The sequence below is a fragment of the Hemitrygon akajei genome, chromosome 5, assembly GCF_048418815.1.
Source record: "Hemitrygon akajei chromosome 5, sHemAka1.3, whole genome shotgun sequence".
NCBI lineage: Eukaryota > Metazoa > Chordata > Chondrichthyes > Myliobatiformes > Dasyatidae > Hemitrygon > Hemitrygon akajei.
The window spans coordinates 46,011,592-46,299,949 of NC_133128.1; the positions used below are offsets into that span (position 1 = coordinate 46,011,592).

General features: G+C 41.5%; 4 protein-coding genes and 1 gene segment (V, D, J or C); 1 reads left to right on the forward strand and 4 right to left on the reverse strand.

The window, feature by feature from the left end:
* Window positions 1-53,520: 53,520 nt before the first annotated feature.
* On the reverse strand, window positions 53,521-159,330 carry LOC140727205 (Ig heavy chain C region-like). The segment is given in 10 exon segments: window positions 53,521-54,681; window positions 69,201-69,271; window positions 70,164-70,265; window positions 80,927-81,220; window positions 81,944-82,237; window positions 82,961-83,254; window positions 156,594-156,887; window positions 157,611-157,904; window positions 158,756-159,088; window positions 159,182-159,330. Coding segments are annotated over 10 exon segments (2,292 nt in total).
* LOC140727726 (butyrophilin subfamily 1 member A1-like) lies at window positions 93,481-110,718 on the reverse strand. The gene is made up of 6 exons (XM_073045428.1): window positions 110,700-110,718; window positions 110,379-110,447; window positions 104,169-104,218; window positions 101,406-101,747; window positions 98,166-98,435; window positions 93,481-94,263 (listed from the first exon to the last, which is right to left on the reverse strand). The coding sequence occupies exons 3-6, from the start codon at window positions 104,215-104,217 to the stop codon at window positions 94,211-94,213; spliced, it is 714 nt and encodes a 237-aa protein (XP_072901529.1). The 5' UTR covers window position 104,218; window positions 110,379-110,447; window positions 110,700-110,718; the 3' UTR covers window positions 93,481-94,210.
* A 9,358-nt stretch (window positions 159,331-168,688) lies between the features above and the next one.
* LOC140727729 (butyrophilin subfamily 1 member A1-like) lies at window positions 168,689-187,309 on the reverse strand. Its single transcript, XM_073045433.1, has 6 exons — window positions 187,120-187,309; window positions 186,799-186,867; window positions 180,558-180,607; window positions 177,794-178,135; window positions 174,551-174,820; window positions 168,689-170,645 (listed from the first exon to the last, which is right to left on the reverse strand). The coding sequence occupies exons 3-6, from the start codon at window positions 180,604-180,606 to the stop codon at window positions 170,593-170,595; spliced, it is 714 nt and encodes a 237-aa protein (XP_072901534.1). The 5' UTR covers window position 180,607; window positions 186,799-186,867; window positions 187,120-187,309; the 3' UTR covers window positions 168,689-170,592.
* Window positions 187,310-209,223: 21,914 nt separating this feature from the next.
* On the reverse strand, window positions 209,224-234,534 carry trim45 (tripartite motif containing 45). 4 transcript variants are annotated; one of them, XM_073045430.1, is made up of 7 exons: window positions 234,329-234,534; window positions 233,422-233,882; window positions 231,660-232,393; window positions 221,263-221,392; window positions 220,175-220,286; window positions 214,072-214,198; window positions 209,224-211,339 (listed from the first exon to the last, which is right to left on the reverse strand). In XM_073045430.1, the coding sequence occupies exons 2-7, from the start codon at window positions 233,859-233,861 to the stop codon at window positions 211,191-211,193; spliced, it is 1,692 nt and encodes a 563-aa protein (XP_072901531.1). In that variant the 5' UTR covers window positions 233,862-233,882; window positions 234,329-234,534; the 3' UTR covers window positions 209,224-211,190. The 4 variants fall into 4 exon arrangements, with proteins under 4 accessions (XP_072901531.1, XP_072901532.1, XP_072901530.1 ...); XM_073045431.1 differs by having other exon boundaries at window positions 234,417-234,488; XM_073045429.1 differs by having other exon boundaries at window positions 233,422-234,534.
* Window positions 234,535-255,220: 20,686 nt separating this feature from the next.
* On the forward strand, window positions 255,221-281,225 carry LOC140727732 (signal-regulatory protein beta-1-like). Its single transcript, XM_073045436.1, has 6 exons — window positions 255,221-255,321; window positions 255,415-255,747; window positions 256,338-256,631; window positions 259,734-260,027; window positions 271,226-271,318; window positions 279,621-281,225. Exons 1-6 carry the CDS (start codon window positions 255,273-255,275, stop codon window positions 279,662-279,664), a joined length of 1,107 nt encoding a protein of 368 aa, XP_072901537.1. The 5' UTR covers window positions 255,221-255,272; the 3' UTR covers window positions 279,665-281,225.
* The last annotated feature ends 7,133 nt before the right edge of the window (window positions 281,226-288,358 follow it).

A 288,358-nucleotide genomic window follows, 5' to 3' on the forward strand; every position in this document is an offset into this window, starting at 1 on the left:
AAGTATCTACACGCTCAAGCTTTTCAGTCCACTGCAAGTCATCACTACAATCACCAAGATCCTTTTCCATAGTGAATACTGAAGTAAAGTATTCATTAAGTTTCTCTGCTATTTCCTCTGCTTCCATACACACTTTCCCACCATCACACTTGACAGGTCCTATTCTCTCACATCTTATCCTCTTGCTTTTCACATGCTTGTAGAATGCCTTGGGGTTTTCCTTAATCCTGCCCACCCAGGCCTTCTCATGGCCCCTTCTGACTCTCCTAATTTCCTTATTAAGCTCCTTCCTGTTAGCTTTATAATCTTCTAGATCTCTAGCATTACCTAACTCTCCGAACCTTTCATAAGCTTTCCTTTTCTTCTTGTCTGGACCTACTATAGCCTTTGTGCACCATAATTCATAATTCCTGTACCATACCATAACTTCCCTGTCTTATTGGAACGTACCTATGCAGAACTCCACACAAATACCCCCTGAACATTTGCCACATTTGTCCCTAAACATTTGTTTGCTACTTTGATAATCCATTACTTAACCATCATTTAGGAACTCATGCCTGACCTTGCCTCACCTTGTGATGAGCTGGTGTTCTCAACAGCCATTGTTCCACCTGGTTTCTGAGGCTCAGGGGTTACCATAGTTAAATGGTTAAGTTACTAGACTGGGACGTTAATAGAACAATAAGAACTTTGATTCCAAAATTAGCATTGAAATCTGACCACCGCAGTGGGAAATTTAATTATGCAAATCTGGGGAAAAAACAATTACTTCTAACAACCAGAATGACAATAAGATGCACTGCAGTTACATGTTAACTGCATCTCCTGTGATCTGTACTATTCAAAGGGACAAGGATATTAGGCGAGTGAGGACTCCAGAACTTGCAGGCTCCCTCATGTCACATACCAACTAGAACTAGAAATCTGCAGCCTGTCTTTGGCTAAATTCTCGAACACCCTACCCAAACAAGTACTATGTGAACTCCTTTACCAGAAGGTCTGAAGCTCATAACAGCTTCTCAAGGTTATTTAACGATGGGCAATAAACGCAGGTCCTGCTATCAATACCCAGGTCCTGAAAATGAGTAAGGCAAAAACCACCTGTCCACTGTGACTCAATAAGATACTTCTGCGGTAGAACAATAGCATAGTGGCTTGTGCAATGTTTTACAGTGCCTTTGATTAGGGTTCAATGGCATCACTGTCTGTAAAGAGCTTGCATGTTCTTCTTGTGACTGCATGGGTTATTCCTCGCACATTCCAAAGACATGTGAGTTAGTAAGTTGTGAGCATGCTTTGTTGATGCCAGAAGCCTCAGTGCATTGTCAGGCTGTGAGTTAACACAAATGATGCATTTCACTGTATGTTTCAATGTACACGTAACAGATAAAGCTAATTTAATCTAACGTAATCGTCTCCCAGTCAGGCCAGCATGAGAATGCAAAACCACAGCAAATGGTTGACTGAGCTGCCGAGAAAACATTCAGTTCCGGTGACATCCATGTCCCATAAACGAAGGTAAAGGTCTTGGTAGGCAAGAATATCCTACACAAGACAGATTATACCTGAATGGATTCTATGTGTGGAGACTCACTTTCCTCACCTCAGCCTCACACCTCAGAAACTAGACTGCAAGCTTCCCAAATCTTTGGAATGACTTTCACCAGCAGTTGCAGACTATGAACACCTTTTAAGGGACGCAAGCATGGCCTCAAAGGTTGCTTACTGCTCACAGATGCAATATGCAATTATAAATAGGGTTTGCACTGGCAGGGTGACGCAGTCATGATGTTGAGGAAGGACCACAACTGTTTGTGACCTTCACAAGGTCCAATGGGCAAAGGTTATGCTTGCTTGAGAATTTCCATGCTCTTCCAATTTCAGCCCCTAACGAGCTCCATATTCTCATTCCCATACCCTCCATAGACAGCAATGATAAAGAAAATGAGCCATTGCTCTGGAGATGGTGTATGAAAGCCGGAGTTTTTATTTCTTCTGTATTCAATTGTTGAAGGTTTTGGTCCCATGCTCCCTTTGATCTAGATTTTAACTGCAGTGACGGATCGCATCAGGAACTTGCTGGGAATCCACTTGATTGAAAGATATAAAAATATGGCATGATAGGGCATTTGTAGGCATACTGGGAGAATAATCTTCCTGTGCACACAGCATATGTTGCCAAGTTTATAATGCAATAATTATCTTGCACACACTGAATAAATAATAAGATCTATTTTTTATTGGCTATTTATTATCAGGGAACAGCTGTTTCTGATGATAAACTCTTTATGGAAGATGCATTGTCGTCTGACTTTCACTGACAAAGGTGACTTTTGTAATCATCTGCAAAATTTTAAATGAAAAAGATTCTTCGCAAGATAAACACCCCCAGTCATTAGCACTAAACTCACTATACAGTAATGGCTTTGCATTTGACTCTGCTTCTGAATTTCAGTTCCATTGATTTTGGAAGCAAAGTAATCCCAGGGTCCTGAAAATCCCTCATCAGGAGAAACAAACACAGCCAAAGATTACATAACTAAAGTACCGAATTTCTTTATTAGTATCAGAAAAGAAGAGCAGCAGACAATGACGATGGTAATGGGAGGTTCAGAAAACATTAGTCTCTAATTTAGTCTCTTTTCTTTAGTCTCTAATTTAAACATGAAAAGGCTTTAGGAAAGGAAGGCAAGAGATTGTTTCTTGTTGTATAACTCTACAGTGTTATAGACTTGTAAAGAATTCAACAGATCCTTCAGCCCAACTTGTTCATGCCTATTAGGGCATATTCTGGAGTTAAGGTATATAGCAAATATTAACCTTCATCAACCAACCTTCAGGTCTGAATATGGATTGTAGATTAAATTTAAAATGCAGCTCTGGCAGGAAATGTAGCTTTTAACTGGAAACCCCCAACAGATATCTGCATAGGCATGAATGCAAACAACACCCCATTGCATGAATACAATTCAGAACTCACAGTAATTAGCATTTATTTTGGGTGTATTGGTGGGAAGATCCAGGCATTTGAAAAGGTACGTGTAACTCAAAAGAAGCATAATGAGGGCATTCAATAGTAAACTGCCCCCTTGGGTCCAGGTATAAGATTATGTCTGTATTCTTCAATCAACATCTAGAAATTCAATTATATTCACGTGCATTTTAGGAGTTATGGAAAATCTGTCACAGACACGATCATCTTCCATGCACATCCTGTGCTATGCATAAAGAACCTGGTCATACAATACTTGGGGTGGCAGCTGCCACACAAGATGAAGAACGGTGAGCTGCAATGCAGAAAGCAGTCTTTAAAAGAAGGAAGTAGCATTGTACATTATCTTTACTTCCATCTTTGTTTGGAAGTCTGTCTCATAAGGTAGTGATGGGTTCAACTTAGCCATAGTGAAGTATCAGATTCCCCAAGAAGCTTATTCTGCTTCTTACGGAAATGGGGTCCTTAAGTACTGGAATTCTCGATAGGGGCTCACCTCTGCACTGCAATCTCCTTTGAGGCCTCGAAGAAGCAGAAGTCTGTTTTCCATTGACTGTCACTTTTCTTTTCTTCAAATTTTCACTCCAAACCGTCCCACTGTTTCTGCTGGGACTGTGATCTTGAGGGCTGTAGAGAATACAAGACACAGCACAGTTCGATTCAGGTTTTACATGTGACTCTCACACACAATACCATGCAGGCTGTACACACTCATTTGCAGCAGCAATGAAACACACTGGCACAAGTGGCCTGAGCAGAACTCCAGTACACATGCTTCAATCTCTGGGCTATTTTCCAGGCAGTAACCCATTGCTCTTTGTGGGACCTTTTCTGGTACTATGACAAAACTTACACTTCATAAGTAGGGACACTCTGAGTGATGTGTAAGCCTCCTTTTCCCCTGGTTACAGTATTAGACTCCACCAGGTACAACCAGTTGCCAAGTCAATTTGAGGCTCCAACATCTTCCATGTTTGTACAATGTGCCATAAGACCACAAGACACTGGAGCATTCCGCCTCCACCCTTCCATCGTGGCTGATCCCAGATCCCACTCATCACCACACACCTGCCTTCTCACCATATCTTTTGACGCCCTGACCAATCAGGGCACGATCCACTTCTGCCTCAAATAAACCCACAGACTTGGCCTCCACCCCAGTCTGTGGCAGAGCATTCCACAGATTTACTACTCTCTGGCTAAAATAATTCCTCCTTACCTCCATTCTAAAGGATCACCCCTCAATTTCAGGATACCTCCACCATAGGAAACATCCTCTCCACATCCACCTCATCTAGTCCTTTCAACATTCAGTAGGTTTCAGTGAGACCCCCGGCATTCTTCTAAATTCCAGTGAGCACAGGCCCAAAGCTGCCAAACGCTCCCCTGCATTCCTGGAGTCATCCTCATGAACCTCCTCTAGATTCTGTCAAATGACAACACATTCTTTTTGAGATATTGGGTCCAAAACTGTTGACAATACTCAAGTATGGCCTGATTAGTGTCTTATAAAGGCTCAACATCATCCCCTTTCTTTTATATTCTATTCCTGTTAAAATAGTTGCCAACATTTACCACACACTTAACCTGTAAATTAATCTTCTGGGAGTCTTGCACGAGGACTCCTAAGTCCCTCTGCACCTCTGATGTTTGAACCTTCTCCCTATAGATCTCACCATTGTTCCTTTTACCAAAATGCATTTCATCTGCCACTTTTTTGCCTATTCTTCCAATCTGTCTAAGTACTGCTACAATCGCATTGCTTCCTCAGTGCTACCTACCACTCTACCTCTCTTCGTAACATCCACAAACTTTGCCTCAAAGCCATCAATTCTATTACCCAGATCAATGACAAACAATGTGAAAAGTAGCAGTCACAATACTGACCCCTGAGGAGCACCACGAGTCACTGGCAGCCAACCAGAAAAGACCCCTTTTACTCTCACTCACTGCCCCCTGCCTGTCAGCCATTTCTCTACCCATGCCAGAATCTCTCCTGTAATGCCATAGGATTTTATCTTGTTTAGCAGCCTTATCAAATGCCTTTTAAAAATCCAAGTAAATGACATCCACTGCCACTCCTTTGTCCACCCTGCTTGTTACTTCCTCGAAGAACTCTATCAGATTTGTCAGGCAAGATTTCCCTTTAGAAAACACATGTTGACTTGGACTCATTTTATCATTAGTCTCCAAGTACCTCAAAACCTCATCCTTAATAATACACTCCAACACTTTCCCAACCACTGAGGTTAGGCTAACTGGCCTATAATTTCCTTTCTTTTGCCTTCCTCCCTTCTTGAAGAGTGGAGTGACATTTGCAATCTTCCAGTCCTCCAGGACCATGCCAGAATTAAATGATTCTTGAATGATCATGGCCAATGTATCTATTATCTCTTCAGCAACCTCTTTCAGGACTCTTGGATGTAGTCCATCTGGTCCAGGTGGCTTATCCACCTGAAGACCTTTGAGCACTTTTTCCTTTGTAATAGCAATGGCACTCACTCCTGCTCCCTAACACTCACAGACCTCTGGCATACAGCTAATGTCTTCCATAGTGAAGACAGATGCAAAGTACTCATTAAGTTCATCCACCATTTCTTTGTCCCCCATTACTACCACACCAGCACCATTTTCCAGTGGTCCAATGTCACCTCCCTTTTACTCTTTATATAATTGAAAAAAACTTTTGGTATCCTGCTTTATATTAATGGCTAGTTTTCCCTCATCTTTTCCCTTTTTATAGATTTTTTAGTTGCCCTTTGATGGATTTTAAAATTTTCCCAATCATCCAACTTCCCACTCACTTTTGTTAACTTATATGCCCTTTCCTTGGCTTTTATGTAGTCCTTAACTTCCCTTCTCAGCCACGGTTGCCTACTCTTGCCATTTGAGAACAACTTCTTCTGTGGGGCATATCTATCCTGTACTTGTGAGCTATTCCCAGAAACTTCAGCCACCTCTGCTCTGCTGTCATTCCCACCAGCATCCTCCTCCAATCCACCTGGGCAAGCTCCTCTCTCATGCCTCTGTATTTCCCTTTATTCCATTGCCCCCTAAGACTATTATCCATCCCCTCTAAAGCCAAAGGATATCTCTATCTGATCCTCCTGAAGTCATCTCAGTACTCCCACTCCTGTAGCTTTTGACTTCCTTCTGAACAAAACACACTACAACATGTTACCTATTTCACATGAGGAGTACCCTGGATGAAGCGAAGTTTGCTGTAAGGAGCCCTCGAGCTCTCTGGTGTTTGAATTATCCCTCTGCCTCCCTACCTATGAATTTTATATTCTTGCTTCTTTACTGAGAAGAACATAATAACAATAAACTTTGGATTTCTAACTAATTCCTTTGGACATTATTTGGAGTCCACATGATTATATCTTCAGGTGCACAACTACCGAAGTTCTTTAATCTTGCATGCCTTTAGCAACTGTGCTCAAATCCACGGAGATTATGCCAGTGGAAACACTGGACTCAAGTTATACTGTATGACCCGCCTTCTTGTCGTCCACACTCACAGAGCAAGAGATCAAGGTACCTGGTAACAGTGTCATTGCAGAGAACCCAAGTGATGAACAGCAGCCGGTTGCACCAGACCTGACCACGGCTGATGGAAGCAGACCCACAGCAAACGCAAAGGCAGAGGACACTGAGAGGGCACAACAGTAAGCCGTGAGTAGCACGTTAAAGTGTAACGGTAACCGCACTCTGTAATGAAGGCTGGCTGCTGAAGGCAGATGATTAGTTGTATAGCTCAGTATAGAGAAGCATTTGGGAAAATAGATGGGAAGGATCCAAGTTACAGCAGAGACATCAAGTTCCACAACTTCGATGGTGGTCAAATTTCTGGAACAACCTCTGACTTAGAGACTTTTAGGTAGCCATTAGGGATGATAGCATAGATGTAGATGCACATAAACACATAGAGTAATTGGGGGAGGGGTTCCGAAGCTGGGGGCAATTTACTGCCCTATTTGATTAGATTCTCCTGAAGGTTTGGACTTTCCTGATCCAGGAGTGCCGAGGGGAGGGACTGTTAGGGCATATTCTGGAATTAGGATATATAGCAAACATTCACTTTAGCAACTAACTTCAAGTCAAGTCAAGTCACTTTTATTGTCATTTCAACCATAACTGCTGGTACAGTTACCAGTAAAAATGAAACAATGTTCCTCCAGGACCATGGTGCTACATGAAGCAACACAAAACTACACTAGACTATGTGAAACAACACAAAACTACATTAGACTTCAGACCTACATGGGACAACATAAAGTGCACTAAACAGTGCAAGACAGTACAATAATTAATAAAGACAATAGGCACAGTAAATGACAAAATACAATATAATAAGAAATTATATAAATGTAAACAATGTAAACAATGTTTTGGCAGGAATTGAGAAAGAAATCAGCAACCAATCTACAGATCTGAATGTAGATAATAGACTAAGTTTAAAATGCAGACCTGTTTCCTGGAGCTGTGGACAGCAGTTAATTGAAAACCAGGCAATGCTGATTAACATTCATTTTTGGTACCTGAAATGTGGGTGCGAAGGAGAAGGTGACAAAGTTTTATATAATTAAAAGGAAGCATTGTAGATGCATTGTAAATATAGAATTGTCCTTTGATATTTAGTGTTTAAAATGTCATGTAATATTGGGTTGAACAAACCTCTTCCTCCAAAAGGGTCTCAATATGATGCTCGCTGCTCGTTTTTGTCGAATAAAACACTTCTGCATCCACTAGCTTCAATGTCTCTCTGGCGACTTTGTTCACATTTGGGGCTTCGTCCAGGATACTTTCTTGTGATCCAGCATGCAGCCAGTGACCTCAGCAGTCTAAGTGGATTAGCACTCCTACTTGGGCCAGTGGCTATGGGATCAAAAGGTATCACGAACACTGTGGAGAGCAGCACCAGTAGATATCAAAGTAGTGTGGTGTGTGTGTGTGCGTGCATGTGTGTTTATGTAAGAGACTATACATTGTGTTAATTTGGTAAGATAGGGCTATCAGGTACAAAGGGTGGTTACCATCGTTTCTGGACACCAGAGTGGGCTGTGTATACTCATACTGGAAACTGTATTTTGGCAGAAGTGTTTGCTAATGTGTGCCTGTTTTAACAATACGTCTGTAATCTTGGTGTAACAGTTAGATGCTAAGGAATACATAGACATAATGTGTTCAGACACACATAACTGGCAGATTGTAGACTACATACTCTGCAGTTTTAAGTGTGTACTGTTTAATTTTTATCCATCATTGATATTTTGCATAGTATGGGAATTAATGCAGAGATATTTGAAGGAGAGGTTATACCCATATATATCTGCTGGGATGGCATCCATTGAGGTCAAGCAACATCAGGTCAAGAACCCTGATGACCCGAGCCAGCCGTTGACCTTGATTATGACCATCCATAAGCCCCTCACCCCTGGGGAGAAGCAGAACACAGCATTTTGTCAAAGCTGCCCTCACTTAAGGATGCCTGCGGGAATGCAGAATTCTGGCACAAGCTCAAGGAAATGATTGAAATTTGCCAGATGCACCCCAAAGATATCCATGTGTTGGTGAAAATGAAGTGCTATTATGGCACTTCTTAAGGCATTACTCAATTGATTCTGGCCCGACACCTCTTCCCCCCCCCCCCAACCCCCATCAGTATCCTGATGCCTGGTGAATCTCCACCTTCTGTTTCACATATCTGTTCTGTACAAATCTCATTTATTAATGGCTTAAAACAAATACCAACCTTCTCCTGCTCAAACTAAATATTAAAGTACTGTGTAAAATTTTAACATCGATAAACACACTATATGGCATCGATGCATGAACATACTGTATATGAAGGAAGATGAGATAATAGGCCAAGAGACTGGGGTGACCATAGGTGGTAACTCCTTCCTTGTAGGTACAATAATTGCTTTAGTACTCACAGCATGCAGTGCTGACTTATCTCTGTGCTTTAGTGGTGCTAATTTAATAAAATAAATTTTTTTTTAAAAAAAATTTGACTAGACATCATTGCCAAAGCCTTTGCGAGCCTGTCAGACTGCAAAACATGTAGGAGCATTGCTGAGCATCCTGCAGGTTAAAGATGTTCCACTAGCTGCCAGTTTCAATTCTGTCCAGATCACTCCTGCAGCAGTCTGCAGGTTTGTTGCTCTTAACTCCAAAGGAACTAATTTTTGTTCCCATCTGCTGCCTAACGAGCTGCTCATTGTCCACAACATTCAGTGTCTTCCTCTACTTCACAATTTCTGTTGTTATCTTTTCTGCTGGTCACACTGACGCTTCTTTAGCTGTCTTTGAATGACAGTTTTCTCTATTTCCTCTGTGCTGACAGTTTTCTGGTCTAGTTAAAGTACTTCACTCCTACAGTGAGAGAGGTTGTGCCCCACCAAATCAAATGCTGACTGGGCTTCTGACACTTAACTGCTGTGCATGACAGACACCTTCAATTCTACATCACTACAGTTGTTTTTTATTAAAGATGAAATTCTTCCTTTAAGAAGTTGAGGTATTCCTTTTTGTCTGTAATTAACAACCAGTTCATGAAAATATATTCTTCAAATTTCACAAAGAAAAAGTAGTTGGCTTGAATTCACATTTTATCTTTTGTAGCCTCCTTAGAAACATCAGCCTGTCATCTTTGTCCTTTCTAAGTACCTCTCAATCTCTAGACTCGCTGCTCAACATTAGTCCATGATCACTTTGCATCTGTAGCCTCCATCCTGCAACTCTGTCTGAGTGTCTCTAGCCAGGCTTTTATGCTGTTCAAGTTATGAATTGCATTAATCACATACAAATGTTGCACCTTCTATGCCTGTAATTATGGTAAGCACACTAACCGTTCAATCCTCTTCCTGTGCATCTCCTTCATTGTGTATCTACCGTTGCTTGTGCATGCACTTTATCCAGTCTCAGTCAGTGAATCTCTCCTGTGGTTTCTTTTGTCTTTCCTATATGCATGGTTACCTCTGCATTTCTTCTAAGTACTAACTGAAGTGCCCTTCTAATTGCCATCCACATCTAAACACTTCTCCCCCGTGACATCATTTAACATGTGTTGGCAGATCTCCATTCTACCTCTCAAAGCTTCTATGATATCATACTACCTGTCTGTCACTCAGTGCCAGATCAACCTCCAATTAACCATCAGCAAGGCCAAAGTCATTGGCCCAGAAATTCAAAAGGGTAATTTGTTTTGTTTGTCAATTAAAAATCAGAGTGAAATGTAATAATGCCTATTTCTGGGATGTGTCATATCAATCTGGACAAATGACACAGCAGTTTGGATCACAAGTCATCTTGAATTATGACTCAGCTTGTATATAAGAGATGTATTGGGTCCCCATGTGCTGTTTCTTTGGCGACAACAGGGAGTTGTGACTACATAGCTTGAAAGTAGCAGTCGTTGCCTCAAAAGAAATTGGATGTGGGCTGAATTAAAGGTGGTGATGAATCAGCATATAGGAAGGAGATTGAAAATCTGGCCGAGTGGTGTCACAACAACAACCTCTCACTCAATGTCAGCAAAGCCAAGGAGCTGGTTATTGACTACAGGAGGAGGAAACCAGAGGTCAATGAGCAATCCGAGGTGGAGAAAGTCAACAACTTTAAATTCCTCAGTCTTATCATTTCAGATTATCTGGCCTGGCTCCCACATGAAACTATTACAAGGGAGGCGAGGCTTTCTGAGAAGTTTGCCCAAATTTTGCGTGTCATCTAAAAGTTTGACAAACTTATGTAGAGGTGCGGTGGAGGGTATACTGACTGGCTGCATCACAGCCTGGTATGGAAACACCAATGCCCTTGAGTGAAAAAAAACTACAAAAATAATAGATACACCCCAGCTCATCACAGAAAAAGCCCTACCCACCATTGAGAACATTTACAAGGAGTGCTGTCGCAGGAAAGCAGCAAACGTCATCAAGGAACCCCACCATCCAGGCCATGCTCTCTTCTTATTGCTACCATCATGAAAGAGGTACAAGAGCCCAAAGCTCTAAACTCAAATGAAGACATTCCACCTTGTTGGATATAAATAGCCACATGTACTCTCACTAAAAGGAGCTTATAATGTAGCTACTCAATTACAAAGACTAATTTATTTCCCTGTTTATTCTCCATGGTGAGTTTATCTACCAATACCCACTATGTGAGAGGTGGGACCCCTCCCTACCAAGGAGAACATACTTCCAGCTAACAAAGTAGTTTAAAACACAGTACATTTATTTAATGATACGTTTAATCTATATATCACTCTTAAAATACGTTTAAAGCTCACAGAGAATATCTTGTCTTGAACCATTGAATCTTAAAACATTATAAAATTACAAAACATTTCTGAAACATAAAACATAAAGCACAAAGTATTTAGAATTTCTTAAACTCCAAGGATTTTCCAAGCACAAGGGAATTCCTAGACACAGGTACAATTCCTATAAGCTAAAAAGACATACCAACAGCTTGTCCATCACAGAAACCAAAGTGGGAGGAATGAATTCTTGTTCACCCCTTGTTTCTTTCATGGCTTCTTAATATTCTTTACCTATTCCTAATAAGCCTTAACTGCTCCCTACATTTATACACTTTTCAACTACTTGGTTGACTTCACACACATATGATATTTCCTCAGATATCCTTTTAACACAGAGGGACTAAAAGCATTTTCAGACATAGACCTCAGCTTAATATTCACAGTTCATAATTCATTATGTAAAGCTAACCTCTGAGTACATAAAACTCTTCCAATTATACACCCATCAGTTATTGAAATGCTAAATAATATTATCCATCTGTTCTGCAAGCTTCCTTGAACTAAGTAACTTAATGGTCAGTGTGTCTGTTTGAAACAACCCAATTTAAACAATCCATTGTCTTATACTCTATTCTCAAGTAATAATAAAGCAGGTGCAATGACTAGCATCTGCTCCTACAGAGTCGTCAAACTACTGCGCTTGTTTGCAAAGCTATGTTTTAACTTCAAGCTGATTATTGCTTTCCATTTACATTTTAAGAACTGAAGATTGACTTCCATTTATGACCAGGTTAAAAAACTGTTAGTTAGAAGTTTATTTACATCTTTTTTTGATCTTAGAAACAGCAGCTGCTATTTAGAAAGCAAGGTTAACAAATTGATAAAACAGGAACGAGGCCTACTGGCCTAGAAGAGAATGCTCATCACAATGGTGGCATAGATATACTTTAATAATAAATTTACTTTGAACTTTGAAATGGTAAGACTTCAGGTTGATATATAATAAAAGCATCATGTCAGTCTTTAATATTACATCCAACATACAGCTGATGGAGTGGCCTCCCTATTCATAAATAGCATTCTATTACCATAAGGAACCTACATAGACACATAGACATCATCCATGAAATTGATGTGATCAGACTTGGCTAGAAAGGAATGAAAATCCATTCCAAATGATACATTACTGTCCTGCAGGCATCAAAATCTCACTTCCATGACCTCTTTGCTGTAGTTAAATATAAGATATTATTTTCAATCTCTAAGCTGCTTTAGTATTGAGATTTCAAGTGCTCCAATCAAACCAGTAATTGTGAATAGTTCAATGCTTCATGTACCCAAGTAAAAGAAGGCGATTGCTCAGACGGAAGCAGAACTCTGGGATTTTATGCACCAAAGATGGAATTCTGCAAAACTTAACTTTCTTTTAATGCATTATCTGAATATTTACATGAATTTTTTTTCTGGCATAACATTTAATGGTAGTAAAATAAGAACTGGAAGCTAATTTTTATATTACAATAAATTTAACAATTAGATATTCTCATGACAGAAAGACAGCATCCAAATAAAGAGCTCTTGGTTCATTATCAAGCATCTCACATCTGAGAATGGAAGTACACCAAGGCTACATCCCTTGTGCAAAATCCCACAAAGGCCTCAGATAAAGAAAGCATTTTGAAAAAAATTAAATAAAATGCATTGTTTCTGAAATTCTCGACTTGAGCTTGCATTTGGGCTCAGCAGCCAAATGCCCTCTTTGGAATGGCACAATGTCAGTGGTTTAATTGTGTTCTCAAGGTGAGCCAGTTACTCTGCAGCAGACTGCAGAGATACCTCAGGGATCTCAACAGACCAAAGAGAGGATTAGACGAACTTTCAGTCATGGTCATTGCCCAGCAGCAAGCTAGAAAATACATGTGTCAATGACACTTGCCTTCCACAGAAAATAATCCACCAGCATTCACCAGAAGATCAGAAAATCAAAAATGACAATCCCAGTAAAGTCAAACGTGAAACAGCATCCTACAGTGAGGGAGATAAATTTGATTTCAAAACAAAAGTCCTTAACTGAGATTGAACTCTAATGAAAATTCAAAATTCACAGGTAAATATAAATGCAACTAATCATTGTTGATTCCAATGTATGTAGAAGACAACATGATTATCAGTATGTACAAAAGAACCAGAGAAAGAATTGTTAATTAAAAACAAGGTGTTTTGGAACTGAAAATGTTACCTGCTTGAAAATAAAGGGTCATGTTTAATATTTCTAAACAATGATAATCACTCAGGTAAATTTCCTGGCTGAACCTCAACTTCACTCCTAATGATTGTGTCCACTTACCCAAGAACAAGGCTTCTACCCAGGAATGCTTTCTGGTTGTGGCACTCAAAACCTTCGCACTAACCCTAAGGGTGAGAGGAGATGGTACAAATGCTGGCTGAAGTTCTAGTGCTCAAGAAAATATGGTCAAAGATCCAACCATCAAGCTGCCAGATCTCAGCCTGCAACACAGCAACTGGATCAATTAATAAAACATTGGTGTGTCTATTTATGAAACACATTGGGATAATGGATTTACTGAACTCTGTGTGCAGTAAAATGCAGTCAATGAACCACATTTATAAGCTACTGGTTCAACTGACATTTGTGAATGAACTGTGGCAGCCTACTTAGACAGTCCGAATGTCTTCCATTGTAGTCAAACATGCAACCCCTACCATTGCTACATTTGGACACATGAAAGAAGAAAAGCCACACTACATCTGCTCATGACCGGAAGACTTTATTGTTCATTGGTGATTTTCTATTCTGCCTGAATTTCTGGTACCATTGGGGTCAAACATGAGGTATTATCATCACCCTCCATCACTTCCTTTGCTGGCCTCCAGATGCTACATTGTACTGTTCTCCTGTAAAACACTCTCTAGTCCCTCACAGGTTCCTACACAACAACGTCTGGGAAATGTTGAACTGAATGTTGAACCATGCTGCTCATCTTTTCTGCTTTTGTTCCTTGTTTTTTGTCAGCAGACATACCCATATTTTTCTAAATTTCATTGTCTTGGTCTAAACTTTAACTCTTAAATTGTCCCAACCTTTTCCATGCAAAGCTGAAATCATGCATCAGAAGCTTACCTAACAGAAGCAAGCATACAGAAGCTTGCTACAATTACTTCACTATTACAATTCTAATCAATCTCTGAACCACATGTGAATACCATTACCATTTCTTTCTTCATATGAGTCAATACATTTGTTTGCATGCAAAATCTACCACAGTGAAAGCACTCCTACTATGAGTCATGCAGGTTGTGGACCACTTCAGAAATTATTGATCATTGAAGTATTTATTTGCTTTTCTTCATGATTCTAGAAGATTACTTTCCAAGATTATTTTCCTCTAATTTCTCACTTGCAAAGCTTACTGACACACTTGAGCCAACGGGGAACATCTTGATTTGACACACACCATTAATTATTTGATAGTATCAATGTGGTGTCACTCCTCAATGATAATAATGATAGCTGACTATTGATTACATAAATTTAAATCTAATGGATATCAAACTGTTGATAAATGAACATAATAAAAACAAACAAATGTATCACAAGTACACATACTCAAAACACAGAGGACTTGGAATGCAAATTTAGACCTAATTAATAAATGTCTTCTTGGCTTTAGTGGATGCAGTGTTCTACTCCATGTGAAACTAGACATTTTGAAGCAATTCGCATCCATTTTCTCTCACCTTCTTTCTATCTGTAAGCAAGTTAAAGTGTTGATAATCATTTTGTAATCAGAAAGTGTGATCGTATTCACCAGAATATTCAGCCAAGCCTTTGGTTTATGAACAGTGACTTACAGGCCCTCCCAGGTTATGGATGTCTGAATTAGGTACACCACATACATAATCTAGACAATCAATAGAAGCGACTAGGAAGACTAATAGAATGTTGCACTATATAATGTGCTCTGTTGAGTTCAAGTCTAGAGATGTTCTCCTTAAGCTTTATACCTTGAATATTGTGTACAGTTTCGGTCTCCATATTGTGTGAGGGATATGAAAACACTGGAGAAAGTTCAAAGAAGGGCAACCAGACTTATTCCTGATCTGCAGGTTATGAGCCAAGACAGATTGTAATAATTCAATCTTTTTAGCCTAAGTAGACGTAGAATGACAGGAAACATAATGGTGTGTTCAAAATCATTAAGCGTATAAGTAAGGTGAATGCCAGCTGTTACTTTAAAATTAATCCAACATCAAGGACACGGGGCCATAGGTGGAGACTATTTAAAGGGTGATTTCAGACTAAAATCAGGAAGCATTTCCTTACACAGCAAGATATGGACAAATGGAACAAACTACCTAGCTGAGTAGTTGAGAGTAGTACCTTAGAGACATTCAAATCTAAACTTGATAGTTATTTCAACACACTATGTGAATAGGAATTTGGCAACCTTCATTGGGATGCATGTCCTGTTCTTGCTAAAAACTTTTTAATGCTCAAGTGAACAAGCACTTGGGAGATCAGCGAGATAGTTGGGGATGGATTTACCAGCTACTGTAGGGCTGCTGGCATGTACAGCCAGGTGGGAATGGAAAAGGGCATTTCCACGTGCAACAACTGGAGGCTGGGTCAAGCCAAACAGAGCTTGGAACTCTGAATAGTCTCACGTTCACTCAGCTGCTTCCCTGTCTCTATGATCCTCTCCGACACAGTGTTGTTCATTTCCAACTCATGCACAGTTTAGAACATGAAGAGTTCTAAGGAATGGAACTCTGCTTAACCTGGGGGCTGCCGATTCAAGAAATTCTACTCTCTTCCTAAGAATAAGAGTATAGCAGATCAAATCTCAATGATATTTCAGAATCACAGTCAAGTTTAATATCACCAACATGGCATGAAATTTGTTACCTGTGTGGCAGCAATACATTGCAAAACATGATAATAGAGACAAAAACAAAGCTGTGATTAGCATGTGACCAAGTGGTTAAAGCGTTGGTCTAGTGATCTGAAGGTCGCTAGTTCGAGCCTCAGCTAAGGCAGCGTGTTGTGTCCTTGAGCAAGGCACTTAACCACACATTGCTCTGCGACGACACCAGTATCAGCCCTTGCCCTTCCCTTGGACAACATTGGTGGTGTGGAGAGGGGAGACTTGCAGCATGGGCAACTGATGGTCTTCTATGCCAGGCCTGCACCCTGGAAACTTTTCAAGGCGCAAATCCATGGTCTCTCAAGACTAATGGATGCCTAATAAATATTTTATATATATATATACACACACACATACATACACACACACAAACACATACATACATATTTACTCAATATTTAAATTAGTCATGCAAAAAATAGAAATGAAAACATATTGAGTTCAATGTTCATCGAATGGCAGAGGGGATGAAGCTGTTCCTGAATCATTGAGTGTATGCTTTTAAATTTCTTTACCTCCTTCCTGATGGCAGAAATGAGAACAAGGCATGACCTGGGTGATTGTCTTTTTGATGCCTTAATGCCTTTTGAGGCATCACACTTTGAAGATGTCCTGGATATAATTGAAGCTAGTGCTCCCGATGGAGCTAAATTTACTAAATTTACTCTGCAGCTTACTTCAATCCTGTGCAGTAGCCCCACCCCCTCCATACCAGATGGATGCAGCCAGTTAGAAAGCTCTCCATGGTACATCCGTAGAAATTTGCAAATGTCTTCTCAAATCTCCTCAAACTCCTAATGAAATATAGCTGCTGTCTTGCCTTCTTTATAGCTGCACCAATAATTGTACAAAATTTACTAATAAGTCTAATATGTAAAGATCTCCGTCATTAAGTTTGAATTAATTGGAATTATTTTTGACTTTACAGTTCTCTTTCTATTATAGCAACTGCCTCGGTTGTGTTTTGTGTTTTGAGCCATAGCCTGGTGAAGTGTAAACCAAAAATGACTTGCAGATATCTTTGCATATTAATATCTGAATACTAAACAAAGTTATACAAAAAACTTATTTGGTTTAATAGAGTATATTTATTAAAGTAAGAACATGCTGTCTCTGTTTTAGTAAATTTAGTAAATAAATAATGGTGCCATGTTTAGTATGACATTACTTACATTTTCTGTCCCCTATCTTCCATTTGATTCATTAAGACTGAGTACAATCTGCAAAATAAAAGCAAGAATGTCTGGCAGATCAAGTGAACAATGTCTTCTTTTGCAATATCTGCCATTGTAATTTACTGAATAAGGAATGAACACTGGCAAATCAAAGATCCTAAACTGGAAAAGGCAATACTGAAATAGTAGGAAGAGGACATCAAAATGAAGGAGACCTGATAATACTGGATAAATGCACAAAATGGAAGGTTTGATCTCTTTTGCTGCCCAATCAGCAAAACCTATGGTGAAATTCTCGCAGTGTGATACATCAACTTAACCAGAACACAATACTATTCTAAAGTAATTAGAATTTGAAACCTGTTTAGAAACAAATGAATCTTATTCTACCCAGCAATAATACAAATCATTAGGACTAGCAGAAATCACTCAATCAGCCTCCAGCTACATGGATTTTACCCTATCCCCTCTAAGGAAACGATCTTATTCTCCTTGATTCATTAAGACTTTTTGTTGTGGGATGAACATTATATATGACACTTTATCAGTAACATTGTTAGAGATCTCAGATGTTCTGAAAATTTGCTGGTTGATACAGTGGATTAAAAGCATTCAAAATTTAAACTATTGTAATCATTTCTTTACAAGTAAAACATCACTGGAAACAATTATCCTCGTAAAATTACAGTACGAAAGAACGTAACGCCATGCAATTTAAAAACTATTTTCCAGTCACAAAGTAGTTTTAATCAAAATAATTGCAAATAAAAGATTCTTGGCTGCTAATCTGGCCCAATTTTAGCAATACACAAATCAATGAGTCTAAGATTCAAATGATGAATCATTCTGAATGTGTTTTGTTTTTCTTCTTGCCCCAGATGATTTGTTTTTTAGTTTAGTCATTATTATCATTTTAGAACATAGAACACGAACATAGAACAGCACTACAGACCTACTCCAAGATCAATCTACAACACACACAAAATGCTGGTGGAACACAGCAGGCCAGGCAGCATCCATAGGGAGAAGCGCTGTCGGCGTTTCGGGCCGAGACCCTTCCTCAGGACTAACCGAAAGGAGAGATAGTAAGAGATTTGAAAGTAGTGGGGGAGGGGGAAATGCGAAATGATAGGAGAAGACCAGAGGGGGTGGGACTATGGATGCTGCCTGGCCTGCTGTGTTCCACCAGCATTTTGTGTGTGTTGTTTGAATTTCCAGCATCTGTAGATTTCCTCGTGTTTGCTCCAAGATCAATCTAACCTTTTACTCCCACAGAGGCTTCCGTCTTTCTTTCATCCATCTGCCAATATTCTAATTAATATATTTATAACTATTTTTTTTTAAACCTGGAAAACATATACCAAACACATTTTTTTAAAATAGTAACAGTTCCTTCCTAAGACATTGGGTAATTCAGGTTTAAAGGACCTAGGATATCTAAATTCACCTGTTAATTAATGCAAGATGTGAAAAAAACAAGCCAATACTGTTTAGTAAATCAAAATGACTGATGACATTATGATTCTCCTTTCAAGGAAAATCAAAGCACAAGAGGAAGAATAACAATAGAACATGTGAATGTTATGAAGGAGAGCAAAATGATTTTAATAAGTAATTAAATTTTTGTAAAGGTAAAACTGATGTTATCAAATGGTGAAAAGACAGAATTGGTTAGAATGTTATTCATACTTTAACCACCTGAGAAACCACTTTTTGTTGTGGTTGGTTGAAGAACATAATGAGGTGAAATGAATTAACTGCAGAGTGTTTTAACCCAATTTCTCATCAGATCCAGCAGAAGAATTTAATTTCAGATTTTGAATATAATAACAGTGGATTCCATTTAGCTGGCATACAACAGAACCAATACATTTTGGCCCAATTAAATGGCTGCCTCAATTAGCTGAAGTTTCATGGAAATAGTTACAAAGGTATTAAAAAGACAAACTATCATTTGACTGAGTTACAAATTACATAGTTAAATGAAATACAGAATAAATTAGAACACTACCAAAACTACTACAGTATGATAAAACTGTGTATTAGGTCCATATAGTTAGCTGGAATTCATTGACATATTCTTTTGATTGACTGTAAATGAACAAAATCGGTGGAGATATCTATTGCTGATAGAGGACGACCTTCAAACAGTACTTTCGATGATTACATTCTCCAAATCTTCATTATTATTGTAACATTCAAGATGATTGTTGATACCATCAAATTATTCATAGTAGCTAACTTGTTGAAGAAGAGAAATCATTTCATTTTCACTCCTGGCCGTTTCTTGCATATCCAAGCCCAAATGTTTGAAACTGCGGTGAGTAAAACAGTTCTGTATTGTCTTACTGTTTATTACTCACCAACTATCAGTAACAAAAACCAAGGCATTTGATAAGGTTCCCCAAGCAAGGCTCCTTCAGAAAGTAAGGAGGCATGGGATCCAAGGAGACCTTGCTTTATGGATCCAGAATTGACTTGCACACAGAAGACAAAGGGTGGTTGTAGATGGTTCGTATTCTGCATGGAGGACGTTGACCAGTGGTGTCTGCAGGGATCTGTTCTGGGACCCCTTCTCTTTGTGATCTTTATAAATAACCTGGATGAAGAAGTAGAAGAGTGGGTTAGTAAGTTTGCTGATGACACAAAGGTTAGGGGTGTTATGGACAGTCTGGAGGGTTGTCAGAGGTTATAGTGGGACATTGATAGGATGCAGAACTGGGTTGAGAACTGGTAGATGGAGTTCAACCCAGATAAGTGTGAAGTTGTTCATTCTCGTCAGCCAAATTTGAAGACAGAATATAATATTAATGGTAAGATCCTTGGCAGGGTGGAGGATCAGAGAGATCCTGGAGTCCGTATCCATCAGACACTCAAAGCTGCTGTGCATGTTGACAGTGTTATTGATGATGTGTAGGCATTCATCAACCATGAGATTGAGTTCAAGAGCTGTGAGGTTATGTTACAGCTATGTAAGACCTTTGTCAAACCCCACTTGGAGTACTGTATTCAGTTCCGGTCCCTTTACTACAGGAAGGACGTGGATACTATAGAGAGAGTGCAGAGGAGATTTACAAGGATGTTGCCTGGATTGGGGAGCATGCCTTATGAGAACAGGTTGAGTGAACTTGGCCTTTCTTCCTTGGAGCGACAGAGGTGACCTGATAGAGGTGCATAAAATGATGAGGGGCATTGATCGTGTGGATAATCAGAGGCTTTCTCCCAGGACTGAAATGGTTAACATGAGGGGGCATACTTTTAAGGTGCTTGGAAGTAGGTACAGAGGAGATATCAGAGGTAAGTTTTTCACACAGAGTGGTGGGTGTGTGGAATGGAATGCCGGTGGCAGTGGTGGAGGCGGATACGATAGGGTCTTTTAACATTGTGCGCTGAAGGGTATGTAATGTGCTGTAAATTTCTATGTTCTATGTTTAACATAAACATACAAGTGGTGATATTTAAAAACTATTTGCTCTAAGCACGATTGTGTCTAACAGCCATGCAAGTACACACGACTGACGCTACTTAGGAAATGTTTGACAACTGTCTCCTGCCCCGATTAAGTGGGATAGCGTCCCAAATAAACAAAGGGAATGTACTCCAGTTTCCTCCTACAGTCCAAAGCTAAATTGACCATTGTGAATGTCCTGTGATTAGGCAGGCAAGGGTTAAAATCAGGGGATTGCTGGACGGGTGGCTAGAAGGGCCAGTAGGGTTTATTCCACACTGATGATGGGGCCTCCATCGGTCAGGGTCGCCCATGGATGTTGTGTCCTAGCTGTCTAGATGTGCAGGCTACTGCAGTACAACATGGAGGGCAAGCTGACCCTCTCCACACATCCGATAAACCTAAAGGAACGGCAGAGACCGATACAGTTTGGTGCCAGCAGTGTCGCAGGAGTTGCCTGTCAGTGTTAAACTCAGCATAGGACTGCCTTAGGGACTCCAGCTCTGGATCTTTTCCTCAGGGTTTACTCCTGAAGCCTTCCTTATGAGTGAATATAGCCACAAGGCAGTGGAGATTTGAGTTCAGAGTTTTCCTTCTTCTAGACGAGCTGCCAACCAAGCCCATCAGCCTGAAGTGACTGGTTTTAAGCTGCCGGTAACCCACCTTTGCCCCTCATCCTGGCAGAAGAAATGGTTCTGCTGCACTTAGTAGCTAAACCACACCTGAAGACCAGGAGCTGGACTTGGTTATCAGTGGCTATTTGAGGCACAAGCCATTGGGAGTATTTAATAGATAGTGGGAGCTTATCCCCCATTACCACCCCCAACTATAACAACTGTAAAGAACCTTATTCCACCCTGTATCTCAATGAATAAATGAATAAATAGCCTGGACATTTTCTTGATTTTTTTTGTTCTGTAAGAGTTGTCCCAAATGAGTGGCTGGCCCAATTAACCAGAATCTGCTGTAGTGTCAACTGTTTGGGTTTGAACACAGCTACTTCAGTAAACTCTTACACACATCCAGAAGTTCCTGCAGTGCAAAAGACTGAGGCAAAATATCAGAAAAAAGAACTCGAGAAAATTATCTAGAACAAGATTCAGCACTAAAGTTAAAGACTGTTAGGTCAGTATCCGGCAGAACAGATTATTACCCGCACAGAACAAAATGTAGCCATATAAAATACAGCAGACATGTACAAAATGATACAGACTCACAGACAGCAGTATAGTCATTCAGAACAGATATGTTCATATAATTCAAGTGTAATCTCCAAACCCATTTCATTTTCGAAAATTTCTACTAAAATACATGTGCAATTACTGAGCCAAGACCATACATACAGGATGTGATCATATATTATGCAACCAGGTACAAGTATTGCTACAAGTATATGATGTAGGGAAGCTCTTGAAGATATTGGTAATCGAAGGCAAGTTACAGTGCAGTCATGCACAATGAAGTGTCATGGGAATATAAATCATATTGATAGAGCATACTTAGTGGATACTTGGAGATTATCTAGAGGGAAATGATGCTAATAGCTTCCACTATCTTAGCAATTTCCTTCAATCTTTCTGCCCTATCACTTACAATCAAGGAAACATTAATGTTTGCAGTCCAGGAAGGGGTCATTTGATCTATTATGTGCATTCCAGCAAAGAAGAGCAACACAGCTTAACTTCACTTTTCAGTACTTCAAAGTTCAAAGTAAATTTATTATCAAAAGTACATCTACAGATACGTCGTAATACACAACTGTGGGATTCATTTTCTTGCCGATGTTCACAGTAGAACAAAGAAATACAATGGAGTCAATGAAAAATAAACAAAAGCAAAGACTGTAGGCAAGCAAGGTGCAAACGAAAACAAACCATGCAAACACAAATCAATCAAACAATAAATAGATAAATAACTCAATAAAAGGATAGATAAACAAATAACAAATACTAAGTACTTGAGTAGGAGAATCCTTGAAAGTGAGTCCATAGGTTGTGTTCAGTAACCAATTCAATGCTGAGTTGAGTGAAATTATCCACACTGGTCCAGGAGCTTGATGGTTTTTGGGTAATTCCTGTTTCTTGGGCTGGCAAGTGTATATCTAAGTGTGCATCACATTTGGAGAGGTTTTTCCTACCCTTTCAGCTTTGGGGGACAAAATCTCATCTTCTTACTAATCTTTCTTCCACGTATGTTAAACCTGTGCATTTGATTAGTGATAGGGAAATGCTTATCTCCTGCCCACCGTACCCAAGTCCCATATCAATTAAATCTCTCCTGGGCCTCCCAGGAAAACAATCTCAGTCCATTCAACCTTTCTTCCTAGCTAAAATCCTGACAACATCCTTCAAGTTTCCTGTGAGGCTATCATATTGTTCCCGTAACTTGCTGACCACTTCTTCTCTGGCTTGACTCAGGTTTTACATCATTCCTTCATAATTCCTGATTTTATATTCTATTACCTTGACTAATGAAGAAAATAATTCCACATTCGTTAATCGCCTTATTAACCTATGTCCTACTCCCTTGTGGGATCCAAGATCTTTTTGTTCCTCCTCATTTTATACTTTTCTACCATTCAATATGCATTTGCACTGCCTTGTTAGTAACTCTGCACTCCTGCCCTCTCCATTCCAAAATGCACTACCCTTGTTGCCTTTGACTGAATTTTGTTTACTACCTTGTCCGTTACTTAACCTAACAGCGGATATTCTGCTGCAGTCTCCAGCTTTCTTTCTCAATAAAACAGAAATGTTTGTGCCATCTTTAAATTATAATCATTGTACGAGCCATGTACTTATTTTCTGTCTGTCTGTATTATATTTTGTGTTGCACGTTTATTATGAGTAATCTGTCACATGGGTTGGGGCGTGGTAGAAGCAAATGAGTATAGGAGTATTGACTATAAATGACTTAGTTAATTTAGTCTAATTGTTAGTTAGAGGCAACCAGGGAATGATATTCTTTTGATGACCACTTAGTTATGTTTATTTATAATCTTTGCTTAATTACACTAATTACTGATTTTGCTGTATCTCTAGTTTTGTTAGTTTTTATCACTAAAAGACCATAAGATCTAGGAGCAGAAGTAGGCCATTCGGCCCATGGAGTCTCTCCACCATTCAATCATGGGCTGATCCCCTTCATCCAGTCATCCCCACTCCCCTGCTTTCACCCCATACCTTTTGATGCCCTGGCTTCAAAGATATATAAGGTAGTTTGATTTTGCTGGTTTTGTAATAAAGGATCAAAAGGTTTTTTTTTTACTTGAAACTCAGTAATTTGGAAGTGCATCATATCGTGTCAAATCCCGTACTCGGTCTCTCAGCAGTTTTAGTTTGTTTTCAAGTAACTGCTATATTTTTGTCAACAAAAAATTATAGTTATACCAAATTAACACCAGTCTATGCCAGAGGACTGCCATGAAACTGGAGTAGCTTGTGGTTGAATTATCTGTGACCTTTTGTTGATTCATGTTGTGTATTCCTGTCCTTTAGGGACCATTACAAGAATTACATGGTGCTTGCCTAAGGGTTTGTTGCTTTATTTACTGAAATGCTGAAATATTCTTCCAGTTGCCAACATTAGAATTGAATACTGTCTGTTTGGTATGGTTTATGTGCTGTGGATGCTCAGACAGTCTGTTTGTTGCTGATATTTATTGAATGGAATATTGCCGGTGAGTTTTGTGAATGTGTGCAGGCGAACAAAGAGTTAATTGTGAGTTGCGCAATAAGGAGAAAGTAACATGAGTGAATCAAAGCATTGAATTGATGTCCCTGAATTTGGGGCTGGCAAAAGAGAAATTAAAGCTTTAACTGGTAGAATCGAAAGTCTTCAAAAGAAATATAAAACAAATGTTAACAAAATTAAAGGTTAACAATGGTTGATCCAAACATATTAGATTGAAGGTCATGCTGCTGCCACAAGTAAATATGTGATCTACTTCCTATCAGACATTGTTTCTCAAATTCCAAGTCATGTTTTGACTACGCACAAAGCATTTGACCCACAGGATAACATAATCCTGAATGGCAGTATAACAAATATCAGCACTCAAAGTTCTGCAGCAGAAAGAAAATCTTCTTTATCTACTATGTTCTGTGTACACATTAAACAGAGGCAGATTTAGCTGCAATAATGGCATGTTGAAGATTATTGAAGGACAAAATGTGCCGGAGGAGCAAGAAGAACAATTAGTTGCTATGGAGAAGAAGCAGCTTAAGTTGGAGGAAGAAATTGCTGCACATATAGCTAAAGTTAATGTGTTAAGAGTTACAAGTGTGGCAAGTACTAAAAATGCTCCAGCAGGATAGTCTTATGGTGTGAGCTCCTCTATTGAAAAGGCACAAAGAAAAAGAAAAACAAAAACACTCAATGTCACTGTTGATTCATTTGTTCCTGAAGTGTCTCTGAAACATGAAAAAGACTGCCCAAGAGGTAGTTCAGGGTGTTTACTCTCAGCCTGTGCTAATGAGGCATTCTGAACACATTTCATATCCAACAGCTCAAAGGGCTCATGGGGACATTCATTTATAGCATGAAAGCATTCTTGTTTCAGAGGATAGAGGTCCAATCAGTATTACTGATATTATGAGGAAGCAAAATGAAATAACAACCTTATTGGCACAACAAGAACACATTTTATTTTTGCCTAAAAGAGAGATTCAAACCTTCAATGGCAACCCATTGCAGTATCACGTATTCATGAAGGTTTTTTGAAAACAGTGTTGAAGACAAGACTGACAGCCATAGTGACTGCCTCTATTTCCTAGAACAGTACACTAGGGGTTGCCCTAGAGAACTTGTCAGAAAGGATATGCAAGGCTAAGGCTTTACTCCAGGAACATTTTGGTTATGAACAGAAAATTGCAACCACTTATATGCAAAAGGCTTTTTCTTGGTACCTATCAAATCTGAAGACATGAAACCTTTCAAGACTACAGTCTTTTGCTTAGAGGCTGTTGCAGTGCTATGGAAGAAGTGCAGTACATGCGTGAGCTGGACATGCCTGCTAATATGGTGATTGTTATAATGAAATTGCTTAGGGAGAAATGGAGAATGGTGGCCAGTGAACTGCAAAAATGGCACAACCACTAGACTATTTTTGCTGATATTGTTGATTTTATTGAAGGGCAAGTAAAGATTTCTACAGTCAAAGTGTTTGGGAATACACAGGATGCTCCATCACCTGCAGTAAGCAAAAGTATAAACAAAACTAAGTTACAACTTCATTCTAAGGCTAAAGGAAGCAGCTTTGCCATGACTGTGGCCATCATGAGAAATAAAGCTAGAAATGAACCAGGAACTAATAGAGGGACAATGATCCTGATAAAGAGTCTTGTCCCAAAACGTCAACTGCCTGACCTGATGAGTTCCTCCAGCATTTTGTGTGAGTTTGCATGGATTTCCATTGTTAAAGAAAATGGTGTCTGCTTTGTGTACAGGGCACACCAGCAAGGATTGTTGGAAGCGACCTTCGTGCAAGGTATGTGGTGGCCAGCATTCCAGCTACTTCATATATATTCTAACAAAAAGGGTGCAGAGTAAAAAAAAAATCATGAAAGAATCAGGCACAGCACTGAGTAGTGCCCTGGTATCTAATGGCCTGATCATGGTTGTGAACTTCCTAAAGTTCCTGTACAAGTCTAAGAAGGGTAACCAGACAGTGGTTACTCATGCTTTCCTAGATCAAGGGAGAGCAGCAGTAATCTGCACAGTGGGCCTCATGAACAAGCTCAACCGGATAGGAAAAAGGACACACATACTCTTATGCACCATGGGTCAAGAGAAGGTTGTGAGTAGCTACATTATTTCAGGATTGGAAGTGGCTGGCTTTGATGGTGAAAACTAGTGTGAACTGTCTAACATCTAAACACAGGAAAGTATGCTTGTCTACGGAGGGAACACTGCACATCAGAGGGATCTCCAGGGATGAACCTCACCTGAAAAATGTCCATTTGCTAGAGAATGATCCGGAAATTGAACTGCTGATAGAGACAAATATACTTAAAGCCATTGCAAGTGATTTGCAGTGTTAATGATGGCTCCTATGCAATTAGAACAATGTTGGGTTGGACAGTGAATGGACCAGAGAAAGGAGACAATGATGGTAAAAGAGATTGTGTAGAGCCTGAGCTGACAAGTAACAGAATCTCCATTATGAACTTGGATAAGCTTTAGCAGTGGCAGTTCAGGCAAACTTCGCTGAATGCAGTCAAGATGACCAACCTGGTTTGTCAGAAGAAGACCACAAGTTCATGGAGCTGGTTATGAATTCTGCAAAACTGACCAAAGGCCACAACCAGATTAGTTTACTTTTGAGAAAGAAGGAAGTTAACATGCCATATAACAGGAAGATTGCAGGTCAGCATGCTGTAAATCTAAGGAAGAGTTTTAAGAATGATTTGTAATTTCACACTGACTACACAGCTTTTATGAAGGATGTCATCTGCAAAGGTTATGCCAAAATAGTGCCGGCAGAATATCTGGAACAGTGATGGGAAGGTCTGGCATATTCCACATCATTGTGCATACCACCCCAGAAAAGAGAAACTGTGTTGTGCTTGATGGTGGAGCAACATTTCAGGGATTATCACTTAATGCTTAGTTTTTACAAGGACTAGTTTTCACTAGCTCACTGATCGGAGTCATAATCAGATTCAGAAAAGAACCGGTGGTGATCATGGTAGATATTGAATCAGTGTTTCATCAGGTTAAATTACCAACGGAAGTTGTTGATCTGCTGAGGTTTCTCTGGTGGCCTAATGGTGACCTCAGTCAAGATATGGTGGACTTTAGAATGACAGTACATCTCTGGAGCAACTTCCTCACCCACCTGTGCCAACTTTTCTCTTAGGAAGTGCACAGAAGACAATGAAGAACGGTTCAGTTGTAAGATGGTAGATGAGGCTTTGCATTGTTTCTATGTTGATGACTGCCTTGTGCTAGTGCCCTCTGAGAAAGAAGTATCACTCTTTCATGATCTTGTATCCATTTGTGCAGAAGGGACTTTCAACTCACAAAGTGGATCAGCAATAAACATAGCGTTCTGGTTGTGATACCAGAAGAGCAAAGAGCAGAAGATAAAAAGAATTTGGATATAAATATACCTTTGGTAGAGAGAGTATTAAGTGTGCAAAGGTGCATTCAGTCTGATACTTTCAAATTTAAGATCACAATCCAAAGTAGACCACTCATCAAAAGGGCGACCTTCTCCATAGTTAGTTCCATCCATCCATGATCCTTCAGGAATCTTGAGTCCAGTGGTGTTATCTGCTAAGATACTACAAGATCTATGTAAGGAAGAGCTTGGCTGTGATGAAACTATAGCAACATCAGTTGCTAAAGAGTGGACAAGTTGGCTGGAAGAAATCTGCCTTTTGGAAGACTCCAAGTTGCTAGATGTTTGAACCTCTTGGATTTTGGAGAAGATACTGCTGCACAATTACACCACTCTACAGACACAAGCAAAGATGGCTATGAAGAAGTGACCTATTTATTATTGCTCAACGTATGCTCTTGGGTGCACAATGCTTTCATCATGGGAAAATCTAGAGTAGCTCCATTGAAGTCAGTTTTCATTCCTCATATGGAGCTCATTGCTGCTACAATAGCAAGCCCTATGGACATGTTGTGGAGAAAGGAGGTGCATATGCAGCTTCATAGAACATAGAAATCTACAGCACATTACAGGCCCTTCCGCCCACAATGTTGTGCTGACCACATAATCTACTCTAGAAACAGCCTAGAATTACCCTACCACATAACCCTTTATTTTTCTAAGTTCCACGTACCTGTCCAAGAGTCTCTTAAAAGACCCTATTGTTTCGCCTCCACTACCGTCACCGGTAGTACATTCCACACACCCACCAGTGTGAAAAACTTACCCCTGACATCCCCTCTGTACCAACTTACAAGCATCTTAAAACGTTGCCCCCTTGTGTTAGCCATTTCAGCTCTGGAAAAAAAGCCTCTGGCTCTCCATATGATCAATGCTCCCATCATCTTATACACCTCGATCAGGTCACCTCTCATCCTCCTTCGCTCCAAGAAGAAAAGGCCAAGTTCACTCAACCTATTCTCATAAGGTATGCTCCCCAATCCAGGCAGCATTCTTGTAAATCTCCTCTGCACTCTCACTATAGTATCCACATCCTTCCTGCAGTGAGGTGACCAGAACTGAACACAGTACTCCAAGTGGGGTCTGACCAAGGATTTATATAGCTGTAACATTACCTCTCGGCTCTTAAACTTAATCCCACAGTTGATGTATGCCAGCACTCCATACACTTCTTAAAAACACCGTCAACCTGCACAGTGGACACAGACCCCAGATTCTCTCTGATCCTCCACACTGTGAAGAATCTTGCCGTTAATATTAAATTCTGTCTTCAAATTTGCCAGACCAAAATGAACCACCTCACACTTATCTGGGTTGAACTCCATCTGCCACTTCTCAGCCCAGTTCTGCATCCAATCAATGTCCTGCTGTAACCTCTGACAACCCTCCACACTATCCACAACACCCCCAAACTTTGTGTCATCAGCAAACTTACTAACCCATCCCTCCACTTCCTCATCCCTGACTCAAGTTTTTTTTTTAAACTGATAATACTTCTGTGCTGAAATATATCAAGAATGAAACTTCCAGCCTCTGAAACTTTGTTACCAAGAGTTTCAGAAATGCTTAAGAGCTTACAAGCATCTCAATGGAGGTATGTAACCACTTCGGGCAACCAGGCAGAGATGGCCTCTAGAGGGACGAAAATGAAAGTGTTCCTGAAGAATTGGTATCAGGGCGTGTGAATCACAATTGTTCTGGAGAACTCCTGGTAGATGATCCATAAGTAAAGAGGAGTGTTACAATGAATACCATGCAGATAAATAGGAGGCGGATGCAGTAATACTTATAATCCATCACTTCTTTTCTTGGACCTGTTTGAGGAAGGAAGTGGCCTGAATTCTTAGATTTAAGAACTTGCTCGTTTCTTTTTTGGAAGGGGAAGCAATTGAGTATCGCTCTTGCATAGTCTGATTTGGATGAAGAGCAACAAGAGTAGTATTTAGAGAAAGAGACTGAGAATGCCAAAGGTCAGATCTGCTGAGGTTGTCTCACAGTGGGAGAGCTCAGACAGGCTGACATGGAGATCACTGAGTTTTGCCAAAGAAGGAGGTTTCCAGATGAATCTCTGTTTACATGTGTAGGAGTGGTCCACTTTGGACCTTTTGAGGTGAGGAGCAGGAGTACAGGGAAGAGGCATGGTGTCTTGTTTTCCTGCCTAGCTATGCAAGCTGGTCAGATTTAAGTGGTATCTTCTTCAGATACAGATTCCGTTGTCAATATACTTCAACACTTTACAGAAAGATGAGGACAGGTTCATGAACTGTGCTTGGATAATGCAACAATTGTTGTTGGAACTAAGTATGTGTTGAGAGCCATAGAGAAGTGACATCATTCATGGATCAGTGACATCCTTCTTCAGAAAGGAACTAAGTGGATTTTAACACCCCCCCCCCCACCAAAAGTCTGGTTCACCCCATGGAGGAATGTGGGAGAGGTTGATCCAGTCTGTCCAAAAGGTCCTCAATTCCACCATGAAGGTACAGAATCTTGATGAAGAGGGCTCCCACACAGTCTTTTGTGAAGAAGCTCTTATCAATGGCTGTCCAATTACTAAGGTATCCTCCAATCCCAATGATTTGGAAGCACTAACACCAACCATCTGTTGCTTCTGAAGACCTCACCCGAGTTCCAAAAGGAACTCACAGATGGAAGCAGGTCCAATATGTATGAAAATCTTGTTTTGGAAATGGTGGGTCAAGGAGTACTTAACCACAGTTACAGGAATGTCAAATGGTCAGGTATAAAGGCAATTTCCTCCCAGGAGACATTGTGCTTATAATTGATGACACAGTGTCTTGAAACTCATGATCGCAGGAAGAGTCACTCAAGTCGTTCCAGACAGTAAAGGATTTATGTGGCAGGTGTGCATCAAGACCAGCTGGCTGGACGGGCCTATATCTAAGATCTGTCTTCTACAGGAGGCAGAGGTTTGAGGAGCTACAGCTCTAGCAGCTTCATAACTTTGACTTGACTTACTGACTTGATGGAGAGTGGTGGTAAAGATCACTTGCAGCTCCTAGTCTGGATGGCTGTTACATGATGACTCAAAGAAAGAGGATATTGTATAAACATTAAGATGCTTATCCTTGAAGATCTCATGTGTCCCATTTTAGTAGTATGATGTTTTAATGATTATATTATAACAATTAGGTGCTGTGATGCAGGCGCCATGTATCTATTTTCTGTCTGTTTGTGGTTGTATTTTGTGTTATGCATTTATTATGGGTAATCTGTCAGATGGATTGGAGCGTGGTAAAAGCAAAAGAGTAGTTACATATTCATGCTTTGTCTTAGTTAATTAGTCTAGTTATTAGTTAGAGGCAACTGGAGAATGATATTTTTTGTTGATGGATTAATGATGCTAATTTGTATGCTAATTACTCTTGCTTCACTATCAATAATTTAGTTTCTTTAGTATTTATTATGTAAAATTGTTCATTTTTGCTGGTTTCAGGATAAAGGGATGAACATACATGTTTTTTTTGACTTGGAACTCTTATTTGGAAGCACAGACTCAACTCCCATACTCAGTCTCCGTGGTTTAGGTTTGTTTTCAAGTAACTGCTACAATCATGCCCCCTCTATTAAGTCTCAATCACTGATGACAGTAAAATATAAAGGACAAAAGTATGAGCCCTGAAACAGCCTTCCAGCCACAGAACAGCACCACATAAATATGTTGAAACATCTCCTGAGCCTGTTCCCAGGATCATGCCTGCTCTGTGACATTATTTTTTTCTTTGAAGCTTTGAATATCAAAACTCCAATCATCTCAGATATAAAATTAAATTTAGCATCAGTATATGTTGCAAAAGAGAATTCCAAAATTCTACCCTCTGCAGGCAGAAATGTTCTGACTTCACTCAAAACCCTTTCCTCTAATACTTATGCCACACTTGTCCAAGGCTGTCCAACTGGGAGAAATACTTGTCTATCCTCTCCGTAATATCTTTAAAACTCTGTTCAAATCTCCTTAATCTTCTATAATCCTACTATTTAGAACCCCAGCCTGTTCATATCTCATATCACAGCCAAGGAATAATTCTGGTCAATCTGCACAAGGACAGTATATCCAAACAAAAGTGGTGTCCTGGGCCACTTATGGTATTCAGATCACATTGTGGTGTAATGATGGTATTGTACACTTGTAGCATAACATTTAGAACCCAAGGGGCTGGAAGTGAAGTGCAGAGTTCCACTAGCCTTTAAGACCTGGTGTTAGAAGTTGAGATTTACCTGTATCGTAACACCAGTCACTTGATCCAAGCTTGATTAGAAACAACTCAATGTCTTCATTCACTGTGAGCACTTGGCGAGTTGGGTCTTCAATATTGTTTTCCAATAGCCCACTAGAGGGTGCTACTGCAAATGCAATAGCTTATTCGGTATCGGTGAACACCAAATACAGATTATCACATCTCTCACTGCCGGTTAATTTATTAACACTCAAAACAAAGTCAAAAAGCACATTAACAACTAAACAGCAACTATAGATCCTGGTGAGTTATTCATCATTAACAGATTAGTTTTCCCTCCATAATAAAAGCAAACTACGCATTTAACTTATCTGGTAGCCTTCATGCACAGAAACCTTACCCACGAAGTGCTGGAACATTACCAGGGGATAATGGCTTCAAATGGGTGTACTAGATGGTAAGAAAGTGGTTTCAGCACAAACGGATCCTGTTGAGCTGGCAGTGAAGAGCAAGGAATCAGGTAATCCCGCATCAGTATGCATCTGGCATCGGAACAGACCAGGAAAGACACTGTACATCATTGACACTGTATAGTATTCTGACAGGTTGCATCACTCTCTGGTATGGGGTGGGGTGGGGTGGGAAGGCTACTGCACTGGACCGAAAGATGCTACAGAAAGTTGTAAAATTAGTCAGCTCCATCTTGGGTGCTAGCCTCTGTGGTATCCACAACATCTTCAAGGAGTGAGGCATCAGAAAGATGGGGTCCATTATTAAGGACCCCCATCACCCATGACATACCCTCTGCTCATTGTTACTATCAGGAAGGAGGTACAGAAGCCTAAATACACACACTGTGCAATTCAGGAACAGCTTAGTCCCCTCTGCAATACTATTCCTAAATGGACATTGAACCCATGAACATTACCTCACCTTTTTGATACTGTACTGTATTTCTGTTACACAAGCATGGCAGTGGACAAACCCAAGTGCAGAACACAGGCAGAGTCAGGAGGCATTGTTGACATAGCAAGTGTGGAATCTGTATCCAGGAACAATGCTAGACTTAGAACTGGCCATCCCATGAAACAGGGTTACTCACACCAGAGTCAGCCAACAAACTGGCAGCTTCCTGTTGCGATCACAGGGTCTTTATCCTGCACTTTCTGATGGAGATCAGGTGTTTCCAGTTAGTGGAACCTGGGAATGATTGGAAACTAAACGAGGGGATTGAGGCCCAATTCCTGAGGTAAATAGCCAGCTGGGGGATTGCCGGAAGGGACCATGACAATTTCAGCTTTGCACTATTTTTAATCTAGCTTTTAATATAGATACATATACTTACTGTAATTGATTTACTTATTTTTTCTTCTATATTATGTATTGCATAGAACTGCTGCTGCTAAGTTAACAAATTTCACGGTATATGCTGGTGATAATAAACCTGATTCTGATTCTGACAACATTCCATGTATGACACTGTAGAAATATAGAATCATCTACAATCACAAGATCCAGTGTCAAATTCTTCCTTCTGCTTCACCTGTTTTAAATACACTGTGAAACTAAGCTCTGGCTTCACCAAACCACATACCCATCTGCCATCAGCAGAGAGTGAGGTCAGGAAGTGTGAAACTTTTGGACTTGGTTTCATCTTCAGTGGTATTTTGCAGGCCACCTTCATAGGTCCTCAGTGACTTGACCTTCCATTGGAATTTCAAATGAAAACTCTTTTTCACCTCCAGCCGGAAGGAAGCTGGATGTTGAGGTGGACATGGATGGAAAAGAACACTGGAGCAGTGGTGAGCAGAGTCATCTTCTGTTGCAACATGGAAGCAGGATCTTCACCCCACTGGCAATACTGACCAAAGCAATCTCCCTGGTAGTCCCTTCTGCATGCAATTCCCCCAAACTCTCCAGACCCCTCACCTCTATGTACCTATTCCAACACAATTCCCCCAAACTCTCCAGACCCCTCACCTCTATGTACCTATTCCAACGCAATTCCCCCAAACTCTCCAGACCCCTCACCTCTATGTACCTATTCCAACGCAATTCCCCCAAACTCTCCAGACCCCTCACCTCTATGTACCTATTCCAATGCAATTCTCCCAAACTCTCCAGACCCCTCACCTCTATGTACCTATTCCAACGCAATTCCCCCAAACACTCCAGACCCCTCACCTCTATGTACCTATTCCAACGCAATTCCCCCAAACTCTCCAGACCCCCACCTCTATGTACCTATTCCAACGCAATTCCCCCAAACTCTCCAGACCCCTCACCTCTATGTACCTATTCCAACGCAATTCCCCCAAACTCTCCAGACCCCTCACCTCTATGTACCTATTCCAACGCAATTCCCCCAAACTCTCCAGACCCCTCACCTCTATGTACCTATTCCAATGCTTCTCAGAAACTTTGTACTTGCTTCAACCACTTACTCTGGCACTTCATTCCAAGTACTGACTACTTTTTGTGCAAAGAAGTTGCCTTTCATGTCTCTTTAGTATTTCCCCTCTTATCTTGTATCTGTGCTCTCTAGTTTTGTGCTCCTCTATCCAGGGGAAAAGACTATAGCCATCCATGTTATCCATACCCCTTATGATTCCATAAAGCTCGATAAACCATGGAGAAGTTAAAATATGGAAGAAAACATTGAACTCAAATGGGTCAAGGACAGTGGAAGCAAAAAAAAACAATGGTTCTTGCCATGTACTTGAAGGAATGGAGGCTGTCATTTGGTGAAGCTGCTCTGTAATCTCCATTTTTGAACTTTTTTCAGAACAGGACTCATGTTCTGAGATAATCTAATCAAAGCAATTGAACAAGTACACAAGGAGGTTTTGCTTTTAATCTGTTAAACCTGAGATTATTCTCAGATAAGCTGGATACTATAGAGAGAGCGCAGAGGAGATTTACAAGGATGTTTCCTGGATTGGTGGGCATACCTTTTGAGAATAGATTAAGTGAACCTGGCTTTTTCTCCTTGGAGCAATGGAAGATGAGAGGTGACCTGATAGAGGTGTATAAGATGATGAGGGGCATTGATTGTGTGGATAGCCAAAGGCTTTTTTCCAGTGCTGAAATGAGTAACAAGAAGGGGCATACTTTTAATGTGCTTGGAATTAGGTACCGAGGGGATGTCAGGAGTAAGTTTTTCACACGGAGAGTGGTCGGTGTGTGGAATGCACTGCCAGCAGTGGTGGTGGAGGCAGATACAATAGGGTCTTTTAAAAGCCTCTTAGATAGGCACATGCACTGGAGAAATTCTAGGCAGTCTGTAGAGTAGGTTACATGGTCAGCACAACATTGTGGGCCGAAGGGCCTGTAATGTGCTGTAAATTTCTATGTTCTATAAGCTGTGGATCCTGTACAATGGCAAGTTTGCAGAAGTAATCTCATTATCTTGGCTCAGTGTCCAAGTAATCTGGTTTGACTGATTTAAACCAGAATCAAAGGGAACAAAAGAAGTCAGCTTAGAGCATGAAGTTGCATAGCCCTTTGCATACAACCATTGGGAAGGTGCTTATAGTTAGTCAGGTGACCCATAGCCAATAACACTGAAATGCAATATTTGAACTGGTAAGGTATGAATATAAAGCCATAGGCTTCTGTTACAAGGGGGCGTTGGGGGCGGACCCAAGTGCAGGACACAGGCATGGAGACAGACTTGGACTTGACTTGGAACTCGGACTTGAAGCCTTGACTTGGATGCGGGACTCGGAACAACCAAACAATGACAGTCCACTCAAGTAGCGGCAAATGGCCTGCCTACTCAGCTGGATACGAGACGACGAAATAACAACCGAATCCATAAAGCACCCCGGGCACCGAAGCTGCTTAGAGTCCACAGGGGACCTGAATCAGGCACAACCGCACTTGCTCAGGTGACGGTCCAGCACCAAGTAGCTGTAAACTGGAGCCTTTATGCGGCCTAACTTTCCAGATCAGCCTGACACACAGGACCTCATCAAAAAGCCTTACTAAAGTCCATATACGCAACACGTACTGCCCTACCTTTATCTATCCCGTTAATTGTGCCTGTGAAAATATTCCAGGAGATTCATTAGACAAATGAAGGATCTGTGAGGAACTGGTTTATGCAGCAGTCATCAGAAGCTGTACAGGTAGTACCAAGCCTTCCACACTGCCCGAGCTACTTTAATCCAGTTTGCCAGCATTTGGTCTGTAGCCTTCAATGCCTTGACAGTTCAGGTGCTTGTTTTTATATACAGTAGCTGGCCCTTCAGTTCCAACGAGCCCATGCCACCCAAGTGAACCTATGTGGCCAGTTAAACCACCTACCCGTATGATTTTGGAATGTGGGAGGAAACCCGCGGGATCATGGGCAGAAAACTCCTCATAGATAGCAGCGGAATTGAACCCTGGTCACTGATGCTGTAATAATGTTACGCTGCTGTGTCGCCCCCTACTTCTTCAATGTTGTTAGCGTACTGACTCCCACCAGCCTGGCAGGTACTCAATCACCCACTGGGTAAAAAGGTTCTTTCTCAGATCCCTTCTAAACCTTTTACCCCTTATCCTAAACCTATAGGTCGCCCTGCGATGGAAAAATATGTCCCACCATCAAACGTATCTGTGCCTCTAATTTGTACCCCTCTATCAGATTCCCTCTTCAGCCTTCTCCACCCCACAGAAAACAAACTCAGCTCATCATAACTGACAAATTCCATCTCAGACAACATCCTGCTGAAGCTCGTATGTCCCCTCCCCAGTACGATGACAACTACCTATAGTGTGCACTCTACACAGTACACCAGCTGTGATCTGACGAGATTTTATAAAGTTGCACCTTAACTTATATTCAGCCCCAGCTAATGAAGGCAAGGTCCCTGTGTGCCTCATTTCCTACCTATTGACTTGTGCTGCCAGCCCAGGAAGTTGCGTACCTGCGCATAGGGCAGCGAGGAGACGGCTCTCTGAGTGAGGCAGTAAGGAGATTGTGAGGGACTTAGAAAAACTATAGAAATTCTGGCTTTAAACCTAACTAAAAATATCAGTTTGCAGTTTTGCAGTATATAGATATCTTAAGATGTTCATGGTTAGCAGACGCTGGAAAAGTTTAGATTGTGGATCTGACCCCAGCCACAGAAATGGGCTGCACTACCACAGGATGATAATGTGGTAAACTGGATCAGTAAATTTGAAGATAACACCAAGACTGGGGGTGTAGCGGACAGCGAGGAAGACGATCAAAGCTCGCAATGAGATATGGACCAGCTGGAAAAAGATTGGGCTGAAAAATGACAAGTGGAATTTAATGCAAACAGTTGTGAGGTGTTACAGGTTGGGTGGACAAACCAGGACAGGACTAATGTGGTGAGTAGTACAACACTGAGGATTGCAGTGGGACAGAGGGATCTGGGAAAACAAATCCATAGTTCCTTGAAAGAGGTGTCACAGGTAGATGAGTTGTAAGGAGAACTTTGGGCATATTGGCCTTCATAAATCAAAGTACTGAGCACAGGAGTTGGAATGCTGTGTTGAAATTGTACAAAACATTGGTGAGGCCTAATTTGGAGTACTGTGTCCAGTTTTGGTCACCTACATGCAGGACAGATATCAATTAGATTGAAAGAGTGCAGAGAAAATTTACAAGAATGTTGTTGGGTCATGAGGATCTGAGCTATGGGAAAAGGCTGAATAGGTTAATTGGCCCAGGTGCAAGATTGGTTCGCTCTGGGCGCCAAGCTATCGTGAACAGCATGAGGGCGGCTTCCATCTCGGTGATGGTATCTGAGCTCGGAGCGAGTTGCTGGGCGGTGTGGTCTAGGCCCAGAATTTTTCACTACAGCTGGGTCCTACTGCAAGGTAAAGTATGCTACTTATACAATTTCACACTCTCTGCAACCTTCACTCCTCTCTCCAGGGAGTGTAGCCGTTCCGTGTTCCATTGTTGGGCCAGCCTAGACTGAAAAGACAGGTTGTCAGTCAGGATGTGTGCAGATTTCACTCGTTCTCCACAATGGTCATCTCCATGGCACTGAGGCTACGATGACTGCCATGGCTACTGGGCTCTGTGCCCACTAATATGATGAAATGGTAAGTGAGGCTTTGGGCCTACTCCAGGTTACTCCTGGTTTCGGACCTAAAGACTCAGTTTGGTTCAGAATGTTGTTCCTTTCAAATAGTTTGTAGGATTTTTTTTCTTTCTCTTGTTCACTGAGTGTTGGTCTTTTACTTTTGTTTTATTCATTTTTTCTTTAATTGTGTTATCTTGGGTTTCTTGCTTTGTGGCTACCGGTGAGCAAACAAATCTCATGTTTGTATAATTTATACATTCTGTGATAATAAATGTACTTGAACCTTGAATTTATTCCCTGGAGCATAGGGGAATCGGAAGAGATTTGAGAGAGGTATAGAAAATTATGAGAGGTATAGATAGGCTTTTTTTCCACTAAGGCTGGAACTATAACAAGAGATCTATGACCTTATGACTCTAGATCATGTGTTAATGTTAAAAGGGAACATGGGGGGAACTTGTTCACTCTGAGGGTGGTGAAGGTGGAATGAGTTGCCAGCAGAATTGGTGGGTATGGGTTTGATTTCAACATTTAAGAGAAATTTGGACAGGTATATGGATGGGGGTGGCATGGAGGGCTATGTCTGGGTGCAGATTGTTGGACTAGGCAGAATAATAATTGGCACTGACTAGATGGGATGAAAGGCCTTCTCTGTGCTATAGTTTTCTATGACTGTAACCAAGCCAGTAAGGGAATGTAATGCCAAAGATACTTTGATGATAAAATTATTGTTGACTGCAACATGAACAGAAGAAGTGTCTGCAGGTGGGAACCAAAGTGTGGAGATTGAAGTAGAAAGTTATTTCTACCATGAAATCACCAATGAATATTATCACATCTGATCTTATGATCATGTCCTTCAGATTCAATCAGCTTTGCTAAATATTACTTTCCCCTTTCCAGATCACCAAGGAAATGAAAATTTGCATGGTGTTCAATCACCCTGAATGCAGCCTTGCAAGTGGATAGGGTGGTGGAGAAGTTGTTTAGAAATCTGGCCCTCATCAGTCAAGGCATCGAGTTTAGGAGTAGAGAGTAGCAGTTCGGTAAGTAATTGGTGAGACCACATTTGGAGTATTGTGCACTGTTAAATTACTGGGCTTGGGGTGGCAGTGCTGGGAGAGGCCTAGTGGCTCACAGATCATGTTGCTCCTGGGGTGCTCTGTTGTGACAGCCTTTGGGTTTGCTGTTCACACAGCTCTGCACTCAAATAAAGACCTTAAACCCTATCGGATACAGATGGCCTCACTAAAGGGAGGTAATAGCCACCTACTCTTCAAAGGGCAGATCACTTCCTGTTTATCCTCCACGGCCAATACCCACCTTGTGGGTAGTGGATTCCACCCCCCCCCCCCCACCAAGGAGGAGATACTTCCAACTAGCAAAGTAGTTTAAACACACTTCATTTATTTTTAATAATACACTTTTTTTAGGTAGCATTCTTAAAACACATTTAAGACACACAGAGCATTTATGTTTTATAATAGTTTTCCAAATTGCAAACAATTTTTAAAACGTGAAAGTTTTCCAAAATACTGGTACAATTCCTATAAGCTAAAAAGACGTATCCACGAGATGCAGATGAATGACATGTCTATTGCAGAAACTGAAGGCAAGGGAATGGATTCTAGTCACCTTTCTGTCATTCTTCTTATCATTCCCTGACCATTCCTAAAAAGCCTGACTTCTCTCTAACATTTATACTGTTGTTTTTACTTGGTGAATTCACATGCATGTAATATTTTTCAGATACCTTTGCTGGGAAATTCACACAAATGGTCTAAAAACTTCTGGGAACAGAGTTCCCTGACACCCAACATTAATTACATGGGGAGCTGACTCTCTGAGTACACAATATCTCCCAATTATTGATAGATCAGTTATTTAATGTGTTAAGTGATGGTATCAGTCTTGTCTGCAATTTTTCTTGAACTAAATAACTTAGCCAGTGTAACGTTCTTGCCCGGGTGTAACGAACCCGAATTAAACGTCGAGTTAAACTGGAGTCAATGAAAACAAGGTCGCAGTAAGATTAACCATTTACTGTTCACTCTTCACATTAACGTACGGTGAAAACTGTTGATAAAACAATACAAGATTGGTACAGTGTTTGTTTCCTTCTAAATATCACATTTACATCGTGAATACTTGCAAAGATAAAACTACAATAACTACATTACATTAAAGTGCAGCATACAATCAGAATCTACCTGCTCCATCAACTGCTTTAAATACACTTCAACACAAACTATCCCGACTCTTTAACTAACGAAAACATAAACCTTATCGACGGTCGTTACTTTTAACAGAATCGGCGTTAACATTTTAACTCAACATATCGATTATCTAATGACTTACAGCGTTGCCTTCACTGTGTTTTTGGTGCGTAGAGAACAACTGCTTGCGCTGAACTGCCACATGTGAGCGACCCCCACCCTTGCGTTTATCCCAAGCCGGTATTTTCCCACAAGACGCGGCAAACCCGGATGTGACGTCATCGCAGCCGCGATACATTACAGACAAATGAATTTACTTAAACAATCCTAACTTTAACTAAAAAATGCTAACAAATTACTAAGCAAAAATATTATAAACTAAATAACTGCCATAAAGGCAGCACAGCCAGTGTTGTTTGATTTCATACAGGCCCAATTAACATAAACCCATTATCTTACATCTCTTAAGCATCGCTTAAGCAGTCAGCCCTGTGCTGTGGACCAGCAGTCTGTGCTTTATAGACAATGTTGTTTGTTTGTAAAACTGTTCTTTTAACTTCAGACTGATTATTGCTTGCAAGTTACATTAAAAACTGAAAACTGGTTTTCGTTTACAACAAGAAGCTGAAACAAGTTAATCCTGACGAAAGGTCTCGGCCCGAAACATCAACTGTACTTCTTCCTATTGATGCTGCCGGCCTGCTGTGTTCCACCAGCATTTTGTGTGTGTCACTGAAACAAGAAATATTGGTTGGGAAGTTAACTTACCCAAACACAACTCTTTGATTCCTGAAAGAATCAGCTGCTGTATTAGAAAGTGAGTTTGACAAAAATGCACCTCAGGCCATGGGCAGTGAATTTCCATCAAACTCCTTGTTATGATATTAGTTTCCCTGGTGTTCCATTTTCCATCCATGTAACCTAGACTTACAGGTGGATTAATTGGCTACTAGAAATTACCTTGGATGGCAGGAGTATGATGGTATTAGTTTTCCTGTCCGCTGAGCTCTAAACTCAAAAGAAGATTTTGTCCTGTCCAATATACGGAAGATACCTACACTTGCTCTCACTATAGGGAGGTTATGTCGCATCTAGCAACTCTGCAAGGACTAGTTTACTTCCTGTCTAGTCTCTGCAGCAAGGTCTAACTACCAATACCCACTGATTGAGTGGTAGGTCTCCCCTTTCTACAATGGAGGAGATACTTCCAGCTCATGAAATAGTTTAAACACATTTTATTTTTGTGTAATGATACATTTTTAGATTTTGTTACAAATGCAGCAGCAATGAATATGAAACTGAGACAGGGTTTAAAACAAATCTCAAGATTTATTAACCTCTGCTCAAAACTTAGAAAAGTAAACAAACAATTAACTTAACCGGAAGCTAACAGTTAGGAGGCAATATCTAACAAACAGTCGAACTTAGAAACTGTTCTTAACGAGTTCTCATCCAAGCACAGACTTAAAGTGATAAATTCAGAAGTCCATGTGATTTATACAGTCATTCAGGACAGACTTCCCCGAAACAATGATTCCTTCGAAGTAACGATGAATCTGCCAATCCCACAACCGGGAGATGCCTTGTTCGAAGAAATCACGAGGAAGTAAAAGGAACTGACCTGTTGACTGGAGGGTGGTCACTGCACAAACCTTCCCGACTTTGCAGGGGTTTAACTCTAATGTGCATGCCACAATTCCTGAACGAAGTCACAAAGGTCTATCATTCCCCAAAACGTGGAATGACATTAACTTTATCCAATCCTTTGAACTCGGATAACTCCGGTAATGCCTTCACTCTCCGATACTGGACTGAAAGGGAAAAATAAACGTGTAACAAACAAAACCAGTGGAGCCTCCACACCTCCGACCAGCAACAACAATGTTGCACAAAAATAAAAATGAGAACTGCGTCACAAACCGCGGCTTGGTTTAAATACCGTTTGGAATATGCCATCATGTGACATAACATTACCCCACGGTCATGAGACAATTACGTCATCCCACTCACAAGACCATTACATCATCCCACTGTCCCGTGATCAAACTGTGAGCATGTAACAATTTAAATAACTAGTTCTTAACACACATTTAACATACACTTTAACTTACATGGAGGATTTCTGATTTGTAAAAGATTTCTGAATTACAAAAGATTTATAAACTACAAAAAAGTTCCAAACACAGGTACAATTCATACAAAACTAGAAAAACAAGTTGTAAACAAATGAGTCATCCATCACAGAAACTGGTTGTGCAATGTATTTTAGTTCTTCTTTCTTTCAGCCTGTGTTTCAATAATTCCCCTGTCATTCCTAACTGCTCCAATGTCATATGGTTTAATAAGTCTGATATTTATACTATTTTTTACGCTGACATCCTCTGCAAGTGATGTTTTACAGAAAACTTTGTTGGGACAAAGTAACTCACGCAGATGGGCTTAAAAGTTTCTGGTGGCAGAGATTCCAGACATCCACAATCAATGCTGTGAGGGGTTGTTGTTATTCGTCCTTCAGTGACCCTCTGAGTAAACACACATCCCAACTTGTGATCATGTTTGATGCACTAACAGACAAAACCTCATTGACCTGTGTTTGGCCGATGCAGACCTGATGTTTCCTGCACAATATGCTGGAGGTACACAGTCTTGCCAAAGGGTCTTTTACACATTTACAACTTCATTTGCAGCTCATTCCACACTCCCACCACTCTCTGTGTGAAGAAACCCCCCCCCCCATGTTCCCTTTAAACTTTTCCCCTTTCACCCTTAACCCATGTCCTCTGGTTTTTTTCTCCCCTGGCCTCAGTGGAAAAAGCCTGCTCACATTCACTCTATACCCATCATAATTTTATACACCTCTTTCAAGTCTCCCCTCATTCTCCTACGCTCCAGGGAATTAAGTCCTAACCTATTCAACCTTTCTCTGTAACTCAGTTTCTCAAGTCCCGGCAACATCCTTGTAAACCTTCTCTGCACTCTTTCAACCTTATTAATATCTTCCTGTATTTCAGTCTGTCTCTCTCTGTGTCTCTCTCCCTCTCTCTCTCTCTCTGTATCACTCTTTGTCTCTGTCTCTCTCTCTGAATGAGTGTATCAAGTAAAAAGACTGTTTTTCACATCTACCAACTGCGTCTCTCCAGTGACTTTGTTTACACGACAACAATGCCAAGGATTTTGAGTTTATTGTGCAAAAGTAGTAAATTCTGGCATAAAGATATTAAGGATGTTCAGATGACACTTTATTTGATAGGTTGGACTTACTCCAGCAAAAATCTTCCTGCAAGTATCAGGATAATGTTCACAAACATCAGGTGTTACATGTTATAATGGCTTCACGAAGCAAGAAATGTCCACGCGACATCAAAATATTTTAGGCATACTGTCTGATCTTGTGGCTCTTCTGAACCAGGTGCAGCTGTCATTGCTGCCATTTACGTGCATTGTGCCAGGTCCTTTTTTTATATAACATTGGAGTTACTCATTTGTACACATTCCTTTGGGAGTGTTCCCGGTGATGCACCATCAATAACTCTCGGAGACGTGAGTTAAGGTAGGCTTTTATTGGCTGGAAGAAAGCACAAGCAGCAAGCGACCACCACACAACATCCTGGAGACTGAGGGAGGAGCAGTGCCTCCAATCGCCTTTACACCGGGGTCTGTGGGAGGAGCCACAGGAGCAGTCAGCAGGGGGAACGTGTCCAGACAGGTATATGTAGTTCACCACAGCCGGTCTATCAACTTTGTTAAGGATTCTTCTCTGACTGAACAAAATAATCCTCATGATTCACCTTCATGATAATATTTGCTGTTTGTGTTTTTTAATATGAGATTAGTAAAGTGATATGTCATCGGTAGCCATTTTGCCAGAGCTCCTCAGTTCATACAGTTTAACAGAGTTCCTAGAAGTAAACCTGAGAGAAGTGACAACATTTTTGGAGTTAATGGGTTCCCAGCATCACCCCAGATGATGTTCAATCTCCAACTGTAAACTAACATGCTAATATAAACTACAAAAGCTTCTTTTCACTTGAAGTGTATTTTATATGGTAACATGCAAACAGCTGTCAAGAGTCTTTTATACTCCAGCATTTCAGCAAGGAAGAACACTCCAATGCCACGTTGTGCTGCGGACAAGCACAGTAACAAAGCACAATTTAAGGTAGGGTTAGAAGCTGACCAACTTACAGCAGAAGAAAGGTTCAAGCTCCTGGGGATGTGCAGGGAGAATGTTTGGAGCCTTGTCATTTTATGAGTTAGTAATTGGCAAGGAAGACCTCACAAGAACATTTCCTGTACTTCTGACCCTTCAGTATAACACTTGCACAGCCTGATGGCCCTTTTCATTTTGCGGTGGGTGTTGCAGCTATCTGAAGTTGGAGGTGAAAGAGTCGAAATGTGCACGCATCAGGATTTGCCAATCAGGAGGGAACTGTTGGAAGATTCCACTCTCAGAGATTCCAACAAACTGATGATAATGAAGTTCAAAAACTTAAGGCACACCCCCTTGAAGAGCAGGAAGCTGATTTAGAGTTTAACACTGCCAGTTGGTTAAGAAATGGAATTGGTAGTTGCAGACAAAAACAACATAATTTGAATGTAATCCTGCTTCCAGGTCCTGTGGAGAAGACTCGATGAGCCAAATGGCCTAATTCTGCTCCTATATCCTATGGTCAGATATAGGCTATCCCAGCTAAATCCATTGTTGACTATTGTGTTCTTTTCTTATAGTTCAAATCCTCTTCCCTGTTATCGGACAAAAGATTCAAACATCCAATCACCCGATGACTAATGACATTGTAATATTTCCCATCTGGACGTAGCCCAACCCCAGCATTCGTCAGCTCTCTCTCTCTGTTCTCACTCATACACTGAGTGAGAACTTTATTAGGTACACATGCACGCCTGGTCATTAATGTAAAAAGGCCGGTTAAAGCTTTACAGGCAGCAAACAAATCTAACTACTCTATTGATCACACTTATTCTCGACAAGGATCACTGCAATCAATAGCCTGTCACTTCCCTTTCGGAGCAGTGCTTTTGAATCACCTGTATGGCCTGGTATATTTGCGGTGATCTGGGGATTTGGTGAGCTGGAGTCTCAGAGGTGCACTGCAGCGACGTGGTGGGCACGGGCCAAACCAAGGCAGTGGGACCCAGGCCCGAGAGCAAGGAATGAGCCAACATTTAGCCATTGCTGGGGCAGACTTGGAGTCGAATGTAAGCCTGGGCCCGAGAGCGAGGAACAAGCTCATGTCTGGCCATTTTAAATGCAGGGTCAAATACAAAAGGTTGCACATTGGGTGTCTGATGGTCTTTTTTAATTCGCTTGTTTAACCTCATACTCCTCACCCTCTCCTTCCTCATAAACAGACATCAAAAAGTGAGATATAACAGTTATATGAGCACCAACAGGCAAATATCAACTTGAGCACCACAGGGCTCGGTTATCTCACCAGTCTTGTTCACACAGATGACTGCAGAAGCTCACACCAGGCATGCAGTACATCAAGTACTCAGATGACACAGTCATCATCGACACTACCAACTCTGATGACTGCATCAATGAGGTTAACTTGCAGGTTGAGTCATTGGTGAGGAAGGCAAATGCCATGTTAGTATTCATTTCAAGAGGTCCAGAATACAAGAGCAAGAATGTGATGGTAAGGCTTTATAAGGCACTGGTGAGGCCTCACCTTGAGCATTGTGAACAGTTTTGGGCCCCTCATCTTAGAAAAGATGTCCTGGTATTGAAGAGGGTCCAGAAGAGGTTCACGAGGATGATTACAGGAATGAAAAGGTTATCAAATGAGGAATGTTTGATGGCTCTGGGTCTGTACTCGCTGGAATTCAGAAGGATGAGGGGGGATCTCATTGAAACCTTTTGAATATTGGAAGTCCTAGACAGAGTAGATATGGAAAGAATGTTTCCCATGGTGGGAGAGTCTAGGACAAGAGGGCACAGCCTCGGGATAGAGAGGTGACCTTTCAAAACAGAGATGCGGAAAAATTTATTGTTGCAATGGACGAGGCGAACCCAAGCACAGGACATAGGCACAGAGGTTGCGTTAGGATGCAGACGCAAGCGTGAGGGTTGAACAGCAAACGGGAGAGAGTGCAGGAAGGCAGGAGACAGGCAGAACTGATCTTGACATGGAGAGACTGAGTTTCACGGGTAAATCTCGGAACTGGAGGAGAACTTAGAAAACTTATCTTGACACGAAGAGACTGAGTTTCACAGGTAATTCTCAGTACTGAAGCAAAACTTAGAATGCACAGTCATAAGCAGCCAGGAAATGTTAATTACCACACAGGCAAAACCAACGATCTGGCAACTAGTGAGTGAAAAGCCAGGGTTCTTATGCTGCAGGTCTTGATGAAACCCAGGTGTGTCATCATCAAAGGGAATTAGGAGAAAATGGGGAATTAACGGTCGGGACTGTGACATTTGGTGAATTTGTGTTATTTGTTGCCACATGCAGCTGTGGAGGCCAGGTTGTTGGGTGTATTTAAGGCAGAGATTGATAGGTTCTTGATTGGACATGGAATCAAAGGTTACAGGGAGAAGGCTGGGAACTGGGGTTGAAGAGGAGAAAAATAAGGATCAGCCATGATTGAATGGCACAGCAGACTCAATGGGCCAGATGGCCTAATTTGGCTTCTTATGGTCTTATGGAAATCAATTAATTTGTTGGATGGTGCACAAACAGCTATCTGGATCTGAACTCTAGTAAAACTAAGGAAATAGTAATAGACTTTAGAACGCAACCCTGGAAACAGGTGGCCAGTTGGTAGAGCGTGTTGGAGAATACTAGTACCTCAGCATAACTATAGATAACAAGACCAATGGTAAGTTGATACTCTCCAACTGCCAACAACGGCTATTTTTCCTTAGGAAGATGAGGAAACTTCAGGTCCAGCCGTTGATTCTCCAGACATTTTATAAATGCTTTATTGAATCAATATGAACCTACAACATCACGGCATGGTTCAGAGCAATGAGCACTATCAACCTCAGCCCCACTCAGCAGAATTGTCAGAATAAGTAGTAAAATCATTGGCCAGGAGCAAGAATCACTCAGCAGCATCCATACGAGATGGACAATAAAGAAAGCTCAACAAATAGTAGAGGACATTACACATACACTTCACAGATACTACACTCCCATGCCATCTGGTGCTCTTCTTCAGCACCAGAAGAGCCTTATCCAGTTTTGTGCCTTCCTCCATTTGCCTTCTCAACACCCAGTTTTGAATATATAGTATGCATACCACCTTCGACAGTGAAAACAGTCAGTTTTAATACGTGCATATGTATTTTAAATCACATGCATCAATTCTTAGTAGTTATAACCTATTGTGAGTATTTTATATTGTGTTTAACTATATGTAGTGTGGTGTTGCATGTCTTAAACTCTGTAATGTTGTCCTTACCACGGCACAAACGAAGTTCCTCATGGAAAATAAAATGACTTGAATTTGATCAGTTCTTTGATTTTGTGGCTGTTGTAAGAAGGTTGTACATAGTATAATTTGATAAAAGTTTTTTGAACTTTGAAATATCTTATCAGCAACTCAATGCATAACAACATGCAGACAAGGTCAAGAGGTTCAGTTGTTTTTCAGACAAGCACCAGAATGCGGATGAAATGTAGTCTAAGTGAGTTTGACCGTCAAATGATCGTTGGTGCCAGACAGGGTGGTTTGACTATCTCAGAAACTGCTGATCTCCTGGGATTTTCATGCACAGCATGAAAAGTTTACAGAGTTTACAGAGAAATGTGTGAAAAACAAAAAACATCCGGTTTGTGGCAGGTCTGCAAAGGCGCTTTGTTAATCAGCGAGGTCAGAGGAGGGTAGCCAGACTGGTTCAAGCTGACAGGAGGGCGACAGTAACTCAATGTGTTACAACTGTGGTGTGAAGAGTATCTCCCAATTCACAACATGTCGAATCTTGAAGTGGATGAGCTTTAGCAGCAGAAAGATCACAGCCAAACCCTCGGTGACCAATTTATTACATACAAGACATACCTAGTAAAGAAACACATTGTATAGCTAAGACTCAAAAGGGCTCCATGAGTATGACTTTCACCACCCATGTGCCTTTCTGTCACAATGTTCAGAGCAATGGAATATTTTTCATACAATTATATTAAGTGGCACCTGAGCCACAATGGTACACTGAGTGCTGTGTCAAACCTTTTCTCGTCGAGACAGTTTATGAGGTCTTCTTTCTTCACTTACCACCTTGTAAAACATTTTACAAGTCACCCTTTATAGACCAGGTTTCAAACTCCAAGTCGAGTTTTCCAAGTACCCTAAGCTTCCTGCAGAATTGCTTAATTCTTTCAAGCAACCGTATGCTTTCAACTTCAGCCTCAGTTAGCCGTTACTCTCACCACAAGTTGAAAAGGAACACAATGAGTATTGAGCTGTTGCTGTTTGGTCCTCAAAAGTGTTTTAATGGTGGATCAAAAGTACAGCAAGTGCTTTTTCTGTGGTCAATCTTGCCAATGACTAATTTATTCCATATTACTCACCATGCTTTCACCCCTTCTGTAGTTTCTTAGTCATAACCTGAATGGAATGACTACCATCTTTGAAGTTAGTCTCAACTCTGCTAAAATGTGCCATAGCACCGAAACACAAGGAATAAGCTTGGAGGTCATACAAGTTCTTCTTCTTCTACAAATTCAATAGATTGGAAATCCTTACATTCTGGGATCAGGTCCAAGGATATGAAGAGTGAAGTCAGGAGAGGGGCCAGAGTTTGGGTTTAAGTAACAAATTTCTCCTTTCTTTTACCTCAGCTTAAGCACCGACTGCAACTCCATACATATCCCTGGTCATTTTTAATGCACCCATAACTCTGCCCTACTTTCCAATTCAACGGAGAACCGCATACAATATTGAGAAGAGGAAGGAGACCAGTGAAGAAACGTTCCTTGACAAAACTACCAGAACTAGGATAGTAATGGGCTCTGAGATCCTAAACAGTTTAGAGATAAGGCAAAATTCTGTCAAAGGGTTCTGGACTTCTCTTCTTTGAAGTGCAGTGGAAGCGGAGTCTTCAGGCAGGAGGTACAGAAAACTTACATCCCACACCACTATGTTTAGGAACAGTTATTACCTTTCAGTCATCGGGCTCCTGAACCAGTGAGGATAACTGCACTCACCTTAACACTGCACTGTTCCTAACCGGATATGGGCACTGAAACCGCATGAGAGATTGAGTCAGAGATTGCGACACACAGTGAGCCCACAGACTCAGTGACAGGCACCTATGGGACAGGATCCTTGCAATCAAACCTGCTTGTATCAAGTTTTTGAAAAGGCATCACAGCAATGCAGAAGTACAGCTATCCATTCTAAGCATGAAAACCATCTTGTCTACATACCGTGAACACTCAATTCCCTTTCAGGTCTATCTTAAAATATAGTGTTTATAATGGGAAATTTAAAAAAAGAAAGATTAGCTTTATTTGTCAAGTGTACTGAACATCAAAACATACACTGGATACTGGGTTGTTTGGTTTACATCAATGACCAACACATTCCAAGGGCCACAGTCCAACATAATCCAGTCCTGTCGAAGGGTCTCAACCCAAAACGTTGACTGTTTGTTCATTTCCATAGATGCTGCCTGACCGGCTGAGTTCCTACAGCACTTTGTGTATGTTGCCGAGGATCGTGGTAGGGCAGCAGCAAGTGTCACTAAGCTTCTGACGCCAACACAGCATGCCCACAACTTACTACACTACACACCTTTCGAATGTGAGAGCAAAGGAGGTCACCTGGAGGAAGCCCACAAGGAGAACATACACACTCCTTACAGTGACAGGAATTGAATCCTGATTGTTACTGCTGCTAACTACTATGCTACCTTGCCACTCTCACCAGCCAATGTAGTGGTCCAGTTTGTCAAATCCTGATTGGGTGATGTCACTTGCTTCCTTGACTTTACTGTCCTGTGGATCAGGGAATTGATAACCCACAAGTCCAGTGCCCTAATTTACATTCATGGTGGCATTACATCAATCCTCGCCAGTTAGGCCAGAGTGACCAAGTAGCAGTTGAGGAACTTCTGTCTGCGTCCAAGCAACAATTGTTTCCAGCAACCCCACATCAACAGCAGCCTTTCATCTGCTGCCCTGAAGCCACTGAGGAAGCACTTAGTTTGAAGAGAAGAGCTTGCAAACCAATCTCATGTGGATAAGACATAAATAAATATTGATTTCTATCTACCAGAAATTTGGGATACACATCATATGGTGAATCTTAATAAGAGCATAGTTTCAGCCATGCAAGGAGCTCAAGCTGCAGAAATTCACCGGGATTTTGGCTGATATTTGAAGACGTAAAAATGCAGAAGGCTCTGAACCGCTGGGTTGCTTTTGTTTAAAAAGGATGTTTGATAGGCAGTTTAAGGGTAAAAGCACTGATCAATCTATGATAAAAGTTCAATGCTAGAACATAATACAGGGAAAACATCTTTACCCTGATGTTCGTGAGGCTGTGAAATTCATGACCAGATTTAATTATTGAGGCAGAGTCACATTGCCATTCAATGGCTGTTAAAGGTAATTGAGGAAAGTGGAGTAAGAAATATGGATGCAACGTGGGACTTGGGATTAATACCATATAGGTGTCCCAGAGATTTTTATTTATTTATAGATACAGTGTAGAGCAAGCCGTTCTGGCACAATAAGCTGCACCGCCCAGAAATCTACCTGTTTAACACTGGCTTAATCATAGGACAATTTATAATGACCTATTAACCTACTATCTAGTACATCTTTGGACTGTGGGAGGAAACTAGAGCACCTGGAGGAAACCAAACTGCTATGGGGAACCAAACTCCTCACAGACAGCTCTGTTGCCAAAATTGAACTCTGAACTCCAGAATGCACCAAGATGTAACAGCGTGGCACTGACCGCTACACTACCGTGGGGTCATACAGATTAGTCGTTCTGAAGAGCCGGTTTTCATAATGTAAATTCAACAAGTGCTCCATTCTCAAACACTAGCAGTAACTCTTGCTGTAGTTGATGAATGTTGGGAGAGAGGTTTCAGGTACAGATAGATCTTGACTTCCTGCAAGGGGTGGTCTTTATATAGATTGGTGTCCATTAGTTCCTAACATCAGTTTGAGATAGAGAAGGAGAATAAACACATTAACATATACACGGTGAATTAATCACAATCTCTTCACTTCCAACCCGGATCTGGGCCGTACCTTCCAAATATCCAGACCTGTCTCTCAGTTTTTTTTTGCACTACCTTACTTTCTGTTTTCTATTTTTTTGTTTATGATTTATAATTTTAATTTTTATTATATTTAATATCAATTTGTACTCCAGGGAGCGCGAAGCGCAGAATCAAATATCGCTGTGATGATTGTATGCTCTAATATCAATTGTCTGGCGACAATAAAGTAGAAAGTTTTCTAAATTTCCTTATCTACCCGTATCATCTTACAATGTAATGTTCTGCACTATTTATCAGTTCTCGGGTTTGAGGAAACAGCATCAGATCCTTCAGAATTGCATTTAAAGTTGGTACACAGGAGGAGGATGTGGTGGTAGTCATAGAGATTGCGAAATATCATTTGACTTCTGCGTAAATTTACTGAAGTGGCCATTGCCTGCTTCAAAGTAATGATCTAAACATTAGAGCTAATCTGACCTCAGATCTGATCAACAATAGATATAATTGTAAACAGTACTAAGTTTTTTCTTGTTATTTTCCATGCGCTTTGGTTCGAGTTTTCTATGCAAAAATAAAGTGAAAACCTCACCCCACTGTCTGATTCCCAGCATCAAGCTGACAGGAAATCTCAATTAAGAAAAGGAAACAGCTGTCATTTTTTATTATACATAACCTATGAAAATACACAATCATCCTAACAACAGTGAATCCTTGAAATTCACTGGCCAAGAGGGTTGCAGATGCTCTGTCTCTAAGTGCATCCAAGAAGATGGTGCTGAGGTAAACAGTCATCCATGATCTTGAGCCACAAGGATCAAGGACAGATTCTGTCCTGCTGTTATAAGATCAGTGAACAGTTCCCTATGATAAGATCGTCCCTTGACCTCACTATCTACCTTGCATCTTACTCTCTACTGCACCGCAATTTCTCTGTAACACTCCATTCTTCATTCTGTTACTGTTTTATCTTGTACAGCCTCAATGCACTGTTGTAATGAACATGCAAGACAAAGTTTTCACTGCACCACACTAAATGTGGCAATAATAAACGAATTTACCTATTTTATCGAATGGTGGAGCAGGCACAAAGGAGTAATGCCACTAATATTTCCTATTCTTTGTTCCTTCTTATCAAAAATTAACTATAACAAATATGATTAAATCTAAAATGTATTGTATTTATTAATAAGATTAATTTTAAATGCATATGAAAATATAATGGATTAATTTAGCATTGTGTTGTGTCTTAAGCATTTAAAGTATTAATAATCAGTTGGACTTCCCATTGAATGAACAATGATTGACTGTTTTGAAATATTGGAGCCATGAATTGAGATACGGAATAAACAAACCACTGCCTGACTGGAAAGTTGGCATGAGTGACTGCCTCTGGAAGCAGTAGGAGGTTCCTGCTTTCAAATCTATTAATGGCTTAGGTGAAGAGCTGAGTAATGGCAACATCGATCCAAGTGGGTAGCTGAGCTTTGAAGAAGAAACAAAGGACCTGCAAATAGTTGTGGACAGGTCAAACAAGTTGGCAGGAAAGTGGCAGATGGAGTATAATCTTGAAAATATTTGGTCTGAAGGACGAAGAAACAGGTTTTCCTAAGGAATGCTCTTCCGTCTATAGTTGTCAGCATGTTGCAGGCTCCAGTGTCATCATGTGTAAATGCAGAAGTCCAAAATATCCTCGTTGCTAATTAATTCCCCGTTGCTCCCTGACAATGGACTCCTTGTGATACAGCACCAATTTCTTGCAGGTTCCTAAAAATACTATTGGAATATTTGTTCACTGCACTACCAGATTCTGCAGCTCAATTCTCTCTGTTGACAATAATGGCTCTGATGGAGAGAGGCTGTTTTCAGCTCCTTTTTCAACTTCTTGAATTAATTGGGGGTCCTTATTTTTAATTGAATTAAAAGTTTGTTGGTGGTTCAAAAGTTTGAAAACAGCTGATTAATATTACACTTGGATGGTTGTCAAAGCAGTTCTATAGTCAGAGCAAATTTAAGCCTGGCCCCATGACACCTGTACTTGCTGAAGACTATGTTCTATAGGCCTTCACCGAGCACTAGGCCAACATGATGGATGAAGTTGCTACCTGAAGGTCCATGCTGGTGTGGATGGTGATAGAAAGGGAAGGGTGGTGATGAGGACTGCCGTAATTTCATTGCTCACAAGAAATTCTCAGTCCTTTTATTAAGTAAGAATGTAAAATTATTGGTGTGTTAAGTCTTAAAGTATTAGTTCCTGAGATGTAAAAAAGAAACATGCAAGTATAGCAAGCAAATAGGATAGTATATAAGAAATGGGTGTTCATTGCAAAGAATTTGGAATTCAAATTCAAGCTAGTTTTCTGATATTATGAAACCATGTTTGGAGCACATGCCTCCTTATTAAAGAAAGCATAAATCTATCTTGGATTCAGTCAAGCATAGATTCCCTAGACCGATTCTTGAGATGAAAGAGTGGTCCTGTGAAGAGAAAGTGAGCAGATTTCTTTATGAAACATAAGATTCAAAAAGGAACTGACGGGAGACTGTTCGCTTTTACAAAAGAATCCACCACTAGCTTCAGTCATCCAAAATTGTGATGGAAAGAAAAATATTGACCAAGTTTGGAGTTCTCTGGCTCAACAGGCACACACAATGCTCATTTATTGAGATCAATAGGATTATGAGCCGCAGGGAATCGGGAACGGGTCACAGATGTGCTATTGGTCAAGAGTTCATTGAAAGAAGATATCAATTTCAGGAGCTGTGCCACCTTCATTAGTTTCTGTTTCCTATGTTCTACGTAAATTGTTGTAGAGAAAAGCTTGTGGTTGTACGGTAATTAGCAGTCTGGGCTGTATTTGACGTGGGACAAACGCTGACTGTGAAGTTACATATGGGTTCCTCATAGAAAAGATTATTTTTATCTTTGACCTTTAAAACAGCATATTCTGATTCATGGGTCTGTGCTGGACTTCTCACTTCTTGCCTTTGCTTCTTTTTGGGAGGATTGCTGAAATAAACAGATGCATATTGCAGAGTTTCATCACTTAAAGAAACGTTAACCTGCAACACAAAAATTAAAAAAAGTATCATTAGATTTTATTCCCCATTCTGTTTTTAGATGAACCTACTTTGCCATAAATGCTGTACACAGCAAAACCATGTGGAAGTGTTAGTATTAAACTTGAGCATCAAATACCAATGGGCTGTGGATTTGTGTGTTCATGATCACGAGTGTTGCACTGTTGGCCGATTTTCATTTCAGTAAAATCATGACTAATGAGACAACAACATCCTCCTTTTTAATCAGTTTCATTTCCAAGCCTGTGTTGGAGATTCTTGAACTCCTGGCCAATGTCACATTACCTTAGTTGTAGACAGATCACAAAAGGTCATTGGGAAAAGAAAGGGAGTCTTTAAGCAAGAATCTTTATCTTTAAGCAATAGCCAGCTATTGCATTCAGTCCTTTCAAGTCCAAGTCTTTTGTCATTCAATCATATACCACCAAACTAAGCAACGCTCCCCCAAACCAAGGAGCATAACACGTACACATAACTCACACACAACACATAAAGAAATATTACCACACATAATAAAATATATTCCAGAAGTTTGACATTTAGCATAAGGTGCATTTATGACACTAGTTAAAAGCTAAACAATATAACACTACTGGCATTTCATAAGTGATGAGACCTGGGTGGTGGCAGGAAGTTCAGTTGTCTCACAGCCTGGAAGAAGCTGTTTCCAGTCCAAACACTACTTGTTCTAAAGCTGTGACACCTCCTGCCTGATGCTAGGGGCTCAAAGAGATTGTGGGACAAATGGGAGGGAACTTTGACAACGCTACGGGCCTTGCAAATGCAACACGCCAGATAAGTACATCAGATGGGTGGAAGGGAGACCTTCATGCAAAACCGGCAAGCTTGTTGGAATCAGAGAGCTTAGTGCCGGCAATTCACATTTCACTGTTCGTCCAATTGTTAAACCAGTCGGATCCCTTGGAGCTCTCCCCATTCACTTTCTGCTGCTACATATTCAGCAATAGACTCCAAGTAACTAATAAGCCAGAATTTATTAATCCATGCAAATTCCAGGTTTTCTTCCTTGACCTACATCAAGCAGCAGCTGAGACAATACCATTTACTTGAGAGCTTCGATTCTACAAGTAGAAGCATGTTTGTACTTCTGAATGTTTCCCAAAGACTTGAAAAATATTGCAACACAAAGCATGAATCTATGAAACAGCCTTTGCACTGTAAACATTTCTGCTTCTTTTGGGTGTCTGTCTAACCATCAAAAATGAATGTTTCTCATCAGCAGACCTCACTGAGGATGGCAGGGCACCTCCCTAATGATCTTTAACACTGGTGCACCTCAAGGCTGCGTGCATAGCCCCCTGCTCTAGTCTTTATACACAGCTGACTGTGTGCCTAAGCACAGCTCCAATGCCATTGTCAAATTCGCCAGTGAGACTACTGTTTCTGGATGACTGCAATTACTGTTATTGGACAAATCACAGCTTACCGGAGTGAAATAGGTCACCTGGTTGAGTGGTGCTGCAAAAACAACCTTGCACTCAATATCAGTAAAGCTAAGGAGCTGATTGTTGACGTCAGGGGAAGGAGGGTGCACATACACCTGTCTACATTGGGGCATCAATGATGAAGAGACTCAGCAGCTTTAAATTCCTGGGTATTAACATATCAGATAATCTGTCCTGGGCACAGCACAAAGATCCAATCATAAGGAAAGCAAATGAGTAACAACTTCAGAACCTTCAGGCTCTGGGACAAATGAATACTCTGTCACCACCAAATATGTGTCACCAGGACAGTGAGTTGTTACTGTGCTGTGCATTATGTGAACTTTAAGTTATATTTTAATAACCTACTTGTAGTTATATTTTATGTGCTGTTTTGTGGGTGCACCGTGGTCTAGAGGAACCTTGTTTCATTTGGTTGTAAATGTGTACAGCCAGATGACAATAAACTTGAACTTTCTTAGGAGGTTGAGGAACTTCAGCTTGCCACTGAACACCAACAAACTTTTACAGATGTAGTGCTGAAAGTATCCTGAATGGTTAGACAGTGGCCATCTGAATGTGCAGGAACATAAGCAGCTAAAGAGAGTAGTGGACTCTACCCAATACATCATAACCATATCCATCCCTGTCGCAGCGAGAGAACGAGTGAACCCAAACACAGGACACACAAACACAGAGGCAGCGCTATCAGAAGAGTGTTTATTAATGGTTGCAGGGATAGGCAGAGGAATGCTGAGGAGTGAGCGAGGCTGGACCAGGGATCAAACCCAGGTCACCATGGTGAGAACGCGGCGTTTAACCACTGAGCCAGCGGAGAGTGTAGACGGACGGCGGGATGAGGTGGAGCAGGGATGCGGACAAGGGGATGAGCCTGGCTAGGGGAGAACGGCGGGCAGCATGCCATACTCCTGTTAATACGGAGAGACTGGGTTAACACAGGCAAACAGCGTGGAAACAGAATTTAGAATACACAGTTCTAAGTGGACGAGAGACTGGGTTAACACAGGCAAACAGTGTGGAAACAAAATTTAGAATACATAGTTCTAAGCGAACGAGAGACTGGGTTAACACAGGCAAACAGCGTGGAAACAGAATTTAGAATACACAGTTCTAAGCGAACGAGAGACTGGGTTAACACAGGCAAACAGCGTGGAAACAGAATTTAGAATACACAGTTCTAAGCGGACGAGAGACTGGGGTAACACAGGCAAACAGCGTGGAAACAGAATTTAGAATACACAGTTCTAAGTGGACGAGAGACTGGGTTAACACAGGCAAACAGCGTGGAAACAGAATTTAGAATACACAGTTCTAAGTGGACGAGAGACTGGGTTAACACAGGCAAACAGCGTGGAAACAGAATTTAGAATACACAGTTCTAAGTGGACGAGAGACTGGGTTAACACAGGCAAACAGCGTGGAAACAGAATTTAGAATACACAGTTCTAAGTGGACGAGAGACTGGGGTAACACAGGCAAACAGTGTGGAAACAGAATTTAGAATACACAATTCTAAGTGGACGAGAGACTGGGGTAACACAGGCAAACAGTGTGGAAACAGAATTTAGAATACACAGTTCCAAGTGGACGAGAGACTGGGGTAACACAGGCAAACAGTGTGGGTAAACGGAGGAGCAGGAGGCAGACAACACTTATCTTGACATGGAGCGTTAAATAGAACAACAAATGGCAGGCAATACGGAGAGACAGAGTTACACAGGTAAACCTCAGTACTGAAGTAAGACTTAGAATACTCCATTCTAAGCTGTCGGGAATGTGAATTACCGCACTGGCTGAAGCAACGATCTGGCAACGAGTGGATGCAAAGCTAGGGTTTTATGCTGCAAGTTTAGAAGAGAATCAGGTGCCGCAATCAAGTAGCCCAGGAGAACACGGGGAAAAGGGAGTTAGGATAATAAGAGGAATTAACAGTTGGGACCGTGACAATCCCTACTATTGGTAGGAGGCACTGGCTGGAGAAGACAACATCCATCATCAAAAATCCCCACCATCCAGGCTCTGCCACCTTTGTGCAGCTGCCAGCAGACAGGAGGTACAGAAGCCTGAACTCCCACACCATCAGGTTCAGGAACAATGACTTTCCTTAGATGCTGCCTGGCCTGCTGAGTTCCTCCAGCATTTTGTGTGTGGTGCTTGGATTTACAGCGTCTGTAGATGTTCTCTTGTTTGTGATTTGATTACTACACTGTGAAGTCTCTTCCAGAAATGCCTACCCTGAAGAAGTTTAAGCCTTCCCTTCGATGGGAGTTCAGTGAAACCCTGCTCACTGCTCCCTCTCTGTGATCCCCGCTGCTCCCCAGCTCTGCGACCATGTGCATATCCAGACCCGCCACTACAACCGTGTATCTTTTCTGGGAACATGTCTTCGCTGCTAGCTTGTACAACGTGGCTTCGAGATTCATTTAGACGCCGCTTGGCCTGCTGAGTCCCTCCAGCATTTTGCGTGTGTTGCCTGGATTTCCAGCATCTGCAGATTTTCTCCTTCAACCATTCAGTTCCTGAACCAGTCAGCAAAATCTTAATCTCTACATCTTCGAAGATTCAAGATTTGAAGTACATTTATTATCAAAGAATGTATAAATGATACACCTTGAGATTTGTTTAATTACAGGGAGGAACAAAGCAAGAAACTCGAAGAACACAATTAAAATAAAGAAAGACCATAACCTCTGCACAGAGAAAGAGGAAAAATACACACCATGCAAACAATAGAAGCAAGCGACAGCAACGCTATGACTAATTTGATGGTTTCACATTAAAATGGACTTGTTTTGTTCTAATCATGTACATTCTTGTAACAATTGTGAATAATTTATGTTTTTCTTGTTAATATTGCTCACATAATGCTATGTGCCTGTAATGCTGCTGCAAGTTAAGGTTCTCACTGCACCTGTACGTACATGTATTCGTGCATACATATGACAATAAAATGGGGGTTGACTTTATATCTGTTCAGCTGTAAAAGCGCATGATGAACAGCACTTCAGTTTCTCACCCACTGAACCTCAGCCTCACATGTGGAGTGAAAATTGCATTCTCAGTCTGATGTGCACGAGTAAATTTATATGCAAAAAACTGCAGCCAAGATGTTTCACTTGATTACTGTACAGCGCGTGGACTGGATTAACACCTGAAGAAACACCATCTGGCCACGTAATGTGAAAACCACTGAGAGGGTGAAATTTTACTCTTTTACAAGTCTTAAGGAGTAGAAGAGTAAAAGATATGTTTGGAAAGGAGAATGTTTATGTACTACAAAAAAATTCAGCAGAAGAAAAGTTTCTTTTAGTAATATTTGTGGCATACTATGCTGTTGAAACAGTTATGCCTTGATTTGACTTTCTCGAAGGTATTTACAGTGAGAAGAAAATACAAAATGTAAGTTCATCTCACTTTCCAGATTTGTAAAAACTTTTACCTTTTGGGATTTTAGCCGTGTAGTCTGAGGGGACATAGGATATCGTTGTCAGTAACTTTGGCATTTCCATTTTTTTCTACAGATATAGGCTCCACGGGCTGTTGGCAACTTCAGAAAGTATCAAGAGTAGCTACTACTATTGGAGTATAAAAGTATAAACTTTAACTATGAAGTCAGTTATTTGCTATGCATGTACTCAATTTAGTAGAATGAAATCTTAGGAATGTAGAAGACAATGGTGTGTTAATGAAAGGTAGCTAAAGAACTAAAGAAATGTAGATTAGAACATTGCTCGGTTCTGAGTTTATTATTTGCTATGCATGATGTACGTGCAGCAGCACGTGTAAAATGCAACTAGAGATTGCTATAAAGAATGCTGTGTCCGGGGATGGGGGGGGGGGGGGGAGCAATCAGCGACTAGCTCAATGACTGTCTCAGCTTTGATTTGCAAATTAAAGTTTAACCCTTCTTGAAGAATCTTCTGCGTCTCTTGGTCATTTGTAAGGCACGAAAAACCACGACATAATTGGCAACCGCGGCAGGACCGGATAGAGACCCACGGAAGGGAAACGGCAGATTGGGAATGCTTCCCGGTCCTCTAGGGACCCCCACAAGGCTAACAGAATTAGGAGTGCACCCAAACAAAAGGAAAGCGCTTTTTGCGACAATTTGGACTAAGAATTCTGTTGGCTTTGGGGAGGTCTTGGAGTCTCAGAAGTGTGGAACCACTGCCAAAGGGTCTCTCCGGTCCAAAGAATCTGGCAGAATTGGGAGTTAACAGAGGAGGCTCAGAGGATTGATCAAGAACACTGCAGTGAGGGTAAGTACAAATAAGTTAATACGTTAAGAAAAAGTCCACGTGGTGTTGGTAAATCCCTGTGGGTACCGCTTCGTATGAAACGAAGGGCTGAACGGGCAGGGAAAGTAGAATAGAATTAGAGCAGAAAGTCCTCGTGGATACCGCCTTAAGAGATAAGGGTCTGCACAGGCGAGGTGTTAGAATAGAATTAGAGTAGAAAGTCCTCGTGGATACCGCCTTAAGAGATAAGGGTCTGCACGGGCGAGGTGTTAGAATAGAATTAGAGCAGAAAGTCCTCGTGGATACCGCCTTAAGAGATAAGGGTCTGCACGGGCGAGGTGTTAGAATAGAATTAGAGTAGAAAGTCCTCGTGGATACCGCCTTAAGAGATAAGGGTCTGCACGGGCGAGGTGTTAGAATAGAATTAGAGTAGAAAGTCCTCGTGGGTACCGCCTTAAGAGATAAGGGTCTGCACGGGCGAGGTGTTAGAATAGAATTAGAGTAAGTTATAGGAAGAAAAAGTCCACGTGGTGTTAGACTAGGACTAGGTGTAGAATTAGAGTAAATAATATTATCCAGTAAACAAACTGTGAATCTCTGAAATACCTTAACAAGAGAGAATAACATGACAGGTAAAGGAACAGCAGTAGAGATTCTGAGCAAAAAGTTCCCATTAGTTCAAAATGAGATCACAAAAACTTCAGAAAAATGGGAAAAAAGAACCAAAAACCTGGTCACAAAGTGGCCAAGAGAAGGAACGTTTGATGTAAGTTTGTGCGAAGAAATGGAGGGACTAGTTAAAAATTACAAATCAAAAGATAAATCTAAGAAAAGAGAGCAAAAAAGAGAACGAGAAATGGAAGTGCTAAAACTCTTCAGAACGGAGGGAGAAAGGCTGAGGAGGACAGGTAGAATATTGATTACAAGCGAGGAAGACACTAAGGTGCTGGAGAAACAGCCTGTTAGAGAGAGAGAAGGGTACGGTGAGAAGCTGGCTTCGGCTCCGTACCTGGAAGCGAAAGAAACAGAAAAACCCCCTCCCTATAATGAGGAAGGAACCCCTAAGCAGTGCCCCCTGCTGACAGGTACAGTAAACATGCAGGGAGAAGTCCAAGTTTGGGATAATAAGGAGGAAAAAAAACAATATGAGAAGGAAAAAGCGGCGATATGGCAGGAGATACAGGCAGAAAGGATAAAGATAGAACAGGTACAGAGAGAAATGCAAGAACAGATTGAACGGATGAAATACTTGAGAGAGGAAAAAGAATATGAGGAGTACCGATTATACCATAGAAATAAACAGACTAGAGAAGGTGACTCATTGGAGGAGCAAGAGTTAAGTGGAGAGAGAGAGAGGATGTGAGAATTAGTGGGGCAGATATGGAATGGGACTGGTAACCTGCAGAAAAGAAGTAAGAGGAGCATGACACTTACCTCCTCGCCATGGTTAAAGACACATACTAATCAGTGGTATCAATGGGCAGCTTACACGGCAGGAATGATGAAGAGACAAAATTGTTATCTGTGCTCGAGGGAAAGCCTCACTCAGCATGTAGTTCCCATGCCTTATAACTCCTGCACTTGCACGCGGTGGGGAAGAGAGCACAGGGAACAATGCAAACGACAGTGTCCAGGTCCGGTTAGGGCTTGTTTCATGAGGATTTGCGTTAAAACAGATTCCTGCTATCAAAACTGTATGAACAATGCACCAATGTGCCCATATCAGGCGTCCTCGCAGTTTGATCAAAGCAAGCTTGCCTATCACTGTAATTATAGCAGACCCTGGGCTATAAACAAAAGAAGCCAGACACCTACACTGCAACAGCTTTTAATGCAGGACCATCTGAATTATGAATGTTTCGTGCGGGTGGGCACTCACCCGGTTGGCCATTTCCAAGGCAACTGCACTCAGACATGGGATGTAACCCCAGGTAAAAGACACTTGACGGGTTCCCCTCCTCCTGAGGGTGCAATGGAGTCTCAGACTATCCCATTAGCAGACACTTGGTGGCTGTGTGGACAGGAAGGAGGTCTGAGATCTACGCTCCCCCTCAGGTGGGCAGGAACATGTACGCGTGTCATGCTGCTTCAGGAAGTTATAATGTCCCCTGAAGTACAGTCCAATGCTAACTTCCCTGAGCAGCGGACTCTGCTAAGGCAGAAGAGAAAATATGACCCGGATCCGACAATCCGGATTGACAGTATAGGGCAGCCAAGAGGTATACCTAACGAATTCAAGGCACTTAATGAGATTGCTGCAGGCTGGGAAGCTATCATACCTGTGATAGGGGTGAGCAAAAATGTTGAATGGATAAACTATATATACTATAATCAGCAGAGGTTCATCAACTACACCGATGATGCACTGGAGGCCTTAGGGCAACAGCTAGATGCAACTAGCAGGATGGCGTGGCAAAACAGATAGGTACTGGATTGGCTTTTGGCAGAAAAAGGGGGTGTGTGTGTAATGTTTGGAGAACAATGCTGCACTTTCATACCGAACAATACTAGCCCAGAAGGGTCTTTCACCAGAGCAATGAATAAATTAAAGAATCTGCGGACGGAGGTCAAACAGAATGCAGGGTTCGGACATCAGTTATTTGACTGGTTAGAAAGTAGACTCGGAGGATGGGGAGCATGGCTGACTAAAATAGCAATAACTGTCAGTATTGTTGAGCTGTGCGCTTCTGCTGTGCTGTTTTCTTCCTTGTCTCAAATCTCTTGTAGTGCGTGCTGCAACCAAACAAATTCCAATGCTTGTGGCAATTACTGAAGCAAGCTTAGTGAAGAAAGAAACACCGAACATGTATCGTTACAGCCTACAACACCTGCAGGATGAACAGGAGCAAAACGACAGTGTGGGAGTAGATTGTAAGGGCTTCTGAGTCTTTTTCCCTGTCTCAGATACAAAGGGACAGGTTTTTGGCTCAACGGCCCAGGGTAACAGGGAGAGAATACTTTGAGGTCTTGGCGCAGAAAATTATAGTTTAACCCGAGATTTGGGGATAAGTGCTTGAGTTTATTGGGGCTTTTGTGCGCAGACTCTTCGTCTTCCTTCTCTGTGTGAGACCCTCTGGGTCTCAAAGGGGGGATATATTGGAGTATAAAAGTATAAACTTTAACTATGAAGTCAGTTATTTGCTATGCATGTACTCAATTTAGTAGAATGAAATCTTAGGAATGTAGAAGACAATGGTGTGTTAATGAAAGGTAGCTAAAGAACTAAAGAAATGTAGATTAGAACATTGCTCGGTTCTGAGTTTATTATTTGCTATGCATGATGTACGTGCAGCAGCACGTGTAAAATGCAACTAGAGATTGCTATAAAGAATGCTGTGTCCGGGGATGGGGGGGGGGGGGGAGCAATCAGCGACTAGCTCAATGACTGTCTCAGCTTTGATTTGCAAATTAAAGTTTAACCCCTCTTTTAACCCTTCTTGAAGAATCTTCTGCGTCTCTTGGTCATTTGTAAGGCACGAAAAACCACGACACTACCCGCTTAGCTATCAACACTTCAGGCAATATACCTTGAAGGGCAATAACTCTACAAAATTAATGTGTAACCAAAAGCCAAAAAATTGGAATTAAATAGTTGGCCAAGAAAAACAAGAAACCCTGCTCCCACCTTCAATACTTTGCCAGGTTATTGAAATATATTAGTCTAGTGAGTTTCATTGCAACATTCACAAAAATAAACAAAATAAATATTTCCAACTCTGACCTATCTCTATCAATAGGCCTTATCCTCAAATGCTTCAACTTTAAGAGGAATGATTTATCTCTCACCAATCTGTATCCACGTTTGGAAGTTAGCATACTGCTCACTATGGAGCAGACATTTTCCTTAGCCATGTAGTTACTCATTGATGTCAGTGTGGAAAGAATATAATGGAGGGAATGTTGGAATGGTGCAGAATGTTATATCTGTGGGGTAGTAAGACCTAAGGTGTCTCTAATGTTCTTTAAAGGTGTAGCTTCACATTAGGCAGAGGTTAATTCTGATATATGTAATTTGTTAAAATTGAATCAAAAATTTACTGAGAAAGAAACTAGAGCTAGCAGAAAAGGCAACTATATTACTTGACTCAGTTTTTGAGAGTTTTTCTGGAGGAAAGAGGTGTACATAGCTTTTGGTTTTCTAGATGGAGACCACAATAATTTAATGTAAAAGGTAGATGCATGGAAATAAAATCCACCTTGAAGAACAACAAGGAAAGAGCTGCACAAGGAGATGGGCATGGCATGCTGCCCAGCTATATCTGGGACATGAAACCAAGGTAACCTTCAGCCTCCTTCACAGTTCAATATTTAGGAGCTGTTAACAATGAAGATAGTAATTGTGTGGTCATGGTAAATGGAGAAGGTTAAAATGAATATTAAAGTCTTAGATTCAGGGATTCATACAACATGGAAACAGGCCATTTGGTTCTACTACAGTTAGACCAACTAGCCCCCCAAGTCTACAGGACACAGATAAATGGGTGACTGTCAAGAGAGGGAAGGAAAAACATCAGACAGTGGGGAGTACCCCTGTGGCCATCTCCCTCAACAATAAGTACGGTTGGGAAGCAACAGCAGCCGTGCCTCTGGCACTGAGTCTGGCCCTCTGGCTCAGAAGGCTAGGGAACTAAGAGGATGGCAGCAGTAATAGGGGACTCTACAGTTAGGGGGACAGATACACAATTCTGTAGCCACAAAAAAGAAACATGGTTGGTAGTTTGCCTTCCAGGTACCAGGGTCTGTGATCTTTCTAAATGCATCCACAATATCCTGAAAAGGGAGGGTGAGCAGCCAGAAGTTGTGGTACGTATTGGTACTGACGACATAGGTAGAAAAAGGAAGGAGGTCCTGAAAACAGACTACAGGGTGTTACGAGGGAAGCAGAGAATAGGACCTCAAAGACAGACAGACATACTTTACTGATCCTGAGGGAAATTGGGTAAAAAGGTAGGTATCTTGTGATTGCTGCCTGTGCCACACAACAGTGAGGATCGGAAACGAATGAGGTGGCAGATAAATGTGAGGCTGAAGAATTGGAGCAGAGGGCAAGGATTCAGATTTCTGGATCATTGGGACCCCTTCTAGGGTAGGGGTGGCCTGTACAAAAAGAAAGGGTTGCACTTGAATCTGAGGGGGGGGCAATATTCTTGCTGGCAGATATGCTAAAGCTGTTGGGAGTGGTTTAAACTAATACGGCAGGGGGGTGGGAACCACAATGATAGAGCTGAGAATGAGCCAGCAGGTTTCCAAGTACGTGATGGGTGTAATATGAATGTAAGGAAGGAGAAGTCAATGATTGGGTACAACTGCAGACAGAGCAAAGAGTTAAATTGTACCACAGAGGCAAAATTCAAAAGGGAGAAGAATGCAGGACTGAAGGTGCTGTATTTAAATATGCGTAGCATTCAGAATATGATAGACGAACTCATGGTGTATTTCGAGATTAGGTGTTATGACAATTGTAGGCATCACAGAGTCATGGTTGAAAGATGGTGATAGTTGGGAGCTTAATATCAAAGAATATACTTTGTATCAAAAGGACAGGCAGGAAGGCTTAAGCTGTGGTGTGACCCTATTGGTAAGAGATGCAATTACTTCTTTAGAAAGAGGTGACATTGGGTCGGAGAATGTCAAATCTTTATGGAGTTAGGAAACTGCAAAGGTGAAAAAAACATTATGGGAATCCTATATAGGCCTCCAAATAGTAACCAAGATGTGGGGTTGAGATTGCAAAGCGAGCTGAAAAAGGCATGTAATAACAATTGCAACAGGGGACTTCAGTATGCATAGGGATTGGGAAAATCAGGTTGGTGTCGGATCGCAAGAGAGGCAATTTGTTGAATGCCAATGAGAAGGCTTTCTAGAGCAGCTTGTGCTTGAGCCTACATGGGGAAAGGCTGTTTTAAATTGGGTGTTGTGCAATAACACAGAATCTTATTAGGGAGCTTAAGGGTTAAAACAAAACCTTTAGGAGACAGTGATTATAATATGTTTGAAATCATACTGCAATTTGAGAGGGAGAAGCATATGTCAGATGTATCAGCATTGCAATGGAATAGAGGAAGGCATGAGAGAGGAGCTTGCCCAGTTGTGCTGGAAAGGGATACGGGCATGGATGACGGCAGAGCAGAGGTGGCTGAAGTTTCTGGGAAAAGTTGTCAAGGTACAGGATAAATATGTCCCACAGAAGAAGTTCTCAAATGGCATGGATAGGCAACTGAGGCTGACAAGAGAAGTTAAAGAGTGTATAAAAGTTAAGGAAAGGGCACATCATGTAGCAAAAGTGAGTAAGAAGTTGGATGATTGGGAACTTCTTAAAATCCAACAAAAGGCAACTAAAAAGGCCCTAAAAGGGAAAAGATGAAAAAATGAGGGCAAACTAGCCAATAGTATAGGGCAGGATACTAAAAGTTTTTTCAGTTATATAAAGAGTATAAGGAAGGTGAGAGTTGATATTTGAACATAGAAACATAGAAATCTACAGCACATTACAGGCCCTTCAGCCCACAATGTTTTGCCAACCATGTAACCTACTCTCTCATTCCTAAGATTGTCATAGCCTGGGGTGGTAGTGGGGGAAAAGCTCCCACTACCTATAAAGTGCTCCAAATGAAGTGCGACTCTAACAGCCTCTGACAACCAACTCTTGGCCTTCACCTGTGGCTTAGCTACTAGGCCTGGCGGAACTGTTTCTACTAACAAGAGAAGGGGCAAAGGTGGACCCACCTTGGAGCCCATTATTAAGGATGAGGTTTCGGGGTACTTGGAGACTGATGATAAAATAAGTCAAAGTCAGCATGGTTTCTGTGAAGGGAAATCTTGCCTGGAAAATCTGTCAGAGTCCTTCGAGGAAGTAACAAGCAGTGTGGACAAAGGAGAGGCAGTGGATGTCATTTACTTGGATTTCCAGAAGGCATTTGATAAGGTGCCTCACATTGAGGCTGCTTATAGATAAAATCCAATGGCATTACAAGACAGATACTGCCATAGATTGAGGAATAGCTGACAGGCAGGAAACAGAAAGTTAATTTACAGGTTGAGTCTGTGGTAAAGAAGGCAAATGCAATGTTAGCATTTATTTCAAGGGACGTAGAATATAAAAGCCAGGAGATAACGTTGAACCTTTATAAGACACTAATCAGGCTGCACCTGGAGTATTGTCAACAGTTTTGGGCCCCTTATCTCAGAAAGGAAGTGTTGTCTTTGGAAAGAGTGCAGAGGAGGTTCACGAGGATGATACCCAGAATGAAGGGGTTATATATTAAGGGGCTAAGGCCATAGGTATATTTAAAGTGAAAATTGATAGTTTCCTGATTGGTCAGGCATCAGAGGTTATAGCGAGAAGCCAGATGCATGGTGTTGAGTGGGATCCAGGATCAGGATGGAATGGTGGAGCAGACTCGATGGGCTGAATGACCTAATTCTGTTCCTATGTCTTATGGTCTTAGATCATCCATGCCATCTGTGGGCACCCGTCTGATTTATGCCCTTTCCCAACACTTGGTCTACTGCCCTCCCTGCCTAAGCAATTCAGGTTCTCATCTATCACTGTTCCTTTTCTCATTTCGTGGCACATCAGACAGCAGTTTTTACTGTTTGCTTAGCATTTGACTGTTTTTACGGGGTCAGTTTGCTAGCTCAACACACAGATTTAGAGCATACAAGGAGCCGGTCAGATTCGAACCCGGGACCAATTGCCTCGAAGTCTGATACTGATGTCACTATACCACTGGCTAATTTAAGTGCTTACCTATACCCTCATAATACTTGCAGTTAATCAACTGCTACTAAACTCTCAGAATGAAGAAGGTCCACCTCAGATACCCCTGAAATCTCTCCCACTTAACCTATATCTATGTCATCTAATTTTACCTGCCTCTGATTTGGAAGACAGCTCCTACTGTCCATCCTATCTATACTCATTATTTCTTATACCTTATCATGTCCCCCCTTAATGTTGTCCAGTCTTCAGAGAACAGATAAGGCTTCAAGAGTCTCCTCAAGAGTGAACCGTTTCATCCCAGGCAACATCCTGGTGAGTCTCCTCTCTACCCCAGCTCTATCATATCCTTCCTGTACATTGGGGTCCAGACTGCACACTGTACTCCAGCTGAGGTATGACCTATATTTTATAAATTTGGAGCACAACCTCACTACATCAGCATTTCCTTCCCCAGTTAATTAAAGCCACAATCCAACATGCCTTCCTAACCAATTATCTTCCTGTGCTATCACCTTCAAGGATCTTTGAAAGTCCTCCCAAGTGCATGGAACCCTATCATGCATGGTCATTTGACTCCCAAACTGCACCACTTCATGTTTGTCTGGATAAAACTCCATGTGCCATGTTTTATCAGCACAGTCCCTCACTGCAGCCTAGAACAGTCTTCCACACTATCAACTTCATTCCAGCCATGAACTTACTTATCAAGCGTTCCACACCCATAAATATTTATAATGTATTGTTTATCTTACAAATATATATGAAGGTTGAAATATACATCTTACAGATATATAGTAAAAGCAGCAAGGTTCCCAGTACTATCCTTTGTGGGACACTGCTTGTCAAAGTCATTCAATTGTAAAAAACTTCAATCTGGCATTAGCTTAATACCTAGACAGTTAAAATATATTCCACTCAACAGACTTCATTTATTCCTCACTTTGCCTTCTTGGTTCCTCCCATCTAATGGCACTAGCAAATTAACTTAAATAAGCTGACAATACTTTACTGAACTTTCAGTACATCAGAGACCACATGCATACTGTTAGGGTGGGGTGCAAAGTATATACTTACTCTGTTTCCTGAATCTTTCTTCCATTTTCTCTTTGTTTGATTATCAACATTTTTGTCATGGGCTGATGAATCTATAAAAATATCATGAATATCATAAGCATCTCAGGTTAGTGGGACATATATTTTCTCATAGAAGTAACAATTGGATACTAATCAGTATCAACATTTCAATTTTTAATTCTTCAAATAATAATTGTCAAGTCAGCTTTTTAAACTACATTTCTAAACTGTGGAACTGAATACCTAAAACTATAAGGGTTGCAGACTCAGTTGACAATTTTAAACACCAGTTCAAAATCTATTTATTTAACCTTGTTTTTAACTAACATCTATTTGTCTTTTATTTTCATGTTTGAACTTTATCTAATTTTAAAGCACTTTGAACTACATTGTTTGTATGAAGTGTTTCAGAAATAAGTTATTATTGTTATTAATAATTATACTTGAAAACTATGTTGGCTTAATTGGATGTAGAACTATTTATATTTAGCTGTACTTAGTTTCTCATTTAAGCTTACCTTAGTGCATTTTTTTAGATGAACTATTTTAATTTTGTAGGCTACATTATTATCTTTGTTGTGCATTTAATATATCAGTAATATTTGAGTAGTATTGTAAATATATTGCTTGATAAATCATTTTTGTTCGTATAAATAATTCATTACATGTAAAAGTACATGAATGCCACACGTCATTACGCCACCACATCATAAATACGCGCCTCACTGAAAGTAAAAACAAAGAGTACACATTTGTCCTGGTCTCCCCATGTTTTTCTTTAGATTCGTTTTATGTTTTGGAGTTACAAAACTTAACAGTACTCTCTCCAGAAAATTTCATTTGGGTAGAATTTAAAACAGGTTTTCACTTTTGCTTTTTTTCTCCTTGAGAACTAAATGGGATGTTCACTTTTGATATACTCAGTTCAGTTACCAAGTAAAAATAAACAATGTATCTGATTACCTTTTCCATTCTCGTGTTTACAGCATCGATTATTAATAATCCAGAGGCATAATGGTACAATGAGGATAAGAGTCAACAGAGCAAAATAATTCTTGGAGAATCCTTCAAAATTACAATTGAAACATGAATCAAAACTATGTCACAATGAAAAGCAAATAGAACTCTAACTGATGCATGTTACTTTACATAAAATATTTCAAATAGACTCATACATATAAGATAAATTGTATATTAATACAGAACTATATTTAAATCTACCATTTTGCAGAGGTTGTCCTCATGAAATATGCCAATAGTTTTCCTTCTTAGGATCTTCACACAGAATATCAACAATACTCCTGCTTATGTACAATCTAATTCTATTTCTACAAAAATCTTTAAATGCACAAAATAGCCTTTCAGTGGACACAACCCACGCTGTCATGGAAGATGATATCCAGAGTAATGATCTAATTATTCATGAGAGATATTGTTAATGCCAAAGAACTGTCATACTTCATTGATTACCAATACTGTGAATCACCACAACATAGTATTTTGTAAATTACCGCAGCATAATCTGCTACGAAAGAGGAGCTGATGAAGGGAACATTAACTGGGATGACAGCAGAACAGCAAAGGCTGGAGTTTCTGTGGGCAAATCGGAAGGTGCAGCTTAGAAACATCACAAAGATGAAGAGGTATTCAAAAGGGAGGACAAGGCAACTGTGGGTAACTAGCGAAGTTAAGGGCAGATAATATAGCAAAAAATAGTAGGAAGTTGAAGGAAGTTAGAAACCTTTTAAAAACTAACAGAAGACAAATTTAACACAAGGAGTGAAAGATGAAATATGGAGATAAGGTAGACAAAAATATCAAAGAGGATAGCAAAAGTTTTTTTCAGATATAAAGAGTAAAAGAGAGTTGAGAGTGGATATTGGAATGCTGGAAATGACATTGGGGATGTAGTAACGGGGGCAAACTTCATACATATTTTGCATCAGTCTTCATTATATCAGAAATTTGAGACTGTCAGGAGACAGAAGTGAGTGCAGTTACTATTACTAAGGAGAAGGTGCTTGGGAAGCAGGAAGGTCAAAAACTAGGTAAGTCACCTGGACCAGATGAACTACATCCAAGGGTTTCAAAATAGGAAGCTGAGGAGATTGTGAAGGCATTAGTGTTGATCTTTTAAGAATCACTAGATTCTGGAATGGTTCTGAAGCATTGGAAAATTGCAAATGTCACTCTACTTTTTAAGAAAGAGGGAACAGAAGAAAGGAATTTATAAGCCAGCTAGTCTGACTTCATTGGTTGGGAAGATGTTGGAGTCCTTTATTAAGGATGAGGTTTTGGAGGCCCATGATAAAGTAGGCCAAAATCAGGTTTCCTGAAGGGGAAATATTGTCTGTTGCAATTCTTTGAGGAAATAATGGGCAGGATAGACAAAGGAGAGTCAGTGGATGTTGTTTACTTGGTTTTTCAGAAAGTCTCAGATAAGGTGCCACACATGAGGCAACTTAACAAGATAAGAGCCCATGGTTTTACAGGAAAAATACTGGAATGGATAGAAGATTGGCTAATTGGCAGGAAGCAAAGAGTCAGAATAAAGGGAACCAGCAACAAATGCTGTTCCGCAGGGGTCGGTATTGAAATAACTTTTCAGATTATAGGTCAATAATTTCAATGATGGGATTGATGACTTTGTGGCCAGATTTGCAGAGGATACAAAGATAAGTGGAAGGGCAGCAGTGTTGAGGAAACAGAGTCTGCAGAGGACTTGGACTGATCTGGATGATGAACAAAGAAGTGGCCGATGGAATATAGTGTAGGGAAGTGTATGGTTATACACTTTGATAGAAGGAATAGGTGTACACTAGTTTCTAAATGAAGAAAATTCAAAAAGCCAAGGTGCAAAGGGACTTGGGAAACCTTATGCAGGATTCGTTAAAGGTTAACTTGCAGGCTGTGTCAGTGGGAAGGAAGGCACATACAATGTTAGCGTTCATTTTGAAAGGACTAGAATATGAGCAAGGATACGATACGTAAGTTTTATGAGGCATTGGTCAGACAACACTTGGAGTGCTGTGTGCAGCTTTGTGCCCCTTTTCTGTGAAAAGATGTGCTGACATTGGAGAGGGTCCAGAGGAGGTTCACAGTAATGATTCTGGGAATAAAAGGGTTAATATAGAGCCATTGAGTCATAAAAAAAACTACAGCACAGGAAAAGGCCCTTCACCCCATCTAGTCTATATCAAAACCATTTAAACTGCCTACTCCCATTGAACTACTATCCATGTACTCTACCTATCCAGACTTGGCTTAAATGTTGAAATCGAGCTTGCATGTACTACTTGTGCTGGCAGCTCATTCCACTCTCTCATGATCCTCTGGGTGAAGAAGTTTTCCCTCATGTTCCCCATTGACCTATTGCCTTTAACCCTTAACCGATGACCTCTGGTTGTAGTCCCACCCAAACTCAGTGGGAAAAGCCTGCTTATATGTACCCTATCTATACCCCTCTTAATTTTGTATACCTCAATCAAATCTCCCCTCAATCTTCTATGTTCCAAGGAATAAATTCTTATCCTATTCTGTTTCCCTTTGTAACCCAGATCGCCCAGACCCAGCAACATCCTTGTAAATTTTATCCCTACTCTTTCAGCCTTATTTACATCTCAATGTCAGTAAGACAAAAGAGATGATTGTGGACTTCAGGAAGGGTAAGACGAAGGAACACATACCAATCTTCATAGTGAGATCAGAAGTGGAGAGAGTGAGCAGCTTCAAGTTCCTCGATGTCAAGATCTCTGATCTAACCTGGTCCCAACATATCAATGTAGTCATAAAGAAAGCAAGACAGCAGCTATAGGAGTTTGAAGAGATTTGGTATGTCAACAAATACACTCAAAAACCTCTATAGTTGTACTGTGGAGAGCATTCTGACAGGCTGCATCACTGTCTGGTACGGAGGGGCTACTGCACAGGACCAAAAGAAGCTGCAGAAGGTTGTAAAGCTAGTCAGCTCCATCTTGGGCACTAGCCTACAAAGTACCCAGGACTTCTTTAGGGCACGATGTCTCAGAAGGGCAACGTCCATTATTAATGACCTCCAGCACCCAGGGCATGCCCTTTTCTCACTGTGACCATCAGGTAGGAGGTACAGAAGCCTGAAGGCACACACTCAGTGATTCAGAAACAGCTTCTTCCCCTCTGCCATCCAATTCCTAAATGGATACTGAAGCTTTGAACATTGCCTCACTTTTTAAAAAATCTACAGTACTTCTGGTTTTCGTACTTTTTAAAAATCTATTCAATACAAGTAATTGATTTACTTGTTTATTTATTATTATGTTTTATTTTATTTATTATTATTTATTCTCTCTGCTATATTATGTATTGCATTGAACTGCTGCTGCTAAGTTAACAAATTTCACGTCACTTGCCGGTGATAATAAACCTGATTCTGATTCTGATCTTTCCTGTGGATAGGTTGCCGAAGCTGCACACAATATTCCAGATTAACAGCTTATACAACTTCAATGTAACAGCCTATCTCTTGTATTCAATACTTTGATTTATTAAGCTCAACGTGCCAAAAGCTTTCTTTATGACCGTATCTACCTGTGACGACACTTTCAACGAATTATGGACCTGTGTAAGCCTTACCCTGGCTGGTCGTCCCAAAGTGCAACTCCTCACACTTGGTTGCTCTAAATTCCATCTGTCATTTTACAGCCCATTTTTCTAGCTGATACAGATGCCTCTGCAACCCAAGATAGCCTTCCTCACTGTCCACAACACCCCAAATCTTGGTGTCATCCACAAATTTGCTGATCCAGTTAACTACATTATTATCCAGATCATTGATATAGGTGACAAAGAACAATGGGCCCAGCACCGATCGCTGTGGCATACCACTAGTCACAGGCCTCCAGTCAGAGAGGCAACCATCTACTACCACTCTCTGGTTTCTTACAGTCAATGTCTAATCCAGTTTACCACCTTATCTTGAATGCTGAGTGACTGAACTTTCTTTTCCAACTCCTATGTGGGGACCTTGTCAAATGCCTTGCTGAAGTCCACGTCGACAACATCTGCTGCCTTGCCTTTGTCCACTTTCCTGGTAATTTGCTCGAAAAGCTCTGTAAGATTGATTAGATATAACCTATCACACACGAAGCCTTGCTGACTATCCTTAATCAGTCCATGTCTATCATATATCTGGCCCCTTGGAATACCTTCCAATAACATTCCCACAACTGATGTCAGGCTCAGCAGCCTGTGATTTCCTGCTTTATGTGTGGGCGTGTTTGATGGCTCTGGGCCTGTACTCACTGGAGTTCAGAAGAATGAGTGAGGATCTTATTGAAACCTCTCAAATACTGAAAAGCCTAGACAGAGTGGATGTGGAGAGGATGTTTCGTGTAGTGGGTGAGTCTAGGACCAGAGGGCACAGCCTCCGAATCGAGGGACGTCCATTTAGAAAAGTGATGGGGAGGAATTTCTTGAGCCGGAGTGTGGTGAATCTGTGGAATTCATTGCCACTGGAGGCTGTGGAGGCCGAGACATTGAGTATATTTAAAGCAGAGGTAGATAGGTTCTTGATTAGTTAGCATGTCAAAGGTTACAGGGAGAAGGCAAGAGAATGGGGTTGAGAGGGATAATAAATCAGCCATGATGGAATGGCAGAGTAGACTGGAAGAGTCAAGTTCCTAATTCTGCTCGTATGTCTTAAAAATTACCACAGTATGTATGTTATCAATCGTCAAGCTGTTAATGAAAAATAAACAATACACAAACCATTTGGAACTGTGGATAAGGCTGATGTATGCCTGTTTCCTAATTCACAGACTGGATGTGGCAACTGAATAGCTTTTGTGTGCATCAGTCTGTTGATCCTGTATTCAATATTAGTGGAAGCCGGTGTCATGTTCAGATAATAACCTACAGAACTGTTGGTGCACACTTGAAAGCATGAAATATGTATCCTTTACTGAGCCCTCTATCCCCAAATCTGCTGCATTTCTTGAAGTAACTAGCATAACTTCAACTGCCTCTTCAAACAACATTGGTTAATTGCAGGATGTTTGTGCGTTCTTTCTCTTTCTTCCATGTGTTAACCGATATGCAGGTTTAAGGCAGAGGCTTGCCAACCAAGGGCAGAATCTGCTTCCACTATTTTTGATTTAGATCAAGGCACAAATGACAACTATTTGTTTTTCAAGCTGACAGGTAATATTTCAATCTGACAGTGTGTAGAGGTTAAAATGAAATGTTTTCTTGACTCACATTGGAGATTGTCACTATAATCAATCAAAGCATTTATAAACTGCTACTGGAACCTATCATAACCAAAGGAGTTAAAAATTGAATCTGTCTGATGTTACTTTTGTTGGTATTTCTCTTTTACAAGCATGGAATGGACAACTGAAAATGAGCTGAAGGTTTCTGAATCACATTTTCCTTCCAAAGTCATACTACAGAATAAATAATATATTAAAGTACCACTTTTACTTATTCTTATATTCTTCAAATTAATTATCTGGAGTAAATCTAACTCTTGTTTTGTATGAAATGTTCATATCTTAAAGAGTGGTTGTAGCTTTTGGAGACAATGCAGCTGTTTCCTGGAAGTACTGCATCAGGTATCCTTACTTATGGACACTGGTGCCTTCAATTATGGATTGTCTCACCATGGAAGGATTTGTAAAGATGATGCATTTCATTCAATGTTTGTAGTTGCTTTAAAATAAAGGTGTTTTATAAAATGTAATTTGTTGAAGTAAACCTTGTGCCTTTAACACTCAGTTCTATCTTTGATAATTTCTAACTCATCAGCTATTGTACATTCCAGTCATATGTCCTGATGTTTATGGCAAAAGTGGAATGGCCAGACCAGTTTTTTGGCTTCATATGTGCAGAGGCTGATAATCAGAGTTATTATTAATTTCTTCATTTTCCTGGGCAGAGTGAGCTTTTCTGAAATTGCCCAACTGTGTTTAATTTTCTAGCTTTGGAGAGATGCTAATTGAAAGATAGACACCAAATCTGAAAATTAATATTAGATTTACTATTTGTGTGACTGTTGTCAAGGGAAAATCCAGTATTCCAGAACTGCAATCTGATGTCTTGAGTTACAATGTCACTCTAGTCTGATTTGGATCCACAAACCTGCTTTGCAGCCACTAAACAGAGTTGCCTAAGGCCATGTTTTACAGTCTTACCTAAGGTTCAGGTCCCTTCACCATCATTGACTATCTTCACATTATTATTTTAATATAGCACAGGATTATAGGGCAAAGTTTCCTATAGTCTCTGTGGAGTAGCCCCAACCATGTTATATTAATACTAAGGTACAAATTGAAATCTGGGGCAGAGCCACCATTCATGCCTGCTCATTTACTTAGTAAGATCGTAGCTTTTTTGTTTGTAACCTCAACTCCACATTCTCATCTCCTTAATAACATCTAACCCCTTTACTTATCAATCCATGTAGTTCAGCCTTAAAAAAAAAAGCTTCTGTCTTCTCTACCCTTTGAGGAAGAGAGTTACAAAGACTCAAGACATTCTGAAAGAAAAAAGAATGACCATAACAGTCTAAAATGGGCAATGACATACTTTCTTTACGATGAACATTAGTTCTAGATTCTGCTGCAAAGAAGGAAAATTCTCTCCATAATTCCCCTGTAAAGGATCTTTTACACGTTAATCAAATCCCCTCTAATTTCTCTAACCTCCAGGAGGTGCTAACCTAGCCTATCCAACTTTTCCTCAAAAGGAAACATACCAGTAAACATTCTCTGGACACTTCCAAAGCACTCTTTCTGAAGAAAAGCTCCTGATCCTCTACACAGAACTCTAGATGTGATCTCATAAATCTACTTTATAGCTGAGGCATAATCTCCATCCTCTTGCATTCTCTTCTCCTCACAATGACCAGTAACATAAATAATGCTCAGCTTTCATAATGACTTGCCATTTCTGGGTTGCTGGCTGCAGCAAATTATTTACTAAGATCTCTCTGGATCACAGAGCTCTATGGTCGCTTACCTTTTATATGTATCTATATCTTATATAAAATATATACATTAGATTCCAGTAAATTGGGCCATCAGTTATTTGCAACAACTCTTAAAGAACAAAAACTCATGGAGAAAATAACCAGGATTCCCTTAGCTTACCTGGGGCAGAACAGTTTCTAACTAGCGTCAGAGGCACATGCCTGCATGGCTGGTAGACACTACACTGTGCTTGAGAGTGAACAGTTTTTAAATAATGACAGTTGAGTGTGTTTATGTTCAAACAGCAATGATTTTTGTCACTGATAGCTGATGAGAAATAAGCAGTAAGGCAATTCAGAACTGTTTTGTCACTGCGGTTTCAAGCATTCTGGCTTGGAGACTGATGAAACGGCTGGGAGTGAAACATGAAACAATTACACTACTTCTTCCAATTAGGAGCTATGAAGAATTTGAGGATATGGACAATCAGCTTGAATGTTAACTTTGCTCCCCACCAGACACTCACATCTCCCCTGTGGCTCAAAGCAGCTGTTTGCATGGGACAGGGGCCATGCCCTGATACACTGCTTCGACGGGTAGGCTAAACCAGGTGAGGGTGGCCAGGGAAGGGTTTCACACCCCAGTGACATAGGTACACGCCTGCTCATGTCAGGCAGACTGGGTGAATGAAATCTAAAGTAAGATCCAACAACCAGGAAGGCAGTTCTGCAACAGTGCGTGGGAAGCAAAGGATATGATGAGGCATAGGAGAAGGCATACTCATTCACTGCAACCAGGGAGACCCCTGTTGTGCTGTCTGCCCATATCACTGGTTCCGGACTTCCGAGAAGGTAGTGGAACTGCCCTTGGGGAGTGGCTTTTCCACTTTAAATTTCCCTGCACATCACCGGACAGCAACCACCAGTAGTTCTGGTAGCATTCCAATTCCTTCTATATTTCATTTAAATGCATACTTTGTTACTAGTTAAATGGTACGTAGTTTGTTCTTTTTATATAATATTTTAACTATTTCCATTAAAGGTTGGCTAATTTGGCCAGGCACTAAAATATACTGGTCTGGATGGGCCCAATTAACTGGAATCCATCTCTCTCTCTCTCTCTCTCTCTCTCTCTCTCTCTCTCTGTATATATATATGTGTGTGTGTGTGTGTGTGAGTGTGTGTGTGTGTGTGTGTGTGTGAGAGTGTGTGTGTGTGTGTGTGTGTGTGTGTGTGTATTATAAAAGAGGGATAAAACACAAAATACTGGAAAGACTCAGTCGCTCAGACAGCATCTGTGGAAAGAGAAGCAAGGTTAATGCTTCAAGTTAAGGACCTCGTAAGAACACAGTGCAAAACAGGCAGATAGAAATCCCGACGGAGAGAGCAACAGAAATAATTTCAGGTGGACGTTCCTGCTGGGGAAGTGGTAATGAATTCAGCAATGAATGAGAATCAGATCTTTGCAGATGCTGCAAATCTGAACAACAACAGAAAATGTTGGAATCACTCATCAGTTCAAGCAGCAGCTGTAGAAAGAACCATAGTGCCAACATTTCAGGTTAAAGATCCTACCACTTCTTTGTTATTTTTAATTTAGTACTTCCTCATTTTTCCCACCAAAGAGTACAATGTCCTATTTTCCAATATTATGCTCCATATGGTGGAACTTCCCAGCTCACTTAAATTTTCTATAATCATTTTGTAGCCTCCTTCTATCCTGTTCACAATTTGCTTTCCTTCCTGTCCCGGTGTCATCAACAAATTTAACAATCATTCAGTCAACATCTTCATACAAATCATATAATTAGTTAAGAACCCAGCATCAATCCATTTAGCATACCTTTTGTTTCACCTTGCCAACTATTTCTGTCTGCTGTTTGCTTTCTGTTCGACTAGCTGGTCTTTTATCCCTCCCAACATTAACTCCTACAGTCAGTTTTTAATTTTTGCGAAGACCTTTGATGTGCCACCTTATCCAATACCTTTGGAGATCTATGTACAGAACATCAACAGGGACCCCTTTAAAGAACTCCAATGCCTTGGTCAAACATTTCCCCTTGAGAAAACCATGCTGGCTTTGCTTTTGATATTTTTGCACACTATAATATTTTCCCCATGCTATAATATTTTAATCACAGCTTCCACTATTTTACCTTTAACAGATATTAAACTAATTGGCTTGTAGTTTTCTTGGGTTCTGTTCCCATCCCTTCTTCAACAAAGGGTTAAATGCTATTTTCCAGACAAATCGGATTTCGGGTATTCTGGAAAATGAAACGCGGTGCATTAGCTCTCCCGGGAGCAGTTTCCGTTAGCACCCTGAGGTAAAGTCCGCGAAGACTCAGGGACTGTCCACCTACAGCTCCAATAATTTGTCCAGCAGTACTACCATGGCGATTGCAATTTCCCCAGATTCCTCCCTCTCTTCCAATTCCCGATTTACAACTTATTTTCCATTAATTTCCCAAACTCGCTTTTTGTGGGAGCAGCTCCTGCTACAGTTGTACATTTACGGCAGGCTTTGTCCCACTCTGATTCTTTTTCTTTCATTGGTTGTTCAACCGGCTTGGGAAGTGAGCCTCGCTGGCGGTTAAACTGGAACCCTTGAAACATTAATTCCGTTTCTTCTCCGTTTTATTTTTCGCACAGCGCAACGCAATCGTGATTTAGGGCAGGGAAATCTGGAATGACGAGGAATTCAATTTCAGTGAGAGGCGATTGAAAGGGACACCCCGTCGCAACCTAAAACTGCAATTTAGCAAATCGTAGAGACCTGGGATTTGATCATTCAGCGCTCGCCGAAAGCACACCCGAAACTTTCACTATGGCGATTGAAATTGGTTACAATTTGGCGGGGAGCAAGTGAATTTTGCCCTGACTGCAATCACTTCCGCTGAACTTTGTTTTTTCTCTATTCGCAACCACCCATGAATTGAAAATTCTCTCGGTGGCAAATGATCACATAAATACAATTCGGACATTGTTTTTTTCTCTATTGTTGTCGTTCCCTGAGCACCGCACCTGTTCGGGGTATAAATTCTATGACCCAGCCGCAGGAGTTGCAATTGGCCGCCTAATACAGTTTATATACCGTGGAATTTCAACTATCAATCGATGAAGTCAGGATAAATTAGATTAATTTTACAATATGAACTTTGCGTTGCCAAGTAGTATCGGCCAAGGGTCCAGAACGGGGAAGGATATTAACTCAGACAGGACGATGGGCGAAGTCCGGTAAAGTCCTACTTTTTTTTCGCCATTTATATTTTATTGGATTTATTTGAGTTTTATTTGATTGGATTTATATGAATTGGACCAGTAGCCCACTGCAGATATCTGCAGCCCACTGCCATACCTCGTGAATGTGTTTTGCAGTAACGCTGTTCCGAAAAAGAATATTTCGTTGGTACAAGCACGCGAAGAAACAAAATGTTGGAGATATTAGCAGATCACACGGGTTCTGTAGAAAGTAAGCGACGGCGACAGGGACCAAAGTCTAGGTATCCTCAGCTCTTGTCTCTATCCAGTTCCTTTCATAAACCCTCACAAGTAGCATATTATTTGAAACATTCACAATAACACACAGCGCAAGTTTTCTATCGATTCAATAAATTGAAATAAATTATTTCGCAATAAAAGACTGTAGATATTGTAGGCGTTACCCGAACGAATTGCGTTCAACATATGGTTTGTATAAATTTACAAATTTTATCTCCAATTTTTACCAGTAATTGGGAGAAACAGGTTGCGAGATTTATTCCCTGTGTGAAACACCTACCTCGGTTGAAAGTGAAACTTTTCCTCACACTCCCTGTAACGTGTTGAACCAGGCAGGTGATGTCGGGAACTGACTCCCGCCGAGAGTCGGTCACCCGCAGCCGGGATCTCAGGTTGTAGGTATGGTCCTCGTTTACCCTCAGCGGATCCGCCTCTGTTTCATACAAGAGATTTCCCGTTACAGTCCAAGAAATATTCAGATCTTTCGGGAAAAATCCCGCAGCCACACAAATCAGGGTCTGAACCCCAGCGGCTTCGTTCTTGGGATCCAGAGAGAGGGAGACGTCAGGCTTCGCTGCATATAACGGGAGAATTAACACATGGTGAATGTTACTGTAACCCAGACGGATACAGAGAGCAACAGCGGACACAACTGAAGACGGTGCACGATACAAAGGTAACACTCTGAACCGAGTTGATTATTTTGTGTCTCAAAATTTACACCGGCAGGAAGAGAAACAAAATTCAGCCCGGTAACGGAATGAACTTGAAATGTTACAGCGAGTGTAAATAAAAAAGGTGCTGCAGATTTAGAATGTAAAACAGACAGAACACACGGAAAGATGCAGAGTTCTGACGAAAGGTCTTCAATACCGAACATTAATTGAAATGAATTTGAATTGAATGATCTTTATTGTACATAGGTACAATGAAACTCTGTTTGGCTTCCTCACAGGCAATCAAACAAAGCGGTAGATAAAAATAAAGCAGTAATAGAAAAACAGTATTAAATAGATAAGTAGCAGAAAACAAGCTGCAGCAGCACCAGAAACTGTTTCTCTCTCCGCATTTGCGACCTAACCTGCTGAGTGTTTCCAGCTCTTTCTAGTTTTATTTTTCAGTTCTTTTCGACCAGGCACACTTTAGTCACAGGATGCAAATTACACTGGTACGACATTCCAGCAAGGATTTTTCACGGTTCCGATACCCCATTAAAAATCCCTATTTTTACTTCCAAATTTCACCCGTAATTGGGAGAAGCAGGTTGTGGGATTTATTCCCTGTGTGAAGCACCTACCTTGGTTGAAAGTGAAACTTTTCCTCACACTCCCTGTAACGTGTTGAACCAGGCAGGTGATGTCGGGAACTGACTCCCGCCGAGAGTCGGTCACCCGCAGCCGGGAGCTCAGGTTGTAGGTATGGTCCTCGTTTACCCTCAGCGGATCCGCCTCTGTTTCATACGAGACATTTCCCGTTACGGTCCAAGAAATATTCAGATCTTTCGGGAAAAATCCCGCAGCCACACAAATCAGGGTCTGAACCCCAGCGGCTTCGTTCTTGGGATCCAGAGAGAGGGAGACGTCAGGCTTCGCTGCAGATAACGGGAGAATTAACACATGGTGAATGTTACTGTAACCCAGACGGATACAGACAGCAACAGTGGACACAACTGAAGACGGTGCACGATACAAAGGTAACACTCTGAACCGAGATGATTATTTTGTGTCTCAAAATTTACACCGGCAGGAAGAGAAACAAAATACAGCCCGGTAACGGAATGAACTTGAAATGTTACAGCGAGTGTAAATAAAAAAGCTGCTGCAGATTTAGAATGTAAAACAGACAGAACACACGGAAAGATGCAGAGTTCTGACGAAAGGTCTTCAATACCGAACATTAATTGAAATGAATTTGAATTGAATGATCTTTATTGTACATAGGTACAATGAAACTCTGTTTGGCTTCCTCACAGGCAATCAAACAAAGCGGTAGATAAAAATAAAGCAGTAATAGAAAAACAGTATTAAATAGATAAGTAGCAGAAAACAAGCTGCAGCAGCACCAGAATCTGTTTCCCCCTCCGCATTTGCGACCTAACCTGCTGAGTGTTTCCAGCTCTTTCTAGTTTTATTTTTCAGTTCTTTTCGACCAGGCACACTTTAGTCACAGGATGCAAATTACACTGGTACGACATTCCAGCAAGGATTTTTCACGGTTCCGATACCCCATTAAAAATCCCTATTTTTACTTCCAAATTTCACCCGTAATTGGGAGAAGCAGGTTGTGGGATTTATTCCCTGTGTGAAGCACCTACCTTGGTTGAAAGTGAAATTTTTCCTCACACTCCCTGTAACGTGTTGAACCAGGCAGGTGATGTCGGGAACTGACTCCCGCCGAGAGTCGGTCACCCGCAGCCGGGAGCTCAGGTTGTAGGTATGGTCCTCGTTTACCCTCAGCGGATCCGCCTCTGTTTCATACAAGAGATTTCCCGTTACGGTCCAAGAAATATTCAGATCTTTCGGGAAAAATCCCGCAGCCACACAAATCAGGGTCTGAACCCCAGCGGTTTCGTTCTTGGGATCCAGAGAGAGGGAGACGTCAGGCTTCGCTGCAGATAACGGGAGAATTAACACATGGTGAATGTTACTGTAACCCAGACGGATACAGAGAGCAACAGCGGACACAACTGAAGACGGTGCACGATACAAAGGTAACACTCTGAACCGAGTTGATTATTTTGTGTCTCTAAATTCACACGGGCAGGAAGAGAAACAAACTACAGCCCGGGAACGGAATGAATGTGAAATGTTACAGCGCGTGAAAAAAAAATTAAAAAGATGCCGGAGATCTAAAATAATTTTTTTGAAAAACAGAACCCGTTGGAAATATCCAGCGAGTCTGGTGGAAGAGTCGAAGAGCTCTGAAGAAAGGTCTTCCATACCAAACGTTAACTCTGTTTCTCTCTCCGCATTTGCGACCTGACCTGCTGAGTGTTTCCAGCACTTTCTAGTTTTATTTTTCAATTTCTTTCGACCAGGCAAACTTTAGTCACAGATGCAAATTACACTGGCAGTGTGTCCCAACCAGGAGGTTTCGCGGTTCCGATTCCCCATTACCAGTCCCTCTGGCGTTTCTTGTCGGCTCTTTTAACCGCCTCTCTACCAGTGAATTTTTGGGACGTGGCGCTGATGAATTCAGCGACAGATCTTCCCTTCCCCATGCGGGAGATTGTTTCGGTGTTGGTTAATCTGGTTACTTTGGGTCAGAAGCAAAACACAAACCAAACGCGGCGAAGACAGGATTCCTTCAGCAGGTCAGGGCGCGTTTGGAGAAAGGGACCTAAAGACTCGTTATCCAGCTCGGCCATTGGTCTGAGGCATTGGCCCCAGTTCCCTCGCTTCACACTTTGCCCGGCCTGCTGAGAATTTCCAGCGTTTACTGCTTTCATTTCATACGTACCTCGGATGGTCACTTCTGTTCCGCTTCCAAGATATGTTTTCCAGTGGCTCGAATCCATTGTCAGCGCTGAGCAATGGTAAGTGTCAGAGTCATCCACAGTCACCTCGCGAATGACCAGCCAGCCTTCCTTCCCCGATAGATAGATCCGAGTGTTATTTTTCAGGAAACTACTGGATCCGTTTACAGGTTTGTCTCGTGTCCGAGTCCAATAATACCTCGCCGAACCCAGCCGCTCGTCCCCGGATAAGAGGGAACAGTAGATCCGAGCTGTCTGTCCTCGGAGAAGGGTCAGAGCTGAAGGTGTCTGGTTCACTTTCAGAGCAACAGCGGGCCCTGAAACAGAAAATCACCGCAATTAGCAACAAGATCCAAAACTATGAGAGGACAACGAGAATAAATGTCAAACGGAGAGAGCGCGTGAATTACCCGGGAGAAACAGCCAGACCGTGTACAATAAGCCTCCGAGTAGTGACATGTTGGGTGAAGGAAGAGTCGACTCGGGACAGGAGTCACCCGGCGCTGATGGTCATTTTGTAAAGTGCAAAATCGCTGCGAATTTGTGGCGGTTTCTCCTCAGCACGTCACATGCGCGGCAGACTGGCGGAAAGTTTAATTAAACAACTTGAAGCCCAATCATTGAGGGTGTTTAAGGAGGAGATTGATAGGTATCTAATTAGTCAGGGTATCAAGTGATATGGGGAAAAAGCCGGAAATTGGAACTAGATGGGAGAATAATTTAGCTCATGGTGGAGTGGCGGAGCAGACTCGATGGGCCGAATGGCCTACTTCTGCTCCTTTGTCTTGTGATCCTGAACTCTTCAATCCTTCCAAGCATTGGCCGTCTTGCACTCACAACTGATGGATTAGGCGAACGAGAAGCTGGAATTTGTAAATAACCACTGAAAATATTTTCTGAAAAGCTTGCAGATGCACGTAAATAAAAACAGGAAATGGTGGCAACACTCAGCAGGTCAGATAGTATCCATAAAAAATGAGGAAAAAATGTTATCATTTCTGAGAGAGAGTGTGACTCAAAGAGACTCAGAGGTAAGGGTTTGTTGGAGGAACTCGGTGAATGAGCAGAATCTGGGGGAGGGAAGTTCGCATGGAGACGCTGGTCGGCACCGAGTTATCATTTCATTGGGAGATGAAACAGTAAAAATGTCGCCCTTTCAACAGTCGCTGCCGGACTCGGGTGGAGCATGTTAAGCCTTACTCAAGCCTTGTGGTTGTGAGGATTTACATCCTCATATAAATAATGAATAACAAAGATCCAACATGAGTGTCCCTGTGGCACATGTGTAATCACTGGCCACTGTTCTGAGAAACAACCTTAAACCACCACCCCCTTCTGCTTCCTACCCATCAACCAACCTACCCATAAGACCTTGGTCAGACTGTACTTTAGGTACTGTGTTCGGTTCTGGTCACCTCACTACAGGAAGCATGTGAATACCATAGACAGAGTGCAAAGGAGATTTACGAAGATGTTGCCTGGATTGGAGGGTGTACCTTATGAGAATAGGTTGAGTGAACTTGGTCTTTTCTCCTTGCAGTGATGGGAGTTGAGAGGTGACCTGATAGAGGAGTATAAGATGATGAGGGGCATTGATCATGTGGATAGTCAGAGGCATTTCCCCAGGGCTGAAATGACTAACAAGAGGGGGCATAGTCTTAGTGTGCTTGGAAGTAGGTACTGAGGGGATGTCAGAGGAAAGTTTTTCACACACAGGGTGGTGGCTGCGTGAAATGTACTGTTGGCGGTGGTGGTGGAAACGGATACAATAGGGTCTTTTAAGAGCTTCTTAGATAGGTACATGGATCTTAGAAATATAGAAGACTATGCCCTAGGGAAATTCTAAGCAGTTTCTAGAGTAGGTTACATGGTCGGCTCAACAGTTTGGGCCGAAGGGCCTCTAATGTGCTGTAGATTATTTCTGTGTTCTATGTTCTAAATAGCTCTCACTGGATTCCATGAGAATTAACCTTGCAGACCAGGCCATCATGAGGGACCTTGTTGAAGGCCTTGCTGAAGCCCAAATAGACAATATACACTGCTCTGCCTTCATCTACCCTTTTGGCTACCTCTTCAAAGAACTCTAAAAGATTCAGCAAGCATGTTCAAAGCTATCCTAACTCCTCCAAATCAGCCTCTGTCTACCCAAATGCTGTTACTCAGAATTCCCTCCATCTACTCCCCCAATGCTGATAACTGGCTGACTGGCCTGTCCTTTCTACCCTTCTTGAACAATGGAACATTAACCACCCTCCAGTCTTCTGGAACATCACCAGTGACTAACAATGAAACAAATATCTTTGCAAGGACCTGTGCAATTTCCTCTCTCACTTCTCACATAGTCCAAGGAGAATCTCAGTCAGGCCCTGGGGATTTATTCACCTTAATGTGCTGTAAGGCTGCAAGTATATCCTTCCTCGCATTACAAACCTTTTCCAAAACATCTCCATATTTTTCCCCTTCTCTTGAGCAAGTTCTGAGGAGAACTATTCACTTATCTATCCCATCTGTCTCCTGTGGCTCGAGACATTTACAGCACTGCTGGTATCTAAGAGGACCTACTCTATCTAGACACACTTTTATTCTTTATATAACTGGACATCCTCTTGGAATTGTGCTTAATCTTAAGTGCCAAATCCATCTCTTATACTCTCTTTGCCCTCCTGAATTCCATCATTACTGTATTCTTAATCTTTTTATGGCCATCAAGAGACTTACTTCTCCCCAACTTCTTAAAAACATTGTTCACTTTCTTCTTTTTCTTAACAAGTGCAATTGGTGCATTTTAAGTGCTAGATGCTTTGTTTTCATATTACTGTTAAAAAGAACTACTTTGATTTCATCTGTGGGGAAAGTTGATTTCATAGAGGGTGGAGTGAATGAGTTCAAAATAAAGCAGAGAATGTTTGAAATATTCAGTAGGTTAAGTAGCATTTGTGGGAAAGGAAACAGAGGTAACATTTCTGGTTGAAGAGTTTTAGTCAGAACTAGGAAGGAGACCAAAGACACTTGTAAAGAGGTAGGGTGGATGATGGGAGGAAAGGGGAATGCTTCTGACAGGATAAAACTGGGGTAACCATGGAGATAGGCTAACAATCAGTTACCTGGTCAATGATTACATGGGAGCAGAAAAAGGGTGAGAACATAGACAAAGAATGGGGGAGACTGGTCATGTCCACCGCTCCCAAAGAAAAGAAATAGGGAAAGAGGAAATCTGGGCTAATATTACAGATGGGCAACTGACACAGACCAAGAAATCACATTACCTGAGGCTATAACATTCAGAATGGAATCCACAAGGTTGCAACATGCCCACACTGATCAGGTTCTTCTCTTCATGTTTGATATTTTACCTGACTTTTATGTTATTGCATGGTATGCTCATTTTTCTGTGAAGGGTTTGATAGTCAGATTATTCATTGTCATATGCACCAGAGTGCAATAAAACTCCTTGCTCACGTGAAACTCACAGTACACACAGTAATAATAATAAATATAACAAGTACTGCAAACCAAAGGAATGGTGCAAAGCATAGTAGTGCAAACTGAAGTAGTCCAAGAAGAAATGCTGAATACAATAATGGAAGAGGTAGATGGACAAGAAGTTCCTAGCCAACCCAGTTACCACTTATTCCATTGTTTAAGCTTTAATATACACAATTGCAGAAAAATACATTGGGCATCCTTTGAAGATTCAGTATTAGATGCGGCATAAAGCGCAGGGTTGTTGAGAAAGTGAAGATGGCGCCAGCGAGCAACACGACCAAAGGCGACATCTTTCAGATAGTCCACAAAAAATGACTTCTTTCACTTTTTTTTTCTCTTAACTGTGATTCAGCTACTGTTGGACCCTATGATCAACATCGTAGTGGTGTGTTTTCGGGCTAAGTCCACTATCTGGTGTTATGCTGTCTCCGAGGGGGTTCCCTGAGTTTCCTGCAAACTGTGTGGCCTGAAGGCCAAAAAAAACCTGCAGATGGGGCATGAGCCCACGATTCACACCGATTCTCACCAATCTCATTGAGGAAAAGTGAAATTATTGAGGCGAGAGTGGAAGGTGATCAGGTTCTACCGGCTTCTTGCTTGCTGCCGCCAGAGGAAGGTGTCTGTGTGTGATGAGTCTCTCTCTCTCCCTCTCATCCAACACTCCCAGAGGAAGATCCCTGCATTTGAATGGTCTCCCTCTCCCTCAAAGCTGCTGAGAGATGGTGCAGGCATCCTGGGTCTTGGGCAAGGTTTAATTGATGTGTTTTGTGAATTGGACTCTGTAGTTCATGTTACGATATGTGTTCTTGGTTTCCAGTCGCACTTTTTTTGTTGATATTTTGTGCGATTTTGATTGGAGTGGACTAGTTCTGCAACCTGAAGTTAACAAGTAACACAGAGCTGGATTGAGCTGAACTGAATACGTCTGGACTGGTTAGATGATTTGTAGTTTGGTGTTTTATATTCTGTGTTTTCACTTGTTTTCTTTTTTGTTGTTTGCTTGATGTGTTCCTTTTTTTTGCACGTTGGGAATTTCTTTGTATGGATGCATGGTTTTTCTTTGTTTTGTGGTTACCTGAGGGAAGACAAATCTCAGGGTTGTATATTGCACACATTCTTTGATAATAAATTTACTTTGAATCTTGAACCTTTGACTTTATGGTTGGAAGTCTGTCAAAGAATCATACTCTGCAAAGTAGAGCTGTGCACTCACACTCCATGTGTTGTTATGGAAGATCAGCAGTGCTGCAGATAATAGAGCTGTTGCCTTCCAATTTAACTAACTAGGTATAATCCTGACTTCTGGTACTGCCCACATGGAGTTTGCATGTTCTCCCTGTGACTGTGCATGTTTACTCTGGTTTTCTCCCATATCCTAGACGTGTTGCTTGTTAGGTTAAATGATTTCTGTGTACCTGCTCCTGGTGTACAGGTGAGTTGTGGAATCTCAGGAGAGTTAACAAGGATGTGAGCACGATAAAAATTTGCATAAACACAGAAATAGCGTAAGTGGGTGTTTGATGCGCAGGGGATTCAGGCATGGCTAAGACACTATAATATAGATATACACTCAGTGGTCAATTTATTGGTACAAGAGGTGTCTAATAGAGTGGCCGTTGATTGAATGTCCATGGTCTTCTGTTGCTATAGCCCATTCACTTCAAAGTTTGGCTTGTTGTGTGTTCAGAGATGCTCTTCTGCACACCACTTTGAGTTATTTGAGTTACTGTCACCTTCCCATCAATTTGAACCAGTCTGGCCATTCTCCTCTGACCTCACTCATTAGCAAGGCATTTTTGCCCACAGAACTCCCCTCACTGTTTTTTAAAAAATGTTATGGTTTTTTTTTGCACCATTCTCTGTAAACATTGAACTTTAAAACTCTAAGAGCCTGCGTGCATGAAAATCCCAGGAGGTCAGCAGTTAGTTACTGAGATATTCGAAGTATCTCACCTGGCACAAACAATCATTCTATGAACAGAATCACTTAGATTATATCACTTCCCCATTTTGATGTTGGTCTGAGCAACAACTGAACATCTTGACCTTGTCTGCATGCTTTTGTGCACTAAGTGGCTGCCACAGTTGGCTGATATTTACATTAATGAGCAGGGGTACCGGTGTACCTAACAAACCGGCCACTGAGAGTAAGTAGCATGACAAGCAGAGACAGGAAATTTGCATCCATACACTCTGATAGAGAGGTTTCCAATCTAATTTGTTTCCATTATCATCATTTGCTCTGGTAAGTATGCAATTTCTCATGGTCTACAAAAAAAAAGTAATTTTGTATCTGCAGTTGTGAATGCCTTGGGCCACATCCAGCAAACCAATGTATAAATCAATTCTTGAAATGTTTCTGTCTTCATCTTTCCTGACAGAGTGGTAAACTTGGTCACCTTTCATCAGATGACATCTTATTAAACTGGAGGAGGCAGGAGAACACTGGTTTGCACAGCCAAGGTAGAATACTGGGTTAAATTTAAGAACAGCTGAGAGTTGAATCAATGAATGCACAGTTGAAAGAAGTTATACTTACTATAAATCTCGATGTAAAATTGCTTGATTTATCCACCACCCAGGACATGCTGTCTTCTTGCTGCTGCCATCAGGTAGAAGATACCTCAGGACTCACATCACCAGGTTCAGGAACAGCTATTACTCCTCAACCACCCCTTGAACCAAGGGAAATAACTTCACTTGCCCCATCATTGAAATGTGTCAATGACACGTTTTCATGACTTGTCATCTCACATTCCCAATATTTATTGCCTTTTTTTATTATCATGATTTATTCTTTCTTTTTACATTTGCACCCTTCATTGTCTTTTGCACATTGGTTGAATGGCCAATTTGGTGCAGGCTTATACTGTTTCTATTTTGGTTATTATTCGATGGACATTCCGGGTACAGCTGCAAGAAAATGAATCTCAGGGTTGTAAATGGTAACATGAATGTATTTCATTAACAAATTTACTTTCAACTTCGAAGACCAATATTTAGATTTTATATTATTCTACAGCCGAGTCTTGTTAAAATGTAATTTACTTGAATTGAGGAAGAAACAGAATCAGGAACCAGGTTGACTTTGGAAGTGATTAGATACAATCTAAGAGATAAAAGGTAATTAAATCCTTTTTATTTATTGGTTGGAGAAAGCAGCATTCACTGTTTGTTTTCCATGTCGCATGCCAAATAATTGCGAAGTTCCCAGCCTGGGTCATTTTTCCCCTTTGGGGTGTGAACTGGAAAATGTTAATCTGCAGTGATGGCCAGTGCCCTAAAGGATATCCCTTGTTACTAAGGAGATGGCTGGATTATTTCCTTCTTCCTGAAACAGGCTAGAATGCTGACATTCTTTAAAATCCAATGGGAGCTTTCTGTAACATGTAAAATAATACATTGCTGGTTATTCACCTGGAACATGCTATAAATCCAGAATTCCTTGTGATTTATAAAATGCACTGTGACCTAGGACTCTATTCAGCTCGAGTTTATATCAAGAGACCCAAGAGTTCACGAGTCAAATTCATCCACTTATTAACTTTGATCAGTAACAAAATCTATTATTCATAAGTATTTTCCTTCCATTTTACTCTCTCTGCATCCTGTTGGTTATGTAGAGAATCCTTTAAGTATTCTATAAAAGACAGATAGTTTGGCTGTAATCAGGCCAGATTGAGCTTATACTTGAGCAGATTCTAGGTCGGGGATTTCCCTTGCAATGGTGAAAACATTTCATGATCCTGTCATTTATTTAACTACTGGCTCCATGTAACCGTGATGTCAATTATGGACAGCAGCAGTCGTTCAGGATCATCCATGGGGTGAAATACAATGGCAATATACTCAGAATGAATTTGAGCATTGCTTAAGTCTTCAGGAGTTGAATTACAGTTATAAGAACACAGCTGCAGTCCTTTTCTTCACGGCTGTGTTATAGAAACCAATGGCTGGCTCTCTCAATGTCCTTGGATTTTTTTCTGCCTGTCTTCTACAACCTGAATGTCAATCTCAGTGATAGAAAATTTGGTTTGCAAAGTAAGTTTTCCTGCAGTGGCATTCTTTGACTTTTTATTTTAGCTCGTTATTCAGTGCCTACTTAACATTGTTCCCTGGTTCTAAGTGTTCACTAAGATGCTTCTCTTGTTAAGAACAAATGTAATTCCATTTCAAAGTGGCCTACTATAACTATCAAATAATGGAGATGATGATCAGATTCTGATGTTTTTTTTTAATCCATTTATACGATGAAGGCATTGGTGACAAAAATCAACATTTACTGCAACACTACTTTTGAGAAGGTACTCTCGCCAGGATTCTAGTTAGGGTATATGCTGGCCAAGGAGGTTGCAGGCAGGAACATCCTCCAGAAAACTGCATAATGGATTTATGGGCATTCACGTATACATGCTCATTCTACAACATTAAGAATGTACTTATGTACTGCTTCCTAAAGCAAGAAAATCTCAGTGCATGCTCTAGATATTGATCATTCCAGAACCTAGCCTTTGCAATGATATATAGGAATTAAATCATCAGGGTGGTGTGCAACTTGCCTTTTCAAAATTCTCTCTCTTAATACATGGGAGTTTTGCATTTGAACCTGGAGATTTTCATGTAATTGAAGACATTAAACAAAGTAACATCTCATCCTTGTATAATTCATTTCACAATCCTATCAATAGTAATTCAAATAATAAATCACACACACAGGGAAAGAGGAAGGGAATTAAAATGAATGTTTTTATTCAAATTGCTGAAAAAAAATTTCACAAACAGGATCTTTGCAAATAACTGCACAATTAACTTTCTTTGAAAATCAGTAATTGTAGTACAGCACAGTACAGGCCTTTTGGCTATGTTAGGTAATCCCTTAAACCCTGCCTCCCACTTATCCCCCCCACCTTAAATTCCTCCATACTTGTGTAGTAGTCTATACAAGTTTCTTAATACATATATAGCTTGAGCCTCACAGTTCTAATTTATCTACCACCTAGCAGTATTTTTACTTGCTCTTAAAAGTTAAGTCCTTACATATACACAAATCACAATACATGCTTCACACGAGTTGGTCCAACCTGAGAAATCTACCCCACTTTAGGGACCAAACGCATGGAATCCTTGAAATTTCAATGATTCATATGAGTGGTCTTTTTGAAAATCTATCACCTCTTTCTTTTTGCTTTCATCTGCCAGGAAGATACAATCACATTGCTGTAATTTTGGTTACTGTAGATTCCGGATTATAAGCCGCTACTTTTTTCCCACATTTTGAACAGCTTTAAACTCTGCGGCCTTTAATCCAGAGCGGCTAATACATGGTTTTTTTTCATGCCGCCTCGTAAACATTTTGCCTCGTAACAGTAGACCAATAAAATTGATGAGTAGTTCACAGAGGTCCAATGAAATTGTACGATAAATCAAGCGCACTTTCACAATTAAATTATTGTAAATCAGTCATTTGTACTCACCCTCATCAACATGGAAAACACTCGAAGAAAAGCAAGACCCGAGCGCGTCAGACCCGAGCGCATCAGACCCGATTAGACACGATCGCGTTACGCGAGCGCGTCAGACCCGAGCGCATCAGACCCGATTAGACCCGAGCGCATCAGACCCGATTAGACCCGATCGCGTTACGCGCGCGTGTCAGACCCGAGCGAAAACGCTGCTTTTAAGTTAAAGGCGATCAATAACTTTTCCTGGTAGGCTGCAGTATATATATTTTTACCAGTCGCTAGGAGATATTGGAATGTTGTTCGTGCTGTTCAGTAAAAAAGTATATGCAACGTAACTTGTGTTACCGATACATATGTATATTTAAAAGTAGCGGTGCGGCCTTTACAATTAAAAAATTGATTTTATTTCTAAAATTAAGAGCCAGTGGCTTTTAATCAGGTGCGCTCTGTAGTCCGGAATCTACGGTAATTACAATCGCCTACAGAACACTACAGCACAGGAACCTATCCTTCAGCCGATCTAGACCACACCAAATTATTCTGCCTAGTCCCATCAATGTGCACCGGACCACGACCCTCCATATACCTCCCATCTATATACATACCCAAAATTCACCTAGATATTCAAATCAAACCCACATCCACCACTTCCACTAGCAGAGGTAATTCTTCAATCCCTTACTTCAATGCTGCAACAACCACTATGCTACTTGCTATGCTAGCCATAAAACTCAGCAAGGAAACTATCATTAGTTTAACCACAACATATTAGAGACTAGCCATTTTGATTAACAAAGCTGCACATGGTTTTAAACCAAAACAAAACCAGAAATGTGAAAATAATAAGTCACATAATATCAGACATGATCAGCCATCCCTATCAAGGTTCCAAAACCAGAAAAAATAAGAAACTAGGCAGAGAGTGGAGAGAAGGAAGGGGCAGACAGGGTGGAGAGAAGGAAACATCAATGATAGGTTGAAGACCAAAGTTGCTCAGCTAACAACTAACTTTAAGAACTTTAACTTAAGAAGTTAGGGCCAAATTCTTGGTTTATAGATTGGCATTTACGGTAAGAAGCAATAAATTGCGGAAGCTTTGCTGGAGAGTATAATGACTGTTTAGAGAAACACATCTTTTCAATTATAAATCTGATGGCTTCTCTCCATTATCCACACTGATAAGGTGATTTCCATCTGAAAAATACAAATAGGAACAAAAGTCAACATTTATTCTGCTAATACTGTGTAAACATAAGCTGGGCTATCATAATGAAATAATCTTAAATTGATTGTAATTCTGTATCTCTTATTTAGCCTTAGATATCCATGTTTAAAATAAGCATTGATCATTCTAAAGCACATTACAACAGTTGAACTCAATTTTACTCTGTGCATTTCCTCAGTTTTCTGCATTCCTACCAACAAAATTGTTACCTTAAAATTCTCAGTGATGAAAACCATTTGGTTAGTGAAAAACAAAAAAACAGTTGTCAGTCATTCTGCATTACTAACAATTTCTAAAGTTTCTCATGACCTACAATTATGCCAAACTTAGTTAATACATCTCTTCAGTACAATATTCAAGTGGAATTATCCTACCAAAATAGGTTCATTTGTATTTACTTGAAGTTCTATATATGCTTAATTTCGTGTACTTCAAGTCCAAATGGTGCCAAGCTATGATGTCTGTCAAGTTGTGGCTCAGACATTTCTTTGAGGTTCTTAAGAATGGTTTTGGGGACACTGAAGAACTACATGTCAGGTTTGGGTTTCGGGACATAGATGCCGGGGAGATAAAGGTTAGGGCCTGTAAATGAAGAGTGAGGGCAGGAGTTGGTGGTCATAGTCCAGGCTGACGCGCTGAGGACGAAGATCAGCTATCCCCAAGGTCAAGGACTGTGGTTGGCTGGTCCCTAGGCCGTCAAGCCCCGGGTTCGGAAGTCCACTCAAGTCTGGAGGTCTATGCTCAGAGATGAAGGTCCCACATGATTGGAGAATCCTGGGAACAATATCAAAGTTCAAAGAGCAAAGTCAGCGAGTCCAAAGATTGGGGCATGAAGTTTGAAGCCCTGAAATCTGAAGCCCCTCGATCAGCGTGTTCCGAAGTCAGTGGCTCAACATCTGTGAGTCTAGGCTCGGCGCCGGAGGTTAGAGGCACAATGTCTATGCCTTCTGAGTGTTCATGGCCAAGGACTGGGGTCAGAGGCTCAGAGGTGGCCAGTCCTGGGGTTGGAGGCCTCTATGTGTGTGTAGATTGTTAGTTGAGAAAGGGACTTCTCTTGCTGTGTTTTTTTGCTTTGTTGCTGGTGGTGTTGTTGCTTGGGTTGTTCCGCTGATCACAGCGGACATACTATGTTGGTGCCGGAATGTGTGGCAACACTTGTGGGCTGCCTCAGCACACTCTTGAGTTGTGTTGGTTGTTAGCACAAATGACAAATTTCACTGTATGCTTCAAAGTACATGTGATAAATAAATTAATCTGAATGTACTTCTTGCTTCTTGATGTTCCTCCTCCAAAACAATTAGAGAGCGCAAGTTTATTTTCAGCATGTAATAAAATCTAGTTTTAAAATTATAATTAGAAATAACAAATAAACTTTCTAAATCAAAACAAAATAAAAAGAGCAAGTGCCAGAAATGTGCTGCAGATCAGAAAAGTGGAAACATGATTAATATATAATTGTGAAGACCCTTTGTTGATAATGGAAAGGAGACAACAGTTTGGTATCAAGGTATGGGAGAAGTGACAGAGGGATGAATAGAACAAAGGGAGTATTTAGGATAAGAGTCCAGGGTTGATCCAAGGATATGATTCAATGGGTGCAGTTAGGAAGAGGTAACAAAGTCTTCTGCTCAAAGTAACCCAATTCATGATTGGGGAGCGACACCTCATCTTCTATTTGGGCATGTGCAGACTAGAAATCGGGTAACTCACTTTATCCATATAAAATCAGGCCAGGTAAACCCTATGGGATATTGGCTCATTTTCTTTTGTCTGACCATAAGCCTGACCTAGGCTGTTCTACTGGATGGTATCTCCTTTGTGTTCTCACATTCTAGCCACCCCCGTATTGTAGTTTTGATCCAGTTTTCTGTTTTAGTTCCAACCAACACTGCGTATCAGAAGACCTTCAATAACAGCATTATAACAAATTTCTAAGATTATCTAATCGTGAACGTTGTAGTGACGCTCACTGAAGCTGCACTTACTGTGCTAACATACCCTGATTTAAACCTCTGAGGTTACTGGCATATTCACAAGAATGATGTCCTAGAAAATATTTTCTCTTCAGGTCACTCAAGAGCTTCATAAAGCCTGAACCATAGCTAAATTTATAAAGTGTGCTTCTGTCAATTGTGTTCACCCGCCAGAAATGGAAGACAGCGTCCAGATTGCTATGTAGGAAACTGGAAAAGAACAAAAACTGAGTGTGTAACAGAGGCATGAAGCAATCAGCAATGGTAAAAGCTGGAATATCTGAGAATGAATGAGGAAGGTCATTTTGGACAAATCAAGTTACAACACTGGAAAATGACATTGCAATATTAACCTACAAGTTCAAATTCCAACAGAAAGTCTGGCTACAAAATTCCTGATGTAACGCAATGCAATGTAACCTGGAAACAAACACTAATATACTCCACACAAAATTACAACTATGTTCAATAATACTGTGCTGTTTTTCCGAGTGGTGAATCTGTGGAATTCTCTGTCACAGGAAACAGTTGAGGCTGGGTCATTGGCTATATTTAAGAAGGAGTTAGATATGGCCCTTGTGGCTAAAGGGATCGGGGGTATGGAGAGAAAGCAGGTACAGGGTTCTGAGTTGGATGATCAGCCATGATCATACTGAATGGCGGTGCTGGCTCGAAGGGCCAAATGGCCTACTCCTGCACCTATTTTCTATGTTTCTATGTTTCTATGATTTACTTGAACTTAAGCCAGCTCTGCACTGACATTAAGTAACTATTGTAATTAAACATTAATCCCGTTATTTATGAAATTATCAAGAATTCTCCCAATACTATCACTTAAATCTTAATAAGCATTATTTAATTTGCCCTTTTCTTAACATTTCAAGTTGGGCTTTAACTTCTGATTTAAAAATCTATGGAATTAAATTTCTAGTGATTGTAGTAAAAGGTTATGCTTAAATAACACAACATTATTTAAAGATGTTTCCTGCCTCGTTAAGATATTTCCAGATTTCCTCTATTTTCAGCCTTGCTCAGTTTCTACTCTTTTTGTTCTTCCTTTCTTTCTCCTTGTACAATGGATTCCATTAATTGAGGCACATCAGGATCAGTATATTTTAGCCCAATTAACCTGCTGTCCCAATTAGCCAAGGTTTCATGGAAATCATTAAAAAGGTGTAAAAAACACAAACTGAGTAACAAAGTATGTATTTAACTGAAATACAGAACAAACTGGAAGACTACCAATGCTACTACAGTACTATAAAACTCTATATTGGTTCTTAATAGTTACCAACAGAGGAATTCATTCAGTGTATGCAATGAACAAAATCAGTGCAGAATAATGAACTGCCTTTTGATGAATGGACACTCCAAAACTTCATTTGCATTGTAACATTCAAGATGTCTGCCCATACCTACAAATTCTCAGTATTTCCTAACTTGAAGTAATGAAATAATTTCATTTTTCACTCCCGCCATTTCTTGCTTGATGGCTCAGTGACCGAAACAGTTCTGAATTGCCTGACTGCTTATTTCTCGACAGCCATTAGTGACAAAAGTCACTGACTTTTGAACACAGATGCGCGCAACTGACGCTATTTAAAAACAGTTCACACTAAGCATGATAAAGTGTCTAACAACCACACAAGTGCTATTTAGAACCTGTTCAGCAAGTATCCTGTCCTAATTAAGGGGCATGGTGTCACAAATAAACAAAGGGTATTTGGCTATTTTCTTAGTTTTTGGTCTTAATAGTAGTCCTAACTAAGCAGACACCCCAGTTAACCGAAAGCCCAAGTAACTAGAATCCACTACATAGTTTTATAAGATGTACCGACTTACTCCTCATTATGTTCATTTAACACTTTCTAAAGTAACAACTTTAGAAATAAACCTACCTGAAAATATCACTCGAGTCTGCTTAGGCTCCGCCATCCATTTATGCATCTTGGAGCAGATGTAGTGATTCATTTTGTCAATTATTTTCAAATCATTCGTCACGTTGAAATATCCATCACTTTCTCTCAATTTTATTTCATCATCCGCTGGCAATGCATTCCCATGCTTGTCCTTCCACATAACGTCTGGAGCAGGGTACCACCCTGAAGACCGGCATGACAGCACATTTGAATTGGAATCCCAGAAAACATGGATGCCATCTGTACTAGCTACCAAGAGTAAAAGTAACACAAATTACAGCTAGTCAACAAGAACACGAATCCTACTGAAATGCTTCAATACAAAATGTTAGTTTTCAGAAAAGCAATAATCCTCTGCAAAATTACATATTTAAGATACTCTCTATACTTAGCTGATAGTCAAGAGTGCACTGTATATTTTGGAGAAAATAAGTATCTATTGGAATGAGTTGAAAGTTACCCAAAATGTGCAACAAAATAAGACAATGGTCTGACTTCTTTCCATTGGCTTACTTTGTTTTCATAAACACATTGTTTCCATGAGCATCGTGGGTATATAAAGTTTATAAATAAGAAAGACTGCACTTTTTCTATATTGATTCCACACACATTCTCAGGTAGATTTTCTTGGTAGAGCCATTAAATAAACTGGGCTACAATTGAAAATAACCTGCACATCTTAGCTTCCTTCTTATAACACGTGAATCGAAGACTGAACAAGCACCTTCATTGGTGCATAATCCTCCACACTCTTCTGTGCTGAAGTGACCCAATGCATTCAGCACACACAGGAAAAAATTATCTTGCCAACTAAGAATGCAGATTCCAGTTTAGAATATACATTAAGCTACACTTCATCCCTTGTAATAGTTTGGATCAATGAAATTAACTTGGAAGTTTCACTTGTCAGGTTCTACTGAAGAAAATAGCCATGAGTTATAAGAAGAGTGTTCGATGTATTTGAGCCAGGACCACTCATGAGATATTCAAGGGACATCTGATCTAGGCTCCTCGTCAAGCAGCCATACTAAATGGTCAGTTCAAATAGAAATGGGTGTTATACAATATACAAATCAGTAATAGTCACTAGATGTAGTGCCAGGGAATAGTTGGTGCCATGCGGACTCCAGTCAAGCCAGTGAATGATTTAACCACCATTCCTTTGGGACTAGAGACTAACAATAGCTGTTCTATAAAAGGCACAGGAGTGATGGTGTTATAAATAAATATAACAGCCACTGGGCAGAATTCCATCTTTGTCTTCACTTCATATCTGATCTGCTACTGCTGTAGCATCAAACATTGCATTTTCACACCTTTAGCTAAAAGCCTTAGCTCTCTGTATATTGTTTAACATTTTTGGTTTTCCATCCATTGCCATCAAACCAAAATATAGTTCTATTTTTACTCATAAAACTATTTCTAAGTGTGTTTCCATGTAGAAATGCTACTAATGCCAAGGTATTAGAGAAGAGTCATAAGCTTCACAGAATTATGTGATTGTTCTTATTCTGTCCAGACTATAGGGAAATATTTGTCACTTTATTACCTAAAAATGATAGGGTGTAATTTCTGCAAAGGTCTCTCCATTTTGCCCTCAGCTGTGGTAGATAGCCTGGGATATGGCATAATCACCATCCTTACCCATCGACTTAATTGAATGAAGAAATGAATGAAAACAACTGAAGACTATTTTACAGATGGTAAAGACCTCAAGAGGAGGCAGAGAAGAATCATTAAGGATGGTGATATTCATGATGTAAAACTACAAAGATTTTTACTAATCCAAGAAACATAAAGTTACAAAGCACAGGAACAGACCATTCAGCCCCACTGCTATATGCTGACCAATGTGCTCCATCCAAACTAATCCTGTTTTCTTGTCTTTGGCCCATAAACTTCTAAACCTTTCCGATCTGTGCACCTGTCCAACTGTGTCTGAAGAGATGTAACTGTGTTCTATCAAATGATACGTAGTACTGTCTATAGCATAGGACTTAGCCCACATTCCTATTTTGCATTTTCATCTGATGAATGTTTCCTTTTGAGCTCTACCTAGTAATATTCTGGGACGTCCATATACATCACTCACTGAACATAGGTTGGTCCTTAGGTTAAAATACAATGTTACTGATTCTGGTGGAACACAATCGTAGCACTCCGAAAGCTGACAGTGCCTACAACTCGACAGATTTGAACGGTGGTAACACAAATACCAGACAATCTGCAGATGCTGGAAATCCAAGCATCACACACAATGCTGGAGGAACTCAGCAGGCCAGGCAGCATCTATGGAAAAAAAAGAGTACAGTTGACATTTCGGGGCCAGATCCTTCATCAGGATTAAAGGGTCTGGGCCCGAAACATCGACCATACGCTTTTCTGTAGATGCTGCCTGGCCTGCTGGGTTTCTCCAGCATTTTGTGTGTTTTGCTTGAACTGTGTTAAGGCTGCCCAATTTAATTGTTACAGAATTACGGAACATGCAACATAATGGTGTCCTCAATCTGAACACAGGGCTTTTTAACAACAGTTTATAAACTGCATCAGCAACAAAGAGACTGGTTACAACAAGGTCAGATTGGTTTAATCACTTGACCTGCAACAGATCTACTAACTACATCTTTCATAATCAGGACTTGATTAGCTGTCAGCAATGATGCCACTGCATCTGTCTCGATGATAAGACCCATAAGATATAGTAGAAATAGGACATCAAGTCAGCTCCACCATTCCATCATAGCAGATCTATTCCCCTGTATCCCTTCATGCCCTGACTAATCTATCGACCTCTACCTTGAATATACCCAATGATGGCATTGACGAACTCAGGAAAAATGTGATTTACTGCTACAAGGGATGTCTTTTTTAATTGCCAGGAGCCTAACAGCAGAGTGCTGCTATTTTTTCCCCAACACTGTGCAATTGGAAATTGATTTAACAAGGAGTAAATTGCATTTGGTACTATTTCCAGGAAAAATCACACTGACCTTCAACTGACAATTCTGGCCAAGTCGCCCTATATCAAATTCAGAGACTTTGTTACAATGAGCTTTAATGCAACACCATATTTTTAGGCTGCTGCCTTCTGTAAAAGGTAGTGTTAGTCAGTAAAACATAACCCTTTTATTTCTTGCCACTATTTTCATTACAATTTTAAAAAATGAAATTTAAGTGGATTTCACCCTCACTGAGAGCAGAACAAGATAGGTGGCATACCCCAAACAGACAGATGAACAGATACTTCTTCATATCCACCATCAGTGCTAACAAAGAACGAGTAATCTCCTTCATCCCAAAGATGAACCTTCTTCAATGTAAGAAATGCTTTGCCGTTATTAATTGAATTTTCATCAACTTGAATTCTTTTTGAGTAGTTGGCATGCTGGTTGCTGAAATCACTTTTACTTTCTTTGTACTCATACAAAATTTCAGAGCCAGCTTTCTTCTCCCATTTCACTGCTGGAGTACAATGACCATTGCAATCAAATGTACATTTGAACGTGATATCTTTTCCAATTTCTGCAGTTGGCTCGCGGTCACACGCAACTTTGAATGCATCTGAATAAAGGATAGAAATAATGTAGTTATAAACAAAATATTCATGAAAAAAATTCAAATGTTCACTTACGTTTGAGCTGATCAGCTTTTCTATTGTTAACACAAGTCTAAAAAAGGTACATTTTTCATTTACAAATTGCTTTCAGAAAATTCCTTGCCTGATAATCATCTCACTTCAAGAACTTGGGCAATGGACAAGGATGATCTGCAGAATTTCCCAGTTTCTCCAATTTGATTGATTCCATTTATCTTTTAAAAAGTTAATTGTATCCTTCCAACACCTTGTCTAAATATTAGTATGTACTTTGCTGGGTTTTACCATTACACTGTTGCACTTACATTTATAATTTACAGGATGTATTCTACACTACAGAAGAACACTGCTCCCAGCCGATTTAACTCGCACAAAATCATCTCTCTGCTTCAACAAAAGTTGGATAAGAATTACAAAACCTCATGGCATGATTGGAATCTGATCTGGAAATTCTAGGACTCTACTGACTTTGAGCCCATGTCCTTGTGCTTACAATTTAAAACTTCACCCAATCAGTTTGTCTGAAAAGGACCACAAATCCACAATTTTAATTCACTTGGCTGTCCACATCCTTTCCTTTCATTTCTATGTCACAAATAATAACAGGTTATAATAAAATTGAACTGGTCAATATTCTGTATTTTCAGTTTGTTAATAACATGGCTTTGCATTGTTGTATATTTTGCAATTTGTTTTAAATCATGACCAGATTTCTTGAGGTTTAGTAAATTCCCTATGGGTTTGAGTGTTGGATTCAGAAAGAGTTGGAAAATATGCAGTACAAGAACATAACCTGTTGTCCTATATGGTTGGAATTACAATTGACCACTGTTAAAAATAGCAATAAAACTAATAATTGTCATGTTAAACTGCTAACTTTAACAAGGATTTCTACCATAGCCTCAATATAAATTGACCCAGTTGACCCCATAAGTTGACAAATGGAAAATGAACTGCTAAAGATAATGCTGTATCATAATTACAAACAACAGTCTATTAGGTAGAAACAAAACCACACATCTCTTTAAACTCCAACTCAAATTTTCACACATTGACAGAATTTGAATCCATGCCCTGGGCCTTTCAATGCCACCTTTGGCAAAATGATGTTGCCTCTTTGGCAAAAATTAAAGGTCTTAGAAACGATCTTCAATATTACTGTATGTGACAATCTTTGCTTCCTCACTGGCCTCAGGAGTAATGCTGGAAGATTGGAGTATGACAAATGTTATTCCTTTGTTCAAGGAAAGTAATGAAGATGACCCTGGGAATTATAGAACAGTGATTTTACATCAGTGATGGGCAAACTTTTGGAGAGGATTTATAAGCACTTGGAGAAACACAGCCTGATTAGACATAATTAGCATGGTTTTGTGAGGAACATGTCATGTTTTGTGAGCTTGATTGACTTTGAGTCAGTGACAAAACTAACTGCTGAAGTCAGAGCAGCGTATATGGATCTTAGTAATGCATTCAACAAGACTTCCCATGGTAAGGTCACTCAGAAAGTCAGGAACATGGGATTCAGGGAATCTTGGCTGCATAGATTTGGAATTGGCTTGTCCACAGAAGGCAGAAGATGACAGTATATAGAGTGTATTCTGCCTGTAGATCCGTGACTAATGGTATTTCACAGGGATCTGATCTGGGACCTCTGTTCTTCATTATTTATAAAAACAACTTAGATGTGGAATCGGAACAGTACGTTAAGTTGGTGGAGTTACATATGGTGTAGGAAGCTGTCACAGATTACAATGGGAAATGGATACAATGCAAAGCTGGGCTGAGAGGTGGCGGATGAAGTTCAACTTTGGAAGATCGAACTTGAAAGCAAAGTATAAGGTTAATGGAAGGATTTTTGGCAGTGTGGAGGAACAGATGGATCTTGTGATCCATATCCTTAGATCCTTCAAAGTTGCCACACAAGTTGCGGTGAGGTGGTCTGTGATGTGTTGGCCTTCGTTAGTCAAGGGATTGAGTTCAAGAAGTGATTGGAGGAAAGTACAGGGTTATGTCTGAGGTGCTTTTTAATTAAGCACAGAGAATTTTAAGTGTATGGAACGCACAGGACAATGTGAGTGAGAAAGAACAGATTAATCTTGGCAAACATGAGGAAATCTGCAGATGCTGGAAATTCAAACAACAGCACACACAAAATGCTGGTGGAACACAGCAGGCCAGGCAGCATCTATAGTGAGAAGCGCTGTCGACATTTTGGTCTTGGAATAGGTTAAAACATCAGCATATCATCATGGGCTAATGGGCCTGTACAGTTCTTTGCCCTGTGTTCCATGCTGAAGAAATGTAGTCTTGACTAGTAATACAGCAATGTGAGGAGGCTACTGAAGCATCCAGCATCAATTACCCTCATTCAGAGAATAACTTACCAACAGGAACAAGCAACAAGGAACACACCAGTGCTGAGATGTACATCATCCTGAAAAGAAATTAACAATTGGTTAGAAGAGAGTAAACTGAGCATTTAAAGCATCTTCCAAATGGTCAGAGTAAAATAATAATGTTCAAGTGTTCAATTCTAATATTTGCTTCTATACATTCATATACAAAAACAATTTAGATACAGGACTATCAGATGTACAGAACACAGAACATAGAAAGGTAGAGCACAAGAATAGGCCCCTTGGTTCATGATGTCTATGCTGACCATAATACTCATCCAAACTAATCACATCTACCTGCACACGTTCTGCATCTCTCATTTTCTGCCTGTTCATATGCCCACCTAACTGCCTCACAGATCTTACTGTATCTGTTTCCACCACTTTGCATGTTCCAGGCATCTACCACCCTCGGTGTAAAATATTTTCCTTGTAAATCTCCTTTACGCTTTCCACCTTATACCTTAAAGCTATGCCCTCTGTTATTTCTAACTTCTACCCTGGGTCAAGGATTTTCATTACCCATTGATACACGCCTTTCATAACTTCATAGATTTCTCTTGGGTTGCCCCTCAGCCCTGATGCTGCAAAGAAGACTAACAGAATTTGTTTAACCTCTCCTGTAACCCAACCATATATAACTGCATATTTATACAACTGCAATACGACTTACCAGCTCTTATACTCAACACCCCAACAAATGAAGGCAAGTACCCCAGATAACTTCTCTTCTACCCCAATTACTTTCGGGAAGCCACGGATCTGCACCCAAGATCCCTCTCAGACCATGTATATTTTTGTCCACATTATTATATATTACAGATTCGTTTGTAAGTTTGCAGAGGTCAACAAGACATCAAAATAAAATGCATTGTAAGTATTTCTCAAAACTAAGATATGCTACAAGGAAATATTCAGAAGATGGGCAAAGGCATTAGAGTGGATTTTGGGGGCAGTTTGCTCATCCATCTACAATGTCTGCTCTATCTGCAGAGACTGCAAGAATATTGTATCCATCGTACAAGTGCAGGAACTGAGACTCTACAAACACTAACTCCTGGATCCTCACACCTGTCCCAACTCATAGGCATACTTTCTTATCCCCTTGACTGATAAAATATACAGTAATTAACCAAAGGAGTGTGCAATGTTTCCTGGAACTTTCTCATTCTCATCATAGGATCAGAATCTCTGATCCCACCTCATCATCTCCAAACCAAAGTTCATGTAACCGCAGGCAGATGTGGTCTTAATAGACGACAGCTGCAACATGTCACCTCACTTGGCTTGCTTGTCTTACATATATTCATCACCTTAAATATTTTAAGTCTATTGTCACTAGTAGCTTACTGTAGAAACCCAATGCAAATACACACAGTGCTTTTCATTAAGTTCAGAGATTCAAAGTCCATCATATCTGTACCATTATATATACCGTGCTTCACTTAACTAGCTCTAGCTGGTTACCCAGTCAGTTTGGAGACTTATTTGCCTTGCTTTATAATACTATGGCCAGCTGGTGGCGTAGTGACATCAGCGCTGGACTTTGGCGCAAGAGGTCCCGAGTTCGAACCTGGCCGGCTTCCTTGCATGCTCTCCACCCGTGCCTGGGTTGAGTGGCTAGCAACTCGACCTTGTAAAAAAAAACTGGAGAGGGATGGGCTCCACCAGGTTTCAGATGCACAAGACACACCGTACGATGAGCAATCACCAAAAAGATGGGTGCAAAGAGCTTGTAAACTTGTCATGACGGCGCCCCAACAACTCTAGGAGTTAAGGGCACGCGCACGTGCTCACACACACACACACACACACAATGTTTTGAAACTGAAAGAGAATTGAATTGTAAAATTCACAAAAAACATTTTAAAATAAAGCAAAATCATTTAACTAAAAGATGTAATAAATGAAATGTTACGTTTAGAATTATCTGCATCCTTTTGTCCATACCCCACTTCCTTCACTACAACTTAAAATGCATACTGTTATGTTTTATAACATAAAACATAAAAACTAACTGAAATTAAAACAAGGGAGTCCAAAATAACGCACCTAAAGTGAATCTTTGTGTTTACTTTAAGTGAAGCACGCACATATCATGGTGGCATGATGACGTATACTAGTTACGTACCTTCACATACAACCGGTAATGAATTATTTAAACAAAGAATGCTCTATCAACGTATTACTCAAATATTACTGAAATATTAAATACACAGCACATACCTTCTAACACCACTATTGTTGGTCAAATCAAAGATTCTGATGAATCTTAGAGAGACTGAAAATCTGGTGGAGTGATGCCACAACACTAGTCTCTCAGTCAGCATCAGCAAAACCTAAGAGCTGAACAACTGCAGGAGGATGACGCTTATTTGTGGAATGGGAGTGGAGAAGACAGTAACTTTTAAGTTTCTTGGTGTTAATATATCAGAGAATATTTGCTGGAACCAGCACCTAAGTGTTTTCACAAAGAAGGCACAACAGTGCCTTTACTTTCTTAGAAGTTTATGCATTTTTGGCATGTCACAACAAATTCCGATGATCTTCTACAGATGCACAGTATAAAGTATCCCGACTAGTTGCATCACGGCTCAGCATGGAAACAGTTGTGCCCAGGAATGGTGAAGGTTAAAGAAAGTAATGAATACAGGCCAGTCCATCACAGTCAAAGCCCTTCCCACCACTGAGTACATTTACATGGAATGCTGCTACAGGAAAATAGCATCCATCATTAAAGACCCCCACCAACCGGGCCATTGTCTTTTCTATACTATTGTTGGACAGGAGGTACAGAAGCCTTGGGTCCCACACCACCAAGTTCAGGGACAGTTATTACCCTACGACCATCAGACTCCTGTCTCAGCAAGGATAATTTCAAACACCACAACTCTGAACTGATTCTATGACTGACAGACTCACTTTCAAGCATCCTTTACAACTCATTTCTTCCACAAATTGTCATTTGCACATTAGCTGTCAGTTGTTTGTCACCCTTTGTCTACTCACAAATAATTTTTCATAAAATTCTATTGTTGAATTGAATTTAATTATTTAAATCTTACATCCGTCCCACCAACACAAGGGAGTAAAAATCTTTGCGCTATGACTCTGTCGCAATGTCCAATGGCTTGTAGAAAGAAGCTGTTCCATAGTCTGTTGGTCCTGACTTCAATGTTGTGGTACCATTTGCCAGACAGAAGCAGCTGAAACAGTTTATGGTTGGGGTGACCGGTGCTCCCGATTATCTTCCAGGCCTCCTTTACGCACCTGCTGCTATAAAAGTCCTCAATGGAGGGAAGTTCACATCCACAGATGCACTAGGCTGTCCATACCACTCTGCAATGCCCAGCGATCAAGGCAGTTCCCGTACCAGGCGGTGATAATGCCAGAGAGAATGCTCTCAATGGTGCCCTTGTAGGTCTTGAGGATTTGGGGGCTCATGCCAAACTTCTTCCGTCACCTGAAGTGAAAGAGACGCTGTTGTGCTTTTTTTGCCACAAAGCCGCTGTGTACAGTCCAGGTGAGATCATCAGTGATGTGTATACAGAGGAACTTGAAATGACTCACCCTCTCAACCACAGTCCCACTGATATCTCCATTCCTCCTGTATTCCATGTTTTTGTTTGGTATGTTTTTTTTCCCTGTAAACACCTTCAAGAAAATTAATCTGAAGGTAGTATTTGGTAACATATAGTATATATCAGTCCTGAAGAAGGGTCTTGGCCTGAAACGTCAACTGTTTACTCTCTCCCACAGATGCCGCCTGATCTGCTGAGTTCCTCCAGTATTTGGTGAATGTTGCTAGGGTAACATATAGGTACTTTGGTAACTTCACTTTGACTTTGATCTCTGGAGGGAGATGGACAGTTGATTTTCAGGTCAACACTCGTTATCTGGATCCTTCAGTCCAATGAATGGTCTTGACTCGAATCATCGACTGTCCATTTCCCTGCACAAATACTACACGATCCACTGAGATCCAACAGTTTGACCATAGACATTCAGCCAATTAAGTCTGTTCTGCCATTTCATCTTGACTAATTTATTATCCCTCTCAATCCCATTCCCATGCCTTCTCCTCGTAACATTTGACACCCTGACTAATCAGCCTATCTCCATTTTAAACATACTCAATGACCTGGCCTCCATAGCCACCTGTGACAATGAATTCCACAGATTCATTTCACTCTGGCTAAAGAAATTTCTCTGCATCTCTGTTCTAAATGGACATCCCTTTATTCTGAGGCTGGGGCCTCTGGTCCTAGGCTCACTCATGAAAGGAAACATCCTCTCCACTTCCAATCTAAGTCTTTCAATATTCAATAGGTTTCAATGAGATCATCCCCTCATTCTGCTAAACTCCATCAAGTACATGCTTCTCATATGTTAACCCTTTCATTCCCATGAACCTCCTCTGGAGGAGCACGTCTTTTCTTTGATAAGGAGTCCAAAACTGCTCACAATACTCTGTCCAGTCTGACCAATGCGTTATAAAGCCTCAGGATCACATATTTTCTCTTATATTCTAGTCCTCTTAAAATGAATGCAAATATTGTACTTGCCTTCCTTACCACCAACTCAACCTGCAAGTTAACCTTGAGGGAATCCTGCAGGACTCCCTCTGCACCTCTGATTTTTGAATTTTTCCCCATTTACCAAATAGTCTACGCTTTTATACCTTCTACCAAAGTGCATGACCATACACTATACTCCACCTGCCACTTTTTTGCCCATTGTCCCAATCTGTCTGTCCTTCTGTAGACTCCCTGCTTCCTCAACACTATCTGCCCTACCACTTATCTTTACATCATCCACAGTATTAGCCACAAAGCCATCAATTTCATCTTCTAAATCATTGCAATAACATAAAAAGCAGTCCCAATATAGACCTCTGCAGAGCACCACTAGTCACCAGCAGCCTACCCGAAAAGGCCCCCTTTATGCCAACTCTTTGCCTCCTGCCAGTCAGCCAATTGTCTATTCATGCTAGTATCTTTCTTGTAATACCATGGACTCTTATGACTCTGATAGTAAGTGTTCCTTATAAAGGGCAGAGCAAAACAATTATTGTAAACTCAGTTGAACAATCCCTCAGAAGAAACATTAAAGGTGATTCCAACACAGTTTCACTTTTAAATCTTACATCCTGTATACTAAGCGTTCAGGAGTTCTACACATGGGTACTGAGGCCAAAAAAACTATTAGAAGAAATTGCTTCTAGACAAAATGTCTTTGCTGCAATTGGCATTAGATGCTATCAAATGTGCACAACATGAGCAGATATCAACGTTCGAATCCATACATCGAATAACCCGAAGTGCATAATCATATTCTTTATCAAAGTACCAAGTGCAGACAATCTGGCTATAAAGATTAACTTAAATTGCTGCTGTTGTGTTTATAAAATGCGTGAAGCTCTCAAACTCCTTTATCAAAATAAGTTCAAAACGGAGACATTATGTTAACTTTATGTAGAAAACGTTGCTTTTACGACACGTGGGAGAACTGTTCTGGGCACCACATCAAACCATCCGAACAGTAAAGGAGATGTTCAAAAAACTGAATTACAGTATACCAGAGCAGATTTGGTTTCACACCGAAGAAAGGCCCATTACTACAAAAACTGTATACCAACTTAATGAAGGCCTCAAAAGTATTTTTAAGATAAAGAGTTACCTAAAAATAACTGACCGTAAATATGAAGCCATCAAATATTCAAGTTCGTCATGGTGCCTAATTAAGATAGTGGGTCGGGCCAAGGGCTTCCGCCATAATGTGCAGTACTTCCATATCCTTCCACCACCATAATCAACGTTCAAACCTTTTAAAATCTCTCACATAAAAGTAGATGTTGTGAACACTCAGAAGGTCATCGTGGAAAGAGAAAATGAGGGAACATTTCTGGTCGGCAACCTGAAATATTACCTCTGCTTTCTCTCCCCATGGATGCGACCTGATCTGCTGTGTTTCCAATATTTTTCCGATTTGTTACATCTCCGATATCTGCAGACATTTCAGATCTAATAACATCTCTCAACGTCTTGTTAGTACCTATTCCCAATAAAGCACGAACGATACAGCACATCATCACGATCAATAATCTTAGTAGACCTCGTAATATTAAATAGATCAATTATGGGTTCAGCTAGAATCATAACTGCAAAATATCCTCAAAAACGCATAATTCATACGTACGTTAGAAAACCTGATTTAGTCCCAGTCGTAAGATCTTCTGAAACTCCGCTCACCGTAAGCAGTCCAGTCCTGAAACACAACCACCACAAAGTAACTGAAAACAGGAAGGATCTGGGCTGAGCGCCTATAAGACGCCGCGCCGCTCCCTCCGTCACTAGTTGCTGGGTAGAAAAGTACTCGCGATGTTACAAACCCAGCGTTACGCTCATGCTTTCGCCCGTAGACGTTCGGGATGATGTGCAAAGCACCGCAATTTTTTGAATATTCAAATATTAATGTTTTGTACATTATCAAAATACTTTAGTACATTCATCAAGATACCTAGCTAATGAATCGCAAAAAGCAGAATCGGGTTGAATATCATCGGCATTTGACCTGAAATTTGTTAACTTTGCGGCAGCAGTACAATGCAAAACATGATAAATACAGAAAAACACTGTGAATTCCAGCAAGTGTTAAATAAGTTGTGAAAAAACAGAAATAGAAAAGCGGTGCGGTAGCGCTCAAGGGTTCAATGGCGGAGAGGAAGAAGCTGTTCCTGAATGGGGTGTGTGCGTGTTCCGTACCTCCCTCCTGAAGGTAACAAGGAGAAGCGGGCACGTCCTGGGTGGCGGGGGTCCTTAATGATGGACGCCACAAAATTAGTTTGAATATTCGAATTATACTTCGGAACTCATTTCAAAAATAGTTTAGAATGAGTCATCAAAGATCAGTGGCCATATCCGAGAAACAGGAACTCCGTTTAAAATGAGAAACAAAACTGAAAGTGAATGAGTGGAAATTCTGTAAACATTCCTCGCTTCGCCCCCTACAGCCCGATTAGCGACGCCCCTTGGTATGATCATCACCGTCCGCAGTTATGTTTCGTATTTGTGTTGCGCGCACGTATTGAAGAGAAGAGGATATGGAAACTTAAAGTGTGCAGATGACCGTTTCCGACAGCATGGTGACTGCTTCGCAGCCTCAGTGCCCAGGGGTGTTGTCTGCAGATTCTCCCTTGTGGGTATTCCGGTTTCGTCCCACATCCATGGTAGGTGAACAGGCTACAGTAAATAGCCCCCTATACAGGTGAGTGGCAGGAGAATCAAGACACAGGCAACAACTGTAAATAGATTATGGGGGATAGCACTGATGGAAATGCTCTCAGAACCTGAATAGTATTGATGGGCTGAATGGCATTATTCTACGTAAATGTAAATATATTAAAAATACACTCAGAGGAAAAAATGTCTGGTAGCAGCAGTAGGAAGAAACAGAATGTTTCAGGGCAATTAATTTTATCAGAACTAGAAAAAGAAGTTGAAAGATAAAGCAAGGTGCAAAGAAAGGAATATTAGAGGAAACGGGATTAATAATAATTGTTCCAAATGTATGAATATATTGTGGTTGTGGCTTCTTGTGCTTGTAGTGAAAGATTCCCCATAGTCCCACAGGAAGGCTCTCTGCTGGGGTAGTTCCAAAATACTTTCATAATGATTAGGCACAATGTCTGGAGTTCAGTTGCTGCAGCTCAGGGGCCAATATTGTGAAAATTATCTCAGCTGTTGGACAGCCTGTACTAACATTGTACAGGATAACCATATTTAAAAATAGGGCCAATGGTCCAATAAGAGGCAATTGGTAACCTATCTTTTTCATCCTCCTTCATCTTTCCTTTCTTTTAATTGTTCATTCCTCCCTTTTTATACATATTCCTCACTCATTCATGTTTATCCTCCCTTCTGCCTTTATCCTCATCCTCCTTCATCCACCCCACCCTCATTCTCCCACCCATTTCCATCCTCCATCTTACCTTCCTCTCCCAATTTCTTCCATTCCTCTCTGGATTCCTGCTTCTAGCCTCCCTTTACCCCTTCCACCTCTCAATCTCTACCTCACTCTAGTCTCTTTCCCTCTCCACCATTTCATTTCTCCTCTCCTCTATTAGCAACAGCCATAGGCAATTTCCATTTTAGTAAAATGGACAACTTATCAATACACTATTATCAGCAAGCATCTTTCTCCCCTTTTCACTGACCTATTTCACAAGACCGCCACTGACATCATTGCTGTTGGCAGAATCTCAGATGAAACTCAGGAGGTGTACAGGAACTAGATAGATGGGCCGGTTTCATGGTGAAATAACAGTCTTCCACCCTACATCAGCAAGACTAAGGAATTGTTTGTTGTCTTCAGGAAGGGGAACACACATCAGTCCTCATTCAGGGGTCAGCAGTGGAAATGAAGAGCAGCTTCAGTTTCCAGGGCATCAACATCTCAGAGCATCTACCCTCGAAGCAATCATGAAGGTACACGAGTGGCTATTCTTCATTAGGAGTTTGGGGAGATTTGTTCTGGAGTGCATTCTGACTGGTTGCATCAATGCCTGCTATGGAGGCTTTGTTCCTACTTTCCTCCTCCCAGCTTTCTCCATTGCTGTGTTATCTCTGCCCATGTCCTCTCACCTCTTCCTTCTGTTTCACCTTCTCCTGTACACCCTCCTGTTTCTCCCTTTCTGCTTTCCATCTCCACTGTCAACCTGAAATTATTAACCTGCTCAGTTGAGGAAAAACACCAGAGACACGAATTTACCTCTGAAACGGTTTTTATTCAGAGAGGAGTTCGCAGCCCCACGCACTTCGGGCGTAAGGTAGCCAACTCCCAATTTGTCGGTTTACGAAGGTCATACTTATACCTAAAAGCAGGGTACTACATTCCCAAATATGGTTACTGATTCGAATTCATCAATTGATTGGCTATTGCATAGCTAAGCACGCGAAATACTCGGAATAAGCATAGACGCAAGCATACTACTCGGAATGGGTATGGACGCAAGCAAAACACTCAAAATAGGTATATAGCTCAAAATACTTTGCCAAACACATTGTCTTGTGGTCGCAGGTTTCTTTTTCTTTGTGGTTGCCACTTGCTATCTGGAAACTTATCTTAGCTACTTCCCCAATAACGTATCCTCTCCCTGGTCCTGTCTACATATTTTGCTACACTTACCCCTCGCCCACCCCTTCTACAAGTACCCCTTACCCTCTTCACATTCACACCATCACCTTCTCCCTTCACCTCGACCACCCTCTTCCCTTTGCTCCCACTATTTTCTGCTGAATAATCTACTAAAACTCCCTCCCTCCTCCCAACCCCTCTTCTCTTTCTCCCATGTGCCTTCACATTCCTCTAATCCATCTACTGCTGTATCAACGGATGTCAAAAGTTAGGTTGGTTTAGCCAGTTGTCAAAGATGTTCTGCCCAGAATTTGCTGTCAGTGAAGTCTGGGGAACCTTTCTCTTACTTTCTTTAATCTATTTCACTCTCTTCTTCCTTCCATATCCTTCTTCAGTCCTTCCTGCAATCATCTGTCCTCTCCATTCACTACACTTAGCTCTTGTGTCAGTCAGGATTTCAAGGATGTTGACCAGGCAAATGAAAAGGAATGGACATCTAAGTCAGAATGACATGACTTGAAGAAAAAATTGCAAGAGTTGTGCTTCTTACAGTATGCCTTTGTTGCCCTTGTGTTTCGAATAGAAACTGTAAGCTTATGTGACACTGCTGAAGAAAGCTTAGCAAACTGCTGCAATGCATTCTATAGCTGCAGAGTGCAAATAGTCAGGCACACATGTCGTAGACCTTGTTCGCTATCAAATCTTGAAACAGAATGTAGTTGTTAAACATGTTTTACCAGTTGTCTTTCAATCTCCTAGGATATATTTTTAATAGATACGAGAAAAACTCAAGACTTAACACATTTTGCACAATAATGTAGTATAATCCAAAAGAAGAACTAATGAAATTTGTATGTATATTAACGTAATCAAATGTATTAATATATCTTTTGTCACACTATCATAAGTGCATTTAAAACCTGGTGTCTAACTATGGAATTCGACAATTTTGGAATAGCATTTAAATGTTTATTGAATATATAAGACTATGCATTTCCTTTAATTACTAATAATCTGAAGGCAAGAATAATTTCTTTTAAGCATGATATATGTACAACAGCTTCAAAAGCAGTCTTTCTGTCGCTGAGAATGTTCCAGAAAAGACCGTCACAGAAGATCAGCTCCATGTGGTTCCAGGTTAGTTAAATGATACGGGTACCATGGCTTCCAGCAAATTTGCCTTCTGAAACTGAAGATGTAAGGAAAATCATTATTTATAATATCAGTTAACATTTTCTCCACAAATACAACCACATTACAAGTTTTTAAATGTTTGTTTCAACTACAGTCAATCTTACAGTTCCTAAATCCTTGAAGAAAAAGCAATGGAAATTGAAAGGTTTTGTTCCAGTCTCTCAGTGATGAAAAGAAATATCATTGGTTGCCTATTCTGCTTAAAACAATTCTAAATATTCAGGATGTTTACCCACCAATCCACTTCTCTTCCTTTCCCAGTTCCTCCCTATAAGCTAATAATAGCTCTAAGGTGAGAGGGGAAATTTTAAAGGATATTTACAAGGCAAGTCCTTTATACAGTTAGGTGCCTGGAATGTGGGTAACTGGTGGAAGCAGAAACAATAGCAAGAGTTAAAAGCTGCCTTGCCAGGTACATGAACAGGGAGGTCATTTAAAGATGCAGACAATCCATATTGGCATCACAGTCAGCACATTGCTTGTTCCTATATTCTGGAGTTTTAAATGGAACACTCATGAAAGTGCTCATTATTTGACATTCCATTATGTGACCTTTGCCCATGGCTTGTATGTTTTTGTCTTAGTTAATGGTTTCTTGTATCCTTACAGTTATAGGATCTATCTGCTCCCTATGCCAATACCACCGATGCAGTGATATTCTGATGCTCTGTCATTCTTTGTCCCAAATTAAATTCACCTGTGTAGTAAATGCCATCACATGCCCTATTTCTCTACAATTAATTTTGTTTTAATAGAAGTCCCTAGGTTCATATTCCCAGCAATCTAAAGAGCAAAATACTGCAGATGCTGAAAAAGAAATCAAAATATAAAAAAAGTGTTAGAAATGATCAGAACAGGCATCGTCCTTAAAATTGGGAAAAGTTAGTTCCGTTTTTTAAAGAAGTATGCAAAAGGGGAAAGGGAGGAAAGATACTGTGATATGTTAGGTGGGAGAGGAGTACGTTATAAAACAAATGAAAAACAAGAGGAGGTGCAAGGTAACAGGTATGATATTCCAGGGGGCACAATTGTTGATGCTGGAAATGTTGAGGCCGTATCTTGTGGGTAATGATGAGTCTGAGTACAGAGAGGAGATTAAGAACCTGGTGGCATGGTGAGAAGACAATAACCTATCCCTCAACTTCAGCAAGACGAAGGAATTGGTTGTTGACTTCAGAAGGAGTAGCGGACCGCACGATTGTGATAACTGTATGCTCTAGTATCAATTGTTTGGTGACAATAAAGTAAATCTGAAAATGGAAGGTGCTAGAAACACTCAGTCCCAGAAATTAATAAGTCAGATTAAAACTGGAAGGAATACAGTATATAGCAGTTGGAGGATGAGGTACTCTTTCTTGACCTTGCTTTGAGTTTCATTAGAACTGTACAGTACGCAAAGGTGTCCAAGCAGGAATGGAATGGAGAATTAGGATGACAGACTGGGAGTTTGGGATTGTGTATGCAGGGTGAATGGTGTGTTTTTTAAAGCAGTTACAAAAATCAGAAGTTGGCCGTCCCAATATTAGAGAGGGCTGAATCATGAGCAAGTGTTGAATTTTTAAATTGAAAGTGCAAGCAAGTCGCTTTCAAACCTGGAAAAAGTACATATGGTATGGTTGAAGCTTGAGACCGGGTAGGTGTTGTAGTACCTGCAGTTGTTTTAGTAACTGCTGAAGATGAAAGAGTAAAGCAGAGCTTCTTAGATAGAAAAAAAACTCTTGATAATGACAGAGGATAAAAAGGTATAACTTTTGGTAACAACTTTGGAATTAACAAAATGTAGTAGATGATCCATGGAAGACTGATGAAATGGAAAGTGAGGACAAAGCTAACTGTATTGTAGGTCTGGAAAGGAGGAGTCTGGGTGAGATTATAAATATGGTCTGTTGACCATGATGCACAAGACTGAGAAAATAAAACACAAAATTTTTAAAAAAATAATTTTCTGGATAGGGATCTCACAGGCAAAGACAGTTTTTGGTGTCATGCCCAGTTGCTCCGGGGAGAAATATAGTAGCCTACCTTCCTGAACTTGTGCAGTGGTTTTAGTAAACGTTTTCTGAGAGTGCTATTGGATGGGGATATATACGAGGGGTGATTGATAAGTTCATGGCCTAAGGTAGAAGGAGTCAATTTTAGAAAACCTAGCACATTTATTTTTCAACATAGTCCCCTCCTACATTTATACATTTAGTCCAGTGGTCGTGGATCCCTTCTTTGTAGAAATTGGCATCTTGGTCCTCCAGAAGTGGTCCACAGCAGGGGTGATTGATAAGTTCATGGCCTAAGGTAGAGGGAGATGAGCTATACAGCTCTCATTATATGCACGTGCAGTTCAACTCTGGAGTAATTATGCAGAAAGTTTGAAGTTAATAACTCACCTCCTTCTACCTTAGACCACGAACTTATCAATCACCCCTGCTGTGGACCACTTCTTGAGCTCCAAGACGCCAGTTTCTACAAAGAAGGGATCCGTATGCTCCACGACCGCTGGACTAAGTGTGTAAATGTATGAAGAGACTATGTTGAAAAATAAATCTGCTAGGTTTTCCAAAATTGACTCCTTCTACCTTAGGCTATGAACTTATCAATCACCCCCCCACCCCCATACCTAGCATTGATAAAGTACCAGCGATATACTTTCAAAATTGGACAGTATGTCATTTTTGTATGCAGATCACGGACATGGTATACTTCCTGTCTAGTCTCTGCAGCAAGGTCTAACTACCAATACCCACTGATTGAGTGGTAGGTCTCCCCTTTCTACAATGGAGGAGATACTTCCAGCTCATGAAATAGTTTAAACACATTTTATTTTTGTGTAATGATACATTTTTAGATTTTGTTACAAATGCAGCAGCAATGAATATGAAACTGAGACAGGGTTTAAAACAAATCTCAAGATTTATTAACCTCTGCTCAAAACTTAGAAAAATAAACAAACAATTAACTTAACCGGAAGCTAACAGTTAGGAGGCAATATCTAACAAACAGTCGAACTTAGAAACTGTTCTTAACGAGTTCTCATCCAAGCACAGACTTAAAGTGATAAATTCAGAAGTCCATGTGATTTATACAGTCATTCAGGACAGACTTCCCCGAAACAATGATTCCTTCGAAGTAACGATGAATCTGCCAATCCCACAACCGGGAGATGCCTTGTTCGAAGAAATCACGAGGAAGTAAAAGGAACTGACCTGTTGACTGGAGGGTGGTCACTGCACAAACCTTCCCGACTTTGCAGGGGATTAATTCTAATGTGCATGCCACAATTCCTGAACGAAGTCACAAAGGTCTATCATTCCCCAAAACGTGGAATGACATTAACTTTATCCAATCCTTTGAACTCGGATAACTCCGGTAATGCCTTCACTCTCCGATACTGGACTGAAAGGGAAAAATAAACGTGTAACAAACAAAACCAGTGGAGCCTCCACACCTCCGACCAGCAACAACAACGTTGCACAAAAATAAAAATGAGAACTGCGTCACAAACCGCGGCTTGGTTTAAATACCGTTTGGAATATGCCATCATGTGACATAACATTACCCCACGGTCATGAGACAATTACGTCATCCCACTCACAAGACCATTACATCATCCCACTGTCCCGTGATCAAACTGTGAGCATGTAACAATTTAAATAACTAGTTCTTAACACACATTTAACATACACTTTAACTTACATGGAGGATTTCTGATTTGTAAAAGATTTCTGAATTACAAAAGATTTATAAACTACAAAAAAGTTCCAAACACAGGTACAATTCATACAAAACTAGAAAAACAAGTTGTAAACAAATGAGTCATCCATCACAGAAACTGGTTGTGCAATGTATTTTAGTTCTTCTTTCTTTCAGCCTGTGTTTCAATAATTCCCCTGTCATTCCTAACTGCTCCAATGTCGTATGGTCTAATAAGTCTGATATTTATACTATTTTTTACAAGCTGACATCCTCTGCAAGTGATGTTTTACAGAAAACTTTGTTGGGACAAAGTAACTCATGCAGATGGGCTTAAAAGTTTCTGGTGGCAGAGATTCCAGACATCCACAATCAATGCTGTGAGGGGTTGTTGTTATTCGTCCTTCAGTGACCCTCTGAGTAAACACACATCCCAACTTGTGATCATGTTTGATGCACTAACAGACAAAACCTCATTGACCTGTGTTTGGCCGATGCAGACCTGATGTTTCCTGCACAATATGCTGGAGGTACACAGTCTTGCCAAAGGGTCTTTTACACATTTACAACTTCATTTGCAGCTCATTCCACACTCCCACCACTCTCTGTGTGAAGAAACCCCCCCCCCCCATGTTCCCTTTAAACTTTTCCCCTTTCACCCTTAACCCATGTCCTCTGGTTTTTTTCTCCCCTGGCCTCAGTGGAAAAAGCCTGCTCGCATTCACTCTATACCCATCATAATTTTATACACCTCTTTCAAGTCTCCCCTCATTCTTCTATGCTCCAGGGAATAAAGTCCTAACCTATTCAACCTTTCTCTGTAACTCAGTTTCTCAAGTCCCGGCAACATCCTTGTAAACCTTCTCTGCACTCTTTCAACCTTATTAATATCTTCCTGTATTTCAGTCTGTCTCTCTCTGTGTCTCTCTCCCTCTCTCTCTGTGTCTCTCTCTGTATCACTCTTTGTCTCTGTCTCTGTCTCTCTCTCTGAATGAGTGTATCAAGTAAAAAGACTGTTTTTCACATCTACCAACTGCGTCTCTCCAGTGACTTTGTTTACACGACAACAATGCCAAGGATTTTGAGTTTATTGTGCAAAAGTAGTAAATTCTGGCATAAAGATATTAAGGATGTTCAGATGACACTTTATTTGATAGGTTGGACTTACTCCAGCAAAAATCTTCCTGCAAGTATCAGGATAATGTTCACAAACATCAGGTGTTTCATGTTATAATGGCTTCACGAAGCAAGAAATGTCCACGCGACATCAAAATATTTTAGGCATACTGTCTGATCTTGTGGCTCTTCTGAACCAGGTGCAGCTGTCATTGCTGCCATTTACGTGCATTGTGCCAGGTCCTTTTTTTATATAACATTGGAGTTACTCATTTGTACACATTCCTTTGGGAGTGTTCCCGGTGATGCACCATCAATAACTCTCGGAGACGTAAGTTAAGGTAGGCTTTTATTGGCTGGAAGAAAGCACAAGCAGCAAGCGACCACCACACAACATCCTGGAGACTGAGGGAGGAGCAGTGCCTCCAATCGCCTTTACACCAGGGTCTGTGGGAGGAGCCACAGGAGCAGTCAGCGGGGGGAGCGTGTCCAGACAGGTATATGTAGTTCACCACAGCCGGTCTATCAACTTTGTTAAGGATTCTTCTCTGACTGAACAAAATAATCCTCATGATTCACCTTCATGATAATATTTGCTGTTTGTGTTTTTTAATATGAGATTAGTAAAGTGATATGTCATCGGTAGCCATTTTGCCAGAGCTCCTCAGTTTAACAGAGTTCCTAGAAGTAAACCTGAGAGAAGTGACAACATTTTTGGAGTTAATGGGTTCCCAGCATCACCCCTGATGATGTTCAATCTCCAACTGTAAACTAACATGCTAATATAAACTACAAAAGCTTCTTTTCACTTGAAGTGTATTTTATATGGTAACATGCAAACAACTGTCAAGAGTCTTTTATACTCCAGCATTTCAGCAAGGAAGAACACTCCAATGCCACGTTGTGCTGCGGACAAGCACAGTAACAAAGCACAATTTAAGGTAGGGTTAGAAGCTGACCAACTTACAGCAGAAGAAAGGTTCAAGCTCCTGGGGATGTGCAGGGAGAATGTTTGGAGCCTTGTCATTTTATGAGTTAGTAATTGGCAAGGAAGACCTCACAAGAACATTTCCTGTACTTCTGACCCTTCAGTATAACACTTGCACAGCCTGATGGCCCTTTTCATTTTGCGGTGGGTGTTGCAGCTATCTGAAGTTGGAGGTGAAAGAGTCAAAATGTGCACGCATCAGGATTTGCCAATCAGGAGGGAACTGTTGGAAGATTCCACTCTCAGAGATTCCAACAAACTGATGATATTGAAGTTCAAAAACTTAAGGCACACCCCCTTGAAGAGCAGGAAGCTGATTTAGAGTTTAACACTGCCAGTTGGTTAAGAAATGGAATTGGTAGTTGCAGACAAAAACAACATAATTTGAATGTAATCCTGCTTCCAGGTCCTGTGGAGAAGACTCGATGAGCCAAATGGCCTAATTCTGCTCCTATATCCTATGGTCAGATATAGGCTATCCCAGCTAAATCCATTGTTGACTATTGTGTTCTTTTCTTATAGTTCAAATCCTCTTCCCTGTTATCGGACAAAAGATTCAAACATCCAATCACCCGATGACTAATGACATTGTAATATTTCCCATCTGGATGTAGCCCAACCCCAGCATTCGTCAGCTCTCTCTCTCTGTTCTCACTCATACACTGAGTGAGAACTTTATTAGGTACACATGCACGCCTGGCCATTAATGTAAAAAGGCTCGTTAAAGCTTTACAGGCAGCAAACAAATCTAACTACTCTATTGATCACACTTATTCTCGACAAGGATCACTGCAATCAATAGCCTGTCACTTCCCTTTCGGAGCAGTGCTTTTGAATCACCTGTATGGCCTGGTATATTTGCGGTGATCTGGGGTTTTGGTGAGCTGGAGTCTCAGAGGTGCACTGCAGCGACGTGGTGGGCACGGGCCAAACCAAGGCAGTGGGACCCAGGCCCGAGAGCAAGGAATGAGCCAACATTTAGCCATTGCTGGGGCAGACTTGGAGTCGAATGTAAGCCTGGGCCCGAGAGCGAGGAACAAGCTCATGTCTGGCCATTTTAAATGCAGGGTCAAATACAAAAGGTAGCACATTGGGTGTCTGATGGTCTTTTTTAATTCGCTTGTTTAACCTCATACTCCTCACCCTCTCCTTCCTCATAAACAGACATCAAAAAGTGAGATATAACAGTTATATGAGCACCAACAGGCAAATATCAACTTGAGCACCACAGGGCTCGGTTATCTCACCAGTCTTGTTGACACAGATGACTGCAGAAGCTCACACCAGGCATGCAGTACATCAAGTACTCAGATGACACAGTCATCATCGACACTACCAACTCTGATGACTGCATCAATGAGGTTAACTTGCAGGTTGAGTCATTGGTGAGGAAGGCAAATGCCATGTTAGTATTCATTTCAAGAGGTCCAGAATACAAGAGCAAGAATGTGATGGTAAGGCTTTATAAGGCACTGGTGAGGCCTCAGCTTGAGCATTGTGAACAGTTTTGGGCCCCTCATCTTAGAAAAGATGTCCTGGTATTGAAGAGGGTCCAGAAAAGGTTCACGAGGATGATTACAGGAATGAAAAGGTTATCAAATGAGGAATGTTTGATGGCTCTGGGTCTGTACTCGCTGGAATTCAGAAGGATGAGGGGGGATCTCATTGAAACCTTTTGAATATTGGAAGTCCTAGACAGAGTAGATATGGAAAGAATGTCTCCCATGGTGGGAGAGTCTAGGACAAGAGGGCACAGCCTCGGGATAGAGAGGTGACCTTTCAAAACAGAGATGCGGAAAAATTTATTGTTGCAATGGACGAGGCGAACCCAAGCACAGGACATAGGCACAGAGGTTGCGTTAGGATGCAGACGCAAGCGTGAGGGTTGAACAGCAAACAGGAGAGAGTGCAGGAAGGCAGGAGGCAGGCAGAACTGATCTTGACATGGAGAGACTGAGTTTCACGGGTAAATCTCGGAACTGGAGGAGAACTTAGAAAATTTATCTTGACACGAAGAGACTGAGTTTCACAGGTAATTCTCGGTACTGAAGCAAAACTTAGAATGCACAGTCATAAGCAGCCAGGAAATGTTAATTACCACACAGGCAAAACCAACGATCTGGCAACTAGTGAGTGAAAAGCCAGGGTTCTTATGCTGCAGGTCTTGATGAAACCCAGGTGTGTCATCATCAAAGGGAATTAGGAGAAAATGGGGAATTAACGGTCGGGACTGTGACATTTGGTGAATTTGTGTTATTTGTTGCCACATGCAGCTGTGGAGGCCAGGTTGTTGGGTGTATTTAAGGCAGAGATTGATAGGTTCTTGATTGGACATGGAATCAAAGGTTACAGGGAGAAGGCTGGGAACTGGGGTTGAAGAGGAGAAAAATAAGGATCAGCCATGATTGAATGGCACAGCAGACTCAATGGGCCAGATGGCCTAATTTGGCTTCTTATGGTCTTATGGAAATCAATTAATTTGTTGGATGGTGCACAAACAGCTATCTGGATCTGAACTCTAGTAAAACTAAGGAAATAGTAATAGACTTTAAAACGCAACCCTGGAAATAGGTGGCCAGTCGATAGAGCATGTTGGAGAATACTAGTACCTCAGCATAACTATAGATAACAAGACTATATACTCTCCAGTTGATACTCTCCAACTGCCAACAACGGCTATTTTTCCTTAGGAAGATGAGGAAACTTCAGGTCCAGCCGTTGATTCTCCAGACATTTTATAAATGCTTTATTGAATCAATATGAACCTACAACATCACGGCATGGTTCAGAGCAATGAGCACCATCAACCTCAGCCCCACTCAGCAGAATTGTCAGAATAAGTAGTAAAATCATTGGCCAGGAGCAAGAATCACTCAGCAGCATCCATACGAGATGGACAATAAAGAAAGCTCAACAAATCGTAGAGGACATTACACATACACTTCACAGATACTACACTCCCATGCCATCTGGTGCTCTTCTTCAGCACCAGAAGAGCCTTATCCAGTTTTGTGCCTTCCTCCATTTGCCTTCTCAACACCCAGTTTTGAATATATAGTATGCATACCACCTTCGACAGTGAAAACAGTCAGTTTTAATACGTGCATATGTATTTTAAATCACATGCATCAATTCTTAGTAGTTATAACCTATTGTGAGTATTTTATATTGTGTTTAACTATATGTAGTGTGGTGTTGCATGTCTTAAACTCTGTAATGTTGTCCTTACCACGGCACAAACGAAGTTCCTCATGGAAAATAAAATGACTTGAATTTGATCAGTTCTTTGATTTTGTGGCTGTTGTAAGAAGGTTGTACATAGTATAATTTGATAAAAGTTTTTTGAACTTTGAAATATCTTATCAGCAACTCAATGCATAACAACATGCAGACAGGGTCAAGAGGTTCAGTTGTTGTTCAGACAAGCACCAGAATGCGGATGAAATGTAGTCTAAGTGAGTTTGACCGTCAAATGATCGTTGGTGCCAGACAGGGTGGTTTGACTATCTCAGAAACTGCTAATCTCCTGGGATTTTCATGCACAGCAGTCTCTAGAGTTTACAGAGAAATGTGTAAAAAACAAAAAACATCCGGTTTGTGGCAGGTCTGCAAAGGCGCTTTGTTAATCAGCGAGGTCAGAGGAGGGTAGCTAGACTGGTTCAAGCTGACAGGAGGGCGACAGTAACTCAATGTGTTACAACTGTGGTGTGAAGAGTATCTCCCAATTCACAACATGTCGAATCTTGAAGTGGATAAGCTTTAGCAGCAGAAAGATCACAGCCAAACCCTCAGTGACCAATTTATTACATACAAGACATACCTAGTAAAGAAACACATTGTATAGCTAAGACTCAAAAGGGCTCCATGAGTATGACTTTCACCACCCATGTGCCTTTCTGTCACAATGTTCAGAGCAATGGAATATTTTTCATACAATTATATTAAGTGGCACCTGAGCCACAATGGTACACTGAGTGCTGTGTCAAACCTTTTCTCGTCGAGACAGTTTATGAGGTCTTCTTTCTTCACTTACCACCTTGTAAAACATTTTACAAGTCACCCTTTATAGACCAGGTTTCAAACTCCAAGTCGAGTTTTCCAAGTACCCTAAGCTTCCTGCAGAATTGCTTAATTCTTTCAAGCAACCGTATGCTTTCAGCTTCAGCCTCAGTTAGCCGTTACTCTCACCACAAGTTGAAAAGGAACACAATGAGTATTGAGCTGTTGCTGTTTGGTCCTCAAAAGTGTTTTAATGGTGGATCAAAAGTACAGCAAGTGCTTTTTCTGTGGTCAATCTTGCCAATGACTAATTTATTCCATATTACTCACCATGCTTTCACCCCTTCTGTAGTTTCTTAGTCATAACCTGAATGGAATGACTACCATCTTTGAAGTTAGTCTCAACTCTGCTAAAATGTGCCATAGCACCGAAACACAAGGAATAAGCTTGGAGGTCATACAAGTTCTTCTTCTTCTACAAATTCAATAGATTGGAAATCCTTACATTCTGGGATCAAGTCCAAGGATATGAAGAGTGAAGTCAGGAGAGGGGCCAGAGTTTGGGTTTAAGTAACAAATTTCTCCTTTCTTTTACCTCAGCTTAAGCACCGACTGCAACTCCATACATATCCCTGGTCATTTTTAATGCACCCATAACTCTGCCCTACTTTCCAATTCAACGGAGAACCGCATACAATATTGAGAAGAGGAAGGAGACCAGTGAAGAAACGTTCCTTGACAAAACTACCAGAACTAGGATAGTAATGGGCTCTGAGATCCTAAACAGTTTAGAGATAAGGCAAAATTCTGTCAAAGGGTTCTGGACTTCTCTTCTTTGAAGAGCAGTGGAAGCGGAGTCTTCAGGCAGGAGGTACAGAAAACTTACATCCCACACCACTATGTTTAGGAACAGTTATTACCTTTCAGTCATCGGGCTCCTGAACCAGTGAGGATAACTGCACTCACCTTAACACTGCACTGTTCCTAACCGGATATGGGCACTGAAACCGCATGAGAGATTGAGTCAGAGATTGCGACACACAGTGAGCCCACAGACTCAGTGACAGGCACCTATGGGACAGGATCCTTGCAATCAAACCTGCTTGTATCAAGTTTTTGAAAAGGCATCACAGCAATGCAGAAGTACAGCTATCCATTCTAAGCATGAAAACCATCTTGTCTACATACCGTGAACACTCAATTCCCTTTCAGGTCTATCTTAAAATATAGTGTTTATAATGGGAAATTTAAAAAAAGAAAGATTAGCTTTATTTGTCAAGTGTACTGAACATCAAAACATACACTGGATACTGGGTTGTTTGGTTTACATCAATGACCAACACATTCCAAGGGCCACAGTCCAACATAATCCAGTCCTGTCGAAGGGTCTCAACGCAAAACGTTGACTGTTTGTTCATTTCCATAGATGCTGCCTGACAGGCTGAGTTCCTACAGCACTTTGTGTATGTTGCCGAGGATCGTGGTAGGGCAGCAGCAAGTGTCACTAAGCTTCTGACGCCAACACAGCATGCCCACAACTTACTACACTACACACCTTTCGAATGTGAGAGCAAAGGAGGTCACCTGGAGGAAGCCCACAAGGAGAACATACACACTCCTTACAGTGACAGGAATTGAATCCTGATTGTTACTGCTGCTAACTACTATGCTACCTTGCCACTCTCACCAGCCAATGTAGTGGTCCAGTTTGTCAAAGCCTGATTGGGTGATGTCACTTGCTTCCTTGACTTTACTGTCCTGTGGATCAGGGAATTGATAACCCACAAGTCCAGTGCCCTAATTTACATTCATGGTGGCATTACATCAATCCTCGCCACGGTACAATCCTTGCCAGTTAGGCCAGAGTGACCAAGTAGCAGTTGAGGAACTTCTGTCTGTGTCCAAGCAACAATTGTTTCCAGCAACCCCACATCAACAGCAGCCTTTCATCTGCTGCCCTGAAGCCACTGAGGAAGCACTTAGTTTGAAGAGAAGAGCTTGCAAACCAATCTCATGTGGATAAGACATAAATAAATATTGATTTCTATCTACCAGAAATTTGGGATACACATCATATGGTGAATCTTAATAAGAGCATAGTTTCAGCCATGCAAGGAGCTCAAGCTGCAGAAATTCACCGGGATTTTGGCTGATATTTGAAGACATAAAAATGCAGAAGGCTCTGAACCGCTGGGATGCTTTTGTTTAAAAAGGATGTTTGATAGGCAGTTTAAGGGTAAAAGCACTGATCAATCTATGATAAAAGTTCAATGCTAGAACATAATACAGGGAAAACATCTTTACCCTGATGTTCGTGAGGCTCATGAAATTCATGACCAGATTTAATTATTGAGGCAGAGTCACATTGCCATTCAATGGCTGTTAAAGGTAATTGAGGAAAGTGAAGTAAGAAATATGGATGCAACGTGGGACTTGGGATTAATACCATATAGGTGTCCCAGAGATTTTTATTTATTTATAGATACAGTGTAGAGCAAGCCGTTCTGGCACAATAAGCTGCACTGCCCAGAAATCTACCTGTTTAACACTGGCTTAATCATAGGACAATTTATAATGACCTATTAACCTACTATCTAGTACATCTTTGGACTGTGGGAGGAAACTAGAGCACCTGGAGGAAACCAAACTGCTATGGGGAACCAAACTCCTCACAGACAGCTCTGTTGCCAAAATTGAACTCTGAACTCCAGAATGCACCAAGATGTAACAGCGTGGCACTGACCGCTACACTACCGTGGGGTCCTATAGATTAGTCGTTCTGAAGAGCCGGTTTTCATAATGTAAATTCAACAAGTGCTCCATTCTCAAACACTAGCAGTAACTCTTGCTGTAGTTGATGAATGTTGGGAGAGAGGTTTCAGGTACAGATAGATCTTGACTTCCTGCAAGGGGTGGTCTTTATATAGATTGGTGTCCATTAGTTCCTAACATCAGTTTGAGATAGAGAAGGAGAATAAACACATTAACATATACACAATCACAATCACAATCTCTTCACTTCCAACCCGGATCTGGGCCGTACCTTCCAAATATCCAGACCTGTCTCTCAGTTTTTTTTTTTGCACTACCTTACTTTCTGTTTTCTATTTTTTTGTTTATGATTTATAATTTTAATTTTTATTATATTTAATATCAATTTGTACTCCAGGGAGCGCGAAGCGCAGAATCAAATATCGCTGTGATGATTGTATGCTCTAGTATCAATTGTCTGGCGACAATAAAGTAGAAAGTTTTCTAAATTTCCTTATCTACCCGTATCATCTTACAATGTAATGTTCTGCACTATTTATCAGTTCTCGGGTTTGAGGAAACAGCATCAGATCCTTCAGAATTGCATTTAAAGTTGGTACACAGGAGGAGGATGTGGTGGTAGTCATAGAGATTGCGAAATATCATTTGACTTCTGCGTAAATTTACTGAAGTGGCCATCGCCTGCTTCAAAGTAATGATCTAAACATTAGAGCTAATCTGACCTCAGATCTGATCAACAATAGATATAATTGTAAACAGTACTAAGTTTTTTCTTGTTATTTTCCATGCGCTTTGGTTCGAGTTTTCTATGCAAAAATAAAGTGAAAACCTTACCCCACTGTCTGATTCCCAGCATCAAGCTGACAGGAAATCTCAATTAAGAAAAGGAAACAGCTGTCATTTTTTATTATACATAACCTATGAAAATACACAATCATCCTAACAACAGTGAATCCTTGAAATTCACTGGCCAAGAGGGTTGCAGATGCTCTGTCTCTAAGTGCATCCAAGAAGATGGTGCTGAGGTAAACAGTCATCCATGATCTTGAGCCACAAGGATCAAGGACAGATTCTGTCCTGCTGTTATAAGATCAGTGAACAGTTCCCTATGATAAGATCGTCCCTTGACCTCACTATCTACCTTGCATCTTACTCTCTACTGCACCGCAATTTCTCTGTAACACTCCATTCTTCATTCTGTTACTGTTTTATCTTGTACAGCCTCAATGCACTGTTGTAATGAACATGCAAGACAAAGTTTTCACTGCACCACACTAAATGTGGCAATAATAAACGAATTTACCTATTTTATCGAATGGTGGAGCAGGCACAAAGGAGTAATGCCACTAATATTTCCTATTCTTTGTTCCTTCTTATCAAAAATTAACTATAACAAATATGATTAAATCTAAAATGTATTGTATTTATTAATAAGATTAATTTTAAATGCATATGAAAATATAATGGATTAATTTAGCATTGTGTTGTGTCTTAAGCTTTTAAAGTATTAATAATCAGTTGGACTTCCCATTGAATGAACAATGATTGACTGTTTTGAAATATTGGAGCCATGAATTGAGATACGGAATAAACAAACCACTGCCTGACTGGAAAGTTGGCATGAGTGACTGCCTCTGGAAGCAGTAGGAGGTTCCTGCTTTCAAATCTATTAATGGCTTAGGTGAAGAGCTGAGTAATGGCAACATCGATCCAAGTGGGTAGCTGAGCTTTGAAGAAGAAACAAAGGACCTGCAAATAGTTGTGGACAGGTCAAACAAGTTGGCAGGAAAGTGGCAGATGGAGTATAATCTTGAAAATATTTGGTCTGAAGGACGAAGAAACAGGTTTTCCTAAGGAATGCTCTTCCGTCTATAGTTGTCAGCATGTTGCAGGCTCCAGTGTCATCATGTGTAAATGCAGAAGTCCAAAATATCCTCGTTGCTAATTAATTCCCCGTTGCTCCCTGACAATGGACTCCTTGTGATACAGCACCAATTTCTTGCAGGTTCCTAAAAATACTATTGGAATATTTGTTCACTGCACTACCAGATTCTGCAGCTCAATTCTCTCTGTTGACAATAATGGCTCTGATGGAGAGAGGCTGTTTTCAGCTCCTTTTTCAACTTCTTGAATTAATTGGGGGTCCTTATTTTTAATTGAATTAAAAGTTTGTTGGTGGTTCAAAAGTTTGAAAACAGCTGATTAATATCACACTTGGATGGTTGTCAAAGCAGTTCTATAGTCAGAGCAAATTTAAGCCTGGCCCCATGACACCTGTACTTGCTGAAGACTATGTTCTATAGGCCTTCACCGAGCACTAGGCCAACATGATGGATGAAGTTGCTACCTGAAGGTCCATGCTGGTGTGGATGGTGATAGAAAGGGAAGGGTGGTGATGAGGACTGCCGTAATTTCATTGCTCACAAGAAATTCTCAGTCCTTTTATTAAGTAAGAATGTAAAATTATTGGTGTGTTAAGTCTTAAAGTATTAGTTCCTGAGATGTAAAAAAGAAACATGCAAGTATAGCAAGCAATTAGGATAGTATATAAGAAATGGGTGTTCATTGCAAAGAATTTGGAATTCAAATTCAAGCTAGTTTTCTGATATTATGAAACCATGTTTGGAGCACATGCCTCCTTATTAAAGAAAGCATAAATCTATCTTGGATTCAGTCAAGCATAGATTCCCTAGACCGATTCTTGAGATGAAAGAGTGGTCCTGTGAAGAGAAAGTGAGCAGATTTCTTTATGAAACATAAGATTCAAAAAGGAACTGACGGGAGACTGTTCGCTTTTACAAAAGAATCCACCACTAGCTTCAGTCATCCAAAATTGTGATGGAAAGAAAAATATTGACCAAGTTTGGAGTTCTCTGGCTCAACAGGCACACACAATGCTCATTTATTGAGATCAATAGGATTATGAGCCGCAGGGAATCGGGAACGGGTCACAGATGTGCTATTGGTCAAGAGTTCATTGAAAGAAGACATCAATTTCAGGAGCTGTGCCACCTTCATTAGTTTCTGTTTCCTATGTTCTACGTAAATTGTTGTAGAGAAAAGCTTGTGGTTGTACGGTAATTAGCAGTCTGGGCTGTATTTGACGTGGGACAAACGCTGACTGTGAAGTTACATATGGGTTCCTCATAGAAAAGATTATTTTTATCTTTGACCTTTAAAACAGCATATTCTGATTCATGGGCCTGTGCTGGACTTCTCACTTCTTGCCTTTGCTTCTTTTTGGGAGGATTGCTGAAATAAACAGATGCATATTGCAGAGTTTCATCACTTAAAGAAACGTTAACCTGCAACACAAAAATTAAAAAAAGTATCATTAGATTTTATTCCCCATTCTGTTTTTAGATGAACCTACTTTGCCATAAATGCTGTACACAGCAAAACCATGTGGAAGTGTTAGTATTAAACTTGAGCATCAAATACCAATGGGCTGTGGATTTGTGTGTTCATGATCACGAGTGTTGCACTGTTGGCCGATTTTCATTTCAGTAAAATCATGACTAATGAGACAACAACATCCTCCTTTTTAATCAGTTTCATTTCCAAGCCTGTGTTGGAGATTCTTGAACTCCTGGCCAATGTCACATTACCTTAGTTGTAGACAGATCACAAAAGGTCATTGGGAAAAGAAAGGGAGTCTTTAAGCAAGAATCTTTATCTTTAAGCAATAGCCAGCTATTGCATTCAGTCCTTTCAAGTCCAAGTCTTTTGTCATTCAATCATATACCACCAAACTAAGCAACGCTCCCCCAAACCAAGGAGCATAACACGTACACATAACTCACACACAACACATAAAGAAATATTACCACACATAATAAAATATATTCCAGAAGTTTGACATTTAGCATAAGGTGCATTTATGACACTAGTTAAAAGCTAAACAATATAACACTACTGGCATTTCATAAGTGATGAGACCTGGGTGGTGGCAGGAAGTTCAGTTGTCTCACAGCCTGGAAGAAGCTGTTTCCAGTCCAAACACTACTTGTTCTAAAGCTGTGACACCTCCTGCCTGATGCTAGGGGCTCAAAGAGATTGTGGGACAAATGGGAGAGAACTTTGACAACGCTACAGGCCTTGCAAATGCAACACGCCAGGTAAGTACATCAGATGGGTGGAAGGGAGACCTTCATGCAAAACCGGCAAGCTTGTTGGAATCAGAGAGCTTAGTGCCGGCAATTCACATTTCACTGTTCGTCCAATTGTTAAACCAGTCGGATCCCTTGGAGCTCTCCCCATTCACTTTCTGCTGCTACATATTCAGCAATAGACTCCAAGTAACTAATAAGCCAGAATTTATTAATCCATGCAAATTCCAGGTTTTCTTCCTTGACCTACATCAAGCAGCAGCTGAGACAATACCATTTACTTGAGAGCTTCGATTCTACAAGTAGAAGCATGTTTGTACTTCTGAATGTTTCCCAAAGACTTGAAAAATATTGCAACACAAAGCATGAATCTATGAAACAGCCTTTGCACTGTAAACATTTCTGCTTCTTTTGGGTGTCTGTCTAACCATCAAAAATGAATGTTTCTCATCAGCAGACCTCACTGAGGATGGCAGGGCACCTCCCTAATGATCTTTAACACTGGTGCACCTCAAGGCTGCGTGCATAGCCCCCTGCTCTAGTCTTTATACACAGCTGACTGTGTGCCTAAGCACAGCTCCAATGCCATTGTCAAATTCGCCAGTGAGACTACTGTTTCTGGATGACTGCAATTACTGTTATTGGACAAATCACAGCTTACCAGAGTGAAATAGGTCACCTGGTTGAGTGGTGCTGCAAAAACAACCTTGCACTCAATATCAGTAAAGCTAAGGAGCTGATTGTTGACGTCAGGGGAAGGAGGGTGCACATACACCTGTCTACATTGGGGCATCAATGATGAAGAGACTCAGCAGCTTTAAATTCCTGGGTATTAACATATCAGATAATCTGTCCTGGGCACAGCACAAAGATCCAATCATAAGGAAAGCAAATGAGTAACAACTTCAGAACCTTCAGGCTCTGGGACAAATGAATACTCTGTCACCACCAAATATGTGTCACCAGGACAGTGAGTTGTTACTGTGCTGTGCATTATGTGAACTTTAAGTTATATTTTAATAACCTACTTGTAGTTATATTTTATGTGCTGTTTTGTGGGTGCACCGTGGTCTAGAGGAACCTTGTTTCATTTGGTTGTAAATGTGTACAGCCAGATGACAATAAACTTGAACTTTCTTAGGAGGTTGAGGAACTTCAGCTTGCCACTGAACACCAACAAACTTTTACAGATGTAGTGCTGAAAGTATCCTGAATGGTTAGACAGTGGCCATCTGAATGTGCAGGAACATAAGCAGCTAAAGAGAGTAGTGGACTCTACCCAATACATCATAACCATATCCATCCCTGTCGCAGCGAGAGAACGAGTGAACCCAAACACAGGACACACAAACACAGAGGCAGCGCTATCAGAAGAGTGTTTATTAATGGTTGCAGGGATAGGCAGAGGAATGCTGAGGAGTGAGCGAGGCTGGACCAGGGATCAAACCCAGGTCACCATGGTGAGAACGCGGCGTTTAACCACTGAGCCAGCGGAGAGTGTAGACGGACGGCGGGATGAGGTGGAGCAGGGATGCGGACAAGGGGATGAGCCTGGCTAGGGGAGAACGGCGGGCAGCATGCCATACTCCTGTTAATACGGAGAGACTGGGTTAACACAGGCAAACAGCGTGGAAACAGAATTTAGAATACACAGTTCTAAGTGGACGAGAGACTGGGTTAACACAGGCAAACAGTGTGGAAACAAAATTTAGAATACATAGTTCTAAGCGAACGAGAGACTGGGTTAACACAGGCAAACAGCGTGGAAACAGAATTTAGAATACACAGTTCTAAGCGAACGAGAGACTGGGTTAACACAGGCAAACAGCGTGGAAACAGAATTTAGAATACACAGTTCTAAGCGGACGAGAGACTGGGGTAACACAGGCAAACAGCGTGGAAACAGAATTTAGAATACACAGTTCTAAGTGGACGAGAGACTGGGTTAACACAGGCAAACAGCGTGGAAACAGAATTTAGAATACACAGTTCTAAGTGGACGAGAGACTGGGTTAACACAGGCAAACAGCGTGGAAACAGAATTTAGAATACACAGTTCTAAGTGGACGAGAGACTGGGGTAACACAGGCAAACAGTGTGGAAACAGAATTTAGAATACACAATTCTAAGTGGACGAGAGACTGGGGTAACACAGGCAAACAGTGTGGAAACAGAATTTAGAATACACAGTTCTAAGTGGACGAGAGACTGGGGTAACACAGGCAAACAGTGTGGGTAAACGGAGGAGCAGGAGGCAGACAACACTTATCTTGACATGGAGCGTTAAATAGAACAACAAATGGCAGGCAATACGGAGAGACAGAGTTACACAGGTAAACCTCAGTACTGAAGTAAGACTTAGAATACTCCATTCTAAGCTGTCGGGAATGTGAATTACCGCACTGGCTGAAGCAACGATCTGGCAACGAGTGGATGCAAAGCTAGGGTTTTATGCTGCAAGTTTAGAAGAGAATCAGGTGCCGCAATCAAGTAGCCCAGGAGAACACGGGGAAAAGGGAGTTAGGATAATAAGAGGAATTAACAGTTGGGACCGTGACAATCCCTACTATTGGTAGGAGGCACTGGCTGGAGAAGACAACATCCATCATCAAAAATCCCCACCATCCAGGCTCTGCCACCTTTGTGCAGCTGCCAGCAGACAGGAGGTACAGAAGCCTGAACTCCCACACCATCAGGTTCAGGAACAATGACTTTCCTTAGATGCTGCCTGGCCTGCTGAGTTCCTCCAGCATTTTGTGTGTGGTGCTTGGATTTACAGCGTCTGTAGATGTTCTCTTGTTTGTGATTTGATTACTACACTGTGAAGTCTCTTCCAGAAATGCCTACCCTGAAGAAGTTTAAGCCTTCCCTTCGATGGGAGTTCAGTGAAACCCTGCTCACTGCTCCCTCTCTGTGATCCCCGCTGCTCCCCAGCTCTGCGACCATGTGCATATCCAGACCCGCCACTACAACCGTGTATCTTTTCTGAAAACATGTCTTCGCTGCTAGCTTGTACAACGTGGCTTCGAGATTCATTTAGACGCCGCTTGGCCTGCTGAGTCCCTCCAGCATTTTGCGTGTGTTGCCTGGATTTCCAGCATCTGCAGATTTTCTCCTTCAACCATTCAGTTCCTGAACCAGTCAGCAAAATCTTAATCTCTACATCTTCGAAGATTCAAGATTTGAAGTACATTTATTATCAAAGAATGTATAAATGATACACCTTGAGATTTGTTTAATTACAGGGAGGAACAAAGCAAGAAACTCGAAGAACACAATTAAAATAAAGAAAGACCATAACCTCTGCACAGAGAAAGAGGAAAAATACACACCATGCAAACAATAGAAGCAAGCGACAGCAACGCTATGACTAATTTGATGGTTTCACATTAAAATGGACTTGTTTTGTTCTAATCATGTACATTCTTGTAACAATTGTGAATAATTTATGTTTTTCTTGTTAATATTGCTCACATAATGCTATGTGCCTGTAATGCTGCTGCAAGTTAAGGTTCTCACTGCACCTGTACGTACATGTATTCGTGCATACATATGACAATAAAATGGGGGTTGACTTTATATCTGTTCAGCTGTAAAAGCGCATGATGAACAGCACTTCAGTTTCTCACCCACTGAACCTCAGCCTCACATGTGGAGTGAAAATTGCATTCTCAGTCTGATGTGCACGAGTAAATTTATATGCAAAAAACTGCAGCCAAGATGTTTCACTTGATTACTGTACAGCGCGTGGACTGGATTAACACCTGAAGAAACACCATCTGGCCACGTAATGTGAAAACCACTGAGAGGGTGAAATTTTACTCTTTTACAAGTCTTAAGGAGTAGAAGAGTAAAAGATATGTTTGGAAAGGAGAATGTTTATGTACTACAAAAAAATTCAGCAGAAGAAAAGTTTCTTTTAGTAATATTTGTGGCATACTATGCTGTTGAAACAGTTATGCCTTGATTTGACTTTCTCGAAGGTATTTACAGTGAGAAGAAAATACAAAATGTAAGTTCATCTCACTTTCCAGATTTGTAAAAACTTTTACCTTTTGGGATTTTAGCCGTGTAGTCTGAGGGGACATAGGATATCGTTGTCAGTAACTTCTGCATTTCCATTTTTTTCTACAGATATAGGCTCCACGGGCTGTTGGCAACTTCAGAAAGTATCAAGAGTAGCTACTACTATTGGAGTATAAAAGTATAAACTTTAACTATGAAGTCAGTTATTTGCTATGCATGTACTCAATTTAGTAGAATGAAATCTTAGGAATGTAGAAGACAATGGTGTGTTAATGAAAGGTAGCTAAAGAACTAAAGAAATGTAGATTAGAACATTGCTCGGTTCTGAGTTTATTATTTGCTATGCATGATGTACGTGCAGCAGCACGTGTAAAATGCAACTAGAGATTGCTATAAAGAATGCTGTGTCCGGGGATGGGGGGTGGGGGGGGAGCAATCAGCGACTAGCTCAATGACTGTCTCAGCTTTGATTTGCAAATTAAAGTTTAACCCTTCTTGAAGAATCTTCTGCGTCTCTTGGTCATTTGTAAGGCACGAAAAACCACAACATAATTGGCAACCGCGGCAGGACCGGATAGAGACCCACGGAAGGGAAACGGCAGATTGGGAATGCTTCCCGGTCCTCTAGGGACCCCCACAAGGCTAACAGAATTAGGAGTGCACCCAAACAAAAGGAAAGCGCTTTTTGCGACAATTTGGACTAAGAATTCTGTTGGCTTTGGGGAGGTCTTGGAGTCTCAGAAGTGTGGAACCACTGCCAAAGGGTCTCTCCGGTCCAAAGAATCTGGCAGAATTGGGATTTAACAGAGGAGGCTCAGAGGATTGATCAAGAACACTGCAGTGAGGGTAAGTACAAATAAGTTAATACGTTAAGAAAAAGTCCACGTGGTGTTGGTAAATCCCTGTGGGTACCGCTTCGTATGAAACGAAGGGCTGAACGGGCAGGGAAAGTAGAATAGAATTAGAGCAGAAAGTCCTCGTGGATACCGCCTTAAGAGATAAGGGTCTGCACAGGCGAGGTGTTAGAATAGAATTAGAGTAGAAAGTCCTCGTGGATACCGCCTTAAGAGATAAGGGTCTGCACGGGCGAGGTGTTAGAATAGAATTAGAGCAGAAAGTCCTCGTGGATACCGCCTTAAGAGATAAGGGTCTGCACGGGCGAGGTGTTAGAATAGAATTAGAGTAGAAAGTCCTCGTGGATACCGCCTTAAGAGATAAGGGTCTGCACGGGCGAGGTGTTAGAATAGAATTAGAGTAGAAAGTCCTCGTGGGTACCGCCTTAAGAGATAAGGGTCTGCACGGGCGAGGTGTTAGAATAGAATTAGAGTAAGTTATAGGAAGAAAAAGTCCACGTGGTGTTAGACTAGGACTAGGTGTAGAATTAGAGTAAATAATATTATCCAGTAAACAAACTGTGAATCTCTGAAATACCTTAACAAGAGAGAATAACATGACAGGTAAAGGAACAGCAGTAGAGATTCTGAGCAAAAAGTTCCCATTAGTTCAAAATGAGATCACAAAAACTTCAGAAAAATGGGAAAAAAGAACCAAAAACCTGGTCACAAAGTGGCCAAGAGAAGGAACGTTTGATGTAAGTTTGTGCGAAGAAATGGAGGAACTAGTTAAAAATTACAAATCAAAAGATAAATCTAAGAAAAGAGAGCAAAAAAGAGAACGAGAAATGGAAGTGCTAAAACTCTTCAGAACGGAGGGAGAAAGGCTGAGGAGGACAGGTAGGATATTGATTACAAGCGAGGAAGACACTAAGGTGCTGGAGAAACAGCCTGTTAGAGAGAGAGAAGGGTACGGTGAGAAGCTGGCTTCGGCTCCGTACCTGGAAGCGAAAGAAACAGAAAAACCCCCTCCCTATAATGAGGAAGGAACCCCTAAGCAGTGCCCCTGCTGACTGGTACAGTAAACATGCAGGGAGAAGTCCAAGTTTGGGATAATAAGGAGGAAAAAAACAATATGAGAAGGAAAAAGCGGCGATATGGCAGGAGATACAGGCAGAAAGGATAAAGATAGAACAGGTACAGAGAGAAATGCAAGAACAGATTGAACGGATGAAATACTTGAGAGAGGAAAAAGAATATGAGGAGTATCGATTATACCATAGAAATAAACAGACTAGAGAAGGTGACTCATTGGAGGAGCAAGAGTTGTGGAGAGAGAGAGAGGATTTGAGAATTAGTGGGGCAGATATGGAATGGGACTGGTAACCTGCAGAAAAGAAGTAAGAGGAGCATGACACTTACCTCCTCGCCATGGTTAAAGACACATACTAATCAGTGGTATCAATGGGCAGCTTACACGGCAGGAATGATGAAGAGACGAAATTGTTATCTGTGCTCGAGGGAAAGCCTCACTCAGCATGTAGTTCCCATGCCTTATAACTCCTGCACTTGCACGCGGTGGGGAAGAGAGCACAGGGAACAATGCGAACGACAGTGTCCAGGTCCGGTTAGGGCTTGTTTCATGAGTATTTGCGTTAAAACAGATTCCTGCTATCAAAACTGTATGAACAATGCACCAATGTGCCCATATTGGTGTATGCTATATCAGGCGTCCTCGCAGTTTGATCAAAGCAAGCTTGCCTATCACTGTAATTATAGCAGACCCTGGGCTATAAACAAAAGAAGCCAGACACCTACACTGCAACAGCTTTTAATGCAGGACCATCTGAATTATGAATGTTTCGTGCAGGTGGGCACTCACCCGGTTGGCCATTTCCAAGGCAACTGCACTCAGACATGGGATGTAACCCCAGGTAAAAGACACTTGACGGGTTCCCCTCCTCCTGAGGGTGCAATGGAGTCTCAGACTATCCCATTAGCAGACACTTGGTGGCTGTGTGGACAGGAAGGAGGTCTGAGATCTACGCTCCCCCTCAGGTGGGCAGGAACATGTACGCGTGTCATGCTGCTTCAGGAAGTTATAATGTCCCCTGAAGTACAGTCCAATGCTAACTTCCCTGAGCAGCGGACTCTGCTAAGGCAGAAGAGAAAATATGACCCGGATCCGACAATCCGGATTGACAGTATAGGGCAGCCAAGAGGTATACCTAACGAATTCAAGGCACTTAATGAGATTGCTGCAGGCTGGGAAGCTATCATACCTGTGATAGGGGTGAGCAAAAATGTTGAATGGATAAACTATATATACTATAATCAGCAGAGATTCATCAACTACACCGATGATGCACTGGAGGCCTTAGGGCAACAGCTAGATGCAACTAGCAGGATGGCGTGGCAAAACAGACAGGTACTGGATTGGCTTTTGGTAGAGAAAGGGGGTGTGTGTGTAATGTTTGGAGAACAATGCTGCACTTTCATACCGAACATTACTAGCCCAGAAGGGTCTTTCACCAGAGCAATGAATAAATTAAAGAATCTGCGGACGGAGGTCAAACAGAATGCAGGGTTCGGACATCAGTTATTTGACTGGTTAGAAAGTAGACTCGGAGGATGGGGAGCATGGCTGACTAAAATAGCAATAACTGTCAGTATTGTTGAGCTGTGCGCTTCTGCTGTGCTGTTTTCTTCCTTGTCTCAAATCTCTTGTAGTGCGTGCTGCAACCAAACAAATTCCAATGCTCGTGGCAATTACTGAAGCAAGCTTAGTGAAGAAAGAAACACCGAACATGTATCGTTACAGCCTACAATACCTGCAGGATGAACAGGAGCAAAACGACAGTGTGGGAGTAGATTGTAAGGGCTTCTGAGTCTTTTTCCCTGTCTCAGATACAAAGGGACAGGTTTTTGGCTCAACGGCCCAGGGTAACAGGGAGAGAATACTTTGAGGTCTTGGCGCAGAAAATTATAGTTTAACCCGAGATTTGGGGATAAGTGCTTGAGTTTATTGGGGCTTTTCTGCGCAGACTCTTCATCTTCCTTCTCTGTGTGAGACCCTCTGGGTCTCAAAGGGGGGATATATTGGAGTATAAAAGTATAAACTTTAACTATGAAGTCAGTTATTTGCTATGCATGTACTCAATTTAGTAGAATGAAATCTTAGGAATGTAGAAGACAATGGTGTGTTAATGAAAGGTAGCTAAAGAACTAAAGAAATGTAGATTAGAACATTGCTCGGTTCTGAGTTTATTATTTGCTATGCATGATGTACGTGCAGCAGCACGTGTAAAATGCAACTAGAGATTGCTATAAAGAATGCTGTGTCCGGGGATGGGGGGGGGGGGGAGCAATCAGCGACTAGCTCAATGACTGTCTCAGCTTTGATTTGCAAATTAAAGTTTAACCCCTCTTTTAACCCTTCTTGAAGAATCTTCTGCGTCTCTTGGTCATTTGTAAGGCACGAAAAACCACGACACTACCCGCTTAGCTATCAACACTTCAGGCAATATACCTTGAAGGGCAATAACTCTACAAAATTAATGTGTAACCAAAAGCCAAAAAATTGGAATTAAATAGTTGGCCAAGAAAAACAAGAAACCCTGCTCCCACCTTCAATACTTTGCCAGGTTATTGAAATATATTAGTCTAGTGAGTTTCATTGCAACATTCACAAAAATAAACAAAATAAATATTTCCAACTCTGACCTATCTCTATCAATAGGCCTTATCCTCAAATGCTTCAACTTTAAGAGGAATGATTTATCTCTCACCAATCTGTATCCACGTTTGGAAGTTAGCATACTGCTCACTATGGAGCAGACATTTTCCTTAGCCATGTAGTTACTCATTGATGTCAGTGTGGAAAGAATATAATGGTGGGAATGTTGGAATAGTGCAGAATGTTATATCTGTGGGGTAGTAAGACCTAAGGTGTCTCTAATGTTCTTTAAAGGTGTAGCTTCACATTAGGCAGAGGTTAATTCTGATATATGTAATTTGTTAAAATTGAATCAAAAATTTACTGAGAAAGAAACTAGAGCTAGCAGAAAAGGCAACTATATTACTTGACTCAGTTTTTGAGAGTTTTTCTGGAGGAAAGAGGTGTACATAGCTTTTGGTTTTCTAGATGGAGACCACAATAATTTAATGTAAAAGGTAGATGCATGGAAATAAAATCCACCTTGAAGAACAACAAGGAAAGAGCTGCACAAGGAGATGGGCATGGCATGCTGCCCAGCTATATCTGGGACATGAAACCAAGGTAACCTTCAGCCTCCCTCACAGTTCAATATTTAGGAGCTGTTAACAATGAAGATAGTAATTGTGTGGTCATGGTAAATGGAGAAGGTTAAAATGAATATTAAAGTCTTAGATTCAGGGATTCATACAACATGGAAACAGGCCATTTGGTTCTACTACAGTTAGACCAACTAGCCCCCCAAGTCTACAGGACACAGATAAATGGGTGACTGTCAAGAGAGGGAAGGAAAAACATCAGACAGTGGGGAGTATCCCTGTGGCCATCTCCCTCAACAATAAGTACGGTTGGGAAGCAACAGCAGCCGTGCCTCTGGCACTGAGTCTGGCCCTGTGGCTCAGAAGGCTAGGGAACTAAAAGGATGGCAGCAGTAATAGGGGACTCTACAGTTAGGGGGACAGATACACAATTCTGTAGCCACAAAAAAGAAACATAGTTGGTAGTTTGCCTTCCAGGTACCAGGGTCTGTGATCTTTCTAAATGCATCCACAATATCCTGAAAAGGGAGGGTGAGCAGCCAGAAGTTGTGGTACGTATTGGTACTGACGACATAGGTAGAAAAAGGAAGGAGGTCCTGAAAACAGACTACAGGGCGTTACGAGGGAAGCAGAGAATAGGACCTCAAAGACAGACAGACATACTTTACTGATCCTGAGGGATCCTGTGCCACACAACAGTGAGGATCGGAAACGAATGAGGTGGCAGATAAATGTGAGGCTGAAGAATTGGAGCAGAGGGCAAGGATTCAGATTTCTGGATCATTGGGACCCCTTCTAGGGTAGGGGTGGCCTGTACAAAAAGAAAGGGTTGCACTTGAATCTGAGGGGGGGGGGGGCAATATTCTTGCTGGCAGATATGCTAAAGCTGTTGCAAGTGGTTTACACTAATAGGGCGGGGATGGGGGGTGGGAACCACAATGATCGAGCTGAGGATGAGCCAACAGGTTTACAAGAAGATGATGGGTGTAATATGAATGTAAGGAAGGAGAAGCCAATAATGTGTACAACTGCAGACAGAGCAAAGAGTTAAATTGTACCACAGAGGCAAAATTCAAAAGGGAGAAGAATGCAGGACTGAAGGTGCTGTATTTAAATATGCGTAGCATTCAGAATATGATAGACGAACTCATGGTGTATTTCGAGATTAGGTGTTATGACAATTGTAGGCATCACTGAGTCATGGTTGAAAGATGGTGATAGTTGGGAGCTTAATATCAAAGAATATACTTTGTATCAAAAGGACAGGCAGGAAGGCTTAAGCTGTGGTGTGACCCTATTGGTAAGAGATGCAATTACTTCTTTAGAAAGAGGTGACATTGGGTCGGAGAATGTCAAATCTTTATGGAGTTAGGAAATTGCAAAGGTGAAAAAAACATTATGGGAATCCTATATAGGCCTCCAAATAGTAACCAAGATGTGGGGTTGAGATTGCAAAGCGAGCTGAAAAAGGCATGTAATAACAATTGCAACAGGGGACTTCAGTATGCATAGGGATTGCGAAAATCAGGTTGGTGTCGGATCGCAAGAGAGGCAATTTGTTGAATGCCAATGAGAAGGCTTTCTAGAGCAGCTTGTGCTTGAGCCTACATGGGGAAAGGCTGTTTTAAATTGGGTGTTGTGCAATAACACAGAATCTTATTAGGGAGCTTAAGGGTTAAAACAAAACCTTTAGGAGACAGTGATTATAATATGTTTGAAATCATACTGCAATTTGAGAGGGAGAAGCATATGTCAGATGTATCAGCATTGCAATGGAATAGAGGAAGGCATGAGAGAGGAGCTTGCCCAGTTGTGCTGGAAAGGGATACGGGCATGGATGACGGCAGAGCAGAGGTGGCTGAAGTTTCTGGGAAAAGTTGTCAAGGTACAGGATAAATATGTCCCACAGAAGAAGTTCTCAAATGGCATGGATAGGCAACTGAGGCTGACAAGAGAAGTTAAGGAGTGTATAAAAGTTAAGGAAAGGGCACATCATGTAGCAAAAGTGAGTAAGAAGTTGGATGATTGGGAACTTCTTAAAATCCAACAAAAGGCAACTAAAAAGGCCCTAAAAGGGAAAAGATGAAAAAATGAGGGCAAACTAGCCAATAGTATAGGGCAGGATACTAAAAGTTTTTTCAGTTATATAAAGAGTATAAGGAAGGTGAGAGTTGATATTTGAACATAGAAACATAGAAATCTACAGCACATTACAGGCCCTTCAGCCCACAATGTTTTGCCAACCATGTAACCTACTCTCTCGTTCCTAAGATTGTCATAGCCTGGGGTGGTAGTGGGGAAAAGCTCCCACTACCTATAAAGTGCTCCAAATGAAGTGCGACTCTAACAGCCTCTGACAACCAACTCTTGGCCTTCACCTGTGACTTAGCTACTAGGCCTGGCGGAACTGTTTCTACTAACAAGAGAAGGGGCAAAGGTGGACCCACCTTGGAGCCCATTATTAAGGATGAGGTTTCGGGGTACTTGGAGACTGATGATAAAATAAGTCAAAGTCAGCATGGTTTCTGTGAAGGGAAATCTTGCCTGGAAAATCTGTCAGAGTCCTTCGAGGACGTAACAAGCAGTGTGGACAAAGGAGAGGCAGTGGATGTCATTTACTTGGATTTCCAGAAGGCATTTGATAAGGTGCCTCACATTGAGGCTGCTTATAGATAAAATCCAATGGCATTACAAGACAGATACTGCCATAGATTGAGGAATAGCTGACAGGCAGGAAACAGAAAGTTAATTTACAGGTTGAGTCTGTGGTAAAGAAGGCAAATGCAATGTTAGCATTTATTTCAAGGGACGTAGAATATAAAAGCCAGGAGATAACGTTGAACCTTTATAAGACACTAATCAGGCTGCACCTGGAGTATTGTCAACAGTTTTGGGCCCCTTATCTCAGAAAGGAAGTGTTGTCTTTGGAAAGAGTGCAGAGGAGGTTCACGAGGATGATACCCAGAATGAAGGGGTTATATATTAAGGGGCTAAGGCCATAGGTATATTTAAAGTGAAAATTGATAGTTTCCTGATTGGTCAGGCATCAGAGGTTATAGCGAGAAGCCAGATGCATGGTGTTGAGTGGGATCCAGGATCAGGATGGAATGGTGGAGCAGACTCGATGGGCTGAATGACCTAATTCTGTTCCTATGTCTTATGGTCTTAGATCATCCATGCCATCTGTGGGCACCCGTCTGATTTATGCCCTTTCCCAACACTTGGTCTACTGCCCTCCCTGCCTAAGCAATTCAGGTTCTCATCTATCACTGTTCCTTTTCTCATTTCGTGGCACATCAGACAGCAGTTTTTACTGTTTGCTTAGCATTTGACTGTTTTTACGGGGTCAGTTTGCTAGCTCAACACACAGATTTAGAGCATACAAGGAGCCGGTCAGATTCGAACCCGGGACCAATTGCCTCGAAGTCTGATACTGATGTCACTATACCACTGGCTAATTTAAGTGCTTACCTATACCCTCATAATACTTGCAGTTAATCAACTGCTACTAAACTCTCAGAATGAAGAAGGTCCACCTCAGATACCCCTGAAATCTCTCCCACTTAACCTATATCTATGTCATCTAATTTTACCTGCCTCTGATTTGGAAGACCGCTCCTACTGTCCATCCTATCTATACTCATTATTTCTTATACCTTATCATGTCCCCCCTTAATGTTGTCCAGTCTTCAGAGAACAGATAAGGCTTCAAGAGTCTCCTCAAGAGTGAACCGTTTCATCCCAGGCAACATCCTGGTGAGTCTCCTCTCTACCCCAGCTCTATCATATCCTTCCTGTACATTGGGGTCCAGACTGCACACTGTACTCCAGCTGAGGTATGACCTATATTTTATAAATTTGGAGCACAACCTCACTACATCAGCATTTCCTTCCCCAGTTAATTAAAGCCACAATCCAACATGCCTTCCTAACCAATTATCTTCCTGTGCTATCACCTTCAAGGATCTTTGAAAGTCCTCCCAAGTGCATGGAACCCTATCATGCATGGTCATTTGACTCCCAAACTGCACCACTTCATGTTTGTCTGGATAAAACTCCATGTGCCATGTTTTATCAGCACAGTCCCTCACTGCAGCCTAGAACAGTCTTCCACACTATCAACTTCATTCCAGCCATGAACTTACTTATCAAGCGTCCCACACCCATACATATTTATAATGTATTGTTTATCTTACAAATATATATGAAGGTTGAAATATACATCTTACAGATATATAATAAAAGCAGCAAGGTTCCCAGTACTATCCTTTGTGGGACACTGCTTGTCAAAGTCATTCAATTGTAAAAAACTTCAATCTGGCATTAGATTAATACCTAGGCAGTTAAAATATATTCCACTCAACAGACTTCATTTATTCCTCACTTTGCCTTCTTGGTTCCTCCCATCTAATGGCACTAGCAAATTAACTTAAATAAGCTGACAATACTTTACTGAACTTTCAGTACATCAGAGACCACATGCATACTGTTAGGGTGGGGTGCAAAGTATATACTTACCGGTACTCTGTTTCCTGAATCTTTCTTCCATTTTCTCTTTGTTTGATTATCAACATTTTTGTCATGGGCTGATGAATCTATAAAAATATCATGAATATCATAAGCATCTCAGGTTAGTGGGACATATATTTTCTCATAGAAGTAACAATTGGATACTAATCAGTATCAACATTTCAATTTTTAATTCTTCAAATAATAATTGTCAAGTCAGCTTTTTAAACTACATTTCTAAACTGTGGAACTGAATACCTAAAACTATAAGGGTTGCAGACTCAGTTGACAATTTTAAACACCAGTTCAAAATCTATTTATTTAACCTTGTTTTTAACTAACATCTATTTGTCTTTTATTTTCATGTTTGAACTTTATCTAATTTTAAAGCACTTTGAACTACATTGTTTGTATGAAGTGTTTCAGAAATAAGTTATTATTGTTATTAATAATTATACTTGAAAACTATGTTGGCTTAATTGAATGTAGAACTATTTATATTTAGCTGTACTTAGTTTCTCATTTAAGCTTACCTTAGTGCATTTTTTTAGATGAACTATTTTAATTTTGTAGGCTACATTATTATCCTTGTTGTGCATTTAATATATCAGTAATATTTGAGTAGTATTGTAAATATATTGCTTGATAAATCATTTTTGTTCGTATAAATAATTCATTACATGTAAAAGTACATGAATGCCACACGTCATTACGCCACCACATCATAAATACGCGCCTCACTGAAAGTAAAAACAAAGAGTACACATTTGTCCTGGTCTCCCCATGTTTTTCTTTAGATTAGTTTTATGTTTTGGAGTTACAAAACTTAACAGTACTCTCTCCAGAAAATTTCATTTGGGTAGAATTTAAAACAGGTTTTCACTTTTGCTTTTTTTCTCCTTGAGAACTAAATGGGATGTTCACTTTTGATATACTCAGTTCAGTTACCAAGTAAAAATAAACAATGTATCTGATTACCTTTTCCATTCTTGTGTTTACAGCATCGATTATTAATAATCCAGAGGCATAATGGTACAATGAGGATAAGAGTCAACAGAGCAAAATAATTCTTGGAGAATCCTTCAAAATTACAATTGAAACATGAATCAAAACTATGTCACAATGAAAAGCAAATAGAACTCTAACTGATGCATGTTACTTTACATAAAATATTTCAAATAGACTCATACATATAAGATAAATTGTATATTAATACAGAACTATATTTAAATCTACCATTTTGCAGAGGTTGTCCTCATGAAATATGCCAATAGTTTCCCTTCTTAGGATCTTCACACAGAATATCAACAATACTCCTGCTTATGTACAATCTAATTCTATCTCTACAAAAATCTTTAAATGCACAAAATAGCCTTTCAGTGGACACAACCCACGCTGTCATGGAAGATGATATCCAGAGTAATGATCTAATTATTCATGAGAGATATTGTTAATGCCAAAGAACTGTCATACTTCATTGATTACCAATACTGTGAATCACCACAACATAGTATTTTGTAAATTACCGCAGCATAATCTGCTACGAAAGAGGAGCTGATGAAGGGAACATTAACTGGGATGACAGCAGAACAGCAAAGGCTGGAGTTTCTGTGGGCAAATCGGAAGGTGCAGCTTAGAAACATCACAAAGATGAAGAGGTATTCAAAAGGGAGGACAAGGCAACTGTGAGTAACTAGCGAAGTTAAGGGCAGATAATATAGCAAAAAATAGTAGGAAGTTGAAGGAAGTTAGAAACCTTTTAAAAACTAACAGAAGACAAATTTAACACAAGGAGTGAAAGATGAAATATGGAGATAAGGTAGACAAAAATATCAAAGAGGATAGCAAAAGTTTTTTTCAGATATAAAGAGTAAAAGAGAGTTGAGAGTGGATATTGGAATGCTGGAAATGACATTGGGGATGTAGTAACGGGGGCAAACTTCATACATATTTTGCATCAGTCTTCATTATATCAGAAATTTGAGACTGTCAGGAGACAGAAGTGAGTGCAGTTACTATTACTAAGGAGAAGGTGCTTGGGAAGCAGGAAGGTCAAAAACTAGGTAAGTCACCTGGACCAGATGAACTACATCCAAGGGTTTCAAAATAGGAAGCTGAGGAGATTGTGAAGGCATTAGTATTGATCTTTTAAGAATCACTAGATTCTGGAATGGTTCTGAAGCATTGGAAAATTGCAAATGTCACTCTACTTTTTAAGAAAGAGGGAACAGAAGAAAGGAATTTATAAGCCAGCTAGTCTGACTTCATTGGTTGGGAAGATGTTGGAGTCCTTTATTAAGGATGAGGTTTTGGAGGCCCATGATAAAGTAGGCCAAAATCAGGTTTCCTGAAGGGGAAATATTGTCTGTTGCAATTCTTTGAGGAAATAATGGGCAGGATAGACAAAGGAGAGTCAGTGGATGTTGTTTACTTGGTTTTTCAGAAAGTCTCAGATAAGGTGCCACACATGAGGCAACTTAACAAGATAAGAGCCCATGGTTTTACAGGAAAAATACTGGAATGGATAGAAGATTGGCTAATTGGCAGGAAGCAAAGAGTCAGAATAAAAGGAACCAGCAACAAATGCTGTTCCGCAGGGGTCGGTATTGAAATAACTTTTCAGATTATAGGTCAATAATTTCAATGATGGGATTGATGACTTTGTGGCCAGATTTGCAGAGGATACAAAGATAAGTGGAAGGGCAGCAGTGTTGAGGAAACAGAGTCTGCAGAGGACTTGGACTGATCTGGATGATGAACAAAGAAGTGGCCGATGGAATATAGTGTAGGGAAGTGTATGATTATACACTTTGATAGAAGGAATAAGGTGTACACTAGTTTCTAAATGAAGAAAATTCAAAAAGCCAAGGTGCAACGGGACTTGGGAAACCTTATGCAGGATTCGCTAAAGGTTAACTTGCAGGCTGTGTCAGTGGGAAGGAAGGCACATACAATGTTAGCGTTCATTTTGAAAGGACTAGAATATGAGCAAGGATACGATACGTAAGTTTTATGAGGCATTGGTCAGACAACACTTGGAGTGCTGTGTTCAGCTTTGTGCCCCTTTTCTGTGAAAAGATGTGCTGACATTGGAGAGGGTCCAGAGGAGGTTCACAGTAATGATTCTGGGAATAAAAAGGTTAATATAGAGCCATTGAGTCATAAAAAAAACTACAGCACAGGAAAAGGCCCTTCACCCCATCTAGTCTATATCGAAACCATTTAAACTGCCTACTCCCATTGAACTACTATCCATGTACTCTACCTATCCAGACTTGGCTTAAATGTTGAAATCGAGCTTGTATGTACTACTTGTGCTGGCAGCTCATTCCACTCTCTCATGATCCTCTGGGTGAAGAAGTTTTCCCTCATGTTCCCCATTGACCTATTGCCTTTAACCCTTAACCGATGACCTCTGGTTGTAGTCCCACCCAAACTCAGTGGGAAAAGCCTGCTTATATGTACCCTATCTATACCCCTCTTAATTTTGTATACCTCAATCAAATCTCCCCTCAATCTTCTATGTTCCAAGGAATAAATTCTTATCCTATTCTGTTTCCCTTTGTAACCCAGATCGCCCAGACCCAGCAACATCCTTGTAAATTTTATCCCTACTCTTTCAGCCTTATTTACATCTCAATGTCAGTAAGACAAAAGAGATGATTGTGGACTTCAAGAAGGGTAAGACGAAGGAACACATACCAATCTTCATAGTGAGATCAGAAGTGGAGAGAGTGAGCAGCTTCAAGTTCCTCGATGTCAAGATCTCTGATCTAATCTGGTCCCAACATATCAATGTAGTCATAAAGAAAGCAAGACAGCAGCTATAGGAGTTTGAAGAGATTTGGTATGTCAACAAATACACTCAAAAACCTCTATAGTTGTACTGTGGAGAGCATTCTGACAGGCTGCATCACTGTCTGGTACGGAGGGGCTACTGCACAGGACCAAAAGAAGCTGCAGAAGGTTGTAAAGCTAGTCAGCTCCATCTTGGGCACTAGCCTACAAAGTACCCAGGACTTCTTTAGGGCACGATGTCTCAGAAGGGCAACGTCCATTATTAATGACCTCCAGCACCCAGGGCATGCCCTTTTCTCACTGTTACCATCAGGTAGGAGGTACAGAAGCCTGAAGGCACACACTCAGTGATTCAGAAACAGCTTCTTCCCCTCTGCCATCCAATTCCTAAATGGATACTGAAGCTTTGAACATTGCCTCACTTTTTAAAAAATCTACAGTACTTCTGGTTTTCGTACTTTTTAAAAATCTATTCAATACAAGTAATTGATTTACTTGTTTATTTATTATTATGTTTTATTTTATTTATTATTATTTATTCTCTCTGCTATATTATGTATTGCATTGAACTGCTGCTGCTAAGTTAACAAATTTCACGTCACTTGCCGGTGATAATAAACCTGATTCTGATTCTGATCTTTCCTGTGGATAGGTTGCCGAAGCTGCACACAATATTCCAGATTAACAGCTTATACAACTTCAATGTAACAGCCTATCTCTTGTATTCAATACTTTGATTTATTAAGCTCAACGTGCCAAAAGCTTTCTTTATGACCGTATCTACCTGTGACGACACTTTCAACGAATTATGGACCTGTGTAAGCCCTACCCTGGCTGGTCGTCCCAAAGTGCAACTCCTCACACTTGGTTGCTCTAAATTCCATCTGTCATTTTACAGCCCATTTTTCTAGCTGATACAGATGCCTCTGCAACCCAAGATAGCCTTCCTCACTGTCCACAACATCCCAAATCTTGGTGTCATCCACAAATTTGCCAATCCAGTTAACTACATTATTATCCAGATCATTGATATAGGTGACAAAGAACAATGGGCCCAGCACCGATCGCTGTGGCATACCACTAGTCACAGGCCTCCAGTCAGAGAGGCAACCATCTACTACCACTCTCTGGTTTCTTACAGTCAATGTCTAATCCAGTTTACTACCTTATCTTGAATGCTGAGTGACTGAACTTTCTTTTCCAACTCCTATGTGGGGACCTTGTCAAATGCCTTGCTGAAGTCCACGTCGACAACATCTGCTGCCTTGCCTTCGTCCATTTTCCTGGTAATTTGCTCAAAAAGCTCTGTAAGATTGATTAGATATAACCTATCACACACGAAGCCTTGCTGACTATCCTTAATCAGTCCATGTCTATCATATATCTGGCCCCTTGGAATACCTTCCAATAACATTCCCACAACTGATGTCAGGCTCAGCAGCCTGTGATTTCCTGCTTTATGTGTGGGCGTGTTTGATGGCTCTGGGCCTGTACTCACTGGAGTTCAGAAGAATGAGTGAGGATCTTATTGAAACCTCTCAAATACTGAAAAGCCTAGACAGAGTGGATGTGGAGAGGATGTTTCGTGTAGTGGGTGAGTCTAGGACCAGAGGGCACAGCCTCCGAATCGAGGGACGTCCATTTAGAAAAGTGATGGGGAGGAATTTCTTGAGCCGGAGTGTAGTGAATCTGTGGAATTCATTGCCACTGGAGGCTGTGGAGGCCGAGACGTTGAGTATATTTAAAGCAGAGGTAGATAGGTTCTTGATTAGTTAGCATGTCAAAGGTTACAGGAAGAAGGCAAGCGAATGGGGTTGAGAGGGATAATAAATCAGCCATGATGGAATGGCAGAATAGACTGGAAGAGTCAAGTTGCCTAATTCTGCTTGTATGTCTTATAAATTACCACAGTATGTATGTTATCAATCGTCAAGCTGTTAATGAAAAATAAACAATACACAAACTATTTGGAACTGTGGATAAGGCTGATGTATGCCTGTTTCCTAATTCACAGACTGGATGTGGCAACTGAATAGCTTTTGTGTGCATCAGTCTGTTGATCCTGTATTCAATATTAGTGGAAGCCGGTGTCATGTTCAGATAATAACCTACAGAACTGTTGGTGCACACTTGAAAGCATGAAATATGTATCCTTTACTGAGCCCTCTATCCCCAAATCTGCTGCATTTCTTGAAGTAACTAACATAACTTCAACTGCCTCTTCAAACAACATTGGTTAATTGCAGGATGTTTGTGCGTTCTTTCTCTTTCTTCCATGTGTTAACCGATATGCAGGTTTAAGGCAGAGGCTTGCCAACCAAGGGCAGAATCTGCTTCCACTATTTTTGATTTAGATCAAGGCACAAATGACAACTATTTGTTTTTCAAGCTGACAGGTAATATTTCAATCTGACAGTGTGTAGAGGTTAAAATGAAATGTTTTCTTGACTCACATTGGAGATTGTCACTATAATCAATCAAAGCATTTATAAACTGCTACTGGAACCTATCATAACCAAAGGAGTTAAAAATTGAATCTGTCTGATGTTACTTTTGTTGGTATTTCTCTTTTACAAGCATGGAATGGACAACTGAAAATGAGCTGAAGGTTTCTGAATCACATTTGTAGGGGGACTTACTTAATCTTTCCTTCCAAAGTCATACTACAGAATAAATAATATATTAAAGTACCACTTTTACTTATTCTTATATTCTTCAAATTAATTATCTGGAGTAAATCTAACTCTTGTTTTGTATGAAATGTTCATATCTTAAAGAGTGGTTGTAGCTTTTGGAGACAATGCAGCTGTTTCCTGGAAGTACTGCATCAGGTATCCTTACTTATGGACACTGGTGCCTTCAATTATGGATTGTCTCACCATGGAAGGATTTGTAAAGATGATGCATTTCATTCAATGTTTGTAGTTGCTTTAAAATAAAGGTGTTTTATAAAATGTAATTTGTTGAAGTAAACCTTGTGCCTTTAACACTCAGTTCTATCTTTGATAATCTCTAACTCATCAGCTATTGTACATTCCAGTCATATGTCCTGATGTTTATGGCAAAAGTGGAATGGCCAGACCAGTTTTTTGGCTTCATATGTGCAGAGGCTGATAATCAGAGTTATTATTAATTTCTTCATTTTCCTGGGCAGAGTGAGCTTTTCTGAAATTGCCCAACTGTGTTTAATTTTCTAGCTTTGGAGAGATGCTAATTGAAAGATAGACACCAAATCTGAAAATTAATATTAGATTTACTATTTGTGTGACTGTTGTCAAGGGAAAATCCAGTAATCCAGAACTGCAATCTGAAGTCTTGAGTTACAATGTCACTCTAGTCTGATTTGGATCCACAAACCTGCTTTGCAGCCACTAAACAGAGTTGCCTAAGGCCATGTTTTACAGTCTTACCTAAGGTTCAGGTCCCTTCACCATCATTGACTATCTTCACATTATTATTTCAATATAGCACAGGATTATAGGGCAAAGTTTCCTATAGTCTCTGTGGAGTAGCCCCAACCATGTTATATTAATACTAAGGTACAAATTGAAATCTGGGGCAGAGCCACCATTCATGCCTGCTCATTTACTTAGTAAGATCGTAGCTTTTTTGATTGTAACCTCAACTCCACATTCTCATCTCCTTAATAACATCTAACCCCTTTACTTATCAATCCATGTAGTTCAGCCTTAAAAAAAAGCTTCTGTTTTCTCTACCCTTTGAGGAAGAGAGTTACAAAGACTCAAGACATTCTGAAAGAAAAAAGAATGACCATAACAGTCTAAAATGGGCAATGACATACTTTCTTTACGATGAACATTAGTTCTAGATTCTGCTGCAAAGAGGGAAAATTCTCTCCATAATTCCCCTGTAAAGGATCTTTTACACGTTAATCAAATCCCCTCTAATTCCTCTAACCTCCAGGAGGTGCTAACCTAGCCTATCCAACTTTTCCTCAAAAGGAAACATACCAGTAAACATTCTCTGGACACTTCCAAAGCACTCTTTCTGAAGAAAAGCTCCTGATCCTCTACACAGAACTCTAGATGTGATCTCATAAATCTACTTTATAGCTGAGGCATAATCTCCATCCTTTTGCATTCTCTTCTCCTCACAATGACCAGTAACATAAATAATGCTCAGCTTTCATAATGACTTGCCATTTCTGGGTTGCTGGCTGCAGCAAATCATTTACTAAGATCTCTCTGGATCACAGAGCTCTATGGTTGCTTACCTTTTATATGTATCTATATCTTATACAAAATATATACATTAGATTCCAGTAAATTGGGCCATCAGTTATTTGCAACAACTCTTAAAGAACAAAAACTCATGGAGAAAATAACCAGGATTCCCTTAGCTTACCTGGGGCAGAACAGTTTCTAACTAGCGTCAGAGGCACATGCCTACATGGCTGGTAGACACTACACTGTGCTTGAGAGTGAACAGTTTTTAAATAATGACAGTTGAGTGTGTTTATGTTCAAACAGCAATGATTTTTGTCACTGATAGCTGATGAGAAATAAGCAGTAAGGCAATTCAGAACTGTTTTGTCACTGCGGATTCAAGCATTCTGGCTTGGAGACTGACGAAACGGCCGGGAGTGAAACATGAAACAATTGCACTACTTCTTCCAATTAGGAGCTATGAAGAATTTGAGGATATGGACAATCAGCTTGAATGTTAACTTTGCTCCCCACCAGACACTCACATCTCCCCTGTGGCTCAAAGCAGCTGTTTGCATGGGACAGGGGCCATGCCCTGATACACTGCTTCGACGGGCAGGCTAAACCAGGTGAGGGTGGCCAGGGAAGGGTTTCACACCCCAGTGACATAGGTACACACCTGCTCATGTCAGGCGGACTGGGTGAATGAAATCTAAAGTAAGATCCAACAACCAGGAAGGCAGTTCTGCAACAGTGCGTGGAAAGCAAAGGATATGATGAGGCATAGGAGAAGGCATACTCATTCACTGCAACCAGGGAGACCCCTGTTGTGCTGTCTGCCCATATCACTGGTTCTGGACTTCCGAGAAGGTAGTGGAACTGCCCTTGGGGAGTGGCTTTTCCACTTTAAATTTCCCTGCACATCACCGGACAGCAACCACCAGTAGTTCTGGTAGCATTCCAATTCCTTCTGTATTTCATTTAAATGCATACTTTGTTACTAGTTAAATGGTACGTAGTTTGTTCTTTTTATATAATATTTTAACTATTTCCATTAAAGGTTGGCTAATTTGGCCAGGCACTAAAATATACTGGTCTGGATGGGCCCAATTAACTGGAATCCATCTCTCTCTCTCTCTCTCTCTCTCTCTCTCTCTCTCTCTCTCTCTCTCTCTCTCTCTCTCTCTCTCTCTCTCTCTCTCTCTCTCTGTATATATATATATGTGTGTGTGTGTGTGTGTGTGTGTGTGTGTGTGTGTGTGAGTGTGTGTGTGTGTGTGTGTGTGTATTATAAAAGAGGGATAAAACAGAAAATACTGGAAAGACTCAGTCGCTCAGACAGCATCTGTGGAAAGAGAAGCAAGGTTAATGCTTCAAGTTAAGGACCTCGTAAGAACACAGTGCAAAACAGGCAGATAGAAATCCTGACGGAGAGAGTAACAGAAATAATTTCAGGTGGACATTCCTGCTGGGGAAGTGGTAATGAATTCAGCAATGAATGAGAATCAGATCTTTGCAGATGCTGCAAATCTGAACAACAACAGAAAATGTTGGAATCACTCATCAGTTCAAGCAGCAGCTGTAGAAAGAACCATAGTGCCAACATTTCAGGTTAAAGATCCTACCACTTCTTTGTTATTTTTAATTTAGTACTTTCTCATTTTTCCCACCAAAGAGTACAATGTCCTATTTTCCAATATTATGCTCCATATGGTGGAACTTCCCAGCTCACTTAAATTTTCTATAATCATTTTGTAGCCTCCTTCTATCCTGTTCACAATTTGCTTTCCTTCCTGTCCCGGTGTCATCAACAAATTTAACAATCATTCAGTCAACATCTTCATACAAATCATATAATTAGTTAAGAACCCAGCATCAATCCATTTAGCATACCTTTTGTTTCACCTTGCCAACTATTTCTGTCTGCTGTTTGCTTTCTGTTCGACTAGCTGGTCTTTTATCCCTCCCAACATTAACTCCTACAGTCAGCTTTTAATTTTTCGAAGACCTTTGATGTGCCACCTTATCCAATACCTTTGGAGATCTATGTACAGAACATCAACAGGGACCCCTTTAAAGAACTCCAATGCCTTGGTCAAACATTTCCCCTTGAGAAAACCATGCTGGCTTTGCTTTTGATATTTTTGCACACTATAATATTTTCCCCATGCTATAATATTTTAATCACAGCTTCCACTATTTTACCTTTAACAGATATTAAACTAATTGGCTTGTAGTTTTCTTGGGTTCTGTTCCCATCCCTTCTTCAACAAAGGGTTAAATGCTATTTTCCAGACAAATCGGATTTCGGGTATTCTGGAAAATGAAACGCGGTGCATTAGCTCTCCCGGGAGCAGTTTCCGTTAGCACCCTGAGGTAAAGTCCGCGAAGACTCAGGGACTGTCCACCTACAGCTCCAATAATTTGTCCAGCAGTACTACCATGGCGATTGCAATTTCCCCAGATTCCTCCCTCTCTTCCAATTCCCGATTTACAACTTATTTTCCATTAATTTCCCAAACTCGCTTTTTGTGGGAGCAGCTCCTGCTACAGTTGTACATTTACGGCAGGCTTTGTCCCACTCTGATTCTTTTTCTTTCATTGGTTGTTCAACCGGCTTGGGAAGTGAGCCTCGCTGGTGGTTAAACTGGAACCCTTGAAACATTAATTCCGTTTCTTCTCCGTTTTATTTTTCGCACAGCGCAACGCAATCGTGATTTAGGGCAGGGAAATCTGGAATGACGAGGAATTCAATTTCAGTGAGAGGCGATTGAAAGGGACACCCCGTCGCAACCTAAAACTGCAATTTAGCAAGTCGTAGAGACCTGGGATTTGATCATTCAGCGCTCGCCGAAAGCACACCCGAAACTTTCACTATGGCGATTGAAATTGGTTACAATTTGGCGGGGAGCAAGTGAATTTTGCCCTGACTGCAATCACTTCCGCTGAACTTTGTTTTTTCTCTATTCGCGACCACCCATGAATTGAAAATTCTCTCGGTGGCAAATTATCACATAAATACAATTCGGACATTGTTTTTTTCTCTATTGTTGTCGTTCCCTGAGCACCGCACCTGTTCGGGGTATAAATTCTATGACCCAGCCGCAGGAGTTGCAATTGGCCGCCTAATACAGTTTATATACCGTGGAATTTCAACTATCAATCGATGAAGTCAGGATAAATTAGATTAATTTTACAATATGAACTTTGCGTTGCCAAGTAGTATCGGCCAAGGGTCCAGAACGGGGAAGGATATTAACTCAGACAGGACGATGGGCGAAGTCCGGTAAAGTCCTACTTTTTTTTCGCCATTTATATTTTATTGGATTTATTTGAGTTTTATTTGATTGGATTTATATGAATTGGACCAGTAGCCCACTGCAGATATCTGCAGCCCACTGCCATACCTCGTGAATGTGTTTTGCAGTAACGCTGTTCCGAAAAAGAATATTTCGTTGGTACAAGCACGCGAAGAAACAAAATGTTGGAGATATTAGCAGATCACACGGGTTCTGTAGAAAGTAAGCGACGGCGACAGGGACCAAAGTCTAGGTATCCTCAGCTCTTGTCTCTATCCAGTTCCTTTCATAAACCCTCACAAGTAGCATATTATTTGAAACATTCACAATAACACACAGCGCAAGTTTTCTATCGATTCAATAAATTGAAATAAATTATTTCGCAATAAAAGACTGTAGATATTGTAGGCGTTACCCGAACGAATTGCGTTCAACATATGGTTTGTATAAATTTACAAATTTTATCTCCAATTTTTACCAGTAATTGGGAGAAACAGGTTGCGAGATTTATTCCCTGTGTGAAACACCTACCTCGGTTGAAAGTGAAACTTTTCCTCACACTCCCTGTAACGTGGTGAACCAGGCAGGTGATGTCGGGAACTGACTCCCGCCGAGAGTCGGTCACCCGCAGCCGGGAGCTCAGGTTGTAGGTATGGTCCTCGTTTACCCTCAGCGGATCCGCCTCTGTTTCATACAAGACATTTCCCGTTATGGTCCAAGAAATATTCAGATCTTTCGGGAAAAATCCCGCAGCCACACAAATCAGGGTCTGAACCCCAGCGGTTTCGTTCTTGGGATCCAGAGAGAGGGAGACGTCAGGCTTCGCTGCAGATAACGGGAGAATTAACACATGGTGAATGTTACTGTAACCCAGACGGATACAGAGAGCAACAGCGGACACAACTGAAGACGGTGCACGATACAAAGGTAACACTCTGAACCGAGTTGATTATTTTGTGTCTCAAAATTTACACCGGCAGGAAGAGAAACAAAATTCAGCCCGGTAACGGAATGAACTTGAAATGTTACAGCGAGTGTAAATAAAAAAGGTGCTGCAGATTTAGAATGTAAAACAGACAGAACACACGGAAACATGCAGAGTTCTGACGAAAGGTCTTCAATACCGAACATTAATTGAAATGAATTTGAATTGAATGATCTTTATTGTACATAGGTACAATGAAACTCTGTTTGGCTTCCTCACAGGCAATCAAACAAAGCGGTAGATAAAAACAAGGCAGTAATAGAAAAACAGTATTAAATAGATAAGTAGCAGAAAACAAGCTGCAGCAGCACCAGAATCTGTTTCCCCCTCCGCATTTGCGACCTAACCTGCTGAGTGTTTCCAGCTCTTTCTAGTTTTATTTTTCAGTTCTTTTCGACCAGGCACACTTTAGTCACAGGATGCAAATTACACTGGTACGACATTCCAGCAAGGATTTTTCACGGTTCCGATACCCCATTAAAAATCCCTATTTTTACTTCCAAATTTCACCCGTAATTGGGAGAAGCAGGTTGTGGGATTTATTCCCTGTGTGAAGCACCTACCTTGGTTGAAAGTGAAATTTTTCCTCACACTCCCTGTAACGTGTTGAACCAGGCAGGTGATGTCGGGAACTGACTCCCGCCGAGAGTCGGTCACCCGCAGCCGGGAGCTCAGGTTGTAGGTATGGTCCTCGTTTACCCTCAGCGGATCCGCCTCTGTTTCATACGAGACATTTCCCGTTATGGTCCAAGAAATATTCAGATCTTTCGGGAAAAATCCCGCAGCCACACAAATCAGGGTCTGAACCCCAGCGGTTTCGTTCTTGGGATCCAGAGAGAGGGAGACGTCAGGCTTCGCTGCAGATAACGGGAGAATTAACACATGGTGAATGTTACTGTAACCCAGACGGATACAGACAGCAACAGTGGACACAACTGAAGACGGTGCACGATACAAAGGTAACACTCTGAACCGAGTTGATTATTTTGTGTCTCTAAATTCACACGGGCAGGAAGAGAAACAAACTGCAGCCCGGGAACGGAATGAATGTGAAATGTTACAGCGCGTGAAAAAAAAATTAAAAAGATGCCGGAGATCTAAAATAATTTTTTTGAAAAACAGAACCCGTTGGAAATATCCAGCGAGTCTGGTGGAAGAGTCGAAGAGCTCTGAAGAAAGGTCTTCCATACCAAACGTTAACTCTGTTTCTCTCTCCGCATTTGCGACCTGACCTGCTGAGTGTTTCCAGCACTTTCTAGTTTTATTTTTCAATTTCTTTCGACCAGGCAAACTTTAGTCACAGATGCAAATTACACTGGCAGTGTGTCCCAACCAGGAGGTTTCGCGGGTCCGATTCCCCATTACCAGTCCCTCTGGCGTTTCTTGTCGGCTCTTTTAACCGCCTCTCTACCAGTGAATTTTTGGGACGTGGCGCTGATGAATTCAGCGACATGTCTTCTCTTCCCCATGCGGGAGATTGTTTCGGTGTTGGTTAATCTGGTTACTTTGGGTCAGAAGCAAAACACAAACCAAACGCGGCGAAGACAGGATTCCTTCAGCAGGTCAGGGCGCGTTTGGAGAAAGGGACCTAAAGACCCGTTATCCAGCTCGGCCATTGGTCTGAGGCATTGGCCCCAGTTCCCTCGCTTCACACTTTGCCCGGCCTGCTGAGTATTTACAGTGTTTACTGGTTTCATTTCATACGTACCTCGGATGGTCACTTCTGTTCCGCTTCCAAGATATGTTTTCCAGGGGTTCGAATCCATTGTCAGCGCTGAGCAATGGTAAGTGTCAGAGTCATCCACAGTCACCTCGCGAATGACCAGCCGGCCTTCCTTCCCCGATAGATAGATCCGAGTGTTATTTTTCAGGAAACTACTGGATCCGTTTACAGGTTTGTCTCGTGTCCGAGTCCAATAATACCTCGCCGAACCCAGCCGCTCGTCCCCGGATAAGAGGGAACAGTAGATCCGAGCTGTCTGTCCTCGGAGAAGGGTCAGAGCTGAAGGTGTCTGGTTCACTTTCAGAGCAACAGCGGGCCCTGAAACAGAAAATCACCGCAATTAGCAACAAGATCCAAAACTATGAGAGGACAACGAGAATAAATGTCAAACGGAGAGAGCGCGTGAATTACCCGGGAGAAACAGCCAGACCGTGTACAATAAGCTTCCGAGTAGTGACATGTTGGGTGAAGGAAGCGTCGACTCGGGACAGGAGTCACCCGGCGCTGATGGTCATTTTGTAAAGTGCAAAATCGCTGCAAATTTGTGGCGGTTTCTCCTCAGCACGTCACATGCGCGGCAGACTGGCGGAAAGTTTAATTAAACAACTTGAAGCCCAATCATTGAGGGTGTTTAAGGAGGAGATTGATAGGTATCTAATTAGTCAGGGTATCAAGTGATATGGGGAAAAAGCCGGAAATTGGAACTAGATGGGAGAATAATTTAGCTCATGGTGGAGTGGCGGAACAGACTCGATGGGCCGAATGGCCTACTTCTGCTCCTTTGTCTTGTGATCCTGAACTCTTCAATCCTTCCAAGCATTGGCCTCTTGCACTCACAACTGATGGATTAGGCAAACGAGAAGCTGGAATTTGTAAATAACCACTGAAAATATTATCTGAAAAGCTAGCAGATGCACGTAATTAAAAACGGGAAATGGTGGCAACACTCAGCAGGTCAGATAGTATCCATAAAAAATGAGAAAAAAAAGTTATCATTTCTGAGAGAGAGTGTGACTCAAAGAGACTCAGAGGTAAGGGTTTGCTGGAGGAACTCGGTGAATGAGCAGAATCTGGGGGAGGGAAGTTCGCATGGAGACGCTGGTCGGTACCGAGTTATCATTTCATTGGGAGATGAAACAGTAAAAATGTCGCCCTTTCAACAGTCGCTGCCGGACTCGGGTGGAGCATGTTAAGTTCTCATTTCAGCAAATGATCACCCGGTTTAAGAGATCGATCACTCAAGCGAGGTGAGGCTGTGGTATCGTGAGATATCGGCTGAATCTTGGAGTCACGGAACGACAGGGCCCGAACACAGCGCCTTCGGTTTAACCGGCCCATGCAGACCACGTTATCCATATCTAGCCAGTTCCAACTTCCCGCATTTCAGCCCATATCCCTCCAGGCCTCTTCCCGCAAGTACTTCTTACCTAATACTATTGCACCATTTAGATATTTTATGTCTGTCACTGTACCGCTGCCGCAAATTCTGCGACATATTTCAATATTAATAAACCTGATTCTCATTCTGATACTGGTTCTTCCTCAACCATTTCCTCTGGCAGCTTGTTCCTGTACTCATCACCCTCTGCTGGAAAAAGTTGTCCCTGGGATCCCTTTTAAATCTCCCCCCTCACCCTAAATTTATGCCCTCTGATTTGGGTTTCCTTCCCAGGAAAAAGACTGCTTCCATTCCTCTGATCCATGCCTCCCATAATTTAAAATGCTTCTATAAGGTTGTCCACCATTCTCTTACACTCTGAGGAATAAAGATCCACAGTGACCAAGTCCAGCTGTCCCAACTCCAAGGCAGGAGACAAAGAGGCATACAAGAGTGAAATAGATCTGCTGATTGAGTGTGTCATAACAACAACCTTGTACTCAACAGCAGCAAGTGGGAGTATTTGTCTGTGGATTTCTGAAAGGGGGAGTCAGGAGATCTAACCCACTCCTCATTGTGAGCTCGGGTAGGAAGGGTGAGCAACTTCTAAGTTCTTGGGCATCCATGTCTCATTAAATCTATCCTGGGCCCAACACAATGATGCAATCACAAAGAAGGGACATCAACATCTACTTTATTAGGAGTTCCAGGAGATTTGGTATGTCACCAAGGTCTCTTGCAAATTCCTACCGTGGAGAGCTTTCCGACTGGTTGCGTCACAGCCCGGTGCAGAGCCCTCAATGTACAGAACTGCACGAGGTCGCAGAGGTTTGGAGATTCAGCCATTTCCATCACAGGCACGATACTTCCCACCGTCGTGGGCACCTTCAAGTGGCAGCAGCTCAGGAAGGCGGCATCCATCTGGGACGTGCCCTCTTTGCATTGCTACTTCCAGAGGAGGCAGTACAGGAGTCTGAAGACCCACACTCGACACTTTAAGAACTTAGAGTTTCTCCCCTCTGCCATCAGATTTCTGAACAGTATCCATGAACACTACCTCATTATTTGTCTTTTGCACTGTTTGTTTATTTTGTAACATGTAGTAATTTTTATGTCCTGTATTGCACTGCCACAAAACATCAGATTTCATGACCTAAGTTAGTGAAAATAAACCTCACTCTGATTCTATACATACTTGCCCTGATTGATGAATGGCATTATGCTGAAGATCTTTTTCACCACCCTGTCTACCTGCGTTGTGAATTTTACTGAACTAATCACTTGCACTCCTGCCCACCCATTAACCCCACAATTTCTCTACACTCTCTATTGCCCTGCCATTCATAATATAGGTCCTAAACTGATTTGACTTTCCAAAATGCATCACCTCATATTTATCTGTATTGAAATCAATTTGCCATTCTTTGGCTGACTTCTCTAACTGATCAAGATCCCCTGTACTCGATGGTAACCTCCTTCACTAACAACACCACTTCCCTTATTTTGCATCATCCACAAACTTGCTGATCAAGCCTTGTGGTTGTGAGGATTTACATCCTCATATAAATAATGAATAACAAAGATCCAACATGAGTGTCCCTGTGGCACATGAGTAATCACTGGCCACTGTTCTGAGAAACAACCTTAAACCACCACCCCCTTCTGCTTCCTACCCATCAACCAACCTACCCATAAGACCTTGGTCAGACTGTACTTTAGGTACTGTGTTCGGTTCTGGTCACCTCACTACAGGAAGCATGTGAATACCATAGACAGAGTGCAAAGGAGATTTACGAAGATGTTGCCTGGATTGGAGGGTGTACCTTATGAGAATAGGTTGAGTGAACTTGGTCTTTTCTCCTTGCAGTGATGGGAGTTGAGAGGTGACCTGATAGAGGAGTATAAGATGATGAGGGGCATTGATCATGTGGATAGTCAGAGGCATTTCCCCAGGGCTGAAATGACTAACAAGAGGGGGCATAGTCTTAGTGTGCTTGGAAGTAGGTACTGAGGGGATGTCAGAGGAAAGTTTTTCACACAGAGGGTGGTGGCTGCGTGAAATGTACTGTTGGCGGTGGTGGTGGAAACGGATACAATAGGTCTTTTAAGAGCCTCTTAGATAGGTACATGGATCTTAGAAATATAGAAGACTATGCCCTAGGGAAATTCTAAGCAGTTTCTAGAGTAGGTTACATGGTCGGCTCAACAGTTTGGGCCAAAGGGCCTGTAATGTGCTGTAGATTATTTCTGTGTTCTATGTTCTAAATAGCTCTCACTGGATTCCATGAGAATTAACCTTGCAGACCAGGCCGTCATGCGGGACCTTGTTGAAGGCCTTGCTGAAGCCCAAATAGACAATATCCACTGCTCTGCCTTCATCTACCCTTTTGGCTACCTCTTCAAAGAACTCTAAAAGATTCAGCTAGCATGTTCAAAGCTATCCTAACTCCTCCAAATCAGCCTCTGTCTACCCAAATGCTGTCACTCAGAATTCCCTCAATCTACTCCCCCAATGCTGATAACTGGCTGACTGGCCTGTCCTTTCTACCCTTCTTGAACAATGGAACATTAACCACCCTCCAGTCTTCTGGAACATCACCAGTGACTAACAATGAAACAAATATCTTTGCAAGGACCTGTGCAATTTTCTCTCTCACTTCTCACATAGTCCAAGGAGAATCTCAGTCAGGCCCTGGGGATTTATTCACCTTAATGTGCTGTAAGGCTGCAAGTATATCCTTCCTCACATTACAAACCTTTTCCAAAACATCTCCATATTTTTCCCCTTCTCTTGAGCAAGTTCTGAGGAGAACTATTCACTTATCTATCCCATCTGTCTCCTGTGGCTCGAGACATTTACAGCACTGCTGGTATCTAAGAGGACCTACTCTATCTAGACACACTTTTATTCTTTATATAACTGGACATCCTCTTGGAATTGTGCTTAATCTTAAGTGCCAAATCCATCTCTTATACTCTCTTTGCCCTCCTGAATTCCATCATTACTGTATTCTTAATCTTTTTATGGCCATCAAGAGACTTACTTCTCCCCAACTTCTTAAAAACATTGTTCACTTTCTTCTTTTTCTTAACAAGTGCAATTGGTGCATTTTAAGTGCTAGATGCTTTGTTTTCATATTACTGTTAAAAAGAACTACTTTGATTTCATCTGTGGGGAAAGTTGATTTCATAGAGGGTGGAGTGAATGAGTTCAAAATAAAGCAGAGAATGTTTGAAATATTCAGTAGGTTAAGTAGCATTTGTGGGAAAGGAAACAGAGGTAACATTTCTGGTTGAAGAGTTTTAGTCAGAACTAGGAAGGAGACCAAAGACACTTGTAAAGAGGTAGGGTGGATGATGGGAGGAAAGGGGAATGCTTCTGACAGGATAAAACTGGGGTAACCATGGAGATAGGCTAACAATCAGTTACCTGGTCAATGATTACATGGGAGCAGAAAAAGGGTGAGAACATAGACAAAGAATGGGGGAGACTGGTCATGTCCACCGCTCCCAAAGAAAAGAAATAGGGAAAGAGGAAATCTGGGCTAATATTACAGATGGGCAACTGACACAGACCAAGAAATCACATTACCTGAGGCTATAACATTCAGAATGGAATCCACAAGGTTGCAACATGCCCACACTGATCAGGTTCTTCTCTTCATGTTTGATATTTTACCTGACTTTTATGTTATTGCATGGTATGCTCATTTTTCTGTGAAGGGTTTGATAGTCAGATTATTCATTGTCATATGCACCAGAGTGCAATAAAACTCCTTGCTCACGTGAAACTCACAATGCACACAGTAATAATAATAAATATAACAAGTACTGCAAACCAAAGGAATGGTGCAAAGCATAGTAGTGCAAACTGAAGTAGTCCAAGAAGAAATGCTGAATACAATAATGGAAGAGGTAGATGGACAAGAAGTTCCTAGCCAACCCAGTTACCACTTATTCCATTGTTTAAGCTTTAATATACACAATTGCAGAAAAATACATTGGGCATCCTTTGAAGATTCAGTATTAGATGTGGCATAAAGCGCAGGGTTGTTGAGAAAGTGAAGATGGCGCCAGCGAGCAACACGACCAAAGGCGACATCTTTCAGATAGTCCACAAAAAACGACTTCTTTCACTTTTTTTTTCTCTTAACTGTGGTTCGGCTACTGTTGGACCCTATGATCAACATCGTAGTGGTGTGTTTTCGGGCTAAGTCCACTATCTGGTGTTATGTTGTCTCCGAGGGGGTTCCCTGAGTTTCCTACAAACTGTGTGGCCTGAAGGCCAAAAAAAACCTGCAGATGGGGCATGAGCCCACGATTCACACCGATTCTCACCAATCTCATTGAGAAAAAGTGAAATTATTGAGGTGAGAGTGGAAGGTGATCAGGTTCTACCGGCTTCTTGCTTGCTGCCGCCAGAGGAAGGTGTCTGTGTGTGATGAGTCTCTCTCTCTCCCTCTCATCCAACACTCCCAGAGGAAGATCCCTGCATTTGAATGGTTTCCCTCTCCCTCAAAGCTGCTGAGAGATGGTGCAGGCATCCTGGGTCTTGGGCAAGGCTTAATTGATGTGTTTTGTGAATTGGACTCTGTAGTTCATGTTACGATATGTGTTCTTGGTTTCCAGTCGCACTTTTTTTGTTGATATTTTGTGCGATTTTGATTGGAGTGGACTAGTTCTGCAACCTGAAGTTAACAAGTAACACAGAGCTGGATTGAGCTGAACTGAATACGTCTGGACTAGTTAGATGATTTGTAGTTTGGTGTTTTATATTCTGTGTTTTCACTTGTTTTCTTTTTTGTTGTTTGCTTGATGTGTTCTTTTTTTTGCACGTTGGGAATTTCTTTGTATGGATGCATGGTTTTTCTTTGTTTTGTGGTTACCTGAGGGAAGACAAATCTCAGGGTTGTATATTGCACACATTCTTTGGTAATAAATGTACTTTGAATCTTGAACCTTTGACTTTATGGTTGGAAGTCTGTCAAAGAATCATACTCTGCAAAGTAGAGCTATGCACTCACACTCCATGTGTTGTTATGGAAGATCAGCAGTGCTGCAGATAATAGAGCTGTTGCCTTCCAATTTAACTAACTAGGTATAATCCTGACTTCCAGTACTGCCCACATGGAGTTTGCATGTTCTCCCTGTGACTGTGCGTGTTTACTCTGGTTTTCTCCCATATCCTAGACGTGTTGCTTGTTAGGTTAAATGATTTCTGTGTACCTGCTCCTGGTGTACAGGTGAGTTGTGGAATCTCAGGAGAGGTAACAAGGATGTGAGCACGATAAAAATTTGCATAAACACAGAAATAGCGTAAGTGGGTGTTTGATGCGCAGGGGATTCAGGCATGGCTAAGACACTATAATATAGATATACACTCAGTGGTCAATTTATTGGTACAAGAGGTGTCTAATAGAGTGGCCGTTGATTGAATGTCCATGGTCTTCTGTTGCTACAGCCCATTCACTTCAAAGTTTGGCTTGTTGTGTGTTCAGAGATGCTCTTCTGCACACCACTTTGAGTTATTTGAGTTACTGTCACCTTCCCATCAATTTGAACCAGTCTGGCCATTCTCCTCTGACCTCACTCATTAGCAAGGCATTTTTGCCCACAGAACTCCCCTCACTGTTTTTTAAAAAATGTTATAGTTTTTTTTTTGCACCATTCTCTGTAAACATTGAACTTTAAAACTCTAAGAGCCTGCGTGCATGAAAATCCCAGGAGGTCAGCAGTTAGTTACTGAGATATTCGAAGTATCTCACCTGGCACAAACAATCATTCTATGAACAGAATCACTTAGATTATATCACTTCCCCATTTTGATGTTGGTCTGAGCAACAACTGAACACCTTGACCTTGTCTGCATGCTTTTGTGCACTAAGTGGCTGCCACAGTTGGCTGATATTTACATTAACGAGCAGGGGTACCGGTGTACCTAACAAACCGGCCACTGAGAGTAAGTAGCATGACAAGCAGAGACAGGAAATTTGCATCCATACACTCTGATAGAGAGGTTTCCAATCTAATTTGTTTCCATTATCATCATTTGCTCTGGTAAGTATGCAATTTCTCATGGTCTACAAAAAAAAAGTAATTTTGTATCTGCAGTTGTGAATGCCTTGGGCCACATCCAGCAAACCAATGTATAAATCAATTCTTGAAATGTTTCTGTCTTCATCTTTCCTGACAGAGTGGTAAACTTGGTCACCTTTCATCAGATGACATCTTATTAAACTGGAGGAGGCAGGAGAACACTGGTTTGCACAGCCAAGGTAGAATACTGGGTTAAATTTAAGAACAGCTGAGAGTTGAATCAATGAATGCACAGTTGAAAGAAGTTATACTTACTATAAATCTCGATGTAAAATTGCTTGATTTATCCACCACCCAGGACATGCTGTCTTCTTGCTGCTGCCATCAGGTAGAAGATACCTCAGGACTCACATCACCAGGTTCAGGTACAGCTATTACTCCTCAACCACCCCTTGAACCAAGGGAAATAACTTCACTTGCCCCATCATTGAAATGTGTCAATGACACGTTTTCATGACTTGTCATCTCACATTCCCAATATTTATTGCCTTTTTTTATTATCATGATTTATTCTTTCTTTTTACATTTGCACCCTTCATTGTCTTTTGCACATTGGTTGAATGGCCAATTTGGTGCAATCTTATACTGTTTCTATTTTGGTTATTATTCGATGGACATTCCGGGTACAGCTGCAAGAAAATGAATCTCAGGGTTGTAAATGGTAACATGAATGTATTTCATTAACAAATTTACTTTCAACTTCGAAGACCAATATTTAGATTTTATATTATTCTACAGCCGAGTCTTGTTAAAATGTAATTTACTTGAATTGAGGAAGAAACAGAATCAGGAACCAGGTTGACTTTGGAAGTGATTAGATACAATCTAAGAGATAAAAGGTAATTAAATCCTTTTTATTTATTGGTTGGAGAAAGCAGCATTCACTGTTTGTTTTCCATGTCGCATGCCAAATAATTGCGAAGTTCCCAGCCTGGGTCATTTTTCCCCTTTGGGGTGTGAACTGGAAAATGTTAATCTGCAGTGATGGCCAGTGCCCTAAAGGATATCCCTTGTTACTAAGGAGATGGCTGGATTATTTCCTTCTTCCTGAAACAGGCTAGAATGCTGACATTCTTTAAAATCCAATGGGAGCTTTCTGTAACATGTAAAATAATACATTGCTGGTTATTCACCTGGAACATGCTATAAATCCAGAATTCCTTGTGATTTATAAAATGCACTGTGACCTAGGACTCTATTCAGCTCGAGTTTATATCAAGAGACCCAAGAGTTCACGAGTCAAATTCATCCACTTATTAACTTTGATCAGTAACAAAATCTATTATTCATAAGTATTTTCCTTCCATTTTACTCTCTCTGCATCCTGTTGGTTATGTAGAGAATCCTTTAAGTATTCTATAAAAGACAGATAGTTTGGCTGTAATCAGGCCAGATTGAGCTTATACTTGAGCAGATTCTAGGTCGGGGATTTCCCTTGCAATGGTGAAAACATTTCATGATCCTGTCATTTATTTAACTACTGGCTCCATGTAACCGTGATGTCAATTATGGACAGCAGCAGTCGTTCAGGATCATCCATGGGGTGAAATACAATGGCAATATACTCAGAATGAATTTGAGCATTGCTTAAGTCTTCAGGAGTTGAATTACAGTTATAAGAACACAGCTGCAGTCCTTTTCTTCACGGCTGTGTTATAGAAACCAATGGCTGGCTCTCTCAATGTCCTTGGATTTTTTTCTGCCTGTCTTCTACAACCTGAATGTCAATCTCAGTGATAGAAAATTTGGTTTGCAAAGTAAGTTTTCCTGCAGTGGCATTCTTTGACTTTTTATTTTAGCTCGTTATTCAGTGCCTACTTAACATTGTTCCCTGGTTCTAAGTGTTCACTAAGATGCTTCTCTTGTTAAGAACAAATGTAATTCCATTTCAAAGTGGCCTACTATAACTATCAAATAATGGAGATGATGATCAGATTCTGATGGTTTTTTTTTAATCCATTTATACGATGAAGGCATTGGTGACAAAAATCAACATTTACTGCAACACTACTTTTGAGAAGGTACTCTCGCCAGGATTCTAGTTAGGGTATATGCTGGCCAAGGAGGTTGCAGGCAGGAACATCCTCCAGAAAACTGCATAATGGATTTATGGGCATTCACGTATACATGCTCATTCTACAACATTAAGAATGTACTTATGTACTGCTTCCTAAAGCAAGAAAATCTCAGTGCATGCTCTAGATATTGATCATTCCAGAACCTAGCCTTTGCAATGATATATAGGAATTAAATCATCAGGGTGGTGTGCAACTTGCCTTTTCAAAATTCTCTCTCTTAATACATGGGAGTTTTGCATTTGAACCTGGAGATTTTCATGTAATTGAAGACATTAAACAAAGTAACATCTCATCCTTGTATAATTCATTTCACAATCCTATCAATAGTAATTCAAATAATAAATCACACACACAGGGAAAGAGGAAGGGAATTAAAATGAATGTTTTTATTCAAATTGCTGAAAAAAAATTTCACAAACAGGATCTTTGCAAATAACTGCACAATTAACTTTCTTTGAAAATCAGTAATTGTAGTACAGCACAGTACAGGCCTTTTGGCTATGTTAGGTAATCCCTTAAACCCTGCCTCCCACTTATCCCCCCCACCTTAAATTCCTCCATACTTGTGTAGTAGTCTATACAAGTTTCTTAATACATATATAGCTTGAGCCTCACAGTTCTAATTTATCTACCACCTAGCAGTATTTTTACTTGCTCTTAAAAGTTAAGTCCTTACATATACACAAATCACAATACATGCTTCACACGAGTTGGTCCAACCTGAGAAATCTACCCCACTTTAGGGACCAAACGCATGGAATCCTTGAAATTTCAATGATTCATATGAGTGGTCTTTTTGAAAATCTATCACCTCTTTCTTTTTGCTTTCATCTGCCAGGAAGATACAATCACATTGCTGTAATTTTGGTTACTGTAGATTCCGGATTATAAGCCGCTACTTTTTCCCCACATTTTGAACAGCTTTAAACTCTGCGGCCTTTAATCCAGAGCGGCTAATACATGGTTTTTTTTCATGCCGCCTCGTAAACATTTTGCCTCGTAACAGTAGACCAATAAAATTGATGAGTAGTTCACAGAGGTCCAATGAAATTGTACGATAAATCAAGCGCACTTTCACAATTAAATTATTGTAAATCAGTCATTTGTACTCACCCTCATCAACATGGAAAACACTCGAAGAAAAGCAAGACCCGAGCGCGTCAGACCCGAGCGCATCAGACCCGATTAGACACGATCGCGTTACGCGAGCGCGTCAGACCCGAGCGCATCAGACCCGATTAGACCCGATCGCGTTACGCGAGCGCGTCAGACCCGAGCGCATCAGACCCGATTAGACCCGATCGCGTTACGCGCGCGTGTCAGACCCGAGCGAAAACGCTGCTTTTAAGTTAAAGGCGATCAATAACTTTTCCTGGTAGGCTGCAGTATATATATTTTTACCAGTCGCTAGGAGATATTGGAATGTTGTTCGTGCTGTTCAGTAAAAAAGTATATGCAACGTAACTTGTGTTACCGATACATATGTATATTTAAAAGTAGCGGTGCGGCCTTTACAATTAAAAAATTGATTTTATTTCTAAAATTAAGAGCCAGTGGCTTTTAATCAGGTGCGCTCTGTAGTCCGGAATCTACGGTAATTACAATCGCCTACAGAACACTACAGCACAGGAACCTATCCTTCAGCCGATCTAGACCACACCAAATTATTCTGCCTAGTCCCATCAATGTGCACCGGACCACGACCCTCCATATACCTCCCATCTATATACATACCCAAAATTCACCTAGATATTCAAATCAAACCCACATCCACCACTTCCACTAGCAGAGGTAATTCTTCAATCCCTTACTTCAATGCTGCAACAACCACTATGCTACTTGCTATGCTAGCCATAAAACTCAGCAAGGAAACTATCATTAGTTTAACCACAACATATTAGAGACTAGCCATTTTGATTAACAAAGCTGCACATGGTTTTAAACCAAAACAAAACCAGAAATGTGAAAATAATAAGTCACATAATATCAGACATGATCAGCCATCCCTATCAAGGTTCCAAAACCAGAAAAAATAAGAAACTAGGCAGAGAGTGGAGAGAAGGAAGGGGCAGACAGGGTGGAGAGAAGGAAACATCAATGATAGGTTGAAGACCAAAGTTGCTCAGCTAACAACTAACTTTAAGAACTTTAACTTAAGAAGTTAGGGCCAAATTCTTGGTTTATAGATTGGCATTTACGGTAAGAAGCAATAAATTGCGGAAGCTTTGCTGGAGAGTATAATGACTGTTTAGAGAAACACATCTTTTCAATTATAAATCTGATGGCTTCTCTCCATTATCCACACTGATAAGGTGATTTCCATCTGAAAAATACAAATAAGAACAAAAGTCAACATTTATTCTGCTAATACTGTGTAAACATAAGCTGGGCTATCATAATGAAATAATCTTAAATTGATTGTAATTCTGTATCTCTTATTTAGCCTTAGATATCCATGTTTAAAATAAGCATTGATCATTCTAAAGCACATTACAACAGTTGAACTCAATTTTACTCTGTGCATTTCCTCAGTTTTCTGCATTCCTACCAACAAAATCGTTACCTTAAAATTCTCAGTGATGAAAACCATTTGGTTAGTGAAAAACAAAAAAACAGTTGTCAGTCATTCTGCATTACTAACAATTTCTAAAGTTTCTCATGACCTACAATTATGCCAAACTTAGTTAATACATCTCTTCAGTACAATATTCAAGTGGAATTATCCTACCAAAGTAGGTTCATTTGTATTTACTTGAAGTTCTATATATGCTTAATTTCGTGTACTTCAAGTCCAAATGGTGCCAAGCTATGATGTCTGTCAAGTTGTGGCTCAGACATTTCTTTGAGGTTCTTAAGAATGGTTTTGGGGACACTGAAGAACTACATGTCAGGTTTGGGTTTCGGGACATAGATGCCGGGGAGATAAAGGTTAGGGCCTGTAAATGAAGAGTGAGGGCAGGAGTTGGTGGTCATAGTCCAGGCTGACGCGCTGAGGACGAAGATCAGCTATCCCCAAGGTCAAGGACTGTGGTTGGCTGGTCCCTAGGCCGTCAAGCCCCGGGTTCGGAAGTCCACTCAAGTCTGGAGGTCTATGCTCAGAGATGAAGGTCCCACATGATTGGAGAATCCTGGGAACAATATCAAAGTTCAAAGAGCAAAGTCAGCGAGTCCAAAGATTGGGGCATGAAGTTTGAAGCCCTGAAATCTGAAGCCCCTCGATCAGCGTGTTCCGAAGTCAGTGGCTCAACATCTGTGAGTCTAGGCTCGGCGCCGGAGGTTAGAGGCACAATGTCTATGCCTTCTGAGTGTTCATGGCCAAGGACTGGGGTCAGAGGCTCAGAGGTGGCCAGTCCTGGGGTTGGAGGCCTCTATGTGTGTGTAGATTGTTAGTTGAGAAAGGGACTTCTCTTGCTGTGTTTTTTTGCTTTGTTGCTGGTGGTGTTGTTGCTTGGGTTGTTCCGCTGATCACAGCGGACATACTATGTTGGTGCCGGAATGTGTGGCAACACTTGTGGGCTGCCTCAGCACACTCTTGAGTTGTGTTGGTTGTTAGCACAAATGACAAATTTCACTGTATGCTTCAAAGTACATGTGATAAATAAATTAATCTGAATGTACTTCTTGCTTCTTGATGTTCCTCCTCCAAAACAATTAGAGAGCGCAAGTTTATTTTCAGCATGTAATAAAATCTAGTTTTAAAATTATAATTAGAAATAACAAATAAACTTTCTAAATCAAAACAAAATAAAAAGAGCAAGTGCCAGAAATGTGCTGCAGATCAGAAAAGTGGAAACATGATTAATATATAATTGTGAAGACCCTTTGTTGATAATGGAAAGGAGACAACAGTTTGGTATCAAGGTATGGGAGAAGTGACAGAGGGATGAATAGAACAAAGGGAGTATTTAGGATAAGAGGAGTCCAGGGTTGATCCAAGGATATGATTCAATGGGTGCAGTTAGGAAGAGGTAACAAAGTCTTCTGCTCAAAGTAACCCAATTCATGATTGGGGAGCGACACCTCATCTTCTATTTGGGCATGTGCAGACTAGAAATCGGGTAACTCACTTTATCCATATAAAATCAGGCCAGGTAAACCCTATGGGATATTGGCTCATTTTCTTTTGTCTGACCATAAGCCTGACCTAGGCTGTTCTACTGGATGGTATCTCCTTTGTGTTCTCACATTCTAGCCACCCCCGTATTGTAGTTTTGATCCAGTTTTCTGTTTTAGTTCCAACCAACACTGCGTATCAGAAGACCTTCAATAACAGCATTATAACAAATTTCTAAGATTATCTAATCGTGAACGTTGTAGTGACGCTCACTGAAGCTGCACTTACTGTGCTAACATACCCTGATTTAAACCTCTGAGGTTACTGGCATATTCACAAGAATGATGTCCTAGAAAATATTTTCTCTTCAGGTCACTCAAGAGCTTCATAAAGCCTGAACCATAGCTAAATTTATAAAGTGTGCTTCTGTCAATCGTGTTCACCCGCCAGAAATGGAAGACAGCGTCCAGATTGCTATGTAGGAAACTGGAAAAGAACAAAAACTGAGTGTGTAACAGAGGCATGAAGCAATCAGCAATGGTAAAAGCTGGAATATCTGAGAATGAATGAGGAAGGTCATTTTGGACAAATCAAGTTACAACACTGGAAAATGACATTGCAATATTAACCTACAAGTTCAAATTCCAACAGAAAGTCTGGCTACAAAATTCCTGATGTAACGCAATGCAATGTAACCTGGAAACAAACACTAATATACTCCACACAAAATTACAACTATGTTCAATAATACTGTGCTGTTTTTCCGAGTGGTGAATCTGTGGAATTCTCTGTCACAGGAAACAGTTGAGGCTGGGTCATTGGCTATATTTAAGAAGGAGTTAGATATGGCCCTTGTGGCTAAAGGGATCGGGGGTATGGAGAGAAAGCAGGTACAGGGTTCTGAGTTGGATGATCAGCCATGATCATACTGAATGGCGGTGCTGGCTCGAAGGGCCAAATGGCCTACTCCTGCACCTATTTTCTATGTTTCTATGTTTCTATGATTTACTTGAACTTAAGCCAGCTCTGCACTGACATTAAGTAACTATTGTAATTAAACATTAATCCCGTTATTTATGAAATTATCAAGAATTCTCCCAATACTATCACTTAAATCTTAATAAGCATTATTTAATTTGCCCTTTTCTTAACATTTCAAGTTGGGCTTTAACTTCTGATTTAAAAATCTATGGAATTAAATTTCTAGTGATTGTAGTAAAAGGTTATGCTTAAATAACACAACATTATTTAAAGATGTTTCCTGCCTCGTTAAGATATTTCCAGATTTCCTCTATTTTCAGCCTTGCTCAGTTTCTACTCTTTTTGTTCTTCCTTTCTTTCTCCTTGTACAATGGATTCCATTAATTGAGGCACATCAGGATCAGTATATTTTAGCCCAATTAACCTGCTGTCCCAATTAGCCAAGGTTTCATGGAAATCATTAAAAAGGTGTAAAAAACACAAACTGAGTAACAAAGTATGTATTTAACTGAAATACAGAACAAACTGGAAGACTACCAATGCTACTACAGTACTATAAAACTCTATATTGGTTCTTAATAGTTACCAACAGAGGAATTCATTCAGTGTATGCAATGAACAAAATCAGTGCAGAATAATGAACTGCCTTTTGATGAATGGACACTCCAAAACTTCATTTGCATTGTAACATTCAAGATGTCTGCCCATACCTACAAATTCTCAGTATTTCCTAACTTGAAGTAATGAAATAATTTCATTTTTCACTCCCGCCATTTCTTGCTTGATGGCTCAGTGACCGAAACAGTTCTGAATTGCCTGACTGCTTATTTCTCGACAGCCATTAGTGACAAAAGTCACTGACTTTTGAACACAGATGCGCGCAACTGACGCTATTTAAAAACAGTTCACACTAAGCATGATAAAGTGTCTAACAACCACACAAGTGCTATTTAGAACCTGTTCAGCAAGTATCCTGTCCTAATTAAGGGGCATGGTGTCACAAATAAACAAAGGGTATTTGGCTATTTTCTTAGTTTTTGGTCTTAATAGTAGTCCTAACTAAGCAGACACCCCAGTTAACCGAAAGCCCAAGTAACTAGAATCCACTACATAGTTTTATAAGATGTACCGACTTACTCCTCATTATGTTCATTTAACACTTTCTAAAGTAACAACTTTAGAAATAAACCTACCTGAAAATATCACTCGAGTCTGCTTAGGCTCCGCCATCCATTTATGCATCTTGGAGCAGATGTAGTGATTCATTTTGTCAATTATTTTCAAATCATTCGTCACGTTGAAATATCCATCACTTTCTCTCAATTTTATTTCATCATCCGCTGGCAATGCATTCCCATGCTTGTCCTTCCACATAACGTCTGGAGCAGGGTACCACCCTGAAGACCGGCATGACAGCACATTTGAATTGGAATCCCAGAAAACATGGATGCCATCTGTACTAGCTACCAAGAGTAAAAGTAACACAAATTACAGCTAGTCAACAAGAACACGAATCCTACTGAAATGCTTCAATACAAAATGTTAGTTTTCAGAAAAGCAATAATCCTCTGCAAAATTACATATTTAAGATACTCTCTATACTTAGCTGATAGTCAAGAGTGCACTGTATATTTTGGAGAAAATAAGTATCTATTGGAATGAGTTGAAAGTTACCCAAAATGTGCAACAAAATAAGACAATGGTCTGACTTCTTTCCATTGGCTTACTTTGTTTTCATAAACACATTGTTTCCATGAGCATCATGGGTATATAAAGTTTATAAATAAGAAAGACTGCACTTTTTCTATATTGATTCCACACACATTCTCAGGTAGATTTTCTTGGTAGAGCCATTAAATAAACTGGGCTACAATTGAAAATAACCTGCACATCTTAGCTTCCTTCTTATAACACGTGAATCGAAGACTGAACAAGCACCTTCATTGGTGCATAATCCTCCACACTCTTCTGTGCTGAAGTGACCCAATGCATTCAGCACACACAGGAAAAAATTATCTTGCCAACTAAGAATGCAGATTCCAGTTTAGAATATACATTAAGCTACACTTCATCCCTTGTAATAGTTTGGATCAATGAAATTAACTTGGAAGTTTCACTTGTCAGGTTCTACTGAAGAAAATAGCCATGAGTTATAAGAAGAGTGTTCGATGTATTTGAGCCAGGACCACTCATGAGATATTCAAGGGACATCTGATCTAGGCTCCTCGTCAAGCAGCCATACTAAATGGTCAGTTCAAATAGAAATGGGTGTTATACAATATACAAATCAGTAATAGTCACTAGATGTAGTGCCAGGGAATAGTTGGTGCCATGCGGACTCCAGTCAAGCCAGTGAATGATTTAACCACCATTCCTTTGGGACTAGAGACTAACAATAGCTGTTCTATAAAAGGCACAGGAGTGATGGTGTTATAAATAAATATAACAGCCACTGGGCAGAATTCCATCTTTGTCTTCACTTCATATCTGATCTGCTACTGCTGTAGCATCAAACATTGCATTTTCACACCTTTAGCTAAAAGCCTTAGCTCTCTGTATATTGTTTAACATTTTTGGTTTTCCATCCATTGCCATCAAACCAAAATATAGTTCTATTTTTACTCATAAAACTATTTCTAAGTGTGTTTCCATGTAGAAATGCTACTAATGCCAAGGTATTAGAGAAGAGTCATAAGCTTCACAGAATTATGTGATTGTTCTTATTCTGTCCAGACTATAGGGAAATATTTGTCACTTTATTACCTAAAAATGATAGGGTGTAATTTCTGCAAAGGTCTCTCCATTTTGCCCTCAGCTGTGGTAGATAGCCTGGGATATGGCATAATCACCATCCTTACCCATCGACTTAATTGAATGAAGAAATGAATGAAAACAACTGAAGACTATTTTACAGATGGTAAAGACCTCAAGAGGAGGCAGAGAAGAATCATTAAGGATGGTGATATTCATGATGTAAAACTACAAAGATTTTTACTAATCCAAGAAACATAAAGTTACAAAGCACAGGAACAGACCATTCAGCCCCACTGCTATATGCTGACCAATGTGCTCCATCCAAACTAATCCTGTTTTCTTGTCTTTGGCCCATAAACTTCTAAACCTTTCCGATCTGTGCACCTGTCCAACTGTGTCTGAAGAGATGTAACTGTGTTCTATCAAATGATACGTAGTACTGTCTATAGCATAGGACTTAGCCCACATTCCTATTTTGCATTTTCATCTGATGAATGTTTCCTTTTGAGCTCTACCTAGTAATATTCTGGGACGTCCATATACATCACTCACTGAACATAGGTTGGTCCTTAGGTTAAAATACAATGTTACTGATTCTGGTGGAACACAATCGTAGCACTCCGAAAGCTGACAGTGCCTACAACTCGACAGATTTGAACGGTGGTAACACAAATACCAGACAATCTGCAGATGCTGGAAATCCAAGCATCACACACAATGCTGGAGGAACTCAGCAGGCCAGGCAGCATCTATGGAAAAAAAAGAGTACAGTTGACATTTCGGGGCCAGATCCTTCATCAGGATTAAAGGGTCTGGGCCCGAAACATCGACCATACGCTTTTCTGTAGATGCTGCCTGGCCTGCTGGGTTTCTCCAGCATTTTGTGTGTTTTGCTTGAACTGTGTTAAGGCTGCCCAATTTAATTGTTACAGAATTACGGAACATGCAACATAATGGTGTCCTCAATCTGAACACAGGGCTTTTTAACAACAGTTTATAAACTGCATCAGCAACAAAGAGACTGGTTACAACAAGGTCAGATTGGTTTAATCACTTGACCTGCAACAGATCTACTAACTACATCTTTCATAATCAGGACTTGATTAGCTGTCAGCAATAATGCCACTGCATCTGTCTCGATGATAAGACCCATAAGATATAGGAGTAGAAATAGGACATCAAGTCAGCTCCACCATTCCATCATAGCAGATCTATTCCCCTGTATCCCTTCATGCCCTGACTAATCTATCGACCTCTACCTTGAATATACCCAATGATGGCATTGATGAACTCAGGAAAAATGTGATTTACTGCTACAAGTGATGTCTTTTTTAATTGCCAGGAGCCTAACAGCAGAGTGCTGCTATTTTTTCCCCAACACTGTGCAATTGGAAATTGATTTAACAAGGAGTAAATTGCATTTGGTACTATTTCCAGGAAAAATCACACTGACCTTCAACTGACAATTCTGGCCAAGTCGCCCTATATCAAATTCAGAGACTTTGTTACAATGAGCTTTAATGCAACACCATATTTTTAGGCTGCTGCCTTCTGTAAAAGGTAGTGTTAGTCAGTAAAACATAACCCTTTTATTTCTTGCCACTATTTTCATTACAATTTTAAAAAATGAAATTTAAGTGGATTTCACCCTCACTGAGAGCAGAACAAGATAGGTGGCATACCCCAAACAGACAGATGAACAGATACTTCTTTATATCCACCATCAGTGCTAACAAAGAACGAGTAATCTCCTTCATCCCAAAGATGAACCTTCTTCAATGTAAGAAATGCTTTGCCGTTATTAATTGAATTTTCATCAACTTGAATTCTTTTTGAGTAGTTGGCATGCTGGTTGCTGAAATCACTTTTACTTTCTTTGTACTCATACAAAATTTCAGAGCCAGCTTTCTTCTCCCATTTCACTGCTGGAGTACAATGACCATTGCAATCAAATGTACATTTGAACGTGATATCTTTTCCAATTTCTGCAGCTGGTTCGTGCTCACACGCAACTTTGAATGCATCTGAATAAAGGATAGAAATAATGTAGTTATAAACAAAATATTCATGAAAAAAATTCAAATGTTCACTTACATTTGAGCTGATCAGCTTTTCTATTGTTAACACAAGTCTAAAAAAGGTACATTTTTCATTTACAAATTGCTTTCAGAAAATTCCTTGCCTGATATTCATCTCACTTCAAGAACTTGGGCAATGGACAAGGATGATCTGCAGAATTTCCCAGTTTCTCCAATTTGATTGATTCCATTTATCTTTTAAAAAGTTAATTGTATCCTTCCAACACCTTGTCTAAATATTAGTATGTACTTTGCTGGGTTTTACCATTACACTGTTGCACTTACATTTATAATTTACAGGATGTATTCTACACTACAGAAGAACACTGCTCCCAGCAGATTTAACTCGCACAAAATCATCTCTCTGCTTCAACAAAAGTTGGATAAGAATTACAAAACCTCATGGCATGATTGGAATCTGATCTGGAAATTCTAGGACTCTACTGACTTTGAGCCCATGTCCTTGTGCTTACAATTTAAAACTTCACCCAATCGGTTTGTCTGAAAAGGAACACAAATCCACAATTTCAATTCACTTGGCTGTCCACATCCTTTCCTTTCATTTCTATGTCACAAATAATAACAGGTTATAATAAAAATTGAACTGGTCAATATTCTGTATTTTCAGTTTGTTAATAACATGGCTTTGCATTGTTGTATATTTTGCAATTTGTTTTAAATCATGACCAGATTTCTTGAGGTTTAGTAAATTCCCTATGGGTTTGAGTGTTGGATTCAGAAAGAGTTGGAAAATATGCAGTACAAGAACATAACCTGTTGTCCTATATGGTTGGAATTACAATTGACCACTTTTAAAAATAGCAATAAAACTAATAATCGTCATGTTAAACTGCTAACTTTAACAAGGATTTCTACCACAGCCTCAATATAAATTGACCCAGTTGACCCCATAAGTTGACAAATGGAAAATGAACTGCTAAAGATAATGCTGTATCATAATCACAAACAACAGTCTATTAGGTAGAAACAAAACCACACATCTCTTTAAACTCCAACTCAAATTTTCACACATTGACAGAATTTGAATCCATGCCCTGGACCTTTCAATGCCACCTTTGGCAAAATGATGTTGCCTCTTTGGCAAAAATTAAAGGTCTTAGAAACGATCTTCAATATTACTGTATGTGACAATCTTTGCTTCCTCACTGGCCTCAGGAGTAATGCTGGAAGATTGGAGTATGACAAATGTTATTCCTTTGTTCAAGGAAAGTAATGAAGATGACCCTGGGAATTATAGAACAGTGATTTTACATCAGTGATGGGTAAACTTTTGGAGAGGATTTATAAGCACTTGGAGAAACACAGCCTGATTAATCATAATTAGCATGGTTTTGTGAGGAACATGTCATGTTTTGTGAGCTTGATTGACTTTGAGTCAGTGACAAAACTAACTGCTGAAGTCAGAGCAGCGTATATGGATTTTAGTAATGCATTCAACAAGACTTCCCATGGTAAGGTCACTCAGAAAGTCAGGAGCATGGGATTCAGGGAATCTTGGCTGCATGGATTTGGAATTGGCTTGTCCACAGAAGGCAGAAGATGACAGTATATAGAGTGTATTCTGCCTGTAGATCCGTGACTAATGGTATTCCACAGGGATCTGATCTGGGACCTCTGTTCTTCATTATTTATAAAAACGACTTAGATGTGGAATCGGAACAGTATGTTAAGTTGGTGGAGTTACATATGGTGTAGGAAGCTGTCACAGGTTACAATGGGAAATCGATACAATGCAAAGCTGGGCTGAGAGGTGGCAGATGAAGTTCAACTTTGGAAGATCGAACTTGAAAGCAAAGTATAAGGTTAATGGAAGGATTTTTGGCAGTGTGGAGGAACAGAAGGATCTTGTGATCCATATCCATAGATCCTTCAAAGTTGCCACACAAGTTGAGGTGAGGTGGTCTATGATGTGTTGGTCTTCGTTAGTCAAGGGATTGAGTTCAAGAAGTGATTGGATGAAAGTATAGGGTTACGTCTGAGGTGCTTTTTAATTAAGCACAGAGAATTTTAAGTGCATGGAACGCACAGGACAATGTGGGTGAGAAAGAACAGATTAATCTTGGCAAACATGAGGAAATCTGCAGATGCTGGAAATTCAAACAACAGCACACACAAAATGCTGGTGGAACACAGCAGACCAGGCAGCATCTATAGTGAGAAGCGCTGTCGATGTTTCGGTCTTGGAATAGGTTAAAACGTCAGCATATCATCATGGGCTAATGGGCCTGTACAGTTCTTTGCCCTGTGTTCCATGCTGAAGAAATGTAGTCTTGAGTAGTAATACAGCAATGTGAGGAGGCTACTGAAGCATCCAGCATCAATTACCCTCATCCAGAGAATAACTTACCAACAGGAACAAGCAACAAGGAACACACCAGTGCTGAGATGTACATCATCCTGAAAAGAAATTAACGATTGGTTAGAAGAGAGTAAACTGAGCATTTAAAGCATCTTCCAAATGGTCAGAGCAAAATAATAATGTTCAAGTGTTCAATTCTAATATTTGCTTCTATACATTCATATACAAAAAAAATTTAGATACAGGACTATCAGATGTACAGAACACAGAACATAGAAAGGTAGAGCACAAGAATAGGCCCCTTGGTTCACGATGTCTATGCTGACCATAATACTCATCCAAACTAATCACATCTACCTGCACACGTTCTGCATCTCTCATTTCCTGCCTGTTCATATGCCCACCTAACTGCCTCACAGATCTTAATGTATCTGTTTCCACCACTTTGCATGTTCCAGGCATCTACCACTCTCGGTGTAAAATATTTTCCTTGTAAATCTCCTTTAAGCTTTCCACCTTGCACCTTAAAGCTATGCCCTCTGTTATTTCTAACTTCAACCCTGGGTCAAGGATTTTCATTACCCATTGATACACGCCTTTCATAACTTCATAGATTTCTCTTGGGTTGCCCCTCAGCCCTGATGCTGCAAAGAAGACTAACAGAATTTGTTTAACCTCTCCTGTAACCCAACCATATATAACTGCATATTTATACAACTGCAATACGACTTACCAGCTCTTATACTCAACACCCCAACAAATGAAGGCAAGCACCCCAGATAACTTCTCTTCTACCCCATTTACTTTCGGGAAGCCACGGATCTGCACCCAAGATCCCTCTCAGACCATGTATATTTTTGTCCACATTATTATATATTACAGATTCGTTTGTAAGTTTGCAGAGGTCAACAAGACATCAAAATAAAATGCATTGTAAGTATTTCTCAAAACTAAGATATGCTACAAGGAAATATTCAGAAGATGGGCAAAGGCATTAGAGTGGATTTTGGGGGCAGTTTGCTCATCCATCTACAATGTCTGCTCTATCTGCAGAGACTGCAAGAATATTGTATCCATCGTACAAGTGCAGGAACTGAGACTCTTCAAACACTAACTCCTGGATCCTCACACCTGTCCCAACTCATAGGCATACTTTCTTATCCCCTTGACTGATAAAATATACAGTAATTAACCAAAGGAGTGTGCAATGTTTCCTGGAACTTTCTCATTCTCATCATAGGATCAGAATCTCTGATCCCACCTCATCATCTCCAAACCAAAGTTCATGTAACCGCAGGCAGATGTGGTCTTAATAGACGAAAGCTGCAACATGTCACCTCACTTGGCTTGCTTGTCTTACATATATTCATCACCTTAAATATTTTAAGTCTATCGTCACTAGTAGCTTACTGTAGAAACCCAATGCAAATACACACAGTGCTTTTCATTAAGTTCAGAGATTTAAAGTCCATCATATCTGTACCATTATATATACCGTGCTTCACTTAACTAGCTCTAGCTGGTTACCCAGTCAGTTTGGAGACTTATTTGCCTTGCTTTATAATACTATGGCCAGCTGGTGGCGTAGTGACATCAGCGCTGGACTTTGGCGCAAGAGGTCCCGAGTTCGAACCTGGCCGGCTTCCTTGCATGCTCTCCACCCGTGCCTGGGTTGAGTGGCTAGCAACTCGACCTTGTAAAAAAAAAACTGGAGAGGGATGGGCTCCACCAGGTTTCAGATGCACAAGACACACCGTACGATGAGCAATCACCAAAAAGATGGGTGCAAAGAGCTTGTAAGCTTGTCATGACGGCGCCCCAACAACTCTAGGAGTTAAGGGCACGCGCACGTGCACACACACACACACACACACACACACACACACACACACACACACACACACACTATGTTTTGAAACTGAAAGAGAATTGAATTGTAAAATTCACAAAAAACATTTTAAAATAAAGCAAAATCATTTAACTAAAAGATGTAATAAATGAAATGTTACGTTTAGAATTATCTGCATCCTTTTGTCCATACCCCACTTCCTTCACTACAACTTAAAATGCATACTGTTATGTTTTATAACATAAAACATAAAAACTAACTGAAATTAAAACAAGGGAGTCCAAAATAACGCACCTAAAGTGAATCTTTGTGTTTACTTTAAGTGAAGCACGCACATATCATGGTGGCATGATGACGTATACTAGTTACGTACCTTCACATACAACCGGTAATGAATTATTTAAACAAAGAATGCTCTATCAACGTATTACTCAAATATTACTGAAATATTAAATACACAGCACATACCTTCTAACACCACTATTGTTGGTCAAATCAAAGATTCTGATGAATCTTAGAGAGACTGAAAATCTGGTGGAGTTATGCCACAACACTAGTCTCTCAGTCAGCATCAGCAAAACCTAAGAGCTGAACAACTGCAGGAGGATGACGCTTATTTGTGGAATGGGAGTGGAGAAGACAGTAACTTTTAAGTTTCTTGGTGTTAATATATCAGAGAATATTTGCTGGAACCAGCACCTAAGTGTTTTCACAAAGAAGGCACAACAGTGCCTTTACTTTCTTAGAAGTTTATGCATTTTTGGCATGTCACAACAAATTCCGATGATCTTCTACAGATGCACAGTATAAAGTATCCCGACTAGTTGCATCACGGCTCAGCATGGAAACAGTTGTGCCCAGGAATGGTGAAGGTTAAAGAAAGTAATGAATACAGGCCAGTCCATCACAGTCAAAGCCCTTCCCACCACTGAGTACATTTACATGGAATGCTGCTACAGGAAAATAGCATCCATCATTAAAGACCCCCACCAACCGGGCCATTGTCTTTTCTATACTATTGTTGGACAGGAGGTACAGAAGCCTTGGGTCCCACACCACCAAGTTCAGGGACAGTTATTACCCTACGACCATCAGACTCCTGTCTCAGCAAGGATAATTTCAAACACCACAACTCTGAACTGATTCTATGACTGACAGACTCACTTTCAAGCATCCTTTACAACTCATTTCTTCCACAAATTGTCATTTGCACATTAGCTGTCAGTTGTTTGTCACCCTTTGTCTACTCACAAATAATTTTTCATAAAATTCTATTGTTGAATTGAATTTAATTATTTAAATCTTACATCCGTCCCACCAACACAAGGGAGTAAAAATCTTTGTGCTATGACTCTGTCGCAATGTCCAATGGCTTGTAGAAAGAAGCTGTTCCATAGTCTGTTGGTCCTGGCTTCAATGTTGTGGTACCATTTGCCAGACAGAAGCAGCTGAAACAGTTTATGGTTGGGGTGACCGGTGCTCCTGATTATCTTCCAGGCCTCCTTTACGCACCTGCTGCTATAAAAGTCCTCAATGGAGGGAAGTTCACATCCACAGATGCACTAGGCTGTCCATACCACTCTGCAATGCCCAGCGATCAAGGCAGTTCCCGTACCAGGCGGTGATAATGCCAGAGAGAATGCTCTCAATGGTGCCCTTGTAGGTCTTGAGGATTTGGGGGCTCATGCCAAACTTCTTCCGTCGCCTGAAGTGAAAGAGACGCTGTTGTGCATTTTTTGCCACAAAGCCGCTGTGTACAGTCCAGGTGAGATCATCAGTGATGTGTATACAGAGGAACTTGAAATGACTCACCCTCTCAACCACAGTCCCACTGATATCTCCATTCCTCCTGTATTCCATGTTTTTGTTTGGTATGTTTTTTTTCCCTGTAAACACCTTCAAGAAAATTAATCTGAAGGTAGTATTTGGTAACATATAGTATATATCAGTCCTGAAGAAGGGTCTTGGCCCGAAACGTCAACTGTTTACTCTCTCCCACAGATGCCGCCTGATCTGCTGAGTTCCTCCAGTATTTGGTGAATGTTGCTAGGGTAACATATAGGTACTTTGATAACTTCACTTTGACTTTGATCTCTGGAGGGAGATGGACAGTTGATTTTCAGGTCAACACTCGTTATCTGGATCCTTCAGTCCAATGAATGGTCTTGACTCGAATCATCGACTGTCCATTTCCCTGCACAAATACTACACGATCCACTGAGATCCAACAGTTTGACCATAGACATTCAGCCAATTAAGTCTGTTCTGCCATTTCATCTTGACTAATTTATTATCCCTCTCAATCCCATTCCCATGCCTTCTCCTCGTAACATTTGACACCCTGACTAATCAGCCTATCTCCATTTTAAACATACTCAATGACCTGGCCTCCATAGCCACCTGTGACAATGAATTCCACAGATTCATTTCACTCTGGCTAAAGAAATTTCTCTGCATCTCTGTTCTAAATGGACATCCCTTTATTCTGAGGCTGGGGCCTCTGGTCCTAGGCTCACTCATGAAAGGAAACATCCTCTCCACTTCCAATCTAAGTCTTTCAATATTCAATAGGTTTCAATGAGATCATCCCCTCATTCTGCTAAACTCCATCAAGTACATGCTTCTCATATGTTAACCCTTTCATTCCCATGAACCTCCTCTGGAGGAGCACGTCTTTTCTTTGATAAGGAGTCCAAAATTGCTCACAATACTCTGTCCAGTCTGACCAATGCGTTATAAAGCCTCAGGATCACATATTTTCTCTTATATTCTAGTCCTCTTAAAATGAATGCAAATATTGTACTTGCCTTCCTTACCACCAACTCAACCTGCAAGTTAACCTTGAGGGAATCCTGCAGGACTCCCTCTGCACCTCTGATTTTTGAATTTTTCCCCATTTACCAAATAGTCTATGCTTTTATACCTTCTACCAAAGTACATGACCATACACTATACTCCACCTGCCACTTTTTTGCCCATTGTCCCAATCTGTCTGTCCTTCTGTAGACTCCCTGCTTCCTCAACACTATCTGCCCTACCACTTATCTTTACATCATCCACAGTATTAGCCACAAAGCCATCAATTTCATCTTCTAAATCATTGCAATAACATAAAAAGCAGTCCCAATATAGACCTCTGCAGAGCACCACTAGTCACCAGCAGCCTACCCGAAAAGGCCCCCTTTATGCCAACTCTTTGCCTCCTGCCAGTCAGCCAATTGTCTATTCATGCTAGTATCTTTCTTGTAATACCATGGACTCTTATGACTCTGATAGTAAGTGTTCCTTATAAAGGGCAGAGCAAAACAATTATTGTAAACTCAGTTGAACAATCCCTCAGAAGAAACATTAAAGGTGATTCCAACACAGTTTCACTTTTAAATCTTACATCCTGTATACTAAGCGTTCAGGAGTTCTACACATGGGTACTGAGGCCAAAAAAACTATTAGAAGAAATTGCTTCTAAACAAAATGTCTTTGCTGCAATTGGCATTAGATGCTATCAAATGTGCACAACATGAGCAGATATCAACGTTCGAATCCATACATCGAATAACCCGAAGTGCATAATCATATTCTTTATCAAAGTACCAAGTGCAGACAATCTGGCTATAAAGATTAACATAAATTGCTGCTGTTGTGTTTATAAAATGCGTGAAGCTCTCAAACTCCTTTATCAAAATAAGTTCAAAACGGAGACATTATGTTAACTTTATGTAGAAAACGTTGCTTTTACGACACGTGGGAGAACTGTTCTGGGCACCACATCAAACCATCCGAACAGTAAAGGAGATGTTCAAAAAACTGAATTACAGTATACCAGAGCAGATTTGGTTTCACACCGAAGAAAGGCCCATTACTACAAAAACTGTATACCAACTTAATGAAGGCCTCAAAAGTATTTTTAAGATAAAGAGTTACCTAAAAATAACTGACCGTAAATATGAAGCCATCAAATATTCAAGTTCGTCATGGTGCCTAATTAAGATAGTGGGTTGGGCCAAGGGCTTCCGCCATAATGTGCAGTACTTCCATATCCTTCCACCACCATAATCAACGTTCAAACCTTTTAAAATCTCTCACATAAAAGTAGATGTTGTGAACACTCAGAAGGTCATCGTGGAAAGAGAAAATGAGGGAACATTTCTGGTCGGCAACCTGAAATATTACCTCTGCTTTCTCTCCCCATGGATGCGACCTGATCTGCTGTGTTTCCAATATTTTTCCGATTTGTTACATCTCCGATATCTGCAGACATTTCAGATCTAATAACATCTCTCAACGTCTTGTTAGTACCTATTCCCAATAAAGCACGAACGATACAGCACATCATCACGATCAATAATCTTAGTAGACCTCGTAATATTAAATAGATCAATTATGGGTTCAGCTAGAATCATAACTGCAAAATATCCTCAAAAACGCATAATTCATACGTACGTTAGAAAACCTGATTTAGTCCCAGTCGTAAGATCTTCTGAAACTCCGCTCACCGTAAGCAGTCCAGTCCTGAAACACAACCACCACAAAGTAACTGAAAACAGGAAGGATCTGGGCTGAGCGCCTATAAGACGCCGCGCCGCTCCCTCCGTCACTAGTTGCTGGGTAGAAAAGTACTCGCGATGTTACAAACCCAGCGTTACGCTCATGCTTTCGCCCGTAGACGTTCGGGATGATGTGCAAAGCACCGCAATTTTTTGAATATTCAAATATTAATGTTTTGTACATTATCAAAATACTTTAGTACATTCATCAAGATACCTAGCTAATGAATCGCAAAAAGCAGAATCGGGTTGAATATCATCGGCATTTGACCTGAAATTTGTTAACTTTGCGGCAGCAGTACAATGCAAAACATGATAAATACAGAAAAAAAACTGTGAATTCCAGCAAGTGTTAAATAAGTTGTGAAAAAACAGAATTAGAAAAGCGGTGCGGGAGCGCTCAAGGGTTCAATGGCGGAGAGGAAGAAGCTGTTCCTGAATGGGGTGTGTGCGTGTTCCGTACCTCCCTCCTGAAGGTAACAAGGAGAAGCGGGCACGTCCTGGGTGGCGGGGGTCCTTAATGATGGACGCCACAAAATTAGTTTGAATATTCGAATTATACTTCGGAACTCATTTCAAAAATAGTTTAGAATGAGTCATCAAAGATCAGTGGCCATATCCGAGAAACAGGAACTCCGTTTAAAATGAGAAACAAAACTGAAAGTGAATGAGTGGAAATTCTGTAAACATTCCTCGCTTCGCCCCCTACAGCCCGATTAGCGACGCCCCTTGGTATGATCATCACCGTCCGCAGTTATGTTTCGTATTTGTGTTGCGCGCACGTATTGAAGAGAAGAGGATATGGAAACTTAAAGTGTGCAGATGACCGTTTCCGACAGCATGGTGACTGCTTCGCAGCCTCAGTGCCCAGGGGTGTTGTCTGCAGATTCTCCCTTGTGGGTATTCCGGTTTCGTCCCACATCCATGGTAGGTGAACAGGCTACAGTAAATAGCCCCCTATACAGGTGAGTGGCAGGAGAATCAAGACACAGGCAACAACTGTAAATAGATTATGGGGGATAGCACTGATGGAAATGCTCTCAGAACCTGAATAGAATTGATGGGCTGAATGGCATTATTCTACGTAGATGTAAATATATTAAAAATACACTCAGAGGAAAAAATGTCTGGTAGCAGCAGTAGGAAGAAACAGAATGTTTCAGGGCAATTAATTTTATCAGAACTAGAAAAAGAAGTTGAAAGATAAAGCAAGGTGCAAAGAAAGGAATATTAGAGGAAACGGGATTAATAATAATTGTTCCAAATGTATGAATATATTGTGGTTGTGGCTTCTTGTGCTTGTAGTGAAAGATTCCCCATAGTCCCACAGGAAGGCTCTCTGCTGGGGTAGTTCCAAAATACTTTCATAATGATTAGGCACAATGTCTGGAGTTCAATTGCTGCAGCTCAGGGGCCAATATTGTGAAAATTATCTCAGCTGTTGGACAGCCTGTACTCACATTGTACAGGATAACCATATTTAAAAATAGGGCCAATGGTCCAATAAGAGGCAATTGGTAACCTATCTTTTTCATCCTCCTTCATCTTTCCTTTCTTTTAATTGTTCATTCCTCCCTTTTTATACATATTCCTCACTCATTCATGTTTATCCTCCCTTCTGCCTTTATCCTCATCCTCCTTCATCCACCCCACCCTCATTCTCCCACCCATTTCCATCCTCCATCTTACCTTCCTCTCCCAATTTCTTCCATTCCTCTCTGGATTCCTGCTTCTAGCCTCCCTTTACCCCTTCCACCTCTCAATCTCTACCTCACTCTAGTCTCTTTCCCTCTCCACCATTTCATTTCTCCTCTCCTCTATTAGCAACAGCCATAGGCAATTTCCATTTTAGTAAAATGGACAACTTATCAATACACTATTATCAGCAAGCATCTTTCTCCCCTTTTCACAAGACCGCCACTGACATCATTGCTGTTGGCAGAATCTCAGATGAAACTCAGGAGGTGTACAGGAGCTAGATAGATGGGCCGGTTTCATGGTGAAATAACAGTCTTCCACCCTACATCAGCAAGACTAAGGAATTGTTTGTTGTCTTCAGGAAGGGGAACACACATCAGTCCTCATTCAGGGGTCAGCAGTGGAAATGAAGAACAGCTTCAGTTTCCAGGGCATCAACATCTCAGAGCATCTACCCTCGAAGCAATCATGAAGAAGGTACACGAGTGGCTATTCTTCATTAGGAGTTTGGGGAGATTTGTTCTGGAGTGCATTCTGACTGGTTGCATCAATGCCTGCTATGGAGGCTTTGTTCCTACTTTCCTCCTCCCAGCTTTCTCCATTGCTGTGTTATCTCTGCCCATGTCCTCTCACCTCTTCCTTCTGTTTCACCTTCTCCTGTACACCCTCCTGTTTCTCCCTTTCTGCTTTCCATCTCCACTGTCAACCTGAAATTATTAACCTGCTCAGTTGAGGAAAAACACCAGAGACACGAATTTACCTCTGAAACGGTTTTTATTCAGAGAGGAGTTCGCAGCCCCACGCATTTCGGGCGTAAGGTAACCAACTCCCAATTTGTCGGTTTACGAAGGTCATACTTATACCTAAAAGCAGGGTACTACATTCCCAAATATGGTTACTGATTCGAATTCATCAATTGATTGGCTATTGCATAGCTAAGCACGCAAAATACTCGGAATAAGCATAGACGCAAGCATACTACTCGGAATGGGTATGGACGCAAGCAAAACACTCAAAATAGGTATATAGCTCAAAATACTTTGCCAAACACATTGTCTTGTGGTCGCAGGTTTCTTTTTCTTTGTGGTTGCCACTTGCTATCTGGAAACTTATCTTAGCTACTTCCCCAATAACGTATCCTCTCCCTGGTCCTGTCTACATATTTTGCTACACTTACCCCTCGCCCACCCCTTCTACACGTACCCCTTACCCTCTTCACATTCTCACCACCACCTTCTCCCTTCACCTCAACCACCCTCTTCCCTTTGCTCCCACTATTTTCTGCTGAATAATCTACTAAAACTCCCTCCCTCCTCCCAACCCCTCTTCTCTTTCTCCCATGTGCCTTCACATTCCTCTAATCCATCTACTGCTGTATCAACGGATGTCAAAAGTTAGGTTGGTTTAGCCAGTTGTCAAAGATGTTCTGCCCAGAATTTGCTGTCACTGAAGTCTGGGGAACATTTCTCTTACTTTCTTTAATCTATTTCACTCTCTTCTTCCTTCCATATCCTTCTTCAGTCCTTCCTGCAATCATCTGTCCTCTCCATTCACTACACTTAGCTCTTGTGTCAGTCAGGATTTCAAGGATGTTGACCAGGCAAATGAAAAGGAATGGACATCTAAGTCAGAATGACATGACTTGAAGAAAAAATTGCAAGAGTTGTGCTTCTTACAGTATGCCTTTGTTGCCCTTGTGTTTCGAATAGAAACTGTAAGCTTATGTGACACTGCTGAAGAAAGCTTAGCAAACTGCTGCAATGCATTCTATAGCTGCAGAGTGCAAATAGTCAGGCACACATGTCGTAGACCTTGTTCGCTATCAAATCTTGAAACAGAATGTAGTTGTTAAACATGTTTTACCAGTTGTCTTTCAATCTCCTAGGATATATTTTTAATAGATACGAGAAAAACTCAAGACTTAACACATTTTGCACAATAATGTAGTATAATCTAAAAGAAGAACTAATGAAATTTGTATGTATATTAACGTAATCAAATGTATTAATATATCTTTTGTCACACTATCATAAGTGCATTTAAAACCTGGTGTCTAACTATGGAATTCGACAATTTTGGAATAGCATTTAAATGTTTATTGAATATATAAGACTATGCATTTCCTTTAATTACTAATAATCTGAAGGCAAGAATAATTTCTTTTAAGCATGATATATGTACAACAGCTTCAAAAGCAGTCTTTCTGTCGCTGAGAATGTTCCAGAAAAGACCGTCACAGAAGATCAGCTCCATGTGGTTCCAGGTTAGTTAAATGATACGGGTACCATGGCTTCCAGCAAATTTGCCTTCTGAAACTGAAGATGTAAGGAAAATCGTTATTTATAATATCAGTTAACATTTTCTCCACAAATACAACCACATTACAAGTTTTTAAATGTTTGTTTCAACTACAGTCAATCTTACAGTTCCTAAATCCTTGAAGAAAAAGCAATGGAAATTGAAAGGTTTTGTTCCAGTCTCTCAGTGATGAAAAGAAATATCATTGGTTGCCTATTCTGCTTAAAACAATTCTAAATATTCAGGATGTTTACCCACCAATCCACTTCTCTTCCTTTCCCAGTTCCTCCCTATAAGCTAATAATAGCTCTAAGGTGAGAGGGGAAATTTTAAAGGATATTTACAAGGCAAGTCCTTTATACAGTTAGGTGCCTGGAATGTGGGTAACTGGTGGAAGCAGAAACAATAGCAAGAGTTAAAAGCTGCCTTGCCAGGTACATGAACAGGGAGGTCATTTAAAGATGCAGACAATCCATATTGGCATCACAGTCAGCACATTGCTTGTTCCTATATTCTGGAGTTTTAAATGGAACACTCATGAAAGTGCTCATTATTTGACATTCCATTATGTGACCTTTGCCCATGGCTTGTACGTTTTTGTCTTAGTTAATGGTTTCTTGTATCCTTACAGTTATAGGATCTATCTGCTCCCTATGCCAATACCACCGATGCAGTGATAACGAAACATAGAGCCCAGATATTCTGATGCTCTGTCATTCTTTGTCCCAAATTAAATTCACCTGTGTAGTAAATGCCATCACATGCCCTATTTCTCTACAATTAATTTTGTTTTAATAGAAGTCCCTAGGTTCATATTCCCAGCAATCTAAAGAGCAAAATACTGCAGATGCTGAAAAAGAAATCAAAATATAAAAAAAGTGTTAGAAATGATCAGAACAGGCATCGTCCTTAAAATTGGGAAAAGCTAGTTCCGTTTTTTAAAGAAGTATGCAAAAGGGGAAAGGGAGGAAAGATACTGTGATATGTTAGGTGGGAGAGGAGTACGTTATAAAACAAATGAAAAACAAGAGGAGGTGCAAGGTAACAGGTATGATATTCCAGGGGGCACAATTGTTGATGCTGGAAATGTTGAGGCCGTATCTTGGGTAATGATGAGTCTGAGTACAGAGAGGAGATTAAGAACCTGGTGGCATGGTGAGAAGACAATAACCTATCCCTCAACGTCAGCAAGACGAAGGAATTGGTTGTTGACTTCAGAAGGAGTAGCGGACCGCACGATTGTGATAACTGTATGCTCTAGAATCAATTGTTTGGTGACAATAAAGTAAATCTGAAAATGGAAGGTGCTAGAAACACTCAGTCCCAGAAATTAATAAGTCAGATTAAAACTGGAAGGAATACAGTATATAGCAGTTGGAGAATGAGGTACTCTATCTTGACCTTGCTTTGAGTTTCATTAGAACTGTACAGTACGCAAAGGTGTCCAAGCAGGAATGGAATGGAGAATTAGGATGACAGACTGGGAGTTTGGGATTGTGTATGCAGGGTGAATGGTGTGTTTTTTAAAGCAGTTACAAAAATCAGAAGTTGGCCGTCCCAATATTAGAGAGGGCTGAATCATGAGCAAGTGTTGAATTTTTAAATTGAAAGTGCAAGCAAGTCGCTTTCAACCCTAGAAAAAGTACATATGGTATGGTTGAAGCTTGAGACCGGGTAGGTGTTGTAGTACCTGCAGTTGTTTTAGTAACTGCTGAAGATGAAAGAGTAAAGCAGAGCTTCTTAGATAGAAAAAAAACTCTTGATAATGACAGAGGATAAAAAGGTATAACTTTTGGTAACAACTTTGGAATTAACAAAATGTAGTAGATGATCCATGGAAGACTGATGAAATGGAAAGTGAGGACAAAGCTAACTGTATTGTAGGTCTGGAAAGGAGGAGTCTGGGTGAGATTATAAATATGGTCTGTTGACCATGATGCACAAGACTGAGAAAATAAAACACAAAATTTAAAAAAAAAATTTCTGGATAGGGATCTCACAGGCAAAGACAGTTTTTGGTGTCATGCCCAGTTGCTCCGGGGAGAACTATAGTAGCCTACCTTCCTGAACTTGTGCAGTGGTTTTAGTAAACGTTTTCTGAGAGTGCCATTGGATGGGGATATATACGAGGGGTGATTGATAAGTTCATGGCCCAAGGTAGAAGGAGTCAATTTTAGAAAACCTAGCACATTTATTTTTCAACATAGTCCCCTCCTACATTTATACATTTAGTCCAGTGGTCGTGGATCCCTTCTTTGTAGAAATTGGCATCTTGGTCCTCCAGAAGTGGTCCACAGCAGGGGTGATTGATAAGTTCATGGCCTAAGGTAGAGGGAGATGAGCTATACAGCTCTCATTATATGCACGTGCAGTTCAACTCTGGAGTAATTATGCAGAAAGTTTGAAGTTAATAACTCACCTCCTTCTACCTTAGACCACGAACTTATCAATCACCCCTGCTGTGGACCACTTCTTGAGCTCCAAGACGCCAGCTTCTACAAAGAAGGGATCCGTATGCTCCACGACCGCTGGACTAAGTGTGTAAATGTATGAAGAGACTATGTTGAAAAATAAATGTGCTAGGTTTTCCAAAATTGACTCCTTCTACCTTAGGCTATGAACTTATCAATCACCCCCCCACCCCCATACCTAGCATTGATAAAGTACCAGCGATATACTTTCAAAATTGGACAGTATGTCATTTTTGTATGCAGATCATGGACATGGTATGCATCTACTGTTCTTCTTGGTAGCAGAGGTCATTGGTTTAGGAGCTGTTGTCAGAGCTGCAAGTTAGATATGCGGACTGGTATACATTGTGTAAGAATAAGGAGGGAATGAATACATGGGATTAAAAAGGGTGCCTATCAAATGGGCTGCTTTGTCCTGGATATTGTTGAGTTTCTTGCGTGTTGTTGGATTGGAAACAAAAGTCAAGGAAGCCTTACCTGCTGAGTTCTAGCATTTTGTATGTTTGTCTGTTACTCTGGATTTCCAGCATCTGCAGAATCTCTTCTATTGAATGAAGTGCTGCTTCATTGCGAAGTCTCTTCGAGGTATGCTTCCCCGAAGAAATTTAAATCTTCTCTTCAACAGGAATTTGGTGAGACCCTCTCTGACTACTCCCCCTTTATCTGTGCTGCTCTCCAACTCTTTGCACCTTCCATCTTGTACTTCCTCTCATCCCACCTTCTTCCCCCTTCCTTTCCAGGCCTTATGAAGGGTCTCAGCTCGAAACTTAAATTCTTTATTCCTCCCCATAGATGCTGCCTGACCAGTTGAATTCCTCCAGCGTTTTGTGTGTGTTACCCGGCAATGTAAAGTTTCATAAGAAATGTGATAAGCTGCTTGTTAAGCAGTTAGCACTCATTGGTTGTAGTGTGGGGGGGGGGGTAAATAGCATGGGCAAGAATAACTTAAGCATGAATTGTGGAACAATTGCTTGAGAGAAAACAGAATCACTGTTTGGGTTTACATTACCAATAGGGTGCAGCAAGGATTTGTCCTTGACTTCATGGAAAAAAAAACAGCAGATTAAATGAGGGCAGGTGATATTTACAAGTTTACTGGTGAAAGAAAGTTAAATGGAAAATTAACTCTGAGGATGCAGGTGCTGTAAATGGTATTGATTATTTAGGTGAGGAGGCAACATCAAAGTGCCAGAAGTAGTTATAGCCAAAATCACTGAACAGTTCAACACAGTTAACATTTCAGGCCATTATCCTTCATCTTTTTATGTGCGGAGTGTGGAGAATTAAAGAAATATCCACCTTGACGGGAAAAATAAGAAGCAGTTTACTTAGAAGTGATGAGAGGCTTTCATGAACAAAAAGACTCAGCAGAGGATGTACTTCTTGCAAAAGTTGATATAACTCCACCTTCTCCAGAACATTCTGGTGCAATTCTACACTGTCACGATAGAGAATATCCTCACATCAGCCATAACTGTCTGGTTGGTTCATCATTCTCTCAGAATATATGAAAACTGCAGCGAACTGTCAGGTCAGCTGAAAAGGTCAGTGATTGTCTACGATCACTGCAGGACTTGTAGGGGTCCAGAACAAGGAAGTAGATAAGAAAAAATTATTGCAGACACTACCCACCCTGCAAAATGCAGATTTGAAAACTCCCTTCCACAAAGCTGATTAGCTCAATTTTTAAAAAAACCACAACATTTTAAAAGTTTTTCCCCCAGGAAGTCAATCTGTTAAGCTATTCTATTTAGCCACCCCATGCTCCCTCTATTTATTGCACTGCAAATATTTTAAGCCGCCTTTTATAAGGCTGTTTACTTTGTAAATACAAGCTGGTATTGTGTATCTATGCACACTTTATTCCACATCTGTACTTTAACCTCTATGTTTATTTTTTATAATTCTTTATTTCTATAAAGGTTGAATGTTCTGTTTTGTTGCATGTCGCACCAATACACCACAACAAATTCCTAATACAAAATACTAGAGATGGTCAAGCAACAACTATGGAAATGAATAAAGAGTACATATTCCAGGCTGAGACTCTTCTTCAGGGCTGGAAAGTAAGGGGGGAGATGCCTGAATAAAATGGTGGGGGGAGGGGGAAAAGGATTAGCTACAAGGTGATAGGTAAAGCCAAGTGAATGGGAACAGTAAAGAGCTGGAGAAGAAGGAATCTGATAGGAGAGGACAGTGGACCATGGGAGAAAGAAAAAAGAGGGGCACCGGTGTGGGGGGAAGATGATATACAGATGAGGAGAAGAGGTAAGAGACCAGAGTGAGGAATAGAAGAGGAGGGAAGGGGGAGGTGAAATTCTACTGTAAGGAGAAATCAATGGTCATGCCATCCTAGATGGAATATGAGGTGTTGCTCCTCCACCCTGAGAGTGGTCTCATCATGGCAAAATGAGGAAGCCATGCACTGACATGTCGGAATGGGAATAGTGATAGAAATTAAAATGGTTGGTCACCGGGAACTTCCAATTTTGGCAGGTAGAGTGAAGGTGCTTGACAGAGCGTTCCCCCAATTTATCTCGGGTTTCAGCAATGTAGAGGAGGCTGCATCAGGAGCACTGTATACAATAGATGACCCCAGAGGGATGGATTGGGGTGGGGGGGAAGGGAGCAAAAAAGATATGTTAGGTGGTAGGATCCTATTGAAGATGGTGGAAATTTTGGAGAATGATGTGTTGAATATGGAGGCTCATGAGGTGGCAGTTGAGGACAAGAGGAACTTGATCCCTGTTAAGGTGGTGGGATGATGGAGTGAGTGTGGATATCCAGGAAATGGAGATGCGGGTGAAGGTAGCATCAATGGTGGAAGAAGAGAAACCTTGCTCTTTGAAAAAGAGGACATCTCAAGAGTTACTCTTGTCTTCATTCCATGAGACTCCGCATCCAATACATCCTCCACAAATTCCACCATCTTCAACAAGATCCTACCAGCAAACCAAAACTGATCTTTATCTGTCCTCATTCTCCGCTCTCCACATGGAGCATCCTCTTGTCCCTCTCCACTAAGCTCCCTCTTAGCACATATCCTTGCAAATGACAAATGTTACACCCGTCCATTCACCTCATCCCTTACCTCTATTTGGGGCCCGAAGCAGTTCCTTTGGGTGAGGCAACACTTCACCCATGAATCTGTTGGGGACATCTATAATATCCAAAGTTCACCTAGCACATTCTAGCCAATCCTCCTTACCTTACCCCACTTTTTTATTCTGATGTCTTGCCCCTCCCTATACCAGTCCTGCAGTAGAGTCTTGGCCCAAAATGTTGACTGTTTTTTCATTTCCATTGATGCTACCTGACCTGCTGAGTTTCTCCAGCATTTTGTATGTGTTGCTCCAGATTTCCAGGATCCGCAGAATCTTTTGTATTTATAAATTCCTAATACAGGTAAATTTATATGGAGAATAAAGTCGAACCTCAATCCTTGACTGGTTAGTGTACAATTTGAAAGGTTAGTTAGTCTACTTTTCAGAAGTACGTTTGTATTTGGGGAGCCTTTGTATTTGATATAAAGAAATATAACTTTTAGGAATGAAAACTTCACAATATACAAGCACACGTTTCAAAACCTTGCAAGACATACCTCTGTTTTGGGTTTAGGAGAATTTCTCAACACAAATGAAATAACACAAGAGCAGGACAAGTAAACTGTAGCGGAGGACTGTCAATAAGTAATGCAAATTGGTTATTATGCCTGGAATACAAGAGATAAATTATCAATCAGCATGTTTAATATTTTGACATTCCATGTTGTTACAACCTACACTCAGAAGCCACTTCATTAGGTGCATGTACACTTGCACATTAATGCAAATATCTAATCAGCCAATCATGTGGCAGCAACCCAATGAATTAAAGCAGATAGACATGGCCAAGAGATGCAATTGTTCAGTCTAAACATCAGAATGGGAAAGAAATGTGACCTAAGTGACTTTGACACTATTGATGCCAGACAGGGTAGTATGGGTTTCTCAGAAACTGATGGTCTGCTGGGATTTTCACACACAAGTCTCTAGAGTTTACAAAGAATGGTGGGAAGGAGAATCCAGCCAGCGGCAGTTGTGTGAGTAAAAATGCCTTCTAATGAGAGAGTTCAGAGGAGAGTGACCAGACTGGTTCAAGCTGACAGGATGGTGACAGTAATTCAGATAACCACGCGTTATAACGGTGGGGTGCAGAAGAACATCCCTGAATACACATGTCGAACTTTGAGGTGGAGAAGACCAGGAACCTAAACTCAGTGACTGCTTTATTAGGTACAGGAGGTATGTAATGATGTGACCACTGGGTGTACAGTCGGCCTTAATTGTATCCTAATTGGAAGAGGGTCAAAAGTATATCATGAGTCATTATTGCTTAATGCACCAAAATCTCACATAGTAAAAATGAAAACATCTTATAACCACAATTTTTAGGCTATGTTGAGGGTATTTCCCTCATTGTCTTGAGTTTAGAGATACTTCCTTTCAAAGTCTGTGAGTTCTATTTCTTCTTTCCATGTCACTAATATTCCTGCAAATTCCCAGTCATCTAATGTGTTTTGTGGGGATATGTGGGCAGTGGAGTGAGCCAAAATGGTAAAATGTAAAAATATACCACTGAAAACATCATTCTTCCAATGAAAATCTGTTAAAAGAAAAAGAAATGGAATCATTAATTATTTAAAAACAAACTTACAGTAATAATGATCTGACAGTTTTGATGATTGCCAGGATTTTCATTTCAGCACTGAATTCACCATCTTTTACTCCTTGTAGCCAATTCTGATATGCAGATATCTGCCTCAACTCGACTTTATCTCTCAGCAGATGCAGCTTGGTCTGCTGGGTACTTCCAACTTTTTTTTAATGATGCAGATTTCCATACAAGATGTCCTCTGCCTCCAAAAGACCCAGCACAGTATTTTGTTTCCTACTCTCTCGCCTTATTTTCCATCGTTTTTCCATTATTAAACCACTCAGAAAGCAGCGAATGACCTTGCTTGGTCTCTACCATTTCACGGATGTTCTCTCTACCCACCCCTGCTCTCAGATTTAAAACATATTTGTTTTCCAACAACACACACAAAATGCTGGTGTAACGCAACAGGCCAGGCAGCATCTATAGGGAGAAGCACTGTCAACGTTTCGGGCCGAGACCCTTCATCAGGACTATTCCTAATTACGCCTCTCCAAATGTTCATAACTCCTGCCTCTCATGGTCTTCTTCATCAATTTACCAACCACTGAAGTAAGACTCACTGGTCTATAATTTCCAGAGCTATCTCTGCTCCCTTTCTGATGAAGTCTTGATAGTCTCAGCCAGAAACGTTGACAGCGCTTCTCCCTATAGATGCTACCTGGCCTGCTGCGTAACACCAGCATTTTGTGTGTGTTGCTTGAATTTCCAGTGTCTGCAGATTTCCTTGTGTTTGTTTTCCAACTTCTCTGGTTCTCTCTACAGAATGCAACCTGGCCTACTGAGCATTTCCGGCATTTTCTGTTACTATGTGGATTTCATAACTGTGGTAAATGCAGGAGAGTTTAATACTGCATATTCATACTAATGGTCTTAAGTTAATCTTTCAAACAAAAACAAAACTACAAGCTAGATAATGGATATCGGACACAAGACAAACTATGGTTCTGAAGGAAGAACAAGTACAGTTTCAGCTGGATAATAGTGCAGCTTGGAAGTATCTCTACCCCTTAGGTCATACTCAGTTGAATTTGTAAATTCCATCATCACTATGTGAAAATCCCCACTAACTGCACAATGGGAGTCCCTTCACGAGAAGGTTCAGACTGCCTCGACATGAGTACTTAAAGGACAGGTAACCATTGCCAATCTGTCTGGAAACCCGATTTCAAAAAAAACAATGCCGAAAGATAAGATTAGAAACATAGAAAACTTGCAACACAATACAGGTCCTTCAGCCCACAGTGCTGTGCCGATCATGTATTTACTTTAGAAATTACCTAGGATACCCATAGCCCTCTATTTTTATAAGCTCCATGTACCTATCCAGGACTCAATTAAAAGACCCTATTGTATCTGCCTCCACCACAGATGCCGACAGCCCATTCCCTGCACTCACCACTGTCTGCGTAAAAAACTTACCACCGACATCTCTTCTGTACCTACTCCCAAGCACCTTAAAAGAGTGCCCTCTTGTGTTAGCCCTGGGAAAAAGCCTGACTATCCACACGATCAATGCCTCTCATCATCTTATACACATCTATCAGGTCATCTCTCTTCCTCTGTCATTCCAAGGAGAAAAGGAAAGTTCACTCAACCAATTCTTGTAAGGCATGCTCTCCAATACAGGCAATATCCTTGCAAATCACCTGTGCTCCCTTTCTATAGTTTCAACATCCTTCTTTAAATGAGGTGACCAGAATTGAGTACAGTACTCCAAGTGGGATCTGAGTAGGGTCCTATATAGCTGTAACATTACCTCTCAGCTCTTGAACTCAGTCCCACGGTTGATGGAGGCCAATATACCATATGTCTTCTCAACCACACTGACAACCTGTGCAACAGCTTTGAACGTCCTATGGACTCGGAACTCAACATCCCTCTAATCCTCTACACAGCCAAGTGTCTTACCATTAACACTATATTCTGCCGTCAGATTTGACCTACCAAAATGAACCACCTCACAATTATCTGGGTTGAACTACATCTGCCACTTCTCAGCTCAGTTTTGCATCCTATCAATGTCCCGCTGTAACTCTTGACAGCTGTCCACACTATCCACAACACCCCCAACCTTTGTGTCATCTGCAGATTTACTAACCCATCCCTGCACTTCCTCATCCAGGTCATTTATAAAAATCACAAAGAGAAGGGGTCCCAGAACAGATCCCTGAGGCACACCACTGGTCACCAACCTCCATGCAGAATATGACCCATCTACAACCACTCTTTGCCTTATGTGGGCAAGCCAGTTCTAGATCCACAAAGTAATTTCCCCTTGGATCCCATGCCTCCTTACTTTCTCAATAAGCCTTGCATGGGGTACCTTATCACATGCCTTGCTGAAATCCATATACACTACATCTACTGTTCTACCTTCATCAATGTGTTTAGTCACATCCTCAAAAAATTCAATAAGGCTCGTAAGGCACGACCTGCCTTTCACAAGGCTATGCTGACTATTCATAATTATATTATGCCTCTCCAAATGTTCATAACTCCTGCCTTTCATGGTCTTCTTCATCAATTTACCAACCACTGAAGTAATACTCACTGGTCTATAATTTCCAGAGCTATCTCTGCTCCCTTTCTTGAATAAGGGAACAGGATTTGCAACCCTCCAATCCTCCGGAACCTCTCGCATCCCCATGATGATGCAAAGATCGTGGCAATCTCCTCCCTTGCCTCCCACAGTAACCTAGGGGATATCTCAGCCTGTCCCAGTGACTTAGCCAACCTGATGCTTTCCAAGAGCTCCAAACACATCCTCTTCTTAATGTCTACATGCTCAAGCTTTTCAGTTCACTGTAAGTCATCCCTACAATTGCCAAGGTCCTTTTCCATAGTGAATACTGAAGCAAAGTATTCATTATGTCTCTCAGAGATACATTAAGTATCTCTGGTTCCATACACACTTTTCCATTGTCACATTTGATTGGTCCTATTCTCTCACATCTTATCCTCTTGCTCTTCACCTACTTGTAGAATGCCTTGGGGTTTTCCTTAATCCTGCTCACCAAGGACTTCTCATGGCCCCTTCTGGCTCTCCTAATTTCATTCTTGAGCTCCTTCCTGCTAGCTTTTTAATCTTCTAGATCTATATCATTACCTACCGTAGTTTTTTTTAACCTTGCCTAATCTTTTCTTCTTGACTAGATTTTCTACAGTCTTTGTACACCATGGTTCCTATACCCTACCATTTTTACCCTGTATCATTGGAACGTACTAAGCAGAACACCATGCAAATATCCAGTGAACATCTGCCACATTTCTGCCGTACATTTCCCTGAGAACATCTGCTCTCAATTTATGTTTCCAAGTTCCTGCCTGATAACTTCATATTTCCCCTTACTCCAAGTAAACGTTTTCTTGACTTGTCTCCTCCTATCCCTCTCCAGTGCTACGATAAGGGAGATAGAATTGTGATCACTATCTCCAAAATGCTCTCCCACTGAGAGACCTGACACCTGACCATGTTCGTTTCCCAATAACAGATCAAGTACAGCCTCTCCTCTTGTAGGCTTATCTACATACTGTATTGTATCAGAAAACCTTTCTGAACACACCTAACAAACACCATCCCTTCTAAACCCCTTGCTCTAGGGAGATGTCAATCAATATTTGGGAAATTGAAATTTCCCACCACAACAACCCTGTTATTATTACACCTTTCCATAATCTGTCTCCCTATCTGCTCCTCGATGTCCCTGTTACTATTGGATGGTCTATAAAAAACACCCAGTAGAGTTATTGACCCTTCCCTCTTTCTAACTTCCACCCACAGAGACTCAGTAGACAATCCCTTCATGACTTCCTCCTTTTCTGTAGCCATGACACTATCCCTGATCAGCAGTGCCATGCCCTACCTCTTTTACCTCCCTCCCTGTCCTTTCTGAAACATCTAAAGCCTGGCATTCTAAGTAGCCATTCCTGCCCCGAGCCATCCAAGTCTCTGTATTGGCCACAACATCATAGCTCCAAGTACTGATCCATGCTCTAAGCTCATCCGTTCTGTTCATGATACTCCTTGCATTAAAATACACATCTCAAACCATCAGTCTGAGTGCATATCTTCTCGATTACCTGCCTATCCTCCCTCTCGCACTGCCTACAAGCTTTCTCTATATGTGAGCCAACCACCCCTTCCTCTGTCTCTTCAGTTCAGTTCCCACCCTGCAGCAAATCAAGTTTAAACTCTCCCCAATAGCCTTAGCATACCTCCCTGCTTGGATATTGGTCCCCCTTGTATTCAAGTGTAACCCATCCTTATTCTGCAGGTCACGCCTGCCCCAAAAGAGGTCCCAATGATCCAGAAATCTGAATCCCTGCCCCCTGCTCGAATCCCTCAGCCACGCATTTATCCTCTACCTCACTCTATTACTACCTGTTGCGTGGCACAGGCAGTAATCCTGCGATTACTACCCTTGTGGTCCTGCTTCTCAGTTTCTTTCCCAACTCCCTGTAGTCTGTTTACAGGATTTCCTCTTTTCCTACCTATGTTGGTGCCAATATGTACTATGACCTTTGGCTGTTGACCTTCCCACTTCAGGATATCGCGTATCTGATCAGAAACATCCCGGACCCTGGCACCTGGGAGGCAAATTACCATCTGTGTTTCTTTCCTGCGTCCACAGAATCGCCTGTCTGACCCCCTAACTATAGAGCCCCCTATTACTGCTGCCATCCTCTTCCTTTCCCTACCCTTCTGAGCCACAGGGCCAGACTCTGTGCCAGAGTTGCTTCCCCCAGGTAGGCTGTTCTCCCCGCCCCCCCCCCCCCAACAGTACTCAAACAGGAGTACTTATTGTTAAGGGGGACAGGCACAGGGATACTCTGTAGTATCTGACTCTTGCCCTTTCCTCTCCCAACTGTTATCTGTCTCCCGAGGCCCCGGTGTGACTACTTGCCTATAGCTCCTCTCTATCGCCTCCTCACTTTCCCTGACCAGAGAAAGGTCATCGATCTGCATCTCCAGTTCCCTAAGGAGCTGCAGCTCAACACACCTGGCGCAGACGCGGCTGTCCGGGAATCTCCTGGATTTCCCACATCTGACGCGGAGGACAGAACACCGGCCTCGTGGGCATACTCCCTGTTTCTGTACTACACAAGTAACTTGTCTCGCCTTGACCTGTTATCGCCGAAGCCCCGTTGAGCCAAAGCCCTCCTACAGCTGCACCCGCTCTGTTAAGCTATTCGATTTCATAAACGTATTAGCCAAAAGAGATTCTGCTGGAAATATTGACCAATAACACAGAAATTAAGGGAGGAATTTGGCAAATTCGGGTTTGCTAGAGCAGTTGGGGAGGATTTAAACTAATTTGGCAGGGGTAATGAGAACCGGAGAGATAGGGATGAGAATGGGGCAGTTGGTATACAAGTAGATGCAGTGTGTAATGAGAATGTGAGGAAGGACGGGAAAATGATAGGGCAAAGTTGCAGTCAGTGGGTGAGTTGATGTATAACATGGAAGCAAAATCAAAAAGTGTGATCAATACAGGACACAGCCGAAGGGTCTTGGCCCAAAACGTCCACTGTACTTTTTTCCATAGATACTGCCTGGTAGCTGAGTTCCTCCAGCATTTTGTAAACGTCGCTCGGATTTCCGGCATCTGCAGATTTTCTCTTGTTTGTGGGTTAACGTATGAGAAGCGTTTGATGGCTCTGGACCTGTACTTGCTGGAGTTCAGAAGAGGGGCGGCGGTGGGGTGGGGATTTCATTGAAACGTAATGAATATCGAAGGATTTAGATAGAGTGGATGTGGAATGGATGTTTCCTATAGTGGCCGAGTCTAGGACCAAAGGCCACAGCCTCAAAATAAAGGGACGTCCATTTAGAACAGAGGCGAGGATGAATGTCTTTCGCCAGCGGGTGGTGAATCTGTGAAGGTCAAGTCAAGATTATATTTAAAGCAGTGATTGCTAGGTTCTTGATTAGTCAGGGCGTCAAAGGTAACGGGGAAGAGACAGGATGCTGGAAATAAATGAGGGATAATAAATCAGCCACGATGTAATGGCGGAACAGACTCGATGGCCTCTGTTTTATGGTCCTATCTTGGCGCCGAGACGCTGCATCGGGACTGCGAAGGATGGGGCATTTGTGTGTGGATCATAAACTCTTGGTTACAAGCATGTATCAGGAATAAAATTGAGCCTCTTTGTTGGGGACTCGGGAACGATAGAAATTAGAATTCAGACCTGGACATTGTGGCAGCGGTGATATCTGGAAAGAAAGACAGACAGGCAGACATACTTTATTCATGACGGGGGAAATTGAGTAAAAAATATTTCCAGTACTAAAAAACAGAATAAAACTCTCTCCACCAGCATGTTAGAGAGGGTGCAGCTTCGACGTGTTACCGTGAGAGAGAAAAAATACAACAAAGGAGCGATACCAATGTGCCCTCTCGTGAATGCAGTTGATAAAATACTAGTCTGATACGTGATTCACAAAAATTATATGGAGCTTTTAGCCGCCTTTCTACCCTACCTTCAACAATCAGCCGACTTCCGAAGCCCTGAATATTCTCGGAGCGCGAAGTGATAGCGTTGCAATAATACGTCCCGCTGTCTGCCAGCTCAAGGTTGTTAATCGTCAAGGAGCTTCTGAAACTTGGAGAATTAGTTCCAAACACACTGACGCGACCATCTCCACTCTTGGCGCTGATGTTTCTCGCGTGCAAATCACCAGACGTTTCTTTAGTAAAATGCCAATAAAAGCTGCCTTTTACTAACTCTCCATTGCCTTGTAAACTACAGCTGAAGGAGGCAGAATCCCCCGCCAGTAGCCGGAGCGATCGAGGAGATTGCTGCAAATCCAGTCCCGTGGCAACACCTACCACAATACAGCTCGTTAAAGTTGCAAGTAGCAAACATCATAATTATACATCAAGTGTGAACAATTGTGTGTCACTTTTGAATATTATACTTACAGATTGCTACCAGGAGCAGAATGGTGATCATAATTTTTCTTCGTAAAGGCTGGAGCTCAGGAATAACTCTTCTAAACGATTCGCTTTTCAGCAACTGATATGGTCAGTTCTCGTTTCATCATTTCCTTTTTAAAGATATCTTTAGCAATGTGACTAGCCATCATCTGACTTGCAAATGGATAGCTTGAATTATGTTTTAAAATCCATTTGATTTCTAGTTCCCGGGACAGACCGGGCGCGTCCCCAGTACCTGCTCGCCGACTTCTGGCTCACGGCTGCTCCGTGACCGAGAAAGATGCGAGAACAAGTCACTCAATCTTAAGTCCTTAGATGCCATGCACCAGTCACAGAAGGGGAGCGCAACAGCCCAGCGGTTGACCCATGTGCCCGTGACAGAGTCTGCACATCCTACAGGGCATTATGGAGCAACAAATACTTTACAGGGCAGCCTTGGGGAGTCCAGCTTCACCTGTGGGGTGGGAGCTGTTGGAGCTTCTGGTATCAGTATTCAGAGCCAAGGTAGTCAGTAGAAAGCAGAACAAGGGAGTGGTGAGCCAGGCAGATGAGAGTGGTGAACGGGGGAAGGATAAAGGATGAGAGGAATATTGAGCCTAGTATAGGGAAAATAGGATGGAGTTAGGAGACAAATGCAGGTGCGGGATGACAAAAGAGGAAGATGGAGGGGTGAAAAAGGACACAGCTTCTGGAGGGAAATAAGCAGGAGCTCTATATCTGGTCCCAACATACTGAAGCAGCTATAAAAAGGGTAAGACAGCGGCTATATTTCTTCAGGAGTTTGAGATTTGGTTTATTGCCTTTGGTCACCCAAAGCATTCGAAAACTTCTACAGATGTATCTTGGAGAGCATTATGACTGGATGCATCACCATCTGGTATGGGGGGTGGTGGGCGGTGGTACTGCACAGGATTGAATTTAGCTGCAGAAGGTTGTAAAACCAGTCAGCTCCATCATGGGTATTAGCCTCCATAGCCTCCAGTACATCTTCGAGAAGCGGTGACTCAGAAAGGTGGCATCCATCATTAAGGACCCCTTCACCCAGGACATAACCTCTTCTCATTGTTGTTATTGGGAAGGAGGTACAGAAGCCTGAAGGCACGCATGCACACACACACACACACACACACACCGATTCAGGAGCAGCTTCTTCCCTGCCATCCGATTTCTAAATGGACATTGAACTCATGAACACTTCCTCACCGCAGTTTTTATTTTTGTCTTTGCACTACTTCTTTAATTCAACTATTTAATATACATATATACACACACACACACACACACACACACATATACATATACATACATATATATGGAAATTCTGGCAGTTTCTATAGTAGGTTACATGGTCGGCACAACATTGTGGGATGAAGGGGCTGCAATGTGCTGTAAATTTCTATGTTGTAAGTACTAAGCAGGGTGGACAAAGGGGAGGCAGTGGATGTAATTTACTTGGATTTCAGAAGGCATTTGATAAGGTGCTTAACAAGACAAAATCCTATGGTGTTACAGAAAGGATACTGGCAAGGATAGAGGAATGGCTGACAGGCAGGAGGCAGTGAGTGGGAATAAAAGAGGCCTTTTCGGGATGTCTGCCAGTAATCAGTGGTGTTCCTCAGGGGTCAGTATAGGAACTGCTACTTTTCACATTGTTTGTTAATGATTTCTATAATGGAATTGATGGTTTTGTGGTAAAGTTTTCAGATGATACGAAGATAGGTGGAGGAGTAGGTAGTGCTGGGGAAGCAATGCGATTGCAGCAGGACATACAAATTGGAAGAATGGGCAAAAAAAAGGCAGATGGGATAGAGTGTTGGGAAATGTATGATAATGCATTTTGGTAAAAGGAACAATAGTGTGGACTATTATCTAAATGGGGAGAAGGTCCAAACATCAGAGGTGTAGATGGACTTAGGAGTCCTCTTGCAAGCACCCCAGAAAATGAATTTATAGCTTGGGCCTGTGGTAAAGGAGGCAAATGCAATGGTGGCATTTATTTCAAGAGGAATAGCACATAAAAGCAAGGAGATAATGCTGAGGCTTTATGAGACACTAGTCAGGCTGCACTTGGAGTATTGTTAACAGTTTTAGGTCCCATATCTCAGAAAGGAAGTGTTGTCATTGGAGAGTGAACAGAGGATGTTTGCAAGGATAATTCCAGGAATTCCTCCCTCCCATTCACCTCCCCACTCATCCACGTACACACACAGTCCTCCAACCCCATGATAGGCCATCTCTGAACACCAGTGGACTCATGGATTCATATGCACAATAGGCCCAAATTCATATTATCCTTTTTGTGAACCTCCTTCATTCATTACTTTATATTATATTCATAAAAACAGCATTTTTGAAAGCAAAGCCATAGGAATCAAAATAGAAAGTATCTTTGTCCATTAATGGCTTCAACTTATTTTGGACCTCAATATAAGAAAGAATGTGCTGGTATTGGAGAGAGTCCAGAGGAGGGTCACAAGAATGATCCTGGGAATTAAACGGTTAATATTGGACCTGAATTCGCTAGAGTTTAGAAGAATGGGGGTGGGCGAAATCTCATTGAAACCTATTGAATATTGAAGGGCCTAGATAGAGTGGACGTGGAGAGGATGGTTCCAAGAGTGGGGAGTCTAAGACCAGAGGGCACTGCCTCAGAATAGAAGAATGTCCCTTTAAAACAGGAATTAGGAGTGTTGAATTAGTGTAATTTATTGCCATAGACAACTGTGGAGACCAAGTCATTGGGTATATTTAAAGCAGAGGTTGATAGGTTCTTAATTAGTAATGGTGTCAAAAGTTAAAAAGTGAAGGCAGGAGAATGGGGTTGAGAGGAAATATAAATCAGCCTTCATGGAATGGCAGAGCTGACTCAATGAGCTGAATGGCTTAATTCTCTTTATGTCATCTGCTGTTGTGATGTTCTCAACATCTAAATTGTAATTTAATTTTTGGACAGAACCACTGTGGTTAAGTTAGATGTCTGCTATATCAGGAAGCATTACAGTAAGTCATCATTTCAACACAGTTTTCTCAATCTAACTCATCATAATACTTCCTTTGCAGTTCATTCTAGTATAATCTACATTTGATATAGTCTGTTATGCCTTGACTCAGAGTTCAACTGAGAGCATTGCAAACCATGTTCCTTACAAAGGTTTCCTAATTAATAGAATTACATTTCTATTGTAAAGGTGGTGACCATCAGAAATACACAGTGCACCTGTTGGATTTTATTTTCCAAAGATTAAAATCTTAACATCCTAGTGCAAAACGTCTGCTTAAAATTGGTGTAAAAACAAAAAAAAAGTTTTGTTTATATTTTTAAAGCTACTTATCCACAATTATCATTTAATACACAAAACAAATTGTTTAGAAATAAATAAGGAAGTACATAAAAGGCAATAAATGTGCATTTCTTATTGGTACAAACTAAAGCAGAAACTTTGTAAAAAAAAATTAAGACACAAATATTAGGGAAACATACTAGCAACATCAAGTAACAGGTATATTAAAAGCCTACAAGTTCCACACCCCGGTGAAAGGTAACTGCTTAGTACTTGGACACTAAAGGATTTTACTGCATCGTTCAGCCTTTTTGTCAACCACCCCAATAATAGTTCACGTGTTAAAATCTAGGAGTAAGAATTCAGTTCAGTGCAATATTTGAGTGCTTCATATTGCACTCATGTTATCTCAGATATTAATATCTTTGCAGCATTCATCAATATGACTTCTACAATCAAAGCTGATAATGGCCTGTATTTAAATGCAAGCTACAAAATACGCATGAACTGAGTCCGCATTTCCTGAAGTGGCAGATATACATGTACCATAATTCTTGACATATAATACACATCAGGGATATCACCTTTGTTTTCTAATGCACAACAATGCACGTTAATTTTTTTTTTTAATTGCTTCCAGGTCCACCAGTGGGAATCCACTCTTCTACCTTGGCTTGCCCGTAAGGTACATGAATTAACACATACGGGCAAAAGGGGTACGATGGGTATAATCGAAAATGAGTGGTATGCGCCAGTATTCCCAGCTTTGGAAGGAAAAATGGTGGTGAACTATAAGATTTGTCAGGGACATAATCCAGGGAAAACACCATCAGTATCTGCTGCTGCATGGCCCACTTCCTAGACGTAATATGTATATTTCCAAACGGACTTTACACAGTTATCCAACTCGTAGAAAGGATGCTATAAACATTGCTAAATTTTATTATAAGAGTTTATTCCTAGGTTTACAATCCTTAAGGACATTTCAAGTGACACCGTCCTCACTTTACAGGTAAAGTGATACAGGAGTTAGCAAAAGCCTTGCAGTGTAATCATCACTTTGCCTGCCTGTTCCGCACAGAATCTATGGGGGCAATAGACAGACAAAATGGGCCCTGAAAAGCCGTATGGCTAAATTATTTGAGGAAACTGGACCAAAGTGGCCAGAGGCACTTCCACTGGTTGTCATGTCAACATGCTCTGCTCCAAACCACATTTAGAATATAATACTGTTGGCTCCTTGTCCACACAAATGGATTTTTAAAAAAATCTATAATCAATGGTAGGCTAGTAATTCTCTTCCTCATTTGCCGGGTGGAGACAGAGGCTGGTAGGTGATCGATGGAACCAGTTAAAGGAGGGATGATAGGCAGATGGAACGAGATAGAGCAGGGATGTAAAAGGTAAACAAAGGAAGAGAGGGACCCTGAGTGGGAAAGGAAGAGGGCAAAATCAGTTACCTGAAATTGGAAAGTTCAATATTCATGCTATTGGATTGAAGGCTACCCAAGTGGAATTAGAGTTGGTCTGCATTTGGCCTCACTGTAGGAGTGGAGACGGCTGGGAACAACCAGAATGGTGTGGAATGGAAGTTGAAATATCGCACAGTCAGAAGCTGCAGATGGCTGTTGCAAACAGAGTGCAGGAATTCTGAAAATAGTTGCCTAGTCTACATTTGATCTTGCCAATATAGAGGTCACATTGTGAGCACTAATCAGACTGGAGGGGGCACCTGTCTCACCAGGGAGGGCTGATAAGGTCTCTGGACAGTGGTGAGCGAGGACCTTGACAATTTGGGAACATTAGCATAGTGAGGGAAACACTGGAAAAATAATTTTTAAAAACTGCATCTGCTGAACTTATGAAGCAAAAAAATCGCTGGAAGCACTCAGCAGGACAGGGAGCAATCAATCGATCCCTTTTATCACTATGTATTTGTGAAATTCACAAAACAAAATGTTGAATCATATTCCTCCCTTGCAGCTCTTTGCATGACGATGACTCAGGACATTTAACATTCTTTCTATGCTTTCAGCAAATTTTGAAAAATTCCCAAGAATGTAGCCAGGGACTTCGAGAAGGTGGATTTATGGGCCAAAGGTTTTTACCCAGTAAGTTTACCAATGGAACTGGGAAGGCAATGTTGCAACTATACAAAACAACTTGCGAGGGGAAACCCACAAGGTTAAGGTTCAATGTATGATTATGTCAGTAGATTGACAAGACAGTTGGAGGGAAAAAAATGCTTGATCAAATTGTGATCAGACAAAGGCATTTAGTGCTAATAAGTTACAAGCTAATCAATGACATCCAGACTGAAAATGACCCAGTAAGGGCTAAAACTTATCAAGTATATAAACAATTCCAAGGCAGATGACAGAAAGTGCCCACTGGTGCAGTATCTCCAAGGGATCCAATCTATTGTAAAAACAAAGTTCTTTGCATTCAGGATTGTGAAACTAACTGTCAGAGTCAAAAGGAAGCTCCTACATCTGGTACAAGGAGAATGCACGAAGTTAGTTCAAAATCGTGTATCAAACTAGTCCCAGTCTACAGGGAATATCCCCACAAACTTGTTCCAGTAATTGTTGTTAGTAGTGTTAAGCATTATTAATGAGAATTAGTGTATATAAAGGTGATAAATATAGAAAGTTGGAATACATAGCATACATTCAGTCTCACACACTATCATTAGCGTTCTGCCACAAAACATGAGCAACAGGGTAATCAATACTAACCTGATCAGAACATTTCTTTTTCAGTCTTTACATTGAGTGGAAAAACCATATCAGGTGACAAAATCTTAAGAGAAAAAAGTACTCTGTTCATGATTAATTAAGTCGGTTTAACAGGCATTTCCTCACTCTCATGTATTTGATAGATGTGGGATCACAGTAATTACTACAGAGCCACAGTCCTAACCAGGTTCTGGTATGAGCTGCCATGCAGTGCTCCAGAGCATTCCGAATCCTTACTCGCATTTCCACAACAGGACCAATGCGGATGGCCAGGATGAGTTTTGTGTCCATGTCCGCAGCCTTGAAACCCACCTACCAATCAAAGGCAAAGAGACACTGGTGTTAACAGAATAATGCCTGTAAACCTCATGTAAAGCCATGTCAGAAAAACATTTACAGCAATACACATAAAATGCTGGAGGAATTCAACAGGCCAGGCAGCATCTATGTAAAGGAATAAACATTTGAAATTTTAAAAATCAAATATTTAATCATTTTCACTGTCTTCATGTTCCATCAAGGACAAAAAAAGATCTGGTTCATAAAGTTTCTTCATGTATAAAATTTCATATAAATATATATTTAACAAATTTACACTTCACATTATGCCTTGTGGCACCACTTAACAAAGGAAAGTCACTTCAACTAATGAAATATCCTGGGTCGAAGCACTTGTTTTAATGCTCAGTTCCTTCACCACCCATCTTGTCAGACTCTTTATTATGTTGAAATCTATAAAGTTCAAAATTTGATATAAATTTATTATCAAATACATATATGTCACCATATACAGCCATGAAATTCATTTCTGAATCTTAATTCTGGTTTCTGAATAAAATCAGAAAGAAAAACCTTCCTTTATTAACCTATCAATCAGTTTGTACAGAGTCGTCATCCTCACATTCATCGTGTTTCTCTCCCCACAGGTGAGTGACCTGCTGAATGATTCCAGCACTTTCTGTTTTTATTTATTAAAGAGAAAAGCATATTCAGTTTCTAAGGCAACACACACAAAATGCTGGAGGAACTCAACAGGTCAGGCAGCATCCATAGAAATGAACAAACAGCTGACATTTTGGGCCGGGACCCTTCTTCGGGACTGGAAAGGAAGGGGGAAGTTAACAGAACCAGGGTGGCGGGAGAATAGCTAGAAAGAGACAGGTGAAGCCAAGTGGGTGGGAAAAGTCCAAGGCTGGAGAAGAAGGATCTGGAGAAGCAGGATTCTGATAGGAGAGAAGAGTGGACGATAAGGGAAAGGGAAAGGGCAGGAGCACCAAGGGTGGGGGTGGGGGTAGAAAGGTTAAGGGAACATGATTAGAGGTAAGAGAGCAGAAAGCAAAATAGAAGAGGGAAGGGTGAGAATTTTTTTTTTACCAAAGCGGAAATCAACATTCATGCCATCGGGTTGGAGGCTACCCAGATGGAACATAAGATGTTGTCGCTCCAACATGAGTGTGGCCTCACTGTGGCACAAGAGGAGGCCATGGACCGACATGTCGGAATGGGAATGGGAAACAGAATTAAAATATTTGGCCACTGCCAAGTTCCACTTTTGCCGGATGGAGTAGAGGTACTTGACAAAGCAATCCCCCAATTTATGATGGGTCCCACCAATGTAGAGGAGGCCACATCAGGAGCAGCGGACACAAAAGATTCACAGGTGAAGTGTTACCTCATCTTGAAGGACTGTTTGGGGACTTTAATTGAGGCGAGAGAGGAGGTGAACGGGCAGGTGAGACATTTAGGCTGCTTGCAAGGGCAAGTGCCAGGAGGGAGGCACAAATGGACAAGAGAATCTTGGAGGGAGTGATCCCTGTGGAAGGCGGGGGCGGGTGGGAGAGGAGGGAAAGATGGTTGGCGGTAGGATGCCTTTGAAGATGGCTGTAGTTGTGGAGAATGATGATTTGGATTCAGAGGCAAATGGGGTGCTAGCTCAGGACGAGGAACTCTATCACCGTTAAGGCGGTGGGAAGATGGGGTGAGTGCGAATTTTCGAGAAATGGAGGAGGTGTGAGTGAGGGTAGCATCAATTGTGTTGGAAGGGAAACCCCATTTCTCGAAGAATGACGGCATCTCTGATGTTCTGGAAAGGAAAGATTCATCCTGGGAACAGATGTGGTAGACATGAAAGAACTGAGTAAAGGGAACAGATGTGGTAGACATGAAGGAACTGAGAAAAGGGAAAAGCACTTTTGCAAGAGACAGGGTGGGAAGAGAAATAGTCAAGATAGTTGTGGAAACTGGTAGGTTTTATAAAAGATGTCAGTCATCAGTTCATCTCTAGAAATGATGACAGAGAGCTCAAGAAAGGGGAAGGAAGTGTCAGAAATGGGTCAAGTGAATTTAAAGACAGGGTCGAAGTTGGAGGCAAAGTTGATGAAATTGATGAGCTCAGCATGAATTATTTTTCTATAGATTTGTTAAGTATGTTCGCAGAAAAAGAATCTCAGGGTTGTAAGTGGTGATGTGTACTCTGAAGTTTACTTTGCTTTACAAAATTGATGAAATTGATGAGCTCAGTGTGAATTATTTTAATAAACTGTCCAAAGCAATGAACAAATTCTGCCATAATTTACACATCAAAGAAAAACCCCCACAATATTTGCAGAACAGTACACTCAAAATGCTGGAGGAACTCAGCAGGCCAGGCAGCATCTATGAAAAAGATTAAACAGTCACGCTTTGGGCCCAGACCCTTCATCAGGATTGGAAAATTGTGAGGTTAAAGCACCTTCTTGCTCTGACTTCTCATCTTTCTATTCCCCAGTCCTGATGAAGGGTCTCAGCCCGAAAAGTCGACTGTAATCTTTTCCAGAGATGCTGCCTGGCCTGCTGAGTTCCTCCAGCATCTTGTGTGTGTTGCTTGAATTTCCAGCATCTGCAGATTTTCTTGTGTTAATACTTGCAGATCACTGTTAAGTTTTAATCACTCAGCTTAATTACTCACTATTACACAGCCTTTAAATCTGACAATTAATTGCTTATTATTGCTAAAAAGCGTGTTGCTGAGGCACTATACAGACCAGACATTTTATCAAGCTCACCTGGCATTGTCCCTTTGCAGCCACAACGGACATCCTTTTGTCCACCACTGGAGCAGAACGTGCAGCAGTGGAATATGCCAACGTGCTCACGGAATTTGCCTTCTACCGTTATGGTGAATGGGGAACCCTAGAAAACAACAACACTCTACTGAAGTTATATGAACCACAAAAAATATTTTTTTAAGCTACAAATACACTCACTGGCCACTTTAATAGATAGATCCTATACCTAATCAAGTGGCCACTGAGTGTATGCTCGTCCAGTTTAAGGTTTAACACGCTGTGCATTCAGAGACAATCTTCTGCACACATAGAACATGGAATAGTACAGCACAGTACAGGCCCTTTGGCCCACAATGTTGTGCCGACCTTCAAACCCTGCCTCCCATATAACCCCCCACCTTAAATTCCTCCATATACCTGTCTAGTAGTCTCTTAAACTTCACTAGTGTATCTGCCTCCACCACTGGCTCAGGCAGTGCATTCCACGCACCAACCACTCTCTGAGTGAAAAACCTTCCTCTAATATCCCCCTTGAACTTCCCTCCCCTTACCTTAAAGCCATGTCCTCTTGTACTGAGCAGTGGTGCCCTGGGGGAGAGGCACTGACTATCCACTCTATCTATTCCTCTTAATATCTTGTACACCTCTATCATGTCTCCTCTCATCCTCCTCTCCAAAGAAACTGTTTTCAGAAACCACTGTTTTAAAGCGTGGTTATTTGAGTTACTGTACTCTTCCTCTCAATTTGAACCAGTCTCGCCATTCTCCTCTGACTTCTCGCATTAAAATGACATTTTGGCCCACAGAACTGCTGCTCACTGGATGATTATTTGTGTTTTGAACCATTCTCTGTGAACTCCAGAGACTGTTGTGCATGAAAAGCAGGAGATCAGTAGTTCTGGGATAGTCAAACTCCCCCAACTAGAATCAACAATTATTCCACAGTCAAAGTCACCTAGATCACATTTTTAGCTCCTTCTGAAGAACAATTGGACCACAACTGAATCTCTTGAACACGTCTGCATGTTTTTATGAATTGAGTTGCTGCCACATCGGCTTTGCCTGTTGCTTGGTGGCCGGAGCCGGGGTTGAAGCACTCGGCAGAGATGGTGCTCGGTGCTCGGTGTCGGAGGGCTGGTCGGAGGCACGAAGTTGTCGGAAGTTTTCGGACGGACTCACAGTTGGCTGTGCTCGGGTGCTTCCAGAGGCTGCATCGGGAAGTTTTGCCACGTTGGAGGTTTCTTCCTTCTGCCATCTGCGTGAGATGATGGGCTATCTGGGACTTTGAGACTTTTTTTTTTACCGTGCCCATGGTCTGCTCTTATCAAATTATGGTATTGCTTGCACTGTTGTAACTGTATGTTATAATTATGTGGTTTTTTTGGTCAGTTAGTCTTGGTCTGTCTTGTGTTTATGTGATATCATACTGGAGGAACATTGAATTTCCCCTTGGGGATGAATAAAGTATCTATCTATCTATCATCTATCTATCTATCTATCATTGGCTGATTAGATATTTGCATTAGCAAAACATGAAAAATATATATTTATTTTCATTAATCCACAGGAAGTAGGCAATGATGGAAAAACTAAAATTTATTGAGTTAAGACAGAGGTATGCCACCTACTTGAATTACTGTTGGCTGTGCTGAAGAGCATTGGTTAGAAAATTACTGGGAAATTTCCCTCCAGCAACAATGAAAAGAAAGCAGAAAATTCCCAGGTTAGGACCGGGCAAAAGAACTTTGCAATGACCTAGCAACAGTTAGTGGCACTGCTTCTGTCCTGTCAATGAGCTGCCAAAGTTCTGCAAGCTTTTACAGCAAATTTAGATGGCAAGCACTGACCATGTTGGAAAATGGAAGATGTCAGCTTTGTTATGGATGATGTCAAGATTCAAGTGTTGTTGGAGCCACATTCATCCTGGTCCATGCAGAATACTCCCAGCATGCCTTGCACATGTCCCTTGGTGCAGAATTGTTTCCACAGCAAGGCATATTTGTGCAGCTGCTCTAGTAAGGTAGTGACCAACAATAACTCCTTAAATACCCATGAATTAAATAATTATAACCACAATATATTATCAAATTGAAGTAACTAGAATCATCTGCGGGAACCGATCAATTATAGCAGTGGTTTTGGGAACAACGCAGGAAGCTAAGGGAGAGAACAGGCTTTAAAGACAGGTGTAAAGGAGAGTACAGAGTCAGGGGGAGGACCCTGTGTTCAGAGTCCAGGCTGGAATACGCTGCGGTTGCACGCCAGCTATCCAGAGGTCACATCAGATCAACAAGCGCCGAGTAGAATAGAGGGACTTACGTTTAGAACAGAGATGAGAATGACTTTCTTCAGCCAGAGGATGAATCTGTAGAATTCATTGCTGGAGACTGCTGTGGAGGACGTCATAAGGGATATTTAAAGCATGGGTTAATAGGTTCTTGATTAGTAAGGGCAAAGGTTACAGGCAAAAGACAGGAAAGGGCTTAAGCAGGATAATAAATCGGCCATGATAGAATGGCAGAGCAGACTCGCTCAGGCGAGTGGCCTAATTCTGCTCCTATGTCTTATGAATGGCATATGTAGGACTATGCAAAAGTCTTCATATGTGCTCAAGACTTTTCCACAATACTCTATTTGTCAATGTGGAGTGAAGTGAGAGTTTATAAATCTTGCAGAAGCAAAGGAAGTTGGAAATGTCCAGGGTGGAGTGCTACAGGAGGGGTGTGGGACACGTGGCAGAGAAGGAATGCCAGGGATGGGGGATGTGACCCACATGCAAACACTCCCAGCCCCAAGACACCAATCAAGGTCATTTGATTTCAAACAATTGGCTTATTGATCATTACAGAATGTCTCACTGCTGTTTCCTGCTCCTACCCTCTCTCTTTCCCTATCCCCAACAATGATTCCCCTCTCCCTGCCCCCTTTGCACTCCCAGTCCACAACAGAGACCCACATTGGAATCACCTTTATCATCACTTGCATATGTTATGACATTTGTTTTTTTTCTTTCTGTGGCAGCAGTACAATGCAATACAGGTGTGCCCCGCTTTACAAATGTTCACTTTACGCCACTCCGCTTTTACAAAAGACCTACGTTAGTCACCTGTTTTCGCATTACAAAGAGGGTTTTTGCATTTTGGAAAATTTTTCCCATATAAATTAGGGGTTCTTCGCTTTACGCCATTTCGGCTTAAGATAGGTTTCATAGGAACACTCTACCTTTGTAAGAGGGTGGGGGAGACACCTGTATATCAAATTACTACAGTACTATGCAAAAGTCTCAGACACCCTAACTGTATACTTTTGCAGAAGTATTCAAATTGTGCTTGCGTATGCTGTACAGTGAACATTTCGAAGGACAAGTGGGGCAACCTCCAGCTTCAGATAAAGTAAAGGCTGTACAATCAGAAATCAATGAGGTTGATAAGACTGAGGCAAGTTTTCCGTTAACAAATCTGAAAGTTGTTGACATCAGATGAAATAATTTCTATACTTTTAGGACAAAGACTACTCTGATCAGTGTGTTTAATTTCAGGTATGTGCTGTAACAGTGCAGGCATTATCCACCCAAAATACACTTCGTGGCCACTGAGTGTATGTTCACTGTCTTCTGCTGCTGTAGCCCACCCGCTTCAAGGTTCAATGTGCTCTGCATTCAGAAATGCTCTTTTGCATACCATCATTATAACGTGAGGTTACTTGAGTTACTGTTGCCTTCCTGTCAGCTTGAACCAGTCTGGCCATTCTCCTCTGACAGCTTTCATTAATAAGGAATTTTCACCCACAGAACTGGATGTCTTTTGTTTTTCCACACCATTCTCTGTAAACTCTAGTGATGATTGTGTGTGAAAAGCCCAGAAATAACTCAGGCACCGGTGAATCAGAATGAAACTTTACAGACAGCAAACAAAACCACCAATTATTCTATTAATACTACTATTCACCTTTTTCTGGACTATGATCACTGCCGTCCACACCCTGTGGTTTCTCTTCATAGGACCTGGTGATTTTTGCAGAGTCCTGGGGAATTTGGTGGGCTGAACACTCGAGAGTCCAGGTACGATGGCATCAGCCATTGCTGCAGTGGGACTGGGGCGGGATCGAAGCAGCGAGGCCTGGGACTAAAACCAAAATAAAAACTGATGCTTGGCCGACATAAGTGCTGAGTGAGATTGAGGCTGACGGTAGAGGTCAGGCCGTTGTTCAGTTCACTGGTCCATGGGGTTTGCCCGTCTCGGCACCGGGCTGACTCTGCAGCTATGGCCTGCGACCATCGGCAACACTCGCCTCAGTGTTGATCTGGCTATCGGGCTTCTGGGCTGGCTGAACTCACCTCAGCACTGAACCGGTTCTGTGGCTGTGAACTCATTTTTGGAGCTCTGCAGTTCCCATTCTTTGTTACTTGTTTACTTTTATCATTTGCATTATTTATTCCTTTTTTCCATATATTGGGTGTGTGTGTGTGTGTGTGTGTGTGTTTTTTTAAAAATGGCTTCTACTGTGTTTCTTTGTTTTGTGGCTGCCTGTAAGAAGACAAATCTCAAGGTTGTATGAAGTATACATTCTTTGATAATAAATGTACTTTGAACTTTGAATTTTTGAGATACTCAAACCATCCCATCTGGCACCAACAATCATTCCACAGTCAAAGTTGCTTAGATCACATTTCTTCCCCATTGAACAACAACTGAACCTCTTTGACCATGTCTGCATGCTTATATGCACCAAGTTGCTGCCACATGATTGGCTGGTTAGGTATTTGCATTGACAAGCATGTGTACCTATGAAAGTGGCCTCTGAGTGCAAATTACATTCCCATTAAAAGAGTGCAGAGAACGACGTGAACAAAAGGGAAGACCGTCAAGCTGCCGGTGGAGCTCAGCGGATCAGACGGCTGTAGAGGGAAATGGACAGTGGTTCCAGGTTCCAGCATCTGCAGTTAACTACCTTTCCCATACGACAGCATAACTGATTTTCAGCATGCCGATTACCTGAGTGGATCTGAAACATTCAGAAGTAATACTCTGAATTTTAGTGAATGAATAGGAGATGCAAGGAATTCCAGATGCTGGAATTTGGATAAACACACAATCTGCCGGCAGAGCTCGGCATCCACGGGAGGAAAAGTCGTGCTGACATTTCAGATCAGAACCCTGCATTGGGGCTGAGACTGGAGACGGATGATTGCCATTACAAAGGGGTGGGGTTTGGTGATGTTGAGACAGGGGACAAACGATGACTGCTAAACTCTAGATCAGTGAAGGATGAGAGGTAGGTTGGAGCCGGGTCAGAGAGAGGGATGGGTGGAGTTGAGAGACAGAAGCAGATAGAGCCAGGTGGAGGAAGGGAAGGGTGAAGGCAGAGAATGCCTAGTGGGAACTAGTGCTGCTATGTGATAGGTAAGGAATGAGATAATAGCAACCAGTGGGAGAGAATCTGGTAATGGAACCAGAAGAGGGAAAGAGGGCACTGATGAGTCAAGTAAGTGGGTAGTAGGTGAGTGGACTCAGGAGGGGTAAAGGGACTTGTTTACTCAGCTGTTTATTTCTATAAATTAACACAGTGTGTGCAATCTGCTCTAAGCAGCTTCACACAAGAACAACTTTTGGATCAATCTGGAACAGGCCAGAAAATTAATGCCTGGAAGGATAAAATGCAGAATACACTTAGACAGAGGTTCCAAGATATTTCATGTTATTCGGTAATGCAGAAATAAAAAAAATACTAGATTATTTTCATAACGAGAGAAGCACTTTTTTCTTGAAGCAAGGAATAAGTCTAGCTTCCTTTTTTTTTAAAACACCCACTCCTGTGAAAGAGTAAGGAAGTGATTTTGAGGACAGGATCTAGTTCAGAATAATGCTACTGTAAATTCCAGTATCCAACTCACATTATTACACTGTAGTCAGTGGAAAAACTTTGGATGTGTACATAATGTGATGGTCAGGAGCAAGAAGATGTCTCATTTTCAGACAGAGAGAAACATTAATACTTAGTCCATTTTCAAATCCATTCCACAAGAACAGAATGCAAGCTGTTTTATGCAACATCAAGATAATTTGAAATCTTTATATCACTTATACCAGTCTTGACCCACCTGTACATGCTGTCCATTTACACAGACCCACGCCACATACGAGCCTGACATCCGAGGTGTATATACAATTCGGTAAGTTCCATCGTGATTATCTTGCAGTGTTGTTTTGATACTGTGGATTGAAATAATAGATGACCGGCATATTCAGAGTAAATACTTTCAGTAAAGCAATGGATTACTGTTGAGGTGTCTCTCTTTCCAAACCAGAGATGAAAATGCTGATTCTGATGCAAGCAGATACAAGAATTAATATAAATACTGTTAAATTTTCAGTCAAATCTCAGTCATAGAGTAATACAGTATGGAATTAGGCCCCGCAGAAAGATGCCCACAGGTTCAAAGAATTCCGATTTTCCATAGAAAATTTAGTATTATTCGACTATAAAGATAAATTTCCAAATATTTTGTAATTAAGTATTTTTTCTGTTTTTGGCAGCGAACAAAACAACTGTCTTACAGTATTGGAAGCAATGTTTCATTTTTCATCAATCCTTACTGGAAATGAGTGGCAAGGTATTTGAGAGTTAACTATAATGGTAAGGTTGAAGTCATGCATTGGCCGAACTAGGTGGGAACAAGGTGCCAGTGGCAGGGACGATTACAATGTTTAAAAGCTATTTGGACTCTTAGATGGAGAGGAGAGGTTTTGAGGGATATGGGTCAAATCTAGGCAAATGGAATTAGTGTAGAAAGGGAGTTTGGTTGGGATGGAAAAGTTGAGTTAAAGGGTTTGTGAATTACTCTATGATAGGATTCCTCTCCTGAAGAACAGTAGAGAACCAGATGGGTTTTGCACTAATCTGCCATTTCTGTAACCATCATTATTAACACCTAACTTTTTGTATTCAAATCCCAAATTATTAACAGAATATTAACTAACCGCTACCATAGCAGTACAGGTCTAGCAAGTTAACTATTGGAAATATAAAAATCAAACTACAGAATCAAATTAACCTTATTTATATTTGGAAATGGAAGTTACACTAATTAATTACTCACCCAAGCTTAAACTGCTTTACACAGCAAGACACCTACAGTCTATTAGAGATGAATTTACCTTCCTGCTCACTTTCTTGCAAATTACCCACCATTCTTTTTTATTCTTATTGAAGATGCTCACTCGAATAGATTCACTTCCCCTTCCCATCTTCTGCCCCGATTGGTCATTGCAGACTAGTGTGAAAGCACTTGGTTGGTCTTGTTGAGCCACATTGAGACCTGAATGACAGCAAATTGGACACGAGTTACACATCACAATTCATCATGCAACTTGAAAGCAATACACAACCTTAAACCACTTATTCTCACTACTTAAGATAAACAATGAGAAATCTGCATTTCATTCATGTAACTTAATGCTCAGTGTGAAGCAAATTTGAGCCCAGCCACTGAACACAGCCCACATTCTCTCTGGGATGTGCTGTGAACTATACAGTATCAGTACACAGCCCTGCGAAAACCAGAAGCTTCTTCTTGCAAGTCAAAGGACATTAAAAGGAAGTTAAAAGGTGGCTAACGATTTTTCTGAAAGTGACAAAAATAATCTCTATTTTTGTTTTTCCCACGCAGGGAACGCGTGTTCGTAAATAGCACCACCTACTTTACTCCATTTCATAGTGCATCTTAACACTTGAGATGAACTGACAGCGCAGGAGACTGTCCCACATTTGTCCAGCAGGGACGTACCCAGCTTCTGCTCCACCACAATAAGTAGCAAAATTAAATGACGGGCTGCAGCGTGCAAGAGTTCAACACAACATTTAAAACCTTTTCCCAAGCCCTCACATTCAATGGCCACAAAGCAGTCACCATACTGGATGGGATGAGTGCACTGTAACCCAGCAATGAGCCGATATCTCAGCTCTTTGATGTATATTATAATCTCTGACTAGGGCACACAATCTTCTGAAGTCCCACCTAATTTGAGGATGGATGAAATAAGTAAGGAAGTTTATGGCTTCAAAAAGCTGGAGTGCTAATTACCTTGAGCAAAGGCGTAAAAATCTGTCAATTTTGACATCAAATGAGAAACAATATCAGTCACTTAATGGCTTTACAGGAATTAATTCAGGATAAGACTGACATTAATTCTGTATACATAATAAGTATATTCAGTGGAACAATAGCAGTAAGCTTTCACTGAAAATAAACTTACCAACATTACAGAATAATGGACTTAAATAGTAAAGAGGGAAGGCCACAGAGAAGGACTAGCAGGACCTAGAGGTGAACAGGAAACATGTGGAGCAAGTAAGCCCCTCAAGAAAGGTGTATGCAGGATGGTACAGTCGACATTTCAGGCTGAAACCCTTCAGCAGGACAGACGGGTTCTGCTGAAGGGTTTCAGCCCGAAACGCCGACGCTACTCTTTTCCATAGATGCTGCCCGGCCTGCTGAGTTCCTCCAGCATTTTGTGTGTGTTGATCAGGATTTTTTTAAACACTGACATATGGAATGAAATCTGTTGTTTTGCAGCAGCAGGACAACGCAAGGAATAAAACTCAATACAAATTAACGGTGTGAAAGACAAATTACAAGGTAGCGTTCGTGGACCGTTCAGAGACCGGACAGTAGTAGTGGAAAGAGGGCACAAACCGAAGGCTGAAGGTCTTTAATAATGGATGCCACATTCTTGAGGCATCACCTCTTGAAGATGTCCTTGATGACAGGGTAGGTTGTGCCTGTGTTGGAAATTCCCGAGTCTACAACCCTCTGCAGCTTCTCGCAATCCTTTGTATTGAAGACTCCACACCAGGCTGTGATGCAACCATTCAGCATGCTCTCTACTGACAGGAGAAGGGACAAAGCCAGGTTACTGGCACCTTAAAACCAGTTGCTTCAGGCTGATGTGGCTCGTCTGCCACGGTTGGCAGCTCATCTAGAAGAAAAACTCTGATCTCAAATCTCCGCTGCCTTGCGGCTATACCCACTCATGAGGAAGGCTTTGGGGGTAGACCCTGAGAGAAAAATCCTGATCTGGAGTTCCTAAGGCAGCCCTATGAGTTAAATATTGACTGGCAACTCCTGTGATGCTGCGGGTACCAAACTGAATCAGTCTCTGCCGTTTCTTTGGATTCATCCGATGTGTGGACAAAGGGAGCTTGCAACGTGAGCAACAGCTTGCTCTCCGTACCATACGGCCCAGGCCTACGCATCCAGACAGCTAGGAAGCAATGTCCATGGTTAACTCTGACAGATGGAGGCCTCGGTCACCAAATCTCCTCAATCTCCTAATGAGGTAGAGCTGCTGAAACGCCTTCTTTGCGATGGTTGGACCCAAGATACATCCTCCGAGGTGCTGAAGCCCAGTAACTTGAAGCTGCTCACTCTTTCCACCACTGACCGTCAGTGAGGACTGGTGTGTGTTCTCCCAACTTCGCCTTCCTGAGATACATAATCAAATCCTTGGTCCTGTTGATCCCATGTGTGAGATTGTTGTTGTAACAACACTCAATGGGCTGATTAATTTCACTCCTGTACACCTCCTCATCACCATCTGAGATTCTGCTAACAACAGTGGTGTCATCAATTTATTGATGGTGTTTGAGCTGTGCCTAGCCACACAGTCACGAGTGTAGGGAGGGTAGAGCTTTGTGTGTGCCTGGGCTGATTGTCAGTGAGAACCTGCAGCGACTGTGGTCTCCCAATAAGCAAGTCGAGGGAGGTACTGAGGCCCAGGTTTTGAAGCTCATTGATTAGTATTGAGGAGATGATGGTGTTGAATGTTAATCAATAAGCAGCTGCCTGATGTATGTTTTGCTGTTGTCTAGCTGCTCTGGTCCAGTGGAGTGCCAGTGAGATTGTGTCCATTATACAGGTAACTTCTTGTGGCTGCAAGCAAATTGCAGCAGGTCAGACAAGAGTCAATTCCGACCATGACCAGCTCCCAAAGTACTTCATCACCAAATCAATGTGAGAGCTACCAGGTAACGGTCATTTGGGTAGCTCACCTTGTTCTTCCTGGCTCTGGTGTGATGGATGTCCTTTTTTAAAGCAGGTGGGAATCTTCGACTACAGCAGTGAGCGGCTGAAGATGTCTGAAGTGGTTCTCGAGTATTCCAGGCACGCGGTCAGCACAGGTTTTCAGTTCCCTGCATTTCGCCCTCTTGAAGGAAGTTCTGACATCAGACTCTGAGACAGAGAACACAGAGTCGGCAGTGGCTGTGGCGATTCATATTTTGATGGTGATACTCTATTTACAAAGCATGCATAAAGGTTGTAGGGGAGTGAAGCATCACTGCCATTCATGCTGTTAGGTTTTGCCCTATAGGAAGTAATAGCATGCAAACCCTGCCGTGGATGCTGAACGTCTATCTGTTTCTATAACTTCACACAGAGTCGCCTTCTTGCTCTCACACTGGCCTTCAGTGGGCCATACCTGTACATCCTGTAGGGTCTGGATCACTGGCCTTGAACACCACAGATCTGGCTCTGTGAATCTTCTGGCTCATCCAAAGCTTCAGGTTTTGGTATGCTCGGTCTGATATTGAAGGCATACACCCATCCACACAGGTCCTGATGCCATATACATCCAGATCCAAAGTTCAACGTAATTGCATTATCGAAGTGTATATGCATTACCATATATTACCTTGAGATTAATTTTCTTGCGGGCCTTTACAGGACAAACAGAAGTACAACAGAATTTTATGAAAAACTATAGACGAACAAAGAATGACGTACCAATGTGCGGAAGGCAAACTATGCAAATATCATAATACTGAGAACATGAGTTGTAAAGGCTCTTTGTAAGTAAGTCTGTAGGTTGTAGAATCAATTCAGACTAGTAATGAGTGAAGTTATTCACACCAGTTCGGGAGCCTGGTGGTTGAAGGGTAATAACTGTTCTGAACCTGATGGTGTGTGACCCAAGACACCTATACCTCCTGCCTGATGGTGTGTGACCCAAGACACCTATACCTCCTGCCTGATGGTGGCAGTGGGAAGAGGGTATCCCTGGGAAGAGGGTCCTTTGATGATGGCTGCTACTTTCTTATGACAGTGCACAATGTAAAGGTACTCAGTGGTGGCGAGAGCGTTGCCTGTATCCACCATTTTTCCATTCCTGGTCACTAATGTTTTCACTCCAGGTCATGATGCAACCAGTTAGGAAACTCTCCACTGTGCATCTATAGAAGTTTCTCAAAGTTTTTGGTGACAAGTCGCCAACTTCTAAAACAATCTAGAGGTTGTTATGTACTCGTGACACGTGACAGTGGTACCCTTGTCACGTGATTGGGGTTGAAGTTATACTGGACTTGAGGTAATGGTCTTGTGATGGTGGAGTGACGTCATTTTCCCGCCAGTAGAGGTCATGTGACAGGTGTTTTTTTTTACAGGGTATAAGAGGAGGACCCCTCCCTGTGGGGTGGGGCAGTTCGTGGCTGGATTTGCCAAGCTGACTTCATGCCACTGCGTGATTTAATGTGATGACGCAGTTTAGTTGAAAAATAAAGTTTTATCTAATGCCTAAAGTTTAAAAGGTCATTGCCAGCAGTTTCTTTACTGTGGAGAGTGAAGATAGGAGTTCGGGAGTTAAAGATCGAGGAGAATCGATTTTCGACGGTGGAATGGGTTCGACCTTGTGTGATCCTCATTCGGAAGGATTTCGTTGACTGTTCTCGTGTTAATCTCTGTGGGATAGCAGAAGGTTGAGGACAGGGTGATAAAGGAAAGGTCAGTGCCTTTAAGCCGTTTTGTTTCATAAAATTCTTCGTGGGAAAAGTTCGACGCCGGGGATCGAAGGAAAACGACGTGGAAGAGAATTTAAATCGCCTTAAAAAGTCTCTCCTTTTAAATGGACTGAGCATTTTGAACTTTTGGCAATATCGCTTTAAACAACTGTTTTTGCAACATCGCTTTAAGAACTGTTAAGCTGCCGCACAGCAGCTGTTTTCCGGTTACGTTAGTGTTTGTTTACTTTTGGGGGGGTTTGTTTTCAGTGTTTAATAAACGTGTTATTTGTTATAAAAACCCTTGCCTAACTCACATATATTTATTGTTGCCTGAATACGTAACAAGGTGTTCTCCTGCCTTCTTTGCGATGACAGTTAGGTGCTGGTCCCAGGACAGATCCTCTGACATGATAACGCTACTGATCCTCTATCTCTCTTCCCCTGTTGAGGATTGGCTCATAGAGGACCTCCAGCTTGTTCCTCCCATAGTCAATAATCAGCTTCTTGGTTTTGCTAGCGTTGAGTGAGAAGTTATTATGGCACCACTCAACCAGGTTTTCAATTTCCCTCCCATACACCAATTTGTCACCACCTTTGATTCGGCCAACAACAGTGGTGGTGTCACCCAACTTAAATATTGCAGCTAAAGATGAATCCTTGAATATGGTCCAGTCCACCAGTTCAAACCAGTCGTGTAAATGCTCCTCCGCCTCCCTTGACCATCCTCACCGCTGGCACAGTCTCAGTCTCTGCTTAAACGCTGAGAGTAGAAGTACAGCCAGGTGATCAGACTCGCCACAAAGTGTGAGCACAGTAAATGCTCTCGACACTGCTGCAACAGCGACTGAATGTGTTGGCTCCACTGGTCCCATCGGTGGCATGCTGCTGGTAGTTTGTCAGAGAATTCTTCAGGCTGGCCTGGTTGAAGTACCCAAGGTAATCTGGGTGCGCTGTCTCGTGACTGCTGATCACATCCTCAGTTCCTCTAGTGCCAACTTGACATCAGCCAGGAGAGGAATGTACACCGTTACCAGGACGACGGAGGAGAATTGCCTCAGCAGATAGAATGGACAACATTTGATACCAGGTTGGGGGAGCAGGACTGAATCAGAAGCGCCACGCTTCTGCATTATGAAGCAGATGGCTTTACCTCATGCCACTGTCCAGTCCATCCAGTGGATGGTGAAGCCCTCTGTGTCTGGAGTGCTGGGGGTGAGCCAAGGCTCTGTGAAGCAGAGTAGACAATTGTTCCTAACTCCCTCTGTTAACGTAATCTTGTTCTGTGGTCTTCAATGTCATCTTCCAGAGACAGTGCATTAGACGGGAAGACGGGAGGACGATAGGAAGGAGGAAAGTGGATCTTTGGGGCCTGCATTTCAGTCCTGCCCGGCTGCCACATTTCCCGAGACAATGGAGAGGTTCCTTGAGCTTCCGAGATGTTAAAAGATTAATTTGTCCTGCTGACATGCAGGAAATTAAATGTTAAACTGCTGTTCCAAAATAATGACACTGATGATCAGGAGGAGAATTGGCAAAATCCGCCTAGTGCCTCACCCGCCCCGTTTGGCAACACCAAGTTCAACATGGCTATTTTAACTGTGGTGGCAGGAATCACTGGCAACGGAACTGCCCACAGACACAGCAGCAAAATAGGCTCCAGGGCAGGAGACAACTTTTTTCCACCAGCTCGTCCTGACTATCCTCCCTTCCGAACGTCCCCATATAAACTAAGGACACTGAGGATGAGCCAATGGCATGCTTGACTGTCGAGGGCAGGGAAATCCCCTTTAAGACTGATACTGGGGCCACAGCTTCAACACTTGTAATCTGCTGTGTGCACCAGCAAGGATTTAGGCTCTCATTCACCACCATGAACCTTAGCGGTCTAACCGAGCAGGAGAGACAATACCCCCTGACAGAACCACTGTCCAATTTGGCCCTCAGATCTATACTGTCCAATGCACCCAAACCCCTGGTTTAGGGATTAATCTAGCAGGAAGAGATTTGTTGTGTTCCCTCCAAGTCGAAATTCTTTGCCTTAACAAGGGCATCACCACCAAAAACAATACGAGACAATTTTGGATTTATTGCTCCCCCAGTGGTGGGCTGTTGACTTGAGGCCGGAGGATTTTACTCCTCCCCTGCAGGTCCCTGATCCCAATGTAACCCTGTGTTATGATTCCACTGGAGCCTCCGCTGAGCTGTTAGCGACCTTTGCTCCTTTCCTAAGGTCGACTGTCACTGTTACCACTGTAGGACGCATTAAGGGTAAGGAGGGATTAGCCCTCCTGGTGGACGTTCCCGTCCACCTCTGGCATCAACCAGGCTTGGTATCTCCCCATATCACCTTGTCTGTGAGCAAGGGATACAAAGCAAAGGCCCTGGGATTGTTAGCACACCGCCTAAAGCAGCAGTCAGACCCCAGTGTCACTGACATACCCCAACAACTGACCGATGGGAGTTTAACCCATCTTTCTGACCCTTTCACCATAATGGGCCCACTCTACCACCATCAACCCCAACACGACCCCTCGGAAGAACCCTTTCCCGATCTCTGGTCGGCCTCTACGCATGAAGTAGGATGCATCCCCGTAGAGCCTATAAAGATCCAGATTATACCAGGGACAAAACTGCCTTCAATGCCCCAGTACCCCCTAAGAACAGAAGCAATAGAGGGGATATCAACCCTGATAGAATCATTCTTCCAACAAAGCATCCTAGTTCCTTGCCAATCACCCTGCAACACCCCATTCTACCTGTCCCAAAACCAGGACACCCGGAATGGAGATTAGCGCAGGATCTCAGGCAGATCAACAGAATAGTCCAGCCTGTACACCCGGTTGTGCCGAACCCTGCGACGATTCTTAGCAGCATCTCCGCCGACGCCTGTGTTTTCACCCTAGCTGACTTACAGCATGCTTTCTTTGCTATCCCTCTGGCAGGAGAATCACAATATTTGTTTGCCTTTACCTCCAAGAGCCAGCAGTACACTTGGACATGCCTCCCTCAGGGATTTGTCCATTCCCCCACTTTATTCTCCCAGGTACTGCACCGGCAGCTCAGGGAGCTTTGGCTCCTGGACGGCTCTACCATCGTCCAATATGTTGATGACTTGCTCCTAGCCAGCCCTTCCGAACCTGCTAACATTGCAGAGACCAACCGTCTCCTGAACGCTCTTCACTCTTGGGGGTATGTCATACCAGCCGCCAAGGTTAAGCACATCCAGCACCAAGTCAAATTCCTGGGAACTTTGCTCAGTGCTTCTGATAGACAATTGACCCCGGAACGTATCGCACCCATTCTGGCGACCCCTTTGCCCACAAGCCCCAAGCAAATGCGTGTCTTCTTAGGCTTAGTTAACTACTGCCCACAGTGGCTCCCTAACGTAACACTACTCAGCAAGCAGTTAACCCCTTTGGCCTCAAGCAAGGCCCCAAAGACCTTCACCCTATCAGATGAGCAACAGACAGCTTTCACTGAATTAAAACCGGCCCTTGCCAGTGCCCCGGCACTCGGAAGACCTTTGTATGACAGGCCTTTCCAGTTGTATGCCGTATCCTAGAGGACTGCACAACTGCTGTTTTGACCCAAGCCCATGGGGATCGCAAGAGACCAGTAGCCTACTAGTTGACTCGCCTTGACCCTGTAGCCATGGGCCTCCCACCCTGCTCACAAATTCTCCCCGCTATCTACCCCCTTGTAATTGCCACTTGCAATATTACTCTCCAACAACCCCTGACTGTCTATTCCTCACATGCTATTGTAGCCCTCTTGACTTCCCACCAGACCCAACATCTTACACAGGCACGCCTGAGTCACCATATAACAACTACAGCACAGAAACAGGCCATCTCGGCCCTTCTAGTCTGTGCCGAACGCTTACTCTCACCTAGTCCCACTGGCCCGCACTCAGCCCATAACCCTCCATTCCTTTCCTTTATGAGGTAACTCTCCAGAATAACCCCCTTCTGGCCTTCTCCTACTGGTCAACTGTGAATCCGGCAACCTTCCTGAGTAGCCCACCAGAAGAGCTTCCGGTACCCCCCTTGATTGCCTTTTACGCAATTACTTAACCACCCTTCGACCAGACCTTTCAGACGCCCCATTACCCACACCGGATCTTACCCTCTTTGTGGATGGTAGCTCTTCGAAATCACCTTTACCAGTTCACCTTTCAGGTTATGCAATTGTGAACCACACAACCACCCTAGAGTCAGCCTCCTTCGATCCTCCAAAAGGTCACCTCTCTTTGGAGTCCTGCTGAAGGGTTTTGGCCTGATACATTGACTATACTTTTTTCCAGAGATGCTGCCTGGCCTGCTGAGTTCTCCAGCATTTTGTGTGTGCTGCACCACTTTTCAGACCCTTCCTAGCAATATTAAAAAGCTTTTGACTTCCAAGATTGGTCTTTAGACAAGCTTTCAATATGGTAACATAAAGACAGTGATCAGAGGTGTTTGAGAAGTACATACTGACACTATGGAATAAATCTGGAAACTTTTTCTTCACAGAGCAGTACAACTACAATAAAGAACCACCAATAAACGATAAGAACAAACTGCTGGAAATATTTAGGTCCGATAGGTCCGGATTTAGCTGTGTGGGGGTGTGGGGTGAAATCAGACACAATAAAAGGGGAAACATTTTCAAGCAAACATTGAGACTTGAACCATGATCTTATCATAACCAACAGCCTGCTTTGTAACAGGGCACTCCTGTTGCAGCCAATGGAACCTGCTAGATTATGTTGTTGACTTATTGAAACTACAATTGATTGAAATGTTGCATTGATGTCTACATTGCCTCCAGCAATACAGATATGATAAGAACATAAAATGTGGAAACAAGAGACTCTTTATGCTTGTCCTGCCATTCAATAAGATTGTGGTTGATCTTTTACCTCAAGTGTTACTAACCTGCACCAACTCCACAAGCAGAAAATTTCACATTTTGGTGAATAAATTTCTTTTCATCCTTGTCTTGAATGTCCAACCTCTTATTTTGAGACTGTGACCCCCCCCCCCCAACCCCCAGCTCTAAACACTCCAGTCAGAGAGCATCAACAATATCTCCTCTGCCAAATCACCTTCAGAACCTGGTCAGACCACATTTGGAGCATGGTTAAGCAGTTGTGGGGCCCCATATCTATGAAAGAATGTGCTGGCATTGGAGAGGATTGAGATGATGTTTACAAGAATTATCCTAGGAATGAAAAAGATAACATACGAAAAGCATTTGATGGCTCTGGACCTGTACTCACTGGAGTTGAGAAGAATGGGTGGGTGGAGGGGGAAAATCTCATTGAAATCTAACAAATATTGAAAAGCCTGGATAGGGTGGATGTGGAGAGGATGTTTCCAAAGAGAGGGTCTCAGGTCACAGGGCACAGCTTCAGAATAGAAAAACCCCTTTAGAACACAGATGAGGAATTTAGCCAGATGGAGGTGAATTAGAGGAAATTATTGTCAGATGGCTGTGTCAAGTCATTGGGCTTATCTTGCATGGAGGTTGATAGGTTCTTGATTAGTAAGGGCATCAAAGATTACGGGGAGAAGGCAGGAGAATGTGGTTGAGAGGGAAAATAAATCAGCCATGAACAAATGTGGAGCAGACTCGACGGGCCAGATGGCCTAATTCTGCTTCTGTGTCTTATCGCTTCCTCTTAACTCAACATTATACAAGTGTAGTCTGTGTAATCTCTCCTGATATGATCAATCCACTATCATCCAATCATCATCATCAAAAAACAAACAGCTGACAGATTTCAAAGTGATACAAGTGCTGTTAAACACTCTGTCCTTGTCTCTTACCTTCACCCTGAAGGAAGCACTTGGTGGGATCAATGGTTTTTGTGGTAATGATCCCAAACACCTCAAATCCATCACACTGGCCAGCTCTCTCTTGCGCATGGAACTGAATCCAGTCATCCTCTCTGGGCAGAGTGCTGTAACTAATCTTCAGTTGCTTCAACCTGTTGACTACTACACACTTGGTTAACAAGATTTCCCCAGGAGAGCCATTCGTCAACAAGCTCTCTGTAAAGTCCACCCCAGTCTTGACATCTGCCAGGATTTGTTCCAACTGAATCTGATGGAGATTGAACGAGTTCTCTTTCTGCATTTTCAGTTCTTCCAGCTCGTTCAACAGCCTGTTCCGATGTTTCTCCAGTGCCTTGATGTAATTCTCTGTAAAACTATTAATTTCTTCTGTTATCTTGCTCAGCTGCTCTTTCAGAATCAGTCTAGAGGTCTGAATTTTTTGTATGTTCTCCTGTAGAGCACCAATACGTGGCTGTGTTTGTTTCAGAAGCTGTTTGATTGACTTGCCATGTTGGTTAATGACATTGGCGATAAAATCACAGTTGTGGTCTTGATGGCCCACAATACAACAGTCTCTGCAGACCAGACAATCGCACGTCTCACAAAACAACCTCAGTTCCTCTGACGGATGAGCAGAGCACATGATGGATTGTACGATTCGCTCAGTTCCACCTTGTAGGTCCTTCAGTGCCACCATGTTATGACTAGCAGTCGCTCTCTGCCTCCTGCAGAACGGATTAGTTTTAAAACACTTCTTGACCGACTAAATACATTTTAATTAGATTGATTTCATTTTAAAATTACAATGCTTCATCAGATTGAAATAATTGAAAAATCTCAAATAACAATGAGCCAGAGTACAGGAAGGAGATAAACAGCCTATTACATAGAGTCATAACAACCTTCCCCTCAATGACAACAAAAGACCTGGGCACTGATTTCACTAATAAACTACTGGTCTAAACATGTGGACAGCAGGGCCAAGAAAACACACAAGTGCCTCTATTTCCTCCTCAGGCTAAATAATCTGACATAACCACTTTGACCCTCTCTAATTTTTAGAGATGCACTTTAGAAAGCATCCTATCAGCATGCGTCACGGTTTTAACATGACAGCTGCTCTCCTTTAGACTGCTAGAAACTGTAGAGACACAACTCAGCAAATCACAGAAACCACCTTCCTGTCCAGGGATTTGTCTGCACTTCTCACTGCCTCAGTAAAGCAGTCAACATAATCAAAGACTCCCCCCCCCCCCACACCCGCTGCACTGCTCATCCTCTCTTCTCTCCCTCCCAAGTCAGAAGATACAAAAGCCTGAAAGCAGCACCACCAGACTCAAGGACAGCTTCCATCCGCTGTTAATAAGACTAGTGAATGGTCCCCAAGTACGATAAGATGGATTCTTATCTTTCTTACCTCACAACCCACTTTGTTATGATCTTATTGTCCTGTCTGCTGTTAACCGTAACATTACATTCTGTATTTCTTTTATTGTTTCCTCTGACAACCTCAGGCAAAATAGGTTTTTCACTGTACCTCAGCACATGTGCCAATAACAAACCAATTTACCAAATAGGTAGCTTCCTATCATTTAACTGGATGGTACCCAAACATTAAACTTTATAATGAAGAGACATCCATTCCAATACCTTTCCTCTAAGTTTGTAGTCCATTCTGCCCATACACAAAAGTACTGGAAGCTGAATGCTAGGTGAGTGAACAAAATGCCAACACCAATTCAAACAGGCTTACCTGTGAGCTTTAGAGCAAAAATCACACAGGATTGCTGAGCAAACTTGACACCTTCTTTCAGCATCGCCATCATTACAAAGGTCACAGACTAACTTGTGGTCGAGTCTCTTCAAACGCTCTAGCAGAACCTCGTTTTGAATCAGGTGGTTTGTGGTCAGCCCTTGAATTCCTGCCGTGGGCACATACACCTCGAAATCGCAGGCTGGGCACAGGATGCAGACCATAGATCCTGGCCCGCCCTCTCTCCCTGTCTGCGGAACAGAGAACTGCTCCAGGCCGCTTAAGCAGTCCAAGCAGAAGGTGTGGAGGCAAGGCAGGAGCTTGGGATTCGAGTAAAAGCTTCTACAAACCAAACACTTCGTCCTGCAACTCCTTGGAGACTCTGAACTCAAGGACAGTGCAACAGCCTTGCTCTCCAATTCTTTCTGTCTCACCGACATTTTCAAGGAGTTGTCTCAAATCTATAAAAATCAAAATTCAAGTTCCTAAAATCTGAGCACTCCAAAAAGGCTACGTTAAACTATAATAATCACTACAACTATTCGTCTAGATCCTACTTCTTCACTTGGCCTACTTCAGATCAGAATCCGTGTTATTAATTGTCCTAGATTCACGAAAGTGTTTCGGCTTTTTACGAACCATCTGCTTGCCTCTACAATACCCAATGATGAAAATTAGAGTTCTAGAATTTACTCTGTCCAGAAAAAAAGCTAATTCACTTTTTCTTGTAGATTCTGCTGTAGGCAATTATAAAAATCAAATGTAGCCGAGGAAGTACAACATCTATAAATAACTATTGTTAAATGTTAAAATAGTAGACAGAGATCTGTTGTGGTATAACCTACTCCATCAAAATGTACCCGCCGTTCTTCCCAACACTAAATTCACATTCCCTTGTCTGCAGTACCTTCCCAACATTCACTCCACCACATCCCTCAAACCCGGTAACTTCCCGTGACTTTTCCGACTGGGTTTTCTCGCTGTGTATTGTTCACCTGCCCGGGATATAGTCGGCTGACAGAATGAACACCGAAGCCGCCCGCCTGCCTGCCTCCACCGAAGTTTCTCAATCCAAGAGATTTCTCACAAAAAGATCGCAAACTATTCCAAACTCGTAACATTCATAGGTGATTGACAGCCCAACAGACCAACTAGCGACGCCCATCTGCAGTTAAAGACACCAATCAGAAACAGGGAGCGGGAGCAAGATTATCGCCTGGGTTTTTTTGTTTGCTTTGAAATGAGAGGTTCCGCCCATCTACGGCGCAAGTCGGTGCTGCCCTCGTAGGTCTGGAGGACCGGTGTATGGGCAATCAGAACTGAATCAACCAGGTTAACAAAACGTCGTTGTTAGCAGAAAACAAAATACAGAAAAAAAAATCAAAACTGGAAAACAAAAATAGGAAATGCAATTAAGACTACTAATTGAACTGTATATCAGTTGGGAGCTCCCACCCAGTATAGTCAAATCTAGTCAATTGCACAGAGAGGCAACACCTGAAAACTCGAACACATCATGTCGGACTGCTCCTTCGGTTACCATGGGCGGAATTGTGTGCTGTCCGAGGTACCTGACTTTGGGTCAAAATGATGATTCGGGATTGTTTGTAGATTCCGTAGAATTCTACAAACAGTAAAGTTAAATGTCAGACAGCAGAAACCGTCTGGGTCCATCCAGAGCTATGCCCCTCGTGAATATTATGACAAGGCTATTTTTGTCTTCAAGGCGGCACAAAAGTCTCAGGTGGCAGAGATCTGGTCGTTTCCTCGATAAAAGCTGTAGAGTAGATTGGGAAACTATTCTGTCTGTGGCTAACAGGGTGATTTTACTTAAAGGCTGAGGAACAGGTGGCCATTGGGAGGTATTTTGAAAAGCTCCTATGAAAAGTCTAGGGGCAGCTTGTTCCTGTTAGGGTGAGAGGTACACATACCAATTTCAAGGAACCCTGGCTGACAAAAGATATTGAGGCTCTGTCAAGGAAGAATAATGAAGTAGACATCACGTTTAGGCAGCTGGGCATGAATATATCCCTTGATGAATATAAAGGTGTAAGACCCAGACTTAAGAGAGGAATTATTAAGACAAAAAGAGGGTATGAGTTGGATTTGGCAGGCAGGGTTAAAGATAATCCGAATAAGTCTTTCACTTAAATTAACAGTAAAAGGGTGACCAGTGTGAGGCTCTGTCTTGTTAAAGACCATCATGGCCACCTATGTGTGGAGCTATAGGAGATGGCTGAGGACTTTAAAATCAGTTTCCCCTTAGTGTTTACTAAGGAGGATATAATTGATGCCAAAGAAATTAAGGTACTAAATAGTATTTGGATTATTTGCATATTTTAAGGAAGGTGGTATTTGCAGCCTTGAAGAGCATTAATGTGGAGGAATCCTCAGACCCTGAGTGATTGCACTCACAAACCTTACAGAAGGCCAGGGAAGAAATCATGAAGGCCTTTGTGGAGATATTTGCTTTGTTAACCATTGGCAAATCTCCAGAAGAGTAGAGCATGGGGAGGGGGTTCAAAAATAGTGGCAAGGACAGCACAGGGCATTAAAGGCCAGCTCAGGGCAATAAAGGCTGGTGAGCCTGATTAAGTCATGGGGAAATTACTGGAGGAAAATCTGAGGGACAAGATCTACCATAACATGTATAGTCAAGACCTGACCAGGAGTGGTCAGCATAGTTTTGTGCAGTTTTGGGAGTTGGTAGTCATATCTGAGGAACTATGAAGTTTTCTGAAGAGGTAACCAAAGAGAAAGGTGAAGATATGACCGTGGATGTTGTCTACATGGACTTTAGTAAGATCCCTCTAGGCAGGTGGATCTGGAAGGTTAGGTTGAATTGGATCCATGGAGAGCTAGTCAGATGGATTCTGAATTTGCTCATTGATAGAATGCAGACAGTGATACCCAAAGGTCGATTATTGTGGGTTGACCCAGGAGACCTCTGTGATTCATTGTTTATATGTCAATAGGTACACAATGTCAGAGAAATGTATACAATATACACACTGAAGTACTTTTTATTCACAAACATCCACAAAAACAGAGGAGTGCCCCAAAGAATGAATGATAATTAAAACGTTAGAACCCCAAAGCCCCTCAGCTCCCCCTTCCCACGCACATGTAACAGCAAGGCAACAATCACCCCCCCCCCCCCCACCAGCAAAAAGCATTCGCGCCCTCCACCAAGCACTTAAGCATGCAGCAAGCATCACAGGCTTGCAGTATGTTTCGAGAGGCTCGTCATGAGGCATATCAAGACCCAGCTACCCTCCTCACTGGACACCCTGCAGTTCGCGTATCATCCCAACCATTCAACAGATGACACCATCAGCACCACTCTCCACCTGGCCCTCATCCACCTGGAGAACAAAGACACAAACGCTCAAATGCTGTTCATAGACTTCAGTTCAGCATTCAGCACAATCATTCCTCAGCATCTGATTGGAAAGCTAAGCCTACTGGGCCTGAACACCTCCCTCTGCAACTGGATACTAGACTTCCTGACTGGGAGATCTCAGTCAGTCTGGATCGGGAGCAGCATCTCCAATACCATCACACTGAGCACGGGCCCCCCCCAGGGCTGTGTGCTCAGTCCACTGCTGTTCACTCTGCTGACCCACGATTGTGCTGCAACACACAGCTCGAACCTCATCATCAAGTTTGCTGATGATACAACCGTGGTGGGTCTCATCAACAAGAACGACGAGTCAGCTTACAGAGAAGAGGTGCAATGGCTAACGGACTGGTGCAGAGCCAACAACCTGTCTCTGAATTTGAACAGAACAAAAGAGATGGTTGTTGACTTCAGGAGGGCATGGAGCGACCACTCTCCGCTGAAAATCGACGGCTCATCGGTAGAGATCGTCAAGAGCACCAAATTTCTTGGTGTTCACCTGGCGGAGAATCTCACCTGGTCCCTCAACACCAGCTCCATAGCAAAAAAAGCCCAGCAGCGTCTCTACTTTCGGCAAAGGCTGAGGAAAGTCCATCTCCCACCCCCCATCCTCACCACATTCTACAGAGGATGTATTGAGAGCATCCTGAGCAGCTGCATCACTGCCTGGTTCGGGAATTGCACCATCACAGATCGCAAGACACTGCAGCGGATAGTGAGGTCAGAAAAGAAGATCATCAGGGTCTCTCTTCCCACTATTACAGACATTTACACCACACGCTGAACCCGCAAAGCTAACAGTATTGTGAAGGACCCCACGCACCCCTCACACAAACTCTTCTCCCTCCTGCCATCTGGCAAAAGTTCCGAAGCATTCGGGCTCTCACGACCAGACTGTGCAACAGTTTCTTCCCCCAAGCCATCAGACACCTCAATACCCAGAGTCTAGACTGACATCTACATCATTTATTATTATATTAAAGTTTGTCCTCTATTGTGCCTATTGTCTTGTTTATTATTTATTTATTTATTAATTATTGTACTGCCGTGCACTGTTTTGTGCACTTTATGTAGTCCTATGTAGGTCTGTAGTCTAGTGTAGCTTTGTGTTGTTTTACATAGTCTAGTGTAGCCTTGAGTTGTCTCACATAGTCTAGTGTAGTTTTGTGTTGTTTCATGTAGCACCATAGTCCTCGAGGAACGTTGTTTCATTTTCACTGTGTACTGTAAGAGCAGTTTATGGTCGAAATGACAATAAAAAGCGACTTGACTTGACTTAACTTGACTACTTGTTCACCCAGTTATTTGACATACCACAGGCTCTCTCTCTCTCTCCCTAATAAGGGAAAAAGTGATGTCTTCGTTCCACAGCAAGAGGAGAGACATAACAAACAACTCACTGATTTGCAATGTTAAAGGTCCACTTTTTCTGAGCTCTCCGCCAAGAGTCGGTCCCAGGAAGGCACAGCTCTTCAGACACACAACTCTCATTATGTAAATGATTTGAATATAAATGTACATGCATGATTAGCAACTTTGCTGATACATCAAATTAGAAGTATTTCTGACACCCCTCTGCCCATTCTCAAACTCTCTGTCTCCATCTCTGCAGACAAACTGTCTATCAACATCTTTTATAAATCTAGCAACTCCCACAGCTATATTGACTATACTTCTTTCCACCCTGCCTCCTGTAAAAAAAAATTATTCTCTTTTACCAGTTCCTTCTTCTCTGCTGCATCTGCTCCCAGGGTGAGTCTCTCCTTTCCAGAACATCAGAGATGTCCTCCTTCTTCAAATAATGTGGTTTCCCTTCCTCCACCATTAATGCTGACCTCACAAACATCTCCTCTACTTCCAGGACATTTGCCCTTGCCCCATCTTCCTGCTGCTTTAACAAAAATAGAGTTCCTCTTGCCTTTACCTACCACCCCATGAGCCTCTGCATCCAACTCATCATTCTCCACAACTTCCACCATTTTCAATGGGATCCTACTACCAACGCACAACTTTACCTTCCACTGAACTCTATCTCCTGCAGGGGTTGCTCCCCCTGTGATTCCTTTGACCATTTATTCCTCTCCACTAACCTCCCGTCTGGCACTATTCCCTGCAAGCAAAAGAAGTGCTACACCTCCCCATTCACCTCCTCCCTCGCTCCATTCAGGGCCACAAATGGTCTCCCTGGGTGAGGCAGCACTTCAGCTGTGAATCTGCTGAAATGGTCAACAGTATCCATTGCTCCCAATATGGCCTCCTCTACACAGAGACCCAACATTGATCCACTTTCTTGAGCACTGTCACTCCATCCATAACAAGCAAGATTTCTCAGCAACTAATCATTTTAATTCCAGTCCCCATTCCCTTTCCAATATGTCGGCCAACACCTCCTCTACTGCCACAATAAGACCAGTCTCAGGTTGGATGAGCAGCAGATCATATTCCATCTGGTTAGCTCCATCTTGAAGGCATAAACATTAATTTTTCTAACTTATCTTAATTTATTCCCCACCAACTTGCCTCTTCTTCCATTCACCACTCTGCCTCCCCTTTTACCTCTTCCTTTCTCCTCACTTGTCAATCATCTCCCCCTGGTGCCCCTCATAAGACCATAAGACATAGGAGCAGGATTCGGCCCATCAAGTCAGCTCTGCCATTCATCATGCTGATCCTTTCTTCCCCTCCTCAGCCCCACTCCCCATAACCTTTGATGTAATATCCAATCAAGAACCTATCAATCTCTGCCTTAAATATACCCAATGACCTGGCCTCCACAGCTGCCACTGGTAACAAATTCCACAAATTCACCACTCTCTGGCTTAAGAAATTTCTCCGCATCTCTGTTTTAATTGGACACCCTCTATCCCAAGGCTGTGCCCCTTTCTCCTAGACTCCCCCCCAACACCATGGGAAACATCCTTTCCACATCCACTCTATCTAGGCCTTTCAGCATTCAAAAGGCTTCAATGAGATTCCACCTCATCCTTCTAAATTCCAGTGAGTACAGACCCAGAGCTATCAAATGTTCCTCGTATGATAACCCTTTCATTCCCAGAATCATCCTTGTGAACCTACTCTGGACCCTCTCCAATGCCAGCACATCTTTTCTTCAATGAGGAGCCCAAATCTGCTCACAATACTCAAGGTGAGACCTCACTAGTGCCTTCTAAAGCCTCAGCATTGCATCACTGCTCTTGTATTCTAGTCCTCTTGAAATGAATGCTAACATTGCATTTGCCTTCCTCACCACCGACTCAACCTGCAAGTTAACCTTTAGGGTGTTCTGCACAAGGACTCCTAAGTCCCTTGGCATTTCAAATTTTTGCATTTTCTTCCTCTTTAGAAAATAGTCTGCCTATATATTTCCACTCCAAAGTGCATGACCATGCATTTTCCTACATTGCATTTCATTTGCCACTTTCTTGCCCATTCTCTTAATCTGTCTAAGTCCTTCTGGCACCCTACCTGTTTCCTCAACACTAACTGCCTCTCCACCAATATTTGCACCATCTGCAAACTTTGGCAACAAAGCCATCCATTACATCATCTAAATCATTGATATACAATATAAAAAGAAGCAGTCCCAACACCAACCCCTGTGGAAGACCACTAGTCACTGGCAGTCAACCAGAAAAGGAGCCCCTTATTCCCACTCGCTATCTCCTACCAATCAGCCAATGCACTAACCATTCCAGTGACTTTCCTGTAATGCCATAGGCTCTTAACTTGGTAAGCAGCCTTATGCATTGCATCTTGTCAAAGGCCTTCTGATAGACAAAATATACAACATCCACTGCATCCCCTTTACTTGTAAACCCCTCAAAGAATTCTAACAGATTCATCAGGCAAGATTTTCCCTTAAGGAAACCATGCTGACTTTGCCCTATCTTGTCCTGTGTCACCAAGTACTCCATAACCTCATCCTTAACAATTCACTCCAACATCTTCCCAACCTCTGAGGTCAGGCTAACTGGTCTATAATTTCCTTTCTGCAGCCTCCCTCCTTTCTTGTAGAGTGGAGTGACATTTGCACTTTTCCAGTTTCTCTGGTACCATGCCAGAGTCCAATAATTTTTGAAAGATCATTACTAATGTCTTACAATCTCTACCGCTGCCTCTTTCAGAACCAGACTAAAATAATAGATAGGGATGAGGGTAAGGGGGGGGCAGGGGTATCAACGGAGGTCTGTGAGTTGGATGTTCATGCCGGCAGGTAGGAGGCTACCTAGGCGGGAGATAAGGTATTGCTCCATCGACCTGCGTGTGGCCTCATCTTGACGGTAGAAGAGGCCGTGGACAGAGATGTCGGAGTGGGAGTGGTCTGTGGAATTGAAGTGTGTGGCCACAGGGAGATCCCGCCACTGCTGGAGGACTGAGCGCCGGTGTTCAGCGAAACGGTCTCCCAGTCTGCGACGGGTCTCCCCAATGTATAAATGGCCACATCGGGAGCACCGGATACAGTATATCACCCCAGTTGACTCGCAGGTGAAGTGGTGCCTCACCTGAAAGGACTGTCTGGGGCCTGGGATGGTGGTGAGGGAAGAAGTGTGGGGGCAGGTGTAGCACTTCTTCCGTTTGCAGGGATGAGTGCCTGGAGGGAGGTCGGTGGGGAGGGATGGGGGGGATGAATGGACAAGGGAGTCGCGTAGGGAACGATCCCTGCGGAAAGCCGAGAGTGGGGGGGAGGGTAAGATGTGGCTGGTGGCAGAAGTTACGGAGGATTATACGTTGGATCTGTAGGCTGGTAGGGTGATAGGTGAGGACTGGGGGACTCTATCCCTGGTGGGCTGGCGGGGGGATGGGGTGAGGGCAGAGGTGCGTGAAATACGGGAGACGTGATGGAGGGCAGAGTTGATAGTGGACAAAGGGAAGCCCCTTTCTTTAAAAAAGGAAGACATCTCCTTTGTCCTAGGATGAAAGGCCTTATTCTGAGAGCAGATGCGGTGGAGGCGGAGGAATTGAGAGAAAGGGATAGCATTTTTGCAGGAGACAGGGTGGGAGGAGGAATAGTCTAGGTAGCTGTGGGAGTTAGTAGGTTTGTAGTAGACGTCGGTGGATAGGCTGTCTCCAGAGATAGAAACAGAAAGATCTAGAAAGGGGAGGGAGGTGTCGGAAATAGACCAGGTGAATTTGAGTGTGGGGTGAAAGTTAATGAAGTCGACAAGCTCAGCATGTGTGCAGGAAGCAGTGCCGATGCAGTCGTCGATATAACGCAAGAAAAGAGGAGGACAGATACCGGTGTAGGCTTGGAACATAGATTGCTCCACATGGCGGACAAAAAGGCAGGCATAGCTAGGACCCATGTGGGTGCCCATGGCTACACCTTTAGTTCTCCTTTGGCTCCTCCCACTTCCTCCAAACTTCTCCTTTGGCTCCTCCCACTTCCTCCAAATTTCTCCTTTGGCTCCTCCCACTTCCTCCAAACTAAAGGTGTAGCCACGGGCACCCACATGGGTCCTAGCTATGCCTGCCTTTTTGTTGGCAATGTGGAGCAATCTATGTTCCAAAAGTTGTTATTACCTCCTCCCATAGATGCTGTCTGGCCTGCTGAGTTCTGCCAGCATTTTGTGTTTTTTATTTATTTCCAGCATCTGAAGATTCACTCGTGTTGCCACAAAGCAATTAATTCTGTTATCCAAGTCATTGACATATAAAGTGAAATGAAGCAGTCCTAACACTGACCCCTGAGGAACACCACGAGTCACTGGCAGCCAAACAGAAAAGGCCCTTTTATTTCTATTCTTTCCCTCCTGCCAGTCAGCCAATCTTCTTTCCATGCTGATGTCTTCCCTTTAATACCATGGCCCTCATCTTGTTTAGCAGCCTCATATGTGGCACCTTGCTGAAGGCCTTCTAAAAATCCAAGTAAAAGATATCTACAGACCTTCCTTTGTCTATCCTGCCTGTTGTTTCCTCAAAGACCTCTACAGATTTGTTAGGTAGGATTTCACCTTCAGGAATCCATACTGACTTGGCCTGCTTTGTTATGTGTCTCCAAGTACACTGAAACCTCATCCTTTTATAATAGACTCCAACGGTTTCCCATCCAATGAAGTCAGGCTAAATGGCCTATAATTTCCTTTCTCGTGCTTCCCTCCCTTCTTAAAGAGTGGAGAGGCAAACAGTATATAAATTTTCAGTCCTCCAGAACCATTCCAGAATCTACTGATTCATGGAAGATCATTACTAATGTTTCCACAATCTCTTCAGCTGCCTCTCTCAGGACCCCGGGGCGTATTCCTTCTGGCCCAGTTGACTTATTCACCTTCTGACCTTTCAGCTTCCCAAGCACCTTCTCCTTAGTAATAGAAGTTAAACTCACTTGGTCCCCGATATTCTCGAACATCTGGCAACTGCTGCTGTCTTCCACAGTGAAGACGGGTGTAAAATACTTAATTAGTTCATCTGCCATTTCCTTGTCCCCCAGTATTGCCTCTCTGGTGTCATTTTCCAGTGGTCCAATATCCACTCTCGTCCCTTTTACTCTTTACATATCTGAAAAACTTTAACATCCTCTTTTATATGATTGGCTAGCTTACCTTCATATTTCATCTTTTCTCTCCTTTTGGCTTTTTAAAAATTTACTTCACAATCCACTAACTTCCCACTAATTTGTGCTCTATTATATGCCCTCTCTTTTGCCTTTATGCTGTCTTTCACTTTGCTTGTCAGCCATGCTCGGATCATCCTCTCTTTACAATACTATTTCATCTTTGGGATGTATCTGTCCTGTGCTTTCCACATTGTTCCCAGAAACTCTATTCATTGTTGTTCTGCTGACATCCTGCTCGTGTCCCCTTCTAATCAACTATGACCTGCTCCTTTCTCATGCCTCTGTAATTCCCTTTACTCCACTGTAATAATGATACATTTGATTTTATCTTCTCCTTCTGCAGATTGAATTCTATCATTTATGATCACTGCTTCCTAAGGGTTTCTTTACCTTAAGCTCCCTCATCAAATCTGGTTTATTACACAACACCTAATTGTGAATTGCCTTTCACATACATATGGGCTCAATCTCAAGCTGCTCTAAGAGCAATCTCATAGGCATTCTACAAATTCCCTTTCCTGGGATCTGGCACCAACATGTAGCCACAGAATCACTTTTCCTTTCCCCTACTATCCAGTCTCCTATCACTACTGCTCTGCCTGACTTTACCCTTCCCTGCTGAGCCTCAGAGCCACCACGGAGCCACTGGCCTGGCTGTTGCTGCTGTACCCTGAAAGGTCACTCCCAGTCCCAGCGGTATCCAACTTGTTGTTGGGGGGAATGGCCACAGGGGAAACCCTGCTCTGACTAATTTCTCCCTTTACTTCTGGTGGTCACCCATCTACCATCTGAAGCCTGTACACCCGAGTACATCCAGCTCTAGTTCCATTTCCTTGACCTTGTCAGTCAGGAGCTGAAGTTGGATGCACTTCCTGCAGATGTAGTCATCAGCCAGAGTACACACCCTACAGCAGCAGCATTCCACTGCTAAATCTACTATCCTGCCTGCCTACACTTGTTATACCTCTGACTTCTCGTGCTTAAGCTCTAGACTGTGCGTGTTCTCACCTAACGCTGTTGTGCCAAAGTCTAACACTGTCCAGTCACACGATGGTCACTCAGTTTACCACCCCCACCCCCCACACACACACATTTCTTTTTATTGGCCACTGCCGAGTGCCTAAAGGATTGCGATTATAGCATCTCTCCAAAAAGTTCCAAATGTTCCCAAGCTCCTTTTAAACCTTACATAGCCTAAGCATTCTCACAATGATTGCGGCCTGCAGAAAATGCCAAAAGATCTCAAGCTCCTTTTAAACCTTGCGCAGCCTCGCCAACGAACAACCTCTCGCTTCGCCTCTGGAATTCCAAGAGTCAATTTTATTTATCACGTGTACATTGAAATATACGGTGAGATGCACAATTTCGGTTAACAGCCATCACACCCGAGAGCGTGCTTGAACCAGTCCACACTCGTTGCCACATATTCCGGTGTAAAATAGCATGCTCACAATGTTGTCGGTTTGATTGCGTACTCCACTCACCACAAGTTTCTGTTTGCTGCTAATCTTTGTTCTAAAATAGCACCACAGTTAACTGCCTCAGACCTCATAGCTTGTGCACCACAGCTGACGCTTGTATTTAACCGCTTTTATGTTTACAATGTTAGGTCTTGCCTTCTCCCGCCTGTCACCTTTTATGGCATAGCCAGTTTCGTTTTCCAATTATTAGTAAAAAAAAATCTTGCAAACCATTTTACCAAAATTCAGATGTTTAAATCAAGGACATTTTTAAAGGCAATATATAAATGTTTTATATATTTTGGCTCATTTACCCTTTCTCATAAACCAACTTGTATTTCCCATTTATAGTTTAGTCACTCTGAATTTGCTGAATTACAAGTTCAGATTTCACTGGTCACTTATCCTTCAGTCTGATTAGTGAACAAGGTAACGGGAGGTCCAGGTGGGGAGCTCCGTGCCTTTGGCTCACAGAAAGAAAACCGTGCAACCGTTTTGGATGCGGCAAATTCATTAATGTGGCATGGCGAAGTTCATAGTAAATTAAAGATCAAGCCTTATCCAGAACATTGAACATAAAATGGAACTGAGCTGCATGTGTTGATTGTAGAAAAAGGTTACAGAGATGTGAGAGGCAATTCGGGTCAGGAAACGATCTCGAATCACCTGGCTCGGAGTCTCTGGGTGGACAAACATACTTGATGACCCAGATATTTATCTTTTTTCTTTGTGTTACTTTCCTCGCACTTCTCTGCTTTCTTTGCACTTTCTCTGTAACTGTAGCACTATTCTGCATTCCGTTTTCCTCTCAGCTATCTCAGGGAATATTCCGGCTGGCTGGCACACAGTACAAAAGCTTTTCAATCTATTTCAGTACACATGGCAACAATATACCCAAAGTAACAAGTTGTATTGCCGGCGGCATTCAATGTCTATTAGGTGCTAAGGCAGTGCAATTTTGTACCTTTTCGCTGTTGTTTCGTGCTCCACTTGGTCCCAGAACAGGGGAATTAAAAGCTTTACTTTCCAAATTTGAGGAAGGACATTCTTGCTATTGAGGGAGTGCAGCGTAGGTTCACAAGGTTAATTCCCGGAATGGCGGGACTGTCATATGTTGAAAGATTGGAGCGACTGGGCTTGTATACACTGGAATTTAAGAAGGATGAGAGGGGATCTGATTGAAACATATAAGATTATTAAGGGATTGGGCACGCTGGAGGCAGGAAGCATGTTCCCGCTGATGGGTGAGTCCAGAACTAGAGGCCACAGTTTAAGAATAAGGGGTAGGCCATTTAGAACAGAGATGCGGAAAAACTTTTTCACCCAGAGAGTGGTGGATATGTGGAATGCTCTGCGCCAGAAGGCAGTGGAGGCCAAGTCTCTGGATGCATTCAAGAGAGAGTTAGATAGAGCTCTTATAGATAGCGGGGTCAAGGGATATGGGGAGAGGGCAGGGACGGGGTACTGATTGTGTATGATCAGCCATGATCACAGTGAATGGCGGTGCTGGCTAGAAGGGCCGAATGGCCTACTCCTGCTCCTACTGTCTATTGTCTATTGTCAAATATGATTTAAGCAAGATCATTACGAAGCCGCTTTCCAAGTAAAACTAAGGAAACTATGAGTGATGACAAGTGTGTGTATTCAATATTAATTTTGCTGATATTGATTTTATTTACTGTATGTTTTGAAACACTACATTAAGCGAACTGTTCTTTATTGCCAATGGAATAAATAGTTCTGGTTCCTTCTCATGGGCAATTCACGCCTTCACCGCTGCTGTCTTCTACAGTATTCCCGTTTTCCTTCCACAATTTGCTGATGGTGGTAATCGCAGGGGTCGCGGTCAGTCTAAAAATTATCCAGTCCCCTACGGTTTTGACCCTTCGTCGAGGGCAAACAGGTCGAATCAATTGCCCCCTGCGAATCGAGGAGGGGCCGAAGGATCCGGCGAGAATGGTCTCGGACGCCGGACAGTTCCGGGATTGGCAGCTGGAACTTGTTGAAGACAGGCACTCGGCAGCCTGAGCGCTCGCTGGTCGCTCGGGGTTTTTCACAGAGGGTGGTATGGCTTCGCCACGTTTAGTTTGGCTTTTCCTTTTGTGGCCCGAGGTAATTGGATTAACCATCACCCAAACAATCCCCTGTACGGGGAAGATACAGAAAATGCTGCTGATACAACAGCTCCACAACTTGGGTGGGCAGCAGGGTCGTTCGTGCAGATCTCCAAAAGTTCACTGAAAGAGAGGCGGTTGAAATGCAACACTCCGACCGCTTTTGCAACGCCAAGATCTCTGAATTTCTAACCTGGTCCAACTTATCGATGTAGCTATTACCAAGGGAGGACAGCGGCTATACTTTATTTGGAGTTTGAAGAGATTTGGCATGTCAACAAATACACTCAAAAAATTTATTTAGTTGTACCATTCTGACAGGCTGCATACCGTCTGGTATTGAGGGGTTACTGCACAGGACCGAAAGAAGCTGCAGAAGGTTGTAAATCTAGTCAGCTCCATCTTGGGGACTAGCCTACAAGTACCCAGGATATCTTCAGGGAGCGGTGTCTCAGAAAGGCAACATCCATTATTAAGGACCTCCAGCACCCAGGGCATGCCCTTTTCTCACTGTTACCATCAGGTAGGAGGTACAGAAGCCTGAAGGCACACACTCAGTGATTCAGGAACAGCTTCTTCCCCTCTGCCATCTGATTCCTGAATGGACTTTGAAGCTTTGGACACTACCTCACTTTTTAATAGATGTTATTTCTGTTTTTTGTACGTGTTTTAAAAAATATCTATTTAATATACGTACACTGTAATTGATTTACTTGTTTATATATTATTTTTATTTTATTTATTTTTTTACTCTCTGCTAGATTATGTATTGCATTGAACTGCTGCTGCCAAATTAATAAATTTCACCCACATGCCAGTGATAATAAACCTGATTCTGATTCTGAAATCGTTTAAACGCCAGTGGGACTGGTAATGGGGAATCGGAACCGTGAAACACCCTTGTTGGGACACACTACCAGTGTAATTTGCATCCTGTGACTAAAGTGTGCCTGGACGAAAGAAACTGAAAAATAAAACTAGTAAGTGCTGGAAACACTCGGCAGGTCAGGTCGCAAATGCGCAGAGAGAAACAGTTAATGTCTGGTATTGAAACCCTTTGGCAGAACACTGACCTGAAACTTTAAGTCTGTTTCTCTGCTGTTTCAATTTTTAACTCCAGATCACAGGCAACTGCTTTTTAAAAAAAAATCACTCGCTGTAATACTTCGAATTCATTCCTTTCCCGGGCAGTATTTTATTTCTCTTCCTGCCGGTGTGCATTTTGAGACACGAACTAATCAGTTCAGTTTACATTGTTTCCTTTGTATCCGTGCACCGTCTTCAGTTGTGTCCACACATGTATCCATCTGTGTAAAAACAAAATTCACAACGTGCTGTCGGCGGGGTTTGTGCGGTGAAGCCTAACGACTCCCTCTCTCTGAATCCGAAGAATGAAGCTGCTGGTAATTACACACTTATTCGTGTGGCTGCAGGATTTTCCCCGAGAGATCTGAACATTTCTTAGACTGTTACGGGAGATGTCTCGTTTAAACAGAGGCGGGCCGCTTGAGGGTAAATGGGGACCGTCTCGAGAGCCTATGATTCCAGCTGCGGGCAACTCTCGGCGGGAGCGACCTGCTTAGTTCGGCACGGAACGGGAATGAGTCAATAAGGAATAAGGAATAAGGAAAAGTTTCAGATTCAGCCCAGGTAGGTTTACACGGGTAAAATAAATCTCAAAGTCAGCGAGTACAACTGTAATCGACAGTTGGTGACGATATCAGTTAGGTCCAGAGTTCCCAATCAGAGGGTCCCTGACGAGAGAGTGTTTCAACTGAATGACTTTTTATCATAACTTTTAGAATTCTAACTAAAATGCCCACAAGTCGTAAAGGTAACCTGATTTATTTAACCAGATACGGCTATGGACCGGATATGATGGTAGGCAAATTGGAGCGTTTTTGTAGAAACAATTAATGGCGACATAGAAATGAGCAACGCTGCCGATAGCGAGTAGCTTCAAGGATTTAGAAATATACACCGATTGAACAAGTCGGATGTTATACGAAACCTGTGTAAAATGTTAGCGTGGCTTCACTCGGGATTATTGTTGCCCATTATCAGCTCCGCCTTTTTAGGTTAAAATGAATAGTTAGAAGAGCGCAAGAGTCCAGTTGTGTCGATTGTCCGAAGAAGATTAACTCATTTTAATAGAAAATGCAGGAAAAAAAGATGTGCAGAAATGTTCCAAAACTGGAAGGGGAAGTGTTGGAGTCTATTATTAAGGATGAGGTTCCAAGGCACTTGGAGACTAATGATAAAATAAGTCAAAGTCAGCATGGTTTCTGTGAAAGGAAATCTTGCCTGACAAATCTGTTAGAGTTCTTCAAGGAAGTAACAAGCAGGATGGACAATGGAGAGGCAGTGGATGTCATTTACTTGAATTTTCAGAAGGCGTTTGATAAGGGGCCACACATGAGGCTGCTTAATAAGATAAAATCCTATGGAGTTACAGGAAAGATACTGGCTTGGATTGCAGAATGGCTGACAGTCAGGAGGCAGTGAGTGGGAATAAAACAGGCCTTTTTGTTTGGCTGCCAGTGACTAGTGGTGATCCTCAGGGGACCAGTATTGGGACTGTTAATTTTCACATTTTGTCAATGATTTAGATAGTGAAATTGACGGCTTTATGGCAAAGTTTGCAGGTGATATAAAGATAGGTGGAGGGGTAGGTTGTGCTGATGAAGCAATGAGATTGCAACAGGACTTGGAAGAATGGGCAAAAAAGTTGCTGATGGAATAGAGTGTTGGGAAATGTATGAGAATACATTTTGGTAAAAGGAACAATAGTGCGGACTTTTATCTAAATGGGGAGAAGGTTCAAACATCGGAGGTGTAGAAGGACTTAGGAGTCCTCATGCAACACTCCCAGAAGGTTAATTTACAGGTTGAGTCTGTGGTAAAGAAGGCAAATGCAATGTTGGCATTTATTTCAAGGGGAATAGAGGATAAAAGCAAGGAGATAATGCTGAGGCTTTATAAGACACTAGTCAAGCTGCACAGAGTATTGTCAACAGTTTTGGGCCCCATATCTCAGAAAGGGTATGTTGTCATTGGAGAGATTCCAGAGGAGGTTCCAAGGATGATTCTGGGAATGAAGGGGTTAACATATAAGGTGTATTCGGCTGCTTTGGTTCTGTACTCACTGGAATTTAGAAGAATGCATGGGGATCTCCCTGAAACCTACCAAATGTTGAAAGGACAAGATAGGGTGGATGGGGAGAGCATGTTTCCTATGGTTAGGGTAACCATAACTAGACAGCACAGCCTCAAAATTGAGGAGCAACCCTTTGGAACAGAGGTTAGGAAGAATTCTTTTGGCCAGAGAGTAGTAAATCAATGGAATGCTCTGCCACAGACTGTGGTGGAGGTCAAGTCCATGTGTATATTCAAAGCAGAAGTTGATCACTTTCTGATCGGCCAGGGCATCAAAGGATGTGGCAAGAAGGCAGGTGTATGGGGTTGAGTGGGATCTGTGATCAGCTATGATGGAATGGTGGAGCAGATTCGATGAGCTAAAAGGCCTAATTCTGCTCCTATGTCTTACGGACCTATGGACCTAATTACTGAAATGGCAGCTGAGGAGCACTGTGGAACTTTAATGTCCATTTCTACTCTGTGTTTGCTAAGAAGAATATCATGGATTCCAGGGAAATGAATTTAAAAAGTAGTGAATTTTGGATCCTTGCTTATTATGAAGGAGGTATTTGTAGTTTTGAAGTGCATTAAGGTGGGTGTGAACTAGTGCATCCCCAGACCTAATGGGAGCCCAGTGAAGATATCACAAAACCCCTAATTGCTTTGTTGTTAGCTATTGTCAAAGTTCCAGAAGACTGGAGGGTAGAGGGTTCAAGAATGGTAACGAGGATTGGCCAGGGAACTACACACTGGTGAGCTTGATTAAACTGTAGGGAAGTTATTGGAGTGTCTTCTGAAGGTCAAGTTCACCATCACTTATGTAGATAGTCATGACCTGACCAGGAATGGTCAGCACGGATTTGTGCATGGGAGGAAATAACTGAGCAAGTTTTGGAGTTTTTCCCAAAGACGTAACTAAGGGAATAGATGAAGGTGGGATAGTGGATGTTGTCTATATGGACTTCACATGACAAGGTCCTGCATGGCAGGATGATGTCGAAGGTTAGGTTGCGTAATATTCATGGAGAGGTAGTGAGGTAGATTCAGAATTGGTTTGATGTTAGAAAGCAGATGGTGTTAGTTGAATGACATTTGTTATTCATTATTTGTGTAAATGAATGGATATAAATGTACATGCATGATCAGTGAGTTAGCTGATATATTAACTTGGCGGTCTGGTTGACAGTGAAGTTTATTGAAAAGAATAGCAAAGAGATCTTGATTAGTGAGGGAGATAGGCTGAGGAATGGCAAATAGATTTCAATTTAGCGTGGACCTGATGCATTTCGAACAGTCAAAGCAGAGTAGGATTTATACGGTGAATGGCAGGGCACGGACGAGTGTTGTGGAACAGAGGGGCCTGAAAGTACACGAATAGAGCTTGCAGGAAGTGGCTGCACAACTGTAGCAAAGAGGGTGTTCAGCATGTTGGAGTTCGTCATTCGGGGCAGTCAATTTGGGAGTGGATACACTACATTGCTCTTATACAAGTCATTGGTGAAGCCGCACTTGGAGAATTGCATATAGTTTGCATCACCCTGTTACATGAAATATATTGTCAAGCTGGAGAGGGTGTAGAGGCATCCTGAACAGAACACTTACGTTGTTGTTTCATTGCCCACTTGGCTCCAGCATTGGGGAAATGAAATCATTCTGAGCCAGAAGTGATAAAGCTAAATTCTTTACGAAACCAGTTTCTAAGTAAAATAAAACATGACAACTATGTGTAATCAATATTTATGTCAAATTTTCTGGTATTAATTTTATATATATTTTGAAATACTACATTAAGTGAATTGTTCTTTATTCTCAATGGAATAAACCTCTATGCAGATTAGAATAGATGTTCTGTCTTCTCCTGTGTAATTCACACATTCACCTTGTTGACTTCCATTACTTTTTTATTTCAATCTTTTACAGTTTCAAAATAACAAAAATGAAAAAAGGCCTGAAGCAAAAGTTTGGGCACTATGCATGGTGAGCACTTAGTAATACCCCCTTTGGCAAGTATCACAGCTTGTAAACACTTTCTGAAGCCAGCTAAGAGTCTTCCAATTCTTGTTTGAGGGAGTTTCACCCATACTTCCTTGCAAAAGTCTTCTAGTTCTGTGAGATTCTTGGGTCATCTTGCATGCACTGCTCTTTTGAGGTCCATCCACAGATTTTTGATGATATTTAGGTCGGGGGACTGTGAGGGCCATGGCCAAACCTTCAGCTTGCGCCTCTTGAGGTAGTCCATTGCGGATTTAGTGGTGTGCTTAGGATCATTATCCTGTTGTAGAAGCCATCCTCTTTTCATCTTCAGCTTTTTTACAGACAGTATGATGTTTGCTTCCAGAATTTCTGGTATTTAATTTAATTCATTCTCCCCTCTACCAGCGAAGTGTTCCCTGTGCCACTGGCTGCAACACAAGCCCAAAGCGTGATCGATTCACCCCTGTGCTTAACAGTTGGAGAGGTGTTCTTTTCATGAAATTCTGCACCCTTTTTTCTCCAAACATACCTTTGCTCATTACAGCCAAAAAGTTATATTTTAACTTCACCAGTCCACAAGACTTGTTTCCAAAATGCATCAGGCTTGTTTAGATGTTCCTTTGCAAACTTCTGATGCTGAATTTTGTGGTGAGGATGCAGGGAAGTTTTTCTTCTGATGACTCTTCCATGAAGGTCATATTTGTGCAGGTGTCACTGCACAGTAGAACAGTACACCACCACTCCAGAGTCTGTTAAATCTTCCTGAAGGTCTTTTGCAATCAAATGGGGGTTTTGATTTGCCTTTCTAGCAATCCTATGAGCAGTTCTCTCGAAAAGTTTTCTTGGTCTTCCAGACCTCAACTTGACCTCCACTGTTCCTGTTAACTGCCATTTCTTAATTATATTACAAACTGAGGAAACAGCTACCTGAAAACGCTTTGCTATCTTCTTATAGCCTTCTCCTGCTTTGTGGGCACCATTTATTTTAATTTTCAGAGTGCTAGGCAGCTGCTTAGAGGAGCCCATGGCTGCTGATTGTTGGGACAAGGTTTGAGGAGTCAGGGTATTTATAAAGCTTTGAAATTTGCATCACCTGGCCTTTCCTAATGATGACTGTGAACAAGCCATAGCCCTAACAAGCTAATTAAGGTCTGAGACCTTGGTGAAAGTTATCTGAGAGCTCAGATTTCTTGGGGTGCCCAAACTTTTGCATAGTGCTCCTTTTCTTTTTTTTTCACTCTAAAATAGTACAAAACAAAAATAATACACTAATCTTGCTTAAAATGTTGAAAAGAATGTTTCCTCTTTAACTTTATGACTTTTGGAGATCAGTTCATCTTCTACACTCTTAACTATTCACAGTAACAGAAATTTTGACCAGGGGTGCCCAAACTTTTATATACCACTGTATGTGTCACCATATAGTACTCTGAGATTCAATTTCTTGCAGGCATTCACAGTAAATACAAAGAAATAGAATCAATGAAAAACTGCACACAACATAAATGGACAAACAATCAATGTGCAAAGGATGACAAATCAATCAAATAAAACAAAATAATAATGAATAATTAAGTAATAACACTGAGGAATTTAAAGTAGATGATCCTCTTCACCTCTGATCCCCTGACAAGGACTGGCTGATGTACATCCAGTATCCTCCTCCTATAATCAATAATAAGGTCTTTGGTCTTGCTGACATTAAGTGAGGGGTTGTTGTTGTGACACCATTCAGCCAGATTTCCAATCTCCCTCCTATATGCTGATTTGTCACCACCTTTGTTTCGGCCAACAACAATGGTATCATCAGCAAACTTAAATATGGCATTGGAGCTGTACTTAGCCTCACAATGATTAATTTTGAGGGGATGATACTGTAGTATTGATGCCAAACTGTAGTCAATGAAGAGCATCCTCATTTCGCTGTCCAGATGTCCCTGCACTTCCCAGTTCTACCTTCCACCCAAGATCCACAAACTTGACTGTCCAGGTAGACCCACTGTTTCTGCCTGCTCCTGCCCCACAGAACTCGTGTCTACATACCTCGACTGTTTTATTCTCCATTGTTTCAGTCCCTTCCTACACCCATGAAACTTCACACACTCTCAATCTTTTCAATGACTTTTACAGTTTCCTGGTCCTGATCGTCTCATTTTCACAATGGATTTATTATTATTTATTATAATGTCTGCACTGTTTTGTGCACTTTATGCAGTCCTTGGTAGGTCTGTAGTCTAGTGTAGTTTTTTTCTGTGTTTTTTTTTTACATAGTTCAGTGTAGTTTTTGTACTGCTTCATGTAGCACCATGGTCCTGAAAAATGTTCTGTCATTTTTGCTATGTACTGTACTGGAAGTTATGGTCGAAATGACAATAAAAAGTGACTTGCCTTGCCTTGGATGTCCAATCGCAATACACTTCTATCCCCCATCAGGAGGGCCTTAAAGCTCTTTCTGGACACCAGACCCAACCAGTTCCCCTCCAGCACCACTCTGGGCTGTCTGGAGGAACTGGCCCTCACCCTCAACCATTTCTCCTTTGGCTCCTCCCACTTCTTTCAAACTCATGGGCACTCGCATGGGTCCCAGCTATGCCTGCCTTTTTGACGGCAATGTGGAAGTCTATGTTCCAAGCCTGTACCAGCAGTGCTCCCAACTCTTCCTACGCTACATTGATGTCTGCATTGGTGCAGCTTCGTACACCCACGCTGAGCTTGTCAATTTCATTAACTTTGCCTCCAACTTCCAACCTGCACTCAAATTTACTTGGTCTATTTCACTCCTCTCTCCTTTTCTTGATCTCTCTGTCTCCATCTCTGGAGACAAACTATCTACTGATGTCTTTTATAATCTCACTGACTCTCGTTCGTGCCTGGTTGTCCTTGGAGAGGGAACACCCGGTCGCAATGTGTACAGTGGGGGACGTTCGGGACCGGTGCCCCCTCCCGGGGTATAGACTGCTAAATAGACGGTAGTAACCGTATTTTAATCTGAGTATATGTGCTGTCTCGCAAATACTGAATCTGTTCTTGTGGATATGTGATGAAAATAAACCTGTATCGTTTTGCAAAAAAAAGAGACGGGCTTGCGTTCTGTTAAACTTCCAGCCAGTCTGCTGCCCACGTGACGTATTAAACTGCACCTGCCACAAACTCGCATCTATTTCTCAGCGCCGGGTGACTCCTGTCCCGAGTCGACGCCTCCTTCACCCAACATGTCACTACTTGGAGGCTTATTGTACACGGTCTGGCTGTTTCTCCCGGGTAATTCACGCGCTTTCTCCGTTTGACATTTATTCTCGTTGTCCTCTCATAATTTTGGATCTTGTTGCTAATTGCGGTGACTTTCTGTTTCAGGGCCCGCTGTTGCTCTGAAAGTGAACCAGACACCTTCAGCTCTGACCCTTCTCCGAGGACAGACAGCTCGGATCTACTGTTCCCTCTTATCCGGGGACGAGCGGCTGGGTTCGGCGAGGTATTATTGGACTCGGACACGAGACAAACCTGTAAACGGATCCAGTAGTTTCCTGAAAAATAACACTCGGATCTCTCTATCTGGGAAGGAAGGCCGGCTGGTCATTCGCGAGGTGACTGTGGATGACTCTGACACTTACCATTGCTCAGCGCTGACAATGGATTCGAGCCACTGGAAAACATATCTTGGAAGCGGAACAGAAGTGACCATCCGAGGTACGTATGAAATGAAAGCAGTAAACGCTGGAAATACTCAGCAGGCCGGGCAAAGTGTGAAGCGAGGGAACTGGAGCCAATGCCTCAGACCAATGGCCGAGCTGGATAACGGGTCTTTAGGTCCCTTTCTCCAAACGCGCCCTGACCTGCTGAAGGAATCCTTTGCTTCTGAACCGTGAAACGTCCTTGTTCGGACACTATCAGTGGAATTGGAGCTAACTGACCAACTTGTGGTCAAACGAAAGAAGCGGAAAATTTAAACAAGGAAATGATGGAAACAATCGGGGCCCATCCGCTGATGAGCAACAAACACTTGGTATTGAAAACCCTTCGTCAGAACTTTACCACTGTTTCTCTTCCCAAAGTTGCGACCTGACCTGATGGATATTTCCAATTGTTACTATTTTCAATATTAGTTTTTCACGCGCTGCGTCATGTCGAAGTCATTCCGCTTCCCGGCTGTATTTTGTCTCTTCCTTCTGGCGTGCATTTTGAGACACCAATTGTCTTCAGTTGTGTCCACTGTTGCTGTCTGTATCCATCTGGGTTACAGTAACATTCACCATGTGTTATATCTCCCGTATCTGCAGCGAAGCCTGACGTCTCCCTCTCTCTGGATCCCAAGAACGAAGCCGCTGGGGTTCAGACCCTGATTTGTGTGGCTGCGGGATTTTTCCCGAAAGATCTGAATATTTCTTGGACTGTAACGGGAAATGTCTCGTATGAAACAGAGGCGGATCCGCTGAGGGTAAACGAGGACCATACCTACAACCTGAGCTCCCGGCTGCGGGTGACCGACTCTCGCCGGGAGTCAGTTCCCGACATCACCTGCCTGGTTCAACACGTTACAGGGAGTGTGAGGAAAAATTTCACTTTCAACCGAGGTAGGTGTTTCACACAGGGAATAAATCCCACAACCTGTTTCTCCCAATTACTGGTGAAAATTGGAGATAAAATTTGTAGATTAATACAAATAATAGGTCGAAAGCAATTCGTTAATCTGAAGAGTAAAAAAATCGTGTAACGCCCTCAATATCTACAGTCTCTTATTGCAAAATCATTTATTTCAATTTATTGAATTGATAGAAAACTTGCGCAGTATGTTATCGTGCATATTTCAAATAATTATGCTACTTGTGAAGATTTATAAATGGAATTGGTAATAAGTACTAACTAGACAGAAACAAACACATGTGAATACCCTTGGATTCTGGATTAGAAGCACACACCCTCGCTAACTTTCTACATAAACCTCTCAATTTTAGCCGAGGTTGGTGGTTTACAAAAGGAACAAACCCCACGGTTCGCGAACACGAATGAGACATGTTGTTAGGGGGGCTTTGGAGTTAAAGCTTCGACTTCAAGACTTTTTAAATATAACGTTTAGACTCCTAGCTAAAATGCCCACAAGTCCGTAAAGGTAACAGGTTTCCTTCATACAGATACTATTGTGCACCGATATATCACGCCCTTTCTAATTTTGTTTTCAACGGAGCGAAGTTCAGTAGATCTTTTGAGGGAACAACATCAACTTGCAAAACCTGAGAATAGAACCAATAGCGAACACGTTTAATAGTTTACACAGAATAAATCCGTGTCTCTGCGCTTCCTTCATACAATGTGCTGCAACTTGGAAGTTATTGTACACGGTCTGGCTGTTTCTCCCGGGTAATTCAAGCGCTCTCCCCGTCTGACATTTATTCCCGTGGCCTTCTCATAATTTTGAATCTTGTTGCTGATTTTCTGTTCTGTGGCCCGCTGTTGGTCTGAATTTGAGCCAGGCGCCTTCGGCTTCTCCGAGGACAGACCTCTCGGATCTACTGTTCCCGTTATCCGGGGACGAGCGGCTGGATTCGGCGAGGTATTATTGGACTCGGACACGGGACTGTCCTGTGAACGGGTCCAATAATTTCCTGAAAGATAACACTCGGATCTCTCTATCTGGGAAGGAAGGCCGGCTGGTCATTCGCGAGGTGACTGTGGATGACTCTGACACTTAACATTGCTCAGCGCTGACAATGGATTCGAGCCACTGGAAAACATATCTTGGAAGCGGAACAGAAGTGACCATCCGAGGTACGTATGAAATGAAAGCAGTAAACGCTGGAAATACTCAGCAGGCCGGGCAAAGTGTGAAGCGAGGGAACTGGAGCCAATGCCTCAGACCAATGGCCGAGCTGGATAACGGGTCTTTAGGTCCCTTTCTCCAAACGCGCCCTGACCTGCTGAAGGAATCCTGTCTTCGCCGCTTTTGGTTTGTGTTTTGCTTCTGACCCAAAGTAACCAGATTAACCAACACCGAAACAATCTCCCGCATGGGTAAGGGAAGACATCTCGCTGAATTCATCAGCGCCACGTCCCAAAAATTCACTGGTAGAGAGGCGGTTAAAAGAGCCGACAAGAAACGCCAGAGGGACTGGTAATGGGGAATCGGAACCGCGAAACCTCCTGGTTGGGACACACTGCCAGTGTAATTTGCATCTGTGACTAAAGTTTGCCTGGTCGAAAGAAACTGAAAAATATAACTAGAAAGTGCTGGAAACACTCAGCAGGTCAGGTCGCAAATGCGGAGAGAGAAACAGAGTTAATGTTTGGTATGGAAGACCTTTCTTCAGAGCTCTTCGACTCTTCGACCAGACCCGCTGGATATTTCCAACGGGTTCTGATCTGAATATTTCTTGGACTGTAACGGGAAATGTCTCGTATGAAAAGAGGCGGATCCGCTGAGGGTAAACGAGGACCATACCTACAACCTGAGCTCCCGGCTGCGGGTGACCGACTCTCGGCGGGAGTCAGTTCCCGACATCACCTGCCTGGTTCAACACGTTACCGGGAGTGTGAGAATAAGTTTCACTTTCAACCGAGGTAGGTGGTTTACACAGGGAATAAATCCCACAACCTGCTTCTCCCAATTACTGGTGAAAATCGGAGATAAAATTTGTAAATTAATACAAATAATAGGTCGAAAACAATTCGTTAATCTGAAGAGTAAAAAAATCGTGTAACGCCCTCAATATCTACAGTCTCTTATTGCAAAATCATTTATTTCAATTTATTGAATTGATAGAAAACTTGCGCAGTATGTTATCGTGCATATATCAAATAATTATGCTACTTGTGAAGATTTATGAATGGAATTGGTAATAAGTACTAACTAGACAGAAACAAACACCTGTGAATACCCTTGGATTCTGGATTAGAAGCACACACCCTCGCTAACTTTCTACATAAACCTCTCAATTTTAGCCGAGGTTGGTGGTTTACAAAAGGAACAAACCCCACGGTTCGCGAACACGACTGAGACATGTTGTTAGGGGGGCTTTGGAGTTAAAGCTTCGACTTCAAGACTTTTTAAATATAACGTTTAGACTCCTAACTAAAATGCCCACAAGTCCGTAAAGGTAACCGGTTTCCTTCATACAGATACTATTGTGCACCGATATATCACGCCCTTTCTAATTTTGTTTTCAACGGAGCGAAGTTCAGTAGATCTTTTGAGGGAACAACATCAACTTCGCCGCGTTTGGTTTGTGTTTTGCTTCTGACCCAAAGTAACCAGATTAACCAACACCGAAACAATCTCCCGCATGGGGAAGAGAAGACATGTCGCTGAATTCATCAGCGCCACCACGTCCAGGGGCAGCAGGGATGTTCATACAAACTCCCAAAAGTTCGTCGGAAGAGAGGCGGTTAAAACGCGAACCTCCGACCGCTTTTCAACGCCGACATGAAATACGGTAAACACCGGAGGGATTGGTAATGTGGAATCAGAACCGTGAAATGTCACATTTCGAATTCATTCCTTCCCCGTGCTCTATTTTGTTTCTCTTCCTGCCCGTGTGAATTTTGAGACAGATAATAACCAACTCGGTTTAGAGTGTTACCTTTGTATCGTGCACCGTCCTCAGTTGTGTCCACTGTTGTTGTCTGTATCCATCTGGGTTACAGTAACATTCACCATGTGTTAATTCTCCCGTTATCTGCAGCGAAGCCTGACGTCTCCCTCTCTCTGGATCCCAAGAACGAAGCCGCTGGGGTTCAGACCCTGATTTGTGTGGCTGCGGGATTTTTCCCGAAAGATCTGAATATTTCTTGGACCATAACGGGAAATGTCTCGTATGAAACAGAGGCGGATCCGCTGAGGGTAAACGAGGACCATACCTACAACCTGAGCTCCCGGCTGCGGGTGACCGACTCTCGCCGGGAGTCAGTTCCCGACATCACCTGCCTGGTTCACCACGTTACAGGGAGTGTGAGGAAAAGTTTCACTTTCAACCGAGGTAGGTGCTTCACACAGGGAATAAATCTCGCAACCTGCTCCTCCGAATTACGGGTGAAATTGGAAGTACATTTTGTAAATTTATACAAACCATGGGGTGAATGCCATTCGTTAATCTGAAGAGTAAAAATTCGGGTAACGCCCTCAGTATCTACAGACTTTTATTGCAGAATCATTTATTTCAATATACGGAATTGATATAAAGAAACTGGGGCTGTATGTTATCGTAAAATAGGCAGAAGATACAGACAGGTTGAATAGAATAATTACAAGAGCGCGGGGTTCCAGTTAGGTAGATTATCGGACGAAGACAAGGTCATTTTTATTAGAAAATGGAAAGCCAACTATATGAGAAATATTGACAAGTAATAAAGAATTGTCCACTCATAAAGCAACGAAAGGAGGCAGGACGGTTGCAAGTCCGGACTCGGAGTTGTTGGAGCTGGCTTGGAGGCAATTCCATGCGGCAGAACCAAGGCAGGGCGAAGTGGAGGAAGGATCCGAGGCTCGATCGATTTAAGAGCCGAACTGAATTGGGAAGGTCGTGCACCGATTGAATGGAGGCGAAGAGCGTATCGAAGTGGCAGAGAGCGAGGAACGACCAGCGATTTATACGATTTAAGCGTCGGGCCTGATTGAATTAGTCTGGGTGTCGGGGTCGGAAGCGAGGGCGGGTCACCCCGGCTCAATACTCCGCGGGGTTTGCTCGTATCTGCGTTGAACTGAGGCTGTGGCCTGCAGTTTAGTGGTCTTCTGGATCGCCTGCAATGATCGGAGCTAGAGGCTGAGAGTGATTAAGCAAGGAATCTCGGAGAGAAGCCATTTTGTTACACTGCTCTGGGAAAGAAGGCTGTACTGCGCAGGCACGTGACGTCAGCCAAAGGTTTAAAACGGTGACCACAGGCGGCGGAGTGGGACGGCTTTGGCTCAACAGGCAGGGGCGAGGGTAGGTTCCGGTAAGTTTTGTTTGTTTGTTTAGGGTAGAGAGAATGCCAGGCAGGATGTTGGAATGCTCCTCTTGCAGGATGTCAAGGAGACTTCCGGTGTCCCTGACAACGACACCTGCAAGAAGTGCATCCCGCTGCGGCTCCTCACAAATCGCGTTAGGGAGCTGGAGCAGGAGCTGGATGACCTCCGGATCATTCAGGAGAACGAGGTGTTTATAGATAGTAGCTTCAGGGAGGTAGTTACGCCAAAGGAGCAGGGCACAGGCGAAGGAAGGGGAAAGGGCAGGCAGAGCAGGGCTCCCCTGTGGCCATTCCCCTCAACAACAAGTATACCGATTTGGATACCAACTGTTGGGGGGTATAAAAAGTACAAAAAATACTTAAGAAAGAAATCAAGAGGGCTAAAAGAAGACATGAGGTTGCTTTGGCAGTCAAGGTGAAGGTTAATCCTAAGAGCTTCTACAGGTATATTAAGAGCAAAAGGATAGTAAGGGATAAAATTGGTCCTCCCGAAGATCAGAGTGGTCGGCTACGTATGGAACCAAAAGAAATGTTGGTGGGGGGGGGGGGATCTTAAATGGGTTTTTTGCATCTGTATTTACTAAGGAAATTGGCATGAAGTCTATGGAAATAAGGCAAACAAGTAGTGAGGTCATGGAACCTATACAGGTTGAAGCAGAGGAGGTGCTTGCTGTCTTGAGGCAAATCAGAGTAGATAAATCCCCAGGACCTGACAGGATATTCCCTCAGAAATTGAAAGAGACTAGTGTTGAAATTGCAGGGGCCCTGGCAGATATATTTAAAACGTAGGTATCTACGGGTGAGGTGCCAGAAGATTGGAGGATAGCTTATGTTGTTCCGTTGTTTAAAAAAAGCTCTAAAAGTAATCCGGGAAATTATAGGCCAGTAATTTTGATGCCAGTAGTAGGTAAATTATTGGAAGGAGTACTAAGAGATAGGATCTACAAGTATTTGGATAGACAGGGATTTATTAGGGAGAGGCAACACGGCTTTGTGCATGGTAGGTCATATTTAACCAATCTATTAGAATTTTTCAAAGAGGTTACAAGGAAAGTGGATGAAGGGAAGGCAATGGATGTTGTCTACATGGACTTCAGTAAGGCCTTTGACAAGGTCCTGCATGGGAGGTTATGAAGATTCAGTCGCTAGGTATACATGGAGGGGTAGTAAACTGGATTAGACATGGGCTCAGTGGAAGAAGCCAGAGAGTGGTAGTGGAGGATTGCTACTCTGAATGGAGGCCTGTAACTAGTGGTGTGCCACAGGGATCAGTGCTGGGTCCATTGTTATTTGTCATCTATATCAATGATCTGGATGATAATGTGGTAAATTGGACCAGCAAATTTGCTGATGATTCAAAGATTGAAGGTGTAGTGGACAGTGAGGAAGGTTATCAAAGCTTGCAGAGGGATTTGGACCAGCTGGAAAAATAGGCTGAAAAATGGCAGATGGAGTTTCATGTAGACAAGTGTGAAGTATTGCACTTTGGAAGGACAAACCAAGGTAGATCATACAAGGAAAATGATAGGACACTGAGGAGTGCAGTAGAATAGAGGGATCTGGGAATACAGATACATAATTCCCTAAAAGTGGTGTCACAGGTAGATAGGGTTGTAAAGAGAGCTTTTGGTACATTGCCTTTATAAATCAGAATATTGAGTGTAAGAGTTGGAATGTTATGGAGCTGTATAAAACATCGGTGAGGCCAAATTTGAAGAATTGTATGCAGTTTTGGTCACTGAATTACAAGAAGGATATTAATAAGGTTGAAAGAGTGCAGAGAAGGTTTACAAGGATGTTGCTGGAACTTGAGAAACTGAGCTACCGAGAAAGGTTGAATAGGTTAGGACTTTATTCCCTGGAGTGTAGAAGAATGAGGGGAGATTTGATAGAGGTATATAAAATTATGATGGGTATAGATAGTGAATGCAAGCAGGCTTTTTCCACTGAGGCTAGGGGAGAAAAAAACCAGAGGACATGGGTTAAAGGTGAAGGGGGAAAAGTTTAATGGGAACATTAGTGGGGGGCTTCTTCACACAGAGAGTAGTTGGGAGTGTGGAATGAGCTGCCAGATGAAGTGGTAAATGTGGGCTCCCTTTTAACATTTAAGAATACCTTGGATAGCTACATGGATGAGAGGGGTATGCAGTGATATGGTCCAGGTGCAGGTCCGTGGGACTAGGCAGAGAAATGTTTCAGCACAGCCAAGAAGGGCTGAAGGCCCTGTTTCTGTGCTGTAATGTTGTATGATTCTATGATGCCTGGCTTGGTAAACTTCAGTTCTCAGTGGTGTTCCCTTGCCTTTTATATTCTGCATTATTTTTCTCTCTCCCTGCACACGAGGTGTTTGATGGTCTTATTTTGTTTTTAATGGGTTCTATTGGGGTTCTCTGCCTGTAAGGAAACAATTTTTAAGCTTGTATGAAGTATACATACTTTGAACTTTAGACACAGTTGGCGTGGATGACCGGGCAGAGGAAAGAAAGTGACAGTGAGTGTAAAAATGGGATGACTTGGCAGGCGAAGGCGTGGCTGAGGAACTGGTGCGGGGGACAGGGGTTCAGATTTATGGATCATTGGGATCAAGGTACAAACTGTACCCGAGGGGCTCCGACATCCTCATGGGCAGGTTTGCTAGAGTCGTTCGGTAGGTGTAAAAGGATCTGGTGCTATCACTGTGTGTAACAAAGCTCCTCCTCTAACGGATGAACTGAAATTTGATTGTAAACAAAGTGGGGGAGCTGAACCCTGATTCGATGAACATTTACCAATCCGGAGGGATGGACAACGGGGGTTTAAATACCCCTGGACTAGACATGCCCAGGCATCATCTCTGAAGAAGATGGCAGAGATTGTCATCGAAATGTTAATTTTAATCGATACCCGGCTGGAAGTCCGAGAACAGTTGATTTGTTTGGGAAGGTTTAAACTAATTTGGCAGCGTGATGGGAACAGAGGTGCTAGTCCTGAGGATGAGGGAGTTGGCTTACAAACAAAAGCAATGTGCAATGAGACTCCTAGAAAGGAAGGGCTGTTGACAGGGCAAATCTGCAGTCAACAGGATGAGTTGCAGTGTAAAAGGGGAGAACATTGAAAAGGGTGAATACAGTGCTGAAATTGTTATATTTGAATGAATGTAGTAAACGGAATAAGGTAGGTAGGTGCTGTCATGGCCCTGATCATTATTTTTCTATCCTGCTCCTAATTTCCTTTGATTGTGCCACGGTTCCGACCATTAATTTCCCAATTGCTTCTCATTCACTTTGATGATGGCACACCTGGTTTCCATCAAGAACTGCAGTACAAGAACTCCTGCGTCACAACCACTGGTTACCAATTCGTTGTTTTTTTAACTGTGAGTTAACTACGTTTCCCGACTGCTTAGAACCATTTGTTCTAAGCCTAGCTCCAGTTTCAAGGGTTTCCTATGAGACTCCGTTTCTCTGAGTCAGGGCACTGTGTCAAGTCTCTGAGTCAAGGCTCCATGTCAAGGTTACATATCAGGGCTCCGTGTCAAGATCTCTCCTATTTGCTGTTCGGTATTCATACCCATGTAAGCATCCAAACTCAATCTCCGTCTGTGTCCTGCACCTCGGTTCACTTCCTCAGTCACTCATTGCAACAGGTGCACTTGTGACACAGTTACAGATTGGCAGGTATGATGTAGGCATGACTAAATCATGGTTGAAAACTCCATTGGTAAAAACTTAAATCATTAGAAAGAGATGATGTATGGACAAAAGGTGTTGAATCATTGTGCATAGAGCTAAGCCACTGCATGGGTAAAAAGACCCTGATGGGAGTTATTAACAAATGGTAATAAGAATGCAGTCTGCCAATTACAACAGGAGTAGAAAATGCATGTCAGAAAGTCATGGGGGATTTCAATATCCAGGTAGATTGGTGAAATAAGGTTGGTGCTGGATTCCAGGAGGGTGAATTTCCAGAGTACCTAAAAGCTGTTCTTTTTAGAGCTGCTCAGCTAATGGTTGGGGCCACTAGGGGATCAGCTATTCTGGATTGGGTGTTGGGCAGTGAACCAGAATTGATTAGAGAGCTGAAGGTAAAAGAACCTTTAGTGGCAAGTGATCATAATATGATCAATTTCACCCTGAATTTGAGAAGGGAAATTAAGGTCAGATGATCCGTATTAGAGAGGAGTAGAGGGGAATTACAGAGGCCTGAGAGGAGTTGGACAGAATTGATTAGAAAAGAACACTGGCAGGGATGATGACATGGCAGCAATGTCTGGAAATTCTCTAAGCAATTCAGCAGGCACAGGATAAATACATCCCAAAGAGGAAGACCTATTCAAAAGGCAAGATGACACAAGCATGGCAAACAAGTTAAAGCCAGCATAAAAGCCAAAGACAGGGGATGTAATAGAGCAAAAATTAGTGGGAAGTTAGAGGATTGGGAAGCTTTTAAAAACCAACAGAAGGCAACTACAAACGTCACTAAGAAGGAAAAAATGGAATACGAAAATAAGCTGGCCAATAATATTAAAGAAAAGTTTCTTGAGATACATGAAGTGTAAAAGACAGGTTTGAATAGCTATTGGACCACTGAAAAATGATGCTGTTGAGGTAGTAATGGGTGACAAGTAAATGGCAGATGAAGTATTTTGCATCTGTCTTCACTATGGAAGACACCAGCAGTATGGTGGAAGTTCCAGAGCGTCAGGGGCTAGAAGTGTGTTGATTTTCCATTTTTAAGGAGAGAGTTCTTGGGAAACTGAAAGGTCTGAAATTAAATAAGTCACCTGGACCAGATGGTGTACAGTCCAGGGCTCTAAAAAAGGAGGCAGCAGAAACTGCGGAGGCATTAGTAATGATCTTCTAAGAATGACTAGTTTCTGGAATGGTTCCAGAAGACTGAAAAGGAGCAAACACAAACATTGAAAACCTGCAGCACAATACAGGCCCTTTGGCCCACAAAGCTGTGCCAAACAGGTCCCTACCTTAGAAATTACTTAGGTTTGCCCATAGCCCTCAATTTTTCTGAGCTCCATGTACCTATCCAGGAGTCTCTTAAAAGACTCTGTTGTATTTGCCACCACCACCATTGCTGGCAGCCCATTCCATGCACTCACCACTCTCTGCGTTTTTAAAAAAAACTTACCCCTGACATCACCTCTGTACCTATTTCCAAGCACCTTAAAACTATGCCCTCTCATGCTAGCCATTTCAGCCCTGGAAAAAGCCTCTGACTTTCCACACAATCAATGCCTCTCATCATCTTATACACCTCTATCAGATCACCTCTCATCCTCCGCCGTTCCAGGGAAATATGGCCAAGTTTATTCAGCCTGTTCTTGTAAGGCATGCTCCCCAGTCCAGGCAACATCCTTGTAAATCTCCTGTGCCCCCTTTCTATGGTTTCTATCCTTCCTATAGTGAGGTGACCAGAAATATCACAGTACTCCAAGTGGGATCTGACCAGGGTCCTATATAGCTGCAACATTACCTCTTGGCTCCTAAACTCAATCCCACAATTGATGAAGGCCAATGCTCCATATGCTTTCTTAACCACAGAGTCAACCTACATAGCAGCTTTGAGCATCCTATGGACTCAGACCCCAAGATCCCTCTGATGCTCCACACTGCCAAGAGTCTTACCATTAATACTATATTCTGCCATCATATTTGACCCACCTCACACTTAGCTGGGTTGAACTCCATCTGCCACTTCTCAGCCCAGTTTTGCATCCTATCAATGTCCCGCTGTAAACTCTTGTCAGCCCTCCACACTGTCCAGAACACCTCCAACCTTTGTGCCATCAGCAAACTTACTAACCCATCCCTCCACTTCCTCATCCAGGTCATTTATAAAAGTCATGAAGAGTAAGGGTCCCAGAACAGATCAGAGGCACACCACTGGTCACCGACCTCCATGCAGAATATGACCCGTCTAGAACTACTCTTTGCCTTCTGTGGGCAAGCCAGTTCTGGGTCCACATGTAAAGGGGATTTCTTCTTTTTCTTTGTTACTGTGTATGTAATCAAAATGTCTTCTATATTTTGTTAAAAGTAGGAATGCTTCTTTGTTGCGAGAGAGTGCTGGAAGCTTGTTTGGGTTAAAATTTACTGATAACGAGAATTGTATTCCTTTGTTAACCAATTGGGATTAATGTTGTTCTTTCTTCTGAGTATGTGAGCTATTGTTGGCGGGCTTTTGGGGAGATCGGCGCGAGGGGGTGAGAGAGAGAGAGGACGCGATGCTGTAAACTGGGCGAGGAACGGACCTCACGCGGGGGGGGTCCGAGGCCAGGAGGTACCCCGAGGAGAGGAGACGAAGATAGATGTGCTTGGTTGACCACTTCGGGTGGTCCTGAGCTGCGAGTCGAGGGGTTCGGAGGGGATCGAATGGTGGCCAGAAGACTTCAGTAATTGAGCTCCAATGGTTGTGCACGAAGTGGTGTGGACTTTGATAGGTTTGGCGCCTTTTCTTTATTTTTTTTTTCCCTTCATATATACTGTATCGTTATTAATCACTTAGTTATAGTAACCTTTATAAATTGTACTCATTTAATCGCATATGGTGTACTGTCTGTTTTTGGGCGAGGCGGGGACATCACACAGCATCCACACAAGCTGATTACCCAGTTTGGCGGGGCTGAAGGCTGCTCCCCCTGGACGAGAACGAGCTGAGCGAGCCTGAGGCGACCCAAGGGGTTACACACAAAACAATATCCCCTTGGATCCCATGCCTCCTTACTTTCTCAATAAGCCTTGCATGGGATACTTTCTCAAATGTTTGCTGAAATCCATATACACTACTTCTACTGCTCTACCTTCATCAATGCATTTAGTCACATCCTCAAAAAAATCAATCAGGCTCACAAGGCACAACTGCCTTTGACAAAGCCATGCTGGCTATTCCTAATCATATTATGCCTCTCCAAATGTTCATAAATCCTGCCTCTCAGGATCTCCTCCATCAACTTACCAACCACTGAAGTAAGACTCATTGATCTATAATTTCCTGGGCTAGCTCTACTCACTTTCTTGAATAACAGAACAGCATCCGCAACCCTCCAATCTTCTGGAACCTCTCCCATCCACATTGATGATGCAAAGATCATTGCCAGAGGCTCAGCAATATCCTCCCATGCTTCCCACAGTTGACTGGGATACATCTTGTCCAGTCCCAGTGACTTATCCCACTTGATGCTTTCCAAAAGCTCCAGCACATCCTCTTTCTTAATAACTACATGCTCAAATAATTTCCTTTCCTTTGCCTTCCTCCCTTCTTAAAGAGTGGAATAACATTTGCACTCTTCTGGAACCATCCAGAATCAGTTGATTCTTGAAAGATCATGACCAATGGATCTGTTATCTCTTAAGCAATCTCTCTTAGAAAGGATGTACTGACACTGGAGTGGGTTCATGGGAGTTCATAATAGGAAAATGATTCCAGGATTGAATGGCTTGTCATATGAAAAGTGTTTGATGGCTTTGGGCCTGTGTTCACTAGAATTAAGAAGAATGGGAGGTGACCTCATCGAAACATATCGAGTGTTAAAAGGTCTTGATAGAGTGGATGTAGAGAGGATGTTTCTAATGGTAGGAGAGTCCAGGACCAGAGACCACAGCCTCGGAATAGAGGCTTTCATAATGGAGATGAAGGGGAATTTCTTTAGCCAGAGAGTGGTAAATCTATGGAAGTTGTTGTCACAGGCGGCTGTGGAGGCCAAGTCATTTCGTACATTTTAAGGCAGAGGTTGATAGTTTCTTGACTGGTTGGGGCAGGAGGAGAAATGGAGAGAAGGGAGGAGATTGGGGCCGAGAGGAAAAATGGATCAGCCATGATGAACTAGTGGGGCAGACGTGATGGCTCAATTCTGCTCTTATGGTCAGTCAGGTCTTTGGCACTGTGGCTGAGAAGGGAAGGGAGGAAAAGAGGTGAGCTGTAATGATAGTGGTGTCATTGGTTTGGGGAACAGACAGATGCTTCTGTGGATAAGAATGAGATTCCTGACTGTGTGGTGCTACAACAGGAACCACTCACTGTATGTCATAAGACCAACGAGCTGATTATTGACTACAGGTGGGTGAAACTGGAGGTCCATAAGGCAGTCCTCATTAGGAGATCAGGCGTGGAGAGTGTCAGCAGCTTTAAATTCCTCAGTGTTACCATTTCAGAGAATATGTTCTGGGTCCTTCACGTAAGCAATAAGCAAATTTGTGATGACAGCAAAATTGGGGGTGCAGTCGACAGTGAGGAAGACTATTAAAGCTTGGAATAGGAACTGGGCCAGATGACAAAAATTGGCTGAAAACTGGCAGTGTGATGAGGTGCATTTTGGTAGGACAAACCTGGCTTGGGTTTACATGGTAGAGCACTGAGGAGTGTGGTAGAACAGAGGGACTGGGAATATAGATCCATAATTCTGAGAAAGTGGCATCACAGATAGAGCCATTAAGAAAGGTTTTGGCACATAGGCCTTCATACTCCAGTATTGAGTACGGGTGTTGGGAATGATACTAAGTTGCATATGATATTGGTGAGGCCTAATTTGGAGTACCATGTGCATTTCTGGCCACCTGCCTACAGGAACCATGTCAATAAGATTGAAAGAGTGCAGATAAAATTTGCAACAATAGTACTAGGACCTGAGTTATAGGGAAAGGTTGAATAGGTTAGGATTTTAGTCCACAGAGCACAGAAGAATGAGAGGAGATTTGATGGAGGTATACAAAATTCTGAGCGATAGATGCAAGCAGGCTTTTTCCACTGAGAATGGGTGAGACCGGAACTAGAAGTCATGGGTTAAGATGAAAGGTGAATTGTTGAAAGGGAACATGAGGGGGAATTTTTTCACTTAGAGGGTGGTGAGAGTGTGGAATGAACTGCCAGCAGAAATTGTGGATTTAAGAGAAATTTGATAGGAGCATGGAGGGAATTTACCATTGGAAAATTAATGAATGCTTGAATTTATTTTCCTAATATCACTGTTCTTTAAACCATCTGCACAGCAGACTTCAGCTGAATATATATGCTACTATACTATAAAGGAAAATAACTGTGTGTCCAGCAAGATTAGTCCTGGGGTACTTAAATTGTATTTAATCAAACATAATTTATCATAAATATTGTCACTCTCCTAGAGTGTTATTATAATCTTATCAGTGTATATTTGGAATATAGTGAGACATAATATTTAGTTAAAACAATTAAAACCAGAATTTAACTTGTGGAAAAATGTAAGTTACCACACAGTTTACTTGTGGTCAAGTCACTGCAATAGTTTGAGATGAAACAGATTTGTAGTGGAAAATCTAAATTGCACAATTAAAGTGAATATATGGGTGCAGTTATAAATCAGGGTCTGCACGGGCACCGAGTAACTAAGGATGCACCATGGAGATATTTGCAGAAACTTGGTCACGGAAGGACATCAGATCATTGCTAGACTTTTGAAAGCACATTTGATTTCACATGATCTCTAGCCACTGTTAATTCCCTCCCCCATGAGAGCAGCTAATAACGATATGGAATGAATTGATGCTAATTGAATAGAATGATCATTTCCTTTTTTAAAAAATACTGAATATGTTTTGGACTTCTCAATCCACAAGTTATTCCTTCAGGTTTACTTAGAATAAGTATACACTAAGGAAATTCAAATACATCATTAATATTTAATCTGAAATGTTCCTTCCCCAAATGACAAATATTTTCAGAATTTGAAATGTTCAAAATCTGGAATGTTTTACTTTTCATTTACTATTGACAGACACTATCAAACTCTAGAACATTCAGATATTATGACATTTACAATACTTGTTTCATACTGTGCTGCATGAATTACACTGAACCACATTTAGCACATCTCATTTATAAACAAAATATAATTTGCATCAGACAAACTGATTAATTTAATTTCAACATCTGGTTTTTATATCATTCTTTACTTTTGAAAAAAACTCACATTTCCTATCTGTGCTTTTTAAGGTTAGAGTTAACCCTAGAAGAAATGCAGATAAAGGTCAAAAACATGTGATTGTCATACACATGCAAAAATAGGTCAGTGTCAATCCAATTTATTTTAAGATGCTTAGATCACTTGAAAACAAAACCGCAGAAATCAACGAAGCCATCTACGCCAAGTCTTTTGTCTCTCAGTTATTTGATTTGTAAAATGGCCAGAATTTTTGAAAATTCAGCAAGAATTTCAGTTTGCATTAAAGGTTCTTAAATGATGATGATCTGTATACTCCATTTGCAGATGACCACCTCATCCCATTTATCCTACATGCTGTCATCATCATCGTGGGAATTAGTTTATTATTGCTGGTAGTGATTGCGTCCAGTTTTGTTGGTAAGTCGCAATGAATGAAATTCTTTAGAAGCTATATTAGGGATTATTCTGAAGTTAAGAAATTATATGAATATAGCAGATACGAATTCAAGCAAGAAACAGTCTTCAGTTCTTAATGTAAATAATTCTGTAAATTAAAAGGACAGTTTTGCAAACAAACAATATGTTTGGCTGCTAAAAGATATGGCTTACAAAGTGAAGTGACCATGAGTTCTGGTTTGCATCAGCCAAACACAATGGGAAATAAACTCTTCTCGGGCTTCCAGCCAGGTACAGGTATCGATTTTAGCTGATGCTTCAATGACAAACTCTGTCATCTTCATCAGGGATGATGCCTGGGCATGTCTAGTCTGGTGGTATTTATACCCCTGCAGTCTGTCCCTCCTGATTGGTTAGACGTCATACAATCAGGTTTCTGCTGTACTGCCTTATTTATGATCAAATTCCAGTTCTTACTTAGAGCAAGACCTTCGTCTTCATTAAAATTCTTTTTCTCTAGTTTTATTTCAATCACTTCCTTCACCAGGTGATCCCCAAAGCCATTTGCGTGGCACAGCAGTTTTGTACCATCGAAGTCAATCCCATGGCCATTGTGAATGCAGTATTTTGCTACCACTGATTTCTCTGTGTAACCCAAACAGATGCAACTTCTATGCTCCTTGATTTGGGTTTCCACCGTGCATCTCATCACATTGAAATAAAATTAGTAAGAACTGGAATTTAATTGTAAACAAACTGGGACAGCAGAAACTTGATTGGATGAGAACTAACCAGTCAGGAAGGATGGATGGTTGGGGTATGTATACCACAGGACTAGACATTCCTAGGTATCGTCACTGATGAAGACAGCAGAGTTTGTCATCAAAACGTTGGTTAAAATCAGCCTGAGAAGAGTTTATTTGTCATATATGCTTTGAAAGCACTCGATTCTTTTCTTTTTCATAAAACAATGGGGTTATGCTAATTGGTGTGCATCAAACCAGACGACACTGCTTAAGTTATTTACACCGTGCTGACTGAGTACAAGGGAGCTTGCAGAGCAGACCGAGTTTGTCACTGAGCACATCAAACATAGGCACAGACACATCTGATCAATCCATGGTTGGGATATTTCCTTACTTAAAGCCCTCACAGATTAATTTTGGGTGCTTGGCATTTCTCTCCCCAGAAGCTTTTACACATTACTTTGTCTCAACCAACTCTGGCCTTTTACCTCTTCTCATCTATCACCTCCCCCTGGGCCCCTACTCCTCCCCTTCCTCTCCAGCCTTTACCATTTCGAATATAATATTAATGGTAATACTCTTGGCAGTGTGGAGTATCAGAGGGATCTTGGGGTCGGAGTCCATAGGACACTCAAGTTGCCGTGCAGGTTGACTCTGTGGTTAAGAAGGCATACGGTGCACTGGCCTTCATCAATCGTGGGACTGAGTTTAGGAGCCGTGAGTTAATATTGCAGCTATATAGAACCCTGGTCAGGCCCCATTTGGAGTACTGTACTCAGTTCTGGTCGCCTCACTATAGGAAGGATGTGGAAAGCATAGAAAGGGTGCAGAGGAAATTTACAAGGATGTTGCCTGGGCTGGGGAGCATGCCTTATGAGAATAGGTTGAGCGAATTCAGCCTTGTTACCTTGGAGCAGCGGAGGATGAGAGGTGACCTGATAGAGGTGTATAAGATGATGAGAGGCATTGATCGTGTGGATAGTCAGAGGCTTTTTCCAAGGCTGAAATGACTAGCAAGAGGGGGCAGTTTTAAGATGCTTGGAAGTAGGTACAGAGGAGGTGTCGGGGGTAAGTTTTTTTTAATGCAGAGTGAGTGCGTGGAATGGGCTGCTGGTGATGGTGGTGGAGGCGGATACAATAGGGTTTTTTAAGAGACTCCTGGACAGGTACATGGAGCTCAGAAAAATAGAGGGCTGTTGGTAACCCTAAGTAATTTCAAAGGTAAGGACATGTTTGGCACAGCTTTGTGGGCCGAAGGGCCTGTATTGTGATGTAGGTTTTCTATGTTTCTAACTTTCCTACCTACCTGGTTTCACCAATCACCTTCTAGCTGTCCTCCTTTCCCACCCCCACCTTTTTATTCTGGCATCTTCCCTCTTCCTTTCCAGTCCTGAAGAAGGGTCTTGGCCCAAAATGCTGACACTTTATTAATTTCCCTAGATGCTGCCTGACCTGCTGAGTTCCTCCAGCATTTTGTGTGATGTTTTGCATTTTCAGGATCTACAGAATTTCTCATGTTTCAGGTATTTGAACATGAAGATGTGCTTCCACTGTAGATAGGTACCTCACAGGAAGCATTGTCAAACCTAAAATAATGAAATAAATGATGTCACTGCAACTATTGAAATTGGATTGAATATCTATTGTTATTGATCTGAAGGACTTTGTATGTCTTTATATGACTTTATATGATGTACTTTGAATATGAGAGACTCTACTGTGGGTCTCCAGGAGAATGCAAGCTTGTGAAGAATAAAGACCTTTATATCACCAGCTTCATTGTCTCTCTGGTCACTCAGATCACAAGTTACAATAAAAATTTATACCCCATCTTAAATTAGTGAACCCTAATTTTGAGAGTTCTAGACATTCCAGTCAGTGGAAATGTACTGAAATACTTGCAAAGCTCAATGGATAAATGAGACCCCCCTCTCAGTAAACCCACCCAACTTAATCTCTCCTTTGTACAGCTGACCCACACAGCAGTTTAGTACATCCTTTTTTGTGTAATGATGTTCCATTTCATTTTTCAAGATGAGCTATGGATTGGAGAATTCTTTTCAATTACTAGTCTCATTTTTAATTTTTTATATTTGTTTACATAATGAAATGTTGATCTTTATTATTGCAATCCACAAAAGTTATCCCAAAAGCTCTATTTTGATAAATGTAGACATTTATCTATAAATAGATAAATGTAAACAGGCAGGAAATGCATCAATGTGGAATACGCAGCATTACTGACCGCTAATGAAAAGCCTTTTGGCAAAATAAAAATTACATGGTAATCACTGAATAAGACAATATTTTTAAATGCAATCCTACGATTACATTTAAAAATATCCTAGTTATACTGTATACCTATGCACAAAGTTTTCTTCTGAAATATAGTTAGCCAATTGCGATACCATGGGTAGCCAAAATTTTTTACCCAGTTTGGTACTTATGATTCTGTGGGAGTGCTGGCAAGATTTGCAAGATCTCAGAACTTGTTGAAGAATGAATTTAAACTAGAGATCTAACAGTGCATTATAACTGTAGAATTCACTATTCCAAGTGTAAACTGTCGGTTATAAACTGGTACTTTAAATGTAAATAGATCCACTTTCATTTGAGTAGCCAAAGCAAAAGAAGCTCGGAGAGAAGCTATTTTTTTAACTGATTGGGGCAAAGAGGCTAGACTGCGCAGGCGCGTGAAAGTCAGCCTCTGAGATCAGCGGGGGAATTTAAATAGCCAGCAGAGGCTGAGTACGAGCTTCACTCCAGGTGAGGTAAGGCTGGATAAACTCCTTTAATTAATCTAATTAGTTTAGGAGTAGGTAATGGAGGCAGCAGTTAGGGCAGTTGAGTGCTCCGTTTGCAGTATGTGGGAAGTCAGGGTGAGCACTGTTGTCCCTGATGACTACACCTGCAAAAGGTGCATCCAGCTGCAGCTCCTGACAAACCGCGTTAGGGAACTGGAGCTGGAGCTGGATGAACTTCGGGTCATTCGGGAGGCAGAGGCAGAAATAGACAGCAGTTTCGGGGAGATAGTCACCCCTAGGAGTCAGAAGATAGGTAGTTGGGTGACTGTCAGGAGAGGGAAGGGGAATAGACAGGAAGAGCAGAGCACCCCTGTGGCCATTCCCATCAACAATAAATATACCATTTTGGATACTGTTGGTGAGGGATGACCTACCAGGGACAAGTTACAGTGGTTGAGTCTCTGGCACTGAGACTGGACCCTCAGCTCAGAAGGGAAGGAGGGAAAAGAGGAGAGCAGTAGTGATAGGGGATTCAACAGTTAGGGGGACAGATAGGAGGTTCTGTGGAAGAGATTGAGAATCCCGGATGGTCAGTTACCTCCCTGGTCCCAGGGTTGACAATATCTCGGATCGACTTCTCAGTATTCTCAAGAGGGAGAGTGAGCAGCCAGATGTCGTGGTCCATGTAGGGCCCAATGACGTGGGTAGTAAGAGTGAGGAGGTCCTGAAAGGTGAGCTTAGGGAGCTAGGTGCCAAGTTAAAGGACAGGACCTCCAGGATAGCAATCTCAGGATTGCTACCAGTAGCACGTGCAGATGGGTTTAGAAATAGTAAGATAGTGCAGATCAACACATGGCTGAAGACATGGTGCAGGAGGGAGGGTTTCAGATTTATAGATAATTGGGCAGTTTTCCAGGGAAGGTGGGACCTGTTCCGGTGGGATGGTTTACATCTGAACTGGAGGGGGACAAATATTCTTGCAGGTAGGTTTGCTAGAGAGGCTCCAGTGGATTTAAACTAGATACGAGGGGGGAGGGGAACCAGAGTGTAGGAACAGATGTATGGGAGAAGGAAGAAAAAGAAGACAGTAAAATTCTTTGTACTGTTAGAGATAAACAGAGAGGAAGAGCTGTAGAATTTCTTAAATGTGTTTTAATGCTAGGAGCATTGTAAGAAAGGTGGATGAGCTTAGGGCATGGATTGATACCCGGAAATATGATGTTGTAGCTATTAGTGAAACATGGTTACCGGAGGGGTGTGATTGGCAACTAAATATTCCTGGATTCCATTGCTTCAGGTGTGATAGAATCGAAGGGACAAGAGGGGGAGGTGTTACGTTGCTTGTCAGAGAAAATATTACAGCGGTGCTCTGGCAGGATAGATTAGAGGGCTCGTCTAGGGAGGCTATTTGGGTGGAATTCAGGAATGGGAATGGTGTAGTAACATTTATAGGGGTGTATTATAGACCACCTAATGAGGAACGAGAATTGGAGGATCAAATTTGCAAGGAGATAGCAGATATTTGTAGTAAGCACAGGGTTGTGATTGTGGGAGATTTTAATTTTCCACACATAGACTGGGAAGCCCATACTGTAAAAGGGATGGATGGTTTGGAGTTTGTAAAATGTGCGCAGGATAGTTTTTTGCAGCAATACATAGAGGTACCAAGTAGAGAAGGGGCAGTGTTGGATCTTCTGTTAGGGAATGAAATAGGTCAGGTGACAGAGGTATGTGTTGGGGAGCACTTTGGGTCCAGTGAACACAATGCCATTAGTTTCAATATAATTACGGAGAAGGATAGGACTGGACCCAGGGTTGAGATTTTTGATTGGAGAAAGGCTAACATTGTGGAGGTGCGAAAGGATTTAGGAGGAGTGGATTGGGACAACTTTTTTATGGGAAGGATGTAATAGAGAAATTGAAGTCATTTAAAGGTGAAATTTTGAGGGTACAGAATCTTTATGTTCCTGTTAGGTTGAAAGGAAAGGTCAAAAGTTTGAGAGCGCCATAGTTTTCAAGTGATATTGGAAACTTGGATAGGAAGAAGAGAGATATCTACAATAAATATAGGCAGCATGGAGTAAATGAGGTGCTCGAGGAATATAAAGAATGTAAGAAGAATCTTAAGAAAGAAATTAGAAAAGCTAAAAGGAGATACAAGTTTGCTTTGGCAAGTAAGGTGAAAATAAATCCAAAGGGTATCTACAATTATATTAATAGCAAAAGGATAGTGAGGGATAAAATTGGTCCCTTAGAGAATCAGAGTGGACAGCTATGTGTGGAGCTGAAAGAGATGGGGGAGATTTTGAACAATTTCTTTTCTTCGGTATTCACTAAGGAGAAGGATATTGAATTGTGTAAGGTAAGGGAAACAAGCAGGGAAGTTATGGAAACTATGACAATTAAAGAGGAGAAAGTACTGGCACTTTTAAGGAATATAAAAGTGGATAAATCTCTGGGTCCTGACAGGATATTTCCTAGGACCTTGAGGGAAGTCAGTGTAGAAATAGCAGGGGCTCTGACAAATATTTCAAATGTCATTAGAAACGGGGATGGTGCCGGAGGATTGGCGTATTGCTCATGTGGTTCCATTGTTTAAAAAGGGTTCTAAGAGTAAACCTAGCAATTATAGGCCTGTAAGTTTGACGTCAGTGGTGGGTAAATTAATGGAAAGTATTCTTAGAGATAGTATATCTAATTATCTGGATGGACAGGGTCAGATTAGGAACAGTCAGCATGGATTTTTGCATGGAAGGTCATGTTTGACAAACCTTATTGAATTTTTTGAAGAGGTTACGAGGAAAGTTGATGAGGGTAAAGCAATGGGTGTTGTCTATATGGCCTTCAGTAAGACCTTTGACAAGGTTCCGCAGGGAAGGTTAGTTAGGAAGGTTCAATCGTTAGGTATTAATATTGAAGTGGTAAAATGGATTCAACAGTGACTGGATGGGAGATGCCAGAGAGTAGTGGTGGATAACTTTGTCAGGTTGGAGGCCGGTGACTAGTGATGTGCCTCAGGGATCTGTAGTGGGTCCAATGTTGTTTGTCATATACATTAATGATCTGGATGATGGGGTGTTAAATTGGATTAGTAAGTATGCAGATGATACGAAGATAGGTGGCATTGTGGGTAATGAAGTAGGTTTTCAAAGCTTGCAGAGAGATTTAGGCCAGTTAGAAGAGTGGGCTGAAAGATGGCAGATGGAGTTTAATGCTGATAAGTGTGCGGTGCTACATTTTGGTAGGAATAATCAAAATAGGACATACCTGGTAAATGGTAAGGCATTGAGGAATGCAGTAGAACAGAATGATCTAGGAGTAAACACGAGGAAATCTGCAGATGCTGGAAATTTGAACAGCACACACAAAGTACTGGTGGAACACAGCAGGCCAGGCATCCTGACGAAGGGTCTCGGCCCGAAACGTCGACAGTGCTTCTCCTTATAGATGCTGCCTGGCCTGCTGTGTTCCACCAGCACTTTGTGTGTGTTGTTTGATCTAGGAGTGATGGTGTATAGTTCCCTGAAGGTAGAATCTCATGTGGATAGGGTGTTGAAGAAAGCTTTTGGTATGCTGGCCTTTATAAATCTGAGCATTGAGTATAGGAGTTGGGATGTAATGTTAAAATTGTACAAGGCATTGGTAAGGCCGAATTTGGAGTATTGTGTACAGTTCTGGTCACCAAATTGTAGGAAAGATGTTAACAAAGTAGAGTGAATACAGAGAAGATTTACTAGAGCGTTACCTGGGTTTCAGCACCTAAGTTACAGAGAAAGGTTGAACAAGTTAGGTCTTTATTGTTTGGAACGTAGAAGGTTGAGGGGGGACTTGATAGAGGTATTTAAAATTATGAGGGGGATAGATAGAGTTGACGTGTATAGGCTTTTTCCATTGAGAGTAAGGTAGATTCAAACAAGAGGACATGAGTTGAGAGTTAGGGGGCAAAAGTTTAAGGGTAACACGAGGGGGAATTTCTTTACTCAGAGAGTGGTAGCTGTATGGAACGAGCTTCTAGTAGAAGTGGTAGAGGCAGGTTCGGTATTGTCATTTAAAGTAAAATTGGGTAGGTATATGGACAGGAAAGGAATGGAGGGTTATGGGCTGAGTGCGGGCCAGTGAGACTAGGTGAGAGTAAGCGTTCGGCACTGACTAGAAGGGTCGAGATGGCCTGTTTCAGTGCTGTAATTGCTATATGGTTATACGGTTATAAGTGCAATGGCACATTAGTTTACACAAGAGAAACTAAAATTACAGTTCTCACATCGAAACCTGGAGAATGGAGATGAGATTAAATGAGGGAATGTTCTCTTAATGCAAGAATAAGCATCGATCTAAATTACATCTGTCACCCAAGAAGCTGGAACTGTCACATTGTACAAAATTGTTGACAATGTCAATGTAATCACTAACCTAAGTACATCATTACCTGAACAATGCACGAGTAGGCACTTCATTTGGATACAAAAGTAAATAGTTTGGTTGCTTGAATCTTAACCGATGCTAAGAACAAAAACAATTTTTTGTAATTTTAGTATTTTGCGGGTAATAACCAATATAACATTGATGATGAATTTGTTGAGGTATCTTACATTTATCAAGACAACATCTAACCAAATGTGGGATGGGGATTAACCTTTTGAGACAATTATACGGTATATACCAAATGTAAATAACTTTAGTATATGAAGCTTTTGTATGTTGCCATAATTATACAACAGCATTCAGATGTTTTGATATGTTTCAGAAATCATGTAGTATTTTCTGAGGATCTTTTTAAGAGTGTACTTTGGCTGTTATGTTAGAGTTTGAAAAATTATCTTATTTTCCACTTAGTTCGACTCAGACGCCGAAAAGGATTCGAAGATCAGCAAGAGTAAGCTTGGTAAATGTTTCTCCAGTCCCTGACAGCACTTTCTTTGCCAGCTCCTTCTTCTTCTCCTGAAGTTCAAAGATTTTATCTTCAATAGTTCCTTCACACACAAACCTACAAGGGAAAGAACAACATTAATCTGCAATCTACAAAATTTCTCTTTTAGGATATTTTGACATTATTAGGGGTGAAATGGTATTGTAACGGTCAGTGTAACTTTACTCCGCTGCCGTCTGTAAGGAGTTTGCATGTTCTGCCTGTGACTGTGTGGGTTTCCTTACGGTGCTTCAGTTTCCTTCCACGTTCCAAAGATGTATGAGTTACAGTTAGTCTGTAAGTTGTGGGCATGCCATGTTGGCACTGGAACCATAGCGACACTTGAAAGCTGTCCTGCATACAACTTAAGAGTGACACAAATAACATATTTCACTGTATGTGTTGATGTATATATCACAAATAAAGCTTTTCTTTAATCTTTACTTGAGGCAGTGAAAACAAATTCAGTTACAATAGCAAGTCAGATGCATCTGAAGCCTGTTCAAACAAATGCTGACCCAGATAAAATGCCATATTCTCAGCAGTAATGTTATGAGTTTGACCCGAAACACTTGTTTTCCCCCGTAATAGATGATACCACAATCTAGTAAGTATTCTGTAAATGAACTCAACATTTTCAATAAAGTAAATGGACAGAATAAACCATTTCTACAAGGGCACATCAAAAATGTCGAATGTTACTTGTTTCTGTTCTGTCAACTAGTCAATGAAATTGTTTGTCATCTGTATCCATGACCAATATCCTTGGTTATAGTAAAAAATAATCCTAATATCTAACATTGACTGTTTATGGTAGTATGTTTCATATCACAACCACTCTTTATACAAATGGGTATCTCCTGTAATTTTAATTTTTCTGTGACCTGAAATGTTAAACAGTTTCTGTTTGCATAGATGCTGCAGACCTGCTGATTGTATCCACAGTTTTGTTTCCAGGATTTTCAGTTTTGATAAGACTTCTTCTTAAAGATCCCTGATTGTAATTTTAAGGTTCCTCCCCACTTTGTCCTGATCATCTGCATCAGTCGGAGGTTTGCTTAGCCTATCAATTTTTTAACATCTTAACAAACCTCCACCCCCCCCCCCCCCACCATATCCCAACCAATTTGCTCTTTAAGTTCTTGTACCCAGGGAGCATAAGCCTAGTTTATGCACTTCTTGCACAGCTCTATCATTCCAGTGAATTTACACTGCATTCCTAACAAAATTCTATCAATAGCAAGTGTGCCTACAATTATATATTTAGAACATTTTTAGTTTCTGGATACAGGGACAATTATCCTACAAGTACTGGATTAAATTTGTGGCTGATTAGTTTAGTGATATGCAATATTTTTAACTTCACTGTTCAAGTTATCATTTAACTTTCACTTTTACCTAAAATATTCTTGTACTTGGCTACATTGAAATTCATTACAATTTTGTTTGATTTTTTTTTGTTTCATCTTTGTAACCTTCCACATGCATATATGGTGCTTTACCGCACTACCAATAAATATAAATGGACAAGCTGTTGTGATCCAGTGGTTGTTACTTCCTGCTATTTCACCATTGTTTAATGCCCTGTTAATCTCCTAAACTGCTTAATAATTTGCTCTTAATTCCATAGCTTTAGTAATAAATACCAACCCTTAATGTTGGTAATGCACATATAAAACATACCACAGACACTGGGCAGTTGTCACTTCATAAAGAGACTTGTGTTCATTAGACATGAACTATCACAAAGAATACACTGGCTATTTGGTTGGCTTGTGCTGTCCCCAAACCAGCTGGTAGATCTGCTTTTATAATTTCCTCATTTCTCTTATTTACAGATAATTGCTCATCATGGTTGAAAATTTTTTAACTAAGTCACTCAAACCAGATGAACTACACCAGTGATCCTCAACCACTGGGCTGCGGAGCTGTACTGGGTCACGGCCCGGTGGTTGGGGACCACTGAACTACACCCTAGGGTTCTGAAAGAGGTAGCATTAGAGATTGGGAAGACAGTAATAATGATCTTTCAAAAATCATTGTGCTCTGGCATGGTGCCAGAAGACTGGAAAATTGCAAATGTTACTCCACTCTTCAAGAAAGGAAGAAGACAGCAGAAAGGAAATTATTGACCAGTTAGTCTAACCTCAGTAGTTGGGAACATGTTGGAGTCAATTGTTAAGGATGAGATTATGGAGTACTTGGTGACACAGGACAAGATAGGACAACGTCAGCATGGTTTCCTTAAGGGAAAATCTTGCCTGATGAACCTGTTGGAATTCTTTGAGATTTCTAGTAGGATAGATAAAGGGAATACAGGGGATTTTGTATATTTTGTCTATCAGAAGGCCTTTGACAAGGTGCCACACATAAGGCTGCTTAACAAGTTAAGAGCCCAGGGTATTACAGTAAAGCTACTGGCATGATTAGAGCATTGGCTGATTGGTAGGAGCTGTGAGTGGGAATAAAGGGATCCTTTTCTGCTTGGCTGCCAATGACTAGTGGTGTTCTGCAGGTGTTGGTGTTGGGATCGCTTCTTTTTATACTGTATATTAATGATTTAGGTGACAGAATAGGTGGCTTTGTTGCCAAGTCTGCAGGTGGTACAAAGATTGGTGGAGGGGCAAGTAGTATCAGGAAACAGGCTGCAGAAGGACTTAAGACTAATTAGGAGAATGGGCAAGAAAGTGGCAAATGAAACGCAATGTTGGAAGATGCATGGTCATGCACTTTGATTGTAGAAATAAATGTGCAGACTATTTTCTAAACAGGGAGAAAATCCAAAAATCTGAGATGCAAAGGGACTTGGGGGAGTGCTTGTGCAGAACACCCTAGGGGTCAGCTTGCAGGAGGAGTTCATGGTGAGGAAGGCAAATGCAATGTTAGCATTCATTTCAAGAGCACTAGAATACAAAAGCAGTAATGTAATATTGAGGCTTTATAAGGCACTGGTGAGGCCTCACCTTCAGAATTGTAAACAATTTTGGGCTCCTCATTTAAGAACAGATGTGCTGACATTGGAGAGGATCCAGAGGAGGTTCACAAGGATGATTCTGGGAATGTAAGGGTTAGCAACGAGGAACGTTTGATTGCTCTGGGTCTGTACTTGCTGGAAATTTGAAGGATGGGGAGGGTGGAATCTCACTGAAACCTTTTGAATGTTGAAAGGCCTAGACAGAGTAGATGCAAAAAGTATATTTCCCATGGTGGGGAGTCTAGGGCAAGAGGGCACAGCCTCAGGATAGAGAGGCATCCATTTAAAACAGAGCTGTGGAGAAATTTCTTTAACCAGATGGTAGTGAATTTGTGGAGGTCAATTCGTTTGGTGTACTTCAGGCAGAGTTTAATAGGTTCTTGATTGGACACGGTATCAAAGTTTAGGGAAGAAGTCCGGGAGTGGAGCTGAGGAAGGGAAAGAAGGATCAGCCATGATTGAATGGCAGAGCAAACTCGATGGGCCAAATGACTTAATTCTGCTCCTATGTCTTATCGTCTAATGCATCTCTTCTTTCAAAAACCATAAAGTAGATCCGGTCCTAGGAATTTGCGTTTTGTTACATTTGTTCCTATTTTACTAAATCTGAATTCGTGATTCTCTGTATCTCTTCTGCTTGGACAACAGTAAGTACCAATTCAACAAGCTTATTCCTTATTTTCATTTTCAATGTAACCAAATTGATTAAAGGATACCGCCTTTGCCTGTCTAACTTCCATGGTGTGTTAAGTTTCTTATCCCTCAAGGTCATTTTCATATTCCTTTTTAAAATTACCATTTCATTTTTCCTTAACCTTTGCTTTACATTGCTTAGCCCCCTAGGTATACAGTTTGTTGATCGTTTACAGGCCTTATCTGTGTGTTGGGTTGCTCTGCAACTTTGGTCAACCGTGGCTATTCAATTTGGTCAGTACAGCTCTGCTCCCTGAAGGCGTACATACAGTTTCTGTGTTCAAAAATGAGTTTTTAATTATCTTGCTGTTTATCCGTAGTTTCACCAGACCTGTTTTGTCATGTTGCCTCTCATTCCTTTAGAGTTAGCCTGAAAACATCAAAACCTGAATGACCTTGATTTTTTTAAAAACTGAACATTTGAATAAACACTCCCTTCACTGTTAACAAAGTTATCATGAACAAAATTTAGTTAATTCCTCGCTATCTGTGAAAGAAGAAATGCTAAATTGCTGTTATCTATACCATTCTGACTGCAAACTGAATTGTGGTGCTGAAGTATAGCAGGGAAGTGTAAAATTGCACTTCATGCCCACAGTTTATGGTGTAAAATTGACTTTCACCCTCCCTCCGGAGATGATACAGGAATAGCTTTCCTTTTGATCTAAACTGTAATAGCTGCAAAGACTACCAGTAAGTATGCTTTTAGGTGTTTTTTTTTGGGGGGGAGGGTATAAAATGTCCAAAACTTTGTATTTTAGGATTTTTAAAATATGTCACATTTTAAATTTTAAAGCTTTGTTTCTACAGATTTCATAAACATACAGATTTTGATTGTTCTGGCTAAGCCTAGCAGTATGCTTAGCATTTGATAGATTTATTTCTTCTTTTTTGGGTAGGGTTAGCTTTGGATGTCTTGCTTGCTTTGGGACCTTCTGCATGAATATATTTGTGAATTTACTGATCATCATCTTTATCCTGCAAGCTCCTACTTCAGGACCACTTCAGCTGAGTTGGTAGTTTATAAAGAGTTACTGGTGAATTCTGTTGTCTAACCTTAAAATTTGATTCCCTGAAAATTATTTTTTTCTGATTCTAGTTATTCTACTGCTGGTCTATAAATTAAAACAACCCTCATTCTTCTATATTGACTACAGTACAAAATGGATTCAAATGTCTTGTTGCTTCTACTATTCTCATCCTTACTCCCAGTTGCTACTCATTCACCCAGTAACCGGAAGCAAGCCCATCTGAACAACAGCTCAAACAAGCACTTTGTCTACACTGGGACATCATCTACAAAATGCATCTCTAGAACTCAAAGTTTTAACAGCATGCCAAAACTCTCAACATCTATCATTAGAAAAGGCAAGTTTCTACCCAATCTCATACTGTTTCCTAACCTGGAAATCACCATTTCTCTATTGGTCCAAACCCTGAGCTACCTTTTTTTCATCCCCCCCAGTAACTCTTTGACAATTTGGACCTCCCTTGAATTCAGCTGATCTTTATTTTTTTTTATTTTAGAGATACAGCATGGAAACAGGAGAGGGGGTGTGCAATTACCAGAAGTTCAAGAAATCCATCTTCATGCCATCAGGTTGGAGGCTACCCAGACGGAATACAAGGTGTTGCTCCTCCAACCTGAATGTGGCCTCATGCTGGCAGTAGAGGCGGCCGTGGACCGGCATGTCGGAATGGTAATGGGAAGTAAAATTGAAATGGGTGGCCACTGGGAAATCTCACTTTATATAGTGGACAGAGAGAAGGTTCTTGGCCTCAGCAACATACAGGTGACTCAGTTACATGGGTTAATTAACCAAATTCAGATAATCTTGGATTATCCTAGTTTGAAATACTGAGCCACAACTCAGTTAAGCAAAGTACAGAACAAACAAAAAAGAAATTACTAATTAGTAACAAGATGAGACAAAAGTAGCATTGTTTGATACTCACAGCAAGGAGAGTCAGTCCTACAATGGAGAAACTGAGCCTTCAATCCACCACATCCGTGCCAACCATCACAATACTCATTATACCAATTCCATTTTCCAACACTTGACCTGTAGCTTTCTATGCCTTTGGTGACTCAAGTGCACTTTGGATACAAAAACGTAATGAGTGTGTCTGCTACTGCCACACTCCCTGGCAGCACATTTCAGATTCTAGCCCCACAATAGGTTAAAAGGTTTCTTCCTCAACCTCTTCAAGCCTTCTACCCATTAAGCCTATTCCCTCTGGCTTTAGCTATTCTGTTATGTTCCTCTATTCCCCCCCCCCCCCTTGCAAATTTGAATCCATGTTGTCCTGGAAATCATGGGCTCCAACCTTTTGGTATACTCTCTCATGTTGGAACTTGTCTAAAACCTTACCAAAGTCTATGTAAACATGCACAGAGCCATGCTATGTTGGATCATCTCTTGCCTTTCCAACTATAGACTAATTTTATTCCTTAATAACTTTTCTACAACCATTATTATACTCAATTTCCTGTGATAACCAGGTTTATCTGTGCAGCTATTCTTAAACAAATGTACATATTCTTTCCTCCAAATATCTGATATATCATCTGTTGTCACTGAAGGTTTAAAATTTCTGCCAGATCCCTGACAATCTCCTCCCTTATTTCCCAGAGCTGAGTTACATCTCATTAGGCCATGGGGATTTGTCCACTTTTGTCTTCCTCCTTTTTTAATGTTCTCCTCTTCCTGAATTCTCTAACTACAGTGTCCTTTCCCTTACTGTGTATAGACAATTAAAACCTTACCCACAAACTGACTCCATGCACAGCTTACCCTTGGGCCCCATTCTTTCCTTGGTTACTTCCTTGCCCTTAAACATATATCCAAACTGTTCTAAGACTAAGGAAATTCACATTTATATTTTGAGCTTACCCTTTTTTTCATCCCCCCCCCCCCCCCCCCGCCAGTAACTCTTCGACAATTTGGACCTCCCTTGAATTCAGCTGATCTTTATATTTTTTTTATTTTAGAGATGGAAACAGCATGGAAACAGATCCATCTGACCCAACAAGTCCGCATTGCCCAATTATACCCATGTGATCACTTAACCTCATATAACCTGTACATCTTTGGAACGTGGGAGGAAAACAGAGAATCCACAGGAAATCCACATGGTCACGGGGAGAACAAACTCCTGCCATTTGCTTTTGTGTTCTTTATCCAACCCTGAATATAGCTTTAGCATCCAGAGTTCCTCGCGTTTGTTTCTTTGCCCCATCTTGCAGAAATCCTAATGCTAAATTACTTTCGAATGACTTCAGTTTGTCATGTGGACTTATTTCAAGTGGCTGTGCCCAGTTTACTTATCTGAGGTATTCTGACTTGTCTCCATCCTTACTAAAGAAGGAAGAGGAGAATGTGAAAATAAAAGTATTTAAGCAATGGAAAATCAATTGCACAAAAAAAATCAAGCTGATACAATTTTATCAAAAATTCAGTGTTTTCTGTGCATGAGGAAAATATATTCAACCTATCCCATCTTTCAAAATAATTGAAAGGTACAATAGCATGACTGCTAGTCTTTAATCTTACCAGTGCATATCTAACAGGAAAAGGTTATTGCCTCCAATAAGATTCAAACCCACACCACCAGCACAGAGGGAGACCAACATGACCTGTGATAAGACAGAGGAACAACGGAGGTGTCACACACAAAACGCTGGAGAACTCAGCAGGCTAGTCAGCATTCTTGGTAAAGAATAAACAAGCTCGGAGTTTCAAGCTGAGATGATTCATCAGGACTGTTTTCATGCATTTCACAAAGTAAAAATAAACGTGTCATTGTATTGATCGGCTCATTTTTAAAATATATATCTCATACTTTTGTCCAATAAACACATTTATTTGGGCCAAGACCCTTGCCTAGGTTTCAGAAACCACATGTTACAGTTGAAACTGATGAAAGAGAGGGATTATTTAAACAATGCATATACAAACTGTACCCAGCATCAATAGAACTCCAAGTCAGAGAAAATTGACACACTAAAACTAGGAAGGGCAATCAATAATCAAAATTCCTGATATAAATCATAAAATAAATTTTCTAAAATCTACTTTAATTTCAACATTTCCCCCCATTTCCTTCCCCATAAACCTTATTGCCTTTTGTCTGGAAATTGATCTATCTCCTCCATAAATATATTCAGAAATATAGCATCCACTGCCTCCAGTGAGAGAATTGCATGGTTTAGATCTCTAAAGGAATTTTTCTTCATCTTAGTGATAAATATTTGTTTTATCCTGTACTCTGATGAGACTATGATCCTCTCCTAGATATCTTGACTAGAGTAACTACCCTCATTTTGTGGCTACCTGGCTCTGTCAGAATCATGTACATGTAAACAAGATCTTCTCTGATTCTTAAATGTAGTGGCGATATGCCTAGTTGACCAAATCACTCCACCAGTCTAGTGAATCTATGCAGCAAAACCTCAGGGATGTGCATAGTTTAGGTAAGGAGCCAAACATTCCAGAAACTGTCTCGCACCAAGGCATTTTTTAATAGCAAGGTATCATCTGTCCTGAATTCAAAACGTTTTACAATATTCAAAATCTTTTACAAAACATGTCAACTGTTGCCCTATATCTTGCTGCGCCTGAATGTTTGGTGGTAGATAAGGACACCCCATTTCTATGGCAATGTTTCCCAAACTGTCACCATTTACATAGTATTCTGCCTTCATCTTTATCCTTCTGAAGAGAATATTTATCCTGTGTTTATATTGTTTCTGCTGCCTTTTTGCCTGTTCACTTTGTTCTCTTTGTGCTTTCCTCGCAAGCATATTCACTAAACTTAAAAATACTGCATTTGGTTTTCGCATCCAAAATATTGATACATATTGCTTAAAGCTGAACCGTCCAACCGTTTTGGACGTGGCAAATTCATTAATGTGGCGTGGCGAAGTTCATAGTAAATTAAAGATCAAGCCTTATCCAGAACATTGAACATAAAATGGAACTGAGCTGCATGTGTTGA

Coding starts and splice junctions, on each gene's coding strand:
- LOC140727726 (XM_073045428.1), bottom strand. CDS start 104,217: ATGATGTACATCTCAGCACTGGTGTGTTCCTTGTTGCTTGTTCCTGTT. Junction 101,748..104,168: donor CTTGTTGCTTGTTCCTGTTG/GTAAGTTATTCT, acceptor TCCTTTATTCAG/ATGCATTCAAAGTTGCGTGT. Junction 94,264..98,165: donor GACTCGAGTGATATTTTCAG/GTAGGTTTATTT, acceptor TGTATTTTTCAG/ATGGAAATCACCTTATCAGT.
- LOC140727729 (XM_073045433.1), bottom strand. CDS start 180,606: ATGATGTACATCTCAGCACTGGTGTGTTCCTTGTTGCTTGTTCCTGTT. Junction 174,821..177,793: donor TGTTCATCTGTCTGTTTGGG/GTATGCCACCTA, acceptor TACTCTTGGTAG/CTAGTACAGATGGCATCCAT. Junction 170,646..174,550: donor GACTCGAGTGATATTTTCAG/GTAGGTTTATTT, acceptor TGTATTTTTCAG/ATGGAAATCACCTTATCAGT.
- trim45 (XM_073045430.1), bottom strand. CDS start 233,861: ATGTCGGTGAGACAGAAAGAATTGGAGAGCAAGGCTGTTGCACTGTCC. Junction 232,394..233,421: donor TTTTGCTCTAAAGCTCACAG/GTAAGCCTGTTT, acceptor TCCGTTCTGCAG/GAGGCAGAGAGCGACTGCTA. Junction 220,287..221,262: donor AATAAGAATAAAAAAGAATG/GTGGGTAATTTG, acceptor TTCAATCCACAG/TATCAAAACAACACTGCAAG.
- LOC140727732 (XM_073045436.1), top strand. CDS start 255,273: ATGTCACTACTTGGAGGCTTATTGTACACGGTCTGGCTGTTTCTCCCG. Junction 255,322..255,414: donor GGTCTGGCTGTTTCTCCCGG/GTAATTCACGCG, acceptor TTTCTGTTTCAG/GGCCCGCTGTTGCTCTGAAA. Junction 255,748..256,337: donor AACAGAAGTGACCATCCGAG/GTACGTATGAAA, acceptor CCGTATCTGCAG/CGAAGCCTGACGTCTCCCTC.